The sequence below is a fragment of the Amia ocellicauda genome, chromosome 13 (assembly GCF_036373705.1).
Source record: "Amia ocellicauda isolate fAmiCal2 chromosome 13, fAmiCal2.hap1, whole genome shotgun sequence".
NCBI classification, from domain to species: Eukaryota; Metazoa; Chordata; class Actinopteri; order Amiiformes; family Amiidae; genus Amia; species Amia ocellicauda.
Genome location: NC_089862.1, coordinates 22,103,563 through 22,332,428, shown reverse-complemented (window position 1 = coordinate 22,332,428; position 228,866 = coordinate 22,103,563). Strand labels below are relative to the sequence as shown.

The 228,866-nt window shown below is 38.8% G+C and overlaps 8 protein-coding genes across 17 annotated transcripts; 5 read left to right on the top strand and 3 right to left on the bottom strand.

Moving 5' to 3' along the window:
- Positions 1-687: 687 nt before the first annotated feature.
- On the bottom strand, positions 688-32,803 carry mfsd8 (major facilitator superfamily domain containing 8). Of its 3 annotated transcripts, XM_066720169.1 has the most exons (14): positions 32,059-32,803; positions 19,378-19,628; positions 14,659-14,845; positions 9,582-9,673; positions 9,166-9,209; positions 8,316-8,556; positions 7,765-7,878; positions 7,185-7,329; positions 6,181-6,239; positions 5,293-5,401; positions 4,433-4,567; positions 3,039-3,142; positions 2,549-2,793; positions 688-2,323 (listed from the first exon to the last, which is right to left on the bottom strand). In XM_066720169.1, exons 3-14 carry the CDS (start codon positions 14,718-14,720, stop codon positions 2,117-2,119), a joined length of 1,557 nt encoding a protein of 518 aa, XP_066576266.1. In that variant the 5' UTR covers positions 14,721-14,845; positions 19,378-19,628; positions 32,059-32,803; the 3' UTR covers positions 688-2,116. The 3 variants fall into 3 exon arrangements, with proteins under 3 accessions (XP_066576266.1, XP_066576264.1, XP_066576267.1); XM_066720167.1 differs by lacking the exon at positions 19,378-19,628; XM_066720170.1 differs by lacking the exons at positions 14,659-14,845; positions 19,378-19,628; positions 32,059-32,803 and adding an exon at positions 11,438-11,746.
- abhd18 (abhydrolase domain containing 18) lies at positions 11,965-29,300 on the top strand. 2 transcript variants are annotated; one of them, XM_066720171.1, is made up of 13 exons: positions 11,965-12,180; positions 16,918-17,026; positions 17,708-17,792; positions 18,189-18,289; positions 19,167-19,245; positions 20,112-20,198; positions 20,433-20,458; positions 21,093-21,231; positions 21,546-21,635; positions 22,299-22,400; positions 23,033-23,420; positions 25,782-25,944; positions 26,928-29,300. In XM_066720171.1, the coding sequence occupies exons 2-13, from the start codon at positions 16,935-16,937 to the stop codon at positions 26,983-26,985; spliced, it is 1,410 nt and encodes a 469-aa protein (XP_066576268.1). In that variant the 5' UTR covers positions 11,965-12,180; positions 16,918-16,934; the 3' UTR covers positions 26,986-29,300. The 2 variants fall into 2 exon arrangements, with proteins under 2 accessions (XP_066576268.1, XP_066576269.1); XM_066720172.1 differs by lacking the exon at positions 11,965-12,180 and adding an exon at positions 12,212-12,334.
- A 1,829-nt stretch (positions 32,804-34,632) lies between the features above and the next one.
- On the top strand, positions 34,633-75,373 carry larp1b (La ribonucleoprotein 1B). 6 transcript variants are annotated; one of them, XM_066720159.1, is made up of 20 exons: positions 34,633-36,154; positions 51,230-51,291; positions 53,839-53,898; positions 54,929-55,127; positions 57,386-57,529; positions 59,345-59,482; positions 59,894-60,059; positions 62,116-62,260; positions 63,106-63,283; positions 63,900-64,072; positions 65,397-65,468; positions 66,457-66,810; positions 69,532-69,652; positions 69,966-70,177; positions 70,682-70,788; positions 71,171-71,331; positions 71,676-71,820; positions 72,525-72,634; positions 73,087-73,214; positions 73,608-75,373. In XM_066720159.1, the coding sequence occupies exons 1-20, from the start codon at positions 35,776-35,778 to the stop codon at positions 73,863-73,865; spliced, it is 3,312 nt and encodes a 1,103-aa protein (XP_066576256.1). In that variant the 5' UTR covers positions 34,633-35,775; the 3' UTR covers positions 73,866-75,373. The 6 variants fall into 6 exon arrangements, with proteins under 6 accessions (XP_066576256.1, XP_066576255.1, XP_066576260.1 ...); XM_066720158.1 differs by having other exon boundaries at positions 69,529-69,652; XM_066720163.1 differs by lacking the exon at positions 57,386-57,529.
- A 2,112-nt stretch (positions 75,374-77,485) lies between these two features.
- pgrmc2 (progesterone receptor membrane component 2) lies at positions 77,486-99,385 on the bottom strand. The gene is made up of 3 exons (XM_066720165.1): positions 99,012-99,385; positions 79,342-79,497; positions 77,486-78,903 (listed from the first exon to the last, which is right to left on the bottom strand). Exons 1-3 carry the CDS (start codon positions 99,355-99,357, stop codon positions 78,806-78,808), a joined length of 600 nt encoding a protein of 199 aa, XP_066576262.1. The 5' UTR covers positions 99,358-99,385; the 3' UTR covers positions 77,486-78,805.
- A 459-nt stretch (positions 99,386-99,844) lies between these two features.
- On the top strand, positions 99,845-120,320 carry asmt2 (acetylserotonin O-methyltransferase 2). The gene is made up of 9 exons (XM_066720164.1): positions 99,845-101,516; positions 102,434-102,523; positions 105,809-105,983; positions 107,400-107,529; positions 107,780-107,848; positions 108,923-109,041; positions 109,579-109,716; positions 114,962-115,084; positions 116,573-120,320. The coding sequence occupies exons 2-9, from the start codon at positions 102,443-102,445 to the stop codon at positions 116,782-116,784; spliced, it is 1,047 nt and encodes a 348-aa protein (XP_066576261.1). The 5' UTR covers positions 99,845-101,516; positions 102,434-102,442; the 3' UTR covers positions 116,785-120,320.
- Positions 120,321-126,439: 6,119 nt separating this feature from the next.
- Positions 126,440-162,885, top strand: jade1 (jade family PHD finger 1). Of its 2 annotated transcripts, none has more exons than XM_066720157.1 (11): positions 126,440-126,576; positions 135,716-135,803; positions 139,768-139,853; positions 141,725-141,882; positions 143,770-143,960; positions 148,394-148,605; positions 149,137-149,304; positions 152,362-152,478; positions 154,796-155,389; positions 159,499-159,616; positions 159,910-162,885. In XM_066720157.1, exons 2-11 carry the CDS (start codon positions 135,755-135,757, stop codon positions 160,872-160,874), a joined length of 2,658 nt encoding a protein of 885 aa, XP_066576254.1. In that variant the 5' UTR covers positions 126,440-126,576; positions 135,716-135,754; the 3' UTR covers positions 160,875-162,885. The 2 variants fall into 2 exon arrangements, with proteins under 2 accessions (XP_066576254.1, XP_066576253.1); XM_066720156.1 differs by having other exon boundaries at positions 126,440-126,580.
- A 3,312-nt stretch (positions 162,886-166,197) lies between these two features.
- sclt1 (sodium channel and clathrin linker 1) lies at positions 166,198-193,158 on the bottom strand. Its single transcript, XM_066720153.1, has 22 exons — positions 193,065-193,158; positions 192,164-192,232; positions 191,634-191,701; positions 191,230-191,285; positions 190,529-190,601; positions 190,129-190,184; positions 189,268-189,403; positions 187,712-187,834; positions 187,106-187,171; positions 186,375-186,445; positions 185,834-185,924; positions 185,046-185,137; positions 183,594-183,771; positions 180,585-180,683; positions 178,571-178,642; positions 177,871-177,945; positions 177,370-177,515; positions 176,685-176,877; positions 176,192-176,388; positions 169,162-169,240; positions 168,967-169,062; positions 166,198-166,957 (listed from the first exon to the last, which is right to left on the bottom strand). Exons 2-22 carry the CDS (start codon positions 192,198-192,200, stop codon positions 166,895-166,897), a joined length of 2,067 nt encoding a protein of 688 aa, XP_066576250.1. The 5' UTR covers positions 192,201-192,232; positions 193,065-193,158; the 3' UTR covers positions 166,198-166,894.
- Positions 193,159-193,249: 91 nt separating this feature from the next.
- Positions 193,250-198,452, top strand: c13h4orf33 (chromosome 13 C4orf33 homolog). The gene is made up of 6 exons (XM_066720154.1): positions 193,250-193,567; positions 194,256-194,436; positions 194,699-194,759; positions 195,635-195,686; positions 196,210-196,409; positions 197,906-198,452. The coding sequence occupies exons 2-6, from the start codon at positions 194,256-194,258 to the stop codon at positions 197,991-197,993; spliced, it is 582 nt and encodes a 193-aa protein (XP_066576251.1). The 5' UTR covers positions 193,250-193,567; the 3' UTR covers positions 197,994-198,452.
- Positions 198,453-228,866: the final 30,414 nt, after the last annotated feature.

The window sequence follows — 228,866 nt, the reverse complement described above, 5'->3', positions numbered from 1 at the left end:
TGTTCCAAATCACACGCACAAAAACAACTGTCCTATTACTTGGAAGTTACACAAGTTGCAAAAGGCCAACATGTGGAAATCCTCTTTCAAGTTTGGCAAGATGGTCACAAATTCCTAACAAACCAGTGATGAAGTTTAAATGGGACAGCCTCCTTCCCCAAACACGATCACTGCGTAAATTTGTACTCCTTATTGGATTTGCTGTTGTTTGGTCCTCTTCGAGTAAAAGTGCAAAAGGGCTTCTCACCCTGAAACCATTTGAAGTTAATACAGTTTACAATGTAGCTTAGTTTGTTTCATTTCAGCCAGTGTGAAATCAAATGTGTTTGGACTAAGGCCCACTAAGGTGGTCTCACCTGAATGGAGAGGGGCCTCAAGTGCAGTGAAGATCAGGCAATTAAAACAGTCCAAGTACAGTTGACATTACTAAACACTGCACCCTGAGACAAACCACTAAATATGCTAATGTAATGATTATGTAATGGAAAAATACAGGTATAATAAAGGCCTCTAAGGTACCTTTAAGCCCCTGTTTACACAATCCCTACATTAAAATCCATAACCAATAACATGTAATGGGAGCAGACCAAGGCACCACCCACTGTTGCATAGAAACCAATGCTGTTTTGCAAACTATGTTGTTGAAGAAAACCTACAGCGTGAATGCAAACAAACTGGTGCTTTGGGGGCAGACAAGGTGTACTTTAATTAACTTGTTTGTTTGCATTTTTATAGTGTGAAACCTGCAAATCAAAATGACTAAATTTCAGTGTATTTTCAAGTGAACAAATCTGTCCATTCAAATGAGATGGGAAAAGGCATTTAAGCTACAGTGATATTAGGATGATTCAGTTTTGTGGTCCAATACCAAACCAAAAATACTCAACAGTATGGTATTCTGTTTTAACTTGCTAACACACAAGCTCACTTGGATTGAAAACGTCTGTACCATAATAGATCAGATGTTTTACTGATGTTCATAGTGTTTTTTTGTTTTGTTTCTAAAAACAATCTACCTATTCCCAAGTAACAGAAGTTGAATCTTATAGAGAATCAACATACACAATGCAATAAAATAACATCTACTCCCTGCTGATTCATTTTTTTTTTATCTATTCCATTCTGTTAAATTATAGACAAATAATTAATAAAAAACACATTTAACAGAATTTAAGGCATTTAACAATCCATGTGCATCTATTAGTTCATTATTGAGTAAAAACATAAAATCAATAGAAAAATATACAACTGAATTAGATCTATACTACATATTAGGTATTTGGTTAAAATAGCAATTTGAAAAACAGCTTTTTCTGACCAGCAGCATTTTTATAATTTCTCTGGAAAGGTTGAATTTCATCTTATTTCCAATGTATAGCAGAATACTGCTAAATATATCATGGCATTTTAATACACAACTTGTATAAGGTCTGTAGTAATACAATATATATGTATATATACACACAGTTTGTGACCCATAATATACAGTGTCAGTTATTTTAGTAATCGTTTCAGTACTGCATGACTTCAAGAAACAGAAAATGGTAAGGAAAGCCTACCACTGACTGCTGAGAGCAACTAGTCATAATAATAAATGAATGCAATTTAATTGTCTTGTGTGTTGTTTTTGTATAGCTGCTAAAAAAGTACCATTTAATCTTATGGTGATATAACTTTACAATAATAAAATAAATCACTTTGCATGTGTCCAAGTGGAAGAGGCAGAGTTGTTACCAGTGGAAGTAAAGTGCTGAAATTCCTTAAGCTGTTGAACCACATTCCAAGAACATGAAATAGATTACCAGAAACAATGAAACCTTGATGGATACAGAAGCTTACAGTTTGAGTTCGGTGCGGATTGTAGCTCCCCACTCAGGATTCGATCCACTCCGCACTGCAGCGGCTCCACCCAGTAGAGCAATAATCCCACTACGCCAAAAAACTGGGTCTCCCGATGTGTGAGATTTATCAGTCGTCACCTGTAATGAGCTCACGTACACAATGAGTCCTGTTCCATATGTTGTAACCAGTTCCAGTGAAAAGCAGTCCACTTGGTTTCCACCTGAACCCAAGTGCTGTCTGAAGTGGGTTTTTTTTGTTTTGACTCCAGAGGTGCCTATTCCTGTATTATTCCATGTCTGACAGAGAAAGCAATCAGTCTTTTATACATGGCCACCATCAGAAGAATAGCCAGCAGGACCAATCCACAGATCAGACTGAAGGCCCAGCGAGGCCCGAGTCTGGTGTACACCTGACTGACGAACACGGGTCCAAGTGTCCGAGCCCCACTCCCCGAAGCTGTGAGCCAGCCCATGTACACTCCCTACGGACAAAACACCAGTTAGACAGCAAGCACAGGGGGATAACAATGCACAACTTCAAATGTTTCTACAGCTAGTTTAAATCCTGGATAAGTTATCAAGCAAATTAACTTGAATACATATTCCCCTCCAAAAAGAGTAATTCATCTTCCTTTTACATTCTGGAATTTTGTAAAAGCATCCAAGTGACATAACAGACTACTTCAGAACAAGAAACTCCTCTTCACCTGTGGTTTGGGCCCCAAGATTTTGGAGTAGAGCGTGTAGGACATGACGTTGCAGACGGGGTAGCCGATCCCTATGAGGATGTCAGAGGTGATGTACTGTTCCAGGTGGATGACTGGTGTGTACAAGCACCAGGTCTGATCTGAGGGGCAGCCCGTGGGCTCTGTGGAGGAGTTCGAGATGGCAGGCAGGGCTGCTTTAAAACCACTGGGCAATGAGGTCATGTGGCTCGAGCTGTTATGGAGGTCTGCAGGCAAGAACAGTGACAAAAACAGAGGCCAAGTAAATTACCGAAAGGAACGGTCACAGGTTCCACAAAGAGTTCCATCAGAATGAATTGCGGAGGTTGAGATCGTTGCTTTCAATAAATGTCACCAACAATCGGGAATTACTTAACAGATGTTAGATTTGCTATATTTGTTCACCTTATCTTCTCAATACAGATCTTGTTTTGTATGCTTGCTGATCCGAAACTGGAAAACGATCTCTTACCTGCCCACTGTATCTGAGGAAGTTGGTTTCCCCAGGGGAGCAAAATAAAGAACCCACAGAGGATGATCACCATCCCGGCAAGCATGACAACACGATCTCCCAACCTGAAACAACAATACCTTAGAGTAAATACTTCAGCACTGACACAAGGGTCAGTCCATCTGACACAAACCACCTCTCCATACTCACTATTATCCATGCATCATTTTAATAACAATAAAGATGCAGCACAACATAAGATGGACTCATTGATTCTCTCTCAACTATTTAAAACTATTTCAAATATACACCGATCAGCCATAACATTATGACCACCTGCCTAATATTGTGTAGGTCCCCCTTTTGCTGCCAAAACAGCCCTGACCCGTCGAGGCATGGACTCCACTAGACCTCTGAAGGTGTGCTGTGGTATCTGGCACCAAGACGTTAGCAGCAGAGTCCTGTAAGTTGCGAGGTGGGGCCTCCATGGATCGGACTTGTTTGTCCAGCACATCCCACAGATGCTCGATTGGATTGAGATCTGGGGAATTTGGAGGCCAAGTCAACACCTTGAACTCGTAATTCATCAGACCAGGCCATCTTCTTCCATTGCTCCGTGGTCCAGTTCTGATGCTCACGTGCCCATTGTAGGTGCTTTCGGCAGTGGACAGGGGTCAGCATGGGCACCCTGACTGGTCTGCAGCTATGCAGCCCCATACGCAACAAACTGCGACGCACTGTGTGTTCTGACACCTTTCTATCAGAACCAGCATTCACTTTTTCAGCAATTTGAGCTACAGTAGCTCGTTTGTTGGATCGGACCACACGGGCCAGCCTTCGCTCCCCACGTGCATCAATGAGCCTTGGCCGCCCATGACCCTGTCACCGGTTCACTGCTTTTCCTTCCTTGGACCACTTTTAATAGGTACTGACCACTGCAGACCGGGAACACCCCACAAGAGCTGCAGTTTTGGAGATGCTCTGACCCAGTCGTCTAGCCATCACAATTTGGCCCTTGTCAAAGTCGCTCAGATCCTTACGCTGCCCATTTTTCCTGCTTCTAACACATCAACTTTGAGGACAAAATGTTCACTTGCTGCCTAATATATCCCACCCACTGACAGGTGCCATGATAACGAGATTATCAGTGTTATTCACTTCACCTGTCAGTGGTCATAATGTTATGGCTGATCAGTGTATAATATAGTAGTAAGACGTTTATGCATGGCACTTACCTTTTTTCTTGGAAAGTAAAACAGTTTAAGCACTCTGCTCTTAAGTCTCCGATATACATACAGATGCACACATTTATAGGAATAATCTCCATGCAAATTCAAGCCAACCATGGAACTCTGGAATAGGATGCAGAAGAACGACACACCAAGAGAGCCCCCAGCCCCCAGCCCTCAACTTGCCTCGGAGAAATAACCTTCACAGCCACAAACACCAGGATGGATTCGAACCCAACGCAGGCCAGTATGATGCCATTGTAGAGTACCGCCTGCCTCCGCGTCCAGGCAAACATATCCATGGACAGGGGTGTGGCTATCCTACATCATAGACAAAAACAAACAACCTCAATTACACTACTAGATAAGATCCATATAAAAGCAAGGTTGATCTGCTATAAGAATTGCTCCCACATTTATTACATACGTTCAGAAATGCACATAGTTTGCATTTACCTTTTTTTATTTACACAGGAGAATATTAGCACAATCAAATGCCTGTCAAAATTAAAAGATCTTGTCGGGGTTTATACATTTCCTTCCCCTATGTTTTTCCTGGAGGTCATTTAATAGCGGTCAATCACAGCCTGTCATTTTCTATGTCTTTTCTGGTGACAAATGTCAGTCTATGGTTGGCTTTCAAATGTGGTCAAAAGATAAATCACAAATTGTGCAAAATAAATTATACCCATCAGTGTACACAGTATACAGTATTACTAGGTTGAAAAATTGTTCCATGCATCAGCTCAAAGACATACTTTTTGATTGCAATGTTTTGGACTCAATGTTTAGATCTCTCTTAGGTGTTTTGTTGAACATTTCAATGTATTAAATTGACATTTATACTAAACATCATCAGTTTTTATTTTTCTAATTAGGCAAAGTGCAATTTGTTTATTTTTAAGTGTGAATGTAATTACTATACATTAGGAAGTTGCAGGGACATCTAGGACATAGCAGTTCAACTACAATTGGGAAAATACAAGCTGCAGAAAATCCAGGGCCCTACACCTAGCAGATCTAAAAACAAAAGAAAAAGGACTTACGTTTCAAAGACTGCAAACATAAAAAGGAAGACGAAGAACAGAAGATTTGAGGTGACTACAGCACTCTGGTCAATGTCACCATCCAAGTCATCTGCCATGCCCACTCTCTCTGGGTGATGACAAAAAATCAGTTTTAAAAAGTTTTTTTCAATAATATACTTCACAATGGGACTAGTGCTGACAATTTATTATTATAAACTAAAAGGAACAAGCCTATCTATTCAATTATATTTATTTGTGATTATACACAAAATATTCTGTAATAAAACTTCCCTTCACTTCACTTTCCCTTTACACAGAATTATGTCTCTTAATTTATTAATTAAGCCCGATAACTATCTAATGCATCCGAGAGCCTATTTATGTATGCACATCAAAAACTAGTCTAATAGCATCCAGAGCTATAATAGATATGAGGATGATTAACTAAACATCGTAATATAATGAAATGTTTTAAAGCATTTGCAGCTGATTGTCTTATGTACACAATGAAATTGCTATTTTGCATTTGACTGAAGTTACAGTACAAGAAAATTGTTAATGGTACCAATTAAGCGGCATTCTTCAACAATATGCAAATTCATACAAAGCACAAATACAACTCTCTTAAGAGTCTGCCAGATCAATACCATTGGCTATAAAGATAAATGTCACCCTGTTATGCTCACAGTGCAGCCAGACATGAGATCAATCAAAGGGATAGCTTTCTAACTAGCATGTTCATATATCCCAAGTGCCCAGAGAGAGTAAATAATTTTTGTCTTGTACTGCAAAGTAAAGTAGCTAACTCAAGTAAAAGTTACTGCAACTGTCACTTCAAATTCTTAAAAACATGTATATATATATATATATATATATATATATATATAGTACTAATTATAAAATTACCTTCAGATATGTCATTGATAGCATTTATGTGTCTCCCTTGGTCATCCACATGAAAATCCCTTTAAAATATTAAAGAAAATCAATAGTTATATTTGCAAAACCCCATAACAAAATGTAAATTTGAAGCTATTTTACCTATATTCTTCTTCTTCTTCTTCTTCTTCTTCTTATTATTATTTATTTGTTAGCAGATGCCCTTGTCCAGGGCAACTTACAAAATATAAGAGCAATGCAAAGTGCAATAATACAGTGCAATTCAAGGCATGATACATTTTACAAATTTCAATTTACACAAGTGTATATGAGATATACAGTAAACAATATATGAGGTCTTACACCCTTATAACAACCTTTTGTTAAGTGGTACAAAACATTGTTTAATTTAAACTGTCCAATGCTTTCTATTTAGTAATGTTCATTTTTAATATAACGAATGATAGAATGGTCTATTTATTTAGCTAAAGCTCATGAAACAATTCATAAACTCCAATACTGCTTTTGTAATGTGGTGGAAGAAAGATTTGGAGTTGGGAGTTCTAGTCAGAATGTATTACGTGCACGGGAGGAACAGCACAACATAGAACTCAAAGGATTTTAGGCTTGTATGACACTGTTCCCCAAAAGTTTTGAGACAGAACAAAGCTTTTATACCCCCTCTGGGACATACGCCCAAGGGGCCTTAACATTTTACAAACAGTGTCTGAATGGTAATTTCTAATAACTAGCAGTGATTTCATTGGCATTCTAAACTAAGCTTTCCCATCTTATCAATATTATGATTATTACCCATGAATATCAATCATTAACCTCTACATTGCCAATTGCATTAGAAGGTACTTTGCAGATAATACGTTGCAAGAAAGGAATGTGAGCTGCTGATAACCAAGTGAGGAGTAACAGCACACCAAGGACAAGGCAGAATAGGATTTCTATATTTTAGCAGCTTTGCATCTACAATAAAAAAAAATACAAGAGTATGTGTAATTATATATAAACTAGATTACCTTAACACAGAGACAACAAGTATAATATTTATAACACCAAGCACTGCTCCTAGCAAAGCAGGCGAAGTGTACATGTTGAACTGCAGGTCAATTAAATCCCACGAGACACCGGCCTCTCCAATGAAAGACAAACCTGCCTGTAAAGCTGAGATAGAGATGAAAAAATGTAAATGGGTCTTCTCATTCAATAGTATACTGAAAAGAGATCTGAATGAAACATTTTTCAATGAACATTCTCTTGAATTGCAGTCTACACTTTGTCATTCATTTCCCTCTTTTGCTGCCAATGCTAAACCAGCTACGTACGGGGGGGGGGGGTGGTACGATCCACTTCCCCTTTTAATTCCCCTGCCCTTTTCTGAAGTGCCCCATTTGTCCCGATCGCCCCTCCCCAGATCTGTGCCGTGATCCTGAACTGGGCAGTTGGACGGCAGTTTGTCAGCACCCTCCCCCCCCCCCCCCCACCCCTGGACCAAAGTGCCCCTCTGTTTGTTTCAGCCACTGCCCCCCGGCAAGGCTGTGCACATCACTGTCCCCAACCTTGCAAACACAGAAACACACAAGTGTACAATCAAACTACCTGGGCCCAATATAAATCCTAAGGCTTGACAGGCACTCATGTTAGCCATTGCACTGGTTCTCTCCTTTAGTGAGGTGGCACCAGCAACATAAGATCTCACAACAGCTACATTTCCTTCATATGTCAAAAGAGAACAGAGGTTATACAGCAAGTTAAGGAGAAAACAGAAGACAGATGCTTTACAACCTTAAGGAGTTTCACTCACTGTAACAATTGCCATTGCTGCTTTATACATATATCATATACAATAAATTGAACTTTGTAGATATATCACATACATTTCTTTGATTAAAACAATTGCCATTTAAGCAAAACAAATCCTAACTCTTGGATTCAATCAAAATTAATTTAGAAATGATAAGCTTTTAGTTAATCACATGGTATATTTCCCCATTTTACCTTGTGCAACTTACAGTTTAAATCTTGCTCAATGTCAATATAATACTGTATGCATTCCCTTAAAACATGGATGCCCATTGTGGTTGACTCATTGATTATATTTTAAATATTCCTGTTACTAACTTCCTTTGATATAGGCCCTAATATGTCACCTGCTCCAAACCCCACGAAGGTCCTGGCCACAAGCATGTAGTACTTGTTGTGTGATGAGGGCAGATGCACGTATGCATAGAGAACGTTGGCTGCCACATTGATTATGATGGAGCACACAAGAGGTTCACTTCTGGGTCTGTGATTGGACCACAGCCCAAAGAGAGGCGAGGCCACCATCTGCCCCAAGCTGTACGCTGCAACAACCCAGCCCAGAAAACTTGCATTAGCACTTGCATCAATCTGTTGCACACACAGAGGGAAAAGAAAGAAACTAAAGTTAGAGTGAAACATCAACAACCACAAAAAAAACATCAAAGCTTCATCTTCCCCACCTAATGCATCATTAGCATCGGTCTCTCATACAATGGGAGGATTTAGGTAAAAATAAAGACCCTTTCTTTTGCTACTACAATTGCTTTCAGTGAAGAGAAACTCTCTTTGTTGATTCCCAGTCAGTGTGTATACTGTGTGTGTGTAAGCCATGCTTTTGAACTACAATGCAACTAATGTGAGCCACCGCTGCTTCACCCTGATTGGTTCAGGGAATATAAAGTTTGGTCTCTGTGGTCTACAGTGTGTGACTGCAGGAAGTCACCTCAGAATGGAAGCAGGTGCTTGTTTAAAAGTGAAAGATAAAAACACATTTTGTTAAGGATCTTACAATAAGCAAGAAGCTTCTCCTGTAGCTCTATGGGCTAAGTTAAAGAAGCTTTTATTTCAGATCTACTCATTACAGAGAATTCCTGCTTCATATAAAAATAATTATTATGTATATGGTGCATAAATAAGATTCATATAAAGAAACGAATTTGGAAATCAGCACTGAACAGCACAATACACTGCACTAACCTTTTGAAGATATGGCCATATTGATGTTATTACAATGGAAAAACCTGGAAACAAATAATAAAATTGCAACTGGTGAATCACATGCAGATAATCTGAATTATATTGCAGTAATCTTGATGACTATATTCACTGTAGATAGGTTAAGAAGAACTGTAAAATACTATTCAATTATTTGTGCTCCAGTTAAATAATATATTTGTTAATGTCATATAGTTAATATCTTAGTAATACAAAGAAATGTACACATGAAACTTGGAAAAATTAGTTTTCTAACATAAATCATATTCTCTCCTCATTAAGTTTTTATTCAATTTACAAATGTATTAAAACTCCAAACAGGTGAGAAGCTTCATATTAGGAGGTGCTATAGGGAAAATAATAAATTGCATCTATTTCAAATAGCTCAAATGGCTCACCAACACTGCTGAGAAACATTGTGAGATACATGACCCAGATAGACCGCCATCTGCTTTTATAGTCTAGAGGGGATTCTGAAAAAACAGCATCACTAAAAAAAAAAAAAAACAATATAACAAATGTTTAACTGAAATAACACAAGATTTGTTCAAACACCTGATCTGTCTTACTGTGTTTCCTTCTTCCATTCCCAGTCTTTTAAAACAAATAATATATAAACCAAGATAACATAAAACAAACAGGTTTCCCTTTAAAACATCCTTAAATAAACATTGAAGCATTGGAATCCCTTTTTTTATATAAAATGCACACACAGATTCATATTACAAATATATAGTGTATTATTATAATTACTGTTATCAAGTCAGACTGTACATGCACCAATTGCACCATGTCTTTTCTGGGCCTGCTTACTAAAACATGTTAGCTGTGAAGTCGTGATTTCTCAAAAAATAAGTAATGATTACTTATTTGTATGTTTCCCTCTTTTCAGTAAATAAGTAAAGAATACTTTTTTTCAGTTTTTCAGCAAAATAAGTAATGGTTAGTTCTTATTTCTATTTATTTCTGATTTGCAGTTTTCTGAAAATAAGTAGGCCTAATGCTTACTTATTTTTATGTTTTTCTCTGTTTTTGAAGAAATGAGTAATGGTTAGGTATTATTTCTCTTTTCCAATTTTAGGACATTTCTCATTCCTCTTTTATGTTGATAAAACTGTTACACACAGCACATCTCATGACTTATTATTTACACATCAATAGCATTATTACTTATTTTTGATATATGGAAAAAAGCTATTGACAACACTTCTCATGAATTATACTTTATACATATTGAAAAAAGAATAGACAACACTTGGCATTGTTTATATAGAGGATGGGATGAATTATCTGCTAATGGCTTTCTTGGACTAAATGAAGGTGGGGACGTCAAAGAGGCGCTTCTTTACGGACTGACAGAGACACTGTCACAGTTTTCAATATTGATGGTTATGTATTCTTTACTTAACATGTTATTTATTAACATATAAAAACAGATACAGAAGTGTAATTAAATTGGGAAACAAAAATAAATAATAAGTAACCATTAAATTATTTAAAAACTGTGACATAATGGAATAAATGATCAGTAACTAGAAAATATAAATAATAAATAAATATCTATTATTTATTTATTGAAAAATCAGAAATAAGGAATAGGGAATCAACTTCACAGGAGGTAAACAACCTCTCACAGGAGCAAAAAGTGCTCCCACGTTTTTATTAACTTTGCTTTCTCAATTACTGTACTATTCGAGATGTAGTAAGAGACTGTGGGAAGAAAAACACCTCACTTTATCATTTCTAGGCACAAACCAATGTGCTAAAAAAATCAGACTGCAAAACAGTGCCACTAAGAAATGCAGAATTGGTTGCATTGCAGTACACTGCCATCACTGTCCTATCTTCAGAGCAAATCACCACTCTTTATGTATTCGTGCAAATGTCAGTGTCCCAATACAACTCAAGGAAGGCAAGAGAAGAATCAGGAACTGAAAAATACATCTAATTTTCGTTTTTGATTTCTCGGTGTTTCTATTTTATCTAGGTTGAATAACCTCATCGATTAATACTGTTTATGGGTTTACTGATACTGCTTAACGAGGAACCCTTCTCCAAATGTTTTCCTAAATCCTATATGAGTACTTGATGAAATAATAAGTCTCACTGTCCACAACTGTCACTGCCCTATCCTCAGCATGCCTTAACTCAGGTGTGTCAATTCAAACTATATGTAATATAGTAACACTAAGAATCATTATAGTATCTTTAATACTATTACAGTGCAAATTCAACTAATGCATGATTTACCCACCTGTGAACTTCTGTTAACAAAGGAGTGCTCTCGTCAGCATCCTGATTTTGCGACATTGTAATAACTGTGAGAGCTGTCAGACTGCGCAAGAAGCCTCCCCAGCTGCGTCACTTTGTCATTGTGCGCCGATTCACTGCGCCACTGCCGTCGCCCTTTGCACTCAATCGGGCGCCGACCCTTCTGTAGATGATTAATTTAAGGAAGGGGGTGGCGCTAGTGTATCCATAACTATCAAGACTTTATTTCGGTCCATCTGAAGTTCAAAGGGAGGCAGCGCACTCCTCATTGCATTACATGAACCTCGAGAACGCAGCCTAGGTTCCAAAAGCACCCGATCCCTTTCTTGTGCCGCACATTTGCGCATCTCTGCGCAGATGTGCACCGCTTCACCAATGGGATCGGTGGAGTGAGGCAGCTCTGCGGAAATCTGCGCAACAGCAAAGCGACCACAGATCTTGTTGCTGACGTACTTCCTGGTTTTTATCTGTGCGCCTGATTGGTTCATCGGTTTTTGCAGCCGGGGTCACACGAAATCGATTAACATGTCTGAGTTCGCTCGCTGAAATCATGCACCTTGAATGCGATAAGATTAGATTCATTTATGTGTATTAATACTGTTTTCTAAGATGCAAAGGTCCGTGTTAGCATGGAGAAGAGTCTGTCCGTTTAGGGAAACCATCAGGTTAAAGGATATTAACGCAGTTTGACAGAAGCCCACGGTCTGCAACTCCTCTATTCACCGAGTGAGTATCTGTCATTGACTGACATTCACAATGCACTTCGTTTCAGTTTTGCTCATTTTATTTCTTGTTAATACATATTAGTTGTATGCGTTGGAAGTTGGCTGTTGACCTCCTTGGAAAACGTACAGTATTGAAATCGGGAAGCAAGTTTATGGTAGGATGTAGTTTGCTCAACGGGATCACATTTGTGTGGCTTTGTATGTAACTGTGTAGTCTCGACTAAACAAAACACGTGGAGTAGGTTTTGAATATGTAATAGTTTAAAGTGGCTCCCGATTTGTGTATTATGTATAGCCTTCATCTGAAAAAATAAAAAGTATGCAGCAAAGCGATAGCATCCCTATGGCGAGTGTATATTGTGACACCAAATATGTTTTAATAAGGTTCATCCTTATGTTTTAATACACTCACACACATGTATAATTATTTGATCAGTTGCTCAACATATACCTTTTTGTGTTTTGCGCAGTTACTGTATGTATATTATTTTTCACACGGCTTACAGTGAGGGAAAAAAGTATTTGATCCCCTGCTGATTTTGTACGTTTGCCCACTGACAAATAAATGATCAGTCTATAATTTTTATGGTAGGTGTATTTTAACAGTGAGAGACAGAATAACAACAAAAAAATCCAGAAAAACGCATTTCAAAAAAGTTTTAAATTGATTTGCATGTGAATGAGGGAAATAAGTATTTGATCCCCTATCAATCAGCAAGATTTCTGGCTCCCAGGTGACTTTTATACAGGTAACGAGCTGAGATTAGGAGCTCTCTCTTAAAGGTACTCTCCTAATCTCAGCTCGTTACCTGTATAAAAGACACCTGTCCACAGAAGCAATCAATCAATCAGATTCCAAACTCTCCACCATGGCCAAGACCAAAGAGCTGTCCAAGGATGTCAGGGACAAGATTGTAGACCTACACAAGGCTGGAATGGGCTACAAGACCATCGCCAAGCAGCTTGGTGAGAAGGTGACAACAGTTGGTGCGATTATTCGCAAATGGAAGAAACACAAAATAACTGTCAGTCTCCCTCGGTCTGGGGCTCCATGCAAGATCTCACCTCGTGGAGTTTCAATGATCAGGAGAACGGTGCGGAATCAGCCCAGAACTACACGGGAGGATCTTGTTAATGATCTCAAGGCAGCTGGGACCATAGTCACCAAGAAAACAATTGGTAACACTACGCCGTGAAGGACTGAAATCCTGCAGCGCCCGCAAGGTCCCCCTGCTCAAGAAAGCACATGTACAGGCCCGTCTGAAGTTTGCCAATGAACATCTGAATGATTCAGAGGAGAACTGGGTGAAAGTGTTGGTCAGATGAGACCAAAATTGAGCTCTTTGGCATCAACTCCACTCGCCGTGTTTGGAGGAGGAGGAATGACCCCAAGAACACCATCCCCACCGTCAAACATGGAGGTGGAAACATTATGCTTTGGGGGTGTTTTTCTGCTAAGGGGACAGGACAACTGCACCACATCAAAGGGACGATGGACGGGGCCATGTACCGTCAAATCTTGGGTGAGAACCTCCTTCCCTCAGCCAGGGCATTGAAAATGGGTCGTGGATGGGTATTCCAGCATGACAATGACCCAAAACACACAGCCAAGGCAACAAAGGAGTGGCTCAAGAAGAAGCACATTAAGGTCCTGGAGTGGCCTAGCCAGTCTCCAGACCTTAATCCCATAGAAAATCTGCAAAGAGGAGTGGGACAAAATCCCTCCTGAGATGTGTGCAAACCTGGTGGCCAACTACAAGAAACGTCTGACCTCTGTGATTGCCAACAAGGGTTTTGCCACCAAGTACTAAGTCGAAGGGGTCAAATACTTATTTCCCTCATTAACATGCAAATCAATGTATAACTTTTTTGAAATGCGTTTTTCTGGATTTTTTTGTTGTTATTCTGTCTCTCACTGTTAAAATACACCTACCATTCAAATTATAGACTGATCATTTCTTTGTCAGTGGGCAAATGTACAAAATCAGCAGGGGATCAAATACTTTTTTCCCTCACTGTACATTGCATATTGTAGGGAAGGTGGGGGAATACTGGTAAAACATTATCCTTGTATTTATTTATTGAGATATAAGTGTCCAATCATTACATCCTCTAATCCATGATGTCTATGCATTATTCCCTGTTAATGTGTGAAATGTCAGGTCACTTCAATAGTGATTAAGCAAAGGAAATAGAGGGGAAAAAAAGCAAAACCACATTTCACTAATATAAGTCACTCTCTTAATATGGCTAATCTTATATATAGTATTAATATTGAATTTCCTCTTCTGTTTTGAGTTACATTTGTGGTGCAGTAAGCTGGAATGGTTTACTGTTGAGTTTTTAGTCTTCAACACTGTAAGATCTGCCTACTTGAGTCTATAGGGAGTTCTTAGTTGTTGTGCACACTGTTCTCATTGTTTTCTTTTTCATGGATCCCTGCTTACTCCTAATTAGTAAAATCTGTAAAATTACTTACTTGGTGGTGGAGTTGAGTTTGTCTTTCTCTGGTATTTCTGTGATTTCTTTTTTCATTTCCATGAAAGCTTCTTTAAAGTTTCTCAAATGGTGTTGTTGCTCTAATCATCATCCTCCTCCTCACAGGAATTTCCTGATTATAACCACACCACTGTTGACTGCATCCTTCCTTTTGTATGTCCCCATGTCTGTTCAAAAACAATAACATATTTTGTTTTATGAGGGCATTAACTCTTCTAAAGCAATGCATGAAAGCTTAAAGTTTCTGCAGAATTTTGCAGATGTTGCTCCTGAAATTCTGATCATCAGTGAGCAAGATTACTACATTACCCTGTGCAAGACTCCATGAATAAGAGCATTTGTACTTTGTAGTGCAGAACCGACTTCAGATTGTATCTGAATTAATGGTTACAAGAGTTTAAAAAAAAACACTTTTTGATCTTTCAATACATATTTCTATGTAATTTTTAAGTTTATGCCAAATAAATGTGTATGGAAATATACACTCACGTAAAGGATTATTAGGAACACCTGTTCAATTTCTCATTAATGCAATTATCTAACCAACCAATCACATGGCAGTTGCTTCAATGCATTTAGGGGTGTGGTCCTGGTCAAGACAATCTCCTGAACTCCAAACTGAATGTCTGAATGGGAAAGAAAGGTGATTTAAGCAATTTTGAGCGTGGCATGGTTGTTGGTGCCAGACGGGCCGGTCTGAGTATTTCACAATCTGCTCAGTTACTGGGATTTTCACGCACAACCATTTCTAGGGTTTACAAAGAATGGTGTGAAAAGGGAAAAACATCCAGTATGTGGCAGTCCTGTGGGCGAAAATGCCTTGTTGATGCTAGAGGTCAGAGGAGAATGGGCCGACCGATTCAAGCTGATAGAAGAGCAACTTTGACTGAAATAACCACTCGTTACAACCGAGGTATGCAGCAAAGCATTTGTGAAGCCACAACACGTACAACCTTGAGGCGGATGGGCTACAACAGCAGAAGACCCCACCGGGTACCACTCATCTCCACTACAAATAGGAAAAAGAGGCTACAATTTGCACAAGCTCACCAAAATTGGACAGTTGAAGACTGGAAAAATGTTGCCTGGTCTGATGAGTCTCGATTTCTGTTGAGACATTCAGATGGTAGAGTCAGAATTTGGTGTAAACAGAATGAGAACATGGATCCATCATGCCTTGTTACCACTGTGCAGGCTGGTGGTGGTGGTGTAATGGTGTGGGGGATGTTTTCTTGGCACACTTTAGGCCCCTTAGTGCCAATTGGGCATCGTTTAAATGCCACGGCCTACCTGAGCATCGTTTCTGACCATGTCCATCCCTTTATGACCACCATGTACCCATCCTCTGATGGCTACTTCCAGCAGGATAATGCACCATGTCACAAAGGTCGAATCATTTCAAATTGGTTTCTTGAACATGACAATGAGTTCCCTGTACTAAACTGGCCCCCACAGTCACTAGATCTCAACCCAATAGAGCATCTTTGGGATGTGGTGGAACGGGAGCTTCGTGCCCTGGATGTGCATCCCACAAATCTCCATCAACTGCAAGATGCTATCCTATCAATATGGGCCAACATTTCTAAAGAATGCTTTCAGCACCTTGTTGAATCAATGCCACGTAGAATTAAGGCAGTTCTGAAGGTGAAAGGGGGTCAAACACAGTATTAGTATGGTGTTCCTAATAATCCTTTAGGTGAGTGTATATTAAGCATTTTCACAAAGAAAAAATATTGAGTGTGTATGTGTGTGTGTATATTAATCATAGTTCTCCACTGAATGGGTGACTTGGAAGTGTCCCTCACATCATCATTTAGTCTGTTAGTATAATTCAGCAATTGGTCATATTGCTTTTGCTGTATTTAAAACACAAATACGTTAAACAATTAACAATTGAGTAATGTATTGCTTCACTTCAGTTCTGTTTAAAGATGTTCTTGTTGTGTTAAAGTGTTCTCTACAATGGGCCATCTGACACACTGCTGTATAAAAGGTATTGACTTATTCAGCGGCAAAACAATCCATCAAGCAGTTTGGAACAATATTGTAACCTTATTTGGGATTGTGTAGTCTTGGTGAGATGTTTTCAAATTGCTGCGTGATATCAGTATGATATCTGTAAACTCATGAAGGTTGTACAATCTGTAGTAGAACAATATGTGTCATGTGCTTTAACTACCATGAGAATGGCTTGGATGACAATCTGAAAAAATAAAAAGTTGTTTCTCATTTGATTCAGATGCCTTGTATTTGCTAATGGGTGTGAGCCGGCTGGATGTTCTCTACAGAAGGCTTCTCCTAACCAAGCTGTTCATACAAGGTTGGGGAAAGCCGGATGATTTAAGAAGGTACTGTATAGTGGAACTAAACTTTATCTGTCAAAATAACTGATTGCTCTATAACTTAAAATATAGGTTTTAGAAAAAGGGGGATATTAAAAAATAAACTGTCTAGTTGTTCCAGCTATATTTAATCATTATGTAATACTGCAAAAATCTATGGTCCAAAATACATGCATAGTGCAACACTGTTTCAAAACAGGTTTTAAAGTCCAGTCTCATGAGACTCAAACAAAGTTGCCTTTATATTATATTATGTTGTCTCCCAGTCCATGTGGAAGTGTGATATTTTGCAGGTGTTTTGGCCCATAAGATTATTATGTAATAATTACATACAGTCTGAACCCCAAAGCAGGATAATGCATTTTATTTTTTATTTGTACAGACAAGTTACAATGGTAGCAGCAAATGAGCTGGCAACAATTTTCCCCACAGATTCCTCATGTCTCGACTCATAATAAGCTCACATTAGTTACTGTCTCGGCAAGGCCAACTGGTCTGTGTGCTCAAAATCTTCATACCCAAGGGTTTAGAAGGGAAAACTGGCAGCGGCACAGTGTCCTTGCCAGCACAAACCCCACAATCATTAAATTTTACACTACACTAGTATGTTCACTAGTATGCTTTTTTGCAAATTATATTCAGTTCCACAGTGTCAATCTTTCTTTCTTTTCTTTTTTATATATATAGAATATTCGAATTCCGGAAAATCATTGGGAATAGAGAGAAGTGTAAGAATTTGGTTCCAAAAGATTATCCAGTCTTCATAGACAAGGTAAGGCATTTCTCATATTTTTATTTGAACTGAAACATTTTATTTGCTTTAATTGTAAATAAACTATTCTAGTCTTAAGAGAAAAATAAGATAAATAATGACTTACTCCTTTGCTTATCTTCTGGTGTATGTAATTGTGTATTTATATCTGCTACTTTGTTTTCACATTACAGTATGTGTCATAGGAAAAACATTATCATTATGAATAATATATTGCATGCCTTCAGAGGGATCCCAAAGTGTAAATACTCAGTACTAATGTCCCCCGTGGAGGGGGTGGGTTTTAAACGACTTGTTATTAATTTTGGCTTAATCACAACAAAAACATGTTAAAATATGCTTGTAGACTGGTGTGTGGTTTAACCTATTTGATGCACACATTTTCTTTCTCTATAGGTAGAGGAAGAAAAGGAATGTAAAATCCTTAATGGACATTTCATATCCCCTCTGGAGCACTTTGTTCCAGGCATCTTACCAGCAGAGTCTGTGAAAGCCAGGTAAGGAGAAATATGACCTTGTTTAACTCCGGCAATTAATCATAAACACCATAAAAAGCCTATAATTCAGACGTGCGTGAATTAAAACCTCCTACAGACGAATTAAGTTCCATAGAAACCCCTGTTGCGTTTTGTTGGTCATTTAGCAGAAATTAGATCTTGACTGCGTGACATGCTCAACTTTAATTCTAGTGATCTTCTAATAATAGTGATCTTCCTGGGGGGATGTGACTCTTGTGCACATCTACCTAAACGGTCTGAGATTCTGTTGCCTTGGAACCAACCTGTTACATGTTGCCATCATTATTTGTCCCGAAGTTTGACAAAACATTCCTCACAGGTTAAGAGTAACTGTATGTTCATATCAGTAAAAGACAGGCATTGTATTGAGTCTAGCAGAATAAATATGTCTTAGAAGACTGAGCATTTGTAACAGCTGAAAGGTACATTTCCTGGCTTCAGGCCTAATTGAACATATTTACTAGTGCAGTCTCAGTATTTTCATATGTTACACACCATACTGCATCCACAAAAAGGGCATCAGTACTTTTTATATGTTTGTTGCCTTGTTTTACATCTGAATGCGTGTTACATATTAAGAAGCAGACAACATTTTTTTTTCATACTTCAACACGCAATATCATTCACAGGTCAGAGTGTAGTGAGTACTATAATTCACCCTGTCATTGTGTCTCAGGACAGAGGGATGGGTCATTTAAGACTTTTTTTGTTTTGTTACAGTTAAATAAAGATTACATGGAAATTTCAACATGCAGTTATCAGTAGTGTCACAATATTCTATTGAATGTAACCATAAGATGTTTCAATGAAATACAAAAAATATATGTTTTTGTGTTTGTTTCTTGTTTGGTCTAAGGTTCCAGTTAATATTGCCCAAAGAGTGGAAGAACAAACACAAGCCAGTATGCATTCACCTTGCGGGCACAGGAGACCATGTAAGTGTGCCCAACATGAACTTGATAAGAAACCCACTACTTTCAATGACTTCAACTTACACACTGCACTTACATGCAAAAATGTAACAATGGAAATGAAACATTCATCAAACTTAGTGTTTTGTAACTTACCGTGTCTTCTCTTAATTGAAAGGGCCCAGTATTCCAGTTACGTATTCCACTGCACATCTCTACAGTTTTTACTCTCTAAAGTGTTTAAAGTTCTTAATTACTTCCTTCCTGTTCTTATGTTCTTATGTTCTTCTTTTTTTATTTTTTTTATTTACGGAAACCAAATCATCAGCTGATAACACAGTATCCACTCCCATAATTGGTTGTGTGCCTCTTGAGATTCAGATTGAAGTAACTAAATGAATGCAGTCCTGCAGAGACAGAAGCAAGAGGGAGGGGTTGTTCTAGGGCTGTACAAGGAAGCCAGAAGTTACAGGCTTAGTCACAAATAATATGAGTGATATTTGTGAATTAATGCTCCTTCACCTCCATTCTCAGTTAATGAAAGCAACTGTACATGGCTGCATAAAAGTATCCAATCTAAGACAGGCAGCACTATTTGGAGGGTATAATAAAAAATTAATCCTAAATTAAAGTGAAATTAAACACGTGAACTAAGTGTCAAGAAGAGCGCTACCCCAGCTCTTAGTTGGCCGCAGAACAAATCTTTTTATGAAAGTGAGCATTCAATGCATTCATCTGTCTACTGTATTTGAAATCATAACCTTACATTAATTTGAAATGGGAAAGAAAAAAAGCCTTTTATGTTTTAAGTATCTAAACATAAAACGGTAATACTATCTTGGTGAGGGTTTAGATATGTAGTTCAGTCTTTTCTGCATTTTTCCTTTCAGTTCTTTTGGAGAAGACGCACACTCATGGCCCGACCGATGATAAAGGAGACCTGCATGGCATCACTGTTGCTAGAAAACCCTTATTATATCCTTTATCCCTGGAATTGTTTTTTTAGAATTTGCTTACAAATAACATCATATATCAAGAATACTCATACATTGTGTATGCATTATCTCTGATATACATTAAGATCATTAAATTGATTAATGTTAAACTTTTAAAGTCTAAAAGTTAAATGTTATGCTTTTATCTCCCTGTAAAACTCAGGGAAGTTCTTTCAAATTATGTCTTTATTGTCATTACCTTAATTTAAAATACATGGATACAGAAAACCAAAAGACCAACTGTGAGTAATCCATTCCATTCCCCCTGGCTAAAATGATTCTGTTTCCATCCATGTATTTCCATAGCGGCAATTGACCACTCCAATATATAAATAGACCCACATAGTGCAATGGTTGTCATGGTGCTCACAGCTGTTTTATTTAATGCGGAACATGTTTGTTCCATGCTAGTTTTTTTCTTGAGATTTCCCCGAGTTTAATAATTTTGCATGCTGGATTGTGTTTTGAGCAATGTCAGCACTGTCACAGTACTGCAATAAACATCACTTCTGCTCTGAATGGTCTGTACAGGAGGCAGGCTGGTATGAAAATGTAATTGAGACAGGAATATTTGCATTTGTCTGGTGTCTGGTGTCTGGAGTCTGGTGTCTCAGTAGTAAAGTTGTTCAAAGTATAGGCAGAAGCAAAACAAAAATATGAAAACAAACCTGAAGACTTTGAATTTAATAATGTACTCTTTAGGGGGCTTAAGACATGTTATACCTTTTAATAATACTATTAGAAGAGAGTCATGAAGCAGTCAACATGAGAGCCAGCTGTGTGTGTGTGTGTGTGTGTGTGTGTGTGTGTGAGTGTACAGTGGAGGTCAATGGGAAGTCAGGGCAGTACTGAGGTAGTCCTTGTCTTTGTGGCCAGGCGCTCCAGTCTGAAGAATGTGTCCGACCTGTTTGTGATGGGGGGGGCTCTGGTGCTGGAGTCTGCTGCTCTGCTGCAATGGCTCGAGAGGGAGGGCTACTGGCCTCTGGGAATGACCGGCATCTCCATGGGCGGACATGTGCGTGACACGGACACAGGCTCTGCTGAAGGCTGTCATGCCCACATGCCATAACAAATATCTATCAAATTATTGTTCTTGTTTTGGCAGAAATTACACTTCGCTATGTGAAAGTATAATGATTATGAATGATGTTAATGCCTCATTTGGAAGTTAAATAATATAATTGTGAAGGGCCTTGGGATATACTGCATATATACTGCACCATATACTGCACCATATACTGCATATGCAATATATAATTATTCTTAATAGAACCTTTTAAAATATTTAAAGGGCATTGTAATTAATTGTATTGTTTGGTCATGTTGTAGATGGCATCTTTAGCCGTAACAAACTGGCCGAAGCCAATCCCACTGGTTCCATGTCTGTCCTGGTCCACGGCTTCAACTGTTTTTACAACGGTAAGATCATATTGAATTTTACTAGAAATTAGTTGTTTTCTATGTATGCTTATACAACTCATTTGTGCTTTTTTTTGTAGCTAACATTGCTCCTGAGAAGTGAGTCCATATTATTGACAGGGATCAGTAAAATATTATTGATTACTTACATATTCTGTGATTAAAAAGGCAGAATTACATTGCAACCTAAGCAAACAAAATTCAAAATTTCTGTAGCTTTCACGTGTATTTTGGTTTCCCAGATATTTCTACCCATTGGAATACCACCTTGAACTACTCGTATTGGATAAGAGTTAATTTAATCTGTCTCACCTTTCTGAAGACACTGCTTTGCCTGTAGCTTAATTATGTTAAAAGATTATTAATATACAGTACTGTGCAAACGTTTTAGCCAGGTGTGAAAAAATAATGTAAAGTAAGAATGCTTTCAAAAATAGACATGTTAATAGATTATATTTATCAATTAACTAAATGCAAAGTGAATGAACAGAAGACAAATCTACATCAAATCCATATTTGGTCTGACCACCCTTTGCCTTCAAAACAGCATCAATTCTTCTAGGTACACTTGCACACAGTCAGGGATTTTGTAGGCATATAGTCATATACCTGCCTAAAACTTGTGCACAGTACTGTATATATTTCTATCATTTTCTTTTCCAGGGAGTTTTAAGCAAAGCAGTTAATTGGAGGGAACTTGAAAAACAGTATGCAACGCATACTGTTTATGAAGAAGAAATCATTAGAATGCTGGAATATTGTGGAGTAAGTATTTCACAGATGGTTTGGGTTGTGTTCGTACTGGTAAGAAATACAATAAGATTACTTTATTATACAAAAAAACACTATAACACTAGGAAGAACTAAACTGATTAAAGTGGGGATTTGTATTCTTTAATTTATTTATTTTCTTGCAATATCTAGTTGTATCTAGACTGTATACATCACAGGCAAGGCTCTTTCAATTATGTTTCAACAACACATTGTAATGGACAGTTCTTCTGAGACATTCAGGTGAGATTTTGGGTTGTCTTATGAGGTTATGTTTTGATTCACCATGCTTATGTTGAAAATATATCTATTGTACTTAAATTGCATGTTTTAATAACTTAATTTATATTTTCCTAATATTCTGTCTATGTAAACTTACTGAATGCATTAACCAAGCTTTGATAATATGGGCCTTGTTACTTTACAGTGTGTTTGGAGAGGAGCAATAGTGCTAATCAAACACAGGGCTACGCTTCAAATTAAAATCAGCATTACACTACTCTACTGGATTAATGCTGATCACACTTGTATGTTAATCAGACTTTGATTATGTGGGAGATGCAGTAAAACCTGTGGATGGCAATAGTTGATGGTTGCTCTGGACCTGCTTTTGTGCTTGCATTCAGACAGATTCCTTTAAGATGGGCCAGGACTTTGTCAAGAATGCCCCCATCAGCCTGGACAATCTCCAGCACCTTGACATCTCCAAGGACATCCTGGACTTCCAGGGGACTGACACCGAACGACTTCTGGGGACCGAGCGGTTCCACTCACTGGAGGCACACAACACAGATATCAGGGCCTCGGGACGGAGGCTCGGGATGGATGGGGGGCAGAGAGTGGGCTTCCTGGACCAGACCCTGTCAGCCGTGAGCAGCAGCAGTCCACACATGGACATGCTCAGCGCCAAGACCATCACCAAGGAGGACCGGAGGCGGCAGTCCCTGCAGCACGAGTCCCTCTGTTTTATGAAGGGCGTTATGGATGAATGCACACATATTGCCAACTTTTCTGGTAAGAGCTGTGTGAACAATCCCTTAACGCAGTCACTGCATGGTGCTAAGAGACCAGCTTTGCCAGCATTATAGGGAAACCATTTTCAAAAATAATATGGATTAATTTTCATATTTTTGTTTCACTATAACTAAATTCAGTATAAAAATTCAAATACATTAGCAACGGGTGTGTAGATATTACTTTTAAATATCTAATATCTAATGGTTAGGATCACTATGAGTTTTATTTCACTCGGTGTGTTAAATCCCTGTTGTCCTTTTACTTTAAGCATTAATAACTTAGCCTTTGGAGCACAACAAAGATTGTGTTTAATAGAATATGATTTCTATGGTTATCGAAACTAAAACTTGAATTCATGGTGGGGGATCTTGTACATAAGGTGCATCCGGAAAGTATTCACAGCGCTTCACTTTTTCCACATTTTGTTATGTTACAGCCTTATTCCAAAATTGATTAAATTAATTATTTTCCTCAAAATTTTCGGATCTCTCCAGAGATGTTCAATCGGGTTCAAGTCTGGGCTCTGGCTGGGCCACTCAAGGACATTCACAGAGTTGTCCTGTAGCCACTCCTTTGTTATCTTGGCTGTGTGCTTAGGGTCGTTGTCCTGTTGGAAGATGAACCTTCGCCCCAGTTTGAGGTCCAGAGCGCTCTGGAGCAGGTTTTCTCTGTACATTGTTGCATTCATCTTTCCCTCGATCCTGACTAGTCTCCCAGTTCCTGCTGCTGAAAAACATCCCCACAGCATGATGCTGCCACCACCATGCTTCACTGTAGGGATGGTATTGGCCAGGTGATGAGCGGTGCCTGGTTTCCTCCAGACATGACGCTTGCCATTCAGGCCAAAGAGTTCAATCTTTGTTTCATCAGACCAGGTATTTTGTTTCTCATGGTCTGAGAGTCCTTCAGGTGCCTTTTGGCAAACTCCAGGCGGGCTGTCATGTGCCTTTTACTGAGGAGTGGCTTCCGTCTGGCCACCCTACCATACAGGCCTGATTGGTGGAGTGCTGCAGAGATGGTTGTTCTTCTGGAAGGTTCTCCTCTCTCCACAGAGACATGCTAGAGCTCTGTCAGAGTGACCATCGGGTTCTTGGTCACCTCCCTGACTAAGGCCCTTCTCCCCCGATCGCTCAGTTTGGCCGGTCGGCCAGCTCTAGGAAGAGTCCTGGTGGTTCCAAACTTCTTCCAGTTACGGAAGATGGAGGCCACTGTGCTCATTGGGACCTTCAATGCTGCAGAAATTTTTCTGTGCCTTGTTACAATCCTGTCTTGGAGGTCTACAGACAATTCCTTGGACTTCATGGCTTGGTTTGTGCTCTGACATGCACTGTTAACTGTGGGACCTTATATAGACAGGTGTGTGCCTTTCCAAATCATGTCCAATCAACTGAATTTACCACAGATGGACTCCAATCAAGTTGTAATTTTGAGTGTCATGGTAATGGCTGTTAATACTTTTTTTTTTTTTTTAATTGCAAAGATTTCAAACAAACTTCTTTCACATTGTCATTATGGGGTATTGTTTGTAGAATTTTGAGGAAAATAATGAATTGAATCTATTTTGGAATAAGGCTGTATATACTTTCCGGATGCACTGTACACAGATCAATGTTATACATACTCTGTTTCCTGTACTCTTCCCTTATGGCCTCCTTATAGGATCTCTGTCCTGTTCTTCCAAGAACCTCTTTTATATTCAGAAAAATAATGAAGTACTGCCACTGCCAGTGTCGTAGGAGAATAGTCTTCAGAATGGTACTTAATTACAACACTAGTCTCAAGAACATTTCAATAACGAGATGAAATGGAAAGCAAGACTGATTTTGTATTTAGTATTTTTTGTGGACAACAAAAATGTGGCCCACAAACTACAGGTAGTGTAGATCCTCAATTAAAAAAAAAATAGATGTTGTTGTCTGCTTGAACACTAGAATAAAACTGACCACTGTGAGTGAAGTGAAATCCCTAACCACTCCTCCCAATCATCTTGATCCTCCTGACCCATTTTAGTCAGCGCCAGATCCTCTAGTCCCTGTAAGAGTAGTAAAATACTGTTTATTTGGTGTAGTATTTTACATTTTACATGAATAAAAACAATTCAATTTTTTAATACTTATGATTAAAATCTTTAAAAATCAATTCTTAAAATCACTTAAACAAATTTAAAATCTTTGTGATTTTAATAAAAAACAAAACAATTAACTTCAAAATAAACGTGCCCAAAACAACAAAACAAACGTGATTAAAGCAAAAACTGCTCACCAACATAAAAGTCAAATACATTGAAAATAACTGAAAAGAGTTACTGTAAGAGTAGTAACTGAGCAGATGTGTGATGGCATGTCTGTGTTGCCACAGTCCCCGTGGACCCCAGCCTGATCATCGTGGTCCAGGCCAAGGAGGACGCCTACATACCCAGGGCGGGGGTGCGCAGCCTACAGGAGATCTGGCCCGGCTGTGAGGTGCGCTACCTGAACGGGGGCCACATCAGTGCCTACCTCTTCAAACAAGGACTGTTCAGGTGAGGACATTCACAGAGCCTGGAGCCCATGGTCTCTGTTCTCAGACTAACACCGTGCACAGAGTCACACAGGGCCTTTTCTCCATATCTCTCCTCGTTTCTTATAACACAGCATAGCAAAAAAAAAAAGTAAAGTTTCCACAAGTGTTCAGTGGTTTTGCACGTTTTTTAATAGTAAATGTATAGTTTCAAAAAGGGAGGATCTAGTGCAGGGTTTGGCAACCACAGCTTTTTAAGACTCAACATGTGGCTCCTGACAGCAATTTTTTTTTTTAGCTAGTAGTTTTTTTTGTTGTTGTCTTTTCATTTAGAAATGTAATCAGATGTCTAAAACTTGTTCAGGGATGGGTTTAACACAAGAGGCTCCGACATTTCAAATTAGTCTGCCTAGTACAAGCATCAAAACTGGTCAAATGGACCAATATATTAAATGTTCATTTAAAAATAAATTGCCATTTCAGGCATAAATCACCCGAAAACTAAATTCCAACATAGTTTACAAGAACAGTACATTGTGTGACTGAAACTACCAAGCAATAATAATTATATTAATACTACTTATACAGAATATAAGAAAACATTTGGACATAAATATTGTCCAGTAAAGTATTGCTACTCAAATAAATGTAATGTACATTTGTAATTTGTATTAATTATGTTCAAAGTATGTATCACATCTAGAACTATGGCTATTCTAGATCAAGCTGCTTATAATGTAATGTTTGCAGTTTTTAAAAATACATATCCATATCACCACTAATGTGCACAGGACATGAAGAGGGCAGGGGCTCGTCGGGGGAGGGGTGTTACATTTAAGCATAAAGCATCACTACAGGCACCTACATTAAAAGCTTAAACTCACCAGTATGAACTGATAATAGTTTTGTTCATGCTGCCCCTTAGATTGAGATCTATCTAGCTGCACTTTCAGTAAAAACAAATGATTAGAATGCTTAATTAAACTATTTCTTTTTCTGTTACAGGCAAGCAATTTATGATGCCTTCGACCGTTTCCTTAAGAAGTATTCGGTCTCTAGTTGAGAAGTTTTGAGCAGCTCTCACCACAAGCGCACTTAAACCACGGAAGGTTTTCTTGAAGGAAATGAACCGAGAACTGAAATGATCTGCAAGGCTCTTTGTACCATGTAACCGTCTGCTTTGAAATTGAAACATTGCCCATGACATCATCTGAAGATGTGGTGCTACAGACAATGTAGTTGGTTGTTGGTAGTGAAAACACACTATTTTGAAATCTAAACGGTAAAAGGGATATGAGGCCCCATTTGAAAGGTGTCTCAGAAGAAATACCTCTTTAACAAGTATAGCTTACATCATTTTATTATACATTATATTTCTAAATGCAGCAGATTCTCATAAAGATTATTCACCTTCTCAGTTGTTATTCATGCTATTTCCCCCCAGAAAAAAAAAGCCTAATGACCTTGTTGTAAGTACACTTAAAAAGGTACAATGAAATGAAAGGCATTTTTTAAGTTACTTCAGTAATTTATTGGAAAGAATGAATTGTGTTGAAAAATAGTTTATAAATCAAGTGTTCTTTGCCTGTTTGAACAACTAGGATAAGCTTTTTAAGTCTTTAATATTATATGCCACTAAAAGATGGCCATCATGTATTTTTTAAACAAAACTTTTCATTGTCAGCATTTGAAATCTGTTAGGTGAAACTCCTGAATGTTGCACTGATAGCCCTGGAAGATAATATGCATGTTTTCCTTTCTCTTTGAATATACACCTCATTGAACCAGCTACTGTAATGTAAAGGACTTTTTAAAAACTAGTTATATGTTTTCAGGAAAGGTGACTTGCTGAGGAATGCAATACATAAACATTAATTATGTTTACCACAAATATAATTTACTTCAGCCTGGACAGGTTTAATATCATGTAGTATGTTGCAATGTATGTAACTTAACAGTACTCTGAACCTGTTTATGTTAAAGAAGCACATTATCTCTGATCTGGTTTAACTAGACTTGTTTCTGTGCTTGTGACCAACACTGCTCAGCAGTAGAGTTTCTGTGTGTATATAACCAGGGTATACGAGGGTCTGCGGGCAGTTTTTTACATGTATTGGTTGGTAATGATAATCAAGGATGCCTGTGATAAAGCAGGTTGTACTTTCTATTATGAAGTACTTTTGAGTTCCTGCCTGCCTTTGTAGTTGCTTGCAATATACATTCATATTTGCTCTGAGTATTTAATTCTCACTTGATTTTTTTTCTACTTTAAATGGCTTTGTCTTTTAACCCGTATGTTATAAATTACACAGAAAGGTAACTCATTTGTTACTGATTTTATACATGTATATAAAGAAATGATTATAAATACTTAGATCACCGGCTTTAGAAAGAGCAATGATCTGTATTCAGTAAATGTACAATTTCATTCCGGGTGATGTTGAATTTCCAGGTCAATTTACTGAACTATAACAGTACTTTTTAAACACAAATCATACAATTGTTCTTTTTTTGTATTAGTTGTTCAATTGCTTTATTAATGTAATACCAGTGTGGGGAGGCACCTGCCATTGAATGTAATTCATTATTAATGTTGTGCCTTAGTTTTGTGCACTAAAACATGAATTACATTTATTTATTTTAATTGTACATATCTTTAAGTTTACAATAAACCATTAAATGATTTGTTTCTTTGATTTAGTTAATGTTAAGTTAATGGGTTCATTGTTAAGAATAGTTCATTCAAATTATAGGGAAATGTAGGCATTGAAATGTGATTTTAGAACTTTATTCATTTTAGGGACAGAATTACAGGGAGATACACATAGACTTTTGCATTTAAATATATAGGTAAAATGTTAAACTTGGTGGTCTGTCTTGAAATACACACACCTAATGCAGTAAGCTGGTATACAAAAACAGTAAAGATGTACAAAGGGTATTTAAATAAGATGCACTGGTACAGCAAGCATGCTGAAGAACAAAAATGAAGAAATCTGTTTGGCAAGTGAATCCAGTTTGATCAGCTTTTTAAATCTTGTAAAAACACAGACAATTCTAACAAGATATAATCTGGTTAAACTACACTTGAAATAGTAGCTAGACTTCTGGAAAATACATTCAAAACATGTTAGTTATGATGAAAGTTTTGCAGATCAGAAAAATATAATTTTCAATTGCCATTAAAGTACCTGCTAGATTACTTTTATGTAATTTTCTTAAATGTAGGCATGTAGTTTGATTTTAAAAGGCAGCATTAAAACAAATCTGGAGACTACTGTAACTCTAAAGCATTGAAATCTGAGATATTTTCTATTTATGTTGCAGATATTGTATTGAACCCATAAATGCAGTACTAAATAAAAGTGTAAAACGTAATGTTTTATTGTTCCCTGTTTGAGTTCTCCCATTTTTATGTAGTACTCAAAAAACATGCATTTGTTAGTGGTATATCATTTTAAATACAAATAACAAGGAGTCACTAATGGACATAGTAGGAAAACAGCAGTAAACTCGTCCTATATTCACATTGGCTCAACAACCCTACTTCTGAAAATGGACACACCTACCTGGAGTGATTGAGGGAAAAATTGAATGGAGAAAGGGTCAAACATCACAGAGATTGAGAAGAAGCTATAATACAAATCTTAAAACCATGGTTGTCAGAAAAATTGAATCATGTTGTGCAGATGATAAATATTTATTTTACCCCATTGATTTTCTTATGTATTTTATAAGCGGAATTGTTCTAATTTGTCAAATGTCTCTTCATTGAAAAGGTGGTCTTAAATTCGAGAGCATTTTATTATATATTCAGGCCAATAACTACTCCATTACAAAGGAATTAAAGTGGAAAGTTGCAAATATAAACCAGCTTTAATCCTGGAACACACAAAATAAAAGTGTGTCAAATAGAATACGGGTTATTATACTTTTTATATAATATACTTTCCCATATATATATATATATACACTCACCTAAAGGATTATTAGGAACACCTGTTCAATTTCTCATTAATGCAATTATCTAACCAACCAATCACATGGCAGTTGCTTCAATGCATTTAGGGGTGTGGTCCTGGTTAAGACAATCTCCTGAACTCCAAACTGAATGTCTGAATGGGAAAGAAAGGTGATTTAAGCAATTTTGAGCGTGGCATGGTTGTTGGTGCCAGACGGGCCGGTCTGAGTATTTCACAATCTGCTCAGTTACTGGGATTTTCACGCACAACCATTTCTAGGGTTTACAAAGAATGGTGTGAAAAGGGAAAAACATCCAGTATGCGGCAGTCCTGTGGGCGAAAATGCCTTGTTGATGCTAGAGGTCAGAGGAGAATGGGCCGACTGATTCAAGCTGATAGAAGAGCAACTTTGACTGAAATAACCACTCGTTACAACCGAAGTATGAAGCAAAGCATTTGTGAAGCCACAACACGTACAACCTTGAGGCGGATGGGCTACAACAGCAGAAGACCCCACCGGGTACCACTCATCTCCACTACAAATAGGAAAAAGAGGCTACAATTTGCACAAGCTCACCAAAATTGGACAGTTGAAGACTGGAAAAATGTTGCCTGGTCTGATGAGTCTCGATTTCTGTTGAGACATTCAGATGGTAGAGTCAGAATTTGGCGTAAACAGAATGAGAACATGGATCCATCATGCCTTGTTACCACTGTGCAGGCTGGTGGTGGTGGTGTAATGGTGTGGGGGATGTTTTCTTGGCACACTTTAGGCCCCTTAGTGCCAATTGGGCATCGTTTAAATGCCACGGCCTACCTGAGCATTGTTTCTGACCATGTCCATCCCTTTATGACCACCATGTACCCATCCTCTGATGGCTACTTCCAGCAGGATAATGCACCATGTCACAAAGGTGGAATCATTTCAAATTGGTTTCTTGAACATGACAATGAGTTCCCTGTACTAAACTGGCCCCCACAGTCACCAGATCTCAACCCAATAGAGCACCTTTGGGATGTGGTGGAATGGGAGCTTCGTGCCCTGGATGTGCATCCCACAAATCTCCATCAACTGCAAGATGCTATCCTATCAATATGGGCCAACATTTCTAAAGAATGCTTTCAGCACCTTGTTGAATCAATGCCACGTAGAATTAAGGCAGTTCTGAAGGCGAAAGGGGGTCAAACACAGTATTAGTATGGTGTTCCTAATAATCCTTTAGGTGAGTGTATATATATATATATATATATATAGTGCACTATGGTGCAATTCATAGAAAGTATGGATCCGGATGTTCATGTTGAAAACATAAACAAATATGCATGTAATATAAGTGAAGGAACTGAAACTCGTGTTTGTTAATATTAAATGTAACTATTATTATTATGTAATGTACCATTTAGCCTCATTTCATAATAAATTGTACACTGCTAAGTATGCCACAGCCATGCAGCATGGCACCAGCATGCGTTTACTAAATTGGAAACTTTGGTTAGAATGCTAAATAACATTACATTGTGAAATAAAGAAAAACAATACTTTATAATAACATGACGTATTCTCTCTAAAATCACTGTTGTGAACAGTTTGCTTACAAAGGAATGAAAAGAGTGATATAAAAAGTGGAAATGAGAGACAAACGATTTTTTTTGTTCTTACCAGAGTGAATGCAAGCATAGCTAAATGCAATGTTTCTTACTGGGTGTAACCCACACAGAACATGTTTTACATTGACGCTACAGGTTTCTGGTTTGAGAAAAATAAAACTCAGTACCCAGACAAAAGCAGAATACACCCACATGCTTAACTTCAAAGAAACGCTATCAATCGCCCCATCAGATAGATAGTGTATAACAGCTAAAATGCATAGCCTACATAAATAAACTAATGCACAGGCTTCGACAAACACTTCATATTATCTCCATGTATTACTTATTTTGCATATAAACAGTAGGCAGGTGGCACGTTTCTCTCCATGCATTAGGATTCAAATGCACATGCAGCGCTGCTTCACAGATTAGCGCCGGGCATGGACTACTGGACTAGTGCTGTCCAAGCTCCGCGACACCAGCCATAACAGTGTCCCTGCACAGCTGTCAATGATCAATTATACAATCAACAGGCTGTACTTTTCTCATTTCCCGCACCCAACAGTTGAGAATACGGCACTCACCTCCCGGGTCGCCATGAAGACGTCATACATGTTTTAGTACCATGTTCAATATATGCATTTTAGAAAGATCGGTCTGTCCCGGTGCATTTCTCTCAAAGCTGAACAACTTCCATGCACTCGTCTGGTTGACTTTGGTCTTTGGTCTTAGGTCTTTGGTGGGGTACCATGCCTGCACAACCGCAGCCTCTGGGAAGGACAGGGCACTGCAGCGGGTCCTGCGCTCTGCTCGCTTTACAGTCACAAGACGTCATCAACCCAAGCTCTGTATGAACACGTCTGTTGTGCATCCTGCTGACTTACTGTGAGAACCGAGAAGAAATCTGACATCCACCCTATTTAGAAGTCAAAGTCCACTGTAAGAGCCCAACCTTAACTGTACTTCAACCGAACCATCTGCATACTCACTCAGCAGACCCTGTAGAAACATGACCCCCACATTAAAGGTCAAAGCCTACTGCGTTTCTGAAAGGTTTCCAAGGCTTGGATTGGCTGCAGATTGGCTGTTGCTTCAATTATTTATTTATTTTTATACATATTATATATTAAAGCTACAAACTCCTAAAGGAAAACATGTTTTTGCCCGGAGCTGGAGCAAAGAAAATGTCCCCTGTTCCAGACATTTTCAAAAATGTTCATGCTGAATTTGGGAAAACAAATTTAGAAACTACAACACATTGAAAAATGTTGATTTTCTGGTTTTGTAGAATTTGACCTGTCCTATATTTTCATCTAAGAGATTGTCTATATGTTTACTGCTACAACTAATGCCACTACCCTGTCGAGATGCCAAACATATTGTTTTCACTAGCGTTGCAGCAAGATTTTTTTTTTCCTCATGTATGAATTTCAGCTTTGTGTATTGCTCCGGAGAGGCCAGCTGCAATTGTTCTTTGTAGCTGAAATTTGGAAAAACATTTCTCTCCAAGGCCATAACACATACCAAAGACAAAAGAAGTCTGTGATAAAGTTTCAGATATCTCACTGATGTCATGTAGTCGCTCAGCAACCAAAGTGATAATATGATAGTATGTTCTAGAAAACCTTTTGACACATCTTCCTGACTGGCCATCTCTGGAGTGCTTTGTTATTGTTGAATAAATTACTTTGCTATTATTCTAATTATTATTACTTTCTCCCTATCACAAGACAATCCATCAGGAATTTGAGAATTCCTGAAAGTATTTTACAAACTAAAGAATGGCTACCTCTGTTTTGGGGAGACTGTGTGAAGGTATTTACAGTCTCCTGGGCATGCATGAATACAAATCTGACTTCTGAATAAACTGCAACTCAGTTCATCATTAAAATAGATCTTCAACAGCAACATAATATAAATAAACACATATAATTACAAAAAAGGCTTCACTCTTTAATGAACAGTTCACATTTCATAGATCCATTTAAACATTATATAGCTTATATATTAACAATAGGTTTCTCTCCATTTTGAAACAAATTCATATCACAAAAAGGTCCATCTCCAAAGTTTCTTTAAAGATCATTTATAGAACAATACACTTCTCTGATGGCTGAGAAAGTAGCACTTACCTCTCTGCATTGCATCAACGTTTTCATTAGATGTTCTACAGTTTTGTTAAACAAATGTCCTGTGCTCAGCTGGTTTATTCTGGTCTCCTGTAGGTATAGTCAGTGTGAACATGACACCAACCCACTGAACCACAGGACACTACACTAGTCACTTTTGCATGTGTATGTTCTTTACCGTATTTTGTATGTGTTAGGGTTTGTTAAGCAAGTCACATCCAAAACATAAATGCATTACAAATTCAGTAAGGATAGGTAGGTAGGTGAGATGGAATTTGGTTTCTAAAATAATCCACCTTCTCATCGTTCTTAGTGACTCAGGGAGCAGGAATTGTGTGCAGGTTATCTGAAAGAGATAGGAAGATGCAATACAGATATTATGCACGTTACGCTTATACAATAGCACCCCCTAGTGAATGAATTGTTAGAAACGTGACTGATTGTTTTCCCCACTAAAACCTAAGCCTGATTAGTTATTTAAACTGTAAAGGTTCCGATGCTTCTAAAAATTAAAGTGTGCATACACATATGCATTATATCGATCTATTATACATTCAGAAGATCGCTTAAGTATAACACCTGTTTTTATCAATTCGGTTGTTAATATGCAAAATTGAAAAACGTGTTGCTTTTTTGTGTAACTTTCCTGTCCAACTCATCCCATGACCTGGTGAGACCGGTACAGCAGTTTTATAACCATGTTTTGAATCTACTGTGAATATTGTGGCTGCATTATTATTATTAGTGTCGTGCAGTTATTCTACACTCTTGCAACTATGACGTTCACGAAGCGTGGAGAAAGCGGATTTACTCTCAAGGAAAGGCGACCACTGTCTTCGCCATTTTGGCTCCAGTTGTTGCAACGGCGAGAGGTCGCGTATGAACCAAAATGCCGTCGGTTTCCAAACTTCCTCTCACTTCTGGGTCTAGTCGTGCCTAGGCGAGCGGCGCATGCGCACCAGTGGTGGGGCGTACGGCGGGTCGGGAGCGGAGCGAGGCGTGCGGCGCTGCGGGCGGGGCATGCGCAGAGCTCCTCTGTTCTTCTCGTACATGGCTGCGGAACAACATGTGCTGAGCCAGGCGAGGGGACGGAGCGGCGCCGCACGGTGAACACCAACTCGCTGGAAGAGACCGATGCGGAATATGATATTTTAAAAACAACGCCTTTATTCGCCTTCCGCCCCGGCCGAAGCTCCTTCAACTCGGCGCGTCTGGAGGCTGCTGGCACGGTGACAGTGCCGGAGTTGGAGGGTGTGTGGATCCGTGCCGTCTTCCATATTGAACTGTCCCGAGCACCGCACTGACAGCCCACACTTCCCGGCTGGAGGCCCGGCGCCCTGCCCGTCCACAAGCAAGACCCCTGGCAGACGACGGGAGAAGGGGGACGTAGACCGCGCAGTCGCTGGGTGTCCTGTGCTAGTATCGCCGGAGGATTTGCCAGATTACCGTATTAGGGAGGTGTTTGGCGGCGGCGCATGTGAGTCGAGCGGGTGGACGGATTGCGGTGCTGGGCTGGAGAAGCGCCGCGCCTGCTGAGGACCGTGACTTGCTAGCGCTGCGGGGGAAGAGCAGCGTCCAGATCAGACACGGTGCCCCCAAAAAGTTGGGCTCTGCCCTCAATACGGCCTCTGACATTGCATTTATTTTTTGGCGACGAAAAGTACCTGTATTCTTAGTATATGTAGAGCATAGTCCTCCACGCTTGCTTGGATCACCGTGCAATTAGCTCAGCTGGAGGTGTTCATTAGCGTAACTACCCTTGAGCATTTAAGGCAATAATCCATTGAGCCGCAGTGTAGTAGTGCAAGCGCAGAGGGGATAGGCCACGTCAGTGTCACCAACACAAGCAAACACATGCTTTTCTACTTCTGCTGGTTCACTAGGGGCAGCAGCTAGTCAGTGCTGGCGGTCGCCTTGTCAGTGTCTCTGTGTGTTTGCTTTATGTCTTTTCTTTTTTAATGCAGACGTCGTTTTTGCGCAAGTTGTGTGTTCTCTGATTTCTCTTTGAAAGCGAGAATATGCCCCAGCATTGACGCGTCTGCGCATATGCGGCGTAGCTCGGAGCCGAGCCTGTGAGACATCGGGTCTGTCCGGTTTGTTTTTCCTCTATGCTCGCCGGGATCCTCCGTCCCCACTTTGCCGACTGAAGATCTGTCCAGCGAGGCTTGCGGGATGTCCACAGAAGTGGGACCTTCTCGTTTGCAATCCCCGGATCGTGTCGCTGAGGTGACCGACGACGACCAAAACACACCCGGGCTGGAGCGACCGCAGACCGCGGGGGGGAGCGTCCAGACCCGGCTGCGGGAGCATGAGGACGAGCGGAGGAGCCAGGAACAGGTGGTCATGGAAACCCAGATCGAAATCGTGAATCGGGACAAAGTGGACAATAACAAAGAAAATGACCAGCACGTCCCCGGTGACCACAATCCCGATACGGGGGAGAAACCAAAGAAAAGGATCATAGAAGCACCGCCGCCGAAAGTCAACCCTTGGACTAAGAAGAATGCGTCTCCGACGAACAGCTCTATACATGTCAACACCCAGGAGCCAGGTTTGTACTTTTCATTACATTGTAACGCGTTTAAGTGTTTCTAAACCAGGAAACAACGGGCATGATTGTGTTGCTATTTTTGAAGGAATATGTGTTTAGGAACCCAAACAACGCGATAGTCATTTCAAAGGTAATTTTGCTACCATATCTGTAGGTGTCATTCATAGCTGTTATTTACATACATGGACATACGAGGAGGCAAATCAGAGGCGAGAGGTGTGGTCTGTGCGTGTTTGAGGTTTTTAAAGTTAAAATGTCCAAAGCTCTACAGTGTCTCTCAAGTTGGATACCTACAGTTGGCGTTTCAGATGTGTATCGTACACACTTCACTTGGTCGGGATTCAAACTATTTTTAGCTCCCCACCAAAGGTGCGTCTTGTCCGAGATCAAAATAAAGCCAGATTAGGACATACACTTAAGGATAAGAAGGGGATCGTACACGCGTGTCTTTCAAAGGCCCTCGGCAGCCCCCACAATGGTGCGCTTTAAAGCAGGTCCCATGCCTCTGGAATTGAAGCGCACGTAGATCAAAGGCCGGACTTCTGTTCATTCTAGAACTGGGACGCGAAGAACGCCAGTGTTGGGTCTGTTTCGGCACAACTCTGCAGACTTCTTCTTTGAGTTAAAGCTGGTCCTGTAAAGGCGATTTGCTGATGGTGGCACATTCATGTCGGCTCCCATCCCCCCCATGTGATCAAATTACACGGGAACACGTGTAGTGCTGACAAGGGCAGCTGTCCACGGGTTCAGTTCTCTCCATAGAGCGCCCGCAATGTTTCATATAACACAGATCGATGGGGCGACGAATGTGAAAGGAGACGGCCGGTGTTTGTGCTGTAACTTCACATCGGCCATTGTGCTATTCGGACACAACCCCCGTTTTACCAGATTTCGAAACTTAAATTGCATTGCGGTGGGATGTCCTACACAGGGAGGGTGGAGCAACACACTGTGGTGTAACCAGCACTGCACTGCATTACATTTAGCATTAGGTGCGTCTGCACAGGTTTGACATGGCATTGCCATACCTTGTCATTACGACAGCATACCTTAGTCTGACATTACTGTAAATGAAAGGGGATCTGATATTAATGCAGGAAAGAGACATGGATAACAGGTGAACAAACCTTTTGAAGTAGATTCCAGTTATTTAACATGAAGCTTATATTTGTATAACTCCTGCATATTTGTATTATACAAAAACGAGTTGGTTGATTGGCCACCTGGACTAATTTAACAATTATTTATAATTATTATAATCAGTGGTGTGTATCCTAAAATATACTTGTATTTATAGTGCATATCATTTCACACAAACTGACAAATCACATATAAAAGACAAACTATTTTTTATGAATGGGAAAACATTGACTCTATAGTCTTTTTTCAGAATGTATTTTATATTACCAATATGAACATAAACATAAAGGCAGCAGCTGACAATGCATTCGACTTGGTGAAGACCCAACCCTGTAGCCTTAATGCCTGCTGAAATCCTAGAAGAGACACTTTCCACTTTTCCTTTCTATAGACAGCTGGAGGAGTATGTGCAAGCTCTTCTGCAGTGCAATTTCGTACGGAGCAAGATGAGCTTCTCACTGCGGGCCCTTCCTGTCTGTCTATTCCTGTTGATCCCAGCGGTGTTCTATGGCATCGAGGCCAGGACTCTGATTACATTTTTTCAATACTGTTCTCCTTGAATACTTTAACACTCGCAGCATTGTGATATAGTGCATTGTTGTGTTGAATCTTACTGCAATATTCTGTCTGTGGCCATATACTGGTGTCCAAAATGTCAAATGTGTGCTGGTGTTCATAGTGCGCCTTCACCAAATACAAAAGCCACTTTTAAACCATGAGACATACCTACTCTAGTGCATTGTAAACTTTTTCTCCCAAGTTAGAGTATCATATTCTGTACTCGCCTTTAGGGTACTGCTAAACTGTTTATTTGCTAACTTGGTTTATTTCTTTTTTTGAAAAATATTCCTTGTGAAACCTGATGAAACAGTATCAAGTACAATGTTCAAGGCGTTTGGTTTTTCTTATGTTTTAGCAATCATGTGTAGAGTGTTATATTTGTAATATTTAACTCCACAGTTAGTATATCTTAATGGATTCAAATTGAATTTAAATGAATTAAAATGAATCGCAATTGGAAATGTATATTTGTGGTTGAATTTGTCACTGTTATTGACCATATGGAATTAAGGTAGCGTTGGAATTGAACAAAGGAACTGACCTCAACTCTGTTTGGCAGCAGACAATGATTTGCCATCATTGATCTCCTGTTTGTTGGTTTTCAGGGTAGGTGTCTGGCTTGTGATATGTCAGTGGTCACCATGCCTGCTCTTAGAAAATGTTTGGCCTACCTCCTCTAGGTTCCTCTTCGGCATTGCTCAAGGTCACCCACTTTTGTTAAATATATACGCCTACCTAGCAATGGAGTTAAGTAACAGCTAAGTTAAGTTTCGGAACTATTGCAGATTGTCATATGTGAGATGTGGCAGTCAAATAAAAGTGAATGACAAAACATCGTCATTAAGCCAGACCAGCAGCCATTGACCAACAGGATGAGGGCTGACATTATATACCTTTGGTTTACCACATATGCCTTCCATATAGTACATGACCTCCTGTACTTACCGTTACGAACAGAAAGAAGCTGTTAGTAAAATGGTGTAAGATCACAGCTGGATGTGGTAATGCAAGAAACAAAAAATATACACCTAAATATTGATATTCCACAGTTATGGCTATGCCTTTTGTTACATTGAAGGCTTTCAGACCATAAAGAATAAGTCGAATAAGCATGAGTTCCAGTGTTGCTCTGTTTTTTTGTTATTGGCATCCCTTGGCAATTGAAATGGAAAGGCAACAGTATTCGCAGTTTTAGTATGCCATTAGTCTTAGTTAATGGACATTTGACAGAAAAAGTAGAACACACGTCATTTCAAACACATTTGATGAAGCAGCTACTTTGTCTGATTCCTTCTACATTGTTTAAATGCAAATTAGATGACTGGGCACAATACTTGCAGTGTAGAGTTCAAATTTAATCTTACCATCAGATACCACTTTGCTTTTTGAAGACTGTTTAAATATGTTCATTAAATCCAAGAGCACACCTGCTTGGCGTGTGACCTTTTCACTACTGTGCTAGGATTGTGATAGGAGATTCTGTATTTTGTATACAATATTTATGACCTAGACCTAGTAAAATATGCCTGATTTGGTAACTGAGAGATGTTATCTGGTGGGGAGTTGGTGTTTTCACTAGAAGAAGACCCAAACAGCCACACTAAGCCTGTCGAGACCTTGGACAAAGTACTGGCTGCAGGCTTTTCCCCCAGCTTAGGCCATGCTCCTGTGGAAAACATAAAATTGTGTGGAATGTGCTCGGTTAATTCCTGAGGTGACTATTAGTCCACAACATGGACTAATGAACAGAACAATAAAAAGGAATGGAGTTACTGAGGAGGGAAAAAAAAAGATTGTTTGCTTTCAAAATGGTAACATTTTAATGATAGTTCCAGGAAGCCTTGTGCGGTTAGATTTAAGATTAGGATTTTAATTCTTTTCACTTTTGGTCAGCAAGATTTTCATCAATGGACAAGTCATCTGACGTCAGCTCCAGGCACTGCTGTGAGTGGTGTTCCACTTTAACCAGGACATCCTCTGAGCAGCTGAGATTGCCTGATTTCAAATGGGATGTAATAGCTGTGCAGCCCTTGTTTAAAATGTGTTGGGAAGTGTGCAATCATTCAAGTCAAAGGTGTTATGTACACTCTTGCATGCACTGCTTCTGCATACACTGCTTTGATATTTTATTAAATAAAACTAATGTGTTACATATGGCTTCATTACACATGTGCAAAGTTAGGCTACATTTTTTTTAACATGGATTGTTGCTGTGCACCATTTTTTTGTAATTACATATTTTGGTTCTTCTCAAAGTACTCAGGTATCCAAGCCCAGCCCTGTGTAGTACTGACAGTATTACATTTCCATTTTCCTCTGGGAACAAAATGAATGACTCATGGACACTAACTCTTTTCACTGAGGGCACACCTACCCAGCACATCAGAAACCATTACTTCTTAATACATGTAATCTAATGTCTTCTGTAACTGAATCTGCTGATTCTTTTTTTTTTTTACTTGGTCATGTAAATATCTAAAGGGACAGTAAATAAAAATAAAGCAGTTTATTTTAATTCCTTACATTTCCTAATGAGCTTTCTGAATGCAGAAAATGTGAAATTTTGATGAATTTACTTTCAGCATAGAAATAACAAAGCCTTCAACAGAAAGCCCAGCAGACCTCAGGCAGTACCAATAGCAGTACCAGTACCAGTTCCAGGTACCCTGAGCAACTTTGGTTTAACTGTAGTTAGTGATTTAACGAATACAGATAGTTGTATTTGTTAGGAGAAAATGTGGCATATTCGTAATAAGTGATTTTCAAAAGCTTTTCATAAGCAGGCACATAATGCCATTTCAAAGTAATTCTAATTTATAGCATGTATATACAGGTTTAATTGTATTTAATTGGTTATCACATTGTTAAAACAAAACCAATAGAAAATACTTGTTTTTTTGTTTACATTTGGCAATGAGACATTAGGTGACTATAGAAACTAGCAATAAGTTCAAGAGTGTGCAGTCAAGCCAATGGAATATTCCTGTAGCCTCAACCTTTCGTAAATCATGCACTGTTACAGTGTTGAGTGTGTGTGTGTTTTTGTGTGTGTGTACATGTGCGTGGGTGGGATTTTCACTGTCAATGTTGACATGGTGTGGCATGTCCCTCTGGTTTGTTCTTTGACCCCTTTCTAGAACATCAATTAAAATAATGATTAAAAAAACAGTGATAACAAATGCTTAGGTTTTCCAGCATTGCTCTCATATCCAAACTGGTAACACCAGAACAACAAACCAGACTATCACAGGGAATGCGTTAAAGCACTGGTTGTGTTCCTAAATTCCTATAAAAAAAAATAAAAAAATAAAAAAATTGTGGAACGGGTCAGCATACCACGTTAACTTTTCAAAACAGACTGAGGTAGCAACTGTTGTCAGACTGTCAAACTAATTAACTACGGAAAGAAAACATCCTTAATATTTAAATATTACTGTTGCACTAGCTAAGTGTATTCCACCCCCCCCATAAGTTTTGATGAATAACCCCAAAAGGAATGATGTAAATCATCGGAAACATAAGAATGCTACTGTTGTGGTAGTATCTAACATTTAACATGATTGTCCAGATATATTGCTCTGGGTGTTCTTAACTGCTCCTTTTAGCTGGAGCATTGTGAGTAACAGCAGTGCGAGTGAACAGAAGGTGGTTTAGCATTAAATAACGTCATTTATTCTGACATTCAGATATTTAAGTAGCATAAATATAAATGCATTGGAAGCACTTCATGGTCTGTAACGTTAGTTATTTTACTTTCATAGCAGCTTGCATGCACTGTACATGTTTTTTGTTCATGTTTTCCAGTAAAAGATGCAGTATTTTGTCAAAGATTAAAGTTTTTTTTTTCTACTACCATTTGCTGAACATCAAAATAGGTTTTCTGACACTACCCCATTCTTAGCTTTCACACATTAAACAAATCCTTACCATGCAGGATCTGATGCTGTCTTTGTCTCCATGGGGGTAGAACAGTGAGATCAGCACATTGCTCTACTTTGCTTTTGAAGTGTATTTCAGTTGTTGCTTTCTAATTCACATTTGCAGGCTTTTTGCACTAACCTGCCTGTTCATACCCACATAAACGGACTTTGTCATTGCTTGATGATTGTTTATGTGGATTTTATTGAAAATTGAGAAGTCAGGATTTCATTGAAAACTACAGGCTACATTCTTTCTTGTTAATGCCTTCAGCTTTTAGTCTTTCCTCTACTTTCTGTAATGTTTCAGACTAGATGTACATGTGGGTATGTGAGAGCAGCGACCAGGTTGAGAACACATGGTCTGAACACGAAGGTTTATCTTTTGAAAATTAATTACATGAGTTCGCAAAATTGCAGGATTTCTTTATGTGGCGACTTAAACCAACTCTAGTTCCTGCTCCCTAAAGCAGTTCTGTTCCTCGTGTTGACCTTTGCTGGACACTCCTCCATCGGCCCCATGTCACGGTCAGCTGAATGTCACATACTTCTTCCCATAGGAGACTTCCAGCAGTTTAAAACCGCTGTCAACTGTTCATACAATATTTCTCTCTCAGAGGAAAATATAACGCATGTACACAAAAATAACAAATCAAAAGTAATGTGTTCAGAAGAATTAAAATTTTAGAGCTGTTCTAAGTCTTATCTTTCCTTTTTTATCAAGTAGTACTTACAACAACCACATGATGAAACCACTTGATGGCTTAACGTCGCAGTTTGGTAGCATATCATTCAGAATATGTTATCTACAAAGTATAGTATTCCAATATTATCCTGAATATGAGAGGGGTATCCAATATCATGTACTCGGTGTATTGCCAGGTTTGTTTGCAATATTCAGAATCCCACTTGTATGTAAATGTGGCTGCTTGAAAGATACTTTGCTGGTAGGACTGGTTGTCCCAGGCTGTGTCTGCCCAAACTGCAGGGAAAAGGACATTGCATTTCAATGTCTGAGTTAGCTGTGTCAGCCCTGTGCTCTGGGCCTCGCCAGTGTGCAAGCCCGCTGATCACGGGAGTTCCTGCCAGGGGCTGAGATAAGAGGACACACACTCGCCTTCGGTCCTCACTTATAGCTATTTTTTTAACCTTGGAGTTAAACTGTGAGTTGGCCTTCCCACCAAAGACTAAAAAATAAAAAAGTACTGTGAAACATGGCAGAAAACGTCCCCTCCTGCACTAGAAAACCTTTGTTTAAACTAGATTCAGGCAATCTTCAGAAGATGCTCTGTATCACTTGCAGCTTGGTCATAACCAGAACAGTACTCTGCACCACTTAACAGACTTCAGACTTTTAAGGGTGTTTTCAGTATTCAGAATTATACAGCTGAGGTTAATGAAAACTAATCTTAAACTCAGGGTCTGTTCTTTCGGGAACAGATTCAGAGTAGCCTAGGTGGTGTTCTCTATATAATCAATTCGGAGACTTATTAGAGAGTGCGAGCAGGCTAAGATTTTTATTTTTTCTTTATTTTTTGGTTGCCTAGTCTGTGGCAAATGGCCCAGAGAGTTATCTCCAGCTCTGCTTTTAATGTACTCTATAATCTAGATACCAGCTCTAATTTATGAAGCTGACTTTTTAAATGTTAAGTACACATCCAATGATAGCTACTAAAATTGGTTGTTAGAAACTCCTTATACTGCTTGGCAGAGAATAATTCATTTGTCCCAATGTAGTTATTATGTTTACTTATTTTGCATTGTGAAGTTGGTCATATTACATTTTATTTAACTAAAGATGTTCATATGTTGTCAGAATTAAGTACAGAATTTGCTTTTATTCTTAAATGAAGGCAGACAATTGCTTTAGACTGTTTCAGACTTGGTGCACTTACTCAGGAACTCATTGTTTACTGGTTTTTGTGCCAATTGTTTTTTTTACAGGAAATTAGTAATTCAGTCCCTTTTGTGTTATTCTCAAGGTAAATGGTTTGACGACCTAATAAATAGTTTGTTTACCCAGTATTTTTAACATACAATCAATCAAACCAACTTGAACATTACACATTTTAATGGAAAAACTAAAAATTAGATTAGGCTACCTTGTGTGGCAATTCAGTCTCTCTCTTTTGCGGTCCTGTTATATTTAGATTCAGGAGAGATATTATGCTAAACCATCGTATTCTAACCTACAATGCATTGAACTTCATTCTTTAATTTCTCTTTGACATAAATAGGTTGAACAACTAAAGAGAATGGTGTCAAGGAACAAGGGAATAACAAATACTGCCCATATGAAATAGTCACACCTCTGAAACGACTGATCGGTTACTTTAAAACCTGTCCAACACGTTCTCTCCATCTCATCTGGGCTTCTGTTGTCTCGGTCACCTGGGATAAATGGATGTTAATTAGTAAAAACAGCAAAGTCCAATTTGAACAAGTCAGACTTGATCCAAAAATATCCTGTTTGTCCTCATTAATACCCACTAGTTAGGAATAGCACATGTGAATCTGAATTATCATTACAGTGTGGGAACTGCTGCATGACTTTCCACCTGTGTCTTCTATGGAACAGCTGGGAATGCACTGCAGAGTCCGGCAAGATTTAACATGGCCTCGAAGCACACTTTCTCTTTTTAAAGGAATGGTTGATTTTAAAAACTCCCAAAATGGATTGTTAATTTCCTTTCCAATATTCATTTATTTTTTAGAAAACTATTTCACAATTGCAAGTCCTTATCAGAAATCAATTTCCAGGACTGATGTTACCTGATGGTGGATTTTATTAGATGAAGCAGAACTATTTTGAAACCTTGTGTTCAGTTGAGTTTCAATTACATCGTAGGTTTGAAGGGTTTAGGGGGAATAGTTTGCATGCTAGGTGAAGTGCAGTGGTAGATTATCAGCTCATGTTTTCTGCTTGTCTGAATGGCTGTTGGCTGTAAGTCAAAGCTTTTTGCACTCAGATAAGCTTGCTTTATTCATATTGTACCAAAACACGATAATGCAGACATGTACCAAGCAGCAGTTTGTTATTCATTGGGTGAATTGGGAAGAGAGGGAAATGCCTCAAATATGACCTGTCCATATAGTGTGTCCAAACTGGGAAAGAGATCACTAAATCTCCCTCTCTACACTTTTGACATCTCCACTGGCTACTTGTAAGATTTCAGTCTGTTTTGAATCTTGTAGGGGCAACATGTCTAAGCTGTTGGTCAGTTAAAACCTCTTGACCTCAGGGTTGAGGCAACTTTCTCCATATGCTTCGTCATCCACTTTAAAAATTAATGAGCAATCTTTAGTTTCTTCTGTTGAAGGGCTTTGATGTGCCTTGTTGTGATAGTGATGTGGAAACGCATTTAAGCGGCATTGTGCTATAGGATATTGGTGCTTCAAGGGAGCACTGATAATGTCCTGTGGCAAATGACTGTTTCTTTGGGTGGGTGGGTGTTTTTTTGTTGTTGTTTTTTTATCAGTGCCCCCACCTGGTTTTGAGTGGGCGGGCAAGGGTATGCTGGCAGTCTGCGGAGAGGGCAGTACAGCCCAATATGGGAACACAAGTCAGAAGACTGGTGATCTTTGCTTTGAGTCCTTGCTTTTTTGCAGAGGAAGGCAAGAAAGATACTTGATTTAATGCAGTCTATTTATAAAACATTTATAAGGTTTAAAGCTGACATTCTGAATAATAAAATTAGGCATTCCTTTAAATGATGTAATATTGTATTAATACATTTGACTTAAAAAATAAATAAATATGAGTGCCTGTCTGTGAATTTATAATCATTAGTTGGTACTACAATACACGTCTTTAAAATCAGTCTAACTTCAAAGCTTAACTTTAGAAACCTCAAAGTACTGCCTTCCCTAATCCAGCTATAGTCATTATTTATTTAGTTAATTTACATTTCTGGCTGATGATAGTATGCAGCTTCCCTCATGAAGTGAACGGACTATCATTATCCAGTAACAATGTGCACAGACGCACAGGTTTCAGATTCGTTGGCTCAGAAATGTTCTTGATGTTGCCAAACACTCCCTTCATCAAACCAAGTGATTTACACACCTCTTTGGACTCTCTCGGGTCTTATTTATAAAATTATGACAATAATAATAATAATAATAATAAAGCTATATTGTAGGGTTTCCCAAAAATGTGTGAGGGCTTTTGCAATAACATCATTTCAGCAGTTTATGAATCTCATGTTTGTAATGGATTTAATATATATATTTTAATGTTTTTATCCCCTTCCCCACCTCATAAAAAAAAATAATAATCATGCAGTTAAATTGTATTCTTATTGCATTTTGACTGTGACTAGATGGGCCATCACAAGGCCACAAAGCTTGCAAGCATGTGAAAAAATAATGTAATAATGTGCACAATGTGTCTTGCTATTGAGTTCACGGTTAGGTCACTAACTAACTAAATATATTTACTGTTTTTGGTTGTAGGAATGCTCATTTTTTCTGAAGTCTGACCCAACCTCTGTTGGGCACAGATCACAGATCACTGTTACCGTCTTATTGCTGCTTGTTGTTACACATTTTTGCCCCTGAACTCTCTTCCTGGACAGAAGCTGGGTATGAATAACTGCTTGAGCATATTTATAAGATAGTTGTTTCTTGGCAAAGTATTTTAAGGCTATTGGTTTGCTTGTGATCTCTAACCGGTAATATAATTTACTCCCTTTATTGCACATAATGCACCAGGCCTTTATTCAAGGGGATGCATTTTTCTTCGAAACAGAGCACAACCAAGCCTTCCTTCTTGCAAACCCAACTGTGCATATGACCCAAAGCAAAGAGATCTGTTATAGAGTGGCTCCTGTGACCCTTAGTAAGTGCTGTGGTTTATGAACATCAAGCCATTGTGAGACTCCCTTTCCTAAGCAACTCCATGAAGGCTTTTATTTCACTATGCAGTTAAATAAAAATTTACAATGTTTAATGCCTAATGTTCCAAACAGTGCTGCAGAATGTGCTGTTTTTAGATTTCATGCATATATTTGCTTTCTAACACAAATTCATAGAACTTGTTAAAAGAACTCAGTTAATTAAGAGTTCAGTACCTCTTACAACATATTTTGATATTACCCTAGCTTTTAATATGATAATTTGTTACTAATGTAAATATTTGAATTCGTGCAAAATCACTCCAATGGTGATGTAAGCGTTGAGCCTTATAAGAGAAATATTATGCATTAAAAAAAGAAAATGCACTACATTGTGCCAGAGATTGAGGGTGACAGATTTACAATGATTTTCCTACACTAGCACACAAGACTCCTTGCGCTCCTCTCAAGCTGTTCAGTTGGATGTGAATGAGAATTGTTGTTGGTGGGGAACCGTTTCCTACAGCCCAGTATCAGTGTGGAACAGTTAACGGGGCACAGCGGCAGACCGGAAGCAGGGAGAGCTGTCTGCTGGTTCTGTTGATGCTTCATGGGAATTGTACTGTGTGTGTGGCAGGCAGGTCTTTAAGCTGTACTCTGTAGGAATGAAGTTTTTGGACTTCAGATGCCCAAAACGAAAGTTTGGAAAGCCTAATTAAGGTACAGTTCTGCCTAGTATTGGGTATCAGAACCATCTAGGAGATTCTGCTGTTTGACCTGATGGCTCAATTGACTGAACACAAACTGACATGCATCGAGGAGGCTCTCAACATCAGATGCATCTATAAATGCAGAAGACATGCACCTTCAATGATCTTCTCAAGTGTCTAACATAATTCATCATCAAAAGCTCACTGTATTAATTGTGCACAGCATTGAAATACACATTCTTGTAAGAAACCCCAAAACATGTAGGCTATACATTCTGTAATTTTCCAAAGGTGCACCTGGAAACACAAACTTTTTATTTATTTTTATTATTTTTTTTTTTTATTTAAGGGTTATACTCCACTGCTAGAAATGTTCAGACAAGAAAGATTGAATCAGTAAACTCCAATCTTCTATTGTATACCTGTCAGATGTTTCTATTAGCCATTCATGAGGAAGTAAATAAATATTGTTCTCTCTTACAAAGTGACCTTATCAACAAATGTAATGCTGTGTTTTACAGTGCATTAGGGTATAAAACATTTATTTAAAATAAAAATAAAAAGCTTTCTGAAACACTATTTTTTTAGCTGGGTCATTAATTCCTTTTTTTTGATGTGGTGGGGGACTATCAGATGATTCAGCAGTCCAGGGAAACCCATCTGTGGAGAAACAGGTATAAAATGCAAACTGCTCGATGGAGATATTGATCTCAACAGCAATAAAAACCACCAAAGATGCGGACACAGTCGAATGTGGATTTAATTCTTTTTATTCCTCCCCAATAGCTTTTAGACCTCCTTTTAACCTTTTGCGGTTTGGCACCAATTAAAGGGTTTCCTTGTGTAAAAGTGTCTTCATAAGTGTGTTTTGAGCATTGCATTTTGTTTTGTGAATGGTGTGCACACTATTAACACCCTGCCTGCAGTGCAATAGGAGTTCTAAAGCCCAGGTAATCTTCGCGGCTTTCCTTCTGGGACTGGCCCAGCACTCCTTGGTTGGGAATGAATGAATGAATGAATGAATGAATGAATCCCAGCAACCCCTATGTCAATAGCAAGGAAGCTGCAGAGTCTGTACTGTACAAGTTCTGCCTGACATCTGATTGACACATTAACGCTGTTGTGTCTGTGTTGGATTCACACTGAAAATAAGCCTATATATTGACACTTCAACTTGACGGCATGGCAGGTGGGGTGGGATGCCGAGTGAAATACATATGTTTTACACAAGCCTTTGCTGTTATTTTTGTACAGAGGTGCTATAAAGTCTTGCACACAGGAACACACATCTGAATTTCTTTACAGGAAAGGTATTGAACTTAAAAAAAAAAAAAAAAACAAGTATAAAACCTTTTATATTTTTTATTATGACAAGCTCTTCATTGATATTTTGTGGGTCTTAATAAATTTTCTGCACATATTACAATTTCTGTTAAATGTCTCAAGAACTTCAGTAATTTTTTTAACAAGCAGTGTGTGCTGTTTTGGGCATTAGGGGTAAGGTATAAAACATTTTGAACTAGTTATCATCAGAGATCTTTAATATGATAAAGAAATTGCCAGACTATAACAGTGCTCTTTATAACTAGTCAAGTAACCTGGGCATTAATAAAACCCAAAAGCCAACTAGATAGAGCTGTGTCCTTATTTTTATTTCTAGAACATATCTGTGTTTTACACTTTTAGATATCAGAGTATTTTCTTTGTCCCTGATTTGACGATGGTGTGTCTGCCCTGCTCCAGCATTAAAAAATAGTAAATGCTCTTCACCATCGAGCAGTTTGAAGAAGGCGCAAGGGAAATATGAGCATGGGAGTTTGGCGGCTGGGTCAGTAACACCCATCAGTTTTAACAAGTCAGCAGCAGGCCTTATCGGGCTAGCCAGCCAGTGTGGAGATAAAGTGTGGGCCTCAAACCCTCCAAAGACCCTCCCTTTCTATAGAGAGACGGTGGTGTCTGCCTTCACACCCAGCAGATGTCTTCATTGTATTAATGCTTTTTGCTTTCACTTTTTTTATTTTTAACTACATATAAAAAAATTATAATAAAATGTATTAATATTCAGATTACTCTCATCTCTTTGTCTCCGTCAACACACACAACTTAAATATTGTAGGAATCTGGGACTATTGTGTTGTGTATTTCCATATACGTTTAGTGTTTTTTTGCATGTTATTTATGCTTTTCTTGACTGCAGTGTGTGTGTCTGTCAGTTTTGTGTGTTGGAGGATGTGGCAGATCATTTTGGGATCTGACTTATTGAGGGGAATTATTGTAATTTCTAGGATCCAAGGTTAGCGTTGTGCGGGAAAAGTAGGGGCACCGTGATTGGGGGTGCTGATCATGGGGGCAAGGAGATGTATTTGATGTTTTGGTAACCAGTGAATCCAGTTAGCTAGCACAAATTCTACAGTATTAATATGTGTTTCTGTGGATTGCAGCCCATTCTTGGCACAGATTCTGTATGTGGGAACCCCAGGAAGTGGGTTTACTTGGATGCTTTTACAGGGATTGGTGGAGAATAACATGAACATGCTTTGTCCAGGGAATGGCCAGGCCATGACAGAGTTATGACGCACACTGTAGAGGTGTATCTGAAAAATGATCCCCTAAGTAGTAAGCAGATGTGTTCTGAAACACTGCAGGCTGGAAAACTACGTCTCTTGCTCATTGGGGAGACAGACAATATACAAAAATGTAGCAAAACAGCATTCCTCATTTCCCAATGGAGTTCAGTAGAGCAGAAACAAATACAAAAAAACAAAATAACACTGTACTCATGGACTGCAGCCCCAGAACAGTATTGGGCTTTCTGTGCAGGGTGGGTGGCTGGGCATTGGACCAGGAGGTGTGGTATTGTTTACTGTTTTGCTGCATGCTGCTGCCTGTCACTGCAGTCTGAAGGGTGTTTCTCCTCATCTGCCCTGACACTGTATCAAAACGAATGCCGTGTTTCCCAGACTAACGCCTTCTCTTTTGTTTGCTGCTTCAGCTCTTGCTGTCAGTTTGGACAGGAGGGGGTTGAAGTCCCTACCAGCAATCTTGCCCAGTGCTGGTCACTTTAACAGATATAGGCATCAGGGGATTATACTAATGGATTTTACACACTGAGAGGATTTCTATAGTTTGTATTTCGTCCTTTCAGGGTGTGCGATTCAAGGTTTCAGAAAAGGGCTTCTTCACAGTTTTAAGGGAATCCCCCTTAATGTACCTGATAATAGTCAAATTGCAGTCTGATTAGGATCTCATTGGGAAGTAGTCTGATATGGTACATTTCATTTTGCATGCAATTATGTATTAGACCCAAATCAAAAACTGGAAATACTGGACATCCTTCCACACCAGCCACGGGCTTTACATTTTAATATCTGTTTCACCCCCTGCAGAAATCTGAGGGGACTGATGTTCATGGGTACTTTTTGTACATTGTGTACGTGAAGTTCAGTGTGTTATGGCCTGCATTATATATGACCATTCAACAGCAGCTACCAGAGTTGCATGGTACCTTATATGGAACTTAAGTGGGCAAAGTGAATCAACCAATTACGTCACACTTTTTTCACTACCTTCATTTGAAACAATGTTATTCACTAATGTAGATAGTTTCATAGATATTGCTTACATGTATGTAAATATCTATTTACTTGCATATTAGCATTGGCACTCTGTCCGTTTTCATTTGCATTTTGTTCCAAAGCAGGCAGCTGGGTTAATACATTTAATCTCCTTTTCTTTTCATAATGTAATTTATTGTATCGATTTAAAATCACATCTGCATAACTAAAAGTTCACTTCGTGCTTAATGTTAACAGAGATTTGGATGCGATTTTTTACTTGGCAACATCAGAGCAGTTCAAGGGTCTTCAGTGCATTGTTTTAAAATGCTTGTGTCTGTTTTGTTTCATTTTACAGAGCAACAGAGCTCCACCAAAGTGATTCGAGCTGGAAAGCCGAGAACCTGGAAACCGAGTAAGGTAAGAGTCGAGCAAAGACTGCTCTCCGGTCTCGTCTGTGAGTGAGGTGAACTAGACTCTCTTTTCTGCTGTTTTCCTCACTGAATCCCAGAGAAGTGTGAAACCTGGAAATCCCATTTTTAGTGGACTGGGAAAACTGAATGTTTGAGGAGAGTTATGGAAGAATTAGGCCTACTGTGTACAGAAACCATTCAACAGAACAAAAAGAACCCCCTCCCTAAGCTTATTTACCATGAGGAATTATTTAAGAAAGCAGGTGAAGTTATTTTCTTTCAGTATAATTAATCGTTTACAGATTTACTTCGATGAGATTTGCAGATGTCACGTTGAAGGAATATTTAAGCTTCATTTGAAGGAAAGGGAGTAGAAGACTGAAAAAAAATGTAGTTATCTAGATGCATTAAGCTTTCTGTGGGCTTCTGTGCTTTTTGTGCAAAATACAAAATTAAATTGTAGAGGAAGAGACTTGCACAATCTAATTCTCCTCCTTAATAGCTTTATTTCTTAATATATTTTGAACAAAAAGTACAGAAGCACACAAAGCATCCCGGTCATTAGGAATTTAAGTAAATTGCAGTGCAAAAATGAAAGCAGACCAACTTGAAGACAAATTATTCTCATTTATCTAATTGGAAGGCAGGACGAGCCAACAGCTGGCCTTGACACTGAGCAGTTTCAGCCACGCAGGACTGTGCGGGTTCGGGTACTACAATACAGACCATCTTGTGCTTTGCTCTCTTGGTCGCCTTCTTAGCAGCATTGATGTCAACACTAACTGACATTATTCACTGGTAATCAGAGATCTCAGAACTATTTAGGAATCAAGTGTGATCTGTCTTAGCAGAATATCTGCTATCAAGTTACCATATGAGCAGATGCCCTGGGAGACACGGCATTATGGAGTCCGAATTAGCTGATTGTCTTGCTAATTCCGTCTGTAGTTACTGGAGGTGTTAGCCGGATATGACCCTATTTGGGCCTGTAGTTAATTAAGTGTTAGCACCAAGAGCCCTGTTATTTTCCTTGGTTTTACTTCAGAATGTACTCATGAGTCATAAGAAGCCACTCTTTTATTTTAAATTAAGTGTATCAATTGAGACCTTTAAGTCTTTTACTCACATGAGGACAGATATGTTCAGATTTTAATTTGACTAGCAACGTGGCCAAAAACTACATTGTGCATTCTGATCATCTCCTCTGCACAGAATATGGTTATTGGGAGAATGTATTTCAATAATTTTCATTTTCAGCACTCACAATGAAGAATCAAGCTACTATTAAATGACTTGGCTGCATATAATGAGACAGTAATAAGAATGGTAGATCAAAAAACAATTCTTACTTTGTGCCTGGAAACACAAGCTAAGTGAAGCTAAGAAAAACTTAAAACCAACTTTACTTACATATGGACCAGGATTATTTTGTAGGAGCTAGGAGTGTTAATTGGGCCACGTACACGTTTCTTTCAGGCAGACTGGGTTTTATTCCAGCGATTCTCCGGTTTACCTTGGAGATCAGATATATTCCCTTTTGTTCCAAAATGGAAAAAACATGTAAATGTGTTGCAGCTGACATCTGGGTCGTCTCTGTGAGCAATACCAGAGTTTGAGAAACATCCTGGCATTGCGTTTGTATTTTCCTTTTCCTTACTGTGACGGTTTGGCAGCAGGTCAATGGTCAAAGGCCTATTCCCCTTTCCCTTTTTTGTTTAAACTACTGATTGCATGAAAACAGGTTTCAAAATGTTTAGGAACTTCAGAATGAACAGATCAAGGTTATATTTCCAAACTTCAACAAATTTGAATGTAGCTGGAGATTGTGGAAAGTTTACCTTCTACAGTTTACGTATTGGCTTGATAAATATTGACTTCCAACAAGTTGCATTTCCAGTTACCTTATTTAACATATTGCTCTTCCTTTAAAAAACACAGCAAAAGAAATCTAACTTTTCTTTAAAGGTGATGTCTAGATTTCATGAGGTATTGACGATTCAAAAACATATCCTCTCTTGAATCCAAGCTTACAAAATTACAGTCTTAGGGGTGGAAGGAACGGTGTATTGCAAATGTGTTGTGTGACCGTTGGTTTAATGTCACACACAGTCCTGTTTTCCACACACATGGAGCACTGACTTTAATTTGAAACATGACAACCTCAAGAAAAATGAACTATTAACCAATGGTATCTTAGATTAGATAAGTTTTCTGCAAGTCATTTATTCAACACTCACACGTCGTAAAATCGGAAATGAATACTGTTCTGTTTGCTGTATTTGAATGGGGTTTTGAAATAAAGAATAAAGAACCTATTTTCTCAAGCCCTGCCAAAAGCTGAAACAATAGTCTTAATAATCCGTAGCATCTCTGTCAAATCATTGCTGGTTAATCTGATAAGTGCCACTGAATTATCTGCTCAAGAGGGTAAATATCCTGTTTCGTATTTGATACTTGTAATGGTCTTGTCTTGCACACAGATGTTTTTGACATGTCCTCCTGTGACCTTAAGACCTTTGTCATGACTGTCTGTTTGTTTTGTTATTTAATGCAGGCGAGTGATTTCAGTGATATCACAAACTGGCCGACTCCGGGGGAAATAGCCAACAAAGAGGTGAGTTAACACAGGTTTAGAGGGACTGGAAAAGCAGTCTTGTATAATGATTTGATTAAACAAGTTAGAACTCTTGTGCGGTGTGCGTTTATGTGTGTGTGTGTGTGTGTGTGTGTGTGTGTGTGTGTGTGTGTGTGTATGTATGTATTTGTGGAGGGGAGTTGCTCTTTAACCCTTTGAACCCATCTGGACTTCTGCAACCCTGCACCCCACTTAGGAAACCTTCTGATCCTAGTGTCCAAACAAAGACGGCCTCCTCCTCCTCTCCAGCACTCTATTGTAAATTCTTGCCTCAGACCACAGTGTTGGTAACCCACAGCTCAGACGTGGGTTCCTAGGGGTCATGTTGCAGCCTGCTATTTCTGAAAATGACTGCACACCCTGAAAGGGTAAAAATAAACACAGCTTCTGTTTATTTAGCAGGTTTTTGTTATATCACTTTGAGCTAATGGTGTGGCACACAGGCCCTGTGAAATGCAGAGCTAAAACATGGTTAGACATGGAGAGGTATATTAAACCATGACCATAGCAAAGCAAATGAATTGCCCAAATACAGTGCAAATTAGCTGGGTTGAACTTGCAAAATATTGCCACAGGGGTCTGTGTGTGGCTGTGTTAAGTGGTGCTAAATATGTAAAATGTCATCCACCCCGCTAACTGGATCAAATCTAACACACTGAATCTCGAAAGAGGTTCAGGTTTACTACAGTTGTTAAGTTTAGATGTATTTTTTATATTATTTATATATACATATATATTTATTTAGACTGTTGCCAGAACTTCTTGAATACAATTAAATGGACATATGAGTGTGGGTCCTAGTTAGGAAACCATGAGAAAAAACTATTTTAATTTATTTTAATATCTAAATCAAATGCAAGAACATCCAGGAAGGGAGCACTCTGTTCACCCTAAAATCTTCCATGACTGACAGTTTACCCATGAAGCTAAGTAATAGTTAGACTGGACTTATTAAGGTATACATGCCCACTACTTTGGTCCGGGTATAAGCTTTCATTTCACTTTTTAGCAACACCAGAACATCATCAACACTCAAGTCAAGAAGGCTCCTCCTCCCAGGAAGGAGAAGGAGAAGAAGAAGGAGAAGCCAGAAAAGAAAGACAACAACAGCAGTGAGAGCAAAGAGAACCGCGAGGCCCGGCCAGACGTGCAAGAACCGAAACCCAGTGATGATGAATCCCAGTCCGCCGCCATGAAGAGGAGAGGTGGTAAGAGCTGCCCTACTGCCCCCCTGTCCTACCATGAGAGAAGTCCATTGGTTCTGTCAGGCAGTCTATACCCGAACATGTTAAGACATTCAGAGAACAGCGATTCCAAAGAAAAACATCACAATTCCTTCAATTTGGGTCACACTTGTGTGTGTTTTGGTCAATTTGAATCGCTAGTCATCAGCTGTAATTATGTTATCAATGTATTGGGGAGACAAATCCCAAAAGAAGTGGGATCACAGTATGTTATAAATGCAGGTAGTGTGTCTGATATGCCAAGGTGCTGATGTCTTTTGTGGATTCAACCAAGTTAACACCCTCAACATTGCTGCAGCCCCTGGGTGCATCCCCTGTAACACGATCACATTGTCTGACTTTTCTTGATAAATAAGGTGTAAGGACAGGAGTGAACTGCCTTTTTTCTCCCCCAAGTCTTTGTTTTTGCCTTTTAATTTGACAGAAAACTCCATTGCCAATCACCCAGTTTCCACAGCTTAATTCTTCTCTCCTACTAACAGTGAAGCCTTTTATTCAGTTCCCCTGTCCCCATGGCAAACCTGTCTAAATGCCTCGTGGAAGTTCTCCGCTGTATTGAGGAAAAAAAGGAAACCCCTGTAGATATGCCAGAATGCAGAGATGAATTGAAATTCAAATATTTTCTTAATGATAATCAAATAAGATTTATCTCTATCTCTGCGGGTATGTATTCAGCATCAACATACCCTTCAAAATAGTACTTTCAGGATCTGCCTCTGAGACAGCCTGAGGGAGTGGTTTCTCAGACTCTAATGCGTATTAATCTAGGTTTCTAATACTGTATGAACCCTGGATCAGTGTTAATCGGGGCCTGGGAATTAGTATCTGCACAGGCTGATCTATAGAAAAATACATGAGTTACCTGAAGCTGCTCTTCAATAAATGTTGGCCTCTCTACCTCTTCTGGACATGGACTAAAAGGAAGTCTGATTTGGGACTGTTATCAAGTGGAGCTCCACAAATCGCACACGTGATAAAAATAGCGTACTCTCCCCGTCCGACTCCCGAGCTGTGACGGCGCTCGCACACGCACTCTGGCAAACAGCCTCGGATGCCTTTTAACATTAAAAGTACAAGCCACGGCAGGCTTCAAACGGAGCTGGAGAAGACACACCCAGCAGTGTGAATTTGAGGATTTGTCAGCTCACAGGTGTGGCTGCGTAGACCCACAGCTTTCCCTGAAATTGCTTTCCTGCTTTTCAGCGTCTTTTAACCTTCCGCACACACTAACTTCCTGGCATTTTCGCCTACTGCGCTGGCTCAGTGTAAATCTCATTACATTTACTTTTGGCTTGAAAAGGAGACCCCTGCATAGCAGAACGGTGTTAATCTTAGCTCATGGGGAAATTATATCTTTCACAGGCCATAAAGGTTACTAGTATCCATGCAACGTGTACACAAGCTACAGCTCCCCTGGCATTAGGAATTCTGCTGTTCAGTGAATAATGAGGCTTGATTTAATTCAGCTTCTGAATACTCTCTGGACCTTTCATTGACATTCCTGGAATGACCGAAAATATTGAATATCTTGCTTGATATCGGGCTAATTAGTGTAGTGTTTTGTAGCTCCCATTTATTAGGATATCATTTAATTAATTATTATTATGAACTTCTTCATAAATTATTACAAAATTTCACCTCTTAATACTTGTTTTAGGAACAGGAATCTGTTTTTTTTTAACTTACATTTTTCAAAAACACTGAATCTGAAATCTGAATAAGTATGTTTTTCTTATAGTTTTAGTTGAGTTTGAGAATTCTGTCTTAAATAAATATTCCATTCAACATGTATACAGTTTTTAAAAATAAGTCTGTACAATTAGTAACATTTAATGGTCAGTTTTTTTTTGTAAAACTATTATTTTTACAGGAGCAAAAATATTTTTGTATACATGTATGAGTATCGTTAACCTAACTTTTAATGGTCACACACAGTTTTGTGCTGCTTTCCTGGTGTGTGTGTGTGTGTGTGTGTGTGTGTTAAAGAAAGGGCTATTTGTGTGTAGAGATTAGTCAGACCACTCAGGAATGTTCTGAAAAGCTCACAGTCAACCATGGAAATAAACAAACAGCTTTTTTTTTTAATGAAATTATACTTTCCTGCTTTTAAAATTGGAGAGTTTCTCTTTTAGTTTAGGGAACCCTTTCTCAGTGTTGCAGTAGGAGAGTGCTGTCCTGAGGCTCAAGAATCAATAATGTTCTCAATCTGCGCCTGTCGTTAGGTAACAAACATAAATGGGTCCCACTACCACTAGAAGACTCCAGTCAGGACGACACGGAAAGACCCAGCTCCAGAAACAGCTCGCACTCGCTCGCAGAACCCAACAGGGCGCTGCACAATAACAGAAGGAATGATTATGCAAGGAGTAAGTTTGCCCTTCATTTACATACCAAAAACAGCCCAAGACATTACAACATGGTACCCATTCTCTCCCCATGGTCTGCTTCGTTGAAGAGAGGTAGGTCTGTGGGAAACGTTTTGAGAAAAGGTTATACAGGCTTACATCTTTTTTTTTTTCTTAATTTCTTTATTGATTCATTTTCTACGTTGTGTTGGACAGGGGAAGCTACAGATGTTACAACTTTTGCTTTCTTTGCTTAGACTCGATGAAGTGCTTTTAGGATGTTCAAGTCAAGTCTTGCCTCGTTTCTGTTGTTGTTTCTGTGTATTTCTTTCTGTTGTGGTACGCAAAACTGATGATGTAAATTCATCAGATATACCTCATTGAAAATGTCTACAGGCTTGCACTACAATTTGAATGAGAAGGGCCCAGGAATTCCCTCTGTCATTATGTGGAAGTGTGTTCTTGTGGGGCAATTCATATTGAAAGTGTGAACTAGTTCCTAGTTTAGTATGCTGTTCAAATGTTATGGGCCTGATTTTCCAAAGTTGGTTCGTGATTTACGTATGAGTAATTGCTATACATATATTTTGTATAGATACTGTAACATACTTATCTACTCACACAAAGTTGCACAATGTAAGATGATATTTTAAACTGCTTTTCTTACTCATGAGTAAAAAAAATTTCCCAGTTATGGACTGTCAGGCCCAATGTGTGTGTAATTGTTAATTATTATGTATTATTAGCCTTTGTCAACATAATATCAAACATTTACCAGCTTGTAGCCAATCCAAGATGTGGCCATGAATAGGAATGAGTTATTTTAAGAATTTGGAATGGTTTCTCTTCATGCGGAAACAATTCTTCATGTCTCCCATCTTTCATTCATCTGTCGTTCATATGAGACACGTAAAGGGTTTTCATACATCTGACCTTAACCACACTCTACCTTTCCAAGGTCAGATTCCTGCCTTGTTGGTTTTCATGATCGATGCCGGTCATGTGTATTCCCGGCCTACAGTGATGGTTGGAAAGCACATTACTGAACGAGAGAGAATTATTGTCTCCTACAGCAGGAGAGCTCCAGAGCTCCTCTGCTCTCAGAGTCCATTGCTGTCTTCAAGATCCATGGTGTCCAAGTTGTTGTCTTAGACATGCTGACTGGTGTAGGTTATCACTCATGATTGTAGTGAAAGAGGAATAATTGGGTTTCTCTTTTGCCCTAAAAATGCCATGATCGTGCTGTGATAACACTGAAATCAATTTCTGTTGAAGATTGGCACTAATGAACTATCTGAATCAGTTGCTGGAACACACGTGAATTAAATAATTTCATCAGATGTGCCAACAGCATGTTGCTTTTTTCTTTATTCCTGCACATGAATTGGTATTGATAAGTAAAATGCTCTAGACCATTTTATGTTTCTGTAAAAGATCAGTTCCAAAGACATTGGGAAATGAGCATTTTTCCTATTGAACAACTTGCTCAGAAAACTCAGCCTGACTACTTGCACCTGAAAGCATGCATTAATTACTGCTCTCAGTTTGCACTAGGATTTATTTGAGTGGCAGCCCAGGCTAGGGCAATAACTTAGACTCTCTGGTGGTGTACCACAGATAGAAAAGCATTATCACATTGAACATAGACATTCAGCATGGAAATGTTAGTGGTTTTGTGTCCTTAAGTGTGAATTAAATGATAATACATAAGTCAGTTGAGGTGGTGAGATCAGCGATCAGAGCAGTGATGCAGGGCTGAGCTGGTGAGATGTAGGGTCCAGTGCTGGGAGATTTGTCTCACTCCTGCTCTGTGTGTGTCACCCCCTCCCCTGACAGGCTGGCGGCGGGAGCGCAGGGACGACCTGGACGAAGTGTCGAGTGTGCGCAGTGAGGGAGGCAACGTCAGGGGGGGCTTCCGTGGCAGAGGCCGAAGCCGAGGAAGAGGGAGAGGCCGTGGCAGGGGAAACCTGCACAGTGAGTATGGTTCTGCATGTACAGCCACCTTCAGGACACCACAGCCAAACCATGACCGCAAAACCAATAAGAAACTGATATTTGTCTGCAGGGAGAGTAGGAGCTCTCTCTGGTGATAATACTGTAGAAAATGTCTGTTTTACTTCTTTATTTGTTGTTCTGTTTTGGATGATAAAAACACAAAGGGCTTCTGAAGGTAAAAATAGTTTTTTGGGATCTCAAAAGCTTCCAAGCTCTTCACATCCTGGGTGACTTTTGAACAAGCAGCTCGGTTACTGCATGGCTGTCTGCAGCCTAGCACATCAAGATAAGTGCATAATTTGCTTTTCAGCCAAGACAAAGCTGCTTATTGCTGTTGCATATATATGAATGTGACCAAGTGCTGAATGCTCTGTTCAATCCTGCCTGCAGTGCACTATGATTACTCCTATGGATACCGAGGGCAATATTCGGAGGACTCCGACTCATACCAGACTGAGTACAACGCCAACATGATGTATTACTACGATGATGGAACTGGAGTGCAGATGTACCCAGTGGATGAGAGCCTGCTTAAAGAGTACATCAAACGGCAAATGTGAGTGAAAGTGTATACATCTAGCCTGGACAAAATTGGAACTCTGGTGTCTATTTGTGCTTTTGCCACTTATACTTCCGTGACAAACTTTCAACCCAAGACCATTCAACCCAAAGGCAGTGTGTTTTAATGTAGCCTGTGAAACCTGTTCTTCTGTGATCCTATGCAGCCCTGGTAGATATTTGCCTGCAGGCACACAATTTGTGTTCTATAAGTTCTTAGGGCACCTTGAATTAGGCCCACTGTTTGACTGATGTCCTAGTGTCTACATTCTCTTTTTCTGAAAGTCACCTTCCTGGCAATGTCAGTGGTTTAAAAAACACATATCCAGATCAAATTAACTATTAACTATGTTTTCAGGGATTTGCTCCTCTCTTTTGACATACAGTGTAAACATTTACATATTTTTTACATACTTTTTAAAGTATACAATTATTTCTCTAAAAATAAATAGTGCTGACAGCCTACAGCTTTTCTTGTATGACAGTGAAATGACTGTTCTAACCCCTGGCTGATTTAAGCATGAATGCTTTGTATATAGATTGTTCAGGTGTCAACATACAGCACACAGACTTTCTATATATATAACCCCCCTGCAGATAACACGCATAGGCAATTTAACTTAAAATGTTCTGTAGTGTTAGGAGAAAAACATATTTAAAAAACAATGAGGAAATATAAAATTTATGGCAAATAATTTGATCCCCCAAAAAAGCATTTCCTCCTATTACTATACAATTCTGTCCTTGTTTTCAAGGCTGATTTTAAGTTATATTTCCATACCTAGTTATTTTACAAATATCCCTAAATTTGATTGCATGTTCCTTTTTTCTTTTCCACATTACATTTTTATCTTCTGTATGTCTTTACATTTCCTGGATAAAAGTACACTTTTGGCATACGCGGTGAGACAAGTTAAAGTCACTTACAAGAAGGCGGTATATTAGTGATCAGTTTTGGACAGTTGGAAAGCTTTCTTTAAAGGTCTGGTAAGCCCTCTGCTGCCCCGCTTTAGTCCAGCTGGCGGTGCTCTCGGGCAGTAAACTGATCATCATGTCCTTGTCAGTGTGTCAGTTGCATACTTCAGGGGTTTTACTGATCTAAAATTAGTTCCCTTCGCTGTGTTGAAGCCGCATGCTTGCTGTATTCAGTTTAAGGAGACGTGATGAGGCTCCAGTCTGAACGGTGTGAGAAGTGAAATTAGGAGCTGGCAGGGGAAATGCCGTTCCCTCAGTACTGGTTTTATTAACCTGGTACCAGCTGTGGTACCTGGCTGTAAGTGAAAAAAGCAATTTTTCATTTTTCACGTTACAGATGTAATTTCTTGCTTCATTGGCTGTTCACCGAAAATAGGCTATTTCTCCCTTGCCAGTAAGCGAATATAACTCATCCCACATTTGTTTCCCTCGGGACCAGGGCCAAATCATACAGATAAATTGGAGTTCATATTTGGAGGGTGTTTGTAGATGAGTATTTCTCAAGGTTTTTTTGTTTGTTTTGTTTCCTTTTCATCATCTTCATTATACCTTCTTCAGAAGGGAATATAAGTTAATCTATTCATAGCGTGGGAAGGTTAGTATTTATTTTTCTCTGTTATTTATTTCCTCATCTATTGTACACTGTTTGTGGTGTTATTGATCAGCTCTTGCTATTTTGTCTGTCAGTCAATGACTTGCCGTGCCATAATTATTCCTGTCTGTCAGCACTGATGTCTTTTTAAAATTCTAAAATAAATAATGGGGAAATTGCACATATTAATGCAGATTACTTATACAACATACAGTGTTTTGACAGACACCCAATGTGAACTTACTTTTCTTTTCCAAACAAAATAATATGACTGACTGTTTAGTTAAAACCTTCTGTTTCACAGCAATATTTATTTTTCTCATTTATTATAAAGGGTTGTGTATACTTTGTTATACAAATATGCATTTACTACCATGAAGAGGTTGTTGGCAGATTTACATATTTTTGTAATATATACATACACACTGTCAGAATATGTTTACAAAAATATCCCCCCCTCCCTCCTCACTTGTGTGCTCTATTCCAGTGAGTACTACTTCAGCCCTGAAAACCTGGAACGAGACTTCTTCCTGCGGAGGAAAATGGACGAGAATGGCTTCCTTCCCATTTCCTTGATAGCGAGCTTTCACCGAGTACAGGCACTAACCACAGATGTCAGCCTGATCTTCGAGGTAACCCACAAACCGGACATCCTGAGCTCTTATTGCTGCTCCTTTACTCCTGCTTCATTCCTGTAAACACCTGTATTTCAGTCCAGACCACTTTGTCAGACAGCACTGAATTCATTTTGGAAGCTGACATCAACCTAGTGGTCTCATTTAACATTTAACATAAGAGTTGTATGATTGCCTCAGACATCTTAAGAAATTAGAACTGACATTTTTTTGTGGGAGAAAGTATTGGACAAAATGAGGTGGTGGTATTAAAATTTTAAATATGAATTTGTGGAAGAAGAAAAAAACTAACTTTCAACTCTAACGTAAGAAGGTATACAGTGCCTATAGAAAGTCTACACCCCCTTGAACTTATTTCACATTTTGTTGTGTCAGTGCCTCCGAGTTTCATGCATTTAAATGTAACTACCCAGCAGAGGGAACCTACATCAACTGCTGAATTTATCCTGAAATCGTGTGAATCACTACAATTTAACAGTTGGAGGCCATTTAACTTGGTGGCGATTGGTTACAGCTGAGCTAATTTAGGATTGCTGTTACAAACGGGGGTGGACACTTATCCAACCAAGCCATTTCAAATTGGTGGTTATGGGGGTAGGATGAGTAGACACACATATATCTCTATATATATAATTATTTTTTTTCTGCATTTTAATTCCAGGCTATGAGGTAACAAAACATTTTGAAAAGGGGGTGTAGACTTTCTGTAGGCTCTGTATGTGTTATTTCAGCAAGTGGTCCACTGCTAAAGATGCATGTTTGTTGATGGTGTATCAGGCAGTGCAGGCAGACACAGGGCTGCTGTTGCACTCTGCTCTGTCTGAATGTGCATTTCTGCTCAGGCACTGAAGGACAGCACCGTAGTGGAGATGACAGACCAGAAGATTCGGAGGAAAGTGGATCCTGAACGCTGGCCCATTCCTGGCCCCCCACCCCTTGATGCCCCCCGCACAGACTTCTCTCAGCTCATCAACTGCCCAGAGTTCATACCAGGCCAGGCCTTTACAGCGCAAGCCTCTGGTCAGTACTGGAAAGGCCCTTGAGCCTCATACTTTCCTTTCAACTCTGAAACCCTCAGTAGTAGCTTCAATAGTGAAATGAAAACCCTTTGTTTTAGGTTAGTTGCCTCCTTTGGACATGGCTTTTTCTTTCTTCATAAGAACAGAAGAAAGTTTACAAACGAGAGGAGGCCATTCGACCCATCCTGCTCGTTTGGTGTCCATTAATAGGATCCTATCCAGTCTATTTTTAAATGTTCCCAAATGTTCAGCTTCAACCACATTGCTGGGGAGTTTGTTCCAGATTGTGACAACTCTGTGTGAAGAAGCATCTCCTGTTTCCATCTTCCTTCTTAATAGTGGAAAAGCCTTTCTCCCAGGTGCATTCGTGTAGGACGGATATCCTAAATGATCGAATTAAAGGTTTTTGTGGCAACAACTTGAATGCATTGTAGAGTTTGAGTACATTTGGGGAAATGTGAGGACCAGCTTCTTTGAAACATATGCTTTTAGTGAAGGAAAGAAACCCCATGAGAACTTCTGCAACCGATGAAGACTAAATGTACAAACACACTGGATGAGTCTCACTGCAGTGGATTAGATAGGTTAACACATGCTCTCTGACTTTGGCCCTGCAGGCTCAGCCCCTAGTTCTCCTCGGGTTGGCAGTACCTTGCCGGCTAAGAAGAATGTAGAGTCCAGCAACCTGCAGTCTATGTCCAAGGGGCTTTCCACCAGCCTGCCCGACCTGGAGTCCGAGCCTTGGATAGAGGTCAAGAAACGCCACCGCCCCGCCCCTGCCAAGCCAAAGGTAGGTAGAGTCACAGGGCTATTTGTCTTGTATGTCATCGTACAGGGAAGGATGCTTGGACATTGATGCTTTCCATTTTCTGTCCTGACAGTTGAGATAGAGCCCTGGATTAGCTACAGTTGCTTTTTGGTTCCTTCTAAATGATTGGATGTCAAGGCATCTTTTGTCTGATTTCTCAGTTCCACAGTAGTCCTGTAATTGTTGAGAACGGTGCACAGAAGCTGAGCCGAAGCCACTCACTTCATGAGATTCCAGTCACGTCCAGTATTAATGTGTCTGTACTGTAGCCCCTCGCTGTAGAGTATTTGTGTATGTGTTGACCTACATTGTGCAATTGAAAGAACAGTAGATAATAATATCTACACTGTTGTTCGAGGGGAAAAAACTGACCTTCCAATATTTCCTTCAGTTTCTGTATTGCCCAAGATATGTTTACAGTCCACCTATCCCATGTTGTACAGCATGCTGTGAGCTCCGGCCCAGAAGCGATCGTAGTTAAATTGAACTGTCGGCATTATTGATAGAGATTGATGTTGTCTGATGGATGGATGCTGTTGTAAAAGGGGTGAAATACATTCTCAGGTTCTCTACTTGAAGCCCTGATGTTTTGGATGAGTCCTGTAGTCTTGTTAGACATATTAAAGGTTAAAAAAAAAGCAAGTCATCTGAACCACTGTGAAAACGAGTGTTCAGGAATGCAAAAAAATCAGTCATGCAGTTATTAGAAAGTGTCATTAGAAAATTCTTGATGACTGTGTTCACCAAGCTACACATATGCAGTGCTGTTCTTGTTCTGATAACATCTAATGTGATCTATTATTCAGCATAAGTAATGTCTGTACAGCCCTGCAGTAGCTATGGATACAGTTAAACCAAGCAACAAAGTCACAGAGATCTTGTTTTCCTTGCCAGTCACTGCAGATGTGTTATTGAAAGGTCGGTTTTCAGACTGATAAAACTCTTTATTATATGTCAGTCTGTTTTTGTTGCTTCCGGCCAGAGGTTTAATGAGTGTGGGAAAGCATACTAGTCCAGTACAGTATTTAGAGAATTCGTTTATCATCTGAAATGTATTTATTCATGCTTCATAACAATGGCGCCACACACTAACCCATTTTGTGTTAACTTTTTATCTTCCAGCTGTTTTGTTTTTACTTTTTGTTTGTATGTGTGCTTTAACTGGAATGCTCATAATCATCCTCGCACACGTGTTATAATTGTTTTTTAATTATTTTTTTCCATATTCACAGTTTTTGTTCTTTTGCACTTTCTCCTATACATGCTTCTTCCTTCCTTTATGCCATGTCTTTCTGTCTATTTGCAGGATGTTGATAATGATTTGCCCAGTAGTATCCCCTCCTGCCCTGAGACCAAGTCGGAGTCTCTCCCTCCTGCAGTTGAGTATTGTGATGTCCACTGCTGGACATAGATTCTGTGGGAGAAGACCACAGAAGTCTTCCTCACTACACGTACTGTTAGCCTGACTAAAGAGTCAAAAGGCTGATCAATATTTTTCCTCACAAGGTTTTTTTAAATGCAGAATGATTAAAAACAAAAACAAACAAAAAAAACAGCACTGACTGTATGTGAGGGATGAGAACTGAAAAAAAGCTCACTCACTATCTCCAGTTTGCCTGACTGAATTCAAGGATGTTTTGTATTTTACTCCTTGGTCTATCTTGAGGAGGGAGGTGTGTTTTACAGTCACTTTTTTGGTAACACTGGGCTGTATCATTGTCTCCCTGCATTTATAGAGACTAAAGATGTCATTTCACTTCTATGAATTGAATGGCAAAAGGAAGTAAAACGGGTGTATACCTTATAATGCCATATTTGCTAAAGGAAGAACATGACTGTGCAATAATAATAATAATAATAATAATAATAATAATGCTTGCCTAGTATGAGATTAATGTCTCTTGTTTCTTTTCTGGTACACCATTTCTCAGGCCATTTCTTTGCGTAATGATGACATTTGTTATAATGTAGATTTAAATTTATTATTTTTATTTATTTTTCATGCAGTGAATGTAAATGAAAAATAATTCACAACACGACTGGTCAAAGACTGATTTCATTGAGAACAAAATATTGTTTAGCCAAAATGAAGTGGTTGAGGTAATCTGTCTTCAGATTTCCTGTACCTGAAATGGAAACCATTTACTTTGAATGTCAATCATCCCAAGGTACGAACTGCTTTATATTGAAAGAAAGGTAAAATGTTACAAACATTAAAATAGATCATGTGGAAAATTGAGAAAACCGAAAAAGCCAGCACTGAATGCAGTGCATAACCCATGTAGGAGCTCCGTGTACTCATGCAAGGTGCCTTCTTGTTGATTTTTTCTGTTCCTCTCTCCTGTTCCTCTGTCTCGGTCTTCCAGGAGAGCTCAGAGCGCCCCCCCCAGCCCGGCCCAAAGTCCGAGCCCGAGCAGGAGGAGCTGGACTTCCTGTTTGACGAGGAGATTGAACAGCTCGCCGGCCGCAAGAACACCTTCACCGACTGGTCCGACGACGACTCGGACTACGAGATAGACGACCACGACGTCAACAAGATCCTCATCGTCACCCAGACCCCACCGCACCTGCGCAAGCACCCTGGCGGCGACCGCACCGGAAACCACGTCTCCCGCGCCAAGATCACGGCCGACCTGGCCAAGGCCATCAATGACGGCCTGTACTACTACGAGAAGGACCTGTGGACGGATGACAGCGAGATCGAGTACGCCAACATAAAGGTAAGCCTGCTGGACTGCTGTCAACAAGCAGGGGTTCTGCTTCCTGTCACTTAGCATAACTTTCACAAATTTAAATTACTGAACGGGAATCAGACCTGAGCGCAGGCTTTGCACATATCTGATTACAGGCAAAGTCCTGTCATGTTTCCACAGTGTTATTTCAGATATAGTGGTTTAGGTTATATATGAATATATAGATATATATTATGGCCTTCAAATTATTAATTTATGTAATCACGATGAATCTCAGATTTTCACGAATGAATTGTAATTAATCGCATATTTAAGCACGTTAAAATTACATTAAAACATTTACATATATGAGTGTAACTAAACTGACAGTTAATAAAGTTCAAAGAAATGCAGCACTGCATCTTATAGGCTTTGAAAGAGAGAGGCTCAATATAGGAACTAAACCCATTGTACTGCAGGCCACCTATTTCTTCTCACTGAGCCAGTTGCTCAGACAAACTAGTCCTTAAATCTTCAGAAGGTAATGCTGCTCTCTTTTATATTATTATAACTGACGCTGTACACCGCCTTGACAAGCACTTTGAACATTAGGATGCTTTTAGGTGATAGCTAAAATGATGTGCTTCTATGCTATTGAAATTCACCTTCACAGAGATTACATATCACCATCCAAAAGTATTTTAAAATGGAATCAGCTGTTCATCAATCCACCTTTCTCCACCATCATGATTGCATCTGTGCTTCGAGTACGGGTGCACAGAACGCTCAGAATATAGAAAAGCAATTAATTGCATTAAAAAATATGAGCACATTATTAATTTGAAATTAATTGCATTCGTTAACGCTGACAGCCCTAATATATGTATTTTGTGTGTGTGTGTGTGTGTATGTGATCCATTGCTAGATGAAAGCCTCTATGTTAAAAGGCTAGTATTTATGAAAACATGTCAGTGTCACTCATTATTCCAGTTCAAGGTTTTTTCTAAATATACTGTGTTCCCCGTGTTAGTTTTGAAAGCAGGTGCAAAAAAACAGATATCAGTCCAGGTGCTGAGAGACCCTGCTGCAGATTGCAAAACCTGTCAGGGTCAGGAGGGAAACGCCAGCTGTGATATTAGTGAGCAAATCTGAACCCAAGGAAGTTGTGCCCTGTTTCAGATGGGCTCTTCACCTCAAACAGTGAAGACCCTGAGAAACACCTTGGACTTGTATTCAGTTAGGTTAGCAAATGTTGAGAATTATCGTTCATTGTAGCCATTCTGAGAACAAAGCAGTTTTTCATTGGATTTGATTATTTGCAAAAAGACAAACAAATTCAAGGCTAAGGTCTTTGATAGTGAAAAGCTGAACACCTGGTGTTACCAGGGTCAGTATGTTTGTAATACAGGTCGTGTGCAGATAAAACTCTGTAGTACTAGTCAACGTGTCCAGGTATTACTGAGTGGATAAAGAGCTGACGTTTCCAGTCAGACCCAATCTCTCCCGCTCTCTCTGTCTGTCTCTCAGCCGTTGGGGGGGTATATTCTTGCTTAGCATTCCTGTATCCTGTTAAAGTGCTTTCCTTGTGTCACAAGGGTTCAACTCTGAGAGGGCAGCAGGGGGTCACCCTTGTAGTGTTCTGGTGGGTAGCATTATGTAAAGCTTTCTCTGATTCTTTACAAGTACATTGAACTAGATTAAGACTATTTAGAACTAAGGCACTTTCACCCATCTAAGCCCGGGTCTGTCTCATGTGATGACGTAAGCAGGAGCTGTGCTGTTTCCTGATTAATTACCTTGACTTGTAAAGAAAGCCAAGTAGTTTTTCCAAAGTGACAATTTGCCTGAATATCTTTGCTTAAGCAAATCAAACCAAAATGTTATTTTCCTAGATCCTATCCCTTGGGGAAAAAATAGAAATAGTCATGTTATTGTGCTCTTACATCATTGTAAAAGAACATATTATATAATAGTAGAAAATGTAATTCAGTACTACCCGTTCTCCTAAACTCCTTATCAGAGATTACGATGCCTTGCCTATTACAGATATACATAAGCTTTGCAGGAAGCATTACATTCTACATCACCAGTGCCATAAACAAATAAAACAAAAAGGTTTTTGTTTAAAGAATAAATTATGAAAGAGCTTTACAATAGCCTTTTTTTTTTATAATTGAGCTGATCTGGAAATTACACCCCATGTATTAACACAGCAAATAGAAAGATAGGAGCTTATAGAGATAAGAAATAAGAGAGAGATAAGAAAATGCAATTCAGCTTGAATCCACATGGTGGCAGTACAACATAAAGCTTAATGCACGACATTTCGATTTTTACATTATATCAGGTACAAAATTTAAGTGAATTATTATTATTTGTATGTTGAATTCAGTCCTCTACAGATGATTAAAAATAATCAGTTGGCACACAGTATGTAAGTCCTGACTCGTTGCCATTCAGCCACAGCTTTCTATAGACACTCGATCATGACCGTGCCAGGCTCAGATTGTCTCAGTTTAAGAACAGAACAACGGCCTTTCAACCCATCTTGTTCATAAAGCCATTGTTCAGAAGATCCTTGATAATGAGTTTGCTCTGAATCCCCATCTGTCCTCTGGACTCGCCTCTGTGCTGAGTTTGAAGGCTCAGTGTCACAGACTTAAAATGTCCCCAGGTAATACTGAATTCATGATTCAGCTCTTTGTAATTTTTTTGTTTTCATGTACATCTGTGTTTTCTTGTTTATTTTTTCTATCCTCTCACCAGCAGGAGGTGGAGACCTTCAAGAAGCTGAACCTGATCAGTAAAGAGCAGTTTGAGAACCTGGCTCCTGAGCCTCCCATTGATCCCAACCAGGAGGTGCCCCCTGGCCCGCCCCGACCTCAAACAGGTACAGAGCTTGGCACCACAGACTCGGACACTGCGGTCACACTGGACATCGCAAGAATCCCCTGTTCAATTTTTCAATTTGAATTTTGCAAAGGCACAAAATCCAACTGTATTTTACCGGTTCAGAATCAAACACTAAAGCCACGCCATGTGCAGTAGGGTTTGAATTTCCCAAAGGAGTGGGACTGCTGCGAATCACAGTATATGTGGGGGGTTTATGAAGGTTTCCTGCACATATGTTCTTCTGCATATACGTTTACAAACATATCTAAGGCTAACTCTCTAACAAGTAACTTTCTTTTTTACCACTTGAGATTTAACAGAAGAGTTGGCAAACAAGCTCTTTGGTGCTGCAGAGCCTCCAGGCTCCAACCTTGCCCGATCCCTGCCAACGACTGTGCCAGATTCTCCCACGATGCACCTTGCTAGAACGCCCAAGACCCCCCGAACTCCCCGACTCCAGGACCCCAACAAAACCCCACGCTTCTACCCTGTTGTAAAGGAGGGGGGTCACATCGATGGACAGGTATTGGCGGGGGGGATCTCAGGGTGAATTGTCATGTTGTAACACATTCAGAGGAGATTCTACCTAGGCCCTTTTTTACATTGCAGCATAATTGTTGACAAGGATGGTGTTTGTTTATTGAAGTGATGTCATTGTAATAATGATTCATGAATCCCAGTGACATGACAATGCAGCCTGTTTTGGTCAGTGTCACAGTTGGCTACGCAGTCTGGATTCAATACCCAGTTAGGCTACAGAGAAGGGTAATCAAGCAAAGCAAGGCAAAGCCTGAATTTTGCTTTCACTGGTAAAACATTCACTTCAAGGTACACTGGATTAACACTGATCTTGTTATTTGCTACCCCAGAAGTTATTCTGCAGGAGTGGAAAACCATCTAAGGATTGTTTTAGAACAATATAAACAAATTTAGGGCAGTATGTGCCCAGCGGTTTTAAACTCCCACTACTTCAGCGACTCTTAAGAAATGTAGTACCAAATGTTTGTGCTTCAATCTGGTGTCTCAGACCCCCAGGAAGAGGAAGACCAGGCACAGCTCGAACCCCCCCCTGGAGAGCCACGTGGGCTGGGTGATGGACTCCCGCGAGCACCGGCCACGCACCTCCTCTGTCAGGTACTGCCGCTCGGCAAGGTGACTGTTGGACTTGGTACAGACGAACCCTCCAACAAAGTCTCCTTATCTTATCCACAGAAAATGTTCACTTCATAATGTGCCTATTATGGGTAAACAAAAGGGCATTAGGCTGGAAGTGATCTTACACAGCTTGGAAAATTACAGCGTCCTATTAATCTCCTTGAGCTGTATTTGACCATCTATTAGGTGTTTTGGTCCCTTCAATGAGGAATGAAAAATGCATGTGAAATCCAGCGCTGGACCACCAGTACAGCGCAGTATAGATCAAAATGTTGTATCACTTATTTGTGCCAGGACTTAGGATTTGGGTCTGCTGTGTGCTGCTGCCTCATCTCAGGTCTGTGTCTCTCTCGCTCTGCAGCAGCTCCAATGCCTCCCCCTCAGAAGGCGCCCCGCTGGTTGGCAGCTACGGCTGCACCCCCCACTCACTGCCCAAGTTCCAGCACCCGTCCCACGAGCTGCTGCAGGAGAACGGCTTCACCCAGCAGGTCTACCACAAATACCGCAGGAGGTGCCTCAACGGTTAGTCTCCCAAAACAGCAGGACAAATGCGCAGTCTGGAATGCAGAAAACGACTGCCTAGTTTAAAGTCAGCTGACTTGAGTTTAATATTGAAAACAACCTGGTTTCTTTATATTGTTGTTATTTTGAAGACCTTTGTTCAGTATTGGAGCGAGACAAAATCTGAACTTTGCCTCACCCACGAGTCACAAAGTACAAAAAAGTAACCTATTGTGTTTTGATATATAAATAGAATATAATGGCAACTGACAATAACTGAAACAGTGAAAGCGTACAGATTTGTACTTTTGCAAGTTTTTATTTGGTCTAGCCCTTCCACGGCTCATTTTGTCTGTCTGTTTCAGAGAGAAAACGGTTGGGAATCGGTCAGTCCCAGGAAATGAACACGTTGTTCAGGTTTTGGTCATTCTTCCTGAGAGACCATTTCAACAGGAAGATGTACGAGGAGTTTAAACTGTACTCATTAGAAGATGCCAAGGAAAACTACAGGTAAAGTAGGACAATCTGCCACTTATAGCAAAATAAGCCAGTGCACTTTCAAGCTCATTCTAACATTTTTCTGGCTATATAAAAGTCCTCCTTTTTGGAAAATGTGTATTACCTTCCACGTATAGAGAAGCACACTGTATATGCTAGATTCATTTTTATTTTTGAAACATAAAAGCCCACAGTCTGACCTAAGCATTGAACTTTAATAACATGTGAAGTTTGGCTCCAGAAAGAGGAGGTAACAGGATGCGTGCCTGCTTGGCATTAAAATTGTATGCCTCGTAATTCTGTAGTCCCAGAGGCAGAGAGACATGCAGGAAATCATCAGCCCTTAATGGGGATCGTTTAGCCTGTAGACATGCGCTTCTGCCCAGTGCCGGTGTGAGGAGGACAGAGCAGGACAGCACATGAACACAAAACCTGAGCTGACTTGTACGCTCACCAGGTTTTTCGGGTTGTTCCGTTTAGAGGGTGTCGCTCTAAAGACAAGAGGCCTAACTAGCACCAGCTGTGGGAAACTGTCCTTTTACTCAAGTGGTCACCCATCCCCAGTGTTTTCTTGTTTCTTGTGTCTCGCGTGCTTATTGTTATTATCTGACTTGTTTCCTAGAAGTCAGACATTTTAGGATTATAGGACTAAACAACATTGCTGTGCTGTATTCACTTCTTGTTGTGCTTTCTCTCTTGTTCCTGAAAAAATAAAGGTACGGATTGGAGTGTCTCTTCCGCTTCTACAGCTACGGTTTGGAGCGGAGATTCCGGCCAGATATCTTTAAGGACTTTCAGGAAGAAACTATCAGGGATTATGAAACCGGTATGTCAGATCTCATTGTGAGACACTGAAACTGCAACAGGAACAGTTATAGAGAGATGCCAGTGAGAGAGACACGAGCACGACTGTGTAATGCTAGAAGAAAGCACTAAACGGGAAACACACAGACACGTGCAGTTATTGTTGCATCGGTTCTTGGAAACATGAATCAACCTGAATTTTAAGGACCTTTTAGAAAATTGGACCACCTTCCCCAGGGTTGACAGCTCATTCGTTTGGAGAAGTGTGTATGTATGAACAATGTGACATTTTCACACAGATGATTGAGTAATTCATGTGAGCGCCAGTGTGAGTCATTGCTGGGGCATTATGGGTACGATTCCAACTTGAGTGGGATATTTTTGATTTTTTAAATGACTATTAATAACTGGTCTGCGCAGTAATTGCAGTCTTGGTGAAGTGTGTAAAGCTGTGGTTTGCTTTTTGTTTCCCAGGACAGCTGTATGGTTTGGAGAAGTTCTGGGCCTTCCTGAAATACTCTCAGACCAAGAACCAGCCCATCGACCCCAAACTGCAGAAGCACCTCAGCAAGTTCAAGCGACTCGAAGACTTCAGAGTGGATGTGAGTCTGTAGCTATTCAGCATGTTTTTTTTTATGAAGTGTCAGCAGGCTGTTGCAGGCATTTTTCTGGACAGTATGACACTACACATATATTAAACGGTTTAGTCTTAAGATAGAAGATGGCCTTAGTTTAACCTTTAGTGCGACAATACAGTAAATGTGTTTTGATGTGACATTTTACACATTCTTATTCATATATCTGTATAACAGTGAAGCCCATTTAGAGTGAATGCAGTTCAGCTCAGTTCTTTATCTGGTGTTGGCATGAACAATTTCAACTTATTACCAGGTGTGTGTGCGCACTGTGCTGGGCTGTGTTAGATTAATGAGTGTCCAGGGGGCGGTGTAGTTGTCTGTGCACTCAGCATAACTCACACTCTCTGCCATCTGCAGCCCCCGATGGGAGAGGACGTGGGCCGCAGGAGACGGCGTTCCTCTTCGACGGGTGAGGACGGGGGCCGTCGGAGACACCCTTCCAACTCCTCCAAGCCGGGCAACGCTGCTAAACCTGCTCCCGCTCACCCACCCCCAGCGCCCAGTGCCACTGCCACCTCCTCCTCCTCTCACAACGCACCCAAAGACAACGCCGACCGGAGGAGAGCGGAGCCGGCGGCCGCCAAAGCCAAAGACACTCAGACAGCTGGCAAATAACAACCTCACACCTTCTGTGCTGCCCATTTCCATTAGAAAACAGAACAGGAAGCTAACAGTATTTTCAGCTCAAGGGGTCAAATACAAAATAGATACAAATCGTCATCATCTAGGAAAGATAGTGAAGGAAATCCCATTTTTGCCAGTCCAGATACCGTCAACTGAGATCGCATGTTTTTTTTTGTTTTTATTATGAAGTTACTGTTTAGGGGACATAGGAAATATGAATCAAGGGACTGGGGTTGACATGATTTTCTTGAGCTAAACAAGTTTACAAAAAAAAAAAATAGAAAAATGCATTCCTGCATTGTATGCAAAAAAAAAAAAAAAAAACGTTTGGGATGCCTTACATTTCAATAAGGATTTCTTACTTCTTAAAGAAGACAGTATGGTTGTAGTTCAGATAACCATGTTCTTGCTTTTGTTTTCATTTGCACCTGCTGTTGACGTACTTTTAGCCGATATCAGAGCTAATCCTGACCGTGAATTTAGACGGAGTTGCAGTGAACTCAACAGGATATGTAACCCATGTTGGCTTGAGCTGGATTGTGATGTGATGGGTATGAGTTACCCAGAGGTTGCATTTGGTATTATAGTGGGGAGTTTCCTTAAAGGGTTATACAAATGGTTATACTGTAAAAGAGCTCAAGTAGGGAATGTGGGTGAAAGAGGCTTGCATATCTTTCAAAACTTTTTTTCTCTGGAATCACCGATGGACAAATTGCACTGCTTCTTAATGCAAACCACAGCAGGGGGCTATATATATATATATATATATATATATATATATATATATATATAAATATATATATATATATATAAATAAATCTTCAATTTGAATGATAATTGAGGGTTTAGCCTTAGTTAATTCCATGCCTAGAATGTCTCTTTACAGGCACGTAGAATAATTGATTTTTAATTTCAAAGATATTTTATTGCTGTAAAGGATTTTAGTGGGCATATTTTTGTTTGTTTTGGATGGGGACTTTCCTTAAAGTGCTTATATATTTTTGGCTGAAATTATCTAACTTTGTTCTCTTTTATTCTTATTTAGGATTAATTTAGAATGAAGTCTATTTAAAATCATAATCACTGGAGGTTGCAAATTTTTAGTTTGAATTAGTCTACCTGACTGTATCCACTAGCTAGCTGTAACATTGTGGATGGTGACTAATGTTAGTATTAGTTTAACAAGGTTTTTTTTTTTTTTAGTATTTCCAATATCATACCTACAGATACCTGCAAAAAAACATAATCTGCTCCATGTCAGACATCTAGAATAATCAAACCCACATCTCTCCTCCATGTGAAGATGCAATTGTAAAATATTTGGTTTGAAGATTGTATATACAAGTAATCACTATTTACTCAGCTTTTCAGATTTCTCGTTTAATGAATTTTGTGCCCATTTATTGTGTGTGTGTGTGTGTGTTAATTTGTGGTAATTTTTTTTTCTTCTCAATTTTATAAAAATGCATAAAAACTACAAAATGAATTGTAAAAAGCCATTCCTTGTGTGCGGTTTGATTTTTCCATCTCTGTTCCCATCCCAACCCCTCCGGTAATCTTATAATCTCAGTGCAGTAATACAAGTACAGCAGGCCAGCTGTTTGTACCCCTTAAGTCTTTCATTAAAAAAAAACGTAGAGCAAGGCAAGGCAGAAGTGCTTTTGGCCGGATACTCGGGGTTCTCCATTGTTAATGCTTCCTCAGCAAGCGACCGTTTTGTTCTTGAGGTTTAGAAATTCAAATTCCTGCAGGTAATTTTTATATATTTCTTTTAATTTGCTCACCCCTATCTAAAAAACTTTCTGAATGTGACATTTCAGGGATATATTGAATTTTTTAGGCCTCGAAAAGGAGCCATACAACCTCTCTAATTCTGTTTGGAACCATTTTGATTCCCAAAAGTGTTTTACAGCAAAAGTTATCGCAATTATAAGTGTAATTTACCAGCACAGACTATTCTATAATTCATAACACACACTCTGCTATGAACATTAATCCATTAAGAGCCAATTGGCTGTGTTGTACTGCAGGCGGTCCAAATATATTAATTTCTGCACCGGGCTGGGCCTACTATGCCTAAGGGTTTATACTATTTTTAAAATTCTGAAAGACTGAACATCCCACAGGAGCATATGGCAGAGTTAATTGTCCTGTCTCTTTTTTCAAGCCTATCCCTATATACTGCATCCCAGTTTGGACAGCCTATGGGGACATCCCCATTCTGTCACTTGAAGTTAAACTATAAAAAATGTAATTTCACTGCCTAAAGGATGAAGGACTTTTAGCTAATACAGCTCACCATTACCAAGGATGTCAACAGGGATTTGTTCTGGCTCCAATTTACCACTTTCTTGTGATTTCAGTCTATTTACGCAGCAGAAAATGGAAGGTCTCATGCGTGTGAGGAAATACAGCAAGTTAATTTTAAATATGTATATGTAAATTAAGTTAAAATTGGTCACCAGCAGTCAAAATGAAAGCTGATGTGTGTGCTATTCCATAGTACAGTCCTCAGAGTAGTATATGCTCAGCTCTAGTTGTAAGGTGCTTCTTGTTTGACCAGTTTTCCATCTGAAATGGTGTCCGTTAGTATAGTAAGCAATGTGTTCCTGTGGGTTTGCTACACAATGTGCGTCTGCCTTCCTTTTGGATCTATGCATTGTTTCTTTTTCCTGCAATCTTCAAATGATACAAGCCAGGATAAACCAGTCCATTCAGCACTCATAAAAGCCTGTTGTATCCGACCTCGTAGGACAGGACAGAGGCTGGATGCATCTTCTAATAGCAATTTTATTCAGCCATGACTAAAGAAAACACGAGGCTTCGGGCAGCGAGGGAACAGTAACTTCCTGTGTAGACTACAGCACAGAAACTGGCCAGGGGACACCAAACCGCGCAGCTGGAGACTCGAGCTAAGCAAGAGGGTGCGCTCCATGCGTCTCTCACTGGGCAGCTTCCCCGAGCTCCACGGGGGGGGTGTTTTCACAGTGCAAAATGGTCCCAGTTCAAACATAAGCACTGAGTGGCATTATTCCCAGACGGCTGAATGTGATGATTCATGCCTATGTTAGACAAGTTTGTGCCATGTTCCCCACACTGCCCGAGGGCAAGGAGGGAGTCTGTCTGGACTAAACCCTGCAGCCCTGCACAGATTAAACTGAATAAAATACTCTGGACCCAGGGGGGTGGGGTAAAGTACAACAAATCAGGGTACGAATCAATTGGAAGGAAGAATAATTTGTAAAGAGTTAATTCCTTGCAATGGGGGCAGGGAAACCAGGCTGCTGCAGCACTCCTCACTGACAGACTAATGTGGGTCACATGAATGCTGAGGTTTGCTGAACAGATCCTATCTGTAGGGGTTGGTTCAAAATGTCAGCTGGTCTCTGGCTGTATTTTATTTATTTTGTTACTTGCACGCCAAGCCTATTCCATGCCAGCACAACTTTGCAACGGCGAAAGAAGTCCTATGTGTTGCGAATGATCAGAGCACGTCTCGGACTACTTTTACATTAATAGATTTTAGAAGATGCATTCATAAAAGCAGAACAAGGTGCAACCAGTTTTTTTTACCCACTTACATTTAATTTAGATATAAAACCACCAATCCGTTAATAACCAAATCGTTTATTATGCATGAACACATCCATCTTCTCTTTGCCGCACACACACCCTACATCACTACATGAAGTCTGAATTCAGCGTAGCTCATTGTTGTTGTACATGCTTTAATAAAATGATACATATATTTACAGGATCTGCAGCTTCCCTTCAAAGTTTTGCCTTCCCACCACTTTACTTGAATAGTATTTCTTTTAAATCCCCCCCCTCACACTTAAAAAGAGCTTCTGCGAAAAAAAAATAGAACAAAGCATGGGGCTTTTGGCCATTACAACACAGTAGTATATGGTTTTCATCAACTACATAAATATGGCAGTAACACTGAATATACTTTTTAAAGTCTATATACAAGGTTGTGACATAGGAAAGGATTTCTAGCCGGCCTTGGTTTACACCGACAAGAGCATGCCTTCAGTCTGATGATTTCATTAGGAATTGGCTTTTTGCCACAAAACATGTCAATGGGGCATTCTTCTGTTATCCTTTTTTTTGTCTTAAGCAGTTCAAGTTTTTGTAGAAAACAACTGAAATAAGGCACAATTAATATTGACCATTTGGGGAATACAGACTTACAGCTGACATCTGAGGCATGTAAACATCATTGGTGAAATTTCACTGGCAAAATTACTAGACACCCTTCTAAAATGAAGCCAAACCAGTGACCTTCCCTTTTCAATCAGAGATTCAGCTTTAGTGATTCAACACAGTTCAATGGCAAGGACCACTAAACTCCACGGTACAATCACATGGTGACAAACTGAAAATCTAGTAGTGCAAAAACTACAAACACAATGGTAAAAAGAGAATCAATGGCGTATTTCCCCTTTGGACGTCCTCTGCCCGCAAAACACTTTTTTTTTCTTTTTTCTTTTTTTAAAAGGCCTCTTAGCACTTTTACCAAGACCCATAATGCTTGAGAAGCGTACTTATACAAAAAGCAAAAGCTGATCAGTCATGAAATTGCAATGACAAACAAAAGAAACGGCCTCTTTCTCACACCTACTCCCAGATGCATACCCCATGCTCCCTGTAACAAAATGTGTTGACATTAGGACAGTGACGACTGGAGAGGAAAGAACAAGAACAAAAACAAAAAAATTTTGGCAACACAAACCAGACACGTTGAATCATTAAAATCCCCATGGGAGCATACATCTTTGTTGTTGGTTTTTCATTTTGTTTAATCTGTACAAATGGGACGCGGCTCCTCTGCCACGAGGTAACTGGCCCCGGGCTGTGCGGGGTTGGGTGGCGGAGCAGGACTATGGGACTGCAGCTCTCCAGGCCCTAGCTTTGGTTGAGCAAACAGTTCAGTCATGTTTCATGTGATCCTTGATGTCTTCTTCGTCTGTGTACTCCGAGGGTTCGTCGCCAGGCTTCAGAAGCCTGCCCACATAGTCATACTTTTCTGAAATGCATACAAAAAAAAAGAAACACTTTGAGTGTGGAAAAATTATACACATTTTACATGGCCAGATACCATACTGTATCTTTGCTAAATTTCACAACTGACTGACCTGGCATGACCCCATCTTTTTTGTAATCATTTTTCTTTGTTATTGAGATTTGATCTTGATTTTTGCTGTATCATAAAAGCACCGATAAAGAGAAATGGTAATGACTTGCTTGTCCCGATTTCTCCTTTCACGACCATATCTGATTTACTGAACACAGTTTAAACACATGTATTCTGCCACTGTACTCCCTGTAAACATTGTATGCAAGAAATGAAGGGCAAGGAGGCCATGTCAAGATAAGAAACTCACAGAACCCTACAAAATAGACACAAAATGGCAATCACAGTTTACTATTTTACTTTTCCTAATCACTTAAACAAACCGCTTACCCAAAAACTGCATCTCCCATTCTCTTACACTCTCCATCTGTACAGCATTTAAATCGGACAGGTCATCATACTCGTCTCTCAGGGCGTCTTTATCCAAGCAGAATGTGGCCAGGCCCCTGGATGCATCTCTTCCAGCAAAAATTCCATAGGGCCCATCTGAAAAAGGAAACGGAATTGAAAACCTCAGCGATGGTGGACATTCATTGATCAAAAGAGGTCAAGCAGCTCTTGGGCTGAGGTGAAGGAATCTCACTGCCAGAAAATTAATGCCAGACCAACATTTCTATACAGCAATGCAGACAAAAACCACTTTAGAATACCCTTAACTGAGAAAATGAATCGTAAAATGCATAAAACATTGGGGGGGGTTTAATCTATTTTTAAAAACAGCTGGCAATATAACCCAGTCGAGAATGATCATTATCAATGCAGGACAAGGACACGATTTCTCTTGGAGGATGCAAGGAATCACAGGACTAGAATGCGTCATCAGGCTCAGCTTTAGTCCCATAACGGTTCAAAGTTGAAAAATAATGACAGCGGTTGAGATCAGCTCTGAGGAGACATGCCAGGAGTGCTGTAACATTGGCCGAGCTGGAAGTGACAAAGTTCAGTGTGCAAAATACAGACAGGCAATTTATCAACCTGGCGAGCACCGGCGGAGCTTCACACCAACAATCACACGAGACTCAGAATGAGGCTTCCACCCTGACGGCGCCCGCAAACCGAGACATCACATCGGCTGGGTGCACCTGCCACTTCCATAGCACAGTATTCTGCCCCTAACAAAACTGTTCTTCTAGCAGGAGGTCTAAACTGTGAGTTAAATAGCTGGTATTCTGCAGGCCTTATCACTTATTTCAGGCACCCAGGTCTTTAATGCACAGTGAAGGTTGCTATGTTAACCCTCTAGTCATGCCAGGAAACAGAGAACGCACCCTTGAAGATTTGATCATAAAGCAAATTATAAGCTTAATTTGACTTTGCATTACAGATGAAGAGTTGCTAAATAAAGATTACGCAAGATAGACTGGATGATGCTTTCAAAACAATTATAAAATCAAGATTTGAAATGCATGAAAAACGTAAATCTTTAGAAAAAGGGCAGTTTGAGTTTTGGCTAAATACTCTGTTGATGTGTTAATATAAACAAAATGTATCCATGCAGATGTATTTCAAGTTTGCTTTTGTTTGCTTTGGAATTCAAAAAGTACGTGTGAAGAGTTACAATGGCATCCACCCTAGTATTGTGTTTCTCAATCAACTAGGAAGCAGAAATATAATAGTTGCTTAAACATTCCCATGGAGAACTACGGAGTGATTCACCTTCAAAACATTTCTTACAAACCCTACATTGAGACCGTATCTTAAAATGCTTCAACCCAGTCAAGTGTAACTATCGTTTTATCTCTGGAGAATTTCCAGCATCACAAAATGGACCACATGCAAGGCCAGCTCCTATTCAAAGCAGACTAAAACAATGCAATGCAGTAACTTAACACTGCTTGTCTACAAAAGATGAGCAACAAAGTTATGATTTTTAATATAATATATTATTAAACCTATGGCGCAATGCAATCACAACATGGAGTGACTGAAAAGCAGGTTCTTTTTTGAACAGGTTCATCCATACGAGTTTGTGATTTTAAAGTTACAACATTCCCAAGACAATATCGATGGCTACTCGTGTTCAAACATGTGTCTTTAACAGGTAACAAAATCTTCTGGGGACTGCCATGTAAATCAGAGACAGTGTTGATCTTAAACTATCTCCCTTTACCAGGAAACAAGATCTGGGGAAGGTGTTAAAAGGAGAATGATAATTAAAAAATAATCTAAAAACAGGAAAGCAGTGTAATTTAATTAAGAAAAATATAAAGGGCTTGTGGTAGATCATTTACTAGACTGAGAAATGAACACGCAAACATTTGATGTTCCTCCACACTCTTCAAACCTCGGATGAGGACGCGGTGCCTCCAACTGTCCCACGAGCAAACATTACGCAGTCAAATGAGGCGTGTCAACACAAACACCGGGGGTGCATTTAAGTGCTTGAACTCTGTACCATTTTTGTTTTACCCCTCAAAGCCCATTAGGTAACAAAACTAACAAATGTAAAAATGCAGTGATTGTAAAACATCCAAGAGGCCAGGTGGTTAGTTACAAAATAAATCACCATTTGAGAGATTTGGCACAGAGCATTGTGGTTTTGCTTGCATTATAGCAAGCCTGTGTCCTCACATATACAGTCACAACTTTACTGAAGCAGTAAAGTTATTTGAATTAAAATCAGGTTTCTTCATACAAGAACAGTTTGCCAAAAATTGCTTTACACCCAAGGAATTCTCATGAGATGCGGAACACCACTAAAAATCTTCAGACCACAACGAGTTATGCTATTCCTTACTGTTAAGGACAGAGGGTTCCTTGTAGTTTTCATATATAGGGCTGCATCATATTCAAATACTAAACACTAACAGGTTCTTTAATGTAGGCTCACTACTTATGCAAATATATTTCACAATATAACTGGCAATTACAAGATGTCAGATAAACACTTATTTTCTAAACAATGAATTGAGAACGTGTCACCAACCAGGATAAGACCGAACAATCAGCAGTTCACAATCTCTGATCTGCTTATTTTTCCAGCGCAAAATACATCTGAACAAAATTGGTGGTTTACCAATCTAACCGATTTCATTCAGGAATCAAAGACTTATTTGGTCAAATGAATAATTCGCTGTTTAATAATCTCTACCTGAAAACCACACAAACACTGCCCTGACAGGGAGCTTCCATGCCTGTAAGATGATGTACCAGTAGCCCACACAGCCATTCCTGGCCATTCGTTTACGATTTATTAGCAGAATCCTTACCCAAGCAGACCTATAGGTGTCACAATTTATGTAAGCCTATAAATAAAACAAGGCCATAAGAAAATGAACACGCAAAAAAATCATTGCCTCACATTCACACCAATTCCTAGTGGACGGTTTACTTGACGTCTGTTACCCGGGTGGAGTTTTGTGGTGGTTGATACAAACGTTTTTTGTTTTTAAAGGAGTCCTCTGATCTGGTCATTATTAGAAACTGAATGCATCAGTGTAAATAAAGAGTTCAGAACTCCTTGAACTACTTACAACGTGGGTCTTATTACTGGCTCATTCAGTCAGAAAAGACTCTGAGTGAAACGCTTTAATTAAGATGGGTAGATTAACTGAACTTGGCAGTGAATGTAGGCGAGAGTGAAATCTTCAGAGATCCTACTCTTGACACAATTGCCTTCATGTTGCCATCCTGGCTGCCACAGTGCAAGTCATTTTTTTTTTTTTTTAAAGACTACTGTGTGACTCCCAACAGTCAGACCTGGAGGTAAGCATCAAGACAAGACGAGGAAAAGCATGTCATGCAAGATTGGTGCTTAAAGAAATGTCATTGGCTTTGTCAAATCTGAAGTTAATATTTAATTAAAAAATAAAAAATAACTGGAGAAATGGGTTATGTTGCTCACCTGAAACTGTTTGTCCATCTCAAAACCCTACAATACCAGCACCACCGCTGTACCAGTTGTATCAATGTTGTGATATACTGTTTAATGCTTGTTGCATTTAGAATACCACAACATATTTTTTGGGCCATTTTGCACACTACAGTAAAATATTTATAAAGTCAAACATGAAGCACTCGGGAAATAATTCCTAGCTGGGTTGCTCTAGATTTCATGAGTGGCTCCAACTCTCCCAAATGAGTCTGAGGTGAGCACAGACCCTGCTCAGCTTTGTAAATAGTTTAATGAAATGAAAGGATGCTGATCTGATAAGATACAGCCAGAATGTTGCAATGGACAAATTGTGTTAATTTATCATTACAGTTATTGTTTTATTAGTAAGTACTTTCAATTGGCCTAGGACTTTAAACTGGAGTTTCGTTTTTATCTGGTATCAAATACCAGAAGAAATAATAATTGCTGAATAAAGTCCTATTATCTAGTGACCCCCACACATACAACCCACAGTGGTCAAACCCTCTGAAAACAAGACCGGGTTGAAACGCAAGTTATCACTATACTTTACTAATACGAATTCAGATTAGCGGTGAGGTTGATCTGCATGAATGAACCTTGAGGCTGTTTTGTTTTATACAAAGATATAGGTTTATTAAAAAAACGTAAATAGACAACAGGCATTTGTAAAGATAGGATAGAGACAATCATAGTGGATTATATTAAAATTGAGAGTGATAGGAGATCTATCCAATACTCAAGTTTTGACTAAAGGCACAAAACATGTAAAATAACAAACAAGTATTATGATTACGCTACCCGTTCCTACAATTTAGACCCCATACACAACTAGGTTTTATGTAATTGTAGTTTGCCTAATTCTTGACTAGTACGTGAAATATACTACCTGTGTGGTAATACCTGTGCACTGAGATTCAGTCATGCAGATGTTCGATAGTGGGGAGGGCTGACAGACTGCTTCAACTTGAGGATGGTTGCAAAGCTTTCAGGTTTTTGGTTCAGTCTTCCTGGATTTCGTCTCCTTGGTTTCTTCTCCCAGGTTGTTCCACTCCCAACTTAACTTTTGATTTTTTTAAACATTTTAGACAGAGATTCTAATCTCTTTCCTTCCAAACTTCTGATTGGTCAGGTTTGGGGTAATACAATGGAAATTCGAATAGAAGCAGTCTTTACCATTCCTCTCCCTTGATTCCTACAGAATGTGTATTGGGGGTGTGATGGCTTTGAGGAATGTGAAAGTGGTTCAAATGTTACCTACAGTTTCTAACTCTCTATATTGTCAAGTTTAGTTCTATCAATTACATTTTCTAGTCCCTCAAACATGACCTTACAGTTGATACCAAACAAGCCAGGTGTTCTCTCGGTGATGTTAGATTTGAGTCTTCTTGAAATTCCAGGAGGGGCTGGTCTGATGCCCATGTCAGTGGAGGATCCATTAGGATGCGTGAATAATTCTCTTACCAAATGTTAATGTTGCATTGTATGTGAAATATAAATGGTCCAATGGCTGTTTTAGCTAATGCTCTTTCTTCGAAGAACAAACATGGCTTGAGGCAGAATTACTTAATTACTTGTTACCAAGCTGAAGAAGAAGTTGGGTAACACTTCTGTTAGCAGCACGTAGTTTGTATTTGGGTTTGTTGCCCTGGTCTACGGAATATATAAAGTACCTTGAATGTCTGTTTCACAATGAAATCTTCAATTGCAATGTGGTGCTAGTCTCTGTGGAGATGGGGCATGGCAGCCCATTTGTCAGTTGGGAGGGGTCTGTGTTATCTGTTGTACTTTGGTGGGCACAGGCCTGTCGTAAAACGCAGAACTTCAAAGCTGTCTCCTTAAGTCCTTTAACACAAGCCTAAATTTCTCAGTTAGGAAGGTATATTTCCCAAAATAAGGTTGTATGATTTACAGCTTTCTGCTTGGCTATGGGGTATTCATTGTTTTACATGTGAAAACAATATGGGACCTTCATTCTCTGAAGCACAAGCAGCTAGAATCCAGTTATTTTGCATCCAGTGTCTTCTTGACTGGGACCCATTACTCAACAATTCAAGGAAGTTAATGGGTCAGTAACATACCAGGTAACCACTTTTGTTTACAGGATCATGGTTTCTTTTACCATGGAGATTCATTCCCTCTCACTAAGAAGGTCATCAAGCATTAGGAAAGCTACTGCTGATGAGATCTGTGGCTCATGATTAAAATTCCACCAGATTTCCATCACCTTCATCCCTAGCACTACCCACCCTAAAGTTTGCATAACTGAACTGGGAGCTTCCTTTTGTCAAAGGCCAACAATGAAGCCCTTTGTATCATCCATCTCTAGTCTCTTGTACAGCTTGCAATACTCATTTTCAAATCTTTGTATAGCCATTAACATGATGGCCAAACTGACCTTCCTTCTACCTATACATTTTTACTCATGGTCATCATTGAGACATGTTCCACATTCGTCCCCAGGTACAGATTAACAATGGATAAACTTAATTTTCAAGCCAAAAAGCAGGCTTAACTAACAGAACTGGTCTTAAATAGCTGCACCCGGGGAACCATTTACCTCTGTAAATTGTGTTTAACTGCACAGTAGCAAGCATCTCTGTACATTTGCATTTCTTTTTAGGATTATCAGTATAAACATTATGATTATGTAATTCAGTACTAAACTGTGTATCTTTATTAAATGGTCTTAGAAAGACTTTCCTGTGAAGCCTGCATACTGCCAGCACTGCTAATAAATGAGACACAAACAACAAAATATCACTCAGTATTAATTCACTACAGACAAAGCAACAAATGAACCAATTACTTGTTAGGGCATGGTTCTGTGGTTTCTACTCACACTGACAGAAAACACAGTGAAATGCTTTCAAGTTTTCACAGCAAATGAAATCTATCAAACTGATCCCATTTGGTATATGGTCACAGAATTCTGTTCAACCATTTTAACACACACTGCCTCCAAATTATAAACAAGCACATAATTACATTGTAAGGACAAAATAAATTACAACCCTGTTAAACAGCACAGCACAGTCAGTTCAGAGCACTATGTTGACCAACAAATAAAGGCTATAGTACACTGCATGTAAACTAAGTAAAATGTTCCACTTATTTCCATTCAGCAAAATCAATAGGTATTATCTACAGTACTTAAATATTACATCAATGACTCTAAACAACATAGGCATAATGAAAAATGACACACCAACAAGATGCTGCCAAGTAAAATTTGTTTTAGATTTGATTTAATAATTAAGGCTGAAGTCTATTTGTTTCAAGATGTCTTTCCCTGTGCACTGTTTTAGGAAGAGACGGTGGGTCTTCATGCTTTGGCCTTAGATTTCAAAAAGGTCTAACTATGTGCAGAGCTGATTAACTGATCATTTGAAAATTGGGGAGAATAGAAAAAAAACTTGCAAAACCAAATTGGAAAAAATTAACCGTTCAATACAAAGGTTTTAGTTGTGTCCCTTTATAATATAATGGTTTGGCACTGCGGTTTTAAAAGTTCAGGACAGACGACAAAAAGCACTAATTTTAGTCTTCATTTCAATCATTCCTGTGGAAGTGCACAACACACCCCACTTCATACCAAAAACACATTGCACAAGAAGTCCAATCTGTCATTGAGCAAAACATACAGGGATGTCAACGACAGAGAAAATTACATGTTTCTTATACTGTGGCTCTCTACACGAGGGTAGATGGTCAACTGGTTAAGGTCAAGTAGGTCATCAAGTGGCTTTATTCTCTGTCCTTTGAATCAGACAGAAGTGATAGGCGGTGTTTATAGTGTAGTTTAGCTCTTGTTCAGCTAGACATTATTGGTTGCTTTGGATAACATCTGCTATATATTATTCAAAAGCCTAGAATGTGTTTTAACAATGGAATTACCTACTGCTTAGGTTGCCAACTTTGTACTGTATATTTAAGCTTTACCTTCATCTCAAATATTTTCTTACAACAATCCTCTCATTTCCATACCCAAGAAAGTTGCATTCTACTGCCAAGCATATCACACAAAGCACATTTCCGTAATTAAAATCCATCTGTACGGTCATATTCCAATGATACATGAAGCTGTTACATATACAGTGAGGGAAAAAAGTATTTGATCCCCTGCTGATTTTGTATGTTTGCCCACTGACAAAGAAATGATCAGTCTAATTTTAATGGTAGGTGTATTTTAACTGTGAGAGACAGAATAACAACAACAAAATCCAGAAAAACGCATTTCAAAAAAGTTATAAATTGATTTGCATGTTAATGAGTGAAATAAGTATTTGATCCCCTATCAATCAGCAAGATTTCTGGCTCCCAGGTGTCTTTTATACAGGTAACGAGCTGAGATTAGGAGCACTCTCTTAAATCTTGCTGATTGATAGGGGATCAAATACTTATTTCCCTCATTAACTTGCAAATCAATGTATAACTTTTTTGAAATGCATTTTTCTGGATTTTTTTGTTGTTATTCTGTCTCTCACTGTTAAAATACACCTAACATTAAAATTAGACTGATCATTTCTTTGTCAGTGGGCAAACATACAAAATCAGCAGGGGATCAAATACTTTTTTCCATCACTGCACATATACATATACATTTTTAGCACCTATGTCAAGAAGTACAGCAATCTAAACAACATTTTGAAATACTGACTGAAATATTTTGGAAAGCAAGTAATTCCAGGGCAACCCATTGCCTGAAGCGTGTTTTAATAAAGGATAGGTTTGAAAGTGTATATTGACACTGATGACCATGTCTGAAGGGAGTGGCTTACAAATAGTTTTTTCTGTCAAAACTCAATGAGCAATTACTCACACTGCAGAACAGGCAAAACGCAGACCGACAGGGTCAGGCTGAAGGAGAGAGTCAGAAGACATATTTCACAAGGTAGAACATCTGCTTTGACATGGGAAGGTTACCCTCATTTAAAGTGTACATCTGTGATCTGATGAAAAGCATCAATGCCCGAGTAGCCAGGCTCATGAGGAATCAATGGAGCAGAAAGTACACTCGTCATGTCCCAGCAGCTGTCCTGCGATTCCCAGACCGCTTTGCTCCAAAGTCTCCCTAAGATCAAGACTACCATACATCAGTGCAAAGACGTCCATCACTGCTGCAAATTTATGAGCTGCATTGCTAAGATCAAGAAAGACGTTATAAGTTACTACTATATAAGCCTTCACTTACTTTTACAAATACATTCCCTCCCCAATGCCATCAGTACATTGACTATTCTGTAAAACACACAGAAAACCAGGGCGGTTCACAGTACAAGATGAGCAACATGATGGCCTACATTTCCAATTAATCTTAAAAACTTTCACATGGATGTATTTAATAACACTACCTGTTAGTTTTAGTCAGAATCTAGCCCAACTCATGGCTTCAGGGAAAAATGTACTATATTTATAGCTGTCCTAGTGTAGGCGCTGTATATGTAAAATGTTGCTGCAAATGACCAGAAAACGGCATAAACATTTTATAGAAGTGTCCTTGACATTTGTTTTGTTTTTCCCGTCGAATACCGACCCATAAGGTTCTACTTTTTAGGCACTGAATCTGTAGCGTGTGAATTCCTGTCTAGATTTTAAGCGTAAACACACCCGCCAAAGATAAAGGCTTATGCATTAAAAAACAGTGAAATAGCACAGCCAGGCCTCCTGAGTTGGCGATGGTTTTGGACTGCTCCATACTGTTCTTGGTGTTTGGCAATAGTAGTATTCTCTAAATGTCAATGTTGCTCATTTTAAGAGGGCAAACATCTTTTCTTCCTTTTAAAATCATGAAGAATCATCTTTATTACTACAAGATGTAAAAATGGTTTTAAGAATTTGAGCTCAAACTAAATTAATCCTTCACAGTGGTGGTTTTTACTCAAATGGTGTCAGGGCTAGAAGGTGGCTGGAACCTTTGTTCTCATTATAGTTTACGAAATATTTTAAATTCGTCCGAGTTCGCAGCCACCAAAATCCATCCCTTTTAATCTGCTACAGGTTTCTTTTCTGGAGCAGAGGTCATGACAAATGCCTGTCCATAATAATAAATTCCAAAGCTACCAGCATGATTTTCCATTGAGGGCAGCTTTCACTCACACAGGATGAAAGTTTATTTTTTCATTAAAGGGACACGGTGGAACTTGTTTACACTCAAACATCTGGGCACAGACAGACCAGGGAATTGCTCCCCCATCCTTGGGCTCAGGGCTCATGGAGCGGTTTGTCTCCAGAGGCTGAACAGATAAGGACAATTTCATTTCTATGGAAGGGGTGGGGGAAAGGGCAATTTTTTTTAAATCCTAGCTACAATTTGACATTGATACATGGCAACATTCCACTTAAACACACACACAAACACATAAGAAATACACTACAACCTTCTCTCTGAAAATTTTAACACAAAAACAACCCCCCCACACAAAATAAACAAGCAAAAGCAAGCCATATTGTGTACTGTACTTAACAGCTAAAATACAGGGTCACAAAAAATAACTCCAGCATTTCAATTATTCAAGTTTGAAACCCAAGTTCTTTTTCCATTACCCTGAAGATAACGGCTTTTATAGTAAAATAGGTCAACATTTTACATTACAGGAAGATACTGCTCCAAAGCCAAATGTTAATAGGGCCCAAAATGTCTCCGCTAGTTGAAAAATAAAAAAGGTGCGTCAAATGAGCAGCTCACAACTTCTCCATAAAGTATGTACTAGCCTAGGGAGAAAAGTGGGTTTAAAAAAGAAAAGTATTTTGTTTAATAAATTAAACCATTCTATGGCACTGACCCTTTTTAATCAAGGCTTCATTCTATTTTATGTACTGCCACTGGAAGTTCATCAGTTGACACCGTTTTGCATCAGATTAATTATAGAACTATCATGAGGCACTGGGATAAAGCGATTTTATTCATTAGAGAGCATAAAAGTGCCCTTTCAGAGGCTAGACATGGGTAGTTCTAACCGCAAACAGTGGCTCTGAGTCAGTAAAACAAAACTTGTCACAGAATCAGAGTGAAGCACATAAATTACTATCACAATGAACATGAAAAACAAAATTGTTAATTTAAAAGGCAATCAAATGGTTAAAAATACTGAAATCGTTGAGCCCTTCTACAAAATAATCATCAATAAGTACCAATCACACTGTCTGCCTCAGAAACCACTAATGTCAAAGCATCCAGTCACATGAACACTGCAGTGGAATTAGTTACTTAGAATATGAAAATATAATACAATAAAACAGACATTAATCACATTATTAAATAACATTTGTAAATAAGTATTGCATATCCAGTGTCACCGAACAGACCTTTCAATTCAGGAAGTAGGCTAAGTGTGCTTTAGTACATTGGTTAACTTGCTGCCATTCCTCAATAATGAGAGCACTAATGAGACTCGACCCTTTGAGTAAGCGGACCAGAGCCAGTAAACCATTGCTGACCTCCTAGATGACACTCCCTTGCCCTTGCTACAACAATTTGCTCTGCTGCTGTAGTATGTTCCAAGCTGCCCTGCAGTTGCTGGTGAATTCCAGTGCAGGAGCAGCTAAAAATAAAGTCCATGCACACCCTGAACACATAAAAAATAACTTCAGCATTTCTACTGAGGGGAGTTTTAAGCGAAGACAAGGTTTCATCCTGCTACCTCATCCTGTGACCATCACCATCACCCCCACTACCAAATTCACAATCTAGGGCTAGACGCCCCTGTGTTTTCTGTCGTAGTTGTGTTTTGTGTTTTCCAGCACACCCTGAAGGACATCTGTGGAGGTGCTCTGTCCCTGTTAAATGACAAGATTAAAAAAAAAAGCAAATCTAACATTCATCATATCCTCTACAAGACCTTGAAAGGATCCCAGACATGTTTTAATTATTGTGCTACTGTAACGAAGACCTGTCTGTTGCATCCTTATATCAGAGCCTGAAACTCCAGAACATAAGTGCTAGAGGTCTGTTTATGATCACCTGAAGAAATTCACTCATTTGGGATTTTCAGATTTTAACATTAAAACTTTCCCCTTTTAATTATCGCAAAACCTACTAGATCCAGGCAGAACACCCACAGGTCACATGCTTGCTGACAAAACTGCTACCATAGTGCAAAGTACTGCAGTAATAGTGGCAGCAGATCAAACTGAATTGCTTATTTTATATACAAACAAAACACAAGGACAGACATACAGATTTATTAAACAGAAAACCTTTCAAAACTGGAAAAATAAGTCAGCATAACATTTTAAAGACAGTGGCTTACTGCTTAAATAGTTGTGTTATCTGTCTTTTTACAGTGTTGCTTTGAGCTTTGCAAACTAGTAGTTTCAAAGAAGTTGCTAAATAATTCAAGCAGCATTGACAACAATATTGTCTAGTGACTGGCGCTTTGTATTTGTGGAGACTAATTTTTACATTGAGCAATGAAAGGTGTACACAGGTACAACTAACTTGAGCAGATAAGTGAATAACTAAAATCAACTTTTAGTTGGATAAGCAAAGTTTTCAAGATAGATTTATTGCAGAATTATTGATCATGGGTGATTCTGGCTGGCTGAAGCTAAATATTTCATGGCAAACTCTGCACAGTTGACCGACAGGACGGATCATAATTTTTTCTACACAATTTAATCCAGTACAACCTGAATTTCATACCTTACTTTTCTTCCTCCAAGACAGCAACACTACCGCCAAACAAAATACAACACACAACTGGCTTTATTACTATAAGAAACTATACAAAGTTTGACAATTAAATTAGCTGAAAATGTCTTGTGAGCATTCCAACTCATGGTCTAGTGGCAGCTAAGAAATAGAATATAATTATTGGATCAGAGATCTTGTTCAGAGGCTCTTGGTGAGGTGTGATTTGCTGCAAACTCAAACACACATGAATGAAAGTGTGTGCATGCTGCAAGAAGGGACATCAACTAGTAGTGGAAATCAGTAAATGTAAATGAATCTATCCAAAGTTAAACAATACTTCCCTTGGTTTAAATGTACTTGAAACACAAAACATAGATTAAGACTAGCGGAACACTGAACAACTTTAATCAATATCAGTTTCAGAGCAGCCTTTCAATGCTGTTAGCAGAGGGTCAACTTCCAGAAGTACTTACATTAAAGATTTGTTTTGGGATTCATATACTAAATATTAACCATGACTATGAAAACACAAAATCTCTATTTTATTGCAAAACACAAGAATAATTGTGTGAATTAATCTTACAGCACAAGCAGGCACTTTAAATAAAAAACAAAAGATCATACAAGGAACTGAAAATGAAGACTGACGTTAAATAGTCAGTTACTGGCACCAAGACCTGCACTAGACCATAGACAGTGTTATTTTATTTTAGAATATATTCAGTTCAGCACTAGAACTTCCATGCAGCTTCAGGAGGGACTAAGGACCCCGTTCACACTTATTAGGCCGCCCTGGGCTGTCTCAAATTTAGTCCGGATTTTTTCAGACATCCCGTTCACACTTGCGGTTTTAGGAGCCCAAGTGCGTCACATATGCGGGAGAAAATGCGGCCTAAACGAAATGCATGCCGGGAATAAACAAATCTGCTCAAACAAACCAGTGACGCAGGACATTAGCTCTGCTTACAGGTGTGTGCGATGTATTTATAATCACAACTTATTAATATCGATTGGCTATTGTTCGGTTCTATATTGTATTTGAAAGTAATCTTAACCCTTTGCAGCCGAAGCTTTCTGACTTCAATCATACTTGGTACAAGAAAAAACAATAGCAAGCTTACCAGCTACACACTTTTATTTTAATCGACCAAGTAGTTTGAACCGTTTACATTATAACTCATTACTTAGCCTAGACTTTTATAATATACGCTCACCTAAAGGATTATTAGGAACACCATACTAATACTGTGTCTGACCCCCTTTCGCCTTCAGAACTGCCTTAATTCTACGTGGCATTGATTCAACAAGGTGCTGAAAGCATTCTTTAGAAATGTTGGCCCATATTGATAGGATAGCATCTTGCAGTTGATGGAGATTTGTGGGGTGCACATCCAGGGCACGAAGCTCCCGTTCCACCACATCCCAAAGATGCTCTATTGGGTTGAGATCTGGTGACTGTGGGGGCCAGTTTAGTACAGTGAACTCATTGTCATGTTCAAGAAACCAATTTGAAATGATTCGACCTTTGTGACATGGTGCATTATCCTGCTGGAAGTAGCCATCAGAGGATGGGTACATGGTGGTCATAAAGGGATGGACATGGTCAGAAACAATGCTCAGGTAGGCCGTGGCATTTAAACGATGCCCAATTGGCACTAAGGGGCCTAAAGTGTGCCAAGAAAACATCCCCCACACCATTACACCACCACCACCAGCCTGCACAGTGGTAACAGGGCATGATGGATCCATGTTCTCATTCTGTTTACGCCAAATTCTGACTCTACCATCTGAATGTCTCAACAGAAATCGAGACTCATCAGACCAGGCAACATTTTTCCACTCTTCAACTGTCCAATTTTGGTGAGCTTGTGCAAATTGTAGCCTCTTTTTCCTATTTGTAGTGGAGATGAGTGGTACCCGGTGGGGTCTTCTGCTGTTGTAGCCCATCCGCCTCAAGGTTGTACGTGTTGTGGCTTCACAAATGCTTTGCTGCATACCTCGGTTGTAACGAGTGGTTATTTCAGTCAAAGTTGCTCTTCTATCAGCTTGAATCAGTCGGCCCATTCTCCTCTGACCTCTAGCATCAACAAGGCATTTTCGCCCACAGGACTGCCGCATACTGGATGTTTTTCCCTTTTCACACCATTCTTTGTAAACCCTAGAAATGGTTGTGCGTGAAAATCCCAGTAACTGAGCAGATTGTGAAATACTCAGACCGGCCCGTCTGGCACCAACAACCATGCCACGCTCAAAATTGCTTAAATCACCTTTCTTTCCCATTCAGACATTCAGTTTGGAGTTCAGGAGATTGTCTTGACCAGGACCACAGCCCTAAATGCATTGAAGCAACTGCCATGTGATTGGTTGGTTAGATAATTGCATTAATGAGAAATTGAACAGGTGTTCCTAATAATCCTTTAGGCGAGTGTATATAAAGATGTGAGCTAGCGAAATGTAACAGTACATTTAAGGCTATAGATCGATATGACAATCAAACAATAAAGAGACAGTACTGTGCAGCGGTGCAGCTGTGTCGGTATCTGTGTTTATTGCGTTTATTCCGCGTCTCTGGGGGCGGGGCTTGAGTTGTGTCACACACTGACGCTTTCCACTCATTTAGGCCGCATTAGGCTGGGTCAAAAAGCGGGACTAGTTTTGACACGGCCCAGGGCCAGCCTAAATCTATGACCCCGTTCACATATGACTTAGGCCGGCCCAAATCTCAAGTGTGAACGGGGTCTTGGTAAAGGATGCTCCTTCCAATACACAAATAGGGGTCAATTCCTTTTGTTCAATTCCAGTTCAGCCTGAATTCAGTCTAGTCAATTCCACATCCAATTCCAGAAACAAGCTACGTACTGAATTGGTATAGATCCCAACTCGGTCAAAGCCATGTCACATTGCACTTCCAGAAGGCCTACAGTCCACCTATACCAAGGACTCATAAACCAAAGTTTTCCTCTGGCAACTTCCACCAAAGGAAGTTTCAGAGCTTTCAGACAGCAACATTTCCCCACTGGATTATTTTTTCGACCAATGAAATACTGTGTTTCGAAGGGGATTATACAATTTATTTGACCGGGAAGTACAATAAAGATTATTTATGTCCCCTAAGTAGTATAGTAGTGAAGAATAACAATTGCTGCATTTAAATAATATTTTATATTAAGTTATTGTACACGCAAAGCAGCGTGGGCATTTAAATCCCAGCAATATTTTTTTTTACATTTGGATCTTTTCTCATTCCTACTGAGTTATTTGCACGATTCTTTTATTTGTAGATTCATATTTGTTTATGAACCTGTTCATTTATTTATTTTGTGTAAAACAAGTGCGTTGATTACAAACATTAGGCGTTTGTGTACATGGTGAAGCCCTTATATGATTCCAGAATGTTTCCTTGTTAATCCGGTTGTAAAATAACAGCAGCCGCCTTTATTACTTCCAAATGCAACACGAAAATCTATAAATAAAAATACTACGATGATTGGTACAGTCACGTTTATTTTGTTTCCATCTACATGCGTGTTATTTTTTAATAAATACATTTCTTATTTATAAAAACATAACAAAGGAGTTCTACTAAACAAATCTACAAATGGAAAGCGTGAAATACTGTCCTGTGTCTGTTTTAGCAGAGCCAGCAGCGCATGTGCTATTACTGAACCTGTGTGAGAGTGAGGGCCACCAGGCAACTCTGCCCCCAGGCCTCAGCTGACCACACCAATGAGCCTCTCAGCACTGCAGCTTTATTTACACATCTACACATTCTACAGCTGGCAGTTATATCTGAAAATAAGTAAAGTACCCAAAGGTTGTTATTACTGGAATTTCATTATTTGTAATTTATTTTCATCAATGATCTAAAAAGGGTAATGTTGAATTAATGCCGTCATTATCAAAAACTCCCTCCTTTTTTTCCCAATTTTCATTTTTTTCCAGAATTTGAATTGATCTATTTTAATTGTTGGAATTTTACATTGAGTGCCATATATTTTATACAATATATTGATTTCATTGATAAACAATAATAATCGGCTGATTACTCAGAAATCGGCTTTCCCCCCTAATTATTGTTATCGGTATCGGTTTTGAAAATCCATTATCGGTCAACCTCTAAAGTGAACAGCCACTGGGTTACATGTGTGCTAGCTTTTATCCCAGTGGTGAAGGAAAGGGAGATTCTGTTGCAGCCTTAGACCATGCAGAGTTATGGATCTGTAATGGCAGGCTGCAGCATGCTGTGTTAGGCCAAAAAGCAAGGACAAGGGCTTACCGTTGTTTGTAATTCTACTTGAGAAACTAAAATATACATTTCACATTTCAATCGCTGCAGTGACAAAGTGCTTTTCTTTGCTTGATTTGAGCCCTAACAGGAACATGCTGAAGAAACTGAAACAATAAGATATGATCAGCAGCACTCGTATACATTACAGCATTACAGCTAACAATAGATAGTTATAATAAGGAATGTGTCGATAACATGGCATTTGGCAATGGTTGAATACAAAAGTTCACAGATTAAATATTTTTGAAATTATGTAATTTGTAAAATTTTAAACATTAAGCAAATTGACCTAATATGGTACACAAATCAGTCACTCCCATCTGCTTTTACATTTGAAATCACAACCTGGATTTAAGACATTTAAGACTGATTTGTGATCCAACAAACCTTAAAAGGAGCCATAGAACAAAACATTAAGTTACTAAAAAATGTCAATGATATAAAAAATATATATAGTATATTATACATGTTTTATATTCAGCTTAGCAAATAAATCAATGTAACGTTACCAATACAACCCAGTTTATGAAGATATTTTTCTTGCAGGTAATTCGTGCTACGATACAGGAGGCTACCCATTTGTTTAAACCCAGATCAGCTTTTCTATAGCCAAATATGATCACAACAAAAACAAGAAGCATCCCACCAAATCCATTACAAACTTTCACAAGTAGGCGGCCTATGCAGTCATTTCTTACATTTACACTACAGAGGTCACTGACTCCAGAGCCCTCTTTCCTAACACAAGCATACTGACTGTAATGAGACAAGCTGACAGTTTTCATTATGGCCATTTTTAGCTGTACTGTAATGCCTTCAGCATTTTGAACTGAGAGACCAGTGTGCCTCTGCAGAATGACTCAGGCAACCACTACTGTTAGAACGCTGTAGCCAACAAGAGCTATTGTCATAGGTCAGTTTTAAACCATTATAGCCTCAAGCAGTGGCTTTATCTTACAGACACTGACAAACTGACAATCTGTTGGTCCAGAATATGCTGCTTACGAATACAGACGTTCACCAAGACATGACCAACGAGTTTTAGAGAGAAATGATTCCAGATAATCTCCACAAAGGTATCTGGCTGACCTGGAAATAAGATGATGCACTATCCCTAGAGAAGGGACCTCTATAGCGTTTCTTCCTATTACTAAGTCAGTGGGAGAAATCACTTAAAAATGTTGCAATAAAATTACACAAGAAACTGCAAATAATCATCACAGTTAAGTGTACTTTAAAGTGCAGTGAGAAAACTGATAAAGCAAATTGGGAGATAATTTTGCTGCACTAACTTAGATAAAGTGGTGGTTAAAAGTTGTCAGGCTTGCCCAACAGCTTGAGCCCAAGAAATGTCCAGTATGATGTCAAATATTATAAAAATGTGTAAGGGCTTTGAAACACAGAACCACTTCTCTTACTGCAGTCTATTCCCCCTCCGGAGACACTCTGAAATGAACCTCAGCAAATGCCATAGAATCTTTAAACCCACAGATAACTTGTCTATACAATCAGCACTCTAGCCCTATTACCCATTGTTCTTGAATTAATAACATGAATATATTGTGCAGCTACTGCCCTATTTCAAGGTTTATCCCGATTACAAAAGAGGCTGCAAATGCTACAATTGTCTGCCAAATTGCTTAGTTATAGTGAAGGCATTTCTAAAAAGTTTTTAAACTACAGTGAAATTGTGTAAATGTATACCCATGTTTTTATTTAATTTTACATCTTTTTTTAAATTACGTGCTGCAGAAAATAATCAAAATGATGACTTAGCCAGACTCAAACAAGCTAAATTTCAGTCAACCCTGCCTCAGACCTGCAGGAAACAGCATTGGCATCCAGTTTCATTCCCCTGGGGATTGGGGGAGTCTGCTAGTGTCTCAGCTTGTATTGCCTTCTTTCTCGGGCACAAGGTGACCTCACCTCAGACATTTACAGTTCACTCAAACTAGAAGAGCGGGATCGGAGAACAGGGGATGGTTGTTGCAGAAGTGACTAGAGAATCTGATTTTCCTGTTTCAAAACAAAAGAAAATGCAGAACTGTACACATTGAAGTGGTAATCTTCAGGTGAGTTGGGTGAAGAAAATTAAACACTATATGGTTTATAAAAACGTGAACTAAATTATATTAGAATTACTCTGATCACCAGCTCCTGTCAGGATAAGAGCTATACGATTGGTTGTTTTTGATGGCCTGACTAAAAATGATAGTTTCTAAAAATAAAATAAAAAAATGTATTTCCCTTATATTAACTACCAGAGTTGAAATACAGTCGATCAGAAATGTATCTATTTACCATCAGCTCAGTATTATAATTAAAATGTTTTGATCAAATCATAGAGCAGACTATACAGAATATACAAAGAACTTCCAATTCTACAATTTGCCCATTTCCAAACGCCACATTCTAACTAAATACAAAATTAAATATGCGATTTGTTATTCCAGTGCAAACGCCGTCTACAGTTTCTAGATTTGCAAGATTTCGACCCTTCAGTTTTGTACACAGAAGGTGAAAAACACACCCACAGCACATCCATCACTACCAGACTGAATCACGAAAGGAAAATGAAGAAAACATGTTGGGTATGCCATGTATCGATCTTGCATTCGTGGGCAATGTTTGTGTGTGGCCATGCAAATGCAGCACCGTGCACATGGCATTAGAAACAAGCGCCTTATTTTACAACAAAAGAGCACACTCCCCATGCTCTTGTGTCAACTGGGGTTGTATACAACACAACAAAGCGACAATATGAACAAAGAGCTGGCTAGGTAGTCTACAAGTTACAAAGATGCTAGCGCTAACTTCCCCTTTGTATTGTATACATTCAAGTAGATCTAGCGTGTATATTATTGTTGTTATTTACATAAACCTGAAACAATGTATCCTGGTCCCTTTCAGTGTAGATGCACAGCGAGGACCACATGGATCCCTGCAAGGAACTGAAAAAACCAACCTCTACACAAGTGCATAATGCCTCTAGCGTTGGTAAAGAGCACAAGTCGCATCTTTTTCTTAGATCCAATTTAAGACTAAATTATGCGTTTTGCGATGTCGAAAAAATACATATATTTCACAATTGCAAGCCGTGTCGTTTGCACAGCAGCTGCAGGTATCACCAGACCAGTGGTGTGTACCTACGTGTACATTTGTTGCAGTGCTCGGACCCCTCGGCTGGCGTTTTGAACATTAAACGAAACGCGAAACGTCCTTACCGCGCCCGTAGAAACGCTTGCCGCTGGTCACGTCGAAGACTTTCATATTGACTGCCATCATGATCCGGGGATTCTGCACACCATCGTACTCCCTCAGTTGCTCCAGAGTGAAATCACGTCTCTTCATCTTGGGCAGAGACGCGGCCTCCTTCCCCTGGCTGGCGTCCGAGCCGACCCGCCTCCCCCAGCGCCTGTAAACCCCATAGCAGAGGGCAAGCACCAGCACCGAGACACTGACATTCAGCAACATCCCGCCTAGACCGAAGCCAGGTTCAGGGTCCTCTGCATTCACCGACCCGCCACTAGTGTCAGCTGCTTCACTCCTAGCGTCTCCATCGTCCGCCATACTGCACGTTAGCGCCTACCCCCACAACACTGCCACCCACTTGGGCTGTAGTCAAATCTGATTGGACGACGACGAGAGCGGGCCTTTTCCGTGTCGGGAGTTGTAGTATTTCCTCTACGCAGGCCTCCAACGAGCAAGTACTACATTTCCCGTGAGCACTCGCGGTCATGCGTGTTTTTCCCTGTTGTTAAAAACGACCGGTGTACCATGGACGTGTTGTTTTATTCAGCTTTTGCCAAAACGGTGAGCCTCTGTGATTACCGAGCTGTAGTTAAACCACCCGAAGAGTCACCAGACTCACCGAGAATAAAAAGCCGATGAGACCCGCTATAAATATTGTGGACAACATGGCTGCCGATTTAGAGGCGTTTCAGCCTGGATGGTGAGGATACAACAAAATAATATGAATTTAGTGGATGCGGAGGCCACAAATTGTGAGAAATGATAAGCATACGTTCTTCCAATTTTTCATAATTCCATCAAGTATATATAATGCGATTTGTTAAAATAAAGTCCACTATATACAGTTAGAATCAGGCAGTCTTTAGAAAGTGGATGCTACACATATTAATTACGTGATATAACGTTAATTTGCAGAAGAGAAGGGAGTAGTTTTGAGTATTTAGAGCATTTAAATAATGTATACAGTCAGATAATGTCATCTATTTGGTGTATTTGTAACCTCAGTAGTGTAGATGCTGTATGCTATAAAATATGTATGTGCTAGGTGCTCTCTTCCATGATGTCCCTGTCTTCACACGTCTACCCTTGGCTGCCGCCGCTATTGTTGATGCAATTCCGACTCACCGAGGAATGTGTAGTGACTAAAACAACGTGTCTGAGCCCGAGTGAGCTGGTGCATTTTGACTACGTAACAAATTCCCACCATAGACATACAACAGCAATAGATAAGCCTTTTCCGTGTTTTAACTGCGGAACTGAACAAGAGCCCAGTCCGCCATCTTGGGTGAGAATATACCACGCTCTTGCCAGCACCGTAACCAACGTGAACGTCAACTATTTCAATACTTTGATGTTTTTATTTTGGGGATTTGAAGTTGAACTAACACTCAAATCAGTTGTTTCATAAAGAATGAACGGTCGATTTCGGCATTGTTTTATGCCAGTGCAATGCAACTTGAAAATCCTGTCTGGATTTTTTGGAAGCCTGTTGGTCACCCTAATTCAAAAGCCTATCCATAGGTTTCTAAATGAAATAGTTGAATTGAACCAGGCTATCTAACTGAAGCAACATGTTGTTTATTACAAGAATGTATTGCCTCCTCTAATAACGGTCTGTTATCTAGCACTAACACTAATAATTGCAATCAGGATAATATGACATATGGTGTGCCTAATATAGATATTGATGTGTGTCACTTCTGTGTCATAGTGTCTTATATTCATAAGGTTGGTCTAGAACCCACGGCTCTGTTGAAAGGGAAACTAGCACAGTACTCAGGTGTTAGGCGCAATCTATCTTTTCTGCTCCATTTGGGTTGACTAGGGTTTAATGAAGGGTTAATGTATATTGTATTGTGCGGATACATTATGGCTGCCTTTGTGTTGTGTCGCAGCTCTTCTTGTGTGTTATGAGCTATTATTGTTCATGGATTTTTATTTACGTTTATTTATTGAGACTGGCTTAATTGGAGTTTTTATTGCACTTGTGTTTCTGAGGAGGTTGCAAAGATGGAAAATGACACAACACCCCAATAATGCATGGAATTGCTGTTGGGTTGCGTTATTTTTGATCTTGAATGGTTTTCCCCCTACATGTGAGAATACTGTGGCGAAAAATGTACTCTTGAACAAAAAAAAAGCGCTAGCGTTCATAATAGTACAACGTCTTAGAAATGCTGGGACGGCATTTTTGTCCTAAAATGCATGCCATACTCCTAAAAACCAAAAAAAAACCCTGAGGGGGAGAACCTATTACAAAGAAAATGACTGAAATCATGTGACAAGATGCAAAAGCTGCAGGGGTGAATCTGAAGTCAGTGTAAAGCACAGAGCATTCCCAAATCCGAGACGCTGAAGAAAACCAGTTCAGGTCGCAAAGAGGAAGGATATCTTTGGAAAACGCGACTTGCTAGTGCATTCCATCCTTAAGTGACACAGGAGGCTAAATAAAGCAGCAGGGACGTGTGTTTTTCTGGGTGAGTAGAAGTATGAGCACATTCCATTCATTGAAGTGAATCCATTAGGGTGACAGTTCTGGAATTTTGATAATGTGACGTATAAACGTGAATCGTAAACAAAATCCCAATCGTAAAAAGCTACGTTTGTTTATTTAAACATTCAAATCGGTGGTTTTAATTAGTCTGCAACTCAGACGACCGGGCTGGCTGGCACCTCTCCTGCATGTCACTTCGGATTGTCCACATCAGCTGGATGAGACTCAACAGCCCGCGGGGGTTATTTGAGCGAGTTCAGTGTAAAGCTAAAAATGATCTCCGAGACGACATGCATGTATTTGAATGAAGAAAAAGTCCACAATATATTGAATTTATGTTCTTATTGTAGAACTTCTTAACGATGTATTGTGTGTAAAGACTGCATTCCATACACACACACACACACACACACACACACACATATATATGTTGTACATCTGAGCAATCAAGCAGAAAAATACATTCATAATTTTAAAACTGCTATTGTAAATGCAATACCTATAGATTAAAAAGCTGAATGCCGTTTAGGTTGAGCAGTGTGCCAGCTTCACAGTGATGTCCTATGAGTGCCATAGAGGATTTACAGTGCAGTTCAGACTCTCAGCAAAGACAAATTGCCAGGTGTTACTTTAAATGTCTTATTTCAGCACAGCTTTTATCTCCCTTAATACTAATTGACCAAAATGTATTAACCCATTTGGTTTTATAAATGGGATTCCATTAGTCTAGACTGATTAAGTCACTAGTTGCTACAATATGTAATTAATTGGGAGTTCAATTGAATTAGAATAAACATGCAGTGTTCTGTGACCAGAGTTAGAGATTGTATTTGTAATGACATTTTTTCTTGTACTGGAGAGTAACTGTGGTTTTCTTTTGAATTTGTATTTTTTCAATAGTCTTTTGCCATGGCGGAACATCTCTCTCAGAGTGAGCTGGATTACCCCTTCAAACTGTTGGAGTATTTTAATGGCTTCAGAGTCTCAAAGGTACATGTTTTTATTTTCTTACTCAAGTTGAAGGGAAAATGGGGACATGCATTTATGTTAGTACTGTGAGGAACACACTCCTTACAGTGGAGTAATTCATTCTGTCCTGTTTCTGATGTATAATATTTTCAAGACACTGGATACAATACTGTCCAAGGAGTCATTGTTATAAAACAGACTGGGAAGATAATCTAATGTATTGAACTTCATGCCTTAACTTTTATAACATTTTTTACAACTTAGTGACTTTATCATTTATCCTTGATCTGCATCTATATCTGTTATCAAATTTTATTGTGACTCGTGACACCTTTCCAAGGTTGTTGGCATGAATTTGATTGACCCTTGTCCTTTGTGATTGTTGCTGTCTGAGAAGGAAGACTGAACAGGTCTGGTTTTCTACAGGAATGAGGTCAAAACTCTTACCCGTTGACATGTTTTTTCAATGCTGTTCTCTGGACTGGTGAAGTTAACTCCCAAACATGTGATACAGTGACCTATTGTGTTAATCTTTAAATGGATTAACTACTCCACTGTTCTCTACATAACTTGTTCACTTTTCTATATATCTCCTGTAATACAATCCATTATCAGTGGGGAAAGGTTTGTCTCAGTACATTTAGCTAATGTTAGGCATTCAGGGTAATGTAAGTCGATGGATTATAAACTGGTTGATGTATAGGAAACAGAGGGTGTCGATTAGAGGAGTCGCTTCTAACTGGAGTGAGGTTGTTAGTGGAGTTCCACAGGGATCAGTACTAGGGCCTGTGCTTTTTCTAATCTACACTCACCTAAAGGATTATTAGGAACACCTGTTCAATTTCTCATTAATGTAATTATCTAACCAACCAATCACATGGCAGTTGCTTCAATGCATTTAGGGGTGTGGTCCTGGTCAAGACAATCTCCTGAACTCCAAACTGAATGTCTGAATGGGAAAGAAAGGTGATTTAAGCAATTTTGAGCGTGGCATGGTTGTTGGTGCCAGACGGGCCGGTCTGAGTATTTCACAATCTGCTCAGTTACTGGGATTTTCACGCACAACCATTTCTAGGGTTTACAAAGAATGGTGTGAAAAGGGAAAAACATCCAGTATGCGGCAGTCCTGTGGGCAAAAATGCCTTGTTGATGCTAGAGGTCAGAGGAGAATGGGCCGACTGATTCAAGCTGATAGAAGAGCAACTTGGACTGAAATAACCACTCGTTACAACCGAGGTATGCAGCAAAGCATTTGTGAAGCCACAACACGTACAACCTTGAGGCGGATGGGCTACAACAGCAGAAGACCCCACTGGGTACCACTCATCTCCACTACAAATAGGAAAAAGAGGCTACAATTTGCACAAGCTCACCAAAATTGGACAGTTGAAGACTGGAAAAATGTTGCCTGGTCTGATGAGTCTTGATTTCTGTTGAGACATTCAGATGGTAGAGTCAGAATTTGGCGTAAACAGAATGAGAACATGGATCCATCCATGGTGTAATGGTGTGGGGGATGTTTTCTTGGCACACTTTAGGCCCCTTAGTGCCAATTGGGCATCGTTTAAATGCCACGGCCTACCTGAGCATTGTTTCTGACCATGTCCATCCCTTTATGACCACCATGTACCCATCCTCTGATGGCTACTTCCAGCAGGATAATGCACCATGTCACAAAGGTCGAATCATTTCAAATTGGTTTCTTGAACATGACAATGAGTTCACTGTACTAAACTGGCCCCCACAGTCATCAGATCTCAACCCAATAGAGCATCTTTGGGATGTGGTGGAACGGGAGCTTCGTGCCCTGGATGTGCATCCCACAAATCTCCATCAACTGCAAGATGCTATCCTATCAATATGGGCCAACATTTCTAAAGAATGCTTTCAGCACCTTGTTGAATCAATGCCACGTAGAATTAAGGCAGTTCTGAAGGCGAAAGGGGGTCAAACACAGTATTAGTATGGTGTTCCTAATAATCCTTTAGGTGAGTGTATATTAATGATCTTGACTCTGAGATAGTTAGCAAACTTGTCAAATTTGCAGATGATACTAAAATAGGTGGCTCAGCAGATATAATCTCGGCAGCACAGACTATTCAGAGGGACTTAAATAATATTCAGTTGTGGGCCGACACCTGGCAGATGAAATTCAACGTGGACAAGTGCAAGGTAATACATGCAGGTAACAAAAATGTCCACTATAATTACACTATGGGAGGAATAGAACTAGATGAAGTAACGCATGAGAAAGAACTAGGAGTCTATGTGGACTCCTCACTTTCTCCATCCAAACAGTGTGGGGAAGCAATAAAAGGCGTTAGGGTATATTGTCAAAAGTGTAGAATTGAGAACAAGGGCAGTAATGTTAAGACTGTACAATGCACTAGTTAGAGCTCATCTGGATACTGTGTGCAGTTCTGGGCTCCACACTTCAAGAAAGATATCGCTGCTCTAGAGGCAGTTCAGAGGAGAGCAACCAGACTTATTCCAGGTCTGAAGGGAATGTCCTACTGAGAGACTGAGGAACTGAACCTTTTCACCCTGGAACAGAGGAGGGGACTTGATCCAAGTCTTCAAAATCATGAAAGGCATCGACCACATCAAACCAGAGGAGCTTTTCCAGATCAGTAGGGACACACGCACCCGGGGACACAAATGGAAATTGGGCTTCAAGGCATTCAAAAAGGAAAACAGGAGACACTTCTTCACACAGAGAGTTGTCACAATCTGGAACAAACTCCCCAGCGATGTGGTTGAAGCTGAAGGTTTGGGAACATGAGCACGATGGGTCGAATGGCCTCCTCTCGTTTGTAAACTTTCTTATGTTCTTATGTTAACTCTCCATTCTTTTAAACTGAAATCCTGTGGATATCAGTACACAGCCCACTACAGATAATCCAATTACACACACGTTTAATTCTACATGCTTATTATTGTATCTTGTGCTACATTCAAACACTGAATTCCAGTGCAGCGTTTTGAGACCACCAGCTCATTAGCTGCTTGATTTAAAAATATGAATTAAAGCGGTATTAAGCAGCTGAGACCTGTATTCATTTGGAATGAATTGGAGTTTCAAGTGTTTGTCTTTAGCAGGTGATGAATTGATGAGTGCTAATTAGCTTGTAGGTTCTGGATGTAAGGATGGGATTTTGAGCAGCCCAATGTGGCAGGTGTAACTTCTAGTACATACAAAATCAACAACAGAGAATTAAGTGTGGTGTTTAAATGGTTACAGCACTGGATTTGACAGTCCTGTTTAAAGCAGTTTTCACATCGCACTGCTGTTCTCTCTCCCCTCAGGTGATCTTCTCTGCCTGTGAGCTGGGTGTCTTTGACCTCCTGCTTCAGTCCCAGAAACCCCTCAGTGCGGAGTGTGTATCTCAGGAGCTGCACACCAGTCTGGATGGCATGGAGCGACTCCTGGATGCACTGGTGGGAATAGAGATAGTGGATGTAGAAAAAACGGACGGAAAAGGTATTGTTCGCGAACGAGCTGCTATTTTGTATTTGCCTGTGTGTTGTTTTTTCACTCGGTTACCACTCCAGGGTTCTTTCAGAACAGGGTTTCCATCTCACATTTTTTCGATAAATGAGGGCTAACCGATTGGCTGCCACCAGGGAAAGGACAAGAACAACAAACGGGGATTGGGGTTTGACAGGTCGGATCATCAGAATGTGTTTTCGAAATCTACTGCATGCGTGCCTCATTTGAAAGTCAAATGTCGCACTGTTGATTCAGCACCCTGAACTAGGATACAACTAGGATACAGATTGATCATATGCACATACAGTGGGTGAAATATTTTCTTGTTTTGTGGTTGAATCATCACTGATATCAAAGCACTATTACACATAAATAGGCTGCTCTGATGCATAGAAACGAGACTCCCAATCTCCAGCCAAGACTAACCGTGCAAATGGATGATCACGTTGCCTCCAATTAAATGGTGTGTAACAACCCTCTTTGTACAGTTAATAGCACTTTTGTAACATTTTGTTCATTGATTGCATTGTTTTCTTGTAAACCTTGCAGGTTAAATTGAATAATGCATAGCACATTGTATACAATAACTTTACTAGATGCTGCTAAGAACAGGATTTTCTGGTCTTCATTTGTTTGTTTGGGAAAATGCTGAAAGGCATGTTTTTCTTGGCAGACACCCTTATCTGGGATAACTTTGTCAACAAAAACATTTTAAAGCATTACAAAAGTGCAGTAATACAATCGGTACAAGACGCAATAAGCTTGCATCCTAGTACAATAAGTACTGAGCTTGTAAGTGTGTAGACGTAATACATTTAAGTCCTAGGTATGTGCTAAATGATGGGGTAGACATAGAAATTGCAAAGTGCTGTTTCAGTGGAGGGAGGAGTGTAAAAGCTGGATTGCAGAGGGTCAAGGAGTGTGTGGTGAAATAATAAAGAGGTGATGCTGAACTGCCCCTTAAAGAGGGAGGAGAAGGTAGAGAACTGAGTTTGCAGGGGTTATTGGCTGAGGATTCAAAGTGATTGAAAGAAAGGGGGTGATGTGGAGGGGAACAGGTCCAGCAGAGTGGGAGGGGTTGGAAAGATGGATGTTGAAGTCACCCAGGAGGATGGTAGGGGAGTCTGCAAACATCCCTTTTCACAATTTGGAATCGCTATATTTCGTTACTGGACTTTGCTAGCATAGCCCATGCAAACCAGAGACTTGACACTGTCAGGCGTTATCATTAAGTAGAAGTTAATAGTGAATTGATAGATTTCAGTGCATTTGTTAAAAAGACTGGGTAACCAAGGAAATGTACAATTTACCTGCATTTCAGTTTCTGCTATTTATTTTGATTAATGTAAAGTGCCGTAAGTCCTTATTGGCTAAAATATATATTTGTTTTTGTTTTTTGTATTCCAGCATTGTACAGCAGCACCGATGTGGCCAACCTTTATTTGGCCAAAGCCAGTCCCAAGTCCCTGTTTGACATGATTATCTATCAGTCAAAGACTATCTACCCACTGTGGGGTAACATGGCTGATGCTGTTAGGTGAGTTATTGTGAAATCTGCTCAAATCAGTAAAACATTTAATTCTCAAGCCTGTTTATAAATTCACTGGACACAGAAAAACAGGGTTATGATAAAGTATTTTGTCATCCCCAATATAAGATGTAACGTGTACATTCAGACTAGAAATTAGTGATCTTCACAAGCTAGCAGGTTGACAGAAGTATATGATGGTGATGATGTACAGATATGGAGTGCCATCCTTTAATAGTTACAAGAACTTATTTTGCAGGGAAGGGAAAAACCAATATGAGAAAACCTTTGGACATTCATCAGATGAGCTCTTTGAAGCTGTATACAGGTGAGGATATTAAAAGATTGCAGAAATGTTTCAATATGAGCATTATTGGTTCTTTTGAATGTTTCCTTCACAATGAATCCTCAAAGGGTACATTTGCACCAACAACTGAAGTGGGATTTTGGATATTGGAAGGGTGCCTTTTATATCAAGGTGGGATGGTTTTGTTTTGTTTATTTGGTGCAGATTTAACCTTTCATAAGATTATTGTTTTTGATAACTGAGAAAAAAAACAAAAAACGATCAGGATTCCATGTACAAAGAAAAGAGAAAGCATGTAAGGTGCTTAACGGAAAATTACATCAACAAATCATTACCGCTATGCCAACATTCACTGGCAGTTGAAACAGTTCTTTGTTTTTGATGCTTAATAGGATTGATGAAGGGGCTTAATCTTAAGAGCATAGATACTGTTTTAGGCCTGCCAAACCTTTACTGGACTGCTGTTTGGAATGGTGCTTTTCCCTTTGCTACTTAGGAATGTGTAAAGGCTATTTTGAGTGAAAAAAGCTGTTCAGGTTTGTTTTAATTGGCTGTTCAACCTGAGGAAATAAATCCATTGTTAATCTTTCACCTCACTTCACTGTTTTAATGCGGATTTAACTTGTTTTGACACTGCTGACTTAATGCCTGCCTATGTAGGAAGGTTCCTGTTCATTTACTACACCATGACAAGCAGAGAATATTAATGAGAAGTGTGAACTCTCTAGTAATTTACTTAGCATTGAACCATGAATAAATATATTTTCAGTGTCAGTCTTTTTATAAAATTAAAATTTTTCATCTAAAAAACAAAACAAAAAACATTGCATTGAACAATTACATTTTATTTTAGATTGTGAGCCTAATAGGTTGTCCACTCACAGTTTAGACCTTTCCATTAACTGATGAAGACCCGGAAGTGACTTTTTCTTTTGAATATTAGTTCCAGAAAGAACCAATTTTTGTTTTGCTTTCTTTGATTCAGAATACCATGTGCAACGTAGTTCATATGTGTAATTAAAGTGAGTATACTAGTTTGAGACATTTGATACCCTATCTGTCCTATTATCTTGTATTTTAACTGTCGTATTTCAGATCTGAAGATGAAATGCAGAAGTTCATGGGACTGATGAACTCAACTTGGGTCATTGATGGGCATGATGTTGTGACTGCATTTGACCTTTCACCTTTCAAAACAGTAGTTGACCTTGGAGGTATGCCAGTTTGTGTTTGGTGAGTGCTTAATGCTGGCTGTTATAAACGTGTGACGGCAAACGGTCCAGAAAATCCACATTTGTTTCAGGATGGTGGTTTTTGGATTTTGTTACAATTTTGCCAATCTATATTGTGGTCAGTTGTCTTTCTAAAGAGCAGGGGTGTTGCTCCTATCCCACTATCGGATTAAAAAAATATTTTCTGAGGTTTTGTAAGGTTATTTAAGCTTTATTTAAATGAAACATCACCTCCAGTTTGTTTCACTGAGGTCTTCTCAAAGTTCCAAAATGTCCAATTTGATAGCATTGAACTTGATTTCAAAATGTAAAAGATGTGAGTACTAAGGCCATACAAATTGTACTTTATTATTAGTAATACGGTAAATAACATCAAGATCGCAACACAATGTCAATATTTTTTGAAAACCTAAATGGTAAATGTGTATCTGTGTATGCTGTAAATTGGGTAAACCAACGGTGGCTGATTCCTCTGGCCCTAAATCACTTGTCTTTGAGCTGCATGCCCTCTCTCTCCAGGCTGCACGGGAGCTCTGGCACGTGAGGTATCCAAGGCCTACCCAGACTCCTCTGTCACTGTGTTTGATTTGCCGAAGGTGGTGGAGATGGCCAAGAAACATTATTTAGAAGCCGATGACACCATTAGTTTTCAGGAAGGTAAGCTTGCTTCTGAAGCACCCTTTCCATTTAATACCTAAAGAAAGGCTGAAACTTTGCAAATTGCACTGTGGGTTGAGTTTCTAGTTTCTGTGAAGCAGTGGACTTGCTATATTGCATAACTGCTTGTGATGTGCACTTGTATGTGATGGACCATGATTTGTCCATGTAGATATACATTTATGTGAACTAGTTACTTTATTTTTGGTTGTATTAGTACATTGTGTTACCAGGAAATAAACTTCTCTGATTTGAATGTGTGTTCTTTATAGACCTAAGTATGGAAATCCTTCAGTGAAGTTTCTCTTTAGTTTAAGGATGTTGTATGAAGTACTTCAGCATTTAAGTCATATTGGTTAATGGAAAATCAGTTAAATACTTATGGTATTCAATACTTAATGGATTTACAACTTGTGCACTTTTAAATGCAGACAGCCAGAATCCCAGAGGATTCTAAAGCAACTACAATAAAGACCAAAATTATTTTGTGCAAACTATGTGTAATCTATAATAAAACATGTTTTGGAAAGCTGTGAAAATTGGTGTGCTTCAGAGAAAAGGCATTTTATATAAGGACTCTAATGTGGTTGGAGTCACTTGCAGAGGATGTACAGTAAGAAGTGAAGTAGAGCAATATTGATGTCTGTTGTGGAGAAGAATGCATGCAGTGTTGGTATGAATTTTAAACTCCTGTCTAATTTTGTGATAATCCTATTCTCATAACTGTTTGGCAGAATGGTGTCCAATTCTATATTGGCAGTGAGGCTTGTGGTACAACAGTGCCATCTAGTATAAAATTGTATTTACTGTAATCTTGGATGTAAAACCTTTTAAACTGGGTAGGAAGTTGCAAAGGCAAATGTGGAGGAGAGGAATTGTATTAAAATGAATTGCCTTTTTTCTGCAGAATGTATTTTGTATATAAATAGTAAATTAAGTTATTACATATTCTGGACTGATTATATAAGCTAGCTGAATGTACAGTTAAGTTTGTATAGTCTTTATTTGAAATTGTAGAATTCAGTAATTAATTTGATTAAGTATCGTTCAGAATTGAGACAAAACTATTGCATAGCCACTCCATAGAAATCAATTAATTGACATTCAAAAGTTCTACACCCTTTTCTTTTTGGTAGGTATAATCGATATCCAAAATATAAATCTGTATAACAGATAAGTTTAGTTTAATGAACAATGTCTTAAATTAATTGAATCTCCAAATAACATTGTTTCTAATGTAGGTTTGCGAATACTCTCCACTACTGTATTGTCATGACAAGAGCATTGATGGTAGTGAATGCTCTAACGCACTGGTGAGCCAGAGAGAGAATATTCACTGGGACTGATTTTCTTCTGTCATATTATTGCTTTCAGCAGCTGGCAAGTGAAACAAGACTCTATTATTGCTGAACCACACACAAGAGGTATTGAGATGCACCCAAAGGCCTATTCCACACAGATCCAATTTTAAAGTAATTATTTGCATATCACCAATGAGTATTACTGTGACATTAGGTATCTCTTACCACTTTTTGGACTGCAGTGATCAGCCGTGGGTATATGGCCATTTAAAGTAAGTGGAATATGCTGAACCTACATGGTTGACAGCTGCGGGACATTTTCTGAAGTCCACTAAGCCATATTCTCCTGGGTAATTAAGCTAGGCACATTTGACATATTGGTTTCAACAGTTCACTACATTGCTATATTGTATTATTCTTGCATAAAAAAACTAAAAAAACAGTTTCAGTCCTAGTAGTAAGAACTCTCAGAATGAAAATGTGTACATTTTATAAATAATGGCATTTACTCAACTGTAGTCATTTTATCAAGTGTAGTTTATTTTCCTTTTTTTGAGACTTTGCTGTAAAAACATGACTCAGAGTTGTAAAAATGAAGAATGGCACAACAAGATGCCACTTCAAAAGCAGGGAGCTATTTCAGAACATTTGGAATAGCTTTCAAAATTACATACAGTGTGGCCAAGGCAGGATGATAAGTAGGGATCTTGTAATGTACACAGCAGATGTTTGGAGTTAGCTGGTAAGGTAGATAAAATGGTCCGACCCCTGAAAGGCGGCGCTCTTGGTCCTGGTTAAGGAGCCGTGCCAGTCTGGTGTGGGTTGCACACGGCCCTGCACAACTGAAAGCAGCCCTGCCATCTGGTTCCCATGATGCACTAAGTTCTACAAGCATGCGTAAGATTAAGAAGACGTGTCCAAAAAAACCAGGCCTCCTCACTCTGAGCTGCCAGTAGAGGTCTCTGCTGCTCTTTTTGGTTGTTTTCAACTGAATGGTTTTTAGGCTTTCTCCAGTATGCCTGTTTGATATTTAAAGCGGAACCATTTCCCAACAAGAATCATTTAAGAATAATTTAAGAAATTCAACAGCAAGATTATTATTTGGATTTTCCTCCTTCAGAATTCAGCCAAGAGCTCAAATACTCATGACATCCTGTGGTATCTTAATCAATAAAAAGGTTTTAATTCATACATTTTGTACACAAGTGCTGTACAATGAATAGGCTTGGTAGTCATCTCTACCTGTCTTTAAAACTATAATTAGCTTTGTTAATTCACAACCTTTTCTCAATTTAATCACAGATCCGATGCTGAATTGAGCATTTATGTATAAATCCTTTCTATTAAAATGCTACTTTAAACTGCAATAATGCGATGCAGAGCAATGTGCCTTTTGAAGTAACTAATCTGTGTGCTGAGTGGTGGAGGGACTTGTTAAAATCTATACATTTAAAAAAACAATCTGCATATTAAAAGCAAGTAGTGTGTAGAAAAATGTTGAAAAGTACCAAGCTCAGCAAGAGTCCTGCTGCAATAAAGAGCACACAATGGAAAAGCATCTCCTCTTAGCTTTTGCAAGAAGCCATGTTAACCTCTGCACTTGCTGAAACCTCTTCATTTGATTTCCTCTTGGCGTTGTCTAACTTTATTCTAGTTGCTTGTTGTTTTGATGTGGCTTTCCATTACACCTCTTCATATGAATGTTTTCCAACATACAGAAATTATGCAACACCTTTGTTTTTAGCATATTGACATGAAAATGGTCTGGGCCCTAGGTTTTTCAGTTAGATACTGCAATGCAAATAAGGTGTCAGACTTAAACCTCTATGCACATTTAAATATCTAAAACATCTGGTGTCTTTGCAGGAACCAGTATATCATAAATAAAGTGTAAGACTGTTATGTGTGTGGCCATATTACACCAGTGTGTATAATTAACAAAACATAATGCAAAGCGATCTTGAGATTGTTTTTGGAACTTATTTTACTGTACACTTCATGGTACAGCAAGAAAAATCGTAATTAAGTAATTTGTGTCTTCTAAATAGTCTATTAAATAAGCAGTTTCAACCAGTGGATATTGTGATATCTCTAGAGAATGAAGGTCAGACAATTTGATGTTACAGGGCTTCTTTACCGGTTGCCGTGTAATGGAATGAGTGCTGGGGGCAGGGGGGCGTGGGTGGAGGTTGATTGTTAGCCTGCTGTATCTTGCTCTTTGCATCCACTGTTGTTTTTGTGGTGTTGTGCTCCCGGTCTGTGCGTTTATGTTGCAAATTGAAGAGGCTGAGCAATCAGCGGGAACTTCATTCCTAGACACTTGGCTCTTGCCCACAGAGAGCTCCTTGAAGTATTTATGAGGCAGTGCTGGCTGCGTACAGATACCCAGCTGCTTTACAATTCATAAAAGACATGAAAAGATGGCATGAATAATAAGTTGGAGTCATTCAGATGCTGGGCTCGTGTGTGTGCCCTGACGGATGAAAGCGAACATGGGAAAACTGTGTCAGGCCCAGTAACCTGAAGTTGTGCAGGGATATGGGCCCCTTTCAAAGGAAAAGCAGTAGGGATTTTTTTTTCCCTCCCTGGCAGCTCCCTGTATAAGAGCCTGAGGTCTCCAGATGTCTACCAGTGGATGAAGAAAAAACCACTGTGTCCCGTTTGTGTTACTGAGCAGCAGCCCGTGTCCTTCTGGACCAGGCTGTTGGCTTGGGCTGTCGATGAGGAAGCTTGTAGTTCCTGCAGCACCAGCCTCCCGCTGAAGGAGCTCACAACAGCCCCTTTTAAAAAACTGCTTCCATCTTCTGTGGTATTTATTTTGTATTATTCAGCGTTTAAGAAACAACTCTAAAATAATTAATGCAGGGGATTGTATACAAATCCACTTTTTCACTTCTCTGTTTACCACTCGGGAGTGAGGGCTGTGGTTTTGAATTTTGCCATGGGTCACAGGGAGGATCATTTCTTGTGTCTGATTCACATTTTGAGGGCTGTATGTTATGTTTTGGTGATGGGAGATATTTCAAGAATGTAATATTGTGGCACAGGCTAGTAATCGCAGAGGTCACCACATGAGATGGTGAAATGTAGCAGCTTTTTAAAAGGCTTTTTGTTGTTTCTTTTTAAAAGGTGTTTGTTAAAAGTAGATTTTAATTTGCTTGGAAAATGTCCAGTTCCTCTGTATAATGTATCAATATTCCCACTTGTTCTCATGAAAACCTTGACACAATTGGCATTTATTTACCATTTGATGTCGTTACCGTGAAGTCAATAACTGTTATCATCTATTTGTGTCTCAGTTTGGAAAAATTTAACAATTCACAGCACCAGACTCCCACACTGTCCTGGAATGACCAAAGTCAAGTAAGGTTCTTCTGTCACTGTCTCAAAACAGTGGTTTCTATGAGAACGTTTAAAGTGTCAACAGAAGGGCTGGAAGAAATCCATCATCCGTGACATACTCTAGTTGGCAACTGGAAGAGATCCTTCCCCCCTCCCCTGTTGACCGTCTCTCTGAATCACAACTCAGGCTTATAGATGCTGCAACAGGGCATTCTCAGACAGTTGCTGCATGGCCCAGCCTGGGAGGGAATTGTCCAGCTTAATGGTAGGGCTCCTTCTGTACTCTGGTATTGAGCAGGTTGAGCAATTGGAGAGTCCCCACAAGACCTGACTTTCATTATGAGAATGAGTGACTGTCTACAGACTTTCTGGTAGCTGAGTGGCAGGCACCCTGGACAACTTTTTTTTTTTTTCTCTCCACTCCTCCAGTGAGGATTTTTTAAGAAAGCATGAATATAGAAAATGTAACCATTGTGCAAATATATCTACCGGATGCTTGTGTTTTGTTATGAACCTGACAGCTGTACATTCTCCCCCGATTTGCATGTTAGAGTCAATGTGGTCTCATCTCTGGGTGCTCCGCTCTCTCCGATCGCTTGCAGGTGACTTCTTCAGCAGCGAGATTCCAGCAGCCGATGTTTACATTCTCGCCCGGATTATTCATGACTGGAAGGAGGAGAGGTGCGTTCAGCTGCTGAAGAGGCTCCACTCACTGTGCCAGCCAGGTTTGCACAGCTCCCCGTTGACATCTCAAGTGCTGCTTTACAATCGAAGAGTTTTAGACCTTATTTTTGTTAGCGGCATTTTAGCAACTTGCTAAAAATATCTTGCATTTCAATGGAGTTGGCCTAATCAGAAATATGCCGTTTTTTTCGCTCTAGACTCTCTCTTGTTAGTGTGATTCTTCGTTTTCTCAACCACATGATTTTCGGTTATTAGATAAGGGCGTCTGCCAAGAAATAAAAATAATAATAATAATAATAATAATAATAATAATAATAAAAAGAAGCCAGTTTTGGGCTGATTTCATTGAGACATTCACAAGAAAATGTGAAATGGTCAGATGCATGTGTGAGATTTTAAATATTAGACCATTTCTTCCTTATTTAATTGAATATGTTAATAGTGTTTTTATTTTGACTTTTTGGGTACAATCTTTAAGAAGTTAAAAAGTTGTAGCTGCTGCAAGGTGCTATAAAAGCTAATTTTGATCTGTGAACCCCTCAGCAAAGTGAGGACTATTCCAAATCAAAACATCCTCCCATCCACGAATCGCAAATCAATTCAGCCTTTGACAGGGTACAGATTTGTACTTTTCAATTCGCAGGTAGGTCAAAGTTTTGATTTGGTCTAGTCCTAAGTATAGATAAGGACTTTACATTTATGTACATTAAGTTTTTTTTTTTTTTTTTTTTTAAGAATTATTGTCAGTCTTAAAAAGCTGCAGACAGTTTCACAGCTCCTTTACTGTACAGCACTAAAAACACAGCTCCTGCTTTTTAATGATTATTACTGCTTTTCTTGCACTGGGAACATGATTGAAAGGCTATGTGCTATATTGAAATGCTCAACAGCAGGATGAACTGGAAAAACAGATATTCAAGTTAAACATTTTCACTGGAAAATGTAAGTTTAATTTAATTAACTTGAGTTCTCGAAGGTTTTATATATCAGTTTGTGACGGATTAAAGTCCATATGGCAGAAAAAGTTATGGCAAAATACTTATTTAGTAAGAAGGGGGCTTCAGGTGGAAAATTAATCATTTTATTAAGTTGAGCCCTATAGTCTGGACATGTCTGGTTTGAATCTAAACTATGTCAAGCAACTGTAAATTCTGTGGCAGCTGTCAGCCCACTGTTATCAGTGAGGGCTGTGCTAGGCCTCCCTATGATGCCATAGCCTTGCTGTCTGCACTGTGGACTCGACGTGTGAACAGAAGCAGAGGGCCTGTCAGCAGAAAACATGCTAGCTTAGCTGCTTTCATCGCTCCTAGTTAGTAGAGGTGATGAATAATTGGTTATTCCAAAATAACTGGCAATTCAAATGAGAAAAAATGAAGTCTGAAGAGGAGACCCTGAAAAGACGACAATTTAATTTGAAATTGAAATTAGGAGTGTAGAGGAAACAGAATTGTGCTTCTGCACAAGTGATTGAAGTGCAGGTGTAGTTTACATTGGTTCTGTGACACCTATGTGATGCATCTCTCTGGCAGGTGGTGGTGTCCTGATCGTGGAGGCCCTCCTTTTTGAGAACAAGAGAGGCCCAGTCATGGCTCAGATCTTCTCCCTCAACATGCTCGTCCAGACGGAGGGCAAGGAGCGCACCCCCTCCGAGTATTTCCGGATGCTCTCTGCCGCGGGATTCAAGGATACCCAAGTCCGGAGAACGGGAAAGTCTTACGATGCAATTCTGGGAGTTAAATAAGCACCAGGTAGAACACAGGCCACAGCCATCCTGTGAAATCGTCCCGTAAGTGTGCATGCCTCGTGCTCTGTATTTATCGTAATGAGTTTGTTATTAGACACAGACACAGAAGCAAAAAGCGTTTGAGACCACAAAATAAGATGGTTAATCCCGCCTGATAAATGTTTGCACTAGATCATGACAATCACAAAAAATATGTACAAGACCTTTTAAAGGGTTAATCCACACTGTAATAAAAATGAAAATGTAAACTCTTCCACCTTGCTGCTCTAAATGTATTTAGTCATTGTATATGTTTTTGCTCCAGAACATCTGCATAATGGCAACACTGTCAATCTCCCAAATCAGAATTCTCAGCGCCAGCCTTAGCCAGGAAAGATGACTTCTGTGTGTTGGCTTTGAATGTACCAGTGCATGCCCAATGTGGCATCGGGAAGCTCCTTGAACTCTGTAAATCCTCACTTGTCTGTGTGGGAGGTATCATGGTGGGGGCAAAATATATCTGCTGAATTCTTGTGCCCCCATATGGTTATGTGTGAGTTTGTAGATATCAATGCAGTTTATATGAAGCTTGAGTTGTTAATTGCTTAGAAAACAATTTCTCATCACCTTCAGTTCACACCTCCACTGTAGCTATAGCACTGAAATATGTTTGTCACACAGACAAATGCATTTGTATGTAGAGTTTAAGAGGCTTACATTCACTGTTACATGTGAACTTGAGGAACATGATTTTTTTCTTTTTTCTTTTCTGGCTAAGAAGAGTACATGGAGAAGTCAGATTTGGTACATTGACAGTGTGAAAAATGTGACAAAATGCATTTGAACCCGCAAGGTGGGATGGTTTATTCTTGCCTTTTGTCTCTCTGTAGAGTTGCACTAACCCACACTACTGTTTTTCTCATTGTACAAAACTAACTGACCCAGCTGGTCAGGATTTTTTTTGCTTCTGCCCTTATCTGTGATCTTACCCTGATGAACACAGGGGAAACACTGTTGACCAGCTTTTCTGGCTGTTGAGCGCGATAACTTGACACCCACTTGACAATCTGCTGTGCTGTTTTTGGCACATCGTATTCCGAAGTGTGTTCTACATTTATATAATCCTGCACTTGGTCCCTACACTGCAAACCTGGGACTTCCTTGCACTTAATGCATGTTTTTAAAACAAACAAAAAAACAAAAAGTAATTTAGACCTCTGATAAAATACCTGTTAATTTACCACTTCTACTACTAATATGAAATGTTGAGGAATATATAAATGAACACAACATAACCATGAAAACCAAATAGACTGACTTATGCACAGTAAGGTTCAGGTGTTTTTAGGGTCTGGTGACATACGTCAGCTGCTCTGAAGCTGCTTGAAACGTTGATTGCAAGTTAGGTAGGCCTGAAAGGTCCTGGCTGTAAATATCTGCTGCTGTTTCAGCCTGTGCTTTCACTGTTTTTAGTTTCCATCTTACTGACCCTTTACTCTTTAAATCAGACTTACCACTCAGCTAAACTGAGGAGATAAATCACACCTTTTAAAGAGTTTTTAATGTTATTATGAAGAATAATTGTATTTATTTTTGGCTTCAATTGGATAGTATGCTGCCAAACACACAAAGACATTGCTATGGTTAGCAGAATTGCTTGGCAAACCGCTATCCCCTACCATCCTTTGATTCAAATGCACAAAGCGTTGAAAGAACAAAAGGTCCAACAGAAATCACTCCATTGACCACAGTGCAAATCGAGGGGTTTACTATAAGTGTCCATAGTTTTTGTTATCTAGTCAGTTACTATTTTACCGGATTAACCTAATCAGTAGAGATTGCCATGGTTGTGCACAAGATCAGCTCCCAGGTTCAGGAACAACGAAGCACTCTATTACAGCCGAGTTAGATCCAGACTAGTGAAATGGTTTTGAAGAAGCATATTGCCTTCCTTGCAAATGTAAGATTTAGAATAAAGTTATCTAGGAAAAAGCTGTACAGCATTGGCAGAGCGGGAGGTAGCAGATGTGCGGCTGAATCTCTAATTGCAAAGGATGCAGAAGAGGTCAATAAAGCATCTGTTTTGGGAAACCCTCACATAATGTATGATTGCAGAGGCACAGTGTATGACTTAGACTTTATCAACTTTTATTTCTAATCGTCAACTAGACCAAAAGGAGGGAGGTTATAGTGCAAGTGATTAAAAGTATCTGCCTCAAAGCTTCTAATCCTATTTGTGTACAGATTGTACAGCTGTGGTTCACCCCTGTGCACCCCTGTAAGGATTGTAAGGTCCACCCTGGGGCCTTCTCGTGTTTTGCAGAGTGTAAACCACTGGTCCCATCCCTTTTATCACTCTCCATTTAGCAGGTGACAAGGTGCAGCAGCTTCCTAGTGGATTGGTGAAACCCATCTCTTTGTGCCCAGTTTCATTAACTGCTAATACATGTTCTTTTCAGTTGAGAATGACATTTTAATTTGTCTTCCATGGATGCCCTACAGGGTCTACTGCATGGGATTCCTCATTCTCTTTCTAGCACAGTAACCCAGTGGCTGAAGTGAAGTTGGGTAGAGATCACATGACTAGGGATATTGGTAGCATACAGTGATTGCTTTTACTGAATGAACAGAGCATTTTAAGCAAGTATGATTGAAGCAGACTTATTGACCCTCCTTGTTAACCTCTGACTTGCATAGGAAAAAAGTGTTTTCTAGCTTTTGCATGCTAATTTGTGTTTTCTGTTTCATTGATTTTATGAAGTATATTGTTTTTTTTTAAACACTGAATTTATTACTCTGAGCTATTCATAATTTATCTTAATTACAAAAAGTAGTTGCATTTTGAATGAATTTCCCAATCCAAACAATGTATTACAATTGTATGTACATTAATGCTTTAATGAATTAACAATTAATAGTGTAAAAATAAAGTATGAAGGTGTCAAAACCTTGCATCTGTGGAAAATCTAGATTCGTTACCACATTTTTGTCTTGCTTCCTAAAGCAGACTTACAATTTCTGGCATTTCCTGACATACAAGGGTAATTACAGCAAGAATCGGGTTGCCTTTCCAAATGTTTTTCTGCCAGGACAATGTTTGTTCTTAAATATCATGAGGGACATTAAATGGCCATCCTTGCCAAAGAAAGGCAGCTACTCTGTTCAAGAATATTAATTTGATCCTTCATCCTATTTCTTGCCAGTCTTGTCATTTCAACAGTACTACAGCGTTTAAAGCTAAGAAAGTGAGTTCCCTGTAATTGATGTATAAAGTGGATTGATTTTAGAGGCCTAGTTATTTTACAGTGCATTTTCTTTTCTTATCCAGGTGTTCGTAAGATAATCTAAACAAATTTGTAAGATATTCTGAAGGAGGTAATAAACTACCAAGGACATTTTTCATAGACAACTGCCTTGAAATGTTTTGTCACTGCCTTTGTCTATTTAACTTTTGATAATATTCTGTAAGTCACTTCCATGTGTGTCAAACAAAATGTGTATAAAAATACTAAATACGCTATTGTAAGTAATAAATCTTGATTTTGAAATGTTAAGTGTGTTCTTTATATGACAAGTTGATCTCTGGGGCATTTAAATTGAAGGGACTGTTTTTAATCCCTTTCCTGTCTATTGACTGGGAAAAATAGAGTGCTGAATTTGTGTAATCTTTTAATGGGAACAAACTAGTGCAAATGGTGTAAAGCATCTGGTTATTTGAAACAGGACATCTATTCAGAAGGCTTTGTGGCAAGAGATGACTCTAATATACTCAGCCCAAAAGATCACGTAGAACAGAATGCACCTCATTAGAGAATAACATAATTCCTGAGAAATGATTTAAATGAATTAAATTCCTAGATAGATATAGTCTGATTTTAAAGTACACTGAAATAAAGGAATGATAACTGAAGAGGTAGAACCATCTAAAATGATTAATTCATTCCCCTATATAGAAGTGAATGTGAATTCTAACTACTTTTCCAATCGAGGAGAATATTAATTATAATAATAATTGTCGTCTTCATAAATATAATCCTCGTTGTAATAATGGCTCATCCACATCTAGAGGAGTGACTCATATTAGTGTAATGGTTTCGGAGCAGAAACTTAAGACCCGGCTCATTATTTATAGATCTTTTCTCGCCCATCTGTTTCCTATTTTTCCATAACAAGACTGCTTCAGCAGCACAGCCTGCCAGCACAGGAGACCCCACCTGCTCCAGATAGGGCAAGACTGGAACAGCTGTGCACCCGCCAGAGTCCAGCTGATCCCGCAGCCTCACATTGCACACTTTCCTTTAATAATAAAACTTAAAGGGGCAGACACTGAGCATGGTTATCCCTGCAGGGATTACAAACTATCAAGTAAAGTGGGGATTCAAGTAAATCCTGATTGCATAGCATCTAATCAGAAATACAGGGCAATTCCTAAATTACATCGATTGTGTTGTGCACAAGTCCAAAGGGTGCAAAAAGGATCCTTTAAAGTAAATCTAAACAACACTCTGAGGCTGATAATTGTTCTCTTGAGAAATTGATTAAAAGATGTTTGTAACAAAATGCTGGAAATACTACTTAAAATTACCAATAATTATTCAAAATGATCCCCTCTTTGAGCTGAACATTTACCAATGGATTGATAACGATGCATCTTGACATTTTGCAGTGTTGGCACTTCAGAGCAATCAAGCTGCAGATGGACCTCTTCCGTCTATTTAGGTTAAAGGTGATTGCTTCCATGCTTTCCAAACATACACTTGGTTCTGTGGGGTCTGGTCTGTGTGAACTCCAATTACAGAGTGCAAGACTAGGGCGGAGGCAAGGTCTGTGATCTTATAGCTTAGAAAATACAAGAAATACAGAGTAAGTAGCAATTAGTCTCTAGATAACCCAAGGATGTAGTTCATACCACACAAGCATAGGTGGGCCAATTGACCTTCCCTCAGTTTCTGACTTTCTAATGTTCTTATGTTACTTCCATTTCTCAGTACTTCTGATTCATTATTAAGATTTCTGTTCAGGATTTGTTCTGTATGGATAATTATTATATTAGGTTCCACCATAGAGAATCGTGCAAAACACATAATAGGATACAGAAGACATAATAAATCCACACAAGAAAAAGATTTGTGATTCTCCTATCATGACAAATATGAGTTGACAATACATTAATATTATAAATCTTATGTCCTTACATTTAAACTGACCAGTTTCAGAGTTTGTCTCAAAACTCAAAACTTGAATCTTTGTGACATTTATAGAAAATCACATTTGCTGATATGGGGATGAGAAGAAACAGTAAACGAAAACATATATTTGCTCACTTCAGGAAATAATAGAAAGAATGGATGATTTTTCTTCTTTTTTTTCAAGCAGTGAAACATTTTGCTCTCTGATTTTGGCATGTCAGTCTCTGGGATACAGTGGTGCCTACAGCATTGTGCAGCTTTAAGTAATGTATACGGTTGATCGTCTAACTGCCCTCAGGGACGAATATTCTACTATGAGCCTCTGCTGAGTTCGATTTTCATATAATGAATAAAAAACCCAACATCCACGATCATCACTCCTTCCCTAACCTCTGCAATTGCTCTATATCCTGAATTAAACGCTGTCTGACATTTCACTGTGTAGCTGCCAGCTGCAGTGTTTTCTGAAGTGGCCTTTGCGGTGTGTCAGGTTTATTATCAGTTCAAGTCGATGTTTCCGCACTTCCCTGTCCATACAGACAGCCCACACGTTGCTGAATTGAAGAGTGTGGCCCGACATGGACGTAGCCTTGGCAGGTTATTACTGATCCAGGAAGAATTATGCCATAACTCCTGCATTACACAAACACTTCAGCGGTTTTATTGGATCAAAACTTAATGGCCCTTGTTGAGATCGCTTGGAAATGAGAGCTTTCTGTTTGGAAATTCAGTACAGCAGTTTCTCTTTCTTTCTCTCTTCTCTTTCATTCTGCTACTGGTAATATAAGCTGTCTTCATTTGGTTGGTCTAGGAGTCTTTTTAACCTGGAAGCAGTGGGAACGCAAATACTTAAGGGGAAAAAAGCCTCTCTTCATTTCTCATTTACGTGATTGTTAATTGTTTTTGAAGGTTTTGTTCACATCAAGGTCATTATTCCCACATGCGATTTAATATAAAAGCAATTACCACAAATAAAATAAAAAAACTACAATTGTTTCAGTATCATTTAAGTATGATTACAAAATCTGTACCAGAAAAATATTAATTATAAAGAGCTCATTATATGAAAATAATCTAAAAAGTTCAATTTAAGGACTCAATCACCCCATTAAGACTGCAGAAATACCAACAGTGATTTATTTTGCGGTATGAAAAAAGGTTTCCAAGCAAAGGTCATCACATATCAAATGATCTCATTTAGAATTCCCAAACATTATATTTATGTCTTATATATGTTGAATCAACAGATACTAGATGTTACGTGTTTGAGTAATTGTTTACCGTCTGCATTTCAATGTTATTTCAGTCCTTTGTTGTATAACCTACTGTGAACTGTATGATTCATGTTTGTTTTGGCTTAGAATAGTACATGTCATGATAAGGATCTATTCCAGTAAAACATCTGAAAAGACTTCTGCAGCTTGATTGACACATAATGTACAGTGGTATCTCCAATAGGGTTGCACAAAGTAAAAAGTCCACACCAGATCTTTAGCCATTGTAACACTAATTAACTTCTCCACTTCACTACCTCTACTTCACATTCAGACAATCACACAGAAAACATACAAATTGCTATGCAACATGAAATACATTAATTAAAGTGCAGGTGAGATGTACTGTTTCCCACAATGACTGTAGGTATAAATAAACTGGAATACTGACAAGCCTGGTTCTCACTTCAAAGTGGGATGATTCTTGGCTTGAAGATACATTTTAATGCATGTTTTAAAACAGTGCTGAGTACTTAGTATTCCACTCAGTTGTACAAACTCATGCTTGCACTGAAAGAACATTTTCTGACTGTTAAACTGGCCCCAGATAAATGTGTGTAGTCTATTAACCTTTGATTGACTGGCATATTCCCTGTGTGTCCTAAGAGCTAAAAGGCATCTAGCTGCATTGGTAGAATATGTGGTTGGTTATATTTTTGGTAGTAAATACCACTACTACTACTACTACTACTACTACTACTACTAATAATAATAATAATAATAATAATAATAATAATAATAATAATACAAATATTCAACACATGTTCCTAGTACACAATGAAGAAGTGAAGCTCACATTGGTGCTTAATTTTATGTATTTGTATGGTTAAATGTGCCAGGGGTTCCATATTTCAAACACAAGCAAAATGATTATTATCAAAGCTCACATAAGGCCGAGATTGTGCACAAGATCATTTCAATAATTAAATCATTTTAAATGTGTATTAAGTTGTTCAGTCTTTGAAAGGGAAGGGTTTCTCAGGCATAACAGTTCTTTGGTAAGTGATTGAGTTTGCCTCGTATAACTGTCTGTCCCCTCAGTATGAAGACTAGCTTCTACTTGATATTGGATATGGCACTTGGGTTGAAACGGCCAACCTTTCAGAAGTACTCTGTCAGTAAGAGCTGCCAAGCTGGTGACCTGTAAATTCTGCTGCTAGTCTGCATTGTACTTGGCCGGTGCCCAAAGAAGGCATGTCAGGCAACACAATATTTATCCAAATCCTGGATGCTTTATTTCAGGAACTAGATGTTCTTAAGACATCAATATTTAGCACACACTGTAAATGGAAAAAAGTAATAGAGTATTCAGAACCAAAACTGTGTTATATTACTTACATATAAATGTCAACAGGTACTATATTTCACTTTCAGTGCTCTTCAGAATTATGAAAAACTGAAGGTGAAACTTTATCTAAAATTGTCATGAGTAAACAAAATAAGCTATTGATGGCTTTATTAACATTACTCAAGTACTTGGGAGATCTCAGTAAATGAACCACAATTACAGCACCATATTTTAAAGTCACACTTCAGAAGAGAAAAAAAATCCTATTAACATTGTGTAAAAGTTACTGTTTTTCTATATCTATATCCTTCAAGTTTTTGATTGCATATGTACTTTACATTCTCTCACTTTCTATTCGAATATATATACACTTGTTATATGAAAGTTAACTTTGCAGACCGCTTGTTCATTTACCAATAACATGTCCTCCACAGTAATGAGGGAAAGAGCATATTAGGTAAGTGGACCATTGCTGAACAATGTTGGCAATCACTGATTTATAGCAACACTGAGGATGAAAATGTTGGTTGGGACAACAGTTACACTGCCACAAAAACAGCTGCAAAGACGGTGTATAAACCCTACAACAGCGACAGAACCCGGTCCACTGCTGTTGCCATCCCGAAGCTGGGTGACAAGAAGGTGGTGTGGTGGGGTAGTGCATCCTGCCATCACCTTCACCAGGTCTTCAGAGGATATTAATAGACGAGCCTACCTCAATTAGGGTTTGATTGGTGTTACCTAAATGTCTATATACCCTTCCACTTGACAGAAAATCAAAAACAAAAAATCAAGTAAAAACATGTTCATGTTGGGCAACTAAACTTTCAGACATTTGTCTTGTACATGTTTCTATAAATTGTCTTTGGCATTTTTTATTTGGTTCTTGAATCAAATTACATCTCTGATCAAAGTGCAGGGGAAATATTTCAATTTCTTTTCTTTGAAATCACCCACAAGAGATTTACTAAAATATCCCCCGACAATGGATAGCTTGTTTTTTTAACCTTATATTAATGTCAAGAACATGCTGTACGTCCCTGTTTAGATAACCTTCGACCTAAGCTTTCACAATCGGAAAAAGCTGAGGACGCAATGAGGGTATAATTGAGAGTGTTTGCAAGCTTATGAAATAAATAAAGCAACCATACATCTTTGTCTTTGCTGTCTTCTAAAATTGTTTTAGTAATTACTTACTTTTAAACTAGTTAACTATTTCTGCAATGTCAATTATATCAGACAAGTCAACATTTAAAAAACATGTGTAGGCCTATGCATATATAAAAATAAGACAAGATACTAGCATAAGACCTATTCAAAAATAAACATGTCAGTAACTGCTGAGAGCCTAGGCTACTATTTTAATATTTTCACAGATATTTTGTGTTGTTAATTTCTTTAATCATCATATTACATTAATTTATATTTTCCCGAAGACTATTTAGAAAAGCCTGCAAAAAAAAAAAAAAAAAAAAGATAGCTTATAATTAAACATTTGTGGATCACACAATCTTGACTAAATACAAAAAAGCAATTGGTTTCATAGTCCTACAAACTGTTATTATTATTTTGTATTAATTACATTTAGACCTCATATACAAGTGCATTAAAACCCAGGACAATTATAAATCAAGCATAATACCACTACAGAATAAACATTACAAAAGTGCACAGGTAAAATATAGTTCACATAAAATTAACATCCTAGTTCATATAGGTAATAGCTGACAGAGACTCAATACATAGAGCATTGACAGCATAGCTGCAGCAAAACAGCGTCCGAAAACTTTGGAGGACCCGCGAAAGGGTTAATACACCCCACCATAAACGGACACAAGTTACTGTACATTTGCTAGTTTAAGGATGAGGATAAAAGTGCTCCCTCCTGTGGCTGCACTGACCCAGAAATGAGTTTGATTCACAGAGTCCTTCCTCCATAACAAGTCGTCAGTCACAGTGTTTGTGTGTGTGAAGGAGAGCTACAATCTGCGGCTGCATGAACTCATAAACTAGCACCATTTCTCCCGTAGAAACACCGCCGCCACGGCCAGCCATTGCTGTAGGTACGGTCGCATTTCTCGTTTATTGGGTCGGATTGGACGTTGCAAACACGGCTCGCTTGCTTTTCGAGCCCCTTCGGTGGGAGTTTGGGAGGCGAGAGCAGCTTTATTTCACGCCGAAGGTCGCTGCCTGGTGGAAATAATATAGTACGTCATTAATATGGCGCCAAAAGCTCCAGTTCAGAGATAGAGAGCCAGCGACTGGGTCCCAGAGAGTCACGTTTTGTGGACCAGAAAATACAAAAAGTTAGCTGGGTTTAAAAGGGATGGGGTTCAAGAGCAGTGTAGTTGTTCCACCTGGCCAGGGACCAGACGCTTGTATTGTAATAGCCTGCAGTTTCAGCACTGAACGGGACAGATAACTGCACCGTATGTTATAACCACATGTACGCTTTGCTTCTTTAAACGTGTCAATGTGCGAGTATGGGTCGTGTGTGGGGTGTCAGTGGACGTGTTTTGATGGCCGGACTTGGGGGGTGGCAGGTTTCCCACAGGGGACGGCGTGGGACGCGGCTGCAGGGGCACCACATGTCCGGGGTGGGGGGTGTATTTTGAAACGGTCGTGTCAGTAGGGGGGGGGGGGGGCTGTGCAAGTGGTAGCATGTCCGTGGAAAAGATGCTGCAAAGCGGGGAAGTCGGACTCCCCTCAAGTGCACCGGCGTGTGGGTGAGAGCATCCCCGGCGCTGTCACCCGCCGCCCCGCCGCCGCCGCACTACACGTGGCGGTAGTACGGGCTGCACGGCACTGCGAGTGAGCACCGAGCAGGTATGCTTTCTGCGTTACAACTGGTGTTTCAGTGAGAGGAAACTTTTCTCTCTCTCTCTCTCTCTCTCCATTTTGCAAGGCACGGTGTAGCTCTTGTGAAACAGTTGAAATGTGACCAGCGTGGTGGGGGGGCACCTGTATGGGATGAACCGTGTTTACGGCGACAACTGCAGTCCGCTTGTATCCGCTTTAAAACGCCCGTCCTGGCCCCCGGAGGCGTGGCCCGGTGCCGTGTGCAGCAGGTGCAACAGTAGCGTCAAATCAATCAATCAATCAATCACTCACTCAATCACTCAATCGACGAAGGCAGAGATGGCCGGTGTGCATGCTGCAAAAGACGCGTCTGCAAACCCAACTTTGATCCGTGGCTGATCTGATAGTGTTTGTTTCTAGTGAAGTGCGTTTTTTTGGCCGCGGCGGTCTTGCGTTTACTTGCATTGACCATTGTGTGTTGTTGGCATTCAAACTTGTTTCTTTTTCAATGCATGACGTGCGGAAGCTGTGCCATGCGGTGCGGTGCTGCACAATCATCTACCACAGTCAAAAGGGGTTTTTTTACTATTTTGGGAGGAAACATCCAAATGCTGTTTTGTTTGCGTAGATGAGAGCATTTCAGCCCGCAAAAGAGCGGTGCATGTTTCTCCCTAAAGGGGGCCTTCCCTGGGTTTGAACTGTGTGTGTGTGTGTGTGTGTGTGTGTGTGTGTGTGTTTCTTTCTTTCTTTGCTGGCTGCAGATCGATATGCTGGGGGGTGGGGGTGGTGGCTAAGTCATTGTATGCAGAGTCACTGAGGGTAATTGTGTTTGACAGTTACATAATCATTTTAATTTATTCTTTAGATAGTTTCGCTGGAGTGCAAGGCGACGCGTATGCTTGGTCTTTTCAGGAAAGCAGTTGTGCTTTGTGGCATCGGGACTCTCATTGGGAGCCCATGCGTTTTGGGCACATGAGCTGCATAAATGAAGCGGGCAGTGTGTACAACCGGGCACAACATGTGGCGTATGATGACGTGGGTGGGGGGGGCAGACCTCCTTATGTAACACGTTTCTTGGCGCTTTCTTTACGTTGCTGCAGCCCTCAAGGTAACAACTGTAGTGTTGATGTGAAAAAAGCAGTTTTACATGATGCATCTCAGTATGTGAAGCTGTTAGGACCCACTGCTAAATCATGTTTGAATTGCTGCACTTTCGTAGGAGTGCAGCCAGACACGCTCGTTTATCTGTGATGATCTTGGGTAAGTCCCTGGGGGTTTTAATTTGATCATGGCTATGGAATTAATCTCCTGTGTTTCTTGTTTTTTTTCCTCACCTGGAGGTTATCCAGCTGGCTTATTCTATGATCACAGATTTGTAAGGTGCAGCGGTTAATGATTTTGTTTCAGGGGAATGAATGTAGTGAATGGGAAGGGTTTTGCTCATAGTTTAAGATACCCAGCTGTTCAGAGAATAATGGGGAAATATTCTGATTGTCCCCATGTACAGTATTGTTCACCTGATCCTAAATTCAGTCAGACCCAAATTACCACCAAGTTGAGTTGTCTGATTGAATTTAGGATGCTTGTTATATAACAGCTGTCAGTCACTTCACACATGCCCCAATTATTTTAGCATTACAAGTAGTTCCTTGAATAGATTTTCTCCGTCTGTTTATTTATGTCAACAATATGGATGAGAGCAAGTGTACTAGCACATATCAAGTGGAGTTTATGTCACCCTAGTTCCCAGTTGGTTGTTCTGGCAGATCATTTCAGTCCAGTTGAAAATTGATATGTGATCATGCAGTTCCAGATCTTCCCAGTAGTTGATTTGCAATGTTTTGAGCAGAATGCTTCAGATAATTTGGATCACAGAAAGGAGACTGTATCAAATGACAACATAGATAAAAGCCTGTAGCTTACTCAGATATATCTTGGAAATGGATTGACTGTATGATCGTTGAGTGCGATTGCAGACACAACTGACGAATGTGATTCATTCAATATAACCACTGGAAACAACATTCAGGATTGAAGCTGAGGAGCCCCGGGGTATTGGGTGAACAGAGGCGTATGATTGTAATGGGTAGAGCCAGGTCTTTTCATTCTTTCTTTTCATCTTTCATGTAGTTTTTTTTTTTTTTTTAAATACATTTTTTTTAATGTAATTTGAAAAACTAACTAATCACAAAAGAAACCTTGGTGTCTGGCTCTTCTGCTATTGGAGACAGGATGGAGTTGTCTGCCTTGCTTTTGAATTTTAAGGACACAGAGGCATTGAGAAGTTACACTGTTTGTGATAACCTTTCACTAATTTACTTATTTTCATACAGAAATATGCTTTGACTATACAGGATTTATGATCGATTTTCTGTAAAGACACCGAAGAACTGTATTGACACAGATGTGCGATCCTGCTTTTCCAACTGCAGACAAAAACGGTGCTTTCTTGTCAGTCTTCTCAATTGTCCAAGAATATAGGAGTTTATTTTTGTATTTTGCTCCATGCATCTCGGGGATCTGAGACCAAAGTACAAAATTGCGCTGTAGTCGCCCGAAAATCACCCATTTAGGCTGCTTAATGGTAATGTCTTCTTTGCTTAAATTCAGGTGCTGATAGACACTTGTTGTATCAAAGTATTCCTTTATTTTTGTGCAGAAAAAAATTAAATGGCCTTTCTTTAAAAGACTGTGAAATAGTTTTTGGTGCTGCAGAAAATATTACAATTACACCACCCGTGCTGGAGAGTTGAAATGAATAATGAAATAACAAAAAAGAAAGGGATGTATAGCCATGAAAATGTGTGCCCTCTTGAAGGATTCGCAAAAAAGAGAATCTCTTATGAGCTGTATAAAAATGGCTCAAGATGAACAGCTCTGCTGCCACGTGGAATAATTCTGAGAAGATCAGAGTGGTTTTCATTATTCCAAAGAGATTAGAGTGTGTGCGCTCCTTGCAGAGGTGCTCTTACACAAAGTGTGGGTGAATAACTAAGCACATTGCTCTTCTCGCATAAGCATTTATTACCGGTCTGAGAATAGAAATGAGCGCTCGTGTGTAGGTATGGGACTGCTTTAAACTTTGATGATCATTGCATGATAGATATTGCTTCTCAAGCATTTACTGGCTTTTCATTATGTTGAAATAATATTTCTATATCAACAGATCATGTACCTTAGTATTTTTTTTAATGAAATATATGTGTATATGTGAACCTCAGATTGAATTCTTAAAATGTATATTCTATTTTTTTGTTTCTTTTTTAGGCCTAGCAGTTCACTTTGGTGCAGTGTATGTTACACCCTGAATGAAAATGGAAAGCAATTGGTGATCTTTGAACTGTATTTGTGTGCAGGTGCTCTTGCAATGCAATGCAGAGACTGAAGTTTCTCGCTTGTATTTGCAGTGGAGGGAATCTGTGTTGTGGCCTTATCAAAGCTGATGGAAATTTGCAGCTCCACCTGTTGACAGTGTGAGCTCTATTTTGGTATTACTTTTGTTTGGTCTCTGGTTCATCAAGAGCTTGTGATGTCATGGCTCTGGGCTGGGCTCACAGGGGCGCAGAATCCAGTGGCATTCTTCAAAGGCTGTAGCAGTGGAAGCAAGTGCTAGACTGAATGTTTTATAACTAACTTGCTGCTAGTTTATTGTGTACACCCGTTGAGTCCCGTTTTGTGTTTTGCTCCTCATGTTTTATGGGAGTAGTGTGAAGACTTGTAGCAGAGAATCCTAATCCAAATCATAAGACTGAAGGTACATGTGTTGTGAATGAGAAGTTAATTGGTTATATAAAGTGTCCCAAAAACGTACTTGTACATCTGACATACTTTTTGTTTTGCCATCACAGATTTGTTTATTGTATTTATTTCTCAAATTATTTATTTCGAACTGGGTGGCTCAGTTGGCTGCAGGCCGTTGTGGTTTGAGGTCTGTCTGCGCCCTCCGGTATGATGTTCGCCTGTCTGTTGCATCCCATGGCATTGTTTCATGTGACAGGCATTGCAGTGGAACCTGAAAAAGGGTGAAATACAGTGAGGGGAAAAAAGTATTTGATCCCCTGCTGATTTTGTACATTTGCCCACTGACAAAGAAATGATCAGTCTATAATTTTAATGGTAGGTTTTTTTAACCGTGAGAGACAGAATAACAGCAAAAAAATCCAGAAAAAAAACGCATTTCAAAAAAGTTATAAATTGATTTGCATGTTAATGAGGGAAATAAGTATTAGATCCCCTATCAATCAGCAAGATTTCTGGCTCCCAGGTGTCTTTTATACAGGTAACGAGCTGAGATTAGGAGCACTCTCTTAAAGGGAGTGCTCCTAATCTCAGCTCGTTACCTGTATAAAAGACACCTGTCCACAGAAGCAATCAATCAATCAGATTCCAAACTCTCCACCATGGCCAAGACCAAAGAGCTGTCCAAGGATGTCAGGGACAAGATTGTAGACCTACACAAGGCTGGAATGGGCTACAAGACCATCGCCAAGCAGCTTGGTGAGAAGGTGACAACAGTTGGTGCGATTATTCGCAAATGGAAGAAACACAAAATAACTGTCAGTCTCCCTCAGTCTGGGGCTCCGTGCAAGATCTCACCTCGTGGAGTTTCAATGATCATGAGAACGGTGAGGAATCAGCCCAGAACTACACGGGAGGATCTTGTTAATGATCTCAAGGCAGCTGGGACCATAGTCACCAAGAAAACAATTGGTAACACACTACGCCGTGAAGGACTGAAATCCTGCAGTGCCTGTAAGGTCCCCCTGCTCAAGAAAGCACATGTACAGGCCCGTCTGAAGTTTGCCAATGAACATCTGAATGATTCAGAGGAGAACTGGGTGAAAGTGTTGTGGTCGGATGAGACCAAAATCGAGCTCTTTGTCATCAACTCAACTCGCCGTGTTTGGAGGAGGAGGAATGACCCCAAGAACACCATCCCCACCGTCAAACATGGAGGTGGAAACATTATGCTTTGGGGGTGTTTTTCTGCTAAGGGGACAGGACAACTTCACCGCATCAAAGGGACGATGGACGGGGCCATGTACCGTCAAATCTTGGGTGAGAACCTCCTTCCCTCAGCCAGGTCATTGAAAATGGGTCGTGGATGGGTATTCCAGCATGACAATGACCCAAAACACACAGCCAAGGCAACAAAGGAGTGGCTCAAGAAGAAGCACATTAAGGTCCTGGAGTGGCCTAGCCAGTCTCCAGACCTTAATCCCATAGACAATCTGTGGAGGGAGCTGAAGGTTCGAGTTGCCAAACGTCAGCCTCGAAACCTTAATGACTTGGAGAGGATCTGCAAAGAGGAGTGGGACAAAATCCCTCCTGAGATGTGTGCAAACCTGGTGGCCAACTACAAGAAACGTCTGACCTCTGTGATTGCCAACAAGGGTTTTGCCACCAAGTACTAAGTCGAAGGGGTCAAATACTTATTTCCCTCATTAACATACAAATCAATGTATAACTTTTTTGAAATGCGTTTTTCTGGATTTTTTTGTTGTTATTCTGTCTCTCACTGTTAAAATACACCTACCATTCAAATTATAGACTGATCATTTGTTTGTCAGTGGGCAAACGTACAAAATTAGCAGGGGATCAAATACTTTTTTTCCCCCACTGTACTTGATTTCTGAAGAATAGGAAAAAAGTTAATACTAGAATATCAAAGGTGCACCTTAAACAGCACCTGTCATGGACATATTGTCATGGATTCCCAAAGCACAAAGTTTTTAGCACATAATTTTGCAGAGCAATTATAATCGTTATCATTATTTATGTTTTCATTGAGTGATTCGTTGTTGTGTCGGCCTAACGCATCTGTTTGACCACGTATACATGTGAAGCTTTTTTTTTTTCCTGTCTGGGTAAGCAATAGCTTAGAAATCCTGTCTCTTAGCAGTTAGCCTTGAAAACACTTTCCAGCTAGTGTGTTGTTAGCAGTTTATAATCAGTTTACACTTATCTACATCTCTAATAAACAGATATCTTGTGTTTTGACAGCCGTATAGATAGTCCATCTGTGTTTTTGTTTTGTTCATAATAAACACAATCTGCCAATGTAAGTTCAAGACATTCTGGCCTCCTATGAAGGCCTTCTTCCCCAAAGAGAGCAGTTATATTTTAAGATGATGGTACCTTGTATATTAAAATACAAGTTCAGAATCTTGTCACCTTGTGTATAAATGTCATTATGGTTAAAGTATAAGAAAGTAATGAGATGATTAGAGCAAACTATTTAGTCTACACAGTTGATAGTTCACAAGGCTGAGATTTATTTCACAGTTCATGTCAGGTAACCTGATCTTCACAGCCAACCTTTTAATTCCTCATAATTCTTTAGTGAGCTAAGAGCCCTGATAAGGACAGCAAAATGGCAATAAATGTATGCAAATTTTTATATCATGAGATAAAGAGTAGAATTTAATACTAAAAAAAGTTTCACACTCGAAATGCATACACATGTGAATCGTGTCTGGTGAACACAACTCCGTTCTCTGTGGTTCCTTTTCCACAAACGTAGTGGTAAATCGCCCACAAAACCACAAATCCCATTGACTGCAGTATTGGTGGAACTTCTACAGAGATTATGGAAGTAGATACTCTATTCAGCGTGCTGATAATGAGGGAGCATTAAGTGAAAGGTTATAGGCCCCGGTTAGAAAACAGTTTTCTGCCTCTCCTCATTCAGGTATCTCTTTTCACTCTGCTGTCCTGGTGATTATCTGTCCAGCACAGAGTGGATTCCCTGCCGCTGCTTCTGATTGGATTGACGGTATAATCTGTAAATCACGAATCGCCCAGAAATACCCTTGCTCCTAAGCTGTTGTAAATAAGATCCTATGTGATATCTCAAGCACGTTTGCCCCTTTTAAATGTGTTGTAATATCGCACTGGGATAAAACTGCACCTATTGTACTGGAGGCATGAGAATGAAGTTTTGCATTTGATAGTATGATGCACATTTTCTATGGTATGTGAAAGTATTATGTTTGAAGTTTTTGAATGAAAGAAACAAATACTATCAGGTTTTATTTTAAGCCATTGAACCAAGGAACATGATTGTGTAACAGTGTACATTGCATTCAGAGACACCCAAATGTATCAATTTCTGGTGAGATGTAGTAGTAGAATACTTTTTCTTTCAAGCAATCTTCAAGACCTTTATATATTCAAGATTCAAGACTCTCTAGTAAGTGACTTCTGTTTTTAGCAGTGAAGGATGGTAAAATTGATATCTAATAGGCATAAAATGTGTAAATTCATCAACAAAACAGCATAAGCAAACAAAAAATACACTGTTAATACACATGGCAGTTTATCAGTGAAAAGTTCAGAACACTACTTACACTAGACTTCGCAACCTGTCAAACATGCAGTCCATTCATTTTGCCAGTTCAACCCAGAAATGGAGAAAGTCTGAGAGGAAAGGGAGTTGTCCGCTGTCTAAAAGCAGAGAACTAATCTTCTGATGAGATGTGTTGTCAAAAAACCTCCTTCACACTAGACATCTTGGGGCATTAGTGCAGACAAGCAATGTATGAAATGCTTCCTTAACATATGTTCCACTTTAACAGACGGGTAGAAATTATAGACTGCAGTTTTAAGCACTTTCCTTCCTGATGGACTGAAAAAATTCAGTAGCCCATTTTTCTGTCAGTGTCACTGCTTCTTTGCAATTATGTTAACTAATTGTTTAACAGTTAGTTGAAAGCAAATATGTGGGAATGAATAATTGTAAAGCAAAATCTCAAGTTTTAGAGAGTTAAGTGGGTATGATTTTGAGGAGAAGGGGGAACCTGACTTCCTTGTTAAAAGGAAAACGATCAAGTAAATTTGTTGATAATGGATCAAATTGCTTCTAACGATTTGTGGATTTCTAAAGATCGGTGTATCTGCTTTAGAGACTTGATTTTAGGTATGCATTTCATCCCAAGCTCCCCAGTCTCCATACTGTAAACTTATACTTTGGCGGTCTTTGACCATTGGCTTACAAACCGAGTGCAAAACAAAAGCAAATAAAATGTTAGTTGATCATTTATCTTACCCTGGCAACTGAGGTGTCTTGGTTTCCATGTGTGCTCTTGGAGGGAAGTGCTCTCCTGTCATAAGAATGACAGCCACTTCATTGTTTAGGCTGAATTTCTCCAAGACCAGACTGAAGAGATTACAGCAGCCTCACTTCAGTCTGGAGAGCTCTGAAAACTCTGACCTTTCCCTAGTATCTCACAACCAGCTGCTACAGGCTTTTAGCGCTGTAGTGTTTACCGTTTCTGGGACTTTCAAGTACCTGCATCATGCTCTTAGAAGGAGGTATGGAGCCTGCTCACTATGAGGTGCTGCTTTTACTCATTTTCACTGTTTTGTGTTTGTTTTGTTCCTGTTTTTCCCCTCCAAAGTTTACACGGGACCTCCTTTTAACTTCTGGACTGAAGACCATGAAACGCACCCGGCTTCCCAGCAGCAGTGAGGATTCTGACAACGGAAGTAAGTGCTGTGTGTGTGTTTATTTTAATTAGTATTCTTCTAAGCCTTAGAAGATATCTTTAACCAAATGCGAATTAATGAGAGAGAGAGCTTTAGGAACTGCTGTATATTTACTGTCCTTCTGTGGGTCGGAAAACGTACAAATGCATGCCCTTTATATAAATAATCATTTAACCTATGTTTTGATTCTTTAATACTTTAAAGAGTATATCAGTTTTTGCATCTTAAATATGATCAAAGTGCTTTCAAGATTACATGTATTAATCAGGTTGTCGTACGTTGTGACGGACTTAATTCCAACTTCTGTGCTAATGTGGTTTGATTCCAGGTTGTATTTTCCTAGCTCAGAGAATTTTCTGAATAGATCTTTGAAAATACATTTCATTATATAGGCCTAGACTTTACCCTGTGTCGATGTTGTTCACATTTGTTTACAAATAGAAATGTCTGTATCCATCTCATCCAATTTGCTGGAGAGGGTCAGCTTGCATTAAACCATCTTACGTGCTGCATTGTCTTGTATAGTCCCAAGCTCTTAGTCGCATGATAAAATCCAGCAGTGGTAGTTTGTGTTGGCTTGTTGACTATAGCTCAGCGTTTACTCTCCAGGAAGGACACATGCACAGGGATAGCTAATCAGTCCTGCTTGTTTGCGCTAACACACACAATCATTCATTTTTATTATTTATTTATTTATTTTTAAAACAGAATATTTACAAAGTGTTCATGAAGTGCAAATGTTTAGCTTTGGAATACTGTCTGTAATGTCATCTCCCATTGATAAAACCAGATGAATGTACTCGGACAACTCCATCTAACTTAAAAACGTCCAACACACAACTTATTTTGTGTTAATTGTGATGTTTTTATTGCTTAAAAGACGTGTTGAAAATGTTTGCTACTAAATTAATAATGTTAGTAGGCAATTTACAATATAAGAACTTAATTGATGTTCAGCAATAATTCCTTCATGTTTTTCATTACTCTGCGGTGTGCATGATTTTCTCAACCTTCTTATTTCATGGCAGACACCTTAATCCAGGGTGAATTAGTTTACACACGGAGTATTACAAAAATAAGTCTACAGTGTGTGTGATCGTTGTCTTCTTTGCAGTGCTGCTACTAAATGAAATGTTACATACAAATAGGAAAACAAAGGAGAGGTAAAGCTAAGAGAGCCAGAAAGAACAGAGGAGTTCCCAGAGAAAGACAAACGGAACAGAGAGAGAGGCATCAGCTTTGGACGTTTAAAGAAATTCAGGCAGGTTAGGGATAGGAGTTCGAAGGTGTCGTGTGTAAACCAGTGGTTTTTGAGGGAAGGGTCAAACCTACAAGACTAGGTTGTTCTCTGGCCGGTGGAGTTCAAGTGGACAAAGTTCAATAGGCCAGCAGTTCTTTGGCAGCCTCAACTGTCAGTTCTCAGCTGGAGCAAAATCCAAAATACTATTCATTGCAAAATCATGACTTGTATGTATAATGATCGGATAGATATTAATTTTTTTTCACGTAATTATTTATTATAACTTTCAAATTCTGAAGCTCAATATTTATTGAGAATTGTGCAGTTGTGCATACCTCTTGCAATTTCTCATCTTTGGCTTCTCCCACAGAATTTCCAAACAAACTTTAAGAAATCAATCTTTGACTGTTTCTTTTGTAAAATGGCGTGATATATATTATTACAAATTCATATTACTTGTATATTATTGGTATTATGATTGTTTTCCGCCATAATTGAAATGGGGGGGGGGGGGGAACACTCGCCCTACTTCAACAGCTAGTTATTGGTTTATGTATTATGCTTCTATTGAAGAAAAGAAGCTGGACGCAATAAGACCATTTTTAAAATTTTGTTCTCCATCAAAGTATCCAAGACTGAAGTAGATCTAAGTCTGGAACATTTTAGGATACATCTTTGGTAATTTACACACCAAAAAGGATAAGGAACAGTCAAGTGAAATTATTTCATTTTAGTTAATTGAAGGAGGGTGGATAAACTGATAAATACAGTAATTCCTTGATCTGCAAATTGGAGTTACGTGATTTTCTTTTTTTCCCCAAGTGATTTATAAATGGACATCCAAGCAGTAGAATCAATTTCAAAATGCACAACATTCTTGTATAGATGTGCGACCACACATTTGTTCTCAATGTTTACATACAGTGAGGGGAAAAAAGTATTTGATCCCCTGCTGATTTTGTACGTTTGCCCACTGACAAAGAAATGATCAGTCTATAATTTTAATGGTAGGTGTATTTTAACAGTGAGAGACAGAATAACAACAAAAAAATCCAGAAAAACCCATTTCAAAAAAGTTATACATTGATTTGCATTTTAATGAGGGAAATAAGTATTTGACCCCTTCGACTTAGTATTTGGTGGCAAAACCCTTGTTGGCAATCACAGAGGTCAGACGTTTCTTGCAGTTGGCCACCAGGTTTGCCCACATCTCAGGAGGGATTTTGTCCCACTCCTCTTTGCAGATCCTCTCCAAGTCATTAAGGTTTCGAGGCTGACGTTTGGCAACTCGAACCTTCAGCTCCCTCCACAGATTTTCTATGGGATTAAGGTCTGGAGACTGGCTAGGCCACTCCAGGACCTTAATGTGCTTCTTCTTGAGCCACTCCTTTGTTGCCTTGGCTGTGTGTTTTGGGTCATTGTCATGCTGGAATACCCATCCACGACCCATTTTCAATGCCCTGGCTGAGGGAAGGAGGTTCTCACCCAAGATTTGACGGTACATGGCCCTGTCCATCGTCCCTTTGATGCGGTGCAGTTGTCCTGTCCCCTTAGCAGAAAAACACCCCCAAAGCATAATGTTTCCACCTCCATGTTTGACAGTGGGGATGGTGTTTTTGGGGTCATTCCTCCTCCTCCAAACACAGCGAAGACAAAGAGCTTGATTGTGGTCTCATCCGACCACAACACTTTCACCCAGTTCTCCTCTGAATCATTCAGATGTTCATTGGCAAACTTCAGACGGGCCTGTACATGTGCTTTCTTGAGCAGGGGGACCTTATAGGCACTGCAGGATTTCAGTCCTTCATGGCATAGTGTTACCAATTGTTTTCTTGGTGACTGGTCCCAGCTGCCTTGAGATCATTAACAAGATCCTCCCGTGTAGTTCTGGGCTGATTCCTCACTGTTCTCATGATCATTGAAACTCCACGAGGTGAGATCTTGCATGGAGCCCCAGAACGAGGGAGACTGACAGTTATTTTGTGTTTCTTCCATTTGCGAATAATCGCACCAACTGTTGTCACCTTCTCGCCAAGCTGCTTGGCGATGGTCTTGTAGCCCATTCCAGCCTTGTGTAGGTCTACAATCTTGTCCCTGACATCCTTGGACAGCTCTTTGGTCTTGGCCATGGTGGAGAGTTTGGAATCTGATTGATTGATTACTTCTGTGGACAGGTGTCTTTTATACAGGTACCAAGCTGAGATTAGGAGCACTCCCTTTAAGAGTGCTCCTAATCTCAGCTCGTTACCTGTATAAAAGACACCTGGGAGCCAGAAATCTTGCTGATTGATAGGGGATCAAATACTTATTTCTCTCATTAACATGCAAATCAATTTATAACTTTTTTGAAATGCGTTTTTCTGGATTTTTTTGTTCTTATTCTGTCTCTCACTGTTAAAATACACCTACCATTAAAATTATAGACTGATCATTTCTTTGTCAGAGGGCAAACGTACAAAATCAGCAGGGGATCAGATACTTTTTTCCCTCACTGTAAGTCCATTCCAGGGGCACAGGGTGCTGGCAAGAGATTGTGTCCGAGTCATTCAAATCATCACATTTTCGGTGTTTGTTGTATGGTAATGCTCCCCAAGTTGTGTGATTCTTGCCTACATAAAGTCTTCAGGAATTACTTTACAGTATCTTTCTATTTAGAATACAATGTGTGAGTATTATTATTATTATTAATATTATTATTATTAATATAATTGTTGTTGTTTTAAGGTCATTCTACCTCCTGGTCACAGCATTCCAAATCTCAGCACAGAAGCAACTCGTGGTCCAGAAATGAAGACCGAAAACCATCTGAGGTAGGTTTCACACAGTACTTCTCAGCAAACAGAAGAGGTCGGGCATGGGGGTTTAATTCAGACTTCTTAGAATTATATTAAGGGCAAAACTAAGAATGTCAACTACCCTATTTTTAAACTATCAATGTTAAACAATAAAAATATCATTACCCAAAGTTGAGTTGGCTGTGTGTGTGAATACATGCAGGTTTTGAAACTGAGTAATGAGGCTTGTTAACACATAAACCGCACTTATCCCAGGCGCAGCCAAGAAATGTAGATAAAGCTTTATCTTATGCTAACAGGCTTCAGGGTAAACTGTTCAAGCCATCTTGGGTAATTTAATAAAAGCTAAACCAATTGTGTTGGTGAAGGACGTGAACACTTGTAGTAGTGTGTGTGAGCTGCTGGGTTTTGACTTGTAATAAGTCTTATGGCAAATCGCTAAATCAGTGCTACTTTGTCACCGTCGTAAATATATTTTTATAATGCGAGTTTAATTTTGATTTTGTTATTTACATTGCTTGGCAACACCTTAGTAGGTATTTTAAACTTGAGACGCAATGTATTGAAAAAATACATCCCATTGTTTGGAGGTGATTTAGACTGTCACATTAGTTCAGTAGCTTGACTCATCACTGTCTGAGCATGGGCTGCAGAGCGTTTTGTAGTGTATTTGGAAAAGGGATAAAACATAAACCAAAGTAGTACTTTACCTCTTGTTAAGCTGGTGGGAAACAAAATCTTACCTTTAAGTTTTTTTGTGTGCAAATGAAGACCTTCCTTCATAGACATTTCTTCTATGGATCCATTTCCTTCAGTTTGATATAGCAGGTGGTTCGTTTGATGTGTTCAACTACTAATACATCAAGCAATGGTTTCTTGAAATGAGTGATGTTTGCATAATGGAAGGAAAGTATTTGATCCTGACTTTGTTTGCTCTCTCTTCACCTTGGACAGTAATGTATACAGATGTTAAAATGTTTGTTGCTAGAGCATGTTTGTTTGATCTGCAGAATTGTTGCTTGTGTATACAGCACAGCCCTCAGAGTAATGACATCATAAGCATTTCTTAAACAACAGATCAAGTGTTATATTAAAAAGGAAGCTATATCGAGGAGAGCTGCAGATATCACTAGGGAAATAAACAAGGCCTTTTATTAAGGTACATTTTTTTTTGGATCCATTCTCTGTTACCTTGAGGGCATTATCCTACCTCCACACCATTAACATTTCACAAGCTCAAACATCAAATGCTTTTGCAGGATGAAATGCTTTAAGTAAAGGGAAGGCCACCGCTACAACAATAATAGTGGGATTGAAGTGGGAGGTAGCAGTATCGCTTTTCAGAACTTGGGATTTGCTGTTTTTCTGAGCTTGTTTAAACAGTTCAGCAGAATCTTCTTTAGTAGGCAGAGAAGAACAGGAAAATGCTTCAATATGCACAAAATGTAAAGCCACAGATGAGGTTCTTTGGTGCCTTTCGACTAATGTTTCCCACATTTCATTGGACGTATTTGAAGAGAATTTTCCATACTACATCCTTACTCAGTATTTATCCTTGTATACCAGCTTAAATTCTTATTTTTGTCCCACACCTTATACTTCATAGGTTGCAGGTACAAATAAATATCTGAAAAACAGAGATGTGTTTATATTGTACCTCCTTTTACATGGATGTGCCAAAGTTAGTTTTTTATGGGGTTATTTCTGTTTATCTGTAAAATGCAATTACTGGCAGGAGGGATATAGGTTATGGTGAGAGAATCTCTACTAAAACTTATTATGTGTCTGCAGCAATCCATTTATTTATTACTCATGATATTCAGTAAATCTGCTTCTCTGGTTATGGAGCAGTCTTGTAACTATTGGACGTGTTCTCCTCCCGCCAGGTATTCAGAACAGACTTGATCACAGCGATGAAGCTTCATGATTCCAACCAGCTAAACCCAGAAGACTACTACATCCTGGCTGACCCCTGGAGGCAGGATTGGGAGAAAGGAGTCCAGGTTCCTGTTAGCCCGGAGTCCATTCCATGTCCAGTAGTCAGGTACATCTTGCATCACAAGACCAGTCATTGGAGGTGGTGGAAGAAGATTTAGAGGTTAAAATGTTCAGTTTCATCTTCGTTTGTGTTCATATTGACTCTTAACTTCCCAAAGAAAAGTTTCAAGTGGTGGTTCGTATCTGGGTGTCCTTGTGTTTCCTTCCTTAGAACAGATCAAAACAAAAATAAATGTTGCTTTACCTGTATTCTAGTGTGACAGTAGGAAAACCAAAAGGTGTGCAGTCCTTCCTCAAGTGTGCCCTTCTCTGGGAGAGTTATGCATGTGTAATTCAGGATTGTGTTCTAATTAAGATTAATAGTGATGTTTGTAGTTGAGAGAGAAATGCAATTTCCAAGTAAGTGTCAGTTTCCTGTATAGTCTGCAGAGATGTGACAAACTGGCAAAACTAGTTATCTTTCGAGTTAGAAGCACTGCCCAAGGGGGAGGGGTTTTCAGCGAGCATCGCTGGAACATATCAAAGACATTGGTCTATCAAAGCTGGCATTGGCTCTGACTGCATTATATGGCTTGTTTGAACCTTAAAAACTATTTTTTTCTTTAACAGAAGTAGCAAATAATGAATAGGCTACTTTTTGGGGGATAAATGTAAACGTAAACTGTAATCATTGAGGTTTTCTATAATACCCCTGTGGAACACTGAAAAGAGGCCGTAATATATCTGTATAAACTCTAGTGATGGTCTATTTATTTGCGTACACTCTTGACAAAACTATTTCCCTCATTCTCGCATCTGATTTTGTGCCAGTGCCTCTCCAGCTGAGCGATGAGTCACGCGGTTAATGAACGGCACTGGAAACAATGAGGAGGACGTGGGGACTCTGAGGAGCAGGTCACAGCTGATAGTGTCAGATCCTGTAGGGACAGTCAGTGTGAGCATCTTCCAAGATGAGTGCGTGATCGCGAGCACCAGTTTTCAATTTAGAATAAATTAGGTTCTCCACTGATGTGTTGGTCGTCTCTGTGTAGCACTTATTAAAGGAACGAGTCATCTTGAATGATGCAGTCGTTGACGCACAATGTCCCCTGCTACAGTCAGGTTGCCCAGCAGGGCCTGTAATGTGCTCGACAGTATGGCGCTCATCGTGAATTGCAGGCAAACTACCATGGAGTGTAAAAGTGAGGGGGATCTGATGTATTTTTTTCAGACCTGTATTTTTCATTTTTGCATGTCTTGGGTCATTGCTGCATATCACGAAACTAGTCAGCTCTTAAAGGCGGGCTGCATATCCTTGCTCTTTCACCAGTATTTTCCAGGAAATATGCGTTTTTTTTTTTTTTTATGTATTTCCCTTTGGTACTGGGCTGATAATGAGACTTAATGAACAGCTGCAAAAGTTACTTGTAATTATAAGGAAGGACATTTTGCAATTGTTCATAGTGCTCACAGCTTTCCTCCAGAGATATTGTAGTTAATGATCACAGGAATCGATACACATAACTACATTATGACTATTTTCATAACTTTGCTCATCTGACTTCGGAAACATGTGGACCTTTCATTCAAACTGGCAGGGAAAGGCCCTCAGAGACTGAAAGGATGGTTTCTTATAAATGCTTTATTTCTCTTACTTCCCACTGTAAGTTTAGCCTTTGATTCAGTGCAGGAGGATGGATTAAAACCATCGATACAGGACACAGTGCATGCTCCTTAAAAAGAATAATACCACAACTAAAGGAACTGTTTTCTGCAGGAATTTGCAATTTTGCATGGCAGTAAAACCATTAATTTCTTCACAGAAGCTTGAATGAAGCCTTGCTGCTGCCAGTCCTGATGGACAAATTCTAGATTGATCAAAATATTTGTTTTAATTTACTGTTCTGTGTTTTGGTTCTGTTGGTGTAAGCTCGCTTGTGTGTTCTTCTGTTAGAAGTGTGGCTGAGAAGGAAAAGGTGATCATCTTTACCAGGCCGAAGAAGTTCATTCGCTCGTCCGGCTCGGAGCCCCCGGAGCTGGGCTATGTGGACACGCGCACCCTGGCAGAGGGGACATGTCGGTACGACCTGAGCGAGACGGACGTTGCCTGGCTGGAACTCATCAATGAAGAATTCCGGGAGATGGGTAGGTCTTTCATTTGTTTTTGTATTCAGTTTTATTTAGTTTTAATACATGTACACCGATCAGCCATAACATGATGACCACTGACAGGTGAAGTGAATAACACTGATAATCTCGTTATCATGGCACCTGTCAGTGGGTGGGATATATTAGGCAGCAAGTGAACATTTTGTCCTCAAAGTTGATGTGTTAGAAGCAGGAAAAATGGGCAATCGTAAGGATCTGAGCGACTTTGACAAGGGCCAAATTGTGATGGCTAGACAACTGGGTCAGAGCATCTCCAAAACTGCAGCTCTTGTGGGGTGTTCCTGGTCTGCAGTGGTCAGTACCTATTAAAAGTGGTCCGAGGAAGGAAAAGCGGTGAACCGGCGACAAGGTCATGGGCGGCCAAGCTCACTGATGCACGTGGGGAGCGAAGGCTGGCCCGTGTGGTCCGATCCAACAGATGAGCTACTGTAGCTCAAATTGCTGAAAAAGTGAATGTCAGAACACACAGTGCATCGCAGACCAGTCCAGACCAGACAAGTCAGGGTGCCCATGCTGACCCCTGTCCACTGCCGAAAGCGCCTACAATGGGCACGTGAGCATCAGAACTGGACCACGGAGCAATGGAGGAAGGTGGCCTGGTCTGATGAATCACGAGTTCAAGGTGTTGACTTGGCCTCCAAATTCCCCAGATCTCAATCCAATCGAGCATCTGTGGGATGTGCTGGACAAACAAGTCTGATCCACGGAGGCCCCACCTCGCAACTTACAGGACTTAAAGGATCTGCTGCTGACGTCTTGGTGCCAGATACCACAGCACACCTTCAGAGGTCTAGTGGAGTCCATGCCTCGACGGGTCTTGGCTGTTTTGGTGGCAAAAGGGGGACCTACACAATATTAGGCAGGTGGTCATAATGTTATTGCTGATCGGTGTATAGCTTCTCATATTTTGGAGGGATGAACACCAGAGTAATACATGGACACTTCTGCAATACGTGATACATTTGCTGTTGGCTGTTCAGAATTTTATGCTTTGCTTGACCCTAATGGCTAATCGATTTTAAAATCTCATCGAGTGATCTTGAAAGATGTCCTTATATTAACATGGCACAGAAATTCCTCCTGTGCAACCAAAAATGTGTTGAATAGATACTCCATATGCAGTTGGAATGGACTCTTATGATTTAAACATCTGTCAAAGTGTCACAGAGCAAGGTTTTTGATTTATGTAGTGTTTAATGAAATTGATATGCCTTTAAGTTAATATTTTATTTGGTTGTGCACTTTTCCTAGCGTTTCTGTGCGTTTCAAGTTAAATCAGGGGTATTTCCATGCATCAATGCCTGCATAATTGTAGTGCCTCTACATTCCCCTCATCATTTTTTTATCATTTGTAGTAAAGCTGCCTTCTAAAATCCCATGCAGAGTTCCTTTTATACCATAACAACCACATCATGTGCTCCCCGGGGGGGGTGGACAATCTTGAGGCTGCTTGAGTCCCCACTTCTAAATTGTCAGAAACCTGACAAAACAAGCATGATGAACAAATGCTCTCTCGATTTGTCTTCATCTGCCTTGCAGACAGATGATGAAAGAAGCTGGAAAGCAGTGAGATTAGATCTGGTTTATGAATATTTCTGTGAAGTCAGCCTGCTCAGACATCAGAGAGGCATTTTAGATTCTAAAACTTAATGGAGTGAATATTTATTTTGAGACACTAAAGCAATATGTGTGTATTATTAATTATTTTCATTTGATGGTTCTGAACCCAGACCACAAGCCACTTGTAGCATATTGTATAATATTCTCCCCATTACAGACTTGCATGCAATTATGAAGTGCATGTTTTGGAGATGCGGTGCAAAACTACCAGGGCAGATGTTTTTTTGTTTTTTTTTCCCATAGCCAAAGCTGTTGTTTCTATCTTTATCATTTATTTTTATTCTTATTGATGTATTTTCATTCACATACCTACAATAAACCTGATAAGTGCTGTTATGGCAGTGGGAATGTGTTCTCTGATGTGATCTGTAACCTTGCCAGCATCAGGATATATATTATTATAGACGTTATTTCAGCTATTGGATTTGTTTTTGTGCAAATTAAGTCCCTGGTATACATGTTAGCGAAATATGAGATTTAGTCAACTTGTGTATACCTTATTTTGTGCTTGTGTTCAGAAGTAGTACTGAAAATATATATTTCAAAGTTATTGGTTCAACGTTTTCATTTTTATTTTTATACTTTAGTTCTGTGTGTTGGGTGGTGTGTTAAGCTTTGAACAATATTGATTTAAGCCTTCAAGAACATTTAGGGCTGGATTAAATCAAAACTTTGACCCACTCGCTAGAAAACGACAGAACTGTACTCAGTTGCGGCATCATTTTCAGTAAGATGACACTTTCTTCTAATCAGAAATGTAACCGCTATGATGTACAGGTTTGTCGTTTGGTATTAGCGGGTGGGTCAAAGTATTGATTTAATCCAGCCCTTAGTCCTTAGAATTGTCTAATTTTAGGAATGTAATAGAAGAATGTATTTTTCACAATAGACATTGTAGTAAATGTGGTCAAAATAAACAATAACTGATATATATATTTCAAATATGATCTGCAACTTCCCCATGTCAAGGAATAGAAGCGAAACCCATTTTTATCCAGGTTTTGAACTTGTGTAATATATGCATTGGTCCAAGTGGAAATAACCTGAGTTTATCCATTGCCTTTTTTTTTTTTTTTTTATATTGGTATCCTGGTTGTACCAATACCCTTCTTGTAATGTAATGACATTTGTGTCATGTTGTGTGTAATAAGTAGGTTTTTAATTTAGCAGATAGATTTGTTTAAAATTTTAGAATTCTAAAGTATGCTGTGTTTTGAGACGCAGGTTGAATAAAAAAATACCTTATTTTGCCAAGTGTATTGTACTGCAATCCTTAAAGGAAATAAATATATTTCAGGTTGTTAAGTATTATAATTAAAGCATAGGATGAAACCTGAAGCCTTTCACTTTAATTTTTCACACAGACATTTTGTTTTGGAAACTTTTGTTTGGTCACACTATGATGGCACCTACAAATGAATCTTTGGATAAATCAGTGGATTATCTTGTGCCAGGCCCATCTCTTGAGTTAGTAGGTCTGTAGTGTCACTAAAAGCATTAAGATACTTCATGTTCAGTGGAAATCCCGAAGCCATAAAACGGCTTGCACTCTTATTTCAGTAAAAGGATTACACAAAATCAACATTGCTGCTGGCGTTTATGCTGTGTTAAGTTGGGTAGTCAGCATGTAAATGATTGCCTTAGGCTATGGTGTCTTTGATCACAGCTGGGACTAAGACTGGAGCCTGACTTTTACATAACCCCACATTGCTGCCAGCTGAAAGAAGCTGTGAGTTGGTCCAGAAACGGTGCAGGCAAGATGAATGAGGTTGTAATGAAAACTGCTGTGCAAGAACAATTTATGGGATTTCATAATTAAAAATATATATTTTTGCATTGGTGTTGGTACTAATTGACTTGGGAGGTGTGGAGCAAAGAGACTGAGAGGATTAGATGTTTTTTATATGGATACACCAGTATAAAATACTGAAAACCTAAATGTTTCCAGTTGTGGTTTAATTTTCTGAATTATTTAGCTTTATCTGCAAATACAGCCAGATGTACAGAGCATGTGTATTCAAGTGATTTTCTAAAAGCCTTGATAATGCAACTTGAGCAGTCGAAAATTGAAGCAATATTTCAAGAACAGTCCGATTCCCTTGAACATTGTTTTATGTGGTATAACATTTTAGTGTAGCCAGGTAGCCGTACCTTCATGCAACAAGATCTCCTCTTCATTTCTTCACTTTGCTAGGTATGCAGTTTGTTCTCCATTGTTCATGTTTTGCTCAAGTGGTACTTTAAAAACCATTTTTGTATGTGTTAAATCTGATATGTGCAACTATACCAGTGGGGGAACATTAAAAGGCAATTCACATGCACTGGACTTAAACAACTTGTTCTCCACATGACTGCAGAGAATCCAATTTCTTCCTAACCATGCAAATACTCTCTAAGGCAAAGTGGGTGTCCTGTTATGGCCGATTTTGAAGAGCTGTTTATTTCAGTGTAACCCAACTGAATGATTATCTCATTTTATGATGCATGAATGGAGAACCACAGTTCAGTAAAAGAAAACAAAGTACTTTTAAAGGCTGGTTTGTAGTTTCTCGAGGAAGGAATGCTGCAAAGGAACCCGACCAAGAGCTCACATATGGTGTAGCATGATCAGGGGGGCCAGCGCAGCCGAGAGAACAGGAACTGCGATTGTCCCGAGCATCCATGTCAATCCACAAGGAAAGGATAAGCGAAATACGATTCTAGGTGTGGCTCTGCTCATATTGGGAGTGGAGAGCTGCAGCACACAGACGCGCATTAAACGTGTTGTATTGTGTTCCTGGTTCCTGCAGGTATGCAAGGGATTGATGAGCTCACGATGGAGAGGGTTATGGAAGAATTCGAGCTCCGCTGCTATGACAACATGAACCACGCCATCGAAACGGAGGAGGGGTTGGGGATCGAGTACGACGAGGACGTTGTCTGCGATGTGTGCCAGTCTCCGGACGGGGAAGACGGGAACGAGATGGTCTTCTGTGACAAATGCAACATCTGTGTTCACCAGGTAGGCTGCTGGGATGGACAGTCATGTAAACGCCCGCACTTGAGACGCAGGTTGGATAAAAATACCTTATTTTGACAAGTGTTTTGGACTGTAATCCTTAAAGGAAGTAAATATTTTTCAGTATTAGAATTACTTTCACTCATTTTTCACAGACATTTTGTTTTGGAAACTTCTGTTTGGTCACACTATGGTGGCACCTACAAATGAATCTTGGGATTAGTCAGTTGGTTTTTGAAGGGAGTTTCTTGTGCCAGGCCCTCTCTTGAGTTAGTTGATTCAATTTGTATTTAAATGCAGTGTTCTTACTCATCTCCAGTTTAGGGTATGTTTATTACTTCCACGGTATTGGTGATTATATCCTCTTATCCTCTCAAATACTTAGAATCCTGTTTTCACTGGTAGAACATGCAGAGATCATCATATGGGGAATCTAGAGAACAGAATAGTACAGACTTGTTATTGGGGAAGTGGTGCATTCCTCTTGCTCCCAGCTGTCTTATCTGACTGCTGTTTTTCTCTGTGCTGTTTCAGGCGTGCTATGGTATCCTGAAAGTGCCAGAGGGGAGCTGGCTGTGCCGGACCTGTGCCCTGGGAGTCCTGCCAAAATGTTTGCTCTGCCCCAAGAAAGGTGGTGCCATGAAACCCACACGCAGCGGCACAAAGTGGGTCCATGTCAGCTGTGCCCTTTGGATACCTGAGGTACAGTACAGTCAAAGCAGCACTTCGTCCTACCTCTTCTCAAATGTTCTTGGCCAGAAGGTGTTTGTGTATATCAGGTGTGCAAAAGTTTATGGGAGCTGTTGACATTTTATTTGTATCCAAGTAATATAATGTTTTTTCATGCTATGATTTTGACTCCCTGTAGACAGTCTTCAATAAGCATTTGTACACTGGCAGTCCTTTTTATTTTTTATAGTAGCACTGAGTTTCTGTCAAGTCATTATTCTTTATTCTGAAGAATGTGGAACTGGTGTGGTTCCCTTTACTGAGGAAGAACAGGCAATAGATAGGTTGATAAAGGGGCATTGCACATAAACATTTTTAATTTTTTTGTTAGCCATTGTTGCAGCAGCATTGAAATGCCGTTAATTATGTTACTTAGTGTAATGGCATGATAATACTTTAATGAAAGTCAATATTAAAATTAAACATTTGCATTATGCCATGGAATATAAATAATATAATGTATTGTAATATAAAGTACAGAAAGCATATTGCAGTATTAATTTAGGCTTTCGTGACACTAAAAAATGCTATAACCTATGAATATGTAAAAGCGTATTATCATAGTCGACAAGGATTAGCTGCTGATTAGAGTTTAAAACCAGGATGGTCCTGCTCCAAAGTTCAGATTTCCTTTGTGAAAGTCGTTCTCCCTGGGCTCTGCCTTTTATTGTACCATAATGAGAAACCACAACTACACCAGACCCGTAACAAACAACCACAAAGAGAGTCTGAGTCATCTTATCCTGAGGGAGATAGTTTCTCACTGTGAAACAAGGGACATCATATTTAATGCAGTCAAGCCAGTTATTAAGTGGTTGTCTACTGGGATCATCTGGACTTCACATTAACTAAGTGTCCAGTTAACCTCTCAGACCTGTTCTAATGCACATCGGGGCAGACCGTTCTACAGTTTGTATCCACCCAGGACTGCTTAATAAGAAACCACGGACTTCACAGTTTAAGCTGGTGTTCACCTTGTAAACTATTACAAATAAATAGGTGTAAAAAACTATTTCTTGGTCACTTACTTACTAGTTCATATCCCATTAAGTACTGGTGCCATTTTATATATTCAAAATGTCTTTGGGTGAGGAAGGAATAGGGTTTATTAAAGATAAAGTAGTTCTGTTCTGAAAAATGCAGTTTAATGCATCACTTATTTCAGCCTTTCACAGCTGTTAAATTAACTAGTGTATCAGCTTTTCTTTCATTCGACACAACCTAACAAATGTTGAGATTTTAGTCCACCCTAAAGATACAAGTAAACAAACCGGGAGAAAAAAAAAAGCCAGACATCTGGTTTCCTCGCTAGCATTAATATATTCTCTGCTGAACTCATTTAAGGTTCATGTTAAACAAAACAGCCTAAATTAATAATTATATGCAACTTTCACACTTCACACAAAGTAGCCAGGGAAGGGTCATCTGATGTATCATAGCATATTCATAATCGAATGTCACGCCACTCCATTAGCAAAACGTAATGAAAACTGAGACTAGGTGATGAGTGGGCTAAATAAAGACTGTAACAAAGTCAAAGGTTTAATAGAATTAAAGACGTATCCTTAGGGTAAACCTTAAGTCAGTATCAGTCTATATGTGCCATGAATGTAGAATTTCATTTTTAGGCTGTAGTAGAAAAAGACTGGTGAAAGGCATTAAATGTGCACACTTTATTCAGGCAGAGCTAATTTAATTTGAATGGTGTTGGGGCATTGTTTTTGTGGATTCTCCATCCCTCTGTCCTTCTGCTAACCCTGGGATGAGTCCAGGGCAGGTGATATAGACCTGGTTGCAGTTTCTTCAATGAGAATCTGTGTTCAAAAGGCACCTAATTCTCACCACCATTGGGGATTTTTTTAAAATTTAATTTTGATCCCTTTTTGTGTTTTTGTGTACAGGGGAATAATTTATATTTTCTTTGAGTTTCTTAACAGACACGAGTTATTATTGGTTTGTCGGCTACCTTGTTACATTTTTTAAATCTAGTTTATGCATTTTTTTTTACCTGTCCTTTTGAAAACACATTGCACTCAGGGCTCATCTGTGAGCGAGAGCCATTATAATAGAAATCTCATTTCACCACGCTCCTTCACAGCCAGGATGTTTCAGCTTTACAGTCGCCGAGTTACAGAAGGGAATAGGAATCTGCCCTACAGGCCACATATAAAAGTGAAAGAAAGGAAAAACAAACAAACAAGCAGACACCAAAAATATCTCTAGGAAAGTGACAGTAATGGGCACAGTTTCAGGCTAAACAACCAAATTACAGAAGTAGGGCAGCTAAATCACTGAAAGCTCAGCAAACAAATTACAGTGCAGTGCCTCAGTATTGTACACAAGGATTACTGATGGACTACTGATGGGATTAAAAGCAATTCTGTCACTAGTTTAAGAGAAAAAATCCTCTGGTTATCTGTGTGACTTTCCATGGTAACCTGGCTCTCCACAAACTTTCAGCGTTATTCCCGCACTTTGCCAACAGAGCAGAAGGGAGGAAGAACTTCTTAAGGGAACAACTTTTGCATTAATCCTTCAGGGGAGAAAGGGGTCAGAGTTCAAACTTGCAAAAACAAAAAGACAAAAGGATCGTCCATATCTCCAAATAGCAGCGAGTGACTCCAAGGCCTGGAATTACCAGTGCTAGGAAAGGCATGTAGATTAGTTTGCCAGACTTGACCCCCGTTTCGTCTCTACTGTAATTTTATTTGTGGGGATGAGTTATTGCATTTCTCTGAGAACTGTTCTGGAAGCATCCTCTGGTGTTTTATTTATGAACCTCCCCCCATATGAAATAATTCTATACAGCTACCCACACATCCTGTTTAGTCTGGCTATGACGACACAGGCTAGTTAGCACAGGTGATCGAATCACTCCTCAATGTGGAAAGTTACATATTGCTTTCTGTTTTGGCCCTGAATCTTAAAATACATTTAAAATGACTAAGCCCTTTTCTGTGTGGTAGGTAGTGGAGGACTTTCCATGTCAGTGTATCTGGTCCATCCCTGTCTACTGTTTTTTCAATGCAGGTGAGCATTGGGAATCCAGAGAAGATGGAGCCAATCACAAACGTCTCTCACATCCCCAGCAGCAGATGGGCTTTATTATGTCGCTTGTGCAAGGAGAAGACTGGGGCATGTATACAGGTAATCTCTTAAAATCCGTAACATTGGGGCAGAGTGACCCAGTGGCTTGGACTGCATATCAGTAAATAAATACATTGTTGCCGAGTCAAAATTTGCAGGAAGAAAAAAGACACCGAGGAAGTAGTTTGGCTGTCTCCCAAATTCCTGCCTTTCCAACGAATTCACTGAAAAAGAAATGCACATTCATTTTGCAGAATAATAACTGGGGGGAACGTGTTTAGCCCATAAGTTAAATAACAGAATGGAGGTGGGGGGAAGTCAAGCTCTAGTTCTTATTTACATTGAATCTATCCTAAGTCAGTTATCATGGGAAGTGGGGAGAAACCCAGGATTTCCGTGACAAAGTTTAAAAGTCTGACGTGGCCAATTTATTGGTAGCGGTATACAGATAATCTGCTGATAACTCTCTGGGAAAACCTTTTTGGCAACACAACGTATCTATTCCAGCTGAGGCTCTGTGATTTATGCTTTACTAGACAGTACAATAATGACCTTAGAGTGCCATGGCCGTGTAAGCAACAGGTGCTTGTTGATTCACTGTTATCTTATACTGATAAAAGCTGTTTATTCACATGCACAGCAAGCTGTTGAAAACACACGTACAGCCTGCAGTGCAAGTACTGTAAAAGCTAATGGAGTTTGTTCTCTCACTTACATTTTGTTCACAGGTTTTCCAACAATGGGAATGACTTAGCCTTTTTTTTAATAATCTAAATGGTTGTGCTGGTGCAGTGTTAAAAGCAAGTATTGCACAATACATGGCGGCCAGGAGTTTCCTGTGTTCCACTTATAGCATGTGGTTAAACATCCTTGTGTTGCGCTGCCTGTGACTGCCTCCAGAGCCCAGCTGTAACACTGCATCCCAGTTGTGGGGCAGTTTTGTGTGGCTTAAAATGAAAAATGCTATTCTACCGAGCCTTTCAGAATAGAGGGCAGCAGACAAATTAATTTAATAATATGAATGCCCTCCTGATGTTGATGTCTTAAATATTTTATTATAACAAACCTTCAAATGAGGTTTATTGTTGGTGGTAATGTTCCAGAATAGATCTTTTTGAGATTTTGTTAATCTTTAAGGAGATTAATCTCTTGGTTCAGTAAATTTCCTAATAGTTTTATTAAGGCAAAAATTTATCCTATGATATACCATGAACAGTAGGTTAACCGAAGAAACTATGAGGTATTATCCAATTCCTTCTTGGCTAAACAGCACTGGAACATCGATTATTCTACTGGCAGTCAGGTGTCATTCCTTTTCTTTTTCTTCCATTTTATATTGCCTTCAGTTTTCTTATGAAATGAGTCCGTTGTTTGCTGGTGTAACTGCATTGACCTATCAACCTGCTGTCATGCAGCATTTCTGTGCTTCTCACGCAATAGGAACTAGTGTCATTCACAGCATTCTTCAAGTAACTTTGTCAATTTAAAAATTAATTTCCATAGCAACACCTATTCATCTAGTACATTGTGCATGAACAAGCAGCTGATTCTTAATGAATCTACCATGCCAAGTGCTTTGGTTAGGTATAAAATGCAAGTTTTATTAGTGCTTGGATTCCTTTGAAAAGTATCATTCAGTTCAAATTTGTGTTGCATTTCACTTCTAATTTATAGGCCCTGGATAATGCTGTTCACTATAATATTGATGCTATTGCCGTCGCGCATGTCTACATGCAATTTGTCCCTCATCAGTTTCCCTCTCTCCATTAAATACATTTAGGATTGATATGAACCGAACTACTGCATCACAACTGTGTCTATTCATACCATGTTTTTTTTGTTTGTGCTTTGACATACACTGTTTCACACAAGTTGATTTTATTTAGTCAAGGTTTATAGAAATAAAAAAGTGATGTAGTTTGTGATTAAGTGTTACAGAGAAGGCTATTTAGATGCACCATTTTGGGATCTGAAGTGTATATGTATGACTTCAATTATTAAAACCATGCTGCAATAGGATATGCAGGCATATACTTTTTTTTGTTTCTCTCTCCTCCCCCCTCACTCTTTGAGTGTTGACATGTGGCAGGTGCAGTTAATCAGTATAGCGCTGCAATTAAATGTTAACAGCTGTGTGTGACTGTGACAGTAAAAGAATAATTGCAGTAAATCAAAGCTCAATTAGTTTCCCAGAATAATTGCAAAGGCTTTCTGTTTGTGCTAAGTTAAGGACATTTGTTATAGGCTATTGTATGGTGGTAACCAAAAAAATATGAGGATGATCAATGTGACAGTTCAGTGCAAAGGATGCCTTCCGTTTTGTACTTTGAGTGTCTGTGCACATATGTTAACACTGCCGCTTTCTGTTGCATTTCAGTGCTTGGCAAAGAACTGTCGAACGGCCTTCCACGTCACCTGTGCGTTCCAGCGCAGCTTGGAAATGAAGACCATCCTGACGGAGAATGACGAGGTGAAGTTTAGGTCCTTCTGCCTGAAACACAGCAGCCGGGAAGGCGGGGGCAGGGCGGATGGCGAGGAGGGCTCGGGCGAGGAGGAGGAGGAAGAGGAGGAGGAGGAGGAGGAGGATGAAGAAGGGGGTTTGCTGGTGGAGGAGCAGAAGAGTAAAGCGTCCTTGGCAGAGAGGCCCCAATCCCGCTGCCTAGAGCCGGCAGTTCTGACCTCCAACCAGCAGGAGGCACAGATGGTGAACCTCCGCAAGCAGAAGCTGCAGCAGCTGGAGGACGAGTTCTTCAAGTTTGTCACGGCCGCCGAGGTGGCGCAGTACCTCCGCCTTCCAGAGGAGATGGTGGACTTCATGTACCAGTACTGGAAGCTGAAGAGGAAGGGCAACTTCAACAAGCCCCTGATCACCCCCAAGCAGGACGAGGAAGACAACTTGGCCAAGCGGGAGCAGGACGTTCTCTTCAGGAGACTGCAGCTTTTCACACACCTGCGCCAGGACCTGGAGAGGGTAGGTACCCCCAGCCACAGAGGCAGGGCAGGACAGGGATCAGCTGCTACCTTAGAGGACAAGCAACATCCCCGCGCCAGGGCAGCTTTCGGGAACAAAAGGCATAGCAGATAACCGCCCCTCCCCAAAACCTCACCTGCAGCCTTCAACTAAAGTGCTGTAGCCACAGGAATCCAAGCAAGCCAACCTGTAAAGTCTGTGCTCTGATCTAGAGGTATATTAGCGCAAGGCTCCATTTTTAACAAAGCAGAACCTAGGATTGGCCATCCGAACCCCCCTCCTTTATTATGATAAAAACGCAAGAAATACCCTTAATGTACCAGATTATTGGTAACTTCCACGAGAAGTGCAATGGATATCCAGAGATCTACTGTAAGTGTGTGCACGGAAACAGGAGCTACCTTTTGCAGTTACCTTTCTGAAATGCAATTGACATACGTTCCAAAACTGTGCAAAGCCCGTCTTGCAGGGGGGATAGCACTCTAGTGATGTTCAAGGATGTATTCCCTGCAGCAGTAATGCTTTGAGTGGAAGCCATGTTGAAGAGGTTTAAAAATACGTGTGTAATTCCTTGAGTTATGAAGAGGGAGTAGAAATTCCTGTGTACTTGAATCGAGAGTGTGAAAAATACGGAGGCGAGCCTGCGATCGATAAATTAAATAACACAGAACAAGGTATTCTCCAGGATGGTGACATCTGTGTTAAGATACCATTTGCCTTGGCACACTACCGCTACTATTACCACTACTGTTTATCATGAATAAGCAGGGCGTTGTGAAGTGATAACAGCTGCTGATCACACTGGTAAATACTGAAAGCCAGACGCATTAGTTAACCAAAGGAGGATTAAAAATGTGTCCTGCAGCAGTTTGCCAGAAGCCTTTGTGTGCCTTCCCAGGCCTTGGCTTTGAAAGAATAGTAAAAGGCAGCACTGTTGTAAGCTTTTTTTCTCTCCCCACCCTTTATCTGTCTCTAAGTGGCCTTACGTAGGCAATTTCCCCGAAGTGGAATTTTGTTAGTGTGGTTAATGTGAACTCTATATAACAAAACTGCATCCAGATGAACTCCTTGGCTCATAATAATGGGCTTGAGAACGATTACACCAGGAAGTTATGCCATGGCAGCCCGGTTGGCTACATTTCAATGAAACTTGACCTCAGAATAGCAGCTGTGTCTTGTCTGGAAGTGAGGGCAAGGCTGAAGCTATAGAATGTGTTGCCGTGCATTCCGGGAATGCGTGACAAACAATGGTTGACATACCAAGTCCATAGCAGAAAACCATGTCTTTATTTAAAGCAAAATATATTTGAGTCAACTATGCAAATCCTCTGAAAATACATTTTTCAACCTTTTAATTCCGTTCAGGTTGGCTTTAAAACCAAATTTACCACAGTTAAACAAGGTGTGTCATTAAAATTATGGTGAAAAATTAGGGAAAACACCAAATCAACTTTGAGAATCCATTTGTTTTTCTACACAAAACATGTCAGCAGGGGAATATATCATGCTCTAGTCCACAATGACAGGACTTCTTATTTTCAGAGAAAATGCCACAAATACCCAAAAAGTTGAAAGAATTTGTCAACAAGGGAAGATCTGAAAAATCCTAGGCCCTGTGAATTGGGCATTTAGAACAAAAGACAACTGAATACAAACCAAAACAAAGCCACACCTTTATTTTTTTGGCTTTTTGTTGTAAAGTTGAGATCTTACTGCAGTTAACTATTTTTTTTTGTTTGTTTTCACCCCCCCACCCCCCCAACTGAAGAAATTAATTAGCCGTCTCTCCTTATTACAGCTGAAATGCAGTTCTCTTCTTCCTTTGTGTTCAGTTTCCAGTCTGTCAGTCCTAATCACAGGGCACTCCCTTCTGTGCTACTTGTTAATCACACTGACACGCCTCCCCAGACGGGCACAGTGCCCAGTGCCTGTGGCCGCTAGACACAGGAAATTTGGCACACATGCGGAGTGAGATCAGGAGCCAATGAGGAAAGCACAGCTCTCGGCACCTGACAGAAACCAAGTGTTCTGGGTCACTCAGGCCCGCCAGTTTTGCTTTACTCCTTTGGCACAGTTTAGTGAGTGTTGTTTTGAAGTATATCCCAAGTGCACAAGGTGAATATATATTTTGTTTTAAATTTACAAACATTTTATATTTTTGTTTAATCTTTTAAGCATGTTTCATGTAAATGTAAGCATTTACCATGTAATATAAATCAGTTTTAATTGGTTTCAAGCAAATGTAAAATCGGAAGTCATATTAATCTCAAGGCCTAGTTCAGCAGTAGCAGAGAACAGTTGTGTGCATTTTAATCTCCGCCTTGAGTGTCCAACTACAGAAGAAACGCACAAACTGGAAAATTGCAGAAGGCCAGTGTTCAAATATTATGGAGAAAAGCAGATTGGAAACATTGTATTAATTTAAGATGGACCACTGGTACACATTATTTGAGATTATAGTGGTTATAAGTGGTTACTAAACAATCATTTTGTACAAGCCTTAAATGTATTACCTTTGAATGAATGTCCTAGTGGTGATTTTTGTAGAGATTGTTCTGTCCTGTTAGCTTTTGAAAGGTCCCAAACTATATGTATACATGTATTAGAACTTACTTTCGAATGCATTACAGGTCATAACTTTATAGTGTGGGTGAGGTTCTTATTATAAACTGGACAATAAGGTAGTACTAATTGAAAGACCAAATTTATGTTGTGGGAAATCTGATCCAGTGGATGTGGGGCAGCGGGATAGTCTGTTCTGTTGGAGATGTTATAGTGATAAGTACAGACGGTTGGAGGGCGGAGGGGGAAGTAACAGTTGGAGCCCCACAGAAAGTATGCACACTGTAGCCTAAATCTGCTGTGCTCATCCTGATGAGCTAGATTAGCCACTCAAGTGCAAGCATCTAATGGCTTACATTGTCAAATTTGCCCCCTCCTTGATTCCTTAAGGTTAATCTCTTGCCTCTAGGGAGTTTCCCGTTTAATATGCTCTATATTCTCATTTCATATTCTCTCCCACAAGGAATCTGGTGTTTAGATTTCTTCAATTTATATGGACTTAGCATGCCAAGTTTGGATCAAGTAAAGCACTCTCTCTGTCACTGGTTATAAAGCTTTTCTATTCTTTTTTGGGGTTTATTACACCAAAAAGGTAGAGAAATTGAGCAATTTATTAATACATTGAAAAACAATACTTTAAACAAAGTGATGATGCACAATCTAACTTACTTTGAGATGATGTATTAATCACATTTTGAGATGCATTGATTGCTGTAGTATTTTGTTATCCACGAATGTTGGATTTGTTCTTGTTTTTTAAAATGACATACCATATATAGATATTTGTGTGTCTGGAAATCGCATTGTGATATACAGCTATGGAAAAAATTAAGAGACCACTCCAAATTCAGAAATCAATGTTAAGTGGTCTCTTAATTTTTTCCAGAGCTGTATATCACAATTAATATATTAATTATCTTAGAAGTCCAGTTTTGCTCTCTTCAAAATGCATAGTTATTATGTTCAGCTATTTGTACAGTCAGCATTGGCATGCGTTATCCACCTTTACTGAGATTTGACTGCATAAGTGGTCTGAAATATTTCACTCTCTCATGGGCTGCTTTACAAGGAAGGGCTGTAATTCAACAGTGCTGTACAGGTCTGCTTCAGTCACTTCAGATTTTATTCCATAAAGTACATGTAGTTAATTTATCGAAGTATCTTGCATTTATTGGCCAGTTATACTAATTCTATACTTTAGCCCTCACAGTGCAACCTACGAGTTAGTGACAGGAAGTAAACATCCAATTAGGTTTTAAAATTGGCAGAAAACGAGATTAAATTCCCCAGCGGAGTAGGAGTGGAGTTGCAGGAGTGTTTCAAAGAGTCACCTTCTTAACGGATATATTTGTTTAGTCAGGGAAGTGTATACTGTAGCTATTAGACCCAGCAGAAGAGGAGACTGACCCGATGCTCTCTGCCTGGCCTAACTAGACTTTGCTAGTTGGCTTCTCCTCCAGCCCACTGGAAGCCATTTCCGCTCATTTGTTTCCATGGCGGTGAGGAACAGAACATCTTTTTTTAACACTGGACCCTTTTGGTTGCAGGTTCGCAACCTGACATACATGGTGACGCGGAGAGAGAAGATGAAGCGCTCCGTGTGCCGCGTGCAGGAGCAGATCCTCCACCACCATGTGAGACTGCTGGAGGAGGAGCAGCTCTCTGGTGGGTGAAACGTCCTTCAGTCGGGTAGAGCGGTCGCTGCAGAAAGACGTTCGGGTTGTGCGCGCTGAGTTAACGTACTCCAGTCTTGTGTGTTTAGCCTGTTCTCCAAATGCATGTCCCTCTTGGATCAAACCTATCTGTGTAAAGAGTAACTGAAGTATTGTTAGATTTTATTGGGAAGGGGGGAGGGGGGGAAATGTGTACATCTGTGGAGGCTACTGTGTGACAAAGTCTTAAAATGTTTATTAAAGAATGATTTAACCGTGACCTTTTTATACGTATCGCCAATGCAGGGGTTCCATCCTCAGTCCGTTTGGAAGATGCGCTGTTCTTTGGCTGGATGACTTCAGATGTGTCCCAACCGGAGCTCCTGAAATGCCATTTTGGTCAGTCTGTAGGACACGGCACGGGGAAGCCCTGCCTGGGGAAGGGACCCCACAGGCAGCAGAGAAGGAGAGCCTCCAGGGATGGCCACAAGAGTGGACCACTGAAGACGTCCGATGGTGCGAATGACAGCGGCAGCCAGGCTGACAACAATAGCGACAGCGGGGGCCTCGTCAAAAAGTGTGTGGAGGGCCTTCAGGACAGCGAGAGGCTGAGACCTGCGTCCAAGTTGCCACACCTCAGGGAAAAGAGGAATGGTGTGGTTGTAACGGATTACAAACGAAGAGAAAACGGCCACCGGAGCGAGGAAAACCAGCATGAGCTGAGAGAGCGCGTCTCCTCCAAGCCTGGGCATAAGCCCCTCCGGCCCAAAGAGGAGCTGACGCTGAAACAGACGGAGAACAAGAGAGCTTTGCCTCCGCCGTCCCCAACGCAGCCCAGCGCCAGAGCTCCTGCACGCAGACCCTCCGGGGATGCAGTGCCTAAATGCAATGGCTCACTGAGGAAAGCCAGCTGCAACCAAACCGTCATCGGTTCAGTGCCTAATCCACCAACCAGCCCCATGAAAAACTGGGGTGGCTTCAAAATCCCAAAGAAAGGAGAGAGGGTACAGCAGGCAGATGGACAAGAGGCTGCGGAACGGAAACTGCCCTCGGAAGATATGAGCCTAGATAAGATTTCCACCAAAGGAAGGGCCAAGGCCCGGCTAAAACCGGAGGTGGAAAATGACAGCTACGCCCCTGATGCGGAGCTGAGTGACTCTGAGCCAGAGGCAAAGGAGAAGAAGTGCCGTCCGCAGCGGCTCGGCGCAGGTACGGCCATCAACCGGAGGTACGGCACAGACATCATCCGGAGGAGCATTCTGGCTTCGTGAAGGGCTGGACTGTCTGGAGTGGTGGCTGGTTTGGTTACTTGAAGCACTGCCTAAACCGTGTTTTTTCTTATTTTTTTGTTTCCCCAGAATTATTCTGAAGAACTTTACACTTCAAAGATTCCATCACTGTGCTTGTATTTTTTTTTACATGATTTTTTTTTTTTTTCTCTGATTTAGTAATTTCAGTGTACAACTTTGTTATTCAAATTCGAGGATCTGTTTTTGTCCCCACTTAATCCCTGGGCCTGAAACCAACAAGAAAATGATCGATTCCAAACCCAAAGACTTCCTCTGCAGAGTTGAAAACACTACCCTACTTGACATATTTTGCCTGGAGAGGTGAATGAAACCGTGAGACAGACTAGCCTCAGTGAGTGCTGGGGCCACAGAATTGACCTTAAGTTGCTTTCTTTAAGTTCAAAAAAAGCACAAGTTCTTAAAGTATTCGCACTAAAGTATAAAATATGGTAGACTGCCATAATGCACTGTTGTTTCCACTTAATCATTGTTTTCAACTTCAGTAGAAGCCAATCTGGCATAGTTCTGTTCTGCGAAAAGTAATGGTTCTAAGTTATGCGTTTTGCTGGGCAACTTTTATCCTCCTTTTCAAACCAAGGTGAAGAATGAAAGATGTGTATTTATCTTGTGTTTTTTATTTTTTTCTTCTGTAGCCCCACCTCTTAATTTGAGTTTATTGAGATGTACAAGGATCTTTAGAAAGAAGGGTGTGATTGATGCAGCCACTTGTTTTTCTTGGCAGTTACTGAGCAGCGCGGCTCAGTTCAAACAGCGTTCCTTGACAGTGCTGGGGTAGCAAGGAGCTGCACTTCATGTCTGCACTAATGATAAGAGCTGGGGTGTGACTCATCAGTGCAGCCGCACTAAAACAGGGATTGCATTCAACCTTTTTTTGATAAATAAATGCATATAGAGTATTTGTAGGTCTTGCCAAATAATGTGTGTCTGCAATCATATAATGTAGCCCTCCCACCTGAGTGTTTAGTTAAGCAATAATGATGGGCTGTCAGCAATAAATCTCCTTGATCGAAAAATCCAGTGTCATATTTAGATTATGATTCTGTATTCCAGAGAGCTGGCGAATGTATGAAACTTAAAAGTATTGACGATGCCTCTTAATGTTTTTTAAATCCAAAAATAGACCCTATCCTTAAAATAGTTCTATTCTTGGTAGAGATCATTCGGAGAGCTTATCTGTGACTCTTTCATGTTACCGTTACAAAATAAAATCGCTTGCTTACATATCGGAACATCCTCGACTGACATTTTTGCTTCCTTTTCCATTTAAATTTCTTGTAGAATGCTTAGCCATATTTCTCCATAGACTTTAGCTTAAAAATGTCTGCAAGATGTTTGTGACAGCACACTTTTAATAATGCCTGAGACCATTACATCATTGTGTTTTCAGTGTGATGCAGCGGAGATTGTAGCGGGAAATCCGTTTTTGAATATATATAATATATATATATATATATTTTTTTTTTCTGACTGACAACCTCGCAAGTTTTAGAATACTGTACACAGTGTTGTGGATTAACACACTTTAACTGCTATACAATGTCATAGTAGATTAGGCTAATTAAGCTTCTGTTCAAGTGGCTTTGGCATGCCTAAAAGGAATAAAGGTAAACAAAGGGATTTGTGTTGTGCATTTGATTTCCTATCACTGTGTTAAGTTGTGCAGACTGTATTTACAGTAAAACCTTGTACAGACAATTCTCACTATGTGCCTAGCTTTGTGTCCATTTGAGTTCAATAAGCAAATAGATGCATGAAGCAACACAGGCAAAAATATGAAAAAAAAAAAAAAGATTTATACATAGAAAACTATTTTATATGACTTGGCCCTTTGCTGTATTTATTTTTCTTTTTCCATTTAAAAATATTTATAAAAGTAGTTGAAGACAACTATATTTTTTGTTTTTGACTGAACATTTAGAAGAATTGTGCCTTTTTGTCCGTTTGTGAATAAACTGCTGTACATTTTGCAATACATACGTTTGTCCTCATTTTCAGTTTCTGATTAAGTGTGTGCTTGTGTGCGGGGACGCCTACATACATTTGGATTTCTTGATGATGTAAAATGATTCCACTGATAAAAATGCCAATTATTCAGATCATGTCCAACATATTACATGATGATACTCTTTCAAATATGTTAATTTTCAAGCCTGTGCCTGTGTCCTCCTAGATGTTACCCAGCACCTTTCACACATTAATCCAGAGTAGATGTGCTCAAACATGTAAACACTACTTAGCAGATGCTGTGTTCAATAATTACTAATTGTATGTTTACTCCATGTTTATTTAACTAACAACGTGACCATTTATTCCTAAAACAAACATTTGTCATTTACAATCATTACTTTCTGTTTTCTTTTGAAGACATAACAGGTCTCTGAATGGGTATGCCTCCCTGTGCAAATCAACAGCTCTTTTAGAGTAGATTCATTGCTGCAGTAAATTGTGCTTGCTCGCCTGGCGTTAGTGGATATCACCGCTGACAACTGTAATCAGCCGGAGCGCTTTCTACGCAAGTGCTGCACCTTGAGTCACTCCAACCTTGGGGACTATGACTTCATGCAAAGCGAGCTGCGTGTTATTCGTTCAGTTGGCCTTGTAATTGATGCTGAAGTTTCCTGCAGCTTGTCAATTTATTCCACTTTAATCACAAATTACCTTTCTCGGCAGCGCTGCTAATGTCTCTTTAGCCGCACAACATGAGTCATGCAGAAGGGATGGTCTTCTGAGACGAGACACTCTGCTTGCTACCTTTCCAGAGAACTATAAATCAAAGAGTAACTTCATTAGGTTTCCTAGGAATTACTGGAAACATGCTGGTGACATATTGCAATGTCTTTGTCGGTTCTAATGTCACTAAAAGGCATGAGGAAACCCCAATTTGCTGGACAGTTTATGGCCATGCAATAAACCTCTGCTATTAATGCAAGATTTATAAATCAAGTTCATTTGACAGCTGTGTAGATTAAACCCTAAAATGATACTCAAAAAGCTAAATATTTTTCTAAACTGTGTTTAAATGTGTGTATTCTCGCTCTCCATTTTTGATGGTAAATACAACAAATATGAGCTTGCTGTATTTATTCATTAGGGGTTTCAAAATAAAATGGGTGGGGGGCAGGGTGTTTTAGCTCAATCTGTATTGATATTTTATTGGCACTTCCTTGGGGAGACCATAAGATAAAATCCTTTCAATTGAGGGAGACCCTGATTATGAAACTCATTGAGGTAATGGATTTGCTCAGGAAATATACTGTCCAGAAAAAACTAACATTGAGTGTTCCTTAAATGTGGAATTATACAAATAAGTATTGCATTGTGTGTCTAGCAGCCAAGGATTATCATCACTGCATTATGTGAATGGCATCTTTCATCAGGCTTAAAGATTGGCACGATGCAATTTACATGTTATACCCTGCCTTTGTACATGGAGAAGGGTTTAATTTCAAATGGTGAACTGCTTTGATTGATGAATGGAGCCCCTTGCTGCTGTCACCTTAAAAAGTCAAAAGTTCTCGCCTGAATGCTCCGAAGACTTCCTCCCCTTTTCTAAAACCAGATTCAAAACCATGAATGACAATTTATGTAAAGATGTCTGGCCAAAAACAACAGTGAATCTCTTCCTTTTTGAATGTATTTGTACAATCACAGCAACCCAGGTATGTATGCATTAGTAGGCTTGCTGTGAATGCACAAAAGTAGAACTTTTTTTTTTCGATTGTAATTTTTCATTCACCTTTACTCTTACAGTGCAAGCTATTACACCGACAGAATATCCTCTGATTCAGACACATTTAGCCCAAAGCGCTGACACTGGGAAGTGTCTGAGTGTTTCCTGGTATGGCCAGCCCATTGTGACAAAACACACACTCCTCTATCTGTCATCACTGACTTAAAAAAACACCAGTAGATAACATCTGGAATAGTCTGCACACATCTAGTGATGGTGGTGTGAGAAGTGTGAATACCCACACACTTTCCTGTGCCTAATAACTAATTGTATGTGTACTTATTGAATTACTTTTAACTGGCTATTTATTAAAATTGCATGATTGTTATTCAGTGGTCAGACCAGACATTTAGTCTATCTAGTTGTCAGTGAACTATCCTTCAGTTTAAAACCGTTTATCCGGTCAGCACCAGACGGGAGAGGTGGGGGTTGTGGGGTGAACTCTAACCTGAGACATTAGTAAATACTGCATTATCCTAGAAGACCATCAATTTTTTTTATCACCAGGAATATGGACAATGATTCTTTGACTAGGTTTCCCAGAGTGGTTGAGCTGCTTGGAAACATTGGGACCTGTCAGCTGTAAAAACACTGATTCAGAGTTTGGAGAAAGGATTTCAAAACATGAAAAAAATAAAAACGGTGCACAATTCACAAAATAATCACATGACATACACAACAGTACCTATCAAAAGTGGTCCAAGGAAGGAAAAGCGGTGAATCGGCGACAGGGTCATGGGCGGCCAAGGATCACTGATGCACGTGGGGAGCGAAGGCTGGCCCGTGTGGTCCAATCCAACAGACGAGCTACTGTAGCTCAAATTGCTGAAAAAGTGAATGCTGGTTCTGATAGAAAGGTGTCAGAACACAAAGTGCATCGCAGTTTGTTGCGTATGGGGCTGCGTAGCCGCAGACCAGTCAGGGTGCCCATGCTGACCCCTGTCCACTGCCGAAAGCGCCTACAATGGGCACGTGAGCATCAGAACTGGACCACGGCGCAATGGAAGAAGGTGGCCTGGTCTGATGAACCACGAGTTCAAGGTGTTGACTTGGCCTCCAAATTCCCCAGATCTCAATCCAATCGAGCATCTGTGGGATGTGCTGGACAAACAAGTCCGATCCACGGAGGCCCCACCTCGCAACTTACAGGACTTGAAGGATCTGCTGCTAACGTCTTGGTGCCAGATACCACAGCACACCTTCAGAGGTCTAGTGGAGTCTATGCCTCGACGGGTCAGGGCTGTTTTGGTGGCAAAAGGGGGACCTACACGATATTAGGCAGGTGGTCATAATGTTATGCCTGATCGGTGTATATACATGTTTATTATTTCCCCGCTACGTCACTGGCTGCAGGTCAGACGTACTCGTGATGGGCACTGATGGCAATGGCAGGTGAGCACCAGGGCAACTTTTGCAGCAAGATTGGAGACGCACTGTAAACAGCTGAAATTGTCATCCCCTATCTCACGCCCTGTACTCCTCAAGTTAGGCTTTTTGCTTTTTTATTTAACCAACCAATTCACTGAACTCTTTGTATGTAAAAATTAATAAGAATTGTTACTGAATCAAGAGGTTTATTTATAAAACAAGTATACAAATGCTTATACAAGAAGTCTGTATAAAACAAAGCACTTGAATTGACCTTCGTTCAGTGTCTATCCGCAGTGCCGATGCGTTTCATTTCAGGCTTTGCCTGGGATGAACACAATACTCTGATGTGACCAGACTATGTAAAAAAAAAAAAAAAAAAAAAAGTATAATAAATAAAACATGCTTTGTCTAGGGATGTGCCCAGACATGTGGGCATATTACCACCACAAACGCTTAGTCATTCTGGGATTTGAGGCATAACAAACATTAAAGGTTTTGTCTAAAGCAGAAAGCGCAGAAAGTCATTTTGTGATGTGACTAGACCTAATGCAGTAATTGCGGGGTTTGACTGTAATAATGGTACTTTAAATCAGCCAAATCATTAGTCAATGGGTGTTTTCACAAAAAGTTAGGTCCAAAGAATTTTACTAAATTAACTGGCGGGGGAGAGGAAGTTCTGTAAATCCCCTCTGATTAGGATTCGTTCATATTCTTAGAATACAACTGCAATTAATATATATATATATCTTTGAAAAAGGTCACAACAGTGGCCAAAGGTCATCATTTCTTGTTAATATCGTGATGTTACATCTACAGTTTAACAAATGTGCAGCACAGCGATGGTACAGGATGTCCAGTTCGGTGTTGATTGTGTATATAGTTACAATGTTTCCAAGTCCACCATAGAAGCGGCTTTCCTTCTCTGTGACGTGATCCTGGTAAGCTAACGAGAAAAGAAACAAAAAACACTGTTACTTGGTACAAAACAAAATAATTTTCCTTAGGGTTTATTTTTGACCCAACGCTCACAATCTCGTGATACCACAGGACTCATAACAATATCCCATTTCCTGCAGGGTGTAACAGGGTAATACCCAGGGTCTCTTAAAGGGCCTTCTGGTAATTTGCAAAGTGCTGGCACAGACCACAAACGGGCATCATATTATTTTCCACCACAATTAGTCGTGTTTTCCTTTGCCTTTTAATGGGGCTACACTAAGTGAGTTAGAATGCTTTCACATGCAACACAGATTTATAGTATACATGTACAGGTCACTTTTTACACAATTGAAGGATTTTTCATGACATGTTTTTAACCATTCCACTAATCTGGCCAGCAGGCAGAGCACACCTGGATAACTGCCACCGAGTCAGTATTGTAACACGAGAACTTTACCCAAATAAAGGTAGGAAACCTGTAGGTGTGTAATGTATTAGACGGCTGTTGATGTGGAGGTCAGTGTTCTTTCTTCTCCTTTCGAATGGTTTCTCCCTATCCCTGGCTGATATCAACAGCATGTGTTGGAATGGACTGACTCGACACTGGGGCACGATGCTGTACACCCCCTAATCTTCAACCATTTCTATGTTTTATAAAACCATTATCTTGAGAAAAGAAGGGAAAATTACAACCACAAATGTTTCTGTATTGCCAATAGTCATTTTGTGCTCGAACGCTTCTACTTTTTTTACGAACATGTCAGGGTGATTTTGATTGTGGCCCAGTATTGGTTTCTAATTGATGAGATAAAACCAAAAAAGAAAACAAATGAATGTGAACAGTGACAAATGACTATAAAATAACAGACTTGGTGGCAGTATTCTTTATAATGCTAAAATACTTTAAATGTTTGGGATCTACACTACACTAGACTGATTTTTCTTAGGCCCCATACATTGCTTCTTTGATGAAAATCATGTCAGTGAGGTTAGGTTCCTTGCAAAGAGCACAGCCCCAACTTACATATGTACAGTAAATACTGAAAAACAGTTTGATTATAGTTAACATTATCTAAGTTTGTTAATTTATTTCTGGAGGAATCTGATAAGTCAGTTATGCTAAAATTATACTTCATACATCATCTCAACTAGATTTCCTTTGTAGATGAGAGATACAGTAGCCAAAATAAATTTAAATACAATATACAATGCTCTGTTTCTGTATGATTTAGTTTTTAAAAACAAATGTCTAGGTTCAGAGTTGTTACCTGAATCTGATGGGTATCCACAATTCCCAGCCCAGTATTTTTATGCTTTGCTCTCACTAGCATTTCTTAAATAACTGCCAGTGAAAAGTCTGCATTTGTCACCTGTACTAAAGGGGATATTCTACAAACAAACAAAAAAACATTTCCCCCTATATTCACTTAAATATATCCATGAATAACATGTAAATACGACTTATAATGACAATACCACTGCTTAGCAATTACAAGAACATGCTCTGTGGTCTTTCAATATAGAATGAATTATCATCAATGAAAAGCACAACAAAAAAAATAATCTCTCTTCTAAGTGGTGCTTAAGATTCTTTGGACATGACTGGCTGCTTCCACCTGTGCCCCTCGGTGGATGTGGCTGTCCCAGGTGGTTTACTATAGCGGTCAGCCTCCCTGAGGTCACCTAACAATCCATTCTGGGGATCCGTGGCTTGCGGCTTTAAATCAGTCCTTGTCACCGGCCTGCTTGCCAAGAGTTGACACCTGAGACATGCCATTTCTGTTCTAGACTGACAGCACGGAGAGCAGCGTTCAGCCAGACCGCACGTCCTCAATGACGAGTCACTGCTGCCCTGCCAAGCTGTACTAGTACTTTGGGCTGCAGTTCCAAATCAGAGTACAGAGAGAAAAGCATAAGGAGTCTCTCTACATTCATGAAAAAGTACATTCATAAAAAAGTGGCCGAGTGCCTGTGTTCTGTGTGTTCTGCCACGACCCTTGAAGAGCGCATTACCTGCTGTGAAGCTGTGGACGCTCTCTGTTCTGCTTGAGTCAGACGCCTTTGGAGTCGACTGTTTTTTTCTTGGTATTCTGCCATTTGTTTTTCATACTGTTTAAAGCAAACAGGATATATTAAAACAAATCAACAAAAAACTGCACTTGATTTATTACAGAATGCAAATGGCATTCACAGAGACCTCAAACTCACCTCTGTGATCTTTTCATGATCTCCTTCGAGTTGAACCTCCAGTTCCTGGGATCGTTGCTTCTGGCGAGTCAGTTCTGTCCTGCAAATCAGTGCACAGACAACAAACAGTTTAGTCTTTCAAATATGCATGACATGTTTCCACTTCCACATCCTTGCAGTCTCCAGCTGTGAGCATTACAGAATGACAAACAAGCACAACATACACATTACCAGCTCTGACTAGTGGAACCTGCAACAGAGATGTCCCCTGTCCTGATTTTTTTTAACTCATAACTAACTGACTTTAAAACACTGACCCTTTCCTCAAATTTGTGTTAATTACAAACAGCACCTGTGTTCATGTGTCACAAGTTTTTCTACAATTCAGAAAACTGTCTTGTATACAAATTCATATTGCTGGTGTCCTGAAAGGGAACATTTGGCCTCAGGCAGTTCATTCTCTTTCATCCTAGGAAGTTATTTTGCTGGGCAATGAAATAGCAAAAACATCACAGGTGTCAAAGACAGCAAGCAAAAGAAAATTCACCAATACGTACAAAGATATTCAATTAATAATTTCCCGGATCCTCATTTTCTCAATTTCCCCTGCAGTATCCACAGAAAAGTAATCTTTCTGTGACATTCTGTATTGCAATTTCTAACAAAATCTTTCCTTTACACTTTTTTGATCATAACTCCCAAGACAAATTGTGAACTGTCCCATTTACATCAGACAGTTAAAATCTGTTTGTTCTCAGCTCAAAGTTCAAACCAAATATGTATTTTCTGAAACCAATTCCTCTGGAACCTTTATCCAAAGCTCAGCAGAACCTTCAGGCAGGCAAGTGCATAGTTAGTATCCAGAAGTAGCAGGGGTTCATATCTTATAAAGTGAGTGAGTACAGTTCTTGTTAAACTGGATTACTATTTGGAAGCTTTCTATTAGATTTTGGATAGGAGACAGCTTGCTGCAGTGGTGATTACATTCACCAAGCAAAAGCTTCATACATATACATCTAACTTGTCAAATTTTATTACATTTCATATTGGAAAAGTATACCTTGCATTGTATTGTAGGTAGATAATAGAAAGCGAATGTTTTCAAGCTGATTACAAATACATACACCGATCAGCCATAACATTATGACCATAACATTATGTCAGTGGGTGGGATATATTAGGCAGCAAGTGAACATTTTGTCCTCAAAGTTGATGTGTTAGAAGCAGGAAAAATGGGCAAGCGTAAGGATCTGAGCGACTTTGACAAGGGCCAAATTGTGATGGCTAGATGACTGGGTCAGAGCATCTCCAAAACTGCAGCTCTTGTGGGGTGTTCCCGGTCTGCAGTGGTCAGTACCTATCAAAAGTGGTGCAAGGAAGGAAAAGCGGTGGACCGGCGACAGGGTCATGGGCGGCCAAGGCTCACTGATGCACGTGGGGAGCGAAGGCTGGCCCGTGTGGTCCGATCCAACAGACGAGCTACTGTAGCTCAAATTGCTAGAGTCCATGCCTCGACGGGTCAGGGCTGTTTTGGCGGCAAAAGGGGGACCTACACAATATTAGGCAGGTGGTCATAATGTTATGGCTGATCGGTGTATATATCACACACACACACACATATTGTACAAGAATCTATTGAGCAATGTTCTTTTAGTGCGGTTGTCAAGCACACAAAATGAATATGCAAAAAATGAGTGCTCCTAATCTCAGCGCGTTACCTGTATAAAAGACACCTGTCCACAGAAGCAATTAATCAATCAGATTCCAATCTCTCCACCATGGCCAAGACCAAAGAGCTGTCCAAGGATGTCAGGGACAAGATTGTAGACCTACACAAGGCTGGAATGGGGTACAAGACCATCGCCAAGCAGCTTGGTGAGAAGGCGATTATTCGCAAATGGAAGAAACACAAAATAACTGTCAGTCTCCCTCGGTCTGGGGCTCCATGCAAAATCTCACCTCGTGGAGTTTCAATGATCATGAGAACGGTGAGGAATCAGCCCAGAACTACACGGGAGGATCTTGCTAATGATCTCAAGGCAGCTGGGACCATAGTCACCAAGAAAACAATTGGTAACACTACGCCGTGAAGGACTGAAATCCTGCAGCGCCTGTAAGGTCCCCCTGCTCAAGAAAGCACATGTACAGGCCCGTCTGAAGTTTGCCAATGAACATCTGAATGATTCAGAGAAGAACTGGGTAAAAGTGTTGTGGTCAGATGAGACCAAAATCGACTCAACTCGCCGTGTTTGGAGGGGGAGGAATGCTGCCTATGACCCCAAGAACACCACCCCCACCGTCAAATATGGAGGTGGAAACATTATGCTTTGGGGGTGTTTTTCTGCTAAGGGGACAGGACAACTGCACCGCATCAAAGGGACGATGGACGGGGCCATGTACCGTCAAATCTTGGGTGAGAACCTCCTTCCCTCAGCCAGGGCATTGAAAATGGGTCGTGGATGGGTATTCCAGCATGACAATGACCCAAAACACACAGCCAAGGCAACAAAGGAGTGGCTCAAGAAGAAGCACATTAAGGTCCTGGAGTGGCCTAGCCAGTCTCCAGACCTTAATCCCATAGACATTCTGTGGAGGGAGCTGAAGGTTCGAGTTGCCAAACATCAGCCTCAAAACCTTAATGACTTGGAGAGGATCTGCAAAGAGGAGTGGGACAAAATCCCTCCTGATGTGTGCAAACCTGGTGGCCAACTACAAGAAACGTCTGACCTCTGTGATTGCCAACAAGGGTTTTGCCACCAAGTACTACGTCAAAGGGGTCAAATACTTATTTCCCTCATTAACATGCAAATCAATTAATAACTTTTTTGAAATGCGTTTTTCTGGATTTTTTTCTTGTTATTTTGTTACACTGATCATTTCTTTGTCAGTGGGCAAACGTACAAAATCAGCAGGGGATCAAATACTTTCCCCCCTCACTGTACAGAAGTTGATTGAGCCTATAATCATTCAAAAAATTACTTGGACTGCATTTCTCTCTAAGGAACTCTTTACGATTTAGTAATTTGGATCAATACAAATTACCACTGTTCAGAGGTGCCGACTGAGAGAAGATAGAAGTACATACTTTTTTTTTTTTTTTTTTTAAGATGGGAGCAAGTGATGCTCCGTGTAGAGACAGACTGTGAATTTGCCAAAGCAGCAGCTCTTGGTGTCAAAATACAATCAGCCGGGGTTAATAATTTGAAGAGAATCATTTTCAGAGTGAGTCATTCAATTAACGGATTCTAAGAGATGTCAAAGTGGAACATTTTGGAGATTTATTTTACATTTTTAACAGTTATTCCTTATTCTTCTGGGGGAGGGGTTTTGATCAAACATTAATCAAGTCCGAAATGGCAACAGGGAAGAATACTCATGGAAAACAATCATTTTGGACAAACACCTGTCCCCGTGTTTCTCAGTTCTGACCTGAACAACAACCTCACATTGCCGGTAGCCTCCTTCATGTATTAGAAAAACTAGTCTGAAGCAGCTATAACCACCACACCGAGCTCAAATGACCATAATCTGATTTTAACCAGAATCTCCTGTTTGAAGGATTAATATCCCTGGTTTGTTTATTAGGACTCCCGTGTCACCGTGGCCATGGGCTTGAGTTCTTTCACCCCGGCAGACTTCACACCTCTCTGAAAAAACACAATTTGTGGTTTTCAGGGCCGAGTTGGTCTTTTACGGTGAGAACACAGTGAGCTTTTGAAAAGGGGAAAGAATGGTGTTCTTGGACAGTGTGCGTGTTTGTTGAGTTACAGAGTTATGAAAGGACCTTTTAGTTCTAGAAATAAAGCTTCCTCAGCCCACATTCCTGTAATGTCTATTAAAGAAAACAACCCTCCCCCCCACAGCTGCCTTATCCTTTGGCTCTACAGGAATTCAGTACCTCCTGTACTCTCTTCCAGCACTGCAGGAAAAAAATAAATAGAAAGACTAGGGCAATCACTTTTAAATGCCCGCAATGAACTTGGATATCAATTATAAATCAGCAAACCTTTTTTCAGGAAATTGGGTTCTTAAAATTAAATCCTTTGTTTACAAAAAAAACTGTATACTAAAATTATACATTTACCCTCTTTCCCTCTGTTTGGCATTACTGTATACCTTATTATATTATTGTTTATTGTTAAACCAGTACTTACATTTTGCTACTTATGACTTTTTGTACATAAATATATACTTGGTCTTGACTATATAGACTTCTAGGAAAGACTAGTTTAACATCAATAACTGACCTGGGAAAACAAAGACGCACAAGTAGAAAAATAAATCTCCAAACATGCATTTAATGCTAATTGAAGCAAATGATGCCCACGACAATAAGACTGCTAATCATTTCACTGCTCTAAAGGGTATGATTAAAATCCAAATGTGCGGAAAGCATTTATTTAAAACAATACATACTGACAAGCTTTATGAACCACCACATGTTTTTGAGGGATTTGAAGCTGTATTAATTTGCCATACATGACTAATTGCTTCCATTTACCCACGGATAGAAAAAACAAAAACAAACATCAAATAAATCACTATGCGGAGGCTTTCTGTTTTTCTTTGTTTTCCCGCTGGGCATAAGAATGACGGCCCCATTGTGCTCATCCAGATTCTCTCTTCAGGTGAGCTCATTTAAGAAAAGAGGACACAGGGAAGTACGGTGGTTATTTTTGGAAACACGCAGTTCCTCAGATCTAATGAATCAAATGTTTGCCGTGGCAATGAGGAAGCACAGTTTGTCCGAAAAAGAAAACGGAAACCATTCTGGGCACTTATTTATTAATTGCATTGGAGCAGGGACCACACAAGAGCACAGATTTAAACACTGTAACCTCAGGCCCTGACATAGCCAAAGGCAATTGGATCATAAATAATCAATGAAAGCAAAGTTATAGATACTGCTGAGAAGTCTGAGCCAAGTGAGCTCAAAGACACCTCTTCTAGAAAAGACTGTACAGCCCTTTTCACTGTGGTTTTCATTGCTAGCCAAGATAAAATAAAATAAAAATAATAATAATGAAGTAGAAAGACATCAGCAAAACATATTTTTTCAATTCTGCATTCTGTTTTCCAGATTGGTCGACTCAACGTGTAGGTTAATCTTTAACCTTAACTTCAGTTTAGGTATTTGAAAATAGACACGTGATCCTTGTTAACTTTACAATCACCCACTGCAATGACGATAATATTCCTTAAGAAAGCTTGTGTGAAATGTGCCGACCTCCAACTCTGTTTACACTAGAGGGGTAGTAAGACTTAGCTGCTTGGTTACAGTGATAAACACGGCCAACTGTCTTATGGCAACAGTTTTGTGGATGTTAACAGAACAATTTGACATACTTATTACCAAGGCAGACACCGGTCATTGATGCCACATGTTAAACAACAATGGTTATAACTGGAATGCAAACCTCAACTGTACTGCTATCAATTACTGCAAAAATGTGCCATAACATGCCAAAATTAAAAAGGAATAATCATTACAGAAACAAACATTGCCCCAATGAGAGCTGAAACTATGGGAGTTTACTTTCTTTGTAGTTCCCTTTGATATGGATTTAACAAATACTGTGACACATTTATAAAAGGATATTTGTTCCCATGAAACTGGCCCGGAAATAAGATATGCAGAAAAAACAACAATTTAACAGCATTGTTAAGTGCTTTAGTCCAAGCCTTTAGACAATCCTTGACATCAGAGGATGGCATTTTTTATTTTGTCTAATTTCCCCGTCACCTATTTTATTGCAATATTCCCGCTGCATCCTCACTGCATTGGTAGCATTCTGAAAGACCACCAAGGTTGAGAGAGCAAAGTCAAGTCACTGTCAGATGATTAGCTGTCCGAGATATGCACCTAATATTTATTAATTTTATATAATACTATTAGGGGCACACATTACACTCATTATATGTGTAGGCCATGTATAATGAGCAATTGTACTGAATTAATGAGAAATAAAAAAGGAGTATAGAGTTGTGCCTGATTTGTTTCTAATTTGTTGCAATACATTGCTGGACTTTGTAGTCTCAAACTTTGCAAGGACATTAAGGTTGCAAATAAACACCAATCACTAGATGTAAGGATATCAGTAAGCAAGAGAAGCAAATGAAGAAACAAAAGTACTGTGTTATTAAGTCCTCCCTCCTGCCAGTCTGCACATCAGTTTTCACCTCCAAACCTTTGACCAGAAGCACAGGTTAAAAGGCTCTCAGCAAGTTTAAGGCAGTTTTGATGTCAGGAAAAGGCAAATGTCTCCTTCAAATTCACTTTTAATGGAGCTCAAAACTAGCACGAATGGACATTTGGCTAATTCAAACAAAATGACCTCACTAAAGAACATAAAAACTACAACTACATCGTTCAAGTGGGAAGTTAATTACAAATCAGTGGCTTTAGTCCAAAGCCCAGTAAATTAAATTAATCTCAGATTTGCTGAGGCTATATTAAATAAGAGCAACTTTCTACCCATCTGTGTGATGCTGCTGATTTTGCCTCTACAATTTTTTTTTTGCCTCTTTTCTGCAGATCAGTAGCAAGTTTCACAGCACCTCTAGATAATGTGCTTGGGGGATCTACAAATGTAAGTTATACTGTAGCCAAAGCATGGTGCTAATTTCACATGTTAGCACATAGCAAGTCGGAGAAAACACAATTGCATTCCAATGCATTTGCGAACATAAATAGAGTCCAGACCTGTTGTAATACTGAATGAAGTAATGAGTAAACAAAGTTCGTGCCAGTAAACTAAAAGAAAGGTGTCATAAAGACTTGTTACATATTTCCTGACAGTAACTAACAGTAAAAAAAACAACAACAAAAAACGTTATTTTACATGGAAATCTAATGCGAAAATACAAATTCTCCATATATTCCAATTACACGGAAGAGCATTGTGAAGAGCAATGCCTTGTATAATTATTTGTATAGTAACTTTATATGCCTTAGACTTGAAGGTAACTACCATAGACAATCTTCATGAACAAAGACTGCATTGAGCGGGTTAATCTTGCAGTTCCCGGCCGGCACACACTACAAACTCACTTTGCGTGGCTCAGTTTTAGCTCAAAGGCTTCAGCCAGCTTGCGCGACTCCTCCTTCCAGCGCTTGGTTGTCTTCTGCTGGGCAGTCAGCAGGCGGGTCAGCTCAGTCATGGAGGCCCTGCTTCTGTCCTCCAGCTCCCTGGCTCGCGCTTCCAGGACCTGCTCCTTCACCGAATACTCGTGCTCCATAGTAGATAGCTGGAGAATGATCACAGCAAACACGGGTCAAGGGATCAATATATACACAGTCCCAGCTGAATCTTTCACCAGCGAATACCAATCACTGCCGAACGTGGGCCTCAACGGTGCATGCCACGGTTCACATCTCTCCATTTTGTGGTGGGAGGCACTCTAGACTTTTTCAAACCATGAAGCGATTTCCATTAGCAGTCAGGGAAAATATCTGAAATCTTAATGTATTAAAATGGCAGGCTGGAAAGATGTCTCCTGATCACTAGCACATGGAGGAGCTGTGGTTTTTTGGAGGCTCGCACCTGTTGCTTCGCCTTCCTCTGCACTTGGAGGTGGGCTTTCCTAAGGTCGTCCATCTCCTTGCGGAGCTGCTGGTTCTCCTGCTGAAGGTGCAGCCTCTCCTCACTGACGCTGCCACAGTCCTCCCGCGCTACCGACAGAGACGCCTGCAGTGTCTGCATGGCCTCCTGACAGCGAGACAGCTCCTCCTGGGAGCTATTGAGGAGGGAAAACACTTCATGAAGTGACAGCCAGCTTTCTGCAAATTTCACAGGTCTAATTCAAACATAAAGGGCACATTAACACCTCGTCAATGTTAAAATTAATAATAGCTCAGCAATTTCCTGTTCTGTTATATTTTACAGGCAAAACTAGGCTTATGGTCCTATATCAGCATTGTGAGTCACTCCATCTTCAGGTATAATAAAAATCATCCCAGTGTATTGGTAACAGCTGAGGTGCTTAAGTGCTTAGCAACAATCCCAAAATTAGAATAAAATATGTATAATGGTGTGTGCTAAAGTATTTTGTTTTGGGAATCAGTTGGACAAAAATAAAATGTAACTTTATAGTTTGACATTTGCTTTTCTATTTTGTTTTTCTTTCCAATTCAAAATCAAAGGAGATGGTCTGTTTAACTGCATACATTCAAACACATCTTTAAACCAATCAGTCTTGACTCAGTTTCCTAAAATGCGATGCACTCACTTCATCTCCAGTTTCCTGATTTTGTTTTGTGCGGCCTGCAGCGATATCTGCAGATCATCTTTGGATCGCTCAGCATTGAGACAGCGCTGATGAAGCTCATCTATCTTCCTGTACTCAGCTTCACCGCCTCTTCCATCGCGGTACACCTAAATCACATTCATAGGGCTTGACACGAATTGCAGGCTTTGCTAAAATAAACCACTTACATACCCATTATTTAGGATGGGATCTCCAATACATCTAATATTTCTCTTAATAAGGGATTGTAAATAACATTCATAAATACACCACGATATTTGCAGTATATTATAATTAAACAAGGACAGGTGTATCATTAATTTGATTTAATAACATGCTATATAGACATTTACAATAACTTAAATTCACTCTAGATTTGGATCATTACAGCAGGAAGAGGAAATTATCTCAAAAAGTAAAGATTGTAAAAGGCAATTTTAAACATATTGGTGTATCCTGGTACTATGTAGAGCTTGTCTTTACCTTTTCTAGTTCCTCTTCCACAGCGCGCTTTTCTCTTATTGCTCTCTGTGTCTGAGCCTCCTTGTCACTGCATTCCTGGTCACCGAAAACAGTAATTAATAAACCGGCTTAGTTTACCATTAGTTAGGAACACTCAGCACTGTAAACAATGCATGCATTTTTCTTTGATTTTATTATTTCTCTTTTAGATGAATGTGTCCTATTCTGCTATGATCAACATGTTTAAAATGTTGGAGCTCAATTTAAATATGAACACTGGGATGCTATTTAAAATTAAATACATAAAAGCAAAATGTTGCACATAGGAGAGCACAGTTACCTTGCCATCCCTAATTTCCTTGGCTCAGTAAAACCAAATGTCAAAGCAATGTTCCTTAAGAAAAATAATTAACTGAAAGTGGTGGAAATGTCACATTTGTAAAGATTTTGATTCACAAATTCACAAATTACAAACGGCTTGAAGAAACATCATTTAGCAGAGTTAAAATAATTATTCCCATATCCTTAATTACCAGGGAACGGAATTTTGTATTCAGACGTTGTATTGTATAATGAAAAGCGACTTGTTTAGAAATATGTAGCTTGTCTGCGAATTGTCACTGCTGCCTTTCCATTGTGCAACAGACTTTGTCTGTCACACATTACCCAGAAAAAACACATTATTGTACAGTGTCATCATTTTGGGGAGCAGTTTACATACCAACTGAAGCGCCGAGAGCTCTTCTGCCAGTCTGTATATCTGTACATTACACTGCTTTCTTACATTTTCAACCTGCATTGTGTGGCAGATAAAAAAGGGAAAAATAAGGCAAATAGTCTGATATTGTGTTGTTTTGAAGTTTAATTAAAATGGGCTATTCAAACTACAATGAATAGAATTGCTTAGTAGGGTCTGTAGTGTCACTAAAAGCATGTAGATACTTCATGTTCAAAAGCCTTTCATTATTGTACGCATCTCTGGCAAGACAATCAGAATTACATTTTCTGGTTTTCTAGTATCCTTTTGCACAAAAGCAATGGTCCCTGTGAGCAGTTATTTTTGAATTGCTTAACTGGAGGTGAATCACACCTGCTTTCCATATGCAGCGCATACGCCCACACCGGCAGCAATGATTCACCGGTGCCAAGGCTGCACACCGAAGGCTCACAAATGGATGACACAGCCTTTCGCTAACAGGTTTTCTTTTTTCCAAGAGACCTCCGATAAGCACAGTTTATGGATTTTCAAATTCTACTGCAGCCGACAGTCCACCGAGATAAGTCCTAATCAGTGCCAGTGAAATCAGCTGTAAGGACCACAAAACTATTATTGCCAGTAATATATATATATATATATATATATATATATATATATATACACACACACATATACATATACACACATACAATTAGGTCCATAAATATTTGGACAGTGACACAATTGTCATCATTTTGGCTCTGTACGCCACCACAATGGATTTGAAAGGAAGATGTGCTTTAAGTGTAGACTTTTATCTTTAATTTGAGGGTAGATACATCCACATTTGGTGAAAGGTGTAGGAATTACACCAATTTTTATATGTGGTCCACCCAATTTTAGGGGCTCAAAAGTATTTGGACAAACTAACATAGTCATTAATTATATTGTGAGTTTCAACACTTGACTGCAAATCCTGGACCTAACTGTATGTCTAAAACCAGATAAAGAGAAGAGTTTCCTTTTTTTGAACTGTTAAAAAGTAATGATCATGTGGTACATATTTCCCCCCAGCAAAAAATATTGTATGCTGGGATAATGCGCATCCCTATAATGATTGTATGCATATGTAAAGGTCAACTGAACAGTTGAGCGCAGTCTTATTATTTTGATGGGCTTTTAACATATATATATATATTTTTATCTTTTCCCCTATTTATAACATATCCTCTCCTTTCATTGGCTCCTGTTGTCTTTCTCTGCAACAGAAACAGGATCAGATTCACTCACACACATACAAATGCAACTATGCACAGTCAAAGCATATTTCTGATTCCACTATCTAACAACGATGTGGGATCTCTTAAATGGCTATATCCCCAGAGGACCACTTCTCTCCCCTCATGATCGAACAGAGCAACCCCCCCGGATATCGAGTCTGAGACCGGATACATGGAACACTCTCCTCTCTGTGCAGAGTCTCTTACTGTGTTGAGTCACTGCTGCAGCTCAATACACTACCATGCTCCCCGGGGAGGTTCGTTTAGTTCCTCCATGATATGATGACTTATTAAATCGGTATGCACTCTGCTTACATGATTTGTGGGGCTTCCTTGTGTGCGTTTGTCTAAATGAATGGCCATAATGGGCTCAAATTAAAAGTGTAATATTGGTGGTTGAATTTGACTAAGATGGGACATTTCTCTTTTCTGTTAGTTCCCAAAGGTGAATTCCAATCAAAATAAACACACATCCTTGTAGTCAAAAGCAATCAAACAATATTACAGGGCAATGCGTTTTGTTGCATATGTATAGGGCATTATATCAATGATAGCTTTTCAGAGTTTGATGAAAACTCTGTTTCAGCCTAAAAGCTACTCTAAAGTAGGAGTCCCCAATAGGCGGCCCACAAGCACACAATGTGCAGTGTTGCTACAGTCAGCACAGCACAGCGCAGCGCAGCCTAATAAAGAAGTGACGTTGAAGCCTTATCTAATGAGTAACTGTGATGTTTAGAAAAATAATAATATATACTGGCCTCCTTTCTGGTTAGTACTGCTGCATCCTGAATTAACTGAGAAATGGCCCCCTTCATTTTCTCCAGCTCTTCATCCTTCTGTTTTTCTCTCAGTAATGCCTGTAAACGCAGCAAAGGAAATGGCAAGACTTGCTGATTAACGTCGTCGGTGTGAACATTAGAATTACTTTACAGTAGTGGATCAAGAATTGTAGATAGGAGAAGAAAACAAGCTTTTAAAGTTCAAACAGCCAGGAAGGCAAGACAGTGGGAACAACAATGCAGTACTGCCAATTTTATAGATGCTACTGTCATCTACCATCTACTAATGAGGCTTACACCATGCTCAATAATCATCAATATATATTCAGACCTGCCAATCCTGGATTTTTTTTTTTTGTAGCACATCAGTAGCATACGCTAAAGACACTTAAAATTGCTGTGTGCGTATTCGCAACGTTCCTCAACCTGTCCACGAGAAAACAATGCTTATACTTCAAACAACAACTCCTTTAGTACTTTGTGTTATGATAACCTGGGGTCCTGGTATCGGGATAGTGTTCCCTGATAGGCTCAATTTAAAGTGCAAGTAAATTATTAATAAAAACAGAGCCTCTGTAGCTACCTGAAAACAAGTGTATGTAGCTCATTGCTGTTTACTTTAGCTCTCAATACAAAAAGATAAGATTTAAGAAATAAATTAAGTGTTCTCGCTAACCTTGCTACGCCATGCATGGCTGCAAGAAGGCATCACACACGTCAGCTTTGTGTTGTTGTTTCCAACAACTTTTCCAAGACATGAAATTTTAAAGTCAGAAGGTCTGAAGAGAAGTGCCAAAGGCGCTACAACCTAGGCCAGGGGTATGGGGGCTGCCAGGGCCCCTTTGGGGTCCACGGGTGAAGCCCTGGTGGGGGTTCCAAGGGGGAAGCCAGGCATTTCTGGCTATTTCATGAGTGTATCTGGCACTAGAATTATATAAAATAAGCAGTGAACCTAAACAAAAATCAACCCCAGAGTTTCATTCTGCGGTTGGTGTAATTATGTTCAGTATTTATGTCCTTTCCCACAAGTAATTACGGCATGTTCTATGTTCAGTATTCTAATGCACCACGTATACATGTAATTACAGTATATTTGGTCTCCTAGGTGTTGTTGTTTTGAGGGAGAGACAAAGCGGTCACTGTGTTGAGAACAAGTAATATGTGGAGACAATAAATCTCTCAGCTCTCTAATAACTTGTTTAGTTAATATAAGTGCTTGCCTGTTTCTCAAATTATCACGATCATTTCCAGTAGACGCTTCTGCTTCAATATATGTCTCTACTTGTGTGGTATCGACTCAAGTCGCCAGTCTAGAACCAAATAAGAACGTAACTTGGCGGGAGGACTGTACTGACATCCACTCTGCATCGCTGTGACTGTCCCATGGCGCTCTTCACAGGCCGCTATACATACACGAACACAGGAGTTATTCTCTGTCCTCATCGACCCCCCTTCCTAATTTTTTTATCAATTGCCAAATTTACTGCAAGTGATTAAGTGTTTAATAATGTATAAACACTCGGATGCTTTATTTCATGTGTAACGAATATACAGTGAGCCCAGACTCATCCAGCACCGCAGCTCTGCGCCAGGGTCCTTTGACTGACATCAGAGCTGCAGGCAGTGCAGCCTGTTGAGCGACACAGTGAGGGACAGGGGCGGGATCTCGCCTCCCAACCTGGGAGAGTGACGTGTGATATTGTCGATCTTCCATATTTCAAGCCTAAATTGGCTCTGCTCTGTTTTAATCAATCAGGTTAATAAGGGCAAGTGTGCAGAACTACAGGAATATTTTTTGAGTATTTTGGCGTTACAATGCATACCAGCGTACTTTGATGTCAAAATGCGTACAGGTTGGCAGGTCTGCATATTTCAATTAAAGTTGATGGTACAAGTCCAACGAAATGTAAGATGAATTTAGATAGCTCCCATGTGCCCCTTCAAAAGTCAAGCCATGTGCTTCTTTTCAGACCATGAGCCTAGGAAGCAAACACTTGAAAAACTGGAGCCATTGGAAAACACTGACTATGCCAAGTATCTCCCATTGAAAACAATGCCTCCAATAACTGGGGTTGTTGGATCAACTGTATGTCACTCCCTGGGAGCTCCTGAACACCGCCTACAAGTGACCACAGCCTGCAAGTCTGGATTACAGCTGGCCAACCTGCGGTCTATAGGACACATCCTGCTCTCTGGAGGCTTTCAACGGAACAGTCACTTGGGAGGCCTCTGCTGTATGGATATTTGATTCTCACGAGACAGCATCAACAACTATATATAATATGTATATATTACACATATACACACACATACATTTTAATTTCTTATATGCATAAGAAGGACTCAGACATCAGAAAACAGTAACAAAGCTGAAACCAGTAACTGTTGCTATCACAAATCTCCATAATATATGCTTCAAACATCTATTCCAAAAAGTTGCATTAAACTCTTTTAGGGAAAAATACTAAACCAAAATCATTTAAAGTATTTATGTAATTACTAGGTCGCGTAAACTGTAACTTGATGCCACGCGTCATCGGGACCATGCTTAGAGGCAGATACTGCAGATACTATGCAGCCGTATTCCGATTTTCAAGACAATATTAGATACGCCAACTTGTCTCCAGCCCCCCCCAAATCAAAAGACCTCTGCCCCCTTTGACAGGAATCATCAGAACCTACGTAAATGGAACTGAAGCTCCACAGGATGAGGTCGGCAAAGCATGAAAAGAAAAATGACAATGACAACCAGTGACTAATCAGGCAAATCAAACTGGGATCAATGAAGAAGCTAAGAAAAACAGGAAACAGAAACAGACTGAGCTCTATACTATGCTAAGACATTAAGGGGTGAATACTGTAGGTACTGTTTTAGTCTGATAACAGATTGTATATCAGGTCACTACATTGTCTCAACAGCACAGACTGCCTTCACCCAACACTCAGCAGGCAAAGAAAAGAGTAAAGATGCAAATTAACGTGCTGCACCTGATCTTTCTGTAGCGAAGCTTCCTCAGCCAGCTGAATGTTCTCTCTGACTTTAGTGATGGCTTCATACTTCTCCTCCTCCAGACTGGTACATTTCCCCTGCAATTCCCCGACCTGTCGCTCCCAGATGATCCTGTCCTTTCTCAACTGCTCTGCCTCTTGGGTGGCCACTCGCAGCCTTAAAAACAGCAATTGAGATTTTGTTTAAGAAAAAACTGGTGATACCACTGTACTTCCTACTCTGACATTTACTGGTGGAATTCTAACGTTCCCTGCACCAGTTCAACAAAACAAGATAGACATTCTTCTTGGACTTAATAAATATGAGTTTGAATAGTGTGTGACCTGGGATTTAAGGCTACATTTTAACAATAGAAAATATATTTTAAGCAAGGCAGATTCTGTAACACCATACCTATTTTACCTGAACCAAAACAGGCCAAACATTATAGTAGGTTTAATTTTAAATTCAGAGATGCACTTAAATGTTTTTTGTTCTTTTTCAAATTAAAAGAAATACGAAGAAAACAACCAAGATTCAAAGTGGTGCTAGTAAAAGAAAATGTCATAATTCAGCATTACTTTTATATTCTGACATTTGATTTAAGCATGTGTATTACAAAGTACAGTCATCCCCCAAAGTTACATTGTAATTGGTTCTGAGAACAGCAACATTAGACAAGACAGATGCTGAAAAAGCTTTCCTAATTCTAAGTCATCATGAAAATTCAGATGAATATAGTAAACAGTTAAATTAACCATATATAGTTTTATTAGAGAGCAGAGATGATTTTGGAATGACGTAAGACAAGACTAAGCAAGTTGGGGGATGAATGTATTCAGAATTGAAAATATACAAGACAATGTGATTCTTAAAAATAACGTAAACCTTTATAATGTTACCTTTAACCTGCTAAAATACATAATCAAGCATGCTTCCTTGTTGTAGGTTGTATCTCATGTATCATGTATTAGAAAATGTAGCTTGATTCAAGAAAATTGGTTTAATAGTGTTAAAAAGTGGTTTCTCCTTGTATACATCACCGTTTTAGTAGGTGGATTTCTTTAGCAAAAACGTTGGATACAACAGAATGATACTCCTAAATTGAGTATGGGACACATTTTCAGCAAACCTGAGAAAGTAATCTGAATGCCAGAGCTCCCCAAATCCAATGCCTTTAATTTCTTTGGCACAATGTAGAAGTCCAAACTAACTGTGAATCTGTGAAGACTGTACATATATACTGCTTATTGGCTAAGTACACCTGCTAAATTGTTGAGAATTAAGCTGTAAAGCGGAATGTGAGCAACACTTATCATGGTAATCATTCTGTCAGCACAAACCCAGGCCCTCGATTCTAAATAAAGGTAATTGAATCTTCCTAGCAGGATGAAGTTGACTGTGTCTGTCATGATAGAGTAAACCGCACTGACAGCGTCGCGTTCCCTCACCTGGTTTCTAACTGGCTGATGGCTGATTGCAGTTGCTGAAGCCGCTTGTCTGAGGCCTCCTCTCTCCCGTGGGCTGCCACCACGTCTTCCTCCTATACCCACCGACAAAACCACAGGCACCACACAAGAGTACAGCTCCATTAAATAGTTTCCACTTGCAAGTGCCAAACCTATCCTGAGACAGATTTGTTTTTGTTTTTCTTACTTCAGGTACCTTTGATATCAGTATTTCGTACCACAGTGAGCTTCATCTTGAAGGGTGCACCAGTTTTATTGTAAACTTGCAGCACAAGCCAAGATCCAATGATCTTATCAGGCCCAGCGCTGATGTAATAACAGGCAGATAAAATGCCAAGATAAACAAGAAAAATGAAATGCTGCTACAGGAGTGATTCAGAACACTAGGAGGCAATTCTATTACAACTTGCTCTCACCACTGGATTAGTAATTTTGCTGACCAAGTGGTTCGAGACATGACATGACCTCTATGACAGTGAGCTGTAAGAAACTAAAAACAAAACTAGATTGGAACTGAAAATAAAATTAAAAAACAGTGAAGCTATAACAGACAGCAGTTGACTAGTCAGGGCTTGTATGGTTCATTTTCAGTTTTAAACTGAGATTGTTGAGTCTAATGTACATTTAAATGCAGGCTGTCACCATCTAGAACAATGTACAAATAGCAGGGTTCAGAATAACTTTTCAGGTTGTGGACATTAAATCCAATATAAATAATAATGGAAACCTATGGACAGCAGAAAATCAGCTGGATATTGGAGCACACGTACCTTTCTTTGCATTTGTTCTTGAAGGTTCTGCATTAGCTTTGTGGTTTCTTCCACTTTTGCCGTTGCTGTTCTCAAGTCTAGCTTTGCTTGTCTGCAATCAAATCCAATAACATCTTACAAAAATGTTTTAGAGCAATAACAAACACTGCCTAGAAATATTCTGTAGAATCTAAAGGTACAAGTCATTGAGCAAGTATAAAACAATGTAAGAAGAAAATAAAGTAGACTAGGCATTTCAAATACTTAAGGATTTTACTATACAGAACTATGTTTGTTTTTAAGAAAGTGTTTATCATAGACACAAGGAATGAACACTCAATTACTCAATGAAAAATGTACAGGAACTTAACTCCAAAACGAGTTGTGTTGCATAGTTTAGCCATACATGTAAACGTTCCTACACAGTTCACCATAGTTGGTTTAATACTCTTGAGGTTTTCAGACTTGTTGTATGAGGTTAAGTGTGATCAATGGTCAGGCCGTTAAACCAGAGAGACACAAGCAATCAGACTGAGACTGAGGGATACTGCTGGAGACCTACCTCAGCTGGCTTCGAAGCTGCTCCAGTTCACTGCTCTGTTCTGTCACAGTTTTCAGAAACTGCTGGTTGGTCTGCAAAAGATGTGAAGAATACGAATTGCTGGGATGCATGCTTTTGAGGATGCCTTCAAATGTATCTTGAGGCAGGCAGCAAACGGTAAACTTGAAAGTGCCTGGCATACTTAAAAATGCATGAGCAAGATATAGCATTACTCTACCTGGACAGAATCAAGCATTCAAAGATAATGAGTGTTAAACACACCTTAAATAAATTATATAACTGATTGAAAAACTGTTTTATTCTACACAGTTTAAGGCAGAGTTTTAGGGTGGGTATAATTCAAGGACAGGATATTATAGAACAGCCTAAAAGTGTGACATTTGGCCTAAGATGTTAAAGTCTGTCTTAAAAAAGAGCACTATTTTTTTTTAATATATACATTTCTCCTTGAAACAGCTCTGGTATAACATCGCTCTTTAATTTTAATGAATGAGAGAGAAAGTAATCTGGTTTGATATCAAAATGTAAATCAGCAATAGGACAAATGTTAACTTTATTTTACCAGGCCAAGATACACATTACTACCATAAGCAGTCCATAGAAATGTCAACAGCAAAGTGAGTAATGTAATAGGAATCACAGGCACAAGTAATACAATCTGAGTGCACGTTCTATAAATAATGCCTGTGGTTTGACAGAGTGAACAGGCTTCCCAGATGTTTTTGCCTCACCGATTCCAGTTTCTGATTGGCTAATTGGAGTTGCTGAGCAAGTTGTTGAACATGGGCCAATTGATCCTGTAACAGAAATGCAGGAGAGGTTTTCAGACAGCAGTGGGGCTCCGGGTAAACACAACAGTGCACAGGATGTCAAAACACTTTGCACTATTGCAAAAAATAAAATAACGCCTGACCTTCTCCTGAAAGACAAGTCCTCTGGAGGTGCTGACAAATGCAGAGTACTTGTGAAAGGTATCAATGTGAGGGAATATAACACTGTACTTCCCCATTGAAACATGACATTCATTGGTGGAAACAAATGGTAAAAACATTGAAAATGCTGCCCTCTAGTGGGAAAAACACCCCAGTGATAACATCTTTATTTCCTGCCAGTTTTCTATATAGGCAAAATAGTTACATACTGAATTCAGCCACCTCAGTAATATCGCATTGCAGGATCAAACATCAGTTTCAAACTCATTCAAACCATGCAATTCAGCCCAGAGGATGCCTACTTAGCTTTACCAGGTATATGTGGTAGTGTTCTGCAAGTACATTTTGGACGATAACTCGTGTTAGACATTTGAAAGAACAATAACTGGAGAATCAGCCCTTTACCTTCACGTGCTGCCTCTCGGCCACGTGCATGTGGGCCTCTGCCATGGTTTTCTGGTAGAGCTGCTGCTGTTGATCCAGTTCTTGTGCCGCAGACAGCCACAGTTCTCGAGCCTGTTCCTTCTCCTGCAGAGATGCAAAGAGCAATTCATAACAGAAAGAAAACTTTACAGTACAGTTTGAACAATAATCAGCACTAGCATTAACCACAGAACATTTACAGAACATTACAAACTATTATTCGACATTGCAGTGCATCAGTAACAGGCATCATTCTAAAATACATATATAAAAACTCATCATTAATACATATTCATTTTCCCTAATGTACATTATGCAAATAATTAATTCAAAATACAAAGTAAATGTATAAATGATTGCATTTTAGCAATTCTTTACAGGGTCTTTCCAAAAAGACACTCCAGTTTTACCGTATATTTACCGAGGGATGCTTGGGGAGATGTGCTGCCCCCTAGTGGTAATGCAGTACTGAGCAAGACGGCACAGCCTTCAGAGCAAGACATCTTAACAGCTGCGAACAGCATCAATGAAGACATTTTGGCTGTAGTAATGGGACATTTCCTGAGATGCCTGTGGAATGTTCTGGATGACGATGGTGCACATATTGAAAACTGGAGCGTCTTTTTGGAAAAATATTATATACATATATTTTCCACCAAAGTCAAGGGCATTAATACTTCTCCAGATTGAATGCTGCAACAAATTAACTAGCCTGTAAAGTAGGCAAAGACCACAAAACAATAAATTGTGCCTTTTCTAACCATTTTGTACTCTTTTATCGGACAAAGGTTTTCACTGAAATATTGAGCATCAATTACTGTGGCATTAATAATGCGTTTCTGGCATTGTGAATAAATATCGAGTGATGTAAACTTGAGGAGTGTGGTCTATTGTATGGTGTAGAAGAGCTCTGCTAGGCCCTTGTAAAGGCAGATGTCCCGTTTATTTGTGGACTGACTGAAGTGCATGGCTAATGAGCACAGTCAGACCTGCCACGCCAAATAGTGACCTAGTTATCGTGAGTTGATAAGGTGGAAAGTACAGGGAGTGTTTACTAAACAGACAACAACACCACAATTAAACTATAAATGTTGCTGTATTTAAAAGCACAGCACTGACCTATCATGGACCTATTATCTTTCCACTGATTTGTGAGAAGGTGTGGCACTAATAAGCAGTGTTAGTGCAGTGACATATAAAGTACAGTGATTATTTAATCAAGTGTGTCAGGAGTGAATAAGCTCTGAAGCAGATGACACAGACTGGAAATTTAAATGAATAATAAAGCATTTTAAAATGAATTACTTCAATATGATAAAGAAAGACAGATGACGAGCTGTCCGCTGTAAAGATATCTGTACTGAAATTAAGTTCCATGCTGTGAATAAAGTGTAAATTACTGTCCCTAAAAACCAGCCATGAATTTGGACTGGGATTTCTGTAGTCTGGTTGAAATCATGATTTAGTATATATTTCTGTTAGCAGAGCACTAAGTGAAAATGAGGCCCGAGCCCCTGGGTCATTAAACAGTTTTCTACCTGGAGAGATAACTGTATTTGTTCTTGCAGATTTGTCACTACTCCATCATCAGGCATATAATCCCCTTCCACAGCAGCCCCAGAGGGAAGGGCCTGTATCTGTTTTTCAATGGACTGCCGCAGTTCTGAATGAAGTCTGTGTGACCAAAAGACAAATCATGAACCAACAGTAACGACACCAACATACTGTATGTATGTGCAGAGTATATATAAAGTGCACAAAGGCAAAGTGTGGCATTTAATGCATGCTAGACTGTTCAGAAAAAAAGTACACAAAGTGCTATGCTGTAATTAATGATAATTCTACAAACAGATATATAAACTCAAAGTTTTAGATGCATCACTGTTTTTTTCTAGAAAACCAAGACCAATTTACATTCATTAACACCAATAGGCAGCTATGTTAATCCTTAAAAGCTTTATCAATACTCCAAGAGTTGGCTGGCAGGAAAACAAACATTTAACATGATTGAAATCAATTATTAACTGTAGCGTGATCGGAAGACTATTTTCTATTTATTGCACTCTGTAGCAATTGGGTTGCAGCACCGTATGGGATTCTCATGGTATCCTTCCAGTTGCACAGCTTTTACACAGTCCACAGTCATTAAATTGGGTATGGAAGTCTTAATCTTCAGAGTTAAAATGTGTGAAATACAGAAAATAAAACAGATGTCTAAATCTACTGAGAAGGATGATTTGGTTTAGCTGGAAGATAGAGATCATAGTACTCATGCTTTGAAAAACTTTAAAAATCATTACTTTAGGGCTTGAAAAATACATTGCAGTCAAGTTATTTTTAAATTCTTGTAACCATTTATAAAGTGGTACAAAATCATTTTGTAGTATAATAAATGTTACCTTTCATTTTCTTTAATTACTGTCTCCAGCTTCAGTTTTATATCATTCATCTGCGTCTGTTGGTATATTAAAAAAAAAATAGAATTTGTTTTCCTAAATCATTTAGTTTAAGAACTTTGACAAGTAGTTATATTTACAGCACTAAAATATATATTCAAGACTAACCATACCCCCAAGCCAAAACACAGACCCAAGTCTGAACCCTGACCTAAAGCCTGAGAAAGAACAGATGTTTGTTGTTACTGTTCCCTTTTATTTTACTATGTATTTGAAATGTATTCCCATATTTTTCTGTAGCAATATAATACAACAAGAAGCATGAAGCATGCCTTATTCTCAACATGCTACTGTAGCAATTAAGTTAATGTGCATTTGAATAAAAAGAAACAAAGGCTCCAACCTGATAGTATTGCAACTGTTCGTTCATGTCTTCCATGTGTCTGTCATACTCTGCTATTAGTGGGGCCATAATGCTATCAAAAAGAAAAGGGGAAAAAATAAAACAAATCAAGAGAACTAAAATACCAAGCATTCAATTTCCAGTGTTGTTTCACCTTAAAGCAATGCTCAAAATAAACATCATGAAAATATGGAGCAATACAATTTGTTTGTAGACAGCTCAAGCCTTCCAGAACTTTCAGGAGCTACGCAGATCAACAAGACACTTAAAACACCTCGTGCCAATGACTGAAAACCTCCTTTGGGTAGAAACGTATGAAATGTACTAACTCATTAACACTTGCTTTGTTTCGAATTATGACATTAATCAGGTTCAGTAATGAAACTAACCCTTTTCTAAGCAAAATAACAGCACTCCTAGAACAAAGTTGTGTGCCTTTCATATTTTGTTTTGCCCCCCTCCCTCCGCCAGAGACAATTCTGTGACAAAAGATTTTAAATCTAGCCTATATTTAAACATTCACAAATACACAAATCTACATTTAACATGTTGGATTGTCATTTACTTAAACGATCAAAATGTATATTACATGTACTTCTGTGATGCCATTTGTCACACCACACAGAAACAGAAATCACAGCAACAAAATCACAAATCAATAGCTGGATGTGTATTAAATGTATCCAATAATATAAAGTCACCTTTTGTCTGTGAGCCAAGGTGCAGGTGACTCATTTTCTCCAAGTGCTTCTCCATTCTGGAAAACAATGTACATGAGTATTTTTGTCAAGGCCCCTAAGTCATTGTGCAAATACATGCAATTAGTGTTTTTCTCTCTCAAAACAAGATTAAACTATTATTTACAAAAAATAATACATTTTGTATGTGAAGAGGTCACATTGTTGCTTGTGTATGAAATATTTGCTTTGTATAGTGTACAAGTATACATACTTAAGCATGAAATGTTACATTCCTATTAAATTATAATTATTTTTTACAGTGCTGCAGCTACAATGGACTTTTCCAAAGCCCAACCCCATGACACTTTCTCTTTCGAACATCATGTAAAGTAAAAGAATAGGCAAGCACAGCAATGGAACAGTACCTGTAGTGATGCAGTCTGTGTCAGATGTCCTTCCTGGTACTGTCTTAAAGCAGAGTTCAACCTGTTAACTGAAATACCAACATTGCAGTTCAATTTAATGTACATCGACATGTAAACGTAAAGACAAAAATGCTGTGCACCTGCAAACAAGCTTGTGGCTCTCCTGCATTGTGTCTCCATTGTGTCGGAGAAGAAGTGACCATTTCTGCAGTCAAACTACAGAGATTTAGCCATAGCAATGCACTTGACAGACGTTCTTGTGACAGAAAACTAATTGTGACCCAGAACACAGATGTACTTCACAAATCCATTCGCTCAATTTGTTGCAGTGAAACAAGCCAAAACAAAGCTCAGGTCAACCATGAGAGCAGATTACATTTTCATAATTTCCTTAGGCATGCCTTGGAGTTTTTTGGAAAGGCTATTCAGTTTTGAAAGATAATGGGTGGCCACACTAGTGTCAGTTACATATGGCTAAACAGACATCAGGAATCGAAAGAAAACTACACATTTACATTAACAAACCTTACCTTGATCTCTCAAGAATTCAATTTCTGTGGCTGCCATTTCTTTTGTATTTCAGTATAATGAATCTGCGGCTATAAATTAATAACAACACATTAGCACTTGATACATAACACAACAAAAAGTATATTGCATTTGTGAATTAGATACAGTATTATTTATTTTACAAAAAACAGGGAAGTATTTTCAATATACTGACTGACAAATATAAATGTATAGGACGAATGGTAGGCACAACTTTAGTTATGCAACCATAGTTAAATACATGGAAATATATCATACTTCATTTGTATAAAAAAAGTTTAATTTACAGATTATATCCAGTAGGCTACAGTTAAGAAATATACAAGTACACATACTCAAAGGTGCAAATGCAATGGGTAATGTGGCTTATTTTTATTTTATTTTTCAAGGTTTTAAAACACTATCCTCAAAAGCAGGCAACATAAAATAAAAACAGAATGAGACGATTATTTCTCTAGTCTGGCAAAACTGTATTTTAATAGACCCTGGGCTACCCTGTACAGTAGCGGATTTATAGGCTGTGACTGTACGAAGAAACGATGATCATATTATTAATACAGTACAGTGATTACGGTTTTATTACAGGTGAGATGGCAGTTTAAATCCTCTGGTAAAATCAGATATTATCACTATACTACCCACTCAAAGGTGTGGTGTTTAGGTGCAATATGCGCTGTGTGTAATTATAATCGGCATTTGTTTCCAATGGCAACTAAACCGATGTCATTATGTATTTGTGCTCAATATAACTGCACGGATTTAACTGCCCACGAAATCTTAATATGACTTACAATCGTGTTAATCCGATGTATGCATCAAATTGCAGCTAACTGACTGATTTGCATATTAAACTTCAAATAATAATTATAATCACAGTCTCACCACAACAAGGCTGACGAACGTCCCCTTTCAAACTTCTTCCGCCGTCTTGTTTCCAAGTGTAAGCCAATCAAGGCGGCGGTGCAACACTATAACTGTCCCCGGTGGAAACAAGCAGCTGTCTCTCTTTCAACATTTCAATATACCCAAATACTTACATAAAGCTTTTATTTTAAAACAAAAAATGTAGTTTTAATATTAATGCATGCTTTAGTTCTAATATCATTGTAATAGATAGAATTTAAATGCTATCTCTATATTTATTATGATATGTTGGTTTATTTCCGGGGTAGGAACTATTGTACAGACAGCTGACTGAAAAGAGGACTTTGAAGTGCTTTTTGCAGTTTGTTACTTACTCACAGACTGAGCTAAGTATATAAATTGCACAAGAAAGAAGTTTAGCCAGATACAAACAACTCTAGCCGAATGCAGTAACTCAAGATTTGTAACTAAATATATTTTTTACAATAACGGAATACACCGCACCCATTCAACTCCATAAGGTATTATTATTATTATTATTATTATTATTATTATTATTATTATTATTATTATTATTATTATTATTGGTTTACATCATGGTGGTAGACAATATAATTATAGTCACATTTTATAACACAAGTTAAATAAGGATGCAACATGTTGTAAATGACGTGTCAGCAGTGATTTAGATAATGTGTTAAGATTCTATTTCTAGGTAATGTGGTAATGTTTCTATTTTTAATAAATTGTTCAATTCAAACTGTAACTCTTGCCTAAATTATATTATTTAGATTCTTCTTCTTCTTCTTCTTCTTCTTCTTCTTCTTCTTCTTCTTCTTCTTCTTCTTCTTCAAAGCTCATGGTTTACTTCCATTTCATCCATGGCAAACATGGCACCAACTCTGACTGAAAGGGTGGCTTATTCCTCTTACTACAAGCTAGCATGAAATAAAGCCCTGCATTACTCTTTTCTAAGTCAGTCATGTTGGCTGCCAGTATTTTCATTGATTGATAGATTGTCATTTATCAAACTGTACCTCAAATGAAAACAAAATAGACTGGATAGGATCCTAGGATCACTCAGATATTAAAGGACACCAAATGAGCACCATGGGGCGAATGGCTTCCTCTCGTTTGTGAACTTTCCTATGTTCTTATGTTCTAAAACAAAATCTTACAAGAACATTAAACCTGATTGTATTTCTTCAGATGGAATTTGATATTAAGACCACATGGGACAGCTTGCCAGTTAATCATGATCCTGTGAAAGTGAAATTTTCTCCAGGAAGTGGTGGCATGACACTGGAGGTGTTTGCTCCATTTTTTAATGACCCCCCATCTCCAGCTAGTCCTGCCGGCCACCCCTTTCCTGGGCTGTGGGACTATGAAGGTACATATGTAGTGCGCTTGCTTGACATCAACAGATGAAAATGAATGAAATGTATCTAATATGTAGTAAATATTAAAAAAAAAAAAAAAGTAATTGGGTGGCATGGCATAGAATGTATATTAATTGCACTTTGGATATTAATTGCACAAACATGCACACATAATGTATATATACCCATCATGTCATAATATCCTGGACCCTAACTCTGGGCAAGCCCTTACTTTTGGGATATGTGAATTTGTCCTCTACTTCTGTTTCCCAGTTGTTGAATCATTCTTCTTAAACAGCAAAACGGAGCAATACCTGGAGGTTGAGTTTTGTCCGTAAGTAAACTAACATTTTGGTATTCTTTGCTTATTTTAGATTTGTCTTTGGTAGTTTCATACACCCCACTGCTTTTTGCTTTTTTTCCTTTGTTGTGAATCACTGGTAATAGTTTATCATGAGTTGAATTTTCTATCTGGATTTTGAAACTATGAATCAAATGTTCCTGAAGATGTTTTCACTTCAAGCTAAAACAGATGGAGTTATCTTAAACAGTCCATATAAGGCATACCTATTAGTCATGGAATGTTTATGGTTCCTCAGATTAGGGAATTATAATTACAATTTTATCATAGCCTCTCCTAGTTAATCAGGGACTGCTAATCATTGCCACCCATTTGATATTGATACTGTTCTTCATTTTCTGCCTTGTAATGCATTGTGTTTATTCACATTGTTTAGTTTGCCATGCATCACCAACATATTTTTGTATTTCCTCTACATCAGGGGTGGCTAACCCTGGTCCTAGAGAGCCACAATCCTGCAGGATTTCCAGGTCTCTCTTAATTACCAATCAATGGATATCTTGAACACAGGGACATTTAGCCTAATTAAGATCCATAATTGGTTCAATTAAGCAGTTAACGATCTGGATAAAACAAAAACTTGCAGACCCTATGGTTCTCCAGGACCAGGGTTAGCCACCCCTGCTCTACATTCTGTCTGCAATTCAATTGTAAATGGTTGTGACAATGTTTTGATTTAGAAGTAGACGATGCCCTAAAATTAAGAATACAAGAAGAAATGTTTACTTCCTTTAATGAAAATATTAGTTTTTATGTGATATAACCAAGAATAAAGTGATTGTTGAACAACATGACATTGTATTTATTTTGGGCTGCAGATTTATATTTAATATTTTTCTTATTAATAGTCATGGACAGCACTTAGTTTTATTACTCTCAGGAAGAGGAAATGCATTTACAGTAAGTTTTACCTAACCTTACAATCTAATATCAACATTTAATAAGAAAAAATAAGATTTATAAAAGAGAATGTAAAATGAATGACATTCTGTTGATCTTTGGTAGAATACATGATGATTGGACATATAGAACCAATCTAGGGTTTGTCTGAGAAGGAATTTCAGTATTCAAATTATAATGTTATTTGAATTAACTTATTTAAAGGTAGAACTGAATTATAATTCCATCCAACTCAGGAGTTCAGATTTTTATTTTCTGAACTAAAATGAATAAATCAGGGACTTGGTTCAATCTTGAATGTGTTGTTCATCCTGCCATTATTTTCTCTGACATTTAATGAGTATATATGCTATGAAACATCATATTTTTTGTGGGTTTAGTTATTTTCTGATTGATGTTGGCGAAGTCAATGTTCAGACCCATTTAATGAAGTTCCATTTCTTGCGTGATTATAATTAAGAAGATGTCAATGTTGGAACATCACTCCACATATTGGTTGTAACAATTGTATTTACTTATTTAGGAAGGCCTTAGTTTAACCTTTGAAGCCACCATTTCTGGGAACAAGTGGAAGGGGAAAGCACTTATTCCCTGGGGCTATTTTCCACCTGATGTGGATAAAATGAATTCATATGCCATTCATGGATCTGGAGATGGAAGGACTTATGAGGCCCTCTATCCAATACCGAGAGATGAGTTAACCGAGAATCAAGCACCTAACTTGTAAGTAATATAAGCATTTACATTGTAATTTCTCATGGATTTCTAAGATTATACTTGCCACCTCAGTTTGTTAAGAAGAAGCTGTAAGTGGTAAAAGATTTTTCAAACAAACTTTTCATTAATTGATTACTTGATGATGATAAAATTGGTTTATAAGAAAGACATGTTGCAGTAAATCTTCTTTGATTATTATCTTCTCCACTTCAGAGCTTTTAATCTAGTCCAGTAATTCCAGTAAGATTTATTGAAGAAACTGTTAATGCGGCAATATAGAAAGAATTTTCTGAAATTTGTGTGGGGAATTTTATTACTACCTTTCCTAACATATGAACACATGAAAAGTACCCTAATAGGCAGTGGAGGGCCTTTCATCTCTTTCCAAGGAACCTGGGTGGCAGATGTTCAGATGTCTTTCTTATAATACTGACATGAGCACTTCTCTACAGAGATGGAAAATCTATATTATTCTATCATTATATTCTAACTTGTTAATCAGAGGTAACCGTTTGTTATTCTCGTCTCAGTTTGTACTCTTGTAGCAAGTCATTTATTAGTCCCTGTGAAATGTTTTGATCCCACTTGTTACCTTGCTTGATATGCTATCAGTGAGTCATATTTCACTTTATTGCATTTCATGCAGGAGTAGGAGGTAAACAATTAACAACCCTGATTAACAACTATTCCTGCTTTATTATGCAGATTGCTTTTTCAAAACAAATAATGACTAATGTAGAGTCATAAAAGCAGCAGTAAAAGTAGTTTATATGTTCAATGAATAGCAGTGTCCTCTTACGAAAACTTGGTTTGGGGTTTTAAACACTTGTGAAGGAAGGTGTATTATTGCATTGTGGTTTTAATACCCCTCAACTACTTTAATGTGCTATTTTAGTTTATTGTATTCATTTTCATGTTTGGCATACAGATAAATTCAGGCAACACTTTATTCATAGTGTCATAAATAAGTTAAATGTGCATTTCATTTTGCATTAGTTTACATTCTGTAAAGTAATTTATTACTTATCTCAATAATGCAATAATTAAAATAACACAGTTGTTCTTTCCTCCCTCTGGAGGAAAGTGTCCGGGTAGTATATATTATTTAGTACCACATTTATGGACTTTAATTATACATGCCATAGAACACAAGTCAATGGATGGATTTAATACATTTGTTTTGAACACTTTCTTATAAAACGTTCCATTACTAAACATTTTTTTTAAACAAATGAACCACACTGCAAACACATCCAACTTTTCTTCCAGCTCAGTTAGAGAGGTCCAGTTAAAAATATCAACAGTTAGGAAAACAATTGCCAAGAATTCATGTCATGAATACATTATACTGTAGTTGGAAGGGAGATTTTGTTTTTAAGCGTCTTGTCTTGGCACTGTACATGCTTTTTTGTTATTTCTGAATGCTTCCTTCTGGGATGTTATTGTGTTCAGGCCTGGCACAGGGTGATAATCTTAGATTACTTTGTTTCTTTTCCTCTTAGCCATCGTCTGGAATACTTCAAAAACTTCAGATTACAAGGAATTATGGGAGAAGACTGGATGCAGCCCGAATCACAGTTTTGGAAGTAAAAGTAATCAGCAGAAATTATAACAATGTTGCCCAAATTATTATAATGATCACAATTCTGTGAAGATTATTAAAAATGCTGTATTGTACCAGTAATAAGATATACAATGCATTATGATTGCTATTATTCATGCATTCATGTACCAAATCCTCAAACAAAATGTTTTGTCAATGTAATATATCTGTTTATAATCCACTTAATCTACTTATAATTGTTAATACAGATATTTTGGGAATCATTAAGACAATTCTTAACGGGAAAAAGCAGCAATTCAAGTTCTATTATGGTGGAGATATATATATATAAATATATATACAAATTTATAATAATATCTGAAAAAGTGACTCCATCTTCCATTATTTTACTCAAAATTCATAATTCTTCTATGCAAGTATTTTAATACAATATTGTAATTTCAATACTTTTCAACCAATAAATTCCTGCAAGCTTCAGCATGCTGCATTTGTGTGTGAGTTGATGGATTCTTGAATTTTCAACAACGAATAATGGAGAAAATGCTTAATGTTATGTTATTTTTAATAGGCTATTTACACTCCCCAATTATTCAGCAAATAATTACTCATAAATGTTAATTTATATTATACCATTGTAAAACCAGAGTAACATGTAGAGAAGCCAAAGTTAAATCATGGCAAAGCAGAGAGAGATATAGTAAACCAAGGCCAAGCAAAGTACATGCCTGGTAGGTTCTTTATTGTCTGAAATGAAAACATGGAGACTGTAAGCATCTGATGCACCTAACCAATGTCTGTGCATCCGACATAGTGATGTTTGACCTTGTCTCCTCTATGAAAATAACCTTCAGTGTGATAAACCTCATGCACTAGTCATTTAACTATAACTGGTTGGATAATCTTGCCTGAAGCTTTTCACTAACTAATCAACTGTGGTTGTAAAATCGAAGTCTCATATTTATGAGAACTGTCTTGTCTTCCAAAAATGATAATCTGAACTACTGCATAATTTTTTAATCTTATCTTAATGTTTTAGTTTTTTCCACTTGGGTTATAAAACTAAATTGAAGGCAATATTATGTATGTTGGTGAACAGTCTTGGAAACTAATACTGACTTGAACTAGCATTAACTGACACACCTATACAAAATATATTAATACATCACATTGTGCAGAAGTCCAACATATTTGGCCTTGTCATAGCATACTTTTGACCCAGTTGTTATCACTCAAATTGTCAATACATTTCTGTGCTTTTCACAATTAAAGTAACTGTAATTTGGGATTTAGAACCCAAGCGTGAAACATGAGCATGAACACGTCACACTGTATGCATACATGTGTAGTAGACCGTATAAATCTGTGTGTAGTTCAATGTTGATATCACACAGTATTTGCTCAGATGTTCTTGACAACTTGAAAGCACATCTTTCAATAAACAAGGCTGAAATTTAACTTGGTCCACTTAATCCAAACCTAGATACACTGCAGTGGAAAGGGCAGGTCTTTCTGTTGTAGACTTTTTCAATGCAGCTCTGTTGCCACCTTATGGTGAAGTAGGATTAGCCTAAATATCCAATGCTGGAGTCAAGATCTTCCTTGCCACTCATTTGAAACAATGTTCATTATATCACTTACTCAAATTAAAATACAAAGTCTGTCTAAATGCATAATTCATTTTAATCAGATAATAATAGTGTATGAATAATTTTATTTGTGTGAGTTTAAGTCTAGTAGCCTTCATATATTTTCCTTAGGAACGTATTTAAACATGTAGTACTGTACTGGGCTTTTATATGGTACACTGAACCATTTGATTTCCAGCCCTTAGCCTACTTACATCTGTAGAGAACTGTGACAGATGTGGAGATTCAGTATGAAGACTCCGAGGCCTAACTGGAGGCTGTCAGAGTCTGATGGATTGACCATCCTGAAAAATAAACTGACTGGCTGATCGATACATGAAACTGTTTCAAGCTAAATTGTCCTGTTGTGGATAAAAGCTTTGGACCATTGCAGGCATGGCAGATCATTTTCAATTTCACACAATATAATGATACTAACATCTTAAAATAACTCATTATATATCCCAAAGAAAATAACAATGTGTCGTTTTGCAAAGGGCAAACATTTCAGCAACCCATGTTCTCCAAATGGTGTTCAAAATGTATCCACTGTGATACTCATCCAAGGCATTAGTAAAGCTAACATCTGTGGTTTCACTTAATATTATTTCTTACATGTGATTTTTTTCAGTATTTAAACTTCAAGCCCAGGGGAGATCATTGTGTTTATCCTGTTCCCTTAGTGGAAGTAAACTTTTGGAATTCAGACTTATTTCAATTGATTTTCTTGTACTGAGCACCAGCCGCTACTTATACATGTAATCCATGGCTGAGCCCTATCCATTTAATTGGTCCTTTACATTTGAAAATCAGACACTGATTAAGCCCTGAGAACACTACTTAAGCTCCTCATTATAACCTCTGCCTCAGCCTGGTCCCTCTGAACAATAGCACAAGGATACTCCTTCACTTATCTCCCATCATTCCTCTGTAAAAATGAATATAATCAGGTCTCTTGACCTGGGAATTCTGACGACAGAAATCAAGGGCAGACATGGCCATTATACAGTGAAGCGAACTCAGCTCATATCGTTCTGTATTTTAAAATGTATATTTTTAAAGAAACATTTATATTTACAGCACAAAAATGTATATTATTTCAAACATAAAAATCCAGATTAAATCATTTAAATCACTTTTTATTCTAGTTTGCATTTGAGAAAATCATTAACATATTCAAATGAAAGGTCTCTAAATGGTGAAATTTCTGGAAACAACCCGCAGTCAGCTTCTACCATATGGTAAGATGTCTTATTTCAGACCCCTGCACAACTCTTTGCAGAAATGAATGCATCCTATTTTTAGTCCTGAAAGTACTCGATCAGTATTACCACTCCTTCTCCTTCATTGTTAAATTTAAAGACAAATATACTACCACTCAAGATTTCAGATACCAGAATCAAATTTCCTCATCATCTCATGAGAGAAGAGATTCAGTTTCTTTAATCATGTAATACATTCCTTTGCAACTGGGAATTGGTCTAGTCACTCTTCTTTGAATAGTCTCTATGGCAGAAAATGCTTTTAGTTATGAGGTGAGCAAAATTACACACAATATTCAGTCTTATTAATACATTGTATAAAAAAAGAGGGATGGTTATATGAAATGCATTTAAAATCAACGATATATATTATGTTTTAATATTTTATTTTTTATATTTAGCTATTCTATTTTTATTTCATAAGAAAATCTTCCTCCATCCACTTTGTTATTGATTTGTTCCAATTTTGTCAAATAAAATAAATGATTCAGAACCATGACTAATACTCTGGGTATTTTGATAATACAAAAATATGGGAGGAAGCTGCCAAAAAATAAATCTAACATTTCAGCTGCTTTCCAGAGGAAAGATCAATTTAAAGAGATGAAAAATAATGATACCACTTTATACACATTATATTTCCCCTTCACAATTCTGCACCAGGAGCAAGTATTGCACAAGAATGATGCTTGTCCCTTTGTATAAATGTGATATTTATATATTTATATTCAATGTAAAGTCAACACATGCAACATAATCTGCAGAGAAAACACAAAAGGAATCTATTTGACAGGTATATACATCAAAATAAAAGGCTACATCTGCATTGTGTTTCTGTCATATTTACTCAGAGAACAAGCTGTGCAAGTTCAGGCTCCCCATTCTACATGTTGCATGCCAGCAAGATTACCCTGGTGATTTAGGGTTTACTGTGGTTGTAGAGAAAAGTGTAGTGTTTGCTATAGAATTTTCAAAAAGTTCAAATACATCTGCACAACTGATTGTATTTACACATTTGAATGTACTTTATGTGCTGCTAGAGCTTGATGATAAAGGGACTCAATAAAAGGGAAATATAGTTGTTGCAGTAAGTACACAGAGCGTGATAATCAAAAAGTATTTCTGATACCAGGATTATTCATTCTTAGTTCTGCCGATATAATGGTAATTCTATCTGTATTGTGAAAGATTAAGTGCAGCACAAGCACTGAAAATTGTGATGAAGACATGAAAGAGTCCCTGAACCGCAGCAATAGGGGATTACTTACTTTCTAATGGTGCCAAAAAAATCTTTACGTATATAGTCCTGTTAGGTATAAAGGAACAATATGATTATCTCACTGATAAATACAAAGGTCACATTTTAACCAGCCTGGAAAGTTCAGTAATTACTAAACAATTTTTTTTTTTGTATCAAAGATGCAAAAGCCTTTTTGTAACTGCCAGGGCTACTTAAAGTGGCATTCAGAAAAAACAAAATATATAATCTTACTTCATCTATTTAAGTAACTTGCCTTGAATATTGATTTTTGTTGTCCACATTCTGCAATGTTTTGAACTTAAACATTTTAATTATAATGTAATCACTAACAGTCAGACGGTTCTCTGGTTCCTTTGAGGAACTTGAGGACTCACTGCCCCCTTGGATTCAATCTGATATTTTGAAAAGTGGCTGCAGTAAACCTCCAAATGTGAACCTCCAAACGTCAATGGCCAATCACGTGTTAGAACCCCATTATTTGTTCTTTAAAGGAAAACTTCACGATAGACTTTCTGAATTTTACTGCTAATTGTATTTCCCACTATATGTTATCTTAATGTGTGTCTGCCGTTGGTTCTGCTTCGATTGCTACTTGACATGCCTTGAAAGATTCACATCAAAAACAGCTTCTGAAAAGATGTTGAAGTGAGAGACAGTATATGTCAGTAATGCACTGGCTTGTTACAGGACTATGATATTTGGGCTAAATAAATAAATTCAGATACTGCCTTTTTTATTTTCTTCTTTATAATTTCTAGATACTTAGTATGACACAATTATCTTTAAGATGGAAAACAGAGAGTTAAATTTCATACATATAAAATGTAAATTAGGAGTAGGACATTCAGTAGCAGGAAAATATGATGTATATTTCTGCTCAATTAAAAAAGAGAAACAATATGAATTTTATTTTTAATCCAGCATGTTATGTGGAAAAAAACAGCTTTCAAGTTTACAAATCACTTTAAATTATGCACTGACATGTTATAATGACCTAAGAACAACCTCATTTTAAACATTAAGGATCTATGCAAAAAATAATCAGGGAAGTTTGATACAATATGTTACAAAATTGAACTGAATCTCTATTATTGAAAGAACATGATAAAATAATCTCAAGAGACTGTTCAGAAAATACAATTATATCGTGCTTCATTTAAAATAAATGAAAACTGTCAAGAGCGGTTCACTCAATCATTTGATAATTTACCTAATGTTATATTTTACCACGCATTGAAGAATTTTACGTGTATTTTTATGCAATCATATAATTGAGGAAGGTATATTTTTCCACAGTGCTCAGTATATAAACTTTATACAAATTATGTATTAATCAGCCTGACACAGAATGAAAAACTGCTTATGTTTTGCATGTACAAATGGCATCACTTGAAGGCACTATTGACAGAGGCTGATTATTTTCTCTCAGCGGGTTGAAGATGTAATAATTTAACAGCATTTAGAAAGGTTCACAGTTAAAAGTCAGTTTAAATGCTGCTTATATCTGAAATTGTGTTCCAGTAGAAATAAGAGAAAGATCTCTGATGTATTGCTTAGCTCAGCTGCAGTCACACTGAGAAGAAATTAGTTAGACGAAAGCCAGATTTGCTGCCGATTGAAGACTTTGTTACCATTGTTTCAATTAGTGCTGTGAAGCATAGTGAGAGGACAGCAAATGTTTAATCATTCATCAGAGGAGACTGCTTTTAAATTGAAGATGGGAAAACTAGTCTCAGAGATTCAGAGATCTCAACAAAAAGCACTTTACAATGTATATACAATAAGAAATAAAATGGTCCCTGTGTTGCTGTTTGGAATTCAATCCCAGATTTTGAAAGGCAAAGCTTGGAAGAACAATTTTTCAGGACCTGTTTAACTACTCTGAACTGTGGCCTACAAAAATCTGGGAAAGACTTATGTCCAGCCATTTACACTTGTTTCCTCAATGGCTGGAATAGGAATGAGTTTTTCTTTTTCTTCAAATTTCAATGCTCATACATTGAGGTTAAAAATTCGATACAGCATGTTGAGATATTGTCCTTGTAAATATTCTACAGCAGTGGAAGTCACACATACATGATACAGCTTTAATGGCACTGGAGAAACAAAATCCTTCATTGCTCTACAGCTAAACAGGGGGAGTCTTATATCAAAGCAAACCTTGTGCAAGCCTTGTTAAAATAAAAATCTGCCTAGGTATAGGCTATGGAAATGTCAACTGCAATTGACTTTTGTCTCTCTGGCATGATGAGATTAGTGTTCAACAGCCTGGTGTGATGAATAAATAAGCAGCATAAAGCTCAAGGGCACGTGTTTACTTTGCATTAGTGAGAGATCTCTGCAGCATCTCAGTCTTTTGATATCCCCAGCTACCCTCTGGGAACTCAACTAGATCACAACAAGATGTGATATTTGGTAATAACATACTGCTAATGCACACACACACACACACACACACACACACACACACACACACATACACACACACAAACGTTTCACAGCTATACTCAGTGGCTACCACTTAATAACCTTAAACGTTTTTGAAATGTAGATTCTACTTTTCTTTTTATTCATGTATTTGTTCTGTTTTGCCAGTCTATCTTAAAGCTGTAATAAATTCTTACTTAAACCATCTACATTAATTATTTAACATAGTGATTTTGCATAAGCCATGGCCCTCACCAGGACAAGCGAAAACTGAGAAAACAAAAAAATTTTAGCATAATGGTAGCAAAGGAAGAAGCTGTTTTACAGTAGGCATTGCACCTGTTTGATGAAGCACAGATTTGCAGATTTCAAATAGGTGTGTTTGTTTTGAGATTTCCATTGGTTACATGGATAATAATAAATCAAAGAAGAAATTATAAACAATTGAATGTGCAACAAAGTTGAACTCTACTACAACAAATAGCTCACTAACGTCTTAATGAATAAGCTAATTTAACTCAAAACTCATTCAAAAGCAGGTAGATAAAATAGAGACAGACAACAAACTAAAATGAATGTCCCTTATTGTAAGACATTTCTCTAACATCTGTTATGTGTAATGATTGTGCTTTTTGTTGTGTCAGATTGAATGGATTCTTGTACATAACCAGAGCTTTATTCTGTTATAAAAGGAATACCCTGCGTGGGGAGCTCTCTCTCTCTCTCTCTCTCTCTCTCTCAGTGTCTTACACTGTGCACAGTGTAGTAGTGTTTATTATGTGATTGGCCGTTCGATGTGGCCTCTGCAGACTTAATTGTTTGAACTTAAATGCTATACAGTAGCCTTTTGTACAGTGTTGTGTGTTAAGTAAACACTTAAACTAATAAATCCTTTGTTCACTGAGCACTCGTGACATCTCACCTGAATTCCACTATGAACACTGGTGGGAGCGAACAACAACAGAAAGACACAAATCTTTACTAGTTACATCAATATTTATAATTGCTTCCTTTAAAGTGAGGATTTTTCCACTTGTGGTCTCTTTGGTCTTAAGTGAGGCAGCTACAATATCTGGAAGGATTGGGAAAGGAAGAAAAATCCTGATGGAATAGAGCCTTTTACTTGCCAGGATAAAATATAACGCATGAAACGTGTGTGTTTCAGTGAGCCGAATGAACTATATGATGTTACTTTGATAAAGTAACACAGTACATTGTTATTAGGTGGAGTCAATCAAGAGCTGAGAGATCCTCAGTCGAATTAAAGTGTCTAGACCCATCAAGCCTATAACAATTTTCACTTCTCACATTGAGATTGTTTTTCAGAGATCCTGCAATTAAGACCTCTCTGTCTTATGTGCTGTCCTACCCACAGTCTTGACTGATTACTAATTGCCATGTGCAAGGTATATAGTCACATGTGGAGAGCTCACTAGGTATTAATGCGTACATAATTTGTAACATTACATTGGGTCTTATGAAGCATGGACAAATTGAAAAAAACATTAAGTTACATTGAAGGTGGTTTGAACACGGTTGGCTCACAGGGAAACTACGGAACATTGTGTACAATATAATTTACTATTTATTTTCACTAGGTTATTATTTATTAGAACTGATGTTTTACATTCCTATCCACATTAAGTTTTATTCTTACATTTTCCATATATTATTACTCAGATTTTTTTTTTTTAATAGCAGAATTATTAAATAAACTTGTAGAGGACCAGGTGCCTTGTATCTTGTTTTGTTTTTACTTTTCAGAGCACACTAACTCCTGTGTCCTAAAATTTACCAGAGACCAGAGATTCATAATAAGAAAACGGTACTTGTGAACTGCAGTTTAATGTTCCTCTTACTTATTTTCTTGTTAAAGAATTTTCAATGCTGACTTGTTCTCATTTCCTCTTGTGCACTTCCTTTGCAGATTATTCTCCAACAGATGCTCCTTTCCTAAACTCCATTTCTTTTTTCCTTTGGTTCTGAAAAGAAAGTGACCTGTTGGAAGGTGTTGAGGAGGAAGTGGAGTTAGCCTGACAATCTGCTATAGAAGAATGTGATAATGAACCTTCAGCATAAAGGAAGCTATTGAAATGATCTCTATTGTTCTCACCATAATAGCTACATGTCATGTATTTAAGGTACTTCATTTTAAGTGTCTTCTAGTCATTTCTCTGCATTACTTGAAAGATGTAAATGATTACTTTGGAACATGTTAATGGCAGAATTGTTTTGCATAGCTTTTTGAAAGAAACTTTAAATCCTTTGCATCAATTTGCAGAGAGCATGATAATGAAATAGATGATCACGTTGGGGTGACCAAATTAGAATACACAGGTTCCAATGATACTTCCACAATTTCCCTTTGATAGTCAAGGTACAACAGGTTAAGTTTCTGAACAAAAGCTGTTCTCTGATTCCTTGGTATGGAAGAGGATATGGTTGCTTTACCATTTACTCAAGCAGTCAGGCCTGTACCGTTCTCTTGGTGTCGCCAAACATGCACTCACCCATTTGTCGAGAACACTAACCAGTTAAGAACATAAGAAAATAAGAAAGTTTACAAACGAGAGAAAGCCATTCGACCCATCGTGCTCGTTTGGTGTATTAACTAAGTGATCCAAGGGTCCTATCCAGTCTATTTTTAAAGGTTCCCAAACTTTCAGCTTCTACCACATTCCTGGGAGTTTGTTCCAGATTGTGACAACTCTCTGTGTGAAGAAGTGTCTCCTGTTTTCCGTTTTGAATGCCTTGAAGCTCAATTTCCATTTGTGTCCCCGGGTCCGTGTGTACCTGCTGATCTGGAAAAGCTCCTATGGTTTGATGTGGTCGATGCCTTTCATGATTTTGAAGACTTGGATCAAGTCCCCACATAGTCTCCTCTGTTCCAGGGTGAAAAGGTTCAGGTCCTCAGTCTCTCAGTAGGACATTCCCTTCAGACCTAGAATAAGTCTGGTTGCTCTCCTCTGAACTGCCTCTAGAGCAGCGATATCTTTCTTGAAGTGTGGAGCCCAGAACTGCACACAGTATCCAGATGAGCTCTAACTAGTGCATTGTACAGTCTGAACATTACTGCCCTTGTTCTCAATTCTACACTTTTGACAATATACCCTAACATCCTGTTTGCCTTTTTTATTGCTTCCCCACATTGTCTGGATGGAGGAGTCCACTTAGACTCCTAGGTCTTTCTCATGCGTTACTTCATCTAGTTCTATTCCTCCCATAGTGTAATTTTTGGACATTTTTGTTACCTGCATGTATTACCTTGTACTTATCCACATTGAATTTCATCTGCCAGGTGTTGGACCACAACTGTGCTGCCGAGATGGTATCTGCTGAGCCACCTATTTTAGTATCATCTGCAAATTTGACAAGTTTGCTAACTATCCCAGAGTCCAGATCATTAATATAGATTAGAAAAAGCAAAGGCCCTAGTACTGATCCCTGTGGAACTCCACTACAACCTCACTCCAGTTAGAAGCGACTCCTCTAATCGACACCCTCTGTTTCCTATACATCAACCAGCTCATAATCCATCTACTTACATTACCCTGAATGCCTACAGCTTCCAATTTGATTTGATTTGGTGTGGAACCTTATCAAAAGCTTTTTGAAAATCTAAGTATATCATATCATATGCTTTCACGTGATCTACAGCTGCAGTTGTGTGTTCGAAAAACTCCAATAAATTAGTAAGACATGATCTGCCTCGTCTAAACCCATGTTGACTATCTCCAAGAACATGGTTTTCATTAAGATTCTCCTCTATTTTCTGTCTAATAATTTTCTCCAACATTTTACAGGTGATGCAGGTGAGACTGATTGGTCTGTAATTTCCTGGCTCAGTTTTGTCCCCTTTCTTGTGGATTGGTATGACATTTGCTGTCTTCCAGTCAGTTGGCACATCCCCTGTTATAAGTGTTATTTGGAATATTTGAGTTAGCAGCCAATAAATAATTTACCTAATTTCTGTAAGTACTGTTGGAAATATCCCATCTGGCCCAGGTGATTTGTTTGTTTTTAATTCTGCTAGTCCCTTTAGTACCTCCTCCTCATTTATCCTGATCTCTCTTAGGGTTTGACTGGACTGGTTGTTAACCTGTGGCATGTCATCTGTTTTATCTTTTGTAAAAAAAAACTCTAGAAACTTTAGAACATTTGCCACATCTTGATCATTTTCCAAGATACTTCCATTCCAGCTTAAACAATATTTGTATCCTATTTTAATCTTTGTGTAACACACTTCTAAAAAAAGTGTAATAACATGCGAAGAGTTTTGGAGTTGGTGATAGAGAGTATAGAATAAAAATCAAATTAAGATTACAGATAGACCAGGGAAGGGCATAGGATTGCTGCTGTTATTCTCTCTACTTAATGTCACATACACACAGACATCTGACTCCTCTTTAAAACTATAAGAATAGACAATGCGGAACAAGATGTATCTTTTCTTGTTCATAATTCATCACTTTAAATACTACAATATTGCTGACTCTGTAGGTGGAATATTGCCATTTCCATATGAAGGCAGATATTGTTATGTTAAAACTTTTTGTTCAGAGTTATGAGCTTTGAGCAGAACAGGGAATTCTAAGACACACTGGTGAACATAGGGTTCACAGAAATGGTAGGCAATTGAACATCTGAAGTAAGCAAAATATGAGGAGATTCGAATAAATGTACTGTATAGATGCTTTTTTTGTACATAAATAAACTGCTGTATATTTTTGGAATAGATACAGAACAATATGTATAGATGTTTACTTCCAACTGAGTACAAGAAAAAGAAGAGCATTTCTGATCCTGCAAAACACAAGAACTAAATGATGATTGATCTTTTCAGAATCTAAGACTCACTCTGTGTATGTTATTGGTAACTTTGCCTGCCAGACTGCTGTGTTTTCCAATATCCGATTGAAGCTAGAAAATGACATAGCCAATTGATTTCACAGTTGGCTTGTACAGGACAGGGGGTTCAGTGTACTGAATCATTATTATTACTGGTATATGAGTAGGGTGCTGATCATTCAAAAAATAAAAAAAGACATGCCTAACACTGCCTGTTGGAAGTGAGAGCGCTCCTAAAATGCTTTGCACTATGATTGAAAGACCAATTGTTTTTTGATAGCGAATGCGGAATGCTAGGCAACTGTGCCTGCTTTTTTTATTTACACCGAAAGTGATACATATCCGCCATTTGCTTCTGTGCAGACATGCCTCTATAAATGGAAAGGCAGGCTGATATCTTCTCCTTTAATAAGGAAATTGTTACATCTGGAGATGGTTTGCATCTTGCCTGATTAATATTTGTCCTTTTTTTATTTTTGGAATAATATCCTGTGATATATGTACTGTATGTGGGCAAGTGTGTGTATTTAGCAATGGGCATTTATTCATTATTTCATGGCTTTTTCTTTGGTCTCTTAGACTTAAATGGGGCAGGGACAGAACTTGCAACATGAAACTGTAACAGGGAAAGAGTGCAGATACATCTTTAGGAAGCGACCACACTTCCTCCAATGAATCCAAAGGCGTGGCACAGGCCAACATTATATACTGGTTCCTCCCCATGATGATATCTTCACTTTGAGAGGATTACCAGCCCAGGTGTTATTGTAAGTGGAGCAGTCAGTTGTCTATGCTGCTTCATATTGATCGGGAGGCCAAACAACTCTAGAAAGATGAGCTTCAAATAAGTCAAGAAAAACATTCCAACTACCTTTCAACATTTACACAGGGTTAGTAATGAAAGAGATCCCAGCTGCAAAGGTGCAACTCAAACTGTTGTATATTGTTATAGATAATGAGAAAATGAGAAGCAACAATGTTAAGAGTGAAGCCCACAATGACTGGGTTTCAACTGATTCTGAAATAGGGACCAGAAAAAGGCAGAATGTAGGCATCTCTCAAACATCAGAGTTCACTATTGACAAGTGTGATTGGACCTGGGATGCTTAAGAGTGCATTTTCAAATTGACTCCAGGCAACATACATTTGGAATAAATCTACCAGGACATTTAAGAGGACAACACTTCAAAGGAGATCTGAAGATGAACCACAACCAGTCCATTTATATTAATAACACAAGCTCCTTTGACCACATATTTATAAGTAATACACTAATTAAAACTATTTATTCTTAAAATGGTTATTCCGTGCAGCAACATTAATCCCACAATTCATTAATTACTTTAATTAAAAATATATTTAACCAGTAATATCCCACTGAGATGAAGTAGTAAAGTGGAATAATTAATTAAGAGTTAATTAACAGTTAATTACTTGGTTTGGAATGTGTGGTTGGTGGATGGCTTGAATTTTTCATATCCAACTCTAGATCTTGCAGGGCTGTCTAAGTTATTTGTTATGTAATTGTGTTGCATGTTACAGATGAAAAACAGGTGTGGCAAGGTTTTAAAAAGGCTTCTCCATTTTGCAAAGACTGAGAAAGTCTAGTTCTGGTGAGTTTCAACACAAAGCCCATTTTGTGAGGTTACATTATATGTTATGTATCTTTCTTTAGTAATTGGCAATGATCACATTCTCAATATAAACATGTGACTGTTTAATACAAATACTTAATATCTTTAATATTTAGAATGCGAATCGGAGAAATTAACATTTCACAAAGGGCACAAAACCTGTCTTTCAAAAAAGTAAAAAACAAAAAGACAGCATAACAAACATAAAGCTGTTTCTTTAGGGAATTATGAATTTCTTACAGGAGGCTGGATGTTTTTTTATCTACTGTGGTCTGGTGCCATTTGCTGGCTGACAGCCAGTGATGCCCACTGTTTAACTGAATCAAACTTTGATGTGAAGAAAAGATGACCCCTTTTATATGAGAGAAATGAGAAAATCTCACAGTGTTATTTATCTAATGGCTGTGTTATTTCCTGCTGTCACTCACACTAAATAATGGCAAAATGCAGATAAAGTGACTGTTTTTTTCAGTTAATTTTGATGATTGTGCAGGCTTGCAATAACTTTTATAACTCTAGTAAATGGAAGAAATAATAATCCCTTAAGATTGACATAGTCAAACCAGTTCTATATTTAACTTTAGTAATTAATAGCTAGTGTCTCACTAAACTGCACCAGTGAAAGATGAAGCGAGTGTGCTTTATTTGTGATGAGAATACACTTCTAAGGGATTATTTCAATATAATATAGCTCATACCTTTATTTTATTTTGATTATGAATATTTTATTTTTAGATAAAGCATTCTGTCAGGAGATGTCTGTCCAATATAATAAACAAACTAACAAACTGTCACCAAATCTTGATGTATACGATAAGAACATCTGCTTTCAAAATGGAGTGCAGTGTCTTTGAACTCCCATTTCACTGATTAAAAGCATTGGAATATGATTGCAAAACCCATGTGGATACTCACTTAAGGCAAACCCTTTTTTGTGCATCAAATGTAAAAGTTCCAAAATGATCTGTAAATATGATTATTTCAGCTACCTGTCAATCTTGACTGGTGTTTGATGCATGTGATTTGCCCTTGGCATACCTCAGAGAGGAAGATGGAAATTCTTTGAATCTGCAGTGGAAAAATTAGCAGCACCCCAGTAATTTTTAATATTGTTTAATAATATATAATTAAAAGCGTTATTATTTCATTAAAGATGGTGTGGATCCATCTTGCAACAGTAATTAACTATCTCCAGCCATCTGGAAAGCTATTAATATACAGTAAAACATTGCTTAAAGGAACCCACGTCATCATAACATGTTGGAGGCTGGGGTTTTTCACTCTCTAAATGAAAGGTGGTGGTCTTGGCAGAGGAATGCTACCCCTTTAGATGGAACATTTATAGACAGGTTAGCACTTCTAACTTCAGCCATGTCCATGAATTACAGGCAAACAGGTTTTAAGGTCACTTAATCTTTCTTATTTTATTACCTTCACTCTTAGAGAGTGATTATGCATGCAGACAGAGTAAAAAAAAAAAGGTTTTCAGATAACGGCTTAATGCAATCTCACTGAGCAGAAACTGTGGTAATACATCACCTGCCAAAGTTAATAAAATATTGAATCTGCCTCCATTAGTCAGAAAAGAAAGGTTAAATGATATTTCATAAAAATGTACTTCCACCCAAGTATAGGGAGTCAGTCGTTTTGTCCTGCAATCAGACCTGCATATTTTTTCCCCTTCTCCTTGGTCCACAAGTTATTTATGAAAATGTGATATATTTGTAGAACATATAAATGAAAAGCATTGAATGTCTTTTCATAATTCCAGTAATCTTATCCCTTAGAAATCTTATTTTCATCTAACTTGCTATGAGGTTTTTGTTTTTTCCCCCTCCAGGGCTCCTATTGTGGCTCCTGTTTATTCTACATCATTATTTAAGAGTTGTGCTTTGATCAATGGGTTGACAGCTCCATGAAGCCAGTAAATGTTTAAATGGAGGTTATTTTTGTCATTGTTGTCATTTTTAGTTTGTGTTTGTGTACAATAAATAGGAGGCATGAAAAATAATGGTTCCAGAAAAATGTTTGCTTTTAAAATATTTATTTGTTATAATCACAAAAAGCTCCGTTCAAGATATTTTTCATGATGACTAATATTTAAATTATAATTAGAATTAAATAGTGTTAATTTTGAAGAAATAGTTTTGTGTCACTGTGATCAAGATGCTGCTTGATCTTACCTTTACACTCATGTTTAATCTTTGTATCATTATACATCTTAGGTCCCCTCCCTCTTCTTGTATTCCTCTAACATTTGAATACAATGGCAATTTTTCATTTTTAACAATTAAAAAATGTCACGTTCTACGATTGTAACAAGTTTCTTAGAAATACTTGCTGTCTGATATTTTCCAGGATGCAGCTTTTCTTTTAACCGAACTCATTATTTATTCGATACGGCAGTTAATTTCAATGTCATTGTGGCTTGCAGACCTGAAAATTACAAATGGCAATTCATGTAGACACTGCATTTATCGAGGACATTATTGGATGTTATTGAGAAGCTCGTATCAAACCTGCCCACTCTTCCAACTCATGAGTGATTTAAGGTTAAAAAGCCGCTGCCAAGCTGCTAAATCTTGACATAATATACAGAGATTAAACAGGAAACCGCCTTGCCAAATGTCTAAAGCTTGGATTTCCATTTTCATAATGTATCAGACAATAAAGTTCCCCTCAGTTTAAAAATTCATGTTTGTTTAACTGTCTCCCCATAAAGAAGAGCTGTGATTTATATGAACCCTATGCCCTGCCCTTCAATTTCCTGTCTTTTCTTAAAAAGTACTTAAAATATGAGCTCTGATTGAAGATAAAACTGTAATTAAAATGCAAAATTCTGTGATTCCAATATACATGTAAATCAGAAAATAACCCACTCAGTCATTTTAAGTAATATTCAGTGTATTACAAAAACGAATGGGATAAGTTGAGCTCCTCCAGTAGTGGATACAGTGCCCTGTGTTATGAGATGGTTGATTTTTCTGAATGGCACCTCGACCCCCCGTTCATGTTCACATGTTGGCCTTCAGTGTTAATATGGGTGTTTACATTGGTTCCACCACTACTGTGTACACTATCAGGATTATGGAAGTAACAGACCTCTTATCTCCTTATGCTACAGCTTCACCTCTCCAACTATCTGCCAGGCATGAGCTCTGGGTCTATGGATACCATCTGACTCCCACCCCCTCAATATGCCACTTTACTCGAGCCGGTCAGTCAAACCCACCTACAGAAACTAGAAGGGTGGGTCTGAGCCATTCATTACTGGTGTTACTTGAAGGCAGATGAAGCGCAGACTCTTTCTCCTTCATTGTGTAATTTTTACTAGATGTATTTAAAGCTCAACCTTGATCGCCTAAGTTTTACTGTGCATACGCAGACCCACATGGTTAGAGTTAATGACCAGTGGTGATTTGACACAGAACCTTTCTTTTAGTCCAAATTAGCCCGGTGACTGCCAGAACGGCAAAACACTTGTCCATTTGAAAGTGTAATGAAAGGAGCCGTGAAGATGGCACTCATCAGCCCTAATTAATTCCAGAATAATCTGGTTCGATGGCTGATGTGCTATCTGCATTTATTAAAGTTCCAGGCTCCACTAGCCAAGAGACAGATGCTAATATCATTACACTGCTGCTGGGTGTTTCAATTTGAATCTTGCTTCTTTGTTATCAGTTTCAATGTAGCGAATGCTTGTTCCTTAGGTGCAGGGGCGTCACAAGGGGGTAGGCATCCTAGACAAATGGGAAACCCCCCCCCTCGCTCTCACAGAAGAAAACACCACTGCACCCCCCCCCCCCGCTCTCACAGAAGAAAACTGTGATATTTTAATTGTAAAATGTCTCCAGTCCTTGTACCAGTGTCCCTGATCAAATAATTCTCATTGCTCAGAATTAACATAACAATGGGATAATCATGATGTACTGAAAAAACTGTTGTTCTTTTGTGTAGATAAGTTGATAAGTTGACCTTTTATTGAACCATTGGATAAAGACTTGAGAAAAAAAAAAAAAAATATATATACAGTGAGGGAAATTCACTGCAAATCAATTCATAACTTTTTTGAAATGCGTTTTTCTGGATTTTTTTGTTGTTATTCTGTCTCTCACTGTTAAAATACACCTACCATTAAAATTATAGACTGATCATTTCTTTGTCAGTGGGCAAACGTACAAAATCAGCAGGAGATCAAATACTTTTTTCCCTCACTGTATATACACACATCCTTCAGAAATTCACATATCTGCAGTGAGACACTAGCAGTGTGCCGATTACCCTAGGTGGTATGAAAATAATGTAATCATCCTCGTTGATTAATTTAACAGTGGAGACCATCTGCGATTATCTAGGCTGTGCAACAGGTGTCTTGGCCCAGTGAAGAAAAGATGGGATTTAGTCAGTGAAGACTTCTGCATACACCAGATAGTGCAACATGATCTTCAATTAAAAGAACAAACCAAAACCAAAAACAGCCATACAAAAAAAAACTGAATAAACTAATACAAAAACACAACACAGCCCTCAACTATTCTGTCCTGGCTTCACACCTGCAGTAAAAGACCGCATTGGAAGGTAAGTGACTCATCATGTGTCATTTAGAAAACACCCACTTAAGAACAAATGCACATTTTATTGCTGGCAGAATATTTTAGTTGTAATTTTGAGCCACATTCCTCCTCCTCCTCCTCCTCCTCCAACATCTTTTTTTTGTTTTTACAGAGACGAATGACAGCAGACAAAATCTACCAAAAAGTGCTTGGTAACTGCCAGGGGTATCACAAACACTGCATACGATATACCTTCATCTTCCTGTTGTCTAAGTTTCATTGCATGAGATCTTCAAAGCAAACCTGACTGAAATATCTCAGGGGAGATCTTCCCCAGGATGCCACATTATTAAACAGAATGAAATGTGCTGTTTACGCCTGCCGTAACTGGAAACTAGTTCACAAACACCTCATTAAAATGTAACATTTTCAAAAGATGCACGCTTTTGTTCTGTGCAGAGTGTGCTGGATAGAACCGAGAACAAACAACATACCATGTAATGACAAGTTTGACTGCAAATGTGTCCATTTAGACGTATTATTCAACAGAGAAATTGGAAATGAATAATTCCAAATCGCTGGTATATTGAAAGACACACTTTTGTGTGGATTTAGTACATTAAAAAATTATGTTGACATGCACTTTGAGGAGGTATGGAACATAGCCCGTGGCATATATTCTTGTCAAATGTCTTCCAGTAACCTTTTGCTAAATTGCTATCAGATCTCTTTTTATAAATTAAGATTTTCTGATTAAATGTGGCTTTTCTTTGTAGACGTTATGAAAAACTTTAATCAAAGGCAGTGTATGACTATAATCTTATTTCAGTTAATGTGCAGCATGAGCTATTTAAGTCTTTGTAAGGCCATATAAAGGACAATCCAACATTTCCAAATATCATTTACCATATGTATGCAGGCAGCATTTCTCCAAAGAGGGAAGATATCCAACTATCCGTAAAGAAGATTTAAAGTTTTTCAATTACTCCAAGGGCAATAATATGCAGCATTGGATCCTACATAATTTAAAATACTAAAATGGCCAAACAAGTTCTGTATGTTTTTGGCCCTATAGACAGGTAGATCTATTTATTTCTCATGTACAGGAGCCCCTGTTAATATTGCAGACCTGTTAAGAGCACTCCTTAATGAAACTCAATTTGCCATTGATGACCAGGCCTTCAGAATATGCTAGTTTTGATTCTGATTGTTATACTTATTGAGCAAAAGGTACCTTTGACTTAGAACCTGAGAGGAGAAACATGCATTGATCTGTTCTTTAATCATCCCAGGGTTATATTATGGGCAACATGTAGTTAAATGGTGGCTGGAGTGTAGGAGATGTGCTCCCAGTTGATATGATCCGGGATAGATGCACACCTTGTGATTTAACAAAAGCAACCACAGATTTTTAAATTGAATTTCTTGACCTTTAATGATATTCAGTCTGTATCTTCCAGAGACGGAAGGAAGAGCGGATGCAGTGACTTTGAACGTTTTCTGCATCTTATTTCATACAGTCTGCTCTTGGTAATGTGTTTAAGCATTTTAGCTGGCTTCCCACTATTTATAATATAAATTTAGTGATTTAAACCTCTAACCCAACCTGTTGAGTTATTTTTATTGTGCTTAAGGTTGTCTCGAGGATTGGCAAATAAGAAATATATTAAGCATATCCATGGTGCAATTGTTAGGTAATTTAGATGCAGGACAGCATTATTTTTGGTATTGGAAGCCTCTCACAGTATGACCTTTTTTAATTATATATACACTTGAATGGGAAGCAACTGTACTATTTTACTGGCTTCTAGGACAGGGTGAGCAGTTGCATTCACTAATATAGTAAAGGCCTCAGGGAGTATTTTTAATTACTGTGCATTTTTAAGATTAAATGCATTAAGGCTAATATTTGTGCAGAAATGAATGTTTAAAGACACACACAGAACACACACACATACCCATATACCACTGAATTCAAACCATATCAGAAGAAAGACTTTTTGTAAATTAGGCTTCTTAAAGATGAATTAAATTAAAGTAGATTAAAAATAGTAATATAACACTTTCCTTTCCCATTCTTTCAAGTATAACAAATAATACAACCTCTTTTTGAATTGTGTAAAATGATTATTCTGCAGTTGAAATGGAATCACGTGAAGTTTAAATTACTTCCACAGAGTTTAAGTTCAAAATTATTGTTTCATGGACAGGCTTTATCTTTTTTTTGTTGTTGTTTTTTTACAGAACCATTTCAATCTGCAGCAATTGAAATGCATGATTCAACTCACAGCAGAGGTAAAAGGCCAAACTGAAGAGCAGAATATATGCATTTCTCATTAAAAAAAGCAAGCCCGAGTGCTGCTCTCCGAGATAACATGAAGCTACAACTACAAATAAACAATAATGCGCCACATCTTTCTACCCCCTCTCAGTATATTGCTTCCCTTGTGAATACGTGAGAGTGCAGGATACAGTTTAAAACCCAGCCAGCTTTAATCAGCCCTCAAGGCTCAGAGAAACTTCATTCAGGGAGTGAATCTTACACGAAACTTCCGTGCAACCTCACAAATAACAGCAGAAATAGAGATACAGATCCTTAAATGTCACAGAACTACTTTAAACACCTTTTATCTTTTTCATTTCTTCTCCCCTTTCACTTCCTACTGCTTTTAACTGCAGAGCTGTCATGACCTTGACCACTCCTTGATTAGAACCTATCCCACTCAAAATCTCTCACCTTGACAAGCTATCAAGTAATCAGTTAGGTGCAAGATGAAAGGGGTATTTTAATCTTTTTGGTATTCATGAGGCAAAGAGGAGAAAGGTCTGCCAGGCTTCTTACTTATCAAGCCCCCTTGTAACTCTGTCTTTAGTGAACTGAGACAGCTTTTCTACCTGCAGAGTCTGATATCTGTGCCTTCATGGCCCTTTTCCTGGGCAGAAGAGAGTGGAGGGTAATTTATAATCTGAAGGGCACAGTCTTAAAGTTTGCTAATTAAAATTTCCTCAGCGTAACATGCCATCATAAACCTTTACCTCTCTTTTCACCAGTTCGCTTCATCAAGTTCTTAATACTGCAAGAAAAAAAAGCTGCTTTCAATCTGTTGAGTGATGTTGTATATGCTATAGGAGCAAAATTAACCACTATATCCCTACAAAAGACTACCACACATTTTAAAAGAGAGGGATATTGTGTCCAGTAGTTTTTCTTAAAATATTTAGCATTTTATTATGGTGTTATTAGTATCTGTTTTTTTTACATTTAATTGGTGTTTAATGCATTACATACAACACATTAATACACAATCTCATAGTACATATGTCTCAATTTGACATTTTATTTAGAAAGTGTGAATGACATAAGTATTCCTTGTGTTGCTTTTCTAACAATCATTGTGTTTGAGTAATGTTTTTAAGAGTGGGGGGTGGGGTTGCAAATATACCAGTGGGAAACCATTAAATAATTTATATGAATCACTGAAAAAAGCTTGATTTAGTCAACTGATTGTGACCTTTTATTAAGCCTTGTTTTGTTAACTCGCTTCCATCTAGTATAGGCTTTTCTGCATGAACATGTGTAACTGGCTTGCTTAGCCTAGGCTACTATTTTTGAAAAAGTATTGGTCGTTAACAAATGAGATTCAACAGCCAATGGGGAGGTTTTATTTAATTGGGGTGTTCAAAATTGCCAAAAAAAAGTATGTTGTGTGACATGAAGGGAGAGTTTGGGTGAGAAGACAGGTTTAAAATTACAGCAAAGGAGAACAGCAAAAATAAAAGCTAATCAGGGACAAGTACAGTTAAAAACATTATTTATATTTAACTGTACTGGTCTTATGTAAGATTTGAGAAATTACTTATTCTGGGACTGAATGTACAAATGTATATCAGAAGTGAGGATATACTGTATCCCCATTGGAGATCAAATATAATGACCAGAGGTGGGGATGAGAAAAGCAATCCCCACCATCCCTGCTTATAATAGTGCAACCTCACCCTCTAACATTTTGCCATTCATTAATTCCTATATTGTCAAGTTTTTGGTAAATTGGGTAATGTCTCCATTTATAATTGATTGGTACATTTTTTTAACTGAACATTAAAGTGTTGTGTTGATGGAAAATAGGATATACGCAACTTTTATTTCTTTGCATACATCACTGGGCTAAATTGCCTCCTATGACAACAGCACTGCTGATGGTTATTGTATGTAAAGTCAATTTCATTTAACATATCCTTATTGTGCCCTAGGGTTTGTTTATGTACTGAAATTCCAACCCTTTTATGATTTCATTATTTATTTCTGTTTTTAAAAGAACCCAGTAATAGACATTTCATTAGTTTGTTCACTCTTAAATGAGCAGAAATGCATTTGAGAGAAAAAAAAAAAACAACAACTAATGAACTTAGAAACATCAAAAACATAAAATAGAGATTTGGGGATTCTTCAGAATAACATAACTTGATACCATTTCCGATAACATTGCATCTGAATTATGAGCTCCCATAATTGCTTGCCCTAGTAAGTCTGCAGTTATGCATATAATCTGCAATTCTAAAGATGGTTGTTGGTTTAAAAAAAACACCATCAATATCAACACTTCTTCCAGGTCTGTAAACCACCGTAAAATCATATTCATAGTTCATAAAAGGTTATTACCCAATCTACCACACAAGGCTGTGAATAAAGAAAAAACCTTGGTAAGATCTCATGTGTTGATGGACTGTGAAAAAGTAAACGTAGGGCTGTTAAACTAATGACCTAAACCTACTGCAACAACAAAAACTACGGTCAAGACTTTATTTCACTGCCTGGAACACTGTATCCATAGCAGGAGCTCAACAACAGAAAATAGCCTCAAACATAGATGGAGTCATCAGCTTGTCACTGGGAAGGCACCTGGGGGAGACACAAGGTTGAGATCAATTTAACTTTAAACTTTTAAAACCCTTGCATCAGAGTCTCTGTTTATCCACACATCTATGAAGCTCTATCCCATCTTAAGTCTTTGACAGATGCCTGCAACTTCCCATACTCAACTTGGGTTTAATGCCCAGCAGAAGGAGCTGTGTATTTTCTCTGCTGCAGGGGGAAATCTTATTTTTTCTCTTGTGTTTACCAGAGATTTCAATGTCTTTTGAATTTGGGCTTCCACAGTTTTCAAGCCAAGGACGTATTTCACCTGGCCTGCAGGATACTATTAGGAACAACAGTCAACTATTCAATTCCCTAAACGTTTCGCTACTTTAAAATAACAATCATCATTGCAAATCTCTTCTTGAAATGCATTGGAAATTAAGCTAGTTTAAACTAGAAATAGGTGGGTGGTGTTTTACCCCTGTGTTGTGCCTCCCACAATCCACTGCTAGAGAAAAAACATTTGTTGCAACTGAGATTATCACATTGACTAATTGGTCCTTTAATTATTTTTTCTTAATTAGATATTTTTTAAAATAATTTTAATACATTCGTTTCTTAACTATTTTATACTAGGCATATAGCTGCCAAGACATTCAGTAACAAGATACTTGATTAATACATAGTTTCTCCCTTACAGCTGTCAAAAGAACCCTTAAATGATGTGTACAGACACAGGTGAAAGTTATCTTTTATCATACACTCTCATTAAGCATTCTTAGTATTGCATGTGCAAAAATATGTTTTAACTGCATTAAAGAGGTCAATTAGCAAGTAATTAAGGGCTCATTTAGAACAAAAACAGACTAGTTATATGTACTTCCTGGTGTTTAAAAAAAATAGACCCCCAAAATGCCCTACATCATGTAACCTTGTTAAATCAACAGTTCTATTTCAAGTTGAGAACACTACCCAAAGGGGGATGGGACATTGCACATTACCATGGGGAACTCATAAATTATTTTTCTAAGAAATCTGCTTTTTTAAATATATACTGGAATTTTGCTTTTCCACCCAGTCCTTGGAAGACCTTCACTTAAAAACATAACAAAAACAGTTTTAGCAAATAGGAAGGCCATCTAATTTTATATTTCACCTTAATTTCTGTGACGCAGATTGGGAACAAAGCTGTAAAAATACACTTCCGTGATAAGTATTATTTGACAATACGGACTAAATCTAAGTGAATCATTTAAGGGTTTTTCTTCTGACTGAGAGTTTTTGAGACAGTTAACTATTTTTTAGTCCTCTGCCAGAATTTCCCTCCTTGTATTGGTTTGAGGTGTGTTATGTATATACAGAGTTGGTAAAGCCCCGCAAATTATGCAAGGGCCCCACTCAGGACCGGCCTGACGTACAGGTGAAGTAGGCAGTTGCTTAGGGCCCCATAATATCAAAGGGACCCTAAAATAGGACATAAATAATATTTAAAACAAATTAAAATCAAACCGAGCACTTTTGGGCTGTGCACAATGTGTCAGCTCCGAGCAGAGTGACAGAGATGTAGCATGAGCATGCCTAAAATCGTGCATTATTGCGGGAGGGGCAGGTGAGGCGCTGCTGATGCGAGAGCTGAGGTGGAGAGAGAGAGAGACATGGCATCTTTTAAAAGAGAGGGCAGAAAAAAGGACAAGGACAAGCACAAGCACGGTAGAGGCATGTATCAGCCATTATTCATAATTTAACCTCACCTGTCGAGTGATGCTTGTGTGTGACCTCAATGCATGCAACAAGCTAACTTGTATTGTACTCATTTTCAATCGGAATCAGTAGTTAGCTTTGAAATAAATGCAACATACCATGTAAGCAGATAACTAGCCAACCAAATGTTAAGGAGCAATTACAGAATGAATGACCTGCTGACTAGTTCTCAGTGCTGCTGCAGTGTGATAATTGATGCATTTACATTTTTGCTCCACCACAAAAAAGTCAGAAACACGCCCATTCCCACAGCAAGCAGTTTATGTGCAACGCTACTGTTTGAAATAATATATACTGAAATGGTCACATTTTAAAATTGCAACATAACTTGTCTGTTTATTCTGGGTTTCAAGTTAAAGTGCTGATGGGCATTTCATGGTTAATTGCAATGTGTAACATTTTTGTTTCCTATTATCATTATGCTCTCTAGATTATTGTGGGTCTGTTGTGCACTGTTCAGTGCTGTACATCGTGTTGTAATCCTAACTTTTTAAAACACGTCTATTCACAACTATAGCTCCGTCAGTGACGTGAAAAACACTCGGTAAGATCATTTAAACAACAAAGTATTAAACAACAAGGTGTAATGCATAAGACACTCCTTTGGAATTTGCATGGCTATGGGTAAACAACAGATCCTCTCTAGTGCAATAAACTAAGACCATGTAAACCCGAGAGGGAGAGGGGCATTTAATCTGTGACTGGAACATAGTGTCTCCAGTGAGGTCAGAACACATGTGTCAAGGATAGGTATGCTACATGTCATGTAAATATGATGGATATAAGTGTATATTGCTGAGGAGTTTATGAAGAGAATGTCACCGGAACTATAACAACCGTTTTGTTTATTCCAAGTAGTGGGACTATAAAATGTCATAACTTTGTGAGCAATGAACTATTAATCCAGCTCAATCAGATTAAGTAATAATCTAATTTTTGAAAATGTTGGTGATGTGATCACTTTGATAGATAGCTAATGATTAATAGTTCACTACTACAGTAGTTTGCCAGTTGTCAGCTAATTATTTTTGATAGTATTGTATTTTAAAAAAATACATTTTGTGTTTTAATGTGTAATATAGTATTTTCAGTACTGAGTACTTATGGCGTGAGTGTTTTTATTTACCTAAACTCTTTATTAGTTATTAGTTATTTAAATGTGCCCAGTGTACTATTTAAAAGTTTATATATTACTGAATCTATTTCAGTGTATGTTAAAATGCAGTACATGTTCTGTGATGTGCACTATTCAAATGTTTGTCTCTCTCTTAGTTTTACATAAAAAATTTCTCTCCGCCATGAAGACGGGCACCACTAAAATGTTTTGCGGCGAGGTGGGGGCCCCCACAATCAAATCTTGCCTATGGCCCCCAAAAGGCTAGGGCCGGCTCTGTGTCTATACTTTCAGGTGGGCTTTAGATTAACTGTTTGATTATATTTGTAATACTTCTAGCAAAAAGCACTTCAGACATTATTAGAATAAACACTTTATGTATTATGATATATTTATAACTGTCTTGAAAATATGTTAATATACTTAAAGGAGCAATTCTGCTGCTATTTTGCCAAATACCGCAATTTGAAGCGTATATGTGGAATAAAAGTGATTCCCAGTGACTTCCCTATTTATAGATCCACTACCCTTATAAAAGAACCTGGCATTTATTGTAAATGCATTTAGTGTGTAACTATATAGATGTATATATAGTGTAGGTAAATTACATACAAAAAACCCTATTCTCCTATTTCTTTCCACCACCCCTGGTTAGGGTTGTTACAATCAGATCTATTATTGAATGGCATCCAAGTCTCCATCTCTCTCTATTCTTCTATCTTTCCAGCACTGCACAAACTAATGTACACTTTTTGATCCTCTGACATCCTGTTGAGGATTTTGAGTTCATATTCTCTCTGCTGGCACTTGTGTAGCACTGGAGTGGAAGTGGTTTTGTCGCAGGTGTCACTCTGCTGTAGTTACCACCTTCTAGAACAAGACTTGCATCTGTGAAATACAGAATGAACAACATCTACATTGACATTCTACTTTAAAATCGTGTGCAGATCGAACCTATTAAAACTGCAATACATTATTTGTGCACCTACTGTTTCTAAAATGTTGCAGGGAAGAACAACACATTGGCATAATTGGGTAGAGTGGCCTGAAGTACACTGCTTGATCAAGATTTTCTGTTATACAACTTGCTTTGCACTCAGTGTAGCCCAGATTCTATATAATGTTGAAGTGTTATCATAACATCAGATCAACTCAGCCAATCAGTAGTCAAAATGTATTCACTTCTTGTAATGCTATAATTTGTATTTCAGCTCATCAGCAGCGGGGAACTGAGTGACATTACAAATAATATGTCCTGAAAGCTTGCTGGAGGCTCTAATGCATCACAAAAACATCCCATACATTACAGAACAGTACGCTTTCAGCAAAATCTGGGTCTAAGAACAGGATGGCATTAAAACTCGTCTGTGCGCACTCTGGGTTTCACTATTAAGACGCGTGTGGATTGGCATTGGGGACCTCAGTTTGTAACCACTGGTGATTTAAAACTGGGCCAAAGATGGAAGAAAATAAATGTAAATTTTAAGAATAATTTGATAACTTGCCAACTTTAATAATATCCAGTGTCAGAATCTCCCGGTCACAGAGCACTGTACCCAGAAAGAACAAGGTGGAAAGCAGGCATCTGGTATAAAGAATTAGGTTGTATGGACCATCAGTAGACAGAAGGCTACTGCAAAATAAGAAACCTCTCCATTCAGAACTACAGTAGTACAACTGGGTGTATTGACTTGATCTTGAGAATTAATAAATTTTCTCATTTAAATTCCCTAAAATCTTATCATACTTTATTGTTTAACACAGAGATTAAAGCATCACATCTGGTCTTATCCCCCAATATAAGAAAATAAATCATACCAGGAGAAATTACAACAGTGCCTGTAGCTTGCTATGTTAAAAATAGAGCCATTTTGAAAGGTATTTTGATATTTTTTTGTTAATCTGTGTCTTCTGCAATTGAAAAGTGCTTTGACCTTCTTATAGTCACCATAAGTGTTACATTTCAGAAATAAATGCTGTATACAAAAAGCACAGGCTCATATCCATGTTGCCAACATTTAAGGTACAATACGCAACAACAATGAGCTTGTACTTATCCACTGATAATGGCATATGACAGCCACAACTTTTAATTAACTTTAACATTCACTTAAATTAACTTTCTAATTTCAACATCTCAATATTGGACTTGTTGAATGTAAACTGTTGCTTGAATTGCGTTCTCGTTTTGATTTTGCAGCTTCAACCCTGAAATACACCAGCAATTTAAAAAAATGTTTTTGTTAAAATGTTGTGAAGTAAGGGGGAACCGTTCTCTCCTTAGCCTCGTTATTTTTGTGATTTGTTGTGAATAACTTCTGCTCTCATGTATTCAGTGTATTTCTTCTATATCTGTGTCTGTCCTTGGCAAACAAATAAACAAACACATGTGAATAAAACAAATGTTATACACTGTGGGACAAACATTTGCATTGATTGCTACCTTTTTGGACAACAGTGATGTAGAGCTGGGATGTAAATAAATACCTGAATAAAATTAAAATACACTCACCTAAAGGATTATTAGGAACACCTGTTCAATTTCTCATTAATGCAATTATCTAACCAACCAATCACATGGCAGTTGCTTCAAAGCATTTAGGGGTGTGGTCCTGGTCAAGACAATCTCCTGAACTCCAAACTGAATGTCTGAAAGGGAAAGAAAGGTGATTTAAGCAATTTTGAGCGTGGCATGGTTGTTGGTGCCAGACGGGCCGGTCTGAGTATTTCACAATCTGCTCAGTTACTGGGATTTTCACGCACAACCATTTCTAGGGTTTACAAAGAATGGTGTGAAAAGGGAAAAACAGCCAGTATGCGGCAGTCCTGTGGGCGAAAATGCCTTGTTGATGCTAGAGGTCAGAGGAGAATGGGCCGACTGATTCAAGCTGATAGAAGAGCAACTTTGACTGAAATAACCACTCGTTACAACCGAGGTATGCAGCAAAGCATTTGTGAAGCCACAACACGTACAACCTTGAGGCGGATGGGCTACAACAGCAGAAGACCCCACCGGGTACCACTCATCTCCACTACAAATAGGAAAAAGAGGCTACAATTTGCACAAGCTCACCAAAATTGGACAGTTGAAGACTGGAAAAATGTTGCCTGGTCTGATGAGTCTCGATTTCTGTTGAGACATTCAGATGGTAGAGTCAGAATTTGGCGTAAACAGAATGAGAACATGGATCCATCATGCCTTGTTACCACTGTGCAGGCTGGTGGTGGTGGTGTAATGGTGTGGGGGATGTTTTCTTGGCACACTTTAGGCCCCTTAGTGCCAATTGGGCATCGTTTAAATGCCACGGCCTACCTGAGCATTGTTTCTGACCATGTCCATCCCTTTATGACCACCATGTACCCATCCTCTGATGGCTACTTCCATGTCACAAAGGTCGAATCATTTCAAATTGGTTTCTTGAACATGACAATGAGTTCACTGTACTAAACTGGCCCCCACAGTCACCAGATCTCAACCCAATAGAGCATCTTTGGGATGTGGTGGAACGGGAGCTTCGTGCCCTGGATGTGCATCCCACAAATCTCCATCAACTGCAAGATGCTATCCTATCAATATGGGCCAACATTTCTAAAGAATGCTTTCAGCACCTTGTTGAATCAATGCCACGTAGAATTAAGGCAGTTCTGAAGGCGAAAGGGGGTCAAACACAGTATTAGTATGGTGTTCCTAATAATCCTTTAGGTGAGTGTAGTATAGAGCTTCTAGAAAAATATACTGCCGCTTTGTAACTAAAAGTAATGGGGTCAGAGGTCATATTATTGTAAGAGTTACAAAAGACACAGAAAACAGCACACTGTAGTATGAACAGGAACTGCTCTCTTATTTGAGGTACCACTGTTACACAGTCTTTACACAAGCTACAGACTGTAACCCAAGATGTAGACAGAAGGGAAGGCTGGAAGGCTGCTTCCGACATCTGCTGTCGCAGCCAGGGTGGGACAGAAGAAGGTTAACACAGAAGAGAATAGGGGACACAGGACACTACACAGACCCTCCCAAACACCCTAGGACTATTCACAACAGTGCTCCCCTCCCCATATTGTCCATGTGGGGGGGCTACTATTGGCATGCATCAGTCCCAAATATGCAAATGTGGGCAAACAATATAAATTATGCCAGACGGCGTTACAATATAAATGCACAATGTAAAGTAATTGTCCCATACTCTTCTTGCTACATTGGCTGCAATGGTTCATTTCAATGCTTCAAAGGAAGACTTGGATTTATCCTGCGAATCTTGTGATAAATAAGATATGCTGTGAAACACAAAAGTGGATGTTTACATTTTAAGAAAGAGCAAGATGTCTTTGAAAATATTAAAGAATTAAAGAATATACCACATACTGTGCAAGCTTCAAAATTACAGAGAATGTGGTTCACAAGGTTAATTTCAGATATGTGTGTTTGTTCAGTCTTCGGGAAAAAGCTTGCCAACATTCCAAATCTCCCTTATGGTTTCAGCACACTGACAGGCAGGCTAAAGGACAGAGGCGATCTTTTAAGCAAATAGTTCTTCTGAATGGGGAACCTTTGGCCATGGTTTCAACAATTGCTGCTCTGTGTATAGATGGAGCTCTAAGGTTTCCAGTATGATTCATCTTGCTCCATTAACGAGCATTAAAAAAAAAAAGAATACAGAAAGGCTTAGCATTAAAAACAACTTATCTTATTTTGGAGATGCAATTAGTTTTTGCCCTTTGTCATGATTCTATTAGCTGTTTGATGTAATAGTTTGCAAAGCCCTGACCAGAACTCAGTAGCAATTTTGTGTAACAAAGGGGCCATTATGGAGCTGTAACTGGTAACCTCCAGGGAGCAATTATAGCACATGACGACTGTTTCTGAGAAAAAATGTAGCCCCTTGCCAGCTTTTATGTCCTCTAATTTGGTGGAATAAATGAAACACCCCGATCTTTATTACATTATTGCTGATTCTTAAGGGGAAACATATGATCATGGTTTTTGGAAGATGTATTACCAAAAGCACAATGTGTACTTGGGTTTGTACAGTACTTTCTTTTGGGTTCACCTCAAGAATGACTGTTGGACAAGAGCCCAGTTTGGAGTGGCAGAAAATCAATTTGAAGTTTCAGTTCATAATTTACCAGCTGGTGAACCTTGGTGAAAATAAAAGCACAGTCTTTTTTATTATTATTCATCCTACAGTGAACAAACATTCAGTAATATAATCCAGAAAAAAAGTATAGTCAAAGTATGGTCATCACCAAAATTGAGAGAAATTGAGAGATAACAACATCATTTGGTCACAGTCTTATAAAATCTGCAAATTACTTAATGAATGTCTGGAAGCAATTTTAACTTCTATCCCCAAACCACAGCCAGATCAGTGAAGGTACAACCCACTACCAGAAGCAATTGCTGTTTTACATTAAGCAAAACATTCCTGCACCTGACAAATATTTGTATATTTGTGACAATTACAAGTGCTGACAGACCATAAAGAAAACAGACAAATCTGTGAATAAATATCACTGCATTAATTAGTGAAATGACTGCACATGACTATCTTTAAA

Bases quoted from the DNA above. Each gene is read 5' to 3' on its own strand.
- pgrmc2 (XM_066720165.1), bottom strand. From the start codon at position 99,357: ATGGCGGACGATGGAGACGCTAGGAGTGAAGCAGCTGACACTAGTGGC. The intron at 79,498-99,011 runs GTAAGGACGTTT...TTCCTTTTTCAG, and splicing joins CAAGCGTTTCTACGGGCGCG to ATGGGCCCTATGGAATTTTT. The intron at 78,904-79,341 runs GTAAGCGGTTTG...TATGCATTTCAG, and splicing joins ATGGGAGATGCAGTTTTTGG to AAAAGTATGACTATGTGGGC.
- larp1b (XM_066720158.1), top strand. From the start codon at position 35,776: ATGTCCACAGAAGTGGGACCTTCTCGTTTGCAATCCCCGGATCGTGTC. The intron at 62,261-63,105 runs GTAACCCACAAA...ATTTCTGCTCAG, and splicing joins ATGTCAGCCTGATCTTCGAG to GCACTGAAGGACAGCACCGT. The intron at 70,178-70,681 runs GTATTGGCGGGG...CTGGTGTCTCAG, and splicing joins GGGGTCACATCGATGGACAG to ACCCCCAGGAAGAGGAAGAC.
- c13h4orf33 (XM_066720154.1), top strand. From the start codon at position 194,256: ATGGAATTTGATATTAAGACCACATGGGACAGCTTGCCAGTTAATCAT. The intron at 195,687-196,209 runs GTAAGTTTTACC...TTACTTATTTAG, and splicing joins GAAGAGGAAATGCATTTACA to GAAGGCCTTAGTTTAACCTT. The intron at 196,410-197,905 runs GTAAGTAATATA...TTTTCCTCTTAG, and splicing joins GAGAATCAAGCACCTAACTT to CCATCGTCTGGAATACTTCA.
- asmt2 (XM_066720164.1), top strand. From the start codon at position 102,443: ATGGCGGAACATCTCTCTCAGAGTGAGCTGGATTACCCCTTCAAACTG. The intron at 102,524-105,808 runs GTACATGTTTTT...CTCTCCCCTCAG, and splicing joins ATGGCTTCAGAGTCTCAAAG to GTGATCTTCTCTGCCTGTGA. The intron at 107,530-107,779 runs GTGAGTTATTGT...CTTATTTTGCAG, and splicing joins AACATGGCTGATGCTGTTAG to GGAAGGGAAAAACCAATATG.
- sclt1 (XM_066720153.1), bottom strand. From the start codon at position 192,200: ATGGCAGCCACAGAAATTGAATTCTTGAGAGATCAAG. The intron at 190,602-191,229 runs GTGACTTTATAT...TCTTTTTGATAG, and splicing joins CCTTGGCTCACAGACAAAAG to CATTATGGCCCCACTAATAG. The intron at 185,138-185,833 runs GTACGTGTGCTC...CGGTGGGTATAG, and splicing joins AAGAACAAATGCAAAGAAAG to GAGGAAGACGTGGTGGCAGC.
- abhd18 (XM_066720171.1), top strand. From the start codon at position 16,935: ATGGGTGTGAGCCGGCTGGATGTTCTCTACAGAAGGCTTCTCCTAACC. The intron at 19,246-20,111 runs GTAAGTGTGCCC...TTTTCCTTTCAG, and splicing joins TTGCGGGCACAGGAGACCAT to TTCTTTTGGAGAAGACGCAC. The intron at 21,232-21,545 runs GTGCGTGACACG...GTCATGTTGTAG, and splicing joins GCATCTCCATGGGCGGACAT to ATGGCATCTTTAGCCGTAAC.
- mfsd8 (XM_066720169.1), bottom strand. From the start codon at position 14,720: ATGGAAATGAAAAAAGAAATCACAGAAATACCAGAGAAAGACAAACTC. The intron at 8,557-9,165 runs GTTAGTGCAGTG...TGTGTGCAACAG, and splicing joins TATGGCCATATCTTCAAAAG to ATTGATGCAAGTGCTAATGC. The intron at 3,143-4,432 runs GCAAGTTGAGGG...TTGTTGTTTCAG, and splicing joins GTGAAGGTTATTTCTCCGAG to GTTGGGAGATCGTGTTGTCA.
- jade1 (XM_066720157.1), top strand. From the start codon at position 135,755: ATGAAACGCACCCGGCTTCCCAGCAGCAGTGAGGATTCTGACAACGGA. The intron at 139,854-141,724 runs GTAGGTTTCACA...TCCTCCCGCCAG, and splicing joins AAGACCGAAAACCATCTGAG to GTATTCAGAACAGACTTGAT. The intron at 159,617-159,909 runs GTGGGTGAAACG...TCGCCAATGCAG, and splicing joins GGAGGAGGAGCAGCTCTCTG to GGGTTCCATCCTCAGTCCGT.